This window comes from Eublepharis macularius, chromosome 2, assembly GCF_028583425.1.
Source record: "Eublepharis macularius isolate TG4126 chromosome 2, MPM_Emac_v1.0, whole genome shotgun sequence".
In the NCBI taxonomy this organism is placed as follows: Eukaryota; Metazoa; Chordata; class Lepidosauria; order Squamata; family Eublepharidae; genus Eublepharis; species Eublepharis macularius.
In genome coordinates this window covers 195,199,174-195,415,407 of record NC_072791.1, presented here as the reverse complement: position 1 = coordinate 195,415,407, position 216,234 = coordinate 195,199,174, and the positions used below count along the sequence as shown (strand labels likewise).

The window sequence follows — 216,234 nt, the reverse complement described above, 5'->3', positions numbered from 1 at the left end:
TACTGTTTTCATTTACCAGCTGACACTGCTGAAGAGGAGAGGAAAAATGGCTACTCAGACTGTAGGGACCAGTCCATGGGATTGAAACCAATATTTTTTGTGTGTTGAACATAAAAACACTTATAATACCATCAGTGTATCCACTGTTTGCATTTCAACTGCCACATTTGTCATCTTTTTACAAAAATCTGTGTTGGTGGATTCATCTCTCTCTCTCTCTGTCTCTCTCTTTCCCTCCTTTTTATTCACACATTGTGACTATTTTTGTAAAATGGGGTTTATGTTGGGGATGGGATTCAATACTACGGTACCGGTATGAGGACCAGGTGTTCTATTATACGACTCTCTGATATGCACACCAAAATGATTTGCATGGAGGCATGTTGCACTTATAAATCATGCATGGGGAGAAAAACAAACAAACAAAGCATTGTGTCACAAAGCGCAACAGGTTTTTAATAACTCTGTTACCGTGAGGGAATACTCAGTTTTGAGGTGCTTTAACAAATGTCTTCATGTTGTATGCCATCCAGCCCAGTCTTTAAATGCCTCTAAAGTCCCCAATAATCCAAATGAGCAAAACAGATGGATTATTTTGCACCGACCATGAAATCTCAGCAAAAGCGGGAGTCCAGAGTCAATGGGTTTATGTCACATTTCTTTCCTTTTCTCCTGTACAGTGTATTTCAATTAATTGGCCCTTTAAAAATCTGAACTGACCAAAAAAAACCCTTTCTAGATTTGTTCCGCTTCCTCCTGCAGTATTGTTTAGCCATCTTCTGCTCCCTGCAAGGTTGCCAATGTCTGTGTTTTCATGAAGAGCCCTCTGTTGTGTAAATAGCAGTTTTACGTGTGGTGCACGTTTGAGCAAATGAATAATGATCCTGAGCACATTTATTGCATCAAATATGTACCACAAATAGGTTTAGTGTGCAAGCTTTCAACAGGTAAAAAAAAATGATGCATTCTCTGCCATTATAGATAGTTCGGAGCCTATCAATGCATGTTTATATTGCGTACGCTGCTCTTCCTTCAGCTATCCAGAATCTTAAATATGGGAAGCCATATGTCAAGAGGAGAAGTGAAAAAAATGTTCAACAAGACCTCATTCCCTCATATCATTAAGCAATATTTGCAGCTTACTTGAGAGATTTTTCCGTTTGACATTTTTTAAAATTTTAAGTGGATATAAATCTGATGTATAGCCAGACTGTACAGACATGTTGCAAACTGCTACACCTGTTGAAAATAGTGTGGTTAGAATTTTATAAGCAAATATAAATATTGTAAAAATCATGTTATTTTATTTTTGAGCATTTATGTACATAAGAAAATGAATTTTATCTTCAGGTTGCAGCCTTTTTTGGTTCCTTTCTGTCCATAAGCACTTTTTCATGGAAGAATTTCAGAAACTAAGAAATGAAGAAGAGACGGGTAATTGTAGCTTTCTGCTTTTTAAATTGTACTTGCAAAAACATTTTCAGGGTGCAATAATTCAATAATTTGTGAAGGAAAGATTCACAATTTGCTTGCTTCCATACAGCTGTTCTTTGCAGTTGGAAGAAGATGTAATGTTTTGTTAAAATTTCTAGCAGTGCCTGCATCAGCAACCGTAGCCTTATTTTTCTTTTGCAGAATTAAGCTCTTTTTCCAGTTTTATTTACACAGACTGTGCTTATTCTTTTAACTCATACTTTATTTAGAATTGTTAATAATATATCTTGGGTCCACAGTATTTTTTCACAGAAAAAAAATAGCAAAACAATATAACCAAACACATCAGGACATTTTCTGTTTCTTACTTGGGATATGTTAAATATAGATTCTTTCTTTTCATAAATTATCAGCTTATGCTGTATTGGTGAACTGCATGCAGGAAATGCTACTAATATCCTAAATAATGCTATACAACATTACTAATGTGCAAAAATAATAAAGGTTAATTTTTTATTGTAATTTCTTGACTATTTTTCACATCCAGGTTATATAAAATTCTGTTTCTGGTGTAAATAGGAGCATCACCCACACATAGAATTTCCATTGATACTAAATGTCATGAAAATCACCCAGTTCAGCAAGAGCGGGATTGTAAACCCTATAGAGGATCCACTGTAGGGGTGAATTTAAGAAAGTAAGCAAAGCCTGCTAGATCAGACCAGTGGTCCATCTAGTCCAGCATACTGTTAACACCTTGGGTCAACAGGACATAGAGGCTGAGGCTTTCTCTGCTGCTGTCTCAAAGGTGCTGCCATGCCTCCCAGAACAGCAGGAGACATCCTGGCCCTCACTCTCATCTGCCCCTGCTTAGCTAGATGGTAAGAGGAAATACCCCGAGAAAATGGGGGGACACCGGGTAGCATTAAACCACAACATTTTGAGCAGGTGCTAGAGAGTGTGGCCTCCCAGTACTGGTATTCAGAGGTTTGCTGCCTCTGTGTATGGACCATGGCTACTATCCATTGATGGACCTCTCCTCCATGAATTTATCTAACTTCCTTTTAAAACTACCTCGGGTTGTGGCCATCAGCACCTCCACTGACAGTTTCATTATTACTCGTTGAGTAAAGCAGTATTTCCTTTTGTTTGTCCTGAATAGGATTGCTGGTCCCCCAGTGGGGCCGGAGGATCCCCCACTGCCACCCTCCACCTCACACCACCACTCACCTGGCCAGTGGGGGGGAAAGGCGGGGGAACAAGTCTCCTTCCACGAGTGACATCATTGCGCAGGCCGCGGCAGTGCTCCTGCACTTTGCATCGGGCCGAATTGGGCCCCAAATAGGCCCCAAATGGGCTCGAAGCATGGGAGCACTCCCATGGCCTGCATGATGACGTCGCTCGCAGGCCATGGGAAGTGATGTCATTGGGCCATGCTGGGAGCACGTGTGCTTTGCGCATATGTGAGGGCCTGCAAAAGGTGAGTGCCAGGTTTCCCACCCCTCCTACTGGGAGGGGAAAAGGAACCTGGCAACTCTAGTCCTGAACTTATTTTCTAATAATTTCATTGGATGTCCCGAATTCTAGTATTATAGAGAGGGAGAAAAGGCTGCCTCTATCTACTTTCTCCATCCCATGCATAATTTTATAAACTTCTGTCGTGTGTCCCTTTAGGCCATCTTTTTTCTAGACTAAAAAGTACCAGACTTCCCAGCTCTTCTTCATATGAAGGTGCTCCGACTCCCTGATCATCTTGGTTTCACTCTTTTGTACTTTTCCCCAGCTCTGCAGTATTGGAAGTCGAGTCCCTCTGAATCCTGTCCGCTGGAAGTTTAACTCTTTGGGGCCCTGACTCAGGGCCCCAGAAGGCTCAAGGCAGTAACATGTATGTGGCAGCAAAGGAAATTTCTCTGGAGGGAAGAAAGAAGAACTGAGTGTGCTCCTTGTCTCTAGCAGAACCATGGCTCTCCCATGTTATGCTTTCCTGTACTTTATTTAGTGTGAGCAGAGCATAGGGAAAGGCTAGTTAGGGCTGCCAGCCTCCAGGTGGTAGCTGGAGATCCCCTGGAATTATAACTGATCTCCAGGCAACAGAGATCAGTTCCCTTGGAGAAAATGGCTGTTCTGGTGAACTCTATGGCATTATGCCCCACTGAGGCCCCTCCCCAAACCCCGCCTTCTCCAGGCTCCACCCCCCAAATCTCCAGGAATTTCCCAACCTGGACCTGGAACCCTAAGGCTAGCCTAAATGTAACCCTGAAGAACCTTGGCTACAAAGATACTTCCTCTAAATTATCTCTTCCAGTCGGAGAGTTGAGGACACAGATTCAAGTCAATAAATGACTGTTGGAAATTGCAATATCTGGTGTACAGGCAGCAACACAGGGGGCAGCAAGGATCATTTAGTTAGAACAGAGAGGAGCGTCTCTCTTGCTTTCTGGGGGATCATTTCCTTGTCTCCTATTGGCTAAACAGGGCAATAGCCTGCTTCTCTCTCCTGCCTTACTTTTATTTGCACTCTGCTAACAATGACAGCACCCTTGGAGCTTTGTAAGCAATTATGAAATTGCTTCAAAAAGAAAACCCTGTTTTCGGGGCACTCTGAACAAAGGCAAGCCTTAACACACGGCTCCAATAATGAAAAAAGAACAGCAAATCCAAAATGTTCACTTAATTAGTGCGGGGCTGCTTCTTCCCCTGTGTGCTCTTCAACAGTTCCTCCTCCTGCTGCTCTTGAGGCCTTCTATCTCTGACCTGGGCCTGCAAAGAAATTAGCAGTTCCCTTAGCTCTAGGCCTTCTCTCACTCGCTGCAGGCCAGACTTACTTAGGGAGTGGGATGCTTGCTGTTGGTAATATAGGAGCAACTTTACTAACTGCCTGCGCTCTGTGACCTTTGCCCTCTAAATTCTAACCCTTTAAATAGAATAAAATATTACAGAGAAAATGGCATGGGTTATGTGAAAAAGCCTGTTGTGTCTAAAATTTATTCTTACTTCATAGAGGATAGACACATATGGGAAACTGGGGAAAGAAAATAGAGAGCCTGGAAAAGAAAATTACATTTTCTAGCTGACTCAAAACGTGTCAGGGTTTTCTTGTCTTCATGCTTTCTCTGAAAAGGCAGGTCAACCATAGTCCAAGGATTAGGGGTACCAGCTCGAGACAGGGAACTACCTAGAGATTTTGGGGGTGGAGCTAGGGTTGCCAGTCCCCCACTAGAGGCGGGGGATCCCCTGCTCCCACCCTCCCCCCTGCCCCTGCTTACCTGGCTGATGGGAAAGGCACGGGCCTCCTGAAGGCGCGCCCCCAGGTGGTGGGGCCGCTCTCGCAGGCCCAGTCTGGGCTGATCAGGGTAGCTGATCTCTGTCACCTGGAAATCAGCTGTAATTGGAAAAGTTGTCTCTTGAACAGAGTAGGTTGCAACTCTAGAAATGAGAGCCCATGGTAACATTGAGACTTGACTACTGTAATGCGCTGTACAAAGGTCTCCCCTCTAAGTTAACTTGGAGACTCCACTTGGTGATAATACTTGGTTATTATCGGGAACTAGGAGCAGTATGAATATTGCTCCCGTTCTGCAGTCACTGCACTGACTGCTTATCAGTTACCAGGCTCAGTTCAAAGCTATCGCATACAAAGCTCTTCACAGCCTTGGTTCGTAATATCTATGGGACTGCCTTTCTCTCTGTTTCATCATAGCAGCTTCACTCATCTAAACAGAACTTTCTGCACAGACCACCCTGCACATGAGCAAAATCAGCAACTGCCCATATGTGGGCATACTTTGTGATGGTCCCCACTTATGGAATAACAGGGCTTTTTTTCAGCTGGAACACAGTGGAACGGAGTTCTGGAACCTCTTGAAAATGGTCACATGGCTGGTGGCCCCGCCCCCTGATCCCCAGACAGAGGGAGTTTAGATTGCCCTCCACGCTGCCATGTGATCATTTTCTCCGAGGGCAACCCACTGAGTTCTACCACCTCTTTTCCCAGAAAAAAAGCCCTGGGAATAGCCTACCTGAAGAGGTCAGAATGCTCCCTCTCTCCGTGCTTTCTGCAAACAATGGAAAACCTGGATTATTCAGGAGGGCTTTTTACTCAGATAGTTGAGCAGTACTGTAAGGAAGTAGTCTTAAAGAGATGTGTCAGTAAAGAAAGGGATTATAGACTTTATTGCTGCATACTATCTGTTGCTGTACATATGAACTACTGGGTAGTTTCTAGGATGTTTAATACGTCAATCTTAGAATTGCTTATGTTCTGTTTCAGCATTTATTCAGCCCTGTATTGGATTTCTGCTGATTCTTTAAATCTTGGCAAATTTGCATTTATATACCCTATGACATGTTTATTGAAATGTCTTTCAAACTGACTGTACTAACTCACACTGTGTAATCTGTCTTGAGCCTCACTCAGTGAGAAAGGCAGACTGTAAGTGATATAAATAAATAGTTTGCCCAAACAGGGAGATGAGGAGAGAGCTGAAATGTTAATGGCTTGTGCCCATTCAAGGGGCGGAGAACTGGTTTTCGAGGTGCTCCATCCTGTTAAAAAGTCTCTGCATGTAGAAACCTAATATATCATGCAAAGAGAAGAGGGTGAATTCTTTCTCCCAGAGGCACCAAACATGGTGGGTTTTTATTTTATATGAAGGTACTGCAACCCACCAACCGTAGTATGAAGTGATGGTCTGGGCCACTCCTCCAGTTCGTTCTGCCTGTGGCAGCCAGGTGTCGGTTAAGAAGGTAAGACCAGACAACCGATGTACATTTGTTGTATGCTTTTCTTTCGATGGTTGATTCCTGTGGTATGTTTTGGCAATAAACTGACCTTTTCAAAGCCTGTGTTACTGATGCCTTTGAGGTAACCTTTCCACATGGACTGTTCCTGGTAAAAGAACATCTGCAGGTCTGCCATGGAACTCCAGTACGTTCCAAAGGATTCTGGGTACAAGTTGTCAGCATGGCTAGGCCTGTTGGCCTTGCATGAAAGTAGTATGTCTTCAAACACGCCTAACTTGGTGGGCAAGGGGAGGTGTGCAAGATGGTGTTTTGTGGAAAGTGGCCTGTCATTGTATTGTTGATGTATTGTCGAAGACCTGTCATTACCTATTGTCGAATGACCTGTCATTACCTTCTCATTGGGGATCTCCTGGTTTTCTGAAACTTGCTTTGAAAACCGTTGTAATAATCAGCAACTATAGACCCAATCCAAATCCGTCCCTTTATGGAGCCTGGCTGGCCCCTCAGTTGCAAACAAGATTCAGGTCCAGTGGCACCTTAAAGACCAACTAGATCTCCAGGATATGAGCTTTCGAGAGTCAGCTCTGACATGCCAGACCCAAATCTTGCTCTTCTACTACAAACCAACATGGCTACCCACCTAGAACTATATATAATTGACAGTAGCCCTGTACACAGTACAGTGACACATGTACAGTGTACACAAGGTTTTTCTTTCTTTGAATGTTGACTAATTTTTACATTTGTGCATAACTGAACGCACAGTGTACACCCCACATTTATCCAGGCGCTGATCATAGTTTTAACACTCACTGGGTTTTTCTTACAATGCACTTACATACAAGATGCTGTGCACTCATGTGAACGGGGCATGTTAAGTTTTTAAAAAGGCGAAAATATAAAATGCACGTGTTGTTTATCCAATTTAAAATTACAATACTCTCCTTTATTACGGAGTGCAGAGTCAAATAGAACAACGTGCACCCTTGCACACCAGCCAAATCCAAGCGTTCCCTAACCTCTGCATGGTTCAGAGGGAGTCGCTTTTTCTGATTGTTTTAACAGGGATCCAGAGGAGTTAGCCGTGTTAGTCTGTAGTTGCAAAATAGTAAAACATCCAGTGGCACCTTAAGACTAACCAACTTTATTGAGGCAAAACCAAAAAGAATCCAGTAGCACCTTTAAGACTAACCAACTTTATTGTAGTCTTAAAGGTGCTACTGGACTCTTTTTGATTTTGCGACTACAGACTAACACGGCTAACTCCTCTGCATTTATTGAGGCATAAGCTTTCGAGAACCACAGCTCTCTTCGTCAGATGCATGCATAGTAAAAAGTCCAGTAGCACCTTTAATACTAACCAACTTTATCGAGGCATAAGCTTTCGAGAAGCACAGCTTTTTAACAGGAAGAAGCGGATGCTCCTTGAAAGAGATCCTGGACCTTCATTCGCCTGCAGTCGCCCCGTGCTTCCTTATGCTCCCCCCTCCCCGGTTGGAAAAGTCTAGATTCAGCTCCAATAGCACCTTAGAGACCAACTTGATTTCCAGAAGAGGACCTTCCAGAATCGGGAGCGCTGACCCTCGAAAGCTCGCCCCCTGGAAAGTCTTTTAAATCCCACTGGAGCCGCATTCTTGTCTCCTGCGGCAGACCAACCACTCCCCATTTGAAACGATCCCCTCGGCAAAAGGAACCTCCTCCCCTCCCGCCCCACTTCTCCAACGGAGCCAATGGGAGCGCTGGCCATCCTGCCGGCGCTTGCGCTCCAGTCGGGGCGAGGCGTCCCTGCCCGGGCAAGCGCTCCCTTCCCTGTGGCCACGCCCCCTGGCGCTGCGGGCGGAGGCGCTTGTGTGTTGGCAACGTTGTTGCGGCGGCTGTTTCCGGCGGCCATGGATGCCTCCCCGCTGCAGGTTGGTCTCGGGCGCTCCTCCTGCCCGGTTCTGCCGCTCCAGAAGTCTCCCTCGTCGCTTGCATCGCGCCTTCCTCCTTGCTAGGGAACGCGCCGGCGCCTCCTTTGCTTGCGGCCCGCTTGCTTTTGTTCCCCGCCGTAGGGAGGCCCATCCTCCCAACCTTGTTTGCTGGGAGGCAGAGATGCTGCTTGCTGGCGAGAGCCGCCGGTTCTCTTACAGCTGGCACCGGGATCCAGGCTTCTCAGCCGGTGTATTTTGTGTGGGCTTTGCCCGCGGGCTTTTCTTTCCCTGGGGAACCTTTCCTTTTCTACTCCCAGCTCGGTATGTATTTAGCACGGGCTAGGTTTGGCCTCCCTCCCACAGATACAGCTATAGGATTGGAGTCCAGGGGCACCTTCGAGACCAACAAGATCTTCAGCTTTCGAGAGTCAGAGCTGCCTTCGTCAGATACAGGTTTCTGAAGTCCTGCTGCTCTGTTGCAGACTACCTACTTGCAGCTGTTACCTTGGCTGCTTTCACACATTCTGATTAATGCACTTTTAAGTCCAGTTCAAATCCACTTGCAAAGTGCACTGAAAGAGGACTGAAACTGTATTATTCAGAATGCGTGAACGGTTTCCTGCAGCAGACTTATAAAACCACACACGTGTGTGCATTTTTCAAGAACTAGTGTGTACAAACTTCTCAGGACAGTTATGCAGGGAATGCCAGTTTTCTGCAGCATATGAGTGAAATGTGGGAGTGAAATGCAGTCAGGTAAGCTTCTTTAGACACATGTATTTGGGAAGCCCCATAATTTGTTCTCAGCTGTGTCTTACCCCCACATTTTATTGGTTTGCAGGTGGGGATGGGTGTAGCAAGCAAGCTGTGTGGTATTGTCTTCACACGTTACCTTTGTGCCTACGGATTACCATTGTGCCTGTGCATCAGTACAATAACATTATAAATTGTAAGAGCATGGTGTGCTTATAAAAATAAAATTTACGTGTTTCAGAACAACAGCTGCCAATATGCGGTTTCTGATGTGCATTGCATTGTTTCGCCTTCATACTTTAGGGAGAGTTCACGTTACACAGCAACAAATCTGTTTGCATCGTCACCCACAGTGTGAACAAACACTGGCAAGCATGAACATCTTGGTGTTACATATGACAATTCCAAATTATGTTTGAAACCTATTTAGCATACACTGAAAAGGTTGCGCTCCACTTGTGCAGGGAGAATTCTCACAGTAGGACTCTGTGTTCTCTTCTAAGTTGAGCCTGCAACTTGTACAAGAGGGCGTTAATGGGGAATGGGGGAGAGGTGCAAAAGTGCCATCCAGATCCCCATTTAGCCCCTCCCTCTGTGTGCTATGCAGATTATTAATGCTCAGGAGCATGTGCTCAGCTCTATCAGAGCCTGCAACTTGTGAGCCACATTTGTTTACTGACGCAAATTTGTTTGCTGATGCCAGTGTGTACACGCTTGCTTCTTTATGTGTGAATCATTCTTTAAAAAAGTGAAATATTAGTGCTAAAGCATGAATGCTGAAGTCACATTAGTCCCCATCTGATGTCTATTTGCCTGTGTCATGGTGGAGGTGGAGGGGTGGGAGGAAGGAAAAATTATCTTTCTAAGACTGAATAAGTGCGGAACTACAAGTGACAGAAGGCACAGATTGGAGACTTGTCAGCTTCCCTCAAGTTTTGATGGGAAATGTAGGCAGCTTGGCGGAATGTTGGACAAGTGACAGTTGAAAAGTCCATTGGACAGCAGTTGGAGAGCCAAGCTGCAAGACCAGGATGCCTACATTTCCCATCAGAACTTGAGGGAAGCTGACCAGTGTCCAACCTGTGTCATTCATCACTTGTAGCTTGGCCATCAGCTATGGTACTTGAAAGAGAGGTGGAGTGAGATGGAAATGTACACTCCAGTGCTAGCTGGTGGGGTCCGCACAGAGAAGTTTGTTTTTATGCTGCCTTTCCAGAGAACCTGGCTGAGGAGGCTTACAAAATGAAACATAAAAGAAACCATAAAACATTTTAGAAAATTAATTAAAACCCAAGGTTGAAAACCCAGCCAGAGCATTAAAAAACATAGATAAAGCATCTTGAAATGAATACCAGTGTTCAGACTGAACTAAAATGATGGTTAAAAAAAATCAACCCCTTAATAGCCTAGGTAAACAAATTAAATAAAGGATCATTTGTTCTGTTTTTAAGGGCCTCAACAGTTCTGGAAAAGGATTTTTAAAAAAAAATAAATGGTGTACCGCAAAAAAATAGAAAAGAGGGGGCCACACAAAGACACAACAAAGGAAAAAAGGCAAATGGTGCAAAGGGAAGAGTCTTTAATGTTTATATAAGACAGGTAAGACACAGATACAGACGTCAGACTCTTCCCTTGCGCCATTTGCCTTTTCCCCCCATCATACCTCAAAACAAGACAGTTGTGGCGTAGGATTGAAATTAAATGATCTCTTAAAGACTGAGCACTGAAGTAGACTATGAAACTCTACAGAACTAATTGATAAAGACGATTAATGCTGTTTTCTTTCCCAAACAGCAAAAAAGTACCTCTACCCTTTCTCATTTTATGAATGTACTCCCTTGTCTTGTTGACGCTTAACCATTTCCTTTTAGGCCTTAATTAATTACTATTGCCAAGAAGGCTACTTTCGGCATGTCCAAACAGTTGCGAACGAGGGACTCAAGATGTTCAGCAATGACCCAGTATTTGTTTTCTACCGGGCTTATGGCATGCTGATGGAAGGTAACGACTGATTTTGAAAGTTTGACATTTTGTGTTTCTGCTGAAAAGCCATAAGCGCAGAATATCCTCATCATGAATCTTTTATGGCTCTTCTAGTTTGGTCTTAATTTAAATCTTCAGCACCCTTTGAAATTATTACCGCCACGTCTAGTACGTGTCATTCAAGATGAGTGGCAGATGTTACAAAATCCTCCTTCTGCAAAAGTCCCATTTTCTTAGTGAATGGAAAATGAAGGGGGTGGAGGCTTCTGTGCATTCTGCTAGCGTTGTAGTCTCTACATTCTTGAAAAGTGCTTTCTGAATCTTACTACTTTTGAAGAAGTTCTTGTTTTTATCAATTTTAACTGTTCACTGCCCAGAGCCCCTGGGGATGGGCAGTATATAAATGGAAAAAATAAAAAAAAATTGGAATAAAAATAAAAATAAAATAAATAACTACTTTTGGTCTTAAATAATGAAGAGTAAAGCTTACAGAGGCCATTCTAGAGTAACTCTCCCAAATGAAATGCATATCATTTTTAAAAATGTTTTTGAAGTGATATCAGCACAAGGTAATTTCATCAGGTAAGCACAGATCCTATTGCACAAAAAAAGAATACAGCTTACCTTGTCAAGTTTGTCTATTTAGGATTCACTCAGGAGGCTCTCTTGGAGTTTGAATCTGTTAAAAACAAGGAAGATGTATCCCTTTGCACAATGATGGCGTTCATCTATGCTGAGAAAAAGAACCCAAATCCAGGTATGGTTTCAGTAATCTTCATAGCTAGTAAAACTGTGCAAACATGACTGTAATGAAAGGGTTGGTTTACCTTTTTTTCCTGTTTCCAGGCTAGCATGAAAGCATTATTACCTGTCTTGAGCTTTACAGGTAGTTTGAGCGAGAAGATCAAAGTATTCCTTGAGATGCAAAGCCATCAGCCACAGCAGCCTTCCAAAAGTTGGGCTGGAGTCTTGCTTTTTGAGCCATTGCTCCTCTGTGAAAACCAAGAGGAGTCCAGGGTCCCAAGTAGCTTTACTGGATTTTAATGCGGGGTGTGAGTGTGTGTGCAGGCTTTGATTTGGTGCTTTACATGCAGAAGGTCTCAGATTCAATCTCTGGTGTTTCTAGTTAAAAGGGTCAGGTAGCAGGTGATATCAAAGACCTCTTCTGAAGTCCTTGGAGAGCCAATGGTAGTCTGAGTAGACAGTCCTGAGCTTGATAGACCAAGGGTCTGATTCAGCATAGCGCAGCTTCATGTGTTCCATGTGTTTTCCTTGTTCTGCTCCTTCACAGTTTGATTGGTCATTGTTCCTTTCTGCTCCATTATAAGCTGCCTCCTCATATTAGCAGAGCCCACTTGGACTGTGTAACAAGGTACGTACTAGCCATGTACACACATTACAGTAAATGCTCATGCAATCTAGCCCTGTGCATAAGTAACGCTGAATGTACGTACAGTCCATGTACAGTGTACACTTCGTTATTTCTTTGTACATGCATTGAGTAATTCTTACGTTACATAAGTAAGAATAAGTAAGTAAGAATAAGTAAGTTACATAAGCCCTGTGCATAAGTAACGCTGAATGTACGTACAGTCCATGTACAGTGTACACTTCGTTATTTCTTTGTACATGCATTGAGTAATTCTTACGTTACATTCAGTACATATACATCTGAATGCATGATTTAAACCCCATATTCATTCAGATAATGGTTTCTGGTTTTATTTTTAAAATGAATGTACATTTGGCTCTTTCTTACAAACAAATGTATTCGCTTATGGGCAGAGGGTACAAACGTTCACTGTCATATATGTACCGGGCTTTTATGTACAGTAAATAAATCTGCCCTTCCCACAGCCCTATTATCTTCCCTAGACTTTTCTTCCTTTCTAGGGTCTTTTCCACACAGGGCTTTTTCATCGTTTCTGCACATACTGCACCAAGTTTTGCACGCGTGGTCAAAATACTGCAATATAGTCTTCAGACTGCTTCCCAGATTTTTTTTGCATTCCACACAGGAAAAATCTGTATCTGCCACAAAATTGAACTTTCCCCAACTTTTCCACAGCTTTTCTCCTGCACATATACCCTGATGTTTTTTTTCCAGCAAAGTCAAACCGGGGCTTTTTTGAAGTTCAGAATGCTTTCTTTGGTATGAGGGCTGCCCCTGGCCATGCCTTTTGCCCTCCCCTTTATCCCCCTGCATCCTGATTGGTTGAACAATGACCAATCTAGGGTTTTTTTCCAGAATCTTTTTTTAAAAAACAACAACGTTGCAAGGTTGGTGTTTTTTTAAAAAAGTCTTGCAACTGATGGCAGAAAAACCCACTGCAATATGGCTAACACAAAAACTCTGCAGAGAGCCCTAAATCTCACTTGATATTTTAATTTCCCTCTGTGTTTCCTGTACTTTTTAGTCCGTTCCTTTTCTGCATTAAAAAAAAATATTTTTAAACAAAAACACATTGCAAGTTTGGTGCTTTAGAACAAACAAAACAAAACCCTTGCAGGTTTCCTCAGCTGATCAACCCATGAAACTGATGCATTCCTCAGAAAGCCCGCAGCAGAAACTGGGCATTTTTCTAGTGCAGAAAAAATAAACAGACATGACTTCGGTTCATCTCCCTCAAGTGCAGAATTACAGAGGCTCAAAGTAGATGCGATCTTTGTGAATTAGATATCCAGAAAACTTGATGTAAGTGTGCACGTGCGAAATACCTAGAACCAACGTGCCGCCTTGATTTTGTGATTTCATGTCAGCCAGATTACTTTGCTGGAAAAGATATTAAGCCTTTCTCCTCTCCTCTGAAAGGCCTTGACCACCACAGGTGGCATCCATTGAACGCCAAAAGATGAACATTTCAGGTACAATTGAAAAAGAATTGTGTGTGTGTGTGTGTTTTAAAAAAAGAAAATAGCTCTGTGGGTTGGATCCAGCATTCCATCAACGGGAGATGCTGGCAGTTGTGGATTTCCTCTGCTTTCTTCTCCCCCACTGAGCAGCCATTTCTGCCCCACTGAGCAGCTTTCTTCTGCCCCACTGAGCAGCCATTTCTGACATCAGAAAAGTTGACGCCCAGGATTATGGGACCTTCCTGGAGTAAAAGCCACATGGGGTGCAGAGACGGGAGGCAAGGGACAACGGTGCCTCCTTCACCTTCTGTCATCTGTGGGGGAGAATGGCAGTCAGCACCTACCTATATGTGTGATTTCTACAGTCATGTCAAAAATCATAGTTCGTGGCGGGCAAGCATTTCCCCCTGGCTACCACATGCTGGAGTGACCCTGTACAGCATAACGCTATTATATCATTCATTGTAGTAGGTGCTGCATTTTATGATACTTATGTGTCAGTGCATCATATTTTAGGGTAGGGTTTTTAGTAATTCCATACAAGTAATTGGAAATTTGGCATCAGAATTGTTTCAGATTAAATTAAGAATAGACATTTCCACAAACCATCAATTGAGGTCGCCAGGAATCTTTGCAAGAATGATTTTCTAGCTGAGCACAATCGTAACATTTCTGTGATTTCTCGTAACCAGTTTTTAAATATAAGCTTGAGAGGTTGTTAGATCATACTTAAAGTTCACCAGTTACCCTGCTGTAGCTCACATCTCTGAGTGTAAAGACAAGGGAAGAAAAAAAGGCACTTCCATAGAGTTACGTTTCAAAATAGGAATGAGTTCTGAATACACAGATTTAAACATCCTCTTAAAAAGTGTATTGCTGTATCAATATTCTGAACAATGCCCCAGAATAAAGATCAAACCATCTACAAAATGGGGCCATGTGCGTACAGGGTTGGTATTTTTTGCAAACCTGGGGAGTCTTCCACTTTTTCAGAAAAATCTTAAATTGTAAAACAATAAAGGAGGGGAGGAATAAAACGTTTTGGTGAAAGGAGGAATAAGAAGGAAGATGTGGGCATAGAAGGAAAGCAAGAAAGTAGAGTAATAGAAGTGATGGGGACTGGAGGAAGGCACGGAAGCAGGAAAACCAGCGCAACTGTTGGGGAAACAGTAGGCAGAATGGTCGATGGGGGAACAGAAGGAACCAAGCAAAGGAGAAAAGTCATGGGGGCTGTGAGAAGGAGGGAAGAAAGGAAAATGGAGGTCGGTTCAGGAGGAAGATCAGCTAGGGTGGATGAGGTCCACACACACACCCCACCCCCGGGAGTCCTTATGGATGAAATAGATTTTTGTAGCCTGCATTTTGTGAGTCTGCAGATGGATTCCACTTTTGACCTCTGCTATGCCTAACGTCAGAATAGAGCAACAAATTCTTTACTGCTATTCATAACTTTGATATAACTAAGTATTGGCCACATTTGACCAGCTAACATTGTATGTAACTGTGTAAAGGATAGAATTTTCTTGCTGCAATTCTGTTTTTCATGTATCTTTTGAGAAACATAAATCCTTACCTACAGAACACTTTAAAAAGTTATTTTTTATTTGATTTTTATCCAGTCCACTCTCCAAAGACCACACACTGACGTACATGGTTGTAAATCCCCATTTTTTTCTTACTCCAACCCTGTAAGATAGATTAGGCTGAGAGACAGTGACTGGCCCAGGGACACCTAGTGAGTTTCGTATCAGAGCAGGGATTTGAACCTGGGGTCTCTCTCATCATACGCTTTAACTGCTACACAGCATGAGTCTTCCTAGAATGAAATTTGTATCTTATATCAAGTAAGCTATGGCTGATAAGTAGCTGTCATATCTCATCCTTTCCTACCCTGAATTTATGAACTGTTTTGATGTAACTTCTGTGAGGAAGTGAAAAAACACTTCAGGACACATGATGGGTTGGAGCTACTAGAAGAGGTCCCAAAAGGAATTGGCAAAGCAGATCTTTTCCTTCGTCCCCAGTCAGCCTTCTGGTTGTCCCAAAACTCTTCTCTGAGGATGGGGGGAAGCCTTGCAAGCAAAATGTGGGGCTCTGCAGAAACAACAGGGAACAGGGTAAAATCGCCCTCCCTCCCTCTACCAATGTAAGCTGCAAGTGAAAAAAGAAGAAACAGGCAATTTTACCTTATTTCCCCCTTGTCATTGCAGTGTGGTATAGTGGTTACAGTTCCAGTCTAGGTTCTGGGAGAACCCAAGTTTGAATCTCAACCCTGTTGTGGAAATGTTGTTGTGGGTTTTCCGGGCTGTATTGCCGTTGTCTTGGCATTGTAGTTCCTGATGTTTCGCCAGCAGCTGTGGCTGGCATCTTCAGAGGTGTAGCAACCAAAAGACAGAGATCTCTCAGTGTCACAGTGTGGAAAAGATGTTGGCAAGTCATTTATATCTACTCAGGAGGGGTGGGGTTGAGCTGAGTCATCCTGTAAGAGTTTCCCAGGGTGTGGAATGCTAATGGCGGGAGGCTTCATTGTATCCTGAGGAGGTTCTTTTGCATATGGATTGGTGCTTGATGTACTAATCTTCTCTGCAGGGCTATTGTCGGGTATAGAGTGTTTTGTTAGCCTGGTGTTTTTCAGAACTGGAAACCATGCTCTGTTCATTCTTAAGGTTTCTTCTTTCCTGTTGAAGTTTTGCTTATGCTTGTGAATTTCAATGGCTTCCCTATGCAGTCTGACAAAGTAGTTGGAAGTGTTGTCCAGTATTTTGGTGTCCTGGAATAAGATACTGTGCCCTGTTTGAGTTAGGCTATGTTCAGCCACTGCTGATTTTTCAGGTTGTCCAAGTCTGCAGTGTCTTTCATGTTCTTTTATTCTTGTCTGGATGCTACGCTTTGTGGTCCCGATGTAAACTTGTCCACAGCTGCAGGGTATACGGTATACTCCTGCAGAGGTGAGGGGGTCTCTACTGTCTTTTGCTGATCGTTGTTGTGGAAGTTCACCGGGTGACCTTGGGCCAGTCACACACTCTCAGCCTAACCTACCTCACAGGAGTAGTGTGGCGGGGGCGGAGGGGAATGATGTTGCACACTTCTTTGAGTCCCCCATTCGGGAGGACAATGGGGTATAAATAATCAAAGTAAATAAAATAAAGAAGAGATAAGATATAAATGTAAGAAAGGGAGCTGAAGTGAAACAAAAGCAGTATTCAGAAACAGTGAGCCGTTTGGGCACATGAGTTGTACCTTTTTAATCATCTGCACCAATTTTGTTTCAGATCGAGAAGTGATCGTGGAACTTGATGCAAAACTGAGAGACCATCGTAAGGTAGCAGGACAGCAGGCGCTGTATTATGCCGGCTTGTTCTTGTGGCATCTTGGCCGGCATGAGAAGGCACGCGAATATGTTGACAGAATGATCAAGATCTCTAATGGCAGCAGAGAGGTACAGCCTTTTTCTTTATTCATGTTCCATCTGCCTAAGTCTGCTTGCTTATAAGACGAGGCTTGTTAGCCCCTCAGCTATGTTGAGTCATTCTTTAGATCATAGCTGATTATAACTGCGTCTTTTAACTCTCGAGAAACGTTTTGGCAGAACCAGCACTGCTGAAAAATAGCCTGATGGTTTCTTTTCAGTTTGTTGTTTAGCATGTGTGATTCACTAACTGCCCTGAATCACTGGCCAGCAGTGTTACTTGAGGCAGTTCAAAGTAAATGATTCTTTGTCACAGATGCTTCCAGTCATGTTTACATTGAAATGACATGTTCCTTGTACAAATGTTAGGATATTCCAGAATAGTTTTCTTTCACTGCAGAATCCTACATTCAAAGAACTTTTATCCAATCAAAAATTGGCACATATAATTATGAAGTTTGGGAGTGACGGGAGAAGTAGCCATACTTGCATCTGGAAGGTTCCATTTGAGCCACTAGCTGGCTTTTGAGCTAGTTATGAATACATCTGAAGCTGCCTTATACTGAATTAAACCACTGGTAGCATAGTGGTTAAGTAGTTGGATTGCAGATCAGCACTCTGCTGGTTTGAATCCTACTACTGCCATGAGTTTAGCAGTAAGCCACCTCAGCCCCAGTTCCCCAGCTGAATTGTGGGGATAATAATAAAACTGACCTTATTCACCTCTCTGAGTGGGGCACTAATCTGTCTAGAAAAGCAGCATATAAGCGCAAGAGGCGTAGCCGTGTTAGTCTGTAGCAGTAGGACAGAGCAAGAGTCCAGTAGCACCTATAAGACTAACAAAATTTGTTAGTCTGAAGAAGTGAGCTGTGACTCACGAAAGCTCATATCCTACCATAAATTTTGTTAGTCTTATAGGTGCTACTGGACTCTTATGGTTGCTACTGGACTCTTGCTCTTTTCTACCATATAAGCGCAGTTGTTGTTGTTATTATTAAGGTCATAATTGTCTTCTCTTAACTGCCAGCAGCTTTTCAGGGTCTCAGGTAGAGGTTATTCATGGCACATACTGTATGCAAGATGCTGAAGATCGTCCCTGGGACCTTCTACGTGCAAAGAGGTGGTTTCCTACTGAGCCACAGCCCCTCCCTATAATCAAAACATAGTTGCCTTATACTGAGCTAAAACATGGGTCTATCAAGATTAAAGTTGTCTTCTCTGACCCGTAGTGGCCCTCCAGGGGTTCAGAAGTAGAAGTCTTTCGCCTGCTACCTGATCCTTTTAGCTGGATTGGAAATGAGATCATTTACATACAAAATAATACTGTGCCACTAGGCCATAGCCCTTCCCCTTAGATTGAGTCAGACCATTGGTTTCTCAAGGCTAGTGGTGTCTGCTCTGATTTGGAGTGGTTCTCCAGGATCTCGGGTCTTTTAAATCACTGATTAGCAGATCTTGTAGTGGAAGCTGCTGGGGATTAAACTGGGGACCTTCTGCATGTGGAGCAGATGTTCCAGTAGTGAACCATGGTCCCTTCTCAATAAATTTGTGTGTTTTTAGCTATGGCTTCCAATCTGCAAAACAAAGAAAATGATCTTGTGTGCTTCTTTTAAGAGTGAGCGTAGAAAGGATTTGCAGAGTACTTCATAAAAGTTCAGTGTAAAGTTTAAAAAGTTAAAAGTAGATTGTGGAAGTGGTCAGGAGCGTTTGTCTCTACCAACGGCTGGATCGCCAGCTGCAACTGTCTTTGGAGAGAATAAGTCAGGCCACAGTTATACATTACTGTAACTTCACCTGGAGAAAAATGCAACTGGAGACCACCACAGGGATTTATATTTCACTATTACTCTTAGCAATTGCTCAGATTTGATTCTAAGCTGAATTTGGAATGCAGGTGTTGACCTTAAAACCCTAAACAGCAATGAAGTGGGATACCTAAAGGATCGCTTCAACTCATAAAAGGCTGCCCATAACCTAAGATCAGTTGCTGCTTCCTTGTTTCATGTGCCCTTATTAAGAGATGTGAGATTGTTGGCCATGCAGGACGTCCTTTGGGAGGCTGTGGCCCCCAAACTGGAACCCCCTACCTAGGAAACTCTTCCTGCCCCTCTACCTTTTTGCCTTTCCAGAAATCTGACTGTACTATTGTGTTCCAGAAGGTATTTGGAAGTATATGAATTGAGTATAGTTAGGTGGGTAGCTGTGTTGGTCCTCAGTAGGACAGCAGGATTTGAGTCAACAGGATTTTCAGAGAGTAAGCTTCCAAGAGTCAGAGCTCCTTTCTTCAGACCAGTCCCTTAGGGTCATACCGATCTGACTTTTTCTACTGGTAATTGCTTCTTATTTTTATGACTGATTGTTAGTTTTATGATTTTTGTCAGTATGTTGCTATTTATTGCGATTTTGGTGGTTAACTGATAGTCTTGTTGCTGTTATAGTTGCTGATAGAGTTTTAGCTTTTCAAAATCTTACATGTTTTAAAATTGCCATTTGTCCACTACCTCAAATACCAATATTTTGTTGAAAGGCAGGATCTAAATGTTCTAAATAAAGCAAGACTCAACATTACTCTGATAAATTTTAATTTTTGTTTTTCTTCGACAGGGTTTCGTTTTGAAAGCGTGGATTGAAGTCACATGTGGGAAAGAAACGAGTGTTAAAAAAGCTGTGAAATACTTTGATGAAGGACTACAAAATGGGAACGATCTTTTTGCCCTGATGGGTAAGGTAAGTTTGTTTTTAAAGTTAAGTATTTAATCCTGCATAATCATAGACAGCAGAGCATATGCTTTAGATATAGAAGATCCCAGATTCAGTCCTTGGTTCTGTCCACTTAAAAGAGCATCAGGTAGTTGGCTAGGATTTGGAAAATACCTTCCTTCCTTCTGCCTGAGATACTGAAGAGCTACCACCAGTTTGAGTGAATGATACCGATAGACTCTTTGAATGGTAGTATCTTATGTTCATGTATAGCAGGCATACGATAACAAATCCAGCACACATAGGCCAACATGACTGGAAAGTGGTTTTTTTTTTGTTGGTTCGTTGATTTGCATTCAAGGAAACTGCATCCACAGGTGCGTTGGTCTTGCTGTGTCAGGTGAAGTGGGAGGAGAGGGCTGAAATTCAATGTCTAAAGTTTCAGTGTGCTGGAAAGTTAAGGTTTTCCAACTGTCATGTTTGAAGGCTAGTTCCAGGCATGGAATTCAGAAGGGATTGTGGAGGGTGGATTGTTTATTTGCAGAAATGGTTTAGAAATGCTGCAATTCGTTTTCTTTTTTGTGGTACGGACTGTGTTACATAGAGGACTCTAGCACAGAAAGTTGGTTTTCATCCTTAGTTCCCTGGAACTAAACGATTTTACCACCAAATAAGCCATCAATTATATTTAGTTTTAAATTCTGTTCCTTTTTAGCCTGGGGGCTCAAAAATGCAAAGGGTAACAGAAATCCAACTCTTTGTTTCTGGGGCTATTCAAGAACTTGGAAACTACCAGTCATAAATGGGTGCTCAGTAGGTAAAGAGAAAGAGGAAAGAAACTGCGGCAACAGCTTTAAAAGGAAGCATAAGAAAGTGATTACAGAAGCATTGAGGAGGAGGGGTGTAGAATTACTTTGAACGGTTTGGAGAGTGAGTGGTCTCTCCTGAGTGACCTTCTGCCCACCCCTGCCTTAAAGGAGTCACAGAAAAATTAGGCTGCATAAATTGTATCTTGTAGAGGAACGAGAGCAAAAAGACAGTAATGGGAAAATCTCAGAACCTAAAAAGGAAGTAACTAGTTAGTTCATTTGGTGTGGTGGTTTGGTGTAGTGGTTAAGAGCAGCAGGACTCTAATCTGAAGAGTGGGGTTTGAGTCCCTACTCCTCCACTTGAAGCCGGCCAGGTGACCTTGGGTCAGGCACAGCACTCGCAGAGCCCTCTCATAATAACACACTTTGTAAACTGGTCTGAGTGGCTGTTAAGTTGTCCTTGGGGTGGTGTATAAATCAAATGGTATTGTTGTTATTTTTTTTAGGCACAATATTTTGAAGCACGCCAGAATTACTCGGGAGCTTTGGAAACTGTGAATCAAATAATAGCCAGCTTCCCTCACTTCCTCCCAGCTTTTATAAAGAAAATGAAATTGCAGCTGGCTTTGCAAGACTGGGAACAAGCCACAGAAACAGCCCACAGGTGAGCTGTACTTAACTGATCTTGTTGAGCACCCTTAAAAATCCTGAAGAGTCCAGTAGCACCTTTAAGCCTAACCAACTTTACTGTACCATAAGCTTTTGAGAACCACAGTTCTCTTCGTCAGATACATCTTCTAGAACCACAGTTCTCTTCGTCAGATACATCTTTGAAAACCACAGTTCTTTTCATCAGATGCATCTGACGAAGAGAACTGTGGTTCACGAAAGCTTATGCTATAGTAAAGTTGGTTAGTCTTAAAGGTGTTACTGGACTCTTTACGATTTTGCTACTACAGACTAACATGGCTAACTCCTCTGGATCTATGGCCTTAAAAATCCTGTAATGCCTGAGCTGTCAGGCCCGTTTAGTAGATAAGCTTATGAAGGGAAGATGGTGCTCTTGGGGATGACTGATTTTCTTTTATCCTAATCTTGGTCTAGTCAGCAGTAATGAGGGAGAATTCCCCTTTTCCAAATAGCAATGTGGGTCACAAGTGAAGACGAAGTTTCATGCCCCTGATACTTTGTGCCAAAAAATGTATTATTCTTTAAGGTATCACAAGACCCATTCTTTTTAGATCCCTACAACAGTGCTTGTTAAGATTTTGTTGCAAGGCCTGAGACCTTTCCTGTTTTTAAGCTTAGTAGCATGGCTTATCTGTACCTTGAATGCAGCCACAGGAAAGCTTGGAAGGGAGGTGTGATGTATAAACTATAAACACTCAGAACTTCCTGTGAATTCAATCTGAAACATGGTACTTTATTTGCAGAAGGAAGGAGACTTCTTTTTTAAAAAAAACACTTTTAATATGGCTTCATCTTGATGGTTTAAGAGACTTGGGGGGGGGGTAGTTTCTGCCAACTGTGGTTGGTAACAAGTAAACCAGTTTGTTCAAGTTCGCTTTCTGGGGGTCATTGATCATAGAGAAGATATAGTCCTGTTCAAATTAACAGAATTGTATTCTGAAGGAAGACACGCTGTCGTAAAGCAAATTGTCTTGTCAAAATGCTTTGCTTCAGATTGTTGCAGAAAGATGCTCTTAACTTGGAAGCTATAAAGATGGAGGCCTTACACTGTTTATGCAGGGAAGGAAATATACCTGAGGTGAGTATTCTTTTTACACTGAAACTTCTTTGTATTGGCTTGTTCTTAAATGTGCATTATGAAAGTGTGCTCTGAATAAATGAAAAAGATGGCCTTTCCTGCCGTAATTTCCGAAAACAATTCTGTGAGGCAGTAACTGAGGAGTTTAAAAGTCCATATGTGAAGGTATTTTGCGAGAAAAATGGATAATGGATGCAATATATAGTTCAGTTAACATTATTTAACAAGGGTATTTTGTACTGTCACTCTTTTAGAAAATTTCTAGCAGTATATTAAATAACATGTGTAGGTATATATTATAGTTGCTTCATACTGTTCCTGCGTAAGATTACATTTTCTGATTTTGAGATTTTTCAACATCCAGCAGGGTTTCTGTCCCCCAGTTTTATAAGTAAACATTATCTTTCTTTTCTAGGCCTCCTCGAAGTTGGCAGATTTAATTAGTGCACTGGAGAAACTTGAACCACATAATCCTCAGCTCTTCTGCAAAACAGCATTAGTTTTCAGCAGAACAGTAAGTGGGCATTTTAAAAGAAACTGCAGATAATGACCACAGCCCATTCGTTCTCATGTAAATCCAGACAACCTTCAGGGGTTTATCAGTTGTGTGAGGAACTAAACATTCTACATAGACCGTGGTAGCATTTCCCTTCATAGAATGTGAAGCTTCTGCATTTGTTAGCTTTTAAAAAATTGTTCCTGTTGAGCACACTCCTGTACACACATATGCTGATAAATTTTTTATATTAGAATTGAGATGGACTTAACAATGAGCCGAATTCCTCTCATTGATATTTGGCTGGTTTTTGTTTATGAAGTGGTAATTTGTAACGTTTCTTGATAACTTTGTAGAGCCTTGATAACTGTGGTTAAAAAAGATTTCTTAATAGATTTCTGCTAAAAGTAGGGTTGTCAGGTCCCTCTCCCCTCCTGTCAGGAGAGGGGGGTCCCGGCACACCTCATGCTGCTCACGTGTTCCTCTTTGTGCACTCCTGGTGCATGTGTGATGATGTCACTTCCAGGAGTGACATCATCATCTGACTGCACAAAGGCTCCTGCACTCTGCATGGGGCCGATTTGATCTGTTTGGGGCCAAAAGCAGCCCCAAACAAAGTGCGGGAACAGTTGCATGGCCAGCGCAACGACGTCACTCCTGGAAATGATGTTGTCATGCCTCCCAGGAGCGAGGGCTTTCTGTTTGTGAAAAATGGGTCACTGAATTAATTTGCCAGGGCAAAAACATGATATAAACAGAGGTAGGTAACTGTGGGCTGTGCTCATGGCAAGTGAGTGAAATGGACACATGAAACTGCCTTGTACTGAGTCAGACCATTGGTCCCTCAAGATCAGCATTGTCTGCTCAGACTAGCAGCAGCTCTCCAGGGTTTCCAGTAAAGGTCTTTCGCATCACTTACTACCTGATTCTTTTTACTGAAGATACTGGGGATTGAGCCAGGGACCTTCTCTGTGCTGAGCAGATGCTCCAGCATTGAGCCATAGCCCCTGAACTGTTTGTCATGATTTGGTGACAAAGTAGGGGATGGGGGAGGTGGGTGATCAGTATTGCTCAAGATTGGTAGTCATGTGCATTGGCCTTGATTCTGAATTTGGTAGTGTGAAGCTCTGGCTGTTGGAATCAGCAAATTAGGTCATTATGGTTTCTCCCAGCAATATCTATTGTCTGTGAATATGGCACAGGCGAGGGTCCTGATTAAACAGAGAATCCTAGATGTGGAAAGGCAACATCACCTGACCAGAGTTGAGAACTATTTATTGGAAAGAAGTATTATGAATAGGGTTACCCTATTAAGATATGATGTCTTACCCGCTGCTGTCCTGGAAGGCAAATATAAAAAGACACCTTATGAAAAATGTTTGTGCCCATGTGGAGATGGGGATGTCGAGTCCCTATTACATGTTTTCTTTGAGTGTAAAATACATAATCATATTAGGGAAATATATATTAAACCTATAATTGATAGTCTTCTGGGGAAAGAGAGAAAAAATTATATTACAATCATGTTAGCAGACGGGAATAGGGAAATGACGCTCCAAGTGGCAAAATATGGCTGGATGGTCATTAATAGGAGGAAATCCTGGCTTAGTGTGCAGAATCCTAGATAAGTATTGTTATAATTTGATAATATAAGGTAATTTGAATTTTAGGTATTTATATTATGTAAATTATAGTAAGCTACAATTTTAATGATTGCCTGGATATTTTAAGTTTATATTGTTGCCAAATAATTATGCTTTTAGAACTGATCAGTTTTATTTTATTTAAAGATTGGTTTATTAAGTAAATTTCTAAAGGTGGTAATTTGTTGAAATATGTACCTTTTAAATATTTATTTTAAAATGGCGTGTGTCTCGCTGATGTGCAATCATGCAATTTTGAATTGATTTCAAGCATGTGATGGCCTCTGGGTAATAAACTTTGTTGTTGCTGCTGATTTTTATCCCTCTGTTCTGAAAGTCAGTTTGCCCAAAATGGCAACCCAAGCCACCCCCACAAAATAAAGTATGAAGAGAAGCAACAATAAAATTAAAATTATCCGTAGAACCATTTAAAAACTACAAAATAAAAGATGTGTCACAGTTCACCAGCAGCATATGATTTCCACTGGACAGAGATTACACACATAGACCAAAAGAAAGAGCTGTAATGAAGGTGCTGGGATTTTTAGCAGGGAAGAGTATTTCAAAGGCATGGTGCCTTAACCAAGAAGGCCCTGGCGCTAGTCATCACGCGCCATACTTCCATTGGCTGGGGAAGTCAGACAAGGGCCACAAATAAAGATCTCAGTAAATGAGCAAGTTTGTACAAGAGCAAACACTCATTTGTTTGTCCCAGGTACAAGTTGTTCAGGTGTTGAAACATCAAATCCTGAATGGGAAGGGCCCCATAGCGCAGTGGTAGAGCATCTGCTTGGCATGCAGCAAGTCCCAAGTTCAATCCCCAGGATCAAGTAGTAGGTGATGTAAAAGGCCTCTGCCTGAGACCCTGGAGAGCTGCTGCCGATCTAAGTAGACAATACTGACCCAGATGGACCAATGGTCTGGTTCAATATAGAGCAGCCTCACATATATGAAACCAACGGGAAGCCAGTATAATTCTTGGAGCGCACATCTAATGGAAGAGAACTGTGATTCTCGAAAGCTTATGCTACAGTAAAGTTGGTTACTCTTAAAGGTGCTACTGGACTCTTTTCAATTTTGCTACTACAGAATAAAACAGCTAACTCCTCTGGATCTTGGAGCACAGTTTGCAGTGACCTAACCCTGCTTGCAAACTTGACCCAAGCATGTTTTGGACCTGTCTTTGAAGTGAATCTTCGAAGACGTAGAGAGCATTGCAGTATCTAACATAGACATGACCATAGCCTAAATTACCTTAGCAAGGGCATTCTTTTCTGAGAAAAAGTACTTCTAGCATTCCAACTGGAGTTTGTTAAAATTCAGTTCAAGCCACTTGGGCTTCCACAGTTTTTCGATAAAGTGATATAGATGGAAAAATCCGCACTTTGTTTTGTGCATAGTCACACCTAAAAATGCAAGAAAGGTTCCTCCAACACTTGTTTCAGTTGTGATATGCCCAAAAAAGTGTTATTGCGTTACGCTTTTGTTAATGTTTGTGGCTGTTTCCAATATTTGTACACAGAGTATTGTGAAATTTGGCTGTAAACATGTTGAGAAGTGCTTTTGTTACTTTATCTACAGTGTGGGCGCAACCAGCGCATCCTTCAGCAAACTCAAACTTTGGTGGAAAGAGCTTTCAGCTTGGCTGCTAACAATGCAGATATTGCTACAGAACTGGGTTACCAGATTATCTTACAAGGGAAATCAAAAGAGGCTGAAAAATGGTACAAAACCGCTATGGCTCTTGATGAGATGAGTGTTCCTGCATTGACCGGTACGGTTAGAAGTATGCATGTGATTTCAGCAAGCATGTATTATTTGATTCCATTTTTCTAAGAATTGCTTACCAAAACAATTTTTTTAAAATCACATTTTATGCATGTTATAATGAGTTTGATTCCCCTCCCCCCACTGTATTTGAGTTTCTGTATTCTGAGAAGCCTGATCAATGAAAAAGGAACATAGAACTCTGAATGTTTCTCCATAAGAATAAAACTGCAATGAGATTACTTTGCATTACAGGGATTATCCGATGCCAGCTAATGGAAGGGAAGTTAGATGATGTGGAACAGCAGTTGGAGTTCCTGAATGAGATCCAGCAATCTATTGGGAAATCAGCAGTAAGAGAATAATCCTTTTCAGAAGTGCTTTGATTTTAATCTAATTAACTATAGGGCTCTAATAATATTTGCTGTGTTACAAAATTTAGTTGGCAGAGGATTCCATCCAGTCCAATCCACTGGTCTCATTTTTATCCTGCCCTTTCTTCAAGGAATTCACAGTGGTGTTCACAGTTCTCCCTCCCGTGTTTTGTCCTTGCAGGAATCCTGTGAAATAGATTAAGCTAAAATAGAGTGACTTGCGCAAGGTCATCTGTGAAGCTTTGTGACTAAGCAGGGATTTGAACTTCGGCCTCTCCAATCCTAATCCAACATGGTAACCACTAAACCACAATAACTGTAATCGTAATTAAGAGGATCTATTTTTCTTTTGCTTTTTGTGGTCAGGTAGTGTTCAAGGAATGCTTGCTTAGGAACCTTTGTTGGCATAGACAGCTTAAATGTATCAAAATGATAGTGAAATAGAATATAACAGAATCCGGTAAACTCTAATGATTTGATATCTAATGATTTGATAAACACACTGAGTATGAAGTATAAAATTTCATAATTGACAATCGAGTGATACTGTTCCAAGGAACAGTTTCGAGGTTTTATTTTAAATTCGAAAACTTGCTTTATTTTTAAATTAATCCACCAAAAGAAAGAGGACCCTCAAAGAAAGGCAACATGAGAGAATACACGTGAATGTATATACTCGTGTATTCTCTCATGTTGGCTTATTTTTAAATTAAGCTACCCTTCCTAGTCAACAAAAAATTAGTAACCAGTTCATTGATATATAGTTCAGACTAAAAGTACTTGTGATAGGTAATGGAAATATCTAAACTCAGATCTTGGAAACCACAAAGTTTAAACGACCCAAATGTTCTGGGACTATGAAACATTAAAGAGTACAAAAAGGTAAAAAGGGGAAATCAAAAGAGAAAAACGTTAGGGAATTTACACATTCTTTGATACAACAGGAAACATATTCCGTCACAGTTGATTCCCTTTCACAGATTCTAACTGACCAAAGACAAAATGTAAACGGTCTTTCTGTAAACCAGCACTTATAATACAATCCTAAGAAGAGCTGCATCCTTCTAAGCCTGCTGATATCAATTAACTTAGAAGGGTGTCTCTGCTTACGATTGCATTGTTAGTACAGGAGCCATTGTGGTGTAGCGGTTCAAGTAATGGATTGGGACCTAGGAGATCCAGCTTTAAAGCCATGAAGCTTGTTGGCTGACCTTGGAGTAGTCACTTTCTCTCAGCCTAACCTACCTCACAGGATTTTTGTAGGGACAAAATAGAGGTAGGGAGAACCATGTACACCACTCTTAGCCCCTTAGAGGAAGGGCAGAATAAAAATGCAGTCTATAGATAGAAAACTGTGCAGGGCTTCACAAATAAACATTCATATCATCATCCTCTTTCCAGTCCTTTTTTTATTTGAGAGACAGTTTGTTAAAACCTGATCTATATAACTTCTGTTTACTGCCAGAGTTCATCCCCAGAACATGTGATGGTCTGCGTACCTCTTCATTTGTCTAGTGAATAAAGAGGCCTTTTTTCAGATCTTCATAAGCAATCTAGCACAACTTTCAAAATAAATTCTATACATCAGCATTTCCCAGCAAGTTTTAAGGCAGCTGAAGCTTCTGAAGCAAATTAAAATGTTACCTTCCTTCCGCCTCCTACGACCACCTCAGGGCAAGGAAGAGATAAATAAAAAGAGACCCTTCTAAAGGCATACACACAGGCAGTCACTTGAACTGATTTATGTGGATGGAGGCAATGAAGACACAGGCGGCAGAGCTTTTTGTGAAACAAAGCTGGGAGTTTCTGACACAAAAGCTCAGCCTTTACAACTGATGAGAATTCAGCCAGTGTTGAATTGAGACTGCCCAGTAGATTTTGAATTATATTTTATTAATTAAAAATACAGTTAAAAAGAGATTTTTATAAGGGCGGAACGCATTCTGAGAAATGTACTCAGTAGGAAAGACATTGGGTCACCACTTGGTTCCTGGGCCAATTTTTAGTTGCAACCAGACAAGCCTGATTTTAAGTGGTGGATGTTTCATGCAGTTATTTCTTTGTTTTATAGGAACTGTCTTATCTGCGGGCAGTTTTGGCTATGAAGAGGCATAAAAGACAAGAAGAAGTTATTAGCTTGTTGAATGATGTACTTGATGCCCATTTTTCGTCTTTACAAGGCTTACCTCTTGGTGTAGAATATTTTGAGAAATTAAATCCTGACTTTTTGCTTGAAATAATTAAGGAGTACCTTAATTTTTGCCCAACACAGGTAAGCAGCTAGGATTCTTCTCCTTCTAGAATAAGAACATTTTATTATGGTTTGATTTTTCAACTCAGTGTGCTCAAAAAAAGTTACATGATGAAGGAAAGATGACTTTAAGAATAATCATTCAAATACCTAGAGCTATGTGCTTCACAGTGGAGTAACTAACCACTGAAGAATTTTATTTACACATAATTCAAGGTGAGCCAATACTCCCCTTGCTTCCTTTGCCACCCTTCTCACGCCCTGAGAAGAAACCCATCATTTCAGAGAGCCCTGTAAATACAGAAAAAGTTTTTACACAGTTTTGGCTGCTTTGACACCAGGGGCAGTTCTCTACTGTGCACCTGTTGCTGCTGTGAACGCAGCAGGAACAGAGCATATACAAACGAGAATTCTCCGTGTTTCCCTCCCTATCCTTTAGTGCCCACAAGTCACTGTCCCCCACACCATCAATGGGCTTTTAAAAAAACTTATTAGATATATTGCTATTGTTGTAACTCAACTAGCACTTAAGAGCTACCAATAAAAATAAGAGCTACCAGTGGTCAAAACTGTAGGCACAAGGGAAGGGAAACTGGTACCAACGTGTGTGTCAGGAGGTTCCAAAATCCACATCTTCTTAGCCGCACAGTGATCAAACCTGTTTTGAGTATGATTTTTCTGGAAAGATGGCAGCAAAGTAGCTGGGGACAGGGGAGAACGCAGTACGCAGTGAGACAAAGGAAAAGCCGAATGGAGTAAATCATAATTATGATACCGAGTGATTCCGCACACGTTGGATAATGCACTTCCAATCCTCTTTATAGATCATTTGGAACGGATTTTTTTGTGTGCGGAACAAAAATCCACCTCAAACTATTGATAATATGCATTGAAAGTGCATTATCCAACATGTGCGGAATCAGCCATAGGCCGTTTCCACATGCTGTTAAAGAGATGGTCTACTTACTGAAGGCTGGTGTTTTTTTTCACAGATTCCAGATGCCTTCAATTTCAAAGCGGAAGCAGGCAGTTTGTCTTGCGTCTAATCAGCGTCTTTTCTGAGACCGGGATTTCCTGCTCTTTCCTGTGCCGGGTCAAGGACGCTGGTCAGACGCAAGACAAACGGCCTGCTTCCGCTTTGAACTCGGAGGCATCTGGAATCTGTGGGAAAAAAACGCCAGCCTTCTGTAAGTAGACCGTCTCTTTAACAGCATGTGGAAACGGCCGTTGTGTGGAAGCTTTTGGGTGGGGGGAATACTAAATTTTGGGTGGCATTTCAGAACTAAAAGTCCATGAAGAAGCAGCTGTGACAGTTAGTGCCTGGTGGTCATTACTTTGGTTATATATCATGACTGTTTGGCTTGGGCTGCGCCATTGATTTTATTTGTGGAGTAGCCTGATGTGATGGGGGAGAAACAGAAGGGAGAGCTGATGGGGAAGACCTCTAATGCAAGACCTCCTGGACTGAATGATGTCTTGTTACCCCCACACTTTGGCATCTTATTTCCTTCTGTTTAAACCCCAGCCACCACAGTAGCCGTAAAGAGGAGGACGCAGACTTTTATTTGCTGGATGATTGTGTGTAGTTTTGTGTACCCTAAATGACTTCTATGGTACTTGATAGTAAGGTGATTAGAAACCCCTTTCCCACAGTTATTTGGACTTGATAAACAACACACAGATAGAACAGAACAACAACCAAAGATTTATTTACAGGAAATAAGTTGAAGAAACAGTTTAAGAACATATAGTCAGACAAATGTACATCCAGCTCACAACCCCACCCCCAGAAGTTGTGTCTTCTCCCCACTGGAGTTTAACTGGTTGAACCTGAGCCTAAGTTAACAAACAGACAAAAGTTGAGGAGAGAAAATAATTCCTTTTCCTCCAGGCAGGGCTCCTCAGCGTTTAAGGTTCTTTTGTAACCTCTTTATCACAGCTAACAGGCTTCTACCCAGTACTAGGCTGATATTTCAGACAACCTGGCTTGGAAACAGTATCGTAACAGATTTTGGATGGGCCGTTCCTGGGGTGCTTGTTTACTTCATTGTACAAGGTTCCTACCCTACCTCAGACCCAAAATCCTAACTAAAAGCCCAGAATAAAAGCCGAACTCAGCTTATGCGGTTATCCAGAGCCACAAAATGCTCCATCTGAGAGAAAGTGTATGATTTCTCCTCTTTAAGCTGAGGTGACTCCCCTCTCCCTTCCAGCCTAGTTCCAGGGGCTCTGATTGGCTGGCCAGTCTCTGGGCTTGCTTGAGGGCAGATTCCTCAGGATTCGTTCCCAGCCCTGGAGACAGGCGGAATTTTGGGGATGATTGCCTCATCAACAGCCTTAATGGTGGTGACCCCACTTGCCACTACGGCTTAGTATCTGATTTGGCTTCATGTTGAATAGCAGATAGTCCTTTAGATGTGACTGTGTAAAGCCAAACTGGATGCTTCCTACTCCTCATTCTGCTATTACCTCATGCAAAAGAGGGGGACAGAGGTGGCATCATATTGTGGCGTGAAGAGGCAGTGGAGAAGAAAGAAAAGGTAAACAGCGTGGGGTGGGGATGTAAAACTCTTCACTCCCTTGTGTTGCCAAAAAAAATGAGCTATCAACCATTTGTCTCAGCCTTCACTGTAATGAATAACAGACAATGTTCTGCACACACAAGTTATGTCTAATATCTTTGCTTGTTAAATGTCCTATTTATTGATGTGGTGAATTTGAGCAGAATTCAGCGTGAAAAATTCAGATATTCAATAATGGAATATTTCTTGATGTTCTGAGTTAGGCCTAACCAGATAGATTGGGAGGTTGGAACTGTGCCATGTACATTTCCAAATGTTTTGCAGGATATTGGTAAAATCCTCATTCTATCCAACTATGTGTATGTGTGTTTTCTTAGTGAAATAGGAAATGGAAGATTTATTTGGATAGAATGGCTTTTGCTTCCAATATCAGCCCTCAGAATGCTTTCAGTGGGCAAAAAGCTGATTTGTGCCACAATCAGGAGGTAGGGGTATGTCTCCATTTGCACAAATACCTCAGGGCTATGCGTGGCTGGAAGCCAACCCTGAATCAAGTATGCGATCCTGAAAGGAGGCTTTCATGATCAAGACAAAAATTTCACTTCTCAGCTCAGACGTATGTTTCATCAAGATTTTGCGGGGCAGGGGGAGCTTCTTGCCTGCGCTATGGCAGTGTAATACATCAAGATACCTTCAAATCAGTTTCTCAGAAAATGTGTTTATCTTTAGCCTGCAAGTCCAGGTCAGCCACCTTCTCCACTTCTCAGACCTTGTGCTTCCGTCCTTGAAACCGTGGTGAAAACTGTTCCAGGTCTCCTCCAAGCTGCCTACTTAGCGGCGAAGGTGAAATACTTGGCAGGTAATGCCTCACTCTGAACGAGTGCAGAGAAGATCATGGTTGCAGCCCCTGATCTGTAAAGCACTGTCAGTGCCATCCTAAGCAGAGTCAATGGGCAGCTCTGCTTAGGAGGCACCCTATGTTAGCCAGGAAACAACATTTAGCCATGACTTGCAAGATCCCTGTCCTATCATAGAGGGTTTCTTTGCTGCTTTAGTTTTCTGCAGCTTTTAAATTTCAGAAAATTCCAGATTTTGATAGCCCATACTTTAATGTGGTTGTGGGGAGAAGAGGTATGTACTGTTATAGTGATGATGATCAGTCGTCTTGCATTCACAGCCTGAGACCGTTTATGAAGATTTGATCTTGCTTCTCTTTCACTTTATTGAACCTGATCAGGGCATTCTGAAGCATCCCAGAGTATCCTGCAGCATTGTCTTGAGCGGAATCCTGCGGATGCAGAGTCGCACCTTCTCATGGCTCAGGTTTACTTGTCGCAAAACAACTTCAAACTCTGCTCTCAGTCTCTGGAACTCTGCCTAAGCTACAATTTTGAAGTAAGCATGATTTGGGGCTGTATCAACAGAAGTATAGTGTCCAGATCATGTGACGTGATGGTATCACTTTGCTCTGCTCTGGTTAGACCTCACGCTGGCTGATTCCGCACACGTTGGATAATGCACTTCCAGTCCTCTTGAGAGATCATTTGGAACTGAGTTTTTCTTGCATGAAACAAAAAAACCACTTCCAAACGATTGCTAAAGTGTATTGAAAGTGCATTATCCAACGTGTGCGGAATCAGCCCTTGAGTATTGTGTTCAGTTTTGGGCACCGGGATTTAAGAAGGATGTGAACAAGCTGGAACATGTCCAGAGGAAGGTAACAAAGATCGTGAGGGGTCTGTAGACCAAGTCCTATGAGGAAAGGCTGAAGGATCTGGGTATGTTTAGCCTGAAAAAGGTGACAGAGAGATAATATGACAGCCCTCTTCAAGTATTTGAAGGGCTGTCACATAGGGGATGGAGCAGAGTTGTTTTCTGTTGCCCCAGAGGGTCATATCAGAAACAATGGGTTACAGTTAAAGCAAAAGTTTTCAGCTAGTATTAGGAAGAACTTCCTGACAGAGCGGTTGCTCCATGGAACAGGCTTCCTCGGGAAGTGGTGGGCTCTCCTTCCTTGGAAGTATTTTAAGAAGAGGCTAGAAGGCCCCCTGACAGCAGTGATGATTCTGTGACTCAATATCCAGAGGAGTTAGCCGTGTTAGTCTGTAGTAGCAAAATCAAAAAGAGTCCAGTAGCACCTTTAAGACTAACCAATTTTATTGTAGCATAAGCTTTCGAGAATCACAGTTCTCTTCGTCAGATGCATGGAGGGCCAAAAGAAACTGGTCAGATATAGAGTAGGAGAGGGGAGGGCAGAGTAGATGCAAACAACTCTCCGCCCTCCTCCTCTATCTGGCCAGTTTCTTTTGGCCCTCCATGCATCTGACGAAGAGAACTGTGATTCTCGAAAGCTTATGCTACAATAAAATTGGTTAGTCTTAAAGGTGCTACTGGACTCTTTTTGATTTTGTGACTCAATATGAATGTGTGCACATTGGGAGAGGGAGGGCATGAAGGGATGAGGTAGTGCTAGGCTCTTGTGGCCCATTCTTACACTCCCAGGGTAATACCGATCACCACTTTGAGGTCAGGAAGAAATTTTCCTCCAAGCCAGATTGGCTGGGTATCCTGGTAGTTTTTTGCCTTCTTCTGGGCATAGAGAAGGGGTCACTGGGGTGGGGTGGGGGGTTGGAGGTGGAGATAGCTGTGAATTTCCTGCATTGTGCAGGGGGTTGGACTAGATGATCCTTGACAACTCTCCTTCTTGGCACTCTGAAGCTCTTCTCTTTTTGTTGTGCACATTGTTTGGTACCAGAACTTGTTACTAAGTACAAGTGTGGATACAGAGCTTTGGTTCCAAAGTACATTTTCCAAGATATCCAAAATTATACTACAATTGTTTGTAATTAAAAAGAAAAAAGGGGGGAAGAGTTCTTAGATATATTGGTGCGTATCCAATCATTTGCAGCACAGGAATTTCCTCCTTCCCCCTTACTGCTATAGCACACTGAGCTCCCCCTTTGTGTCCCTGGGAGGTGTCACTGGCTCCTCAGGAACAGCATAAGAGGTAAATGGGGATCTGTAGTTAAAGGAGGCCCTGTCCTAGATGGTCCAGGATAGTCCAGTCTTGTCAGTTCTCAGAAGCTAACAAGGGTTGGCTCTGGTTAGTACTTGGATGGGAGACCTCCAAGGAAGTCCAGGGTCACTAGGCAATGGCAGGCCACCTCTGCTCATCTCTTGCCTCTTTGAAAACTCTCTCAGGTCGGTGTAAGTCAGTTGTGACTTGATGGCGCTTTCCACCACTGGTAGGAAGGGAGAATTGACAAAAATCATCACCCCCTTTTCTATAAACAGAAATGCTGTTCTGTTGGAGGAACTGTGTGTTGGATACGGGCTGTTGAACCATTACAAGGTGATCTTGGCTCATCAGCTAGAGCACCTAGCACCAGGGCTTTTTTTCTGGGAAAAGAGGTGGTGGAACTCAGTGGGTTGCCCTCAGGAAAAAGTGGTCACATGGCTGGTGGCCCCACCCCCTGATCTCCAGACAGAGGGGAGTTTAGATTGCCCTCCGCGCCGCTCTCCTCTGTCTGGAGATCAGGGCGGGGCCACCAGCCATGTGACCATTTTCAAGAGGTTCCGGAACTCCATTCCCTCGCATTCCCCCTGAAAAAAAGCCCTGCCTAGCACTATTGTGAGTGGTGAACAGATTCCTGAAAGACTGTCATAAAACTTAGCATGAAATCACATTCTTCCTGATTGCCCGGATCGTTATCTTCATAATATGAGGATGATTTTAACACAGCAAGTGCTTTCTGGAAATACTTTTCTTCCCCTCCTCTCTCTTTTGGATGACTGTTTGTTACTATTTTTATTCTTTATTAGGTTAGGGAACATCCTCTGTACCATTTAATAAAAGCTCAAGCCCAGAAAAAGATGGGAGAAATAGGAGAAGCCATCAAAACCTTACAGATGGCGATGAATTTACCTGGAATGAGAAGAGTTGCTGCTTCGTCAAAATCAAATCTGACTAGAGTTGAAATTGATACAAGTGACCGTGTGTCCATCTACCTAGAGCTGGTCGACGCTCACCGCTTGAATGGTGAACAGGTATGACAGTCTGAGCGCTAATATAAAGGTGAAATGTCCCCGTTGGATTTAAAGAGCAGGCTTTTAGATGCAGTTTTGTTTGTGTGTTTTACTATATATTTTTCACCGAGACTCAAGGCAGATTACACAATAGATGAAACATTTCAATCATATCGCATTAAGATATACAATTAGTAAGCAAACAAAAAAAAGTCTTAAGGCATAACGTACCATATTGCAGAATGTGGGTTACAAAGGTAGAAGATAGTGCAGTGACAGCAAAAGAAAATAATTCAATCAGACAGCATAAAATAGATACCTAGTAGTGATGCAATTAGACTATGATTACAGAATTAGGAAATATTTTCAGGTGGGTAAGATCTTCAGGGTAAAACTTTCAAGTCTGTGGTGTCACACACATATGGGAGGCATTGATGGAATAGGGTCTGAGAAGCCTTTTAATGCAGAAGCCTTTCAAGTATCCTCACACTGTCAACCCTTTGATTATATAGCACAAGCAGGTTTAGTAACATACAACAAGCCAGAACAGTTGTCCATAATAAAACAACAAAGTAAGAATTACTGGATTAAAGGATTTGGGAGGTTTTCTGAATGACCTTCTCACTGTTACTGTAGTATAAAAATAAAGCCATTTCTGATTTAAATTATATGGGAAATGTGTTGAATTTTATCCTCTGGCTACATATTGGACAGTCTGCTGCAGTGGCTGCGTGTTCCATGGGACCCTGGATTTCCTTGAAAGCTTATTAGAAGTTCCTCACTGAGAAAATCAACAATGTCAGATAAGCATCCCGAAAAAAACCCCAGCTTGTCTGACAGTGCTAATTTCCCTCAGCAATATGCAGCCACAGAAAAAGTTGGTTGTGTTGTAGGTGTGCTCCGAGTTTACTCAAGGCCGTGATGAACCTGGCCAACCCCAAAATGTATTCTGGGAGCCCTCTAAAAGTGTGTGGAGGGGGTGTCCCCTAAGACAGTGTGAGAATGGTTCACTGCAATTACAGAAACCATTTAGGCACGGAAACCTTTCTGTTTATTGAAATGACTGTGCTTTGCAGCATGAAGCTGTTAAAGTTCTGCAAGATGCTATCACCGAATTTTCCGGCACCCCTGAAGAACTGAGAGTTACAATTGCTAATGCAGACCTCGCTCTCATGCAAGGAGATGTGGAAGAAGCTCTGACGATGCTCCGAAACGTAACAGTGGACCAGCCTTATTTTGTCCAAGCCAAAGGAAAAATGGCAGAAATTTATTTGGAGTTCCGAAAAGACAAGAAGCTGTATGCGAGCTGTTATCGGTAAGAGACTGTGTTACCAAAAGCAAGAATGTACATCAACATCATTTCTTGCTTTCTGTAAAAATGCATCCTAAAAAAAGATGTTTTCCAGTAGAAACCAACACAATATGCTCAAGAAGGCGCTCATTTTGAAATACCTGAAATCTTTGATAACTTTAAAAATGGTTTCAGATCAGTATCTTATGATGGGGAAATAAGAGTGTACTACCTCCTACAAATACTTCTGGCAATAGAAACCTTCCTACACTATTGCACCCCTGCAAAACAAATATTGTTGCTATTAGTTTGAACACAGATTCTTCCTTTTTTTTCCCAGAGACCTGGTGGACAAGCTGCCAAGTTCTCACACCTTTCTTCTTCTCGGTGATGCATACATGAATATCCAGGAGGTAAGCATAGGGCAACCTTAAAAGTCGAGCAGATCTGTTCTGGAAAGTAATGGGCTACAGATGGCTGACATGCTAGCCCTTCTCTTGGAGGGGAAGTGTGCTAAGAGCACAGTTCGTCTTGGTGCCTACAGCAAACCCCTGTGTGTAAAGGAATCATCATAAGTCTTTTCCCAACTCAGCACAGACACACAACTGCCTTGTCTTTCTGGGAACTGAGAGATCTGTATATACCCTCTGTTTCACTGTGCCTTCCCCCTGACTGAGTGAAAGATTCTACCTCTGGTATGGCTAGTTGGGGATGGAAAGGACCCACAACTTTACTGATGTTTGTGGTGGTCTTTTTGCATGTGGCTATCATGAATATGCTGAGATGTGTTGTGTGGGTTCTGCATGTAGGGAAGTTTTTGCATGGAAAAACATACGAGGACTTCAGGGAACCCAGTTGGTGGTGTTTTTAAGACTTTCCCCAAATCTAACCTACCTGATTTAAAGAATATTCTAATTATACATTCTCTGTCACTCCCTCCTTTTTGCTAGAGTCTTGCCCAGAACTGGTTACTATCAGTTATATAGTAAAGAGTCCAGTAGCACCTTTAAGACTAACCAACTTTACTGTAGCATAAGCTTTCAGGAACCACAGCTCTCTTCATCAGATGCATGGACGGTATGAAGAAACTGGCCAGAGATATATAGGATTCTTCATACCTTCCGTGCGTCTGACGAAGAGAACTGTGGTTCTCGAAAGTTTATGCTACAGTAAAGTTGGTTAGTCTTAAAGGTGCTACTGGACTCTTTACTATTTTGCTATTACAGACTAACATGGCTAGCTCCTCTGGATCTATGTCAGTTATATGGTACTCTTTTTCCTGACAGAGTGTCATTTTAACTTGGTGTGAAGTAGGGCATTCCATTCTCCTGCCAAATTTATTTCCGCAGTCTCTCCCTGCCTGAGGGTGGTAACCCATTAGTTATTAGGGGATGCATGCCAAGAAACCCTCAGTAGACTGAGAGCTCTGTAGTCGTCTGCCTCGTTCCTGCATAAATACATAATGGGATCTTGTGCCATTGAAACCAGAGTTACGTTGCCATGTAAATTGTTCAGGGACACATTTACGGCAAGAAAAAGAAGGGGAGGGGGTTCACTTCCACATAAATAGTACACCAAAGGAAAAAGAAGTGAAAAGGCACAATCGTAGAAATACTCGTAATTTACATATATACACAAACTGCAAATACAGAATCCACAGTCGCTACAAAATAGGCGTTCAGAGTCCCAGTAGAAATCAATCTTTCTCCACAATGGGTAAATATACAGTTCCTAGAGGTTCAAGCTGTGGCGTAACGCGTTGTCCGAAGGACAGCGCTCCGAGCAGGTAAGTGGCAAAGTGAGTAGATGGCAACGAGTACGAGCCGGCAATTTCTCTTCGCTCGTTTCAGACCAAAATGTCTTTCTTCAGGCCACAATGTCTGAAATTGACAATACACAATAATGCTACACATATCACGCCAATAGCACAACAATATTGCATAATCACACACCGTTCATTTACTTACATCAAAAGGAGAATTAGTTCAGTTCAATCACCATTCCGCATCAATAGCTCCATAGGTTATCAAGTGAAATCCCGATCCCTCCCCTTCCATTTAACTAGTTAGATGGAACACGCCCAAATCAATTTAAAGTCCCATTGTACTTACTCCCATTTAAAATTTATCAATTAATACATACATTTTTATAATTAATTTTCTGAAGTTACAATGTCACTTTACGGGAAGAACAACAATTGGGAAGCAAGGTAAGGAAAAGGGGGGGAAGGGGGAAGGGGGACGAGACGCAGAGATATTGATTTCTCGTCCTTTCTATGAATTGTGACCTTACTCGGTCCCCCCCCCCCCTTTAAACAATTTTCTGAATAACTCCTTCTCGCTCCTCTCTGCGTCTCGTCCCCCTTCCCCCCCCCTTTTTCTTTACCTTGCTTCCCAATTGTTGTATTAATTGATAAATTTTGGATAACGCGTTACGCCACAGCTTGAACCTCTAGGAACTGTATATTTACCCATTGTGGTGAAAGATTGATTTCTACTGGGACTCTGAACGCCTATTTTGTAGCGACTGTGGATTGTGTATTTGCAGTTTGTGTATATATGTAAATTACAGGGACACATTTAGCCTTTGTGTCTGTGAAATGTATCTGCTTAGTTTGGTCACATCGATATGAAATACATATTTAATGGCCATTATTTTCAGGGCCGGTGTTTTCAGGGCTGTTGACATAATTTTTATGAGTTTCTTAACTATATCTGTTCTTGTTCTAGCCCGAAGCAGCTATAGAGGTTTATGAACAGGCTTTGAAGAAGAACCCTAGGGACGGAGCATTGGCTACTAAAATAGGGAAAGCTCTAGTCAATACTCATAACTATTCCAAGGTACGATATAAAGAGCTTATAGGAATGAAATGTATGTCCTGCATTGCATATTAATACAAACTTGTTTTCAGTTGTAGAAACAGACAGTAACACCCATTGTTTCGAATGCTGACATGCCTTTCCTGGTATGTCCTTCACTATGTAAAGTATACCAAGCTAGATCCCACAGCCCACAAACATAAGAGTAGCTGAGTAGCTGTTCTTTCTCTAGCAGCCTCCTGAGAACTCCCAAAAGCTCATGCTCAGAATCATAGGAGCAAATAAGATAAAGTATCAGGTGACGCTACTCAGTCTTCCACCAGCAGAGAGCCTCTTGTGTTAGCAGAATGTCATCTGATTTCTATCCCCACACCTGGTTTGTAGTAGCCCCTTCCTTCCTGTCAAGCTCCGATTCGTGGCAGGCTGCACTCCTGGACACGTGCAGTTCTCCAGGCCATGACCTGGTTCCCCTTGCTCTTCAGGAGAGTCCTGCACTTTGGCCAAGGGTATGGCGCACCAACTCCAGGGATACTCCAAGCTGACCAGCCCCCATCCTAAGTGTTCATGCACAGCCATACCTTCCCTACAGGGGCTCCACTGTTCCTGTGCTATGCTGGTGTGGACCTCCACCGTGAAAGCCTCCAGTTCTCCAGCCCATAGGTGATCCTTGCTGGGCAATGAGCTCATCTCATCACAGTGGAGCCTCCTTAACTCCAAGCATCAGCTTTTTGAAGGTCTTAAGAGCCTGTAAGGTAAATGTAAGGTAAGGGGTAAGAGCCCCGTGGTGCAGAGTGGTAAGCGGCAGTACTGCAGCTCAAGCTCTGTTCACGACTTGAGTTTGATCCTGGCGGAAGCCGGGTTCAGATAGCCAGCTCAAGGCTGACTCAGCCTTCCATCCTTCCGAGGTCAGTAAAATGAGTACCCAGTTTCCTGGGGGTAAAGTGTAGATGACTGGGGAAGGCAATGGCAAACCACCCCGCAAAAAGTCTGCCAAGAAAATGTCGGGACTACCTTTACCTTTTTTAAGAGCCTGTACAGGAAGGGGAAGTAGGAAAGATCCACAATGGCTCATACGATCTAAGCCATGTAATTTTTTTATTGAGCTCACTTGACTCTTATTAGAACAAAAAAATGTAATGAAGGGAATAATTGTAATTCTTTGGCTAATGCTTTTGAACTGCAGAAGTTTGTAGGAAATATCTATTGAGTTTTCCATTTTGAGGATCTGAAGTTCTTCTAATTTCTAAGATTTGCTTTGGAAATGTCAAATATAATCTTTTCAATACTGAATTGTGTGCGTCTCTTTTTTTTAAACAAAGGCAATCAATTATTATGAAGCTGCTATAAAAACTGGTCAACAAACTTTCCTCTGCTATGACCTGGCTGAGCTGTTGCTGAAGTTGAAGCAGTTTGACAAAGCAGAAAAAGTACTTCGGCAAGTTTTAGAACATGAGCCTGGTATGAATACAGCCTTCTTACTTCAAATAGAATTCACATTGATGTATGTAAAACTGCCGACTAACTCTTGCCTGGAAAATGAGAATTTTTAATTGGTGTGTGCATATTCAGTTTTCTTCAGGAATACGTGCTCTGATCCTTATATTTATAAGTCAGGGAGTTTATTGGTTTGCTTTTGATGTTGTGGGAATAGCACTCCATTTAAAGTATTCATTATCATTTATATTCTCTCACTTCCACATCGCTGGTGACAGTGGCCAAAATGGAGCAGTAAAGAATCCTATATTCTCCTCCCTAAGTTAGGAAAAAGCGATGTAAGATGCTCAGCTGGGCTTCCCCTTCTCTCACATCTTCGGCATCAAAATTCTCCTTGGAGTAAATTACTTTTGAAGGCACTCAGCAAATGTGGAGAGAGAGAGAGAGAGAGTGAGACTGTTCTAATATGCGTCTGACAAAGAGAACTATGGTTCTCGAAAGCTTATGCTACAGAAAAGTTGGTTAGTCTTAAAGGTGCTACTGGACTCTTTACTATTTTGCTACTACAAACTAACACGGCTAACTCCTCTGGATCTGTGTTCTAATAAGTTCAGGCCAACAACTCTGGATGCCATGTCTATAGCAAGTCATCTTACATTGCACCAAAGCATTCCCTTTCCTATGTTCCACCTCAGGAGAAGCATCTTGTAGAAATTCAGCTGATATTAAGCCTAAGAATGCATGGGGTTAAAGGAGAATAGGGATTAGGGAAGAGATACACAAGGATGCATAAAAATAGGCTGGGTTTGACCACCTTCTTCAGGACTGGGTCATTTTAGTCACCTTAAAAGCCACTGAAGTGAATTGACTAAAAATATATGTAAACGGTTCCGTTTTTATTCTTTGAGTGTGTAGTGTCTCTTCATGGGCTATGTTTGCATCCTGTCCAATGCAATCCTATGCAGTTACTCTATTCTAACCAATTGAAGTCCTTAGGCTCTATCTGGAGTAATTTTGCCTTGGGTTTATTGTCATAGTTTTCTGTCCCAAAACTGCCTTTTGAAGGATGGGGAAACTACAGACAGTGGTTGTGGGTTTTCCGGGCTGTATTGCCAAGACCACGGCAATACAGCCCGGAAAACCCACAACAACCATCGTTCTCCGGCCGTGAAAGCCTTCGACAATACAGACAGTGGGTTGATCATTCCGTTCTTGGTCATCCTTTGGTTTTGTGCTTTCTGGCTCTAAATGATCCCTTAACAAGCTGTGGGCAAAAACAAGAAAGCAGAATTTTCTCAGGGGACACATCTGTAACACCACCTTAGATTAGATTAGATCTTTCGGCTGGACTTTCAGCAACTAGCCATGCCTCTTTCCTAACAGTTGTGTTACAATCAGTAGTATCTTTGTTCCTTTTGCACTCAATCCAAGATACTAAATAATTGTCTGATATTATCACATTTGTTACTTTGCATCGTGTCTTTCTTCCATTTCTGCAGTGAATGATTTGTCTTCTCTGATGGAAGATGCCCGCTTCCAGGTTCTCCTTGCCAAGATTTATAGCAAAATGGATAGGACGGAGGATGCTGTTGTTTCATTGCAACAGGTAAAGGGATAGGAAATGCTAGCACATAAAGGTTTTATAGATGAAAACAACCTAAAAGATTATATAAGAGGTTGGATCCAAAAGTCATTTTCCACTGACGGGAAGCACTTCTACCAGCAGGAAAGGACTATCCTGCCCTCATCCCACTGCAGCCCACTGAGCCTTCCAAAATGGTTCTCCTGGGAGACTGATGTCTTCAGGAAGATTGTGAGGGTTTGCAGTGGATGGGGGGAAATGGCCTTTCTGCTGGTGGAAAACAACCTTTGGATCAAAATTAGGTGGGTCTGAAGTTCACCTTCTGCAGAACAGTGGATCAGAAATGAAATTTTTGTATCGTGTCCCCTTGGCATGTGCAGTGAGCTACTTTCTCTCCATTTTTTCCTCTATATGTTTTTCTGAGTAGTGGTAATAGATAATTCCTGTCTTCTTCCACTCTTAACCACTGACATTATGTTTCTCCATTCCAGTCACTGACCTTCAAATGTCCAGGTAGCTAAAGTATGCCAGCAAAAGACAGAGTAGATGACTCTCCATTTCATATCACCTGTCATGTCCAGATAGCGGGGTTGTTTTCTTCACTGGTCTGAGGCCTCTCCGGTATTGTAGAGAAATCAGGTGATCGTCTCTCCGAGCCTGTTTTAATTTTTCCAAAAGGATGTCTTCCCAACATCCCCTTGTTTTTACAACCAAGGCACAACACATACAAAGTTTTTCAACACTTTCATAGAATGTAGTGATCAGTTTGGATTGAGATCCCAGAGCCCAGTTTTTATTCATTAATTGTGCTTACACTTGGGTATATTTGGTAGATGAATGAAGAATTTTTTTAAAAAATCTTGTAAACTAGCATATTTTTGAAGATCAGAACCAGCAATGGCACTGCATCTTATGCAGAACAAAAATTCCATTCCACGTTTCCTATTTTAGGATTTTTAATAGCAAGAGACTAAGCCATTAATTTCACAGTTAGGGAAGAGAAGAATTAAGAGGGGGTCTAATCCATAATGAGAGGCATGAACATTTTTTAAAATGTATATTATTGTTTCATATAGATTACAGAAATAATTGAACAGTTAAACAGAAATATGAGCTATAGGCTATTAAGCGCTAGACCAAAAAGTGGAGAGAGACTCAGATGATAAATAAATGATTGTATCACCAAAATCAATTAATTAAGCTCAAATATATCAAACAGTATTTCACTTCCCAATCATAGCAACTCATAAAAGGCAGAGTTCCATCATAAATTTAATTGTTCCAAAACATAATAAATAATAACTAACATTCAACAATTTGTCTGGTATAAATCATCAAGAGCATATCAATCTCTGATAATATGTTAAACTTGTCATTAAGGCAGTATTCCAAACACAGTTAAACCATTCATTCTTAAATGGAGGTTTTTCTTCTTCCAGTTAACAAGAACTACCATTTTTTGCTGCAGGTAGCAAACTTCAAACTTATCTCAAATCAAAAGATACATCTCCTTTAAGTAAACCCAGTAATATAATCATAGGGGAGGAACATTGCAGGTTAATATTTGAGTAGTAAACTGAATTACGTATTTCTAAAAGGATGTAATTCTGGAACTTGTGTGTGTGTGGTGTGTGTGTGTGGTGTGTGTGTGTGTGTGTGTGTGAGAGAGAGAGAGAGAGAGAGGTTGTCTTACAGTTTTATTAACACAGATACAGCATGAATACCATGTCTCTTAAACTTTCCTGTGAAACTGGGAAAAGGCTAAAGGAACCCTTGTCCTTGTTGATAGATCCCCCCCCCCTCCCATTAGTTCCGTGGGTTCTTGTTGTGCTGTTATAAAGTAGAAGCTCTTCTTCTCTTTGTAAGTGGCCTAAAAAAGTTTTGTTGGTCAAACTCTACTTCCATAGACCCTAAAAGTCTCTGAAAGCTACCACCATTCATTACCTGATGCTGGTTTTGTTTTACCTTGCAAAAATGTGTTTGTCTTGTTGCCTGGACAACTGTTTACTAGTTGACACCAGGTTCCTCCCATGCTAAAATGATACTTCAAGGCCATTCAAAGTATATAAAAACAGTCATGCAACAAAGACCATTTTCCAAGTTAGATATTTTAAGCTACCGGGGATACAATGCAATACTGAGCCTTGGGGTTTTGTTGAAGCACATATTAAGCAGCAACCTCGCCAAAGCGGAGTTGATCTGGGTCTGATCAGTCTTTGGATGGGAGACCTCCTGGGAACCTCGTGGATTGGATCCAGCCAGTTCTTTTGCTCGGTCATGCCTCAGTTTTCTCCTTATTACAGCCCCTCTCCCACATGTCCCACCCCCAAAAGCAGGTCCCATGATTAGCTTTTCCAGCAATCTAAGGGGGACTCTCTCCTCCCTTTTTCGCCCCCCCAGAAAGCTGGCTGGATTCAACCATATGAAAGCTATCTTAAGTTCCATGAAGAAAGATGGGTGGGGCATGTACGTGCCATAAATAAATTAAATGGCCCTCTCATTTTGATTTCAAAATCCTCCCCCACCCCGCAAAGCAAAACCCCTTGCATATTTCAAAACAAGTTTATATGCAGCCCTGACTTCATAGTAGAAATTCCTCCTTAAAATCCCGTCACAGTTTTATTTCCTCCTTTTAAAGCCATTTTCTTTGCCTTTTCATCAGGCTCGGGAATTGCAGGCCAGAGTCCTCAAACGGATTCAGATCGAGCAGCTGGATGCGGTTCCAGCGCAGAAGCAGCTAGCAGCTGAAATTTGTGCAGAGATAGCAAAGCATTCAGCAGTCCAGCGGAACTATGAAAAAGCAATTAAGTTTTACAAAGAAGCTCTTGTTCACTGTGAAACGGACAGCAAGGTCAGCCGAGGACCAGAGTTAACCATTTTTCACTCAGTCCTTAGTTAAAAACACCTGGTTGTGGGGGCACTTATTAAATAAATCTGATAAAGAATTTAAAAGGCTTAATTTGGTTCTGTCCTCAGGTGATGCTAGAGCTTGCACGTTTGTACCTCGCGCATGATGATGTGGAAGCGTGCCAACGTCAGTGTACTCTATTGCTGAAGAATGAGCAAGATAATGTGGCCGCTTCTATGGTTAGTTGTGCTGTCTTATTAGATGAAGATTTAATTGAACAATTCTGGATCGTTTTTTAAAAATAGTAACCCCTGCAAAATGTTTTCTGTGTAAAGGATATTGAATGGTTTTGTTAACCATTTCCCGCAGGGAATTGGGATTTCCAGTTAACTAAATATGCTAATTAAAAAGCTTTTACCTGGAAGCAAAACAGCAGAAGTGTCAAGTGGGTGGCAGCCGTGTCTGGGACCCGGACACTGCTGCACTGTGACCAGCACGTCCTGTGAGTGACTTGGGAGTTTTAGGAGTTTGAGCCGTAGAAACAGTGCAACTTCATGCCTTAATTGATCCATCCTCCAAAAACAAAGGGGTATGGAGAGAGCTGTGTTTACGTAGTGCGGGGACTTTGCAATTGATGGCCGTTCCAGTTCTGCAGAGGAGATTTCAGCAGGCAGGAGGTGGGATGGAGATGGAAATGAGGATTTTGTTGGGTTTTTTAAGAAGCTAACCTCTGATTCTGTTTCTAGCTCCCTCCCCCATGGAGCTGGAGTTGGCGGGTAGGGGGACAGTTTGGCAAGCAGTGGTTTGGATCCTCCTGTAATTTCTTTTGACACAAATGTTTTCCATAAGGGCATCATGACTTCCTCATCCCCCATCCCCACCCTGCTGCAGCCCCATGGGCCACCTGAAATGCTGCTGCTGGAGGACAGGTGATTCTCTCAGGAACACTGTGGAGAGGAAATTAGAGGACTGCAAAGGGGTCTGCAAGGAAATTAGAGGTCTGCCCCCTTTTCCTTATCAAGTGGATCCAAGCCAGTTAGTGGTATGGCTCCTGGGTGTCCGTTGTGTGGAGAGTTTGGCCTTCTCATCTTGTTTGCATTTGAAGCATCTGCCATACAATTTCATTTAGAAGGGCTTATAAAATCTCTTTGAGAGCAGGTCTGGTGTAATTCTTTTTTACTTGTGTGCTTTGTTGTTGTAGATGATGGCTGACCTTATGTTCAGGAAACAGGACTATGAACAAGCAGTCTTTCACTTCCAGCAGCTTTTGGATCGCAACCCCGGTGGGCATGGAGCTTTTTGTGGTTACTTTAAAAAATAGTCTAACGTGAAAAACAAGGCACTCTAATAGGCATAAATACCTTACAGAATTTCTGATAACCAATTTTGAAAAATGATTTTCATGTTTTCAGGAAATATCACAGAAAAGCAGAATAGAGGAGTATAATATATTCCTTAGCTATGGACAAGAAGCACCTGCTTGTCCATACAGGCTTTGTTAGCTGCCTTACTGCTGTTCATCAAATTTTTCCTGCCTACATTATCCCTCCCTTTCTTCCCAAAAACATCTGTATCTGTCAAAGAGGACAGATTCCCGGTAGGGTTCCCATTACCCTGGTGGGGGGGCAGGGCTCCCCCACTCCCAGCCTCCACACCTCACCACCTCTCACCTGGCCAGCAGGAGTGGGGGAAGGCACAAGAACAGACCCCGGACCCCCCCCCCAGGCACATTCCTACATGTTCTGGAGTGCTTCCATGTTATGCCGCAAATTATGTCAGTCCTGGCGCGACAGGGAAGTGTGGGGTCACTCCAGGGGCTGATTTGGTAAAAATCTGCCTCCAGTGTTAGATTGGGTAATGGGTACCAGTTTTTACCAAATCGCCCCTGGCTCAACCCGTACTCCCTTTGTGCCCCCCCCGGCCCCCACTTTCAGCCCCAAGGGACCTGGGAACCCTAATTCCCAGGTGGAATGTGATCCAGAGCAAGACTATTCTGCTTTGAGCAGGATTAAAGTATAAGCGCAATAAAGGGCACAATGGCATCTTAAAAGATAACCAGTGCATTGTGACCTGGGGAAAGCATATGACTAGTACTTCAGGGTGCATGCCAGACAAAGTTACATACAGTAATTAGGAGGAAATTCCTGCTTAGGCCAAAGAGTGGTTGCGATGGGTGTAGCCAGAATATTATACCCTTTCCTTTGAAAGCAGAAATACTACTTTGCGATTAGCCTTGTTTGTACTTTGCCATGATTCATCGCCAAGCTAGGTGAGACGTTATAACATGCTTTTGATTGCTAAGTAGCAGCATGGAGCAGGAAAGCGCTTGGGTTAGGTTTGAGGGGTGCATCCTCTTCCCCTTACTACCACCATCCCATGGTTTTCATGATCTGAAATGGCACCTTGGAGCTGTGAATTGCTGAGGGATGTAGCAGCTTGGGGGAGGGGGTCATTTGTTGTCAGGCAAACCGCACAGAGGGCAGAACTTGACACTCCCCCTCCTCAGCTCGATCCACAGCCTCAATCCAAAGCAGAGTAGCCTCCATTGCTGTTACTTAGCAACAAAAAAAAAACCCTTACTGGAAGTCTGATCACAAATTTTCCCAGCATGGCTTCTAGTGAGATTCTCAAATGTGGATCTCCAGGACTGAACTGTTGTATTGGAATGCATGTAATGACATAAATATGTCAAAAACAATAGAATGAACATGTTCAGGAGTTGATAAAAAATTAGGCAAAGCACATCTGGGTACTATTGAGTGTAGACGGATAACTGTGTTAGCAGTGTGAAAATGTTACAATTCTTGCACATGTTTTTTTTAAAAAAATACTCTTTTTTAACACTGAATATTTATGTTCAGATAATTATTCGACACTGTCACGGTTAATTGACCTTTTAAGAAGAGCTGGAAAGCTAGAAGAAGTTCCAAGATTCCTTACAATGGCTGAGAAACATTCCCCTAGAACAAAACTTGATCCGGGTTTTCAGTATTGCAAAGGACTGTATCTTTGGTAAGTGCAGGCGGGAAAATGTCTGCTATAATACTTAAAACAAAACGGGGTTGGGGAATTGCCAGTCATGCCAGTATGCGAATGGGACAGGACTGTGGCTTATAGCATTTTCCTTGAATCCTGCCTGCTCTCTCCCCTTCCTCTAAGGATTCACAGTGTGAGAGTAAATGGCAGATAAATTGATACGGTATTGAAATGGTACTTGTGAAGAGTGGGTTTTTGATGCGCCAAGAGTGGTTTTTGGTCATGTTACTTGCACAACCATTTGCGGTGCTGCTTACAGTGTCCAAGTGCTGGTTTGCTATTAGGCCACTATCATAGTTTGAGAATGATGTAGGACCACTGCAGCATAAAACTAACGATGGGGCGATATTATGGTATGACCAGATGCTGATACCTGAACTCAAGTGCTCACATGTGCGGTATAGCTTTACCTCTGTAAAGTGGTAAAGTTAGTGGTTAGTGGTAGTGATGTGGTTGTGATGGGGTGGTAGAAGTGCCGTCAAGTCATAGCTGACTTATGGCAACCCCTGGTGGGGTTTCCATGGCAAGAGACTAAGAGAGGTAGTTTATCATTGCCTGCCTCTGCAATTCTGGTCTTCATTGGAAGTCTCCCATCCAATTACTAACCAAGGCCAACTCTGCTTAGCTTCTGAGATCCGGTGAGATCAGGCTCACTCGGGCTATCCAGGGCAGGGCAGGTGGCTGTGATAAAACAGACAAGTTGCTATAAACCCATGAAAGGCTGGTGGGTTGTCAGTCTGGACATGAACTCATCCCTATTTGAAAGGCAGGTTGGCATTTGTAATTCAGTTGCTCACGGTGATACCAAAGGTGAAGAAATTTATAACTGGAAGCAACAGGCTTGACACTGGGTATAGAGGACTCACTCTTGGGTCCCTTTTCATATGTGCTCTGCCCTCTTCCCTCCCAAGTCTTCATTTAGTTACTATTCTACCAGCCTTCCTGTCTCTCCCTAGTACCCTTGTGTTCCCGGTAATGGCACTCAGCTTCTCCAAACTCCAGGTCCTATGTGAGGTTGTTTCCCCAATCACACCGACATTTCATTCCTCACCCTGTGTTCTGCACCTAACCGTTTCCTGTTTGTATTTATGATGTATGCAACATCACAAATTGATCATCCAGTGGAAAAAGAACCTGCAAGTGACAGCCATGTATCAGTGTGCTTTTTTAAAAAAATTAAAATGCCTGCAGGGGGTTTTGAGTAGCTGGCAGAAATGAAGATACCTTGACGAGTTGAAAATGACATATTTCTTCTTTTTGCTTATATTCAATTCATGAAATTTACTATGTAAGTCCAATTGCCTGTCTCAGGTACACGGGTGAGCCAAATGATGCCCTTCGACATTTTAACAAAGCACGGAAGGACAGCGATTGGGGGCAGAATGCCATTTATAACATGATTGAAATCTGCTTGAACCCGGACAATGAAACAGTAGGAGGTGAAGTGTTTGAAAACCTGGATGGTGATGCGGAGTGAGTGATGATAACTTTTCATTCATTCATTCATTCATTCATTCATGTCATTGCCTTGTTTTGGCTGGATCAAAAGCAGTACCTGGAACAGCAGATTCATTGAATCTGTTCCTTTTTGAGTGCCAGCAATCAGGGGCGGGGAGGGGGCCGCAACTGGGCTTCATGTATATTGTTAGATAACTGTGTTGCTAAGGAAAGTGTCTGGTGAAGTGACTACAGTTTTCTCGTTAAGGGACTACAATTTTCATATCTGCTTCACTCTGACAATTAGCATTTTCTCCTATAAGAATACAACACGGGCACAGAGTATAGTTGATGGGCAGTAGATTCAGGATGGATGAAAGGAAGTAATTCTTTACTCAAATAATTAAATTGTGGAATCCGGTGCCATGGGTCACATAGATGGTCCCCACCATAAATAGCTTTAAAAAGGGATTAGACAGATTCATGGAGGAGAGGTCCATCAGTGGTTGCTAGCCATGATGACAAAGGCATCCAGAGGCAATAAACAATAACAACAACAACATTTGATTTATATACTGCCCTTCAGGACGACTTAACACCCACTCAGAGTGGTTTACAAAGTATGTTATTATTATCCCCACAACAATAAACACCCTGTGAGGTGGGTGGGACCTGAGAGAGCTGTGACTGACCCAAGGTCACCCAGCTGACTTCAAGTGGAGGAGTGGGGAATCAAACCAGGCTCTCCAGATTAGAGTCCCGTGCTCTTAATCACTACACCAAACTTTGGCTTCACCAAACTTTAAATACCAGTGCTAGGAAGCAACATCGGGGTAAGGCCTTGGCCTTTTGCCCTGTTTGGCCCTCTGGCCAGCTGGTTACCCGCTATGTGAAAGAGGATGCTGGACTAGATAGACCACTGGTCTGATACTGCAGGGCCCTCGTTATGCTCTTATTCAAAAGTTTGCATACCTGCTGACTTTCCTTTACATTTCTTTGGCTACCGTACTCAGACATTATGTGGCATTGTGGTGCCCATCTCTCCGCCAGCAGAAGCTAGTCTTCCCCTAATCTCCCCTTTAGATTTCCTGTGATTGTTCCTTGTGAGCATCCATATGGCATAAAGGCTCCTAACTCGCTGCTTTTTCACAATTAAATTGAATCTATCCCAATGCAGGTTTTTGAACCTTTCCTCTCCGTCCCCTCCCAGCAAGCCTGAAATCAGGTCCGTAGCCATCACTGCACGGTCTTGACTTTGAAGAAAGAAAAAATAACATCACCCAGACTAGAAACTCATTCCTAGAAAAAGAGCTGATGTAGAAGAATCTGTGACATCTACAATATAAATGAAAGAGCGTCAAGGCTCAGGCCTTGTTTCAAAATCGATGTAATTGCAGAGAAACATATTGCAAGCACGGTCCGTAATAGATTTAGAAATAGAACATGTTAAATTCCCGTTTTGCATAGTTTAAGAGCTGAGCAGTTGGGCCAACCCCAAGTTCTGAAATAGTAGAACTTGGATCTTAACGTTTTCCCTTCTATTTAGCAATTCCACAGAGAAACAAGAGTCTGTGCAGCTGGCTGTGAGAACAGCAGAAAAGCTCTTAAAAGAACTGAAACCCCAGACTCCTCAAGGTCATGTGCAGCTTCGCATCATGGAAAATTACTGTCTTATGGCAACCAAACAGAAGTCAAATGTCGAGCGAGCACTGAACACCTTCACGGAAATAGTGGTTGCTGAGGTGGGTTGTTGAAAATGTCATTCGGTTTGAAGCTTCGGCGTATTCGCTCTCTGCAGAGCAATGTCTTGCATGGGTTGTCCGTAGCAGAACTCGTTAAATACCCATTTGCACAATATCCTTTTACTGCAAGAAAAACAATTCTTAGGAAGGTTACTGGGAGCAAATGGAGCTGAACACTAGAGAAGATCTTTACCCTGCCCCACGTGATGTTACTTACCGCCACCGTTTTCCTTTAATGCAAGAAGTACTCGTGTGTGATCTGGGAATTTATACATTGCAGTGGCAACAACTTCCCTGATTTTGTTAGGCACGTTTGGAGCTTCTGTTGCCATGGCTGAGATGCATGAATTCTCAGCTCACACACAAAACCTGCTCATGTGAGAGAGGGTACAATCGGCAGAATGTATTGTGTGAAAGTAACATAATTGCAAGCATTCAATTCTTGTCAAGTGACAGCTGCTAGTGAGATTTCTTTGCTGCTCTAGTGCAGATGGTGTGGAAGCTAGTGGAAAGCTGTTGTGGCTGTGCTGGGCTCGGCATTAGGGCTGGAGGGGGGAAAGTGTCTGCTCTAAAAGCTCAGAGTGGTGTTTATGTATACCTAACAGTAGAGTCATAAAATGACTTTAACAGCTAACACCTTAATTTATTTATTTTAAGTGTTCTAGTAATTAAGGGAGGAGCCAGTGTGATTTCACATGATAAGAGTGTCAGATTAGGATCAGTGAGACCTGGGTTCCAGTCCCTATTCTGCCATGGAAGATTAGTGGGTGACCTTGGACCAGTCACACTCTCCCAGCCTAGCCTAACCACAAGGTTGTTAAAATAAAATGGAAGAGGGAGAACGAGGTCAGCCACTTTGGGTCCCTATTGGAGAAAAAAGCAGGTTATATGTCAATAATATAAAGGGGCTGTAACACAACAGTTGCAATCTTGAGTGCTATTACTAGACATTAAGTATGTAGTATACATGCTACATAAAGTATTGCACAATCCTGAACAGGTTTACTTAGAATTACACAGAAATCTCCAAAGGAGAAACAAGCTCCTGTGACTGAGCTGCTTGTACCATGCATATACATATACATTTTACTGTTTTTTAACTTTGTATTGTGACGGCCTTTGGCCATATACAATTAAACCTGCTGATATACACACCACTGGACTTGTTGTGTCCTCTGATATCTGCTGCAGAAGGATCATGTCCCTGCCCTTTTGGGAATGGCCACAGCTTACATGATCTTGAAACAAACTCCACGGGCCAGAAACCAGCTGAAGCGCATTTCAAAAATGAACTGGAATCCCATTGATGCCGAAGAGTTTGAGAAAAGTTGGCTCCTGCTTGCTGATATTTACATTCAGTCTGGAAAGTACGACATGGCTGGTGAATTATTAAAGCGGTGCCTTCGTCACAACAGGGTAACTGGCAAGCCAAAAAGCAGCCGCGTATCTGTGAACGTTTTTTCTGTCCCTTGAGACTTTTAATTAAATGTGACTTACTTTGTAGAAACAAGAGACACAGGGCACTCTGTGACATGCATGGCAGCCCCTACCGTTCCAGATTTGTATTCTCCATTTGACTAGTCCTTAAGAATCCCGGTATGGTTAGCAGTGAAGGGTAGTAATTTTGGCCTTCTGCTTCCATGCAATGCCATTTACCAAAGAGTCTGAACAATTTTAGATCGCGCTTTAATCTCAGTGCAGATATGAAAAAACAGGAGTTTGTATGTCATGGGGTGAACCTGTTTAATTGGTGGGCTCACCTCATGCAGCACACCTATATTGAAGGTGAAAGTCTTCAAGTTACTTCATTTAGTTGTGACATCCAAATGTGAGCGCTTTAACTGTCCCAGCTTCTGTCCCAGTAAACAGGATTCTTATTTGTGATTAAGCTGTGTTTAAGAATCCAGGTTATTCGGATCAAATCTAACCTGGGATACAAACACTCCCATTCAGACATTGCAACTAATTGGAGTTAGTAGAAAACATTTATGATCTGGGCATAATGTGTGAGAAGAAAGGAACACGTGACAGTAAACCAGGTTCATGTTCCTTATGAACAAGCCCTGGTTCGTTTGTCATGTTCAAATAGAAAACGAATTAAGACTATTTGTAATTTAAAGTTCATTTGATATGGGAAAATACTTTTTTGTTTTTAAGTCCTGCTGCAAAGCTTATGAATATATGGGGTACATAATGGAGAAGGAACAAGCGTACAAGGATGCAGCGGCAAACTATGAGATGGCCTGGAAATATGGAAACCAAACAAGTCCAGCAATAGGTAGGTTCATACTTGGTGCTTCTGCTGGGGTTTTTTTTTTTTTGTGTGGCTGGTCTGCTTCTCATTTTCTAGAAAATATTTGCCAAATGCATATTAGATAGTGCCAGATTAGGACCCTCTGCAAGCATATCTGACAAGCAGGAAAAATTTCATTTTTAACATTTTTGTTTGCTGTCTAAAAGTAGCCAGCTGAATTTAAGAACAGCACCCAGGAACACTGCAAAGTGTAGCCTGCTTGAAGAAATGCCAGGCTACAGGAAGGGATAGAAAGACACCAGGATGCATGGTACTACTTTGGGACATCGTTCTCTCATTCATAAAATGAGCATAGTATATTCAGACATGCCAGTATGGTAAGATAGGGGAATAGCCTTTTCCTCAGGTCTAGGTGAAGGGTAAAAAAGAGCTCAGAGATTCCTCCCCTTTTAAGAAAAATGGTTTCTAATAGCATCTATCAGGTACAGAAAGGGTTAATTGAACCAGCTGTCTGTACTGCCACCTGCTGGACTTACTCAGGAAGAGACAGGAGGGAATCATTAACCCTTCCTCTGTCGTTCTGGGTAGCTTGCCTTGTGTGTCTGCCTGACTTCAGAATAAAAGGAAAATCTGGCACGTTTCCTTCAAGTAAGAACAGTTATGTTCATAAAGTACAAGGAAAGAAGCCGTGGTAAAAGGGATGGAGTGGAATAAGCACAGACCCAACCATGAGAATCGACTGCCTCAAATCTTCAAAGAGAACAGAGAAGAAAAAAGCGTAATAGACAATCACTAGCTGTATCACTTTATATGTCTAAGATAATGTCTGGGTTTCTGCCCTCCATGCTCTGCCAACAATAGTTAGGAACAGAACAGTGAATTAGCAGTTTGGGGTTCCTTTCTACGAAGGCCCATTGGCTGAATTTTTAGCAGGAAATTGGGGCTTGTACCCCTTTATCTGGTCATGTGTGGATTACACAGCCAATCAATAGGTATGGGTAGGCCTGTTCAAAGACCACAGTGCTAAACTGTCCAGTGATCAGAGATGTCACCCTTTGAGAGTCTCCAGGACACGATATCCTCCAACCTTGTTATGGAGCCTTCCTGCTAGTGTGGCACTTGAGGGTTCTGTTATACAGACAAGATGTTTTATCTTTCTTACAGTGTGGGGGCGGGGGTTTAAGGAGGGGGTGCTTTAAACTGGAATCACAACTGGGCACCTAAATGGGAGGAAGGGGGAGGACGAGTGCATCCCTGAAAGTAGGGGAGACCCCAGCGTATGCAGTAATGACCTGCATTTGGGAGACTACCTGCTACTTCACCCCAAAGTGGTAGGGGCCAAGGGAGCATTGACAGCAGAGCTTAGCACGTAAGCAGCAGCTCTTCACTGGCCGTGGCTGAAAGTTGGGCTGAAGAGAAGCTGCTTGCTTTGTTCATGTTGAGGCCTAACAAGGGAGAAGGAAGTGACCTCAAGTGTGCATCCCCAGAACCCAATATTCTCCTCTAAAATGCCCCCTTCACAGTTTTGAGGACTTGGGGAGGAAGAATTGGTCTCTGGTGTGCATGTATCCTTTATGCCCAATCCTCTTCCTTCCTTTGGATCCTCTCCCCATTTAGCCTAGCACAGGTCTCCACAATGGCTATGGGGACCAAAGGGGTGGGAGGGGGAGATGGAAGTTTTCTCAGCATGGCCTGATGTCATTGTTGAGGTGAGTTCAAGGGACGTACTCAAGCTACTGAATTCATCCCCTGATGCAAGACACTCCCCTCCTCCTTTGTGGCTACAGTGGGAAGGCAAGCTTGGACACACCTGGCTTCCCCTGAAGCCATTGTGGGGACTGGATTGCCTGCACTGCAGCCCTGCATTCTAGAGCTGGGAAACGCCATGCTCGATGGAGAAGCTGTGTTGGATTTCTTCCTATTTGGTCCATGATGTTGGACTGTTACTGCTGCAGCTCCTCCAGCCAAGCCCATCTGGAACAGGGGCTGTAGTGATGCTCTTGTAGAGACCAGCCTGGGAAGACAACAGCTAGTCTGCTGGGTTCGAGTTTTTCCTAGCCCAATCAGAAGAGAATTCTGTATGATGCCCAGCCTGGGAGGACCCAGAACGCTCTGCTCTGACTAGGAGATCAGGTGAGAGGCACTAAAGCGGTCTTTCACAGAGCCAAGTCCAGTGAGCGAGAACCATAGCTGCGGCATGTAGAAGAAAGGGTCAATTGAAGAAAAATCTCCATGCTCCCCCCCCCATTGAATTTTGTACAGGTTTCTGCTTGTCTTCTCAAACGATGAGAGACAAAGCAAGTTTGCTGTTTTTGTGAAATTAAATGCAGGTAAAAACATATGGGTCTTTGAAAGGTGCTGCCCGGCTTTCTGTCTTCCTCTCACAGCAGATCAGAACAATACTGCCTCATTCTGTTCTTTAGCTTGAGAAGTATTTCTGTGTTCTGAGAGAGAGAAATAGACTTTTTCTGAAGCAGAGGCGAGTCCCAAGAAATTACACCTAATCAGCTGTCTGTTTTCATTCTCATTTTAGCTTTTTTCTATTTGCCATCATTTAAATTGTTTATATTTTAGAAATGTCTATTAATTTGCGTACTCTCTTGTCTGCTCATAAAAATACTAAGCTGATTTGGAAATACAAGGTTGGATCCATACTAAACCTAAAATTCTTTCTCCTACCGCGCCTCCCCCCCCAAATATAGGGCTGGATCCTGCCCAATTTTCTGCTGGTGTAAGAGGAGGGGGAGGTCCCTTTTGACTACCAAAAAGGCTATGCTGGGGATCATGTGACCTGCCATGTGGGACAGGGGCTGTAATAAGGAGGGAATTAGATGAGAGAGAGTGAAAATTGGTCTGGCAGCATCCAACTCACAGTAAGTGGTCCCCTGTTTTCACAGGCTTCAAGCTGGCATTTAATTACCTCAAGGCAAAAAGATACGTTGACGCAATCAACATTTGTCATAAGGTAAACTATAATCACACGTGAAAATGTTCATCAGTTGTGTGCGCCTTCTTTGAACTAGTCAAAATGCAGCAAAAATATAACCGCGTTTGGCTCACTGTGAACACTGCATTTTTATATGTCCGAACCATGCTATTTGAATTTAAAAAAAAATTCTTTCCGTGGTACAAATTAATGTTATGTCATTGAACCTAACATCATCCTACATATTTATCTTCTATGATACCATGTTTTGGGGTTCATATGGTAGTTGTTAAATAATTTTAGATATGCATCCTTTCTGATATCAACATCTACTCACTTTAGTTTATGAGAAATAACTTCATAGCTGCTTGACGGTGAATATTGTTTCTTTCAACAGGTTTTAGCGGCACATCCAAATTACCCCAAGATCAAAAAAGAAATACTCGATAAGGCTCGTATGTCATTGAGGACGTGAACATTATCGTGTGCGTGTATTTTAACTAGAAGTCTCTGCAGAAAGAGGACCCATTAAACATCTGTGTGGTTGCGGATGAGACGCGCTCAATTAGTTTCCTATGGGAAAAAACTTAAGAAACTCGGTTTAGATTTCTCTCTCTTCTGCTCGAGGAAGCTTTAGTGTTTGGGGGTTCAATAAACCCCAAAGAGAATCGGTGCCTGTTCCCATCCACCTGTAGGTATTGGCAGCCATCCAGATAAATTACTTCCATGTCAAGGCATGAGCAGTAGAGGCGGAACATTCTTTGAAGGTTCCTCTGTGGCAGGGAAGCCTTCAAAGAAAGCTCCAGCTGCACACACCCAAGTTCCTTTATTATCACATGAGTGATTTACGTCACTTGCTGCTTTTGCTTCATAAAAGAATCCCTCACAGGCATGAAAGCGGGGAAGGGGATCCTCACAGGCATGGAGGGGGGGATTACTCAGAGGCATCAAGTGGGGGAGCCTATTAAAATGCCATCACTGTTGGGTTGGTTTTAACTGACTACTTTCACTTTCTAAAATGTGTTTTTTCTTTGCTGGAAAACTTCTAAATCAAATTTAAAATCCAGTCATTTTTTTTAGTAACTTGTCCCTTAACTAATGACTAATTTTTGTTTGTTTGTAGTATGCAAGCCATTGCATGAATAAAACTTCTGTAGTTCCATTGATTTCCTAAGGGTGTATTTACTTATTTTATTGGGGTCCTGTCTTTCCTTCCCCCAAGGATCTCAAAGCAGCATACTAGCTTACAACCATTCTGCAAGGTTGGGTTCATCTAAGAGAAAATGAATTGTCCATGGCTACTCGCTAACTGTCTTAGCCAAGCAGGCAAGCTTTAAACTTTAGTTACCCAAATCCAAACAAAACTTTGATAAGCACCCGGGAAGAAATAATAGATTTTATCTAAATAAGCTTTTAGCCAATAGGGATCAAGAAACCACCTTAAAGGTGTCAAATTTGCTGTGCAGGCCATACGACTCCGGAAGTATTTTATAGGGGGAAATATTTAAATATTTTATTAATTTTAAAGTTTTAAATATTTAAGAATTTGGATTCTGGAAATTCAGTGCTTACTAGATGGATAGGTTTGTCAACAATATGGGTTACTTTGACTGTAATAATTAGATTGACGTTTCTTATTTGGTCTTTTACCGTATTAAATATATTGATTGATTGAGACTTTGATAAGCAAACTGGAAGTCCTTCACATCTGTAATTTTGTAATAGAGATACCTCTTTCCTGGAATGTCTAATGAAATTTTTTTTTTAGCTGTCTCTCGTTTGCCCGTTTGTATTTTTCATTCAGTCTTTTGTATCAAAGCTCTGTCCCCACCAATAGTCTATATAGACTTGGAGAATTCCCACTCGTGTGACTTTTGCTAGATGTTTTCCATTTTACAGATCCATCGAATGCCTGCAGGCTTCCCAAGGAGTAGACAGACACCCTGCTGCGTTTGCTGCTTCAAAAGCTGACACCCTTGTCACTCTAGCCTCCAGAACGTTCATTAAATCCCCCTGAATGCAAAGAGTAGTTTTGGCGATTGGGAGTGTGAGCGCTGTAAAGGGAAATTGATGGCGCTTCGCATGTGGCATTTACTGGGTTTTTCCTTAACTGCCATTGATTAAGGATCAGTGGAGAGTTTCTGGAATGGAAGCTCTACAAACGTTCAGAAGAAGGCATGCAAACACCCCTGTGACTCACAGCCATAGTTCTTAAAACTGTGGCAATGATTTTAAGAGAGTCGTTATTTCCTGACTCCTTATACAAGTAGGACAGAGGGCCTACTTATAAATGTCCATTTACCCCCTCTGGCAAGTGCAGGGAAACACCTGAACTGCATTGTTTTCTATTTTTACTCAACTGGGGTGAAAGCAGCCACGAGCATCTGCCAATATGGCCCTCTTAAGACCTTTGATATAGATCAAGTGCGGCTGGGGCAACTGGAAGTCCCAGGCCCAGTGGTGTGGTCTTGTAGTGAAGATAGGCAGCTACTCGGAATCATGCAGTATCGTACCATTTTGTCAAATAGTTTTAGCCAGTTTAATAGTCATGTTTCAGGAAGGAACAGGTCTCAAAGTTTCATTGCTGTTGCTCTTCTGGCTTAATTACAAGTTTCATTTTGTCATTGTTACTATATTTACATGCAGTTGGTGTGGTGTAATGGTCAGAGTGTTGGACTAAGAATGGCGAAACCTGTGGTTCAGATCCCTGCTTTCCATTAAAGTACTGGGTGGCCTAACCTACCTCACACAGTTGTTGTGAAGATTAAATGAAGGAGGAGAGATCCATGGCTTGGATCCCGCTGAAAAGCATGATTCCCCCCACCTCCCCTTTGCAGCTTCAAATGCCCCATAAATGCTACCCCTGGGTGGCAGGGGACCCCTCAGGAACAGCATGAGGGGGGATTTGGAGGTCTGCCACAGGAGGGGGAATTGGTGAAAATCTTCCCTCCTTCCATCAGTGGAAACAATCGGTGAGAGGACAAGCAGGATAAAAATGTATTAAATAATTTCTCTGTTCAAAATGAGATAAAAACATAACCGGTTCTGCAGGCTACTGTTTCTTCCTGCTTTCTTCTTATAGAAGTGAAACAAAAATAGATTTAAAATGAAAAGCAAACCAACTGACACATCACACAGGGTGGCCCATACTTTGTTTCCCCTTTTTCTCAACATAGAGGTCTTTCACTGTGAGGACCGCCTTTCCTTTGCAATGTCAACTTTCTGTGTCTGGATCTGTCACTGGAACCTTTTTTTAAAAAAAAAATTGAAGCAGCTGTTATCCATTCACCAGCTTGGGACTCTTATTCCTTCTACTTCTGCAAAAGGTATCAAATCATTAGGGAGAAGTTGCTTTTTAAAATTCAAGATCTGAGCATGAGTTCTAATTCTGCACAATACTTTCTGTTTGCTCACTGATTGGCTCTCAGCTTACTTTGACAGTCTCAGTACAACTGGTATTTTTTCCAGACGGTAATGGGGCAATCCTAAGAAGAGTTACACTCTTCTAAGCCCACTGATTTAGAAGGGTGTAACTCTGCTTAGGATTGCACGATAATATTTGCGATTGCCACAAGCTGCAGACTTCAGTTTGTCTTGAAATAGCTTTCATGGAAGAAGAAAGGCAAGCCCTTGCAAATTAGGTGATGTGGCTCCAACCTGAAATGGGCTTCTGTTATGCATATACCCCTGACCTGTTTGGCTGTAATATAGATTCCCTGTTCTAAATACAATTATTTCTTCTAATGTCAGGGCTATTCTATTCAAACATTTATTTATCTTTGAATTCCTACAGGAAAGAGATTCTAAGGGTAGTTTTAAACAGTTACTTCCTTCCAGGTCTGTTGAAGTCAATGGTCTGGTGGGGGGAGACTGTTTTTGACTGCACTGTAAATTCATATAATAATACTTCTGATAAAGTGTGAAGAAGACCAACAATTCATATAGTTAATAAAGTATCAAGAAACAGAAGATCTACCCTTAATATGATTATTAGCTGCTAAAGTTAAGTTGGTCCTATATAGAATTTGCTGAAATTTAAATAGGAGATTGTGATCCTAAAACTGTGTGCTTCCCATTTTCTCTCTCTTCCCTCCCCCCATGCACAAGTTTGGGTTCCTATGATCCACTTTAAGCTATTCTCTCAGCCTGAATTCAGGATTTTATTGCCTCTTTGCTCTCCTGCGGCTGCCCCCTTATCTTTTCCACGCATCCTTCTTCCTACCCACCAAGCCACCCACCCACCTTTTATCTGCCCCCCTTCAGCTTTATTGTTTATTTACTTCATTTATACTCCTCCTCCCCAGGGCTATTTTTCTGGGAAAAGAGGTGGTGGAACTCAAGACCGAACAATGATGTCACTTTCGGTCAGGGGGAAGTTTTTTAAACTTTGAATTGCCCTTGACGAAAATGGTCACATGGCCAGCGCCCCCGCCCCCTGATCTCCAGACGGAGGGGAGTTTAGATTGCCCTCCGCGCCGCTCAGCGGCACGGAGAGCAATCTAAACTCCCCTCCGTCTGGAGATCAGGGGGCGGGGGTGCCGGCCATGTGACCATTTTTAAGAGGTTCTGGAACTCTGTTCCCCCGCGTTCCAGCTGAAAAACCCCCTGCTCCTCCCTCCCCAAACTGGGAGCTCAAAGCAGTTTACATTGTTCTCCCCTATTTTATCCACACAACAACCCTGTAAGGAATGTCAGGTTGAGAGAGTGTGACTGGCCCAAGGTCATCCAGAAAGCTTCCATGGCAGAGTAAGGATTTGAATCTGGGTCTCCCAAATACTAGTCCAGCTCTGTAACCATTACACCACACTGGATGAAACGATACCTTCCCTTCCAGGATGACCTCATTCTTTCTCACAGTTCAGTGGAAAGGCTTTCTGCTTCTTTGGCTTTTTTAAAAAACAATGTTTTAGCAGCATTTTATAACCTAAGCCTTCTGTCTCCTGCATGGTCTTTGAACTGAAAGGACTCCAGGGAGAGGTCAGTGCAGTTCTGTTAATGGAGAAAAAAAAGAGTCCAGTGTTCTGCATGGGGTTGCCTAGCAACTTGCCTTCCACTCTGTCTTGGAAGGAAGGATGGAGGGGAATGAGTCTGCATTTTCTATCGCCTCATTCACTTGCACTGGACATTTAAGCATCCTATGACTCTTACAACATGAATTAGCAACGCTTTTCTTCTGTACTCTTTAACATGCACCGTCTTTCCATTTCTTCGGGGAACAGATTTTTAAAAAAAATTATGGGTGCATCATATCTATGATCAAAGCTGCAAAAGGAGCCAAAGCAAAAATGGGGTAGAAATGAAATAAAATAAATAAAAATTACCAATCCTGCAGCTTCCAATCTAAATCCAAGTAACCTGTCCCATTCTTACCATCCTTCGGTAACCGAAAAAATAAAGTGTTGTATTCAGCCTTTCAAAAGGGAAAATCTGATCAGTGTGTGTAGCATTTAATTATAGACTGCCCAGATAATGAACAACATGCTGGTTCACACTTGACAATGTCATATCGTGAGCAGGATTTTTAAAATTCCTATAAGCTGACATCTGGGATGCAGTGCAGCTCCATCAAATCAATGGAAATTTTGCCAAAGATTTAAAGGGATGGTGGGTGGCATCAGAGGGCATTCACTACTGAGTGATATTTTTGCACAGGATTAGGCAAATCCAGTTCTGGAATGCAGTATCAATGTGTGTGATAAGCTCTTGCCTATGAGATAAAAGTACATTGTTCCGAATTTTTTTTAGAACCTGTATGTCTACATTGTAATTATTTTGTATTATCCTTTTAGAATTGTATTTGCTTGTTCTTGTGATCATGCATTGTAAGTTGATATGGACTGAAATGGAAAAGCAGGATATAAATATTTTAAATAAATAATTCATAGTTAGGTTTGCATTTTTTTTTGTCTTAAGCAGTTATGTAGAAAAAATAATTTGAAGGGTGCACGGATAAAAAAATGGGCTAGAAATACCAAGCAAAAACAAGTATTGCAAATTACATACACAAAGGATTGTGCAGTGTGCATATTATTATTGTTGTTGTTATTGTTATTTATTACATTTCTAACTCGTCATTCGGGCTCAGGGCGAGGTACAGAAGTTATAAAAATATAATACAAATATTAAAACAATTCATAAAACAACAGTTTATCATAAAATCAACAACAGATACTAACTGTCCCAAGATGGAGTCAATTCCAGATTCCTACCCATCAACATACAGGGGGAGGGAAGCAGACAGATAATGTCCTGCAACCCACACGTGGGTCAGCAAACGAATGGGCACTACATAGCCCCGTGCTGTGTATAACCCCACACTTGTGCTGTGGAGACTGATGTCTACAATTGCAAAATGCTGTTCTAATATATAGAAAAGAGCAAGAGTCCAGTAGCACCTATAAGACTAACATTTGTGGTAGGGTATGAGCTTTCCTGAGCCACAGCTCGCTTCTTCAGATACCTCAGCTGCCTATCTTGTTCTAGTATATAGCTGTGCTTAAGTCTGGATCCAGTAAGTCCTGAGTTCAGCTCAAACTGATGAGAATGGATGAGAGATGTAGGCAACAGATTAATATTAATTTTCATAACATCAGTATGCTTGCTCTTATAAAAAAAAATCAAAAGATCAATAGTTTCCATTGATGTTATATAGTGATGTTGGATAAATATAGAATGGGTCACAAGTGGCTCAAGACTAAATGACTGTAAAATAGAGATTAAAATTTAAGTAGCCTTATTAGCCTGTGTTTTTGTGATAGCTTTTTGGATCTGGAGCTGTAAACTTAAGTGTGTTTTGATTTCAAGAAGAATCATGTGGACACAACACTTGAAAATTCTGTTCAACCAGTTAATAGAGTTACTTCTCATAAAGGGTTGGAAATTGGTGCAATTGTCACAGTAACTGGTAAAGCTTGCTAGGAACCCCATATGCAAGTCTTACCAAATTTAGAGAGAAAACGTATCCCCTTTAAACTTGTTTTGGAATGTGATGGTGAACACACATTTGTTTTAGTCATCTGCATTGATTGGAGAAGTGGGGTTTTTTTCCGGCTTCTATTTTGTTTAAAGACAAAGCGCAGTGGCATTTGTAGCCAGAGCTCAGCAGAGGGTAATTTTGAGCAGAGAAGTTGTGCTCCAAGCACCTCTCTTTTCTGAAACCTGTCCCTACTAAAATAAAAGCAGTGATTTAGTTAGTGACTCACGCTATCAAGATGCCTTGTTAACATTTTGTTGGTGTGATTGCTGGAGTTGCCATTTTTCAGGGTTTAGCACACTGCCCAGGGTCTCCGGGAATGTAAAAGATGGTGAATACCTCGTTTCCCTTTATTTACTTCATTTATAGGATATTTTCTTCCCATTGGGGACCCATTGTTCTCATCTCTATTTTATCCTCACAACAACCCTGAGAGGTAGATGAGGCTGAGGTTATGGGCACTGGCTCATCCTACTCTAACAGCAGTGGCTTCTAACGTGAACAGAAGAGTACCATGCGGTGGTCAGCCTGCCATGTCAGATGCTTGGTAACATTCATTTTGAACAGTTTATAACAGTGTGGAGGAGAATTATTTTAACATTTTCTTAAGAACAATTTATAACCCCACCTTTATTCTCAGTGGGGATCCAAAGCAGCTCACATAGTTCTCTATTTTATCATTAAAACAACGCTGTAAGATAGGTTAGGCTGAGAGGGTGTGACTGGCCTCACATCGCCCTGTGAGGTTCCATGGCAGAGGCAGGAATTGAACCTGAGCCTTCCAGATCCTATCCCCAACTGCTGCGCCACGCTGGCTTAGTTGCTCTTGGCCTTAGAGCCTTCAGAATTGTACAAAGAGGGGTGAGGTCTTGGCCGTGTTTTCATCGGAAATGTTGCTGGACACGGAAGTCATATTTTTGTTGCTCTTTACCAAACCAATTTTTCCTGGAGAAGAAAAAGACTGTGTGGGTTTGGTTACATGTTTGTGTGCCCCCCCGCCTCTACATGTGCTCGCTGGCAAACACTAAACCTTTATATAAAAATGGTGGCTGTGAGCAGGGCTTTTTTTCAGCTGGAACACGGTGGAACGAAGTTCCGGAACCTCTTGAAAATGGTCACATGGTTGGTAGCCCCGCCCCCTGATCTCCAGACAGAGGGGAGTTTAGATTGCCCTCCGCACTGCTCCAGCGGTGCAGAGGGCAATCTCAACTCCCCTCTGTCTGGAGATCAGGGGGCGGGGCCACCAACCATGTGACCATTTTCTCCGAGGGCAACCCACTGAGTTCTACCACCTCTTTTCCCAGAAAAAAAGCCCTGGCTATGAGTGACTGATTTGGAATTCAGTCACTTTGGAGATACCTACACACCCCATGCACAGCAACTCTCCCTGTTGTAAGACAGGTGACTTTGCAGTTTAGACAACATTGCTGGTTGGATTTTTCATTACAATTAAGCAAATTCCCTATGGCTCAAGGAAAAGTCAAAGATTCAATGAATTTATTCATGAAATAATCATCATGACACTAGAGCATGGGTAATCTGTACTGAAGAAACCCATATCCAGTTCTTAAAATACATGTTGCGTAATATAGTTTCACTCCCAATGTGATGTTAGTGGACTAGTACAGAGGTGAGGATTGTATTCATTGTGACGGTACCAATGCAGATAAAATTAGTCCCATCCCACATAGAGCTCTTCTAAGCCCACTGATGTCACTCAGTTATTGATGTCATTTTGTCATGACTAGCTCTGTTGATTTCAGAGAGGCTTCATCATGACTAACTCTTACTGGTCTGGAGCCTGTGAATGGGAAGATGATGTGAGAGACAGACTAGGGTTGTAGAGTGTACAGAGATTTGGGATGAAGGACTCCAGTCAGCCAGAAGATTTGCTTGGGCTTTCTTTCAGCTTAACTTGTCTCAAAGTGTTATTGAGGATAAAGCGTGGAAGGCAGCAGCTATCTAGAAGACTGAGCTCCTTAAAAGAAGAGTACAATAAAAATATCACAAAAAGCATACAAATTATGTCAGAAGTTGAAGCTCTCTGCAGAATATTCCCAATATGCTTTTGTCACATTTTCAGTCCATAAGCCAAAAAAAAAAAAAAGACTCGCAAAATACAGGAACAAAAGCACACATTAAAATGGACGTTCACAATGAGAGAAGGGATTTGAAGAACAAATTAATAGTATAGCAATGATTAATAAAATTGCCAAAGACCAGAAATAGGGAGCAAGCCAAGGACATGACAGGGCTGTTGTATTAAGAAGATGTAAATGGTGTGTTTGTAAGTAGGCAAATTACCAAGAAACCAAACACAGTTGAAACAGCACACTCAAAACAGGGCTGTGGAGGATCAGGATCATGAAATTCATACTGTGATGTTGCATTGAGCCATAGAATCTAAATCTGAGTGTAAATCATGAAATTTATCCCTGTAAAGACATTGATCATACCACATCATTCTAAGCATAGGGCAGGGGTCCCCAACATGGTGCTCGTGGGCACAATTGTGCTTGTTGACACCTTTTCTGGTGCCCACCAAGAGATTGTAGAAAAGTGGGTGGGGCTTTTACAAAGCATGGCTCCTGATTGGCCATTGGAGTATTGATTGGCTATGCAGATTTTTAAAAACATTGCTTTGGCAGAAACAAGGATCTTCATTGCATGACTGAAGGTAAGCTGTAGTGGCCATTTTGTGCCTGGCTTCATCTCCTGCAGCAGGTGCTATATAGTAGCCATATTGTTGCTGCGCCCACCACATTGTGTCAGAATTCCAAATATGCCCGCAAGCTTTAAGAGCTTGGCAACCCTGACATAGGGCTTCCAATCTCTCCTTCCATGGTGCAGGAGAAGCAAAGCCAAAATACTATTTTATGCATTTGCCCTTTCCAGGCAAGTCTTCTTGTTAGAATCATATATTCTGGGAATATTTTTGAACAGTACCACCTAAGCATAAATAATTCTCTTTAGCAGAAGGCCAGACTTGATGTGACTGCATCCATGTGGCACCATGCCTCTTTAAATCTGGCTCACAATTTTTAACCTATTATAAAAGTCTTTATCTTCATAGTGCATTTATAAATACATTTTTTATTATTATTAGACTTTAATTTTGCCTTCCCTGCAAGCAGGCCAGGGTGGCTCACATCATTTAAACACAATAAATGCATAATTTCATACAATTTTACACAATATTAAAACACTGTATTTTAAAACTGGTTTGTTAACAATACTATTACAGTTTCCAAGATGGCAGCAGTTCCTGCTCAGCTATTTATTTGGTTTCACTTTGGGCGTAATAGGCAGCAGGTAGTTGAAAACAGGGTGGTGAACAGGTCTACTGGGAGGTTTAATCAACCACTTCCTCCTCCTATAGGTCGGCGGAGGTCTAGCCCAGCTTCAACCATATGCCTGGCAGAGTGTCTTTGTCCTGCAGGCCCAGCAAAAGGATAGCAAATCCTGCCGGGCTCTAGTTTCAGTGGACAGAGAGTTCTACCAGGTCGGGGCCAGGACTGAAAAAGTCCTGGCTCTGATTGAGGCCTGGAGGGCCTCCCTGGGGCTAGGGACCACCAATAGTCGTTTCTCTGCTGATCAAAGGCTGATTCTGCACACGTTGGATAATGCAGTTCCAATCCTCTTTATAGATCCATTTGGAACGAATTTTTTTGTGTGCGGAACAAAAAATCCACCTCAAATGATCGATAAAGTGCATTGAAAGTGCATTATCCAACGTGTGCGGAATCAGCCGCAGTCTCGCAGATATGCCGGTCCCAGTCCGCTTAGGGTTTTTTTTTTTTTTTATATAATTTTTTTTATTTTCATAACTACAAAACACTACACCAGACTATCACAAGGAAAGGGGAGAGGGAAGGAACAAATGGGGGTGGAAAAAGAAAAGGGGGGGAATGAACTACAAACACTAAACACTACACTTCAATGTTTCCCTTCATACTGTCATAATACAAAAATAGCTCCATAGAATAATGATGGAGTGGTTAATCATACAGAGAATAAACATTTCAAATTCTGATTAAACTTTCCTCCCCCTTCTAGGTCCCGGACGCAATTCTCTCTGTGCAACCGCTGTTGCGGTGCTCTCCTCCTCCTCCTCCCCCCCCCCTCCGGCTCCTCCTTTTCTTCGTTCTCGGTGCAGCAGAGTCCGCTTAGGGTTTTGTAGGTTAATACCAAAACCTTCCCCCCCCCCAAACTTTTATTGGCAAGTTACATATAACAATTAACAATCAACAAATAACAGATCAACCAATATTATACATATACAAACAATTTTGGGATTGTCCAGTGTGATAACATTGTCTATCATTAGTGATTTACAGAGCTGAATAATACAACAATTAGCATTATCATAATGTTCCTTAATGGTTAGGTGAGATATACACATAATTACAATGTAAAATAACCAGAGTTTCTTATAGTTTGTAAAAGTTTCGATTTTGGCTGAAGATTATTTCTTTCTATATAAGTGAAAAAGGGGAACTATTTTTCGACAAAATTTGTATCCGCAGGGAAGTGTTTGGCTTTATGCACCAAAACCTTGAATCTGATCCAGTACTCCACAGGCAACCAATGCAGCTAGCACAGTATAGGTGTTATGTATGCTCCAATTGGCACTCTTACAATGACATGCACAGATGCATTTTGAACTAGTTGTAACCTCCGGACCAGACTCAAGGGAAGCCCTGTGTAGACCGAGTTATAGTAATCTAGCCCAGAGATGATCGTTGCCTGGATCACTGTAGTTAAGTCACAGGGAAGAGGTAAGGGATAAGCTGCCTGGTCTGTCGTAGGTGGAAAAAGGAAGACCTGGCAACCGCTGCAACCTGTGCCTTCATTGTCAGGGAGGAATCCAGAATCACCCCCAGGCTTCTAACCCTTGGAACGGGCATAAGCAGCTTCCCATCGAGGGTCGGGATGGAGCCGGAGTCCTGAATCTACTAGCCCGCTTCTCAAGTACAGGATCTCCATCTTCATGGGATTCAATTTCAGTCGACTCTGTTTTAGCCATCCAGTCACAGCCGCAAAAGCACGCTCCAGGACATCCGGGGCTGAGTCGGGCCGGCCACCCATCAACAGATACAACTGGGTGTCATCTGCCTATTAATGGCTCCCAAGTCTGAAACTTTGCACCAGCTGGGCAGGGGGCCACATATAGATATTAAACAATAACGGGAAGAGTATTGTGTGGTGTGGGACATCACACACCAAAGGGTGGTGGGATGACAATTTCTCCCCCAGCACCACCCTCTGTCCCCGAACGTGGAGAAAAGACAAGCCACTACAAGGCACTCCCTTGTACAGGGCCAGATCCAGGTGCGCGGACACCCGGGAACAAGGCAAACCTTGTGACGTCATCACGCAGGGCGGGAGCCATGTGCAGCAAGCCGGCCGCTCCAGCGCCTGGTGAGCCATGGAACTGGGGGCGGCGCGTGCGCGCACTGGGGCCGCTGGCTGGCTTGCCGCGTGCGCAGGACCTCCCAGCCCTGCGCTCAGCCACCCCGCGCAGCAAGCCAGCTGCCCCAGCGCACACCCTCGCTGCCGACAGCTCTGCGGCTCACCAGGTGCTGGGGTGGCCGGCTTGCCACGCAGCCAGCTGAGCGCAGGGCTAGGAGGCCCTCTGCGCAGTTAGCATGCCCCGCTGCCCTGTGCCGCCCGCGCGGCAAGCCAGCCGCCCCAGCGCACGGTGAGCCACAGAGCTGCTGAGCACAGGGCTAGGAGGTCCTGCGCGGCAAGCCAGCCAGCCGCCCCATCGGCAGGGCTGGCGAGGGTCTCCCAACCCTGCGCTCAGCCTCCCGGGCAGCTGGCAGCCACGCCCGGCACCCCCTCTTTGGCGGCACCGGGTGGAGGCTACCCCCCCTTGATCCGGCCGTGCCCTTGTATACTCATTATGTGAATATGATTTTTAATTAATTCTTTGAAGTTCCTTGAATTATTGTTTATAACACAATTACATGTTTGTGTTTTGTTTTCGTTTGGTTTTTGTACCTAATATTTAGGTACATCACAAAAGAGGAATATATCCAGATTCCTGCCCTTCTTTCTTCATGCAAGATGTTGGTTCTGCCCATGTCCTTTCTTTTTTCTTCATATATGGTGTGGTTTCGCCTATGTCCTTTATGTAAAGCTATGTAAGACCTTGTTCTGCATGAGAGAACTGTTGAAATTTGTATATAAGACCTATGAGTATTTATCTGATTTTTTTTTGTATATAAAATATTGTAGTTAAATGTGGGAGTAATTTGAGGTTTGATGTAATAATGCGGGTGTCTTTTCCAGTTTGTGCTTAGATTGTCTTTGTTGTAGTTTCTCACACCTTTTCTGTATTAGCAGGCTTTTTTTCAGCGGGAACGCGGTGGAACGGAGTTTCGGCACCTCTTAAAAATGGTCACATGGCCAGTGGCCCCGCCCCGATCTCCAGACAGAGGCGAGTTTAGATTGCCCTCCGCGCCATGTTTCACCACGGGCAATTTAAACTTTAAAAAATCCCCCCCTTGTTCCAGCTGACCCAAAGTGATGTCATTATGCAATCTTGAGTTCCACCACTGAGTTCCACTACCTGTTTTCCCAGAAAAAAAGCCCTGTGTATTAGTATTTAAAATGGCAGTGGCATCTTTGTGGTGGCCACCCAGACAGTGTCATTTCTAGATTGGCCCTAAGTCTACAGATATCAATAGACTCAGAAAGGTGTAAGGACTCCACGGTAAGAAGGTATACAGAAGTAAGTAACATCAGATCTTACATAGCTGGTGTTATAATGATACGTTACCTCTTTGTGCCCTGTGCATCGTAGTGATGGGCTTCGTACATGCGCACAGCAATAATGCTTTTTAACTATGCTTTTTAAAAATCTAAAAATCTTACTGCAGGATCCAGTAAACACATAATGATAGACCTCCTTTTTTCCCAGGAATGGATTTTTTAAAATAAAAAATGTTAGCAAACATACATTTACCAAATAAAAAGATTCTTCCAAATATGGATAATAACAGTTATTCAATTAAACAATAAGTTACGCTTCAGTTTCCATCCCCAGATTGTATCAATCCAGTTACTTTGTCCATTTCTGTCACTAACAGAAAGCCTCTCTTCAGCCATTCTAAAACATGCCATTATTTGCCTGTGTTTTGCAATTACAGTCATTACAGTTAACTTATTTTTTCAGTCTTCTGTTTACACAGAGCAGAATCCTTTTTAAAAGTGCATAACATCTCACAAAGGAATCACATATTAGCATATTTCTATGAACAATAAATGTATTTCTCCAGAATTCTTTTATTTATTTATTTCAAATTTCTATTCCGCCCTCCCCGCGAGCGGGCTCAGGGCAGATAACAACATACTAAAATACAATAAAAAATACATCTCCATTAAAACATTAAAACAACTGTATTAATACACATTTAAAACAGGCAAATGAACAATTCTACCACATATGCATAAAACTAGTACTCGGTGTCTGACACCTACAGCAAACCATTTGAGTAATGCTGTTACATTTCTGTAACAGGCAATTTTTTAAAAAAAATTTCCTACAGATTCAAGGCTAAAGATAAAAGTTTGAGTAGATACATACATTTTCATATAATTCAAAGCTCTGCCATGGCTGTGTAGATGGGACAGGGGATAGCGTGTGTGTTTTTCCAGCTGCTGAATTCAGTGGAAGTATCCAGATTAGTATCACCTTTTGCCAGCATAATGTTGTATCAGTGCCAGGAGCAAGACACGAGCTGAGAGTTTTAGATGCTGACTAGATATCCACTCCTCCGCTGACTTGCCCCAGGTAGGACCTATTTCTGGCCCTGATGCAAGCATAGATGAGTCAGTGCTGTGGTTCCGCTAGTGTGGTGATGTGGTTATGCACTCTATACTTAATGGGATTCTTGTCACTTACATGCTTTCTGCGCAACATTAATTGCAACTGTGGAAGCGTGCTGTTGCTCTCCCTAGCCATAATGATAAAGAGGCGGCTATGATTCTTTTTTTGGGGTTCTCATTTACTAGTACATTCCATCCATTCATTTAAACAGGGTAAGTGCAACTTCCTCGCAAATGCATTTTCATTCTAAATAAGGCACTAAACACAGACTAGAAGAACAATGTCGAACACACCCTCTGTCTCATGGCCAGCTTGATCAAACAAAAAAGCAGGTTTCACAGCATGCTCTGTGAAACCCTGATAACCTCATTCCCTGTGCCTCTGGAAGCGAATAGGAGTTGGGGGAAGGGGCCTCCTAATAGGCCAAACTACTCTGGGAACGTATGAAAGGCTGGGAACGTATGAAACAGCCTTATATGTAGTCCCGCACAGATTCTCTTAGAGCAGAACCACAAGTGACAAAAGGCACAGGTTGGACACTTGTCAGCTTCCCTCAAGTTTTGATGGGAAATGTAGGCAGCTTGGCGGAATGTTGGACAAGTGACAGTTGAAAAGTCCATTGGACAGCAGTCAGAGAGCCAAGCAGCGAGACCAGGATGCCTACATTTCCCCATCAAAACTTGAGGGAAGCTGACAAGTGTCCAATCTGTGCCTTTTGTCACTTGTGGTTCTGCTCTTAGATCCAGGGCTTTTTTTCAGCTGGAATGTGGTGGAACGGAGTTCCGGAACCTCTTGAAAATGGTCACATGGCTGGTGGCCCCGCCCCCTGACCTCCAGGCAGAGGGGAGTTGAGATTGCCTTCTGCGCCGCTCAGCAGCGCGGAGGGCAATCTCAACTCCCCTCTGTCTGGAGATCAGGGGGTGGGGCCACCAGCCATGTGACCATTTTCTCCGAGGGCAACCCACTGAGTTCCACCACCTTTCCCAGAAAAAAGCCCTGCTTAGATCAATATCTCTCAGATCAGCAGCAGCTCTCTAGGCTCTAAGGCACAGTAAAAGATCTTTCTCCAACCCTGCTACCCCAGATAATTTAATCAGATATTCCAGAGACTGAACTTAGTAACTTCTGCAATGCCAAACATGTCCTCTGTTATAGGCTTACTCCACTATGTTTGTCTCTAAGGCTGGGAGAGAAGCACGTTCCCAATTTGCATGACAGACCATTTGGCAAATAACTTCTATGGTAACACAATGAAATCAGGGCATATTTCTTTCTTTTTAAAAAAATTATTTTATTACACTACAGCAAACGACAAGCAAAGGTTCACATAAAGAAACAAAAACATAAAAATAAACAAACAAGAACGTAGAGGGAGACATACCATTTAAACATTTTACAATTTTTTTTCTTATTACTTAATAACTCTTCCGTAATACCCATATCTTAACTAAACATATAACTTTGACTTTACTGCGAAGATATCTGCATTTTTTCCGCTTACTTCAGCCTATCATTTGTTGCCAACCTTATAACTCTAATTTTCAAATCCACAGATCATTATTTCTGACTTCTCTTTTATATAAAGTCCATGAAAGGTTTCCAGATCATCACAAAATTTGCTGTCGTTTTGTCCCTCAGTAGTTCCATTAATTTTGCCATTTCCGCAATCTCCAACATTTTTATTAGCCAATCATCTACTGTTGGCAATTTACTCGATTTCCAATATTGTGCATAAATTATTCTTGCAGCCGTTGTCATATATCTAATCAAAATTCCAAATTCATTTTCTATTGAAATATCCACTAAACTCAATAGACACATCTCTGGCTTTAGTTGTAGGTTGCTCTTTAATATTTTTGGTCTAAAATGTACATTATGTTATAACCTGAAAGAAAACTTCTATAAAATGATGTATAGGTGGTACACGACCCCATAAAAATTAGCTAAGATGTTTAAGGGGGTGTCAAACAAATGTTGGAAGTGTCAAAAAAATGAGGGTTCCTTCTACCATATGTGGTGGTCCTGCCCGGTTGCTAAAAAGTATTGGAAACAAATACATCTAACAATGCAAAAAATATTAAAGAGATCAGGGCATACTTCAAGCAATCCTATGGAGAGTTTCTACCATTCAAGCTCAGTGGTTTCAATGGGGAGGAGATTGGCCATTTTCACACGCCCAAAGCCTCCAAAAGATTGCACGAAACTCATGGCACGAAGCAGCTTCCTAGCACAATTTCCCACCATGATCCCATTTAATGATGCTATTTCTGACATCATCACATCATTAAAGGGAATTGTGCTGGGAAATCACACTAGGAAGATGCTTCATGCTGTGAGTTTCACACGATCTTCTGGAGGCTTATGGGTGCGTGTGAAAACAGCCATTGTGTCTCAGTGCTATAGCAGCTGCTTTGCATGCATAGTGTTAAAAGGATCAAGGGAGTCCATGATGCAAAAGAACCTGAGACCTTCCGGCAGCTTGAACAGACAATACAGAACTTGATAGACCAATGATGTAGACCAATGATGGGCCAGTAATGCTGTACACACAACACAGTTAATGGGTATACAATCCTTGTAGTACAGAATCCATCATTGTAGTATAATATTTTTTTACGTGTCTTACTTTGCATTCAAATTAAACTTCAATTTAACCCCCCCCCCCCATTTTTCCAGCTACTGGTCCCCAGTTTTATGAAGATATACTGGATCTTTCTTACAAATACACGTACAAATGGATGTATGCATGTTCACTACTCCCATGCAAACAGGCCTAGAATAAGGCAGTATCATGTGCTGCATCCATTCTTTCCGCTCCACCTCCATGTGTGTTTCCCTATTGACTGAGAATTTATTTCCATACATTTTGACTTTTAGCTCACAAAAGCATAGGCTTCAATAAATCTGAATCATTCTCCCATAATACTAGAACTGTGTGGGGAGGGTTGCAATGAAGTTGATAAGCAATAGATTCAAGGAAATATGTTTACTCAATGAGCAATTAAACTGTGGAATTCATTTCCAGTTTGGGTTGCCAGTTTCATCTTGGGGAAATTTCTGCAGGTTTGGGAGCAGTACTTGGGGAAAATTAGATTTAGGGGAGGGAATTTATTGGGAATATAATGCCATGAAGTCTACCCTCTGAGCTGCCATTTTGTCCAGGGGGACTGTAGCCTGGATATCAGATGTAATTCCTGGAGAATTCCAGGCTCCACTAGAAGGTTGACAACACTATTACTAGGGGATGTCATGATGACTTTGAAAGGGTTTTAGACAGATTCATTAGGAGCCAATGGTAACTTCCACATCTAGAAGCATCCACTTCCTGGGTACTGTTGAGTTCTAATATTATGGGAGAGGGATTCAGGTTTATTGAACCATAGTGAACCTCTAGGTCTAGAAGCATAATAAACTTCTAAATAACAACAGTAGGAGGCATCATTAGAAAAAGGTCTTGGCCCCTATGCCATTCCTTGGCCCTCCAGGGCAACTGGTTCGCTAGCTACTGGGTGAGAAAGGATGCTCATGGAACAAGGTTCTGGTCCAGTGGGGTTCTTCTTATGTTGTATTCTTAATACAAGAAGTTACCTTATAAAAGGAGAATGCCTAAACAGATCTACTTGAAAGTAAGTCCTATTTTATTCAACAAGGCTTACTCTAAAGATAATGTTTTTAGGATTGCGGCCAAGGAGTCAGACTCTTGCCATGACACCTTTAGTAGGTTTAAGTAGAATCCTACTCAAGTCTATTCAATGGGGCTTACTCCCAGAAAAGTGTTTTCCAGACTCCAGCCTTGGGCTATCAAACTCAGTATTGTCACCTCTGCGAAGATCATTCACATGTAATCCTTTTAACTGGATATGTCAGGGATTGATCCTTGGACTGTCCACATGCAAAGCAGATTCTGTGCCACAGAGCCACAACATCTCCCCTCTGCAAACATTTTAAAGATACCATAAAAGCTCTCTACTCTTTTCCTCCAGCCTGAGCAACTCCTTAAAGGCAGAGCTATCTTATGTACGTCTGCTCAGAAATCTTCTAAGGTCTAACCCATGGAATTTATTCCTGGGGGGAAATTTCTTAGCATACCTGTCACCCAGTTTTGAAAGAGACACGGAAGAGGCCTTCAATCAATCAAGAGGCCTTGCAGGAGCAAAGCAAGGCTCCCCCTGACCTAAGCCCACAGTTAAGAGGCGCAGCTAGGATTGCCAAACTCCACGTGGTGCCGGAAGACCTCCCAGAATTACAACTGATCTCCAGAAAACAGAGATCATTTCCCCGGGAGGAAAACGGCTGCTTTCGAGGGTGGACCGTGGCCTGATGACCTGCCGAAACGCTTCCCCTTCTCAAACCCCGCTTTCCCCAGGCTCCACCCCAAACCTCCAGGAATCTCCCAACCTGGAGTTGGCAACTGTAGCCCGCCCCAAGGCGGCCAAGGGGCGCGCTGCGCGCGGCTGTCACCCCCCTCCGCGGGCACGTGGGCTTCTGCCTTCCGTTGAAGCGGCGGAAGGGAGGAGGGAGGGGGAAGCGCCGACGCCTACCTGAGCGCCCAGGTGAGCCAGGCGGGCGCGGTGGCTTGTGGGGCGGCACTCACCTGGGCGCTGCCGCTCCACCAATCGCCGCCCGCCCTGCCGGCCGCGCTGACAACAGAGCGGGGCGCTTGGCGGCTCGCCGCCCGGAGGGAAGGAGGGCGGGCGGCCGGCCGGGACAAAAGCGAGGCTCACGCCGCGGCGCTCCTCTCTTCTGCTCCTCGGCTGTCCCCTGGCGCAGGTGAGAGCGGGGCCTCGGGGAGGGCGAGGCGGGGCAGAGCGCTGTTGGCCTCCCGCGGGGGTCGCGCCTCTGGGGGGACCCTCCGGTCTTTGTGTTACCCTTGCCCGGAGAGGCAAAGCGGGCGACAGCGGCGTCCAGCCTCCCTTCGGGGGCCCAGAGCCGGGCTCCTGTGCGCTCCAGCATCCTCTCCCCCGCCGCAAGCGCCCAGTTCGAGCCGTAGAGAGAAGAGCGCCCCGCACCCCTCCCCGCCGTCGCCCTTCAAGCGACGGATTTCCAGGAGGCAAAACTGCTGCCGCTGAATTGGAAGTTCAGAGCTCCCCTCCCTCTCCCCATGTGCCTTTTTTGGTAAATAAAGGCGTCCGGCGGCACTTTTCGAGGCTAGGCATCGGCTGCATGAACTGTACATCTCTGTGGCGGACAAATGTATATTTAAAAGTTGAAAGCGACAGAAAGGTGGGAGGGGGAGAAAGCTGTTACAAAGAGACTCCTGTTCGAAAGCCACAGCCAACCAAAACGGCGCATTTGGAGTCAGTACTAAGTTTGCCAGCTCTGGGTTGGCAGATTCCTGGAGGTGTTGGGCATGGAGCCTGGGGAGGGACCTCAGTGGGGCACAGTGCCATAATGCCCCTCCAAAGAAGTCATTTTTCTCCAGGGGAGCTGACATCTGATGCCTGGAGATCAGTTGTAATTCCAGGAGATCTCCAGCTACCACCTGGAGGTTGACAACCCTAGGACCACTCCCAATTGGTGTTCTATAGGCATAATGGGGTTCGCATAAACGTGGCTTTGACACAGGGGTGGGCTTGTGCAGTTTCCCTGTTGCTTGTGCTGCAGGTGATAAAGTGCAGCACAACAGGGCTTCCACATGGCAGGTTTCCCTGCAGCAGCAACTACATCCTCTGGGCTACCAGGACTTTTGCAGTGTTTGGATTTTTAACTAAAAATAGAATATTGTTATAATAGATACAGCCTTATGGAAGATAAATGTAACCGGCTCCCCAATGTCCAGCTTCCACTTTTAAAAGTCTCTAGCTCCTTCCATTGTGAAGATATGCCTTTCTACCTATTTCTCTGCAATGGAAAGGGCTAGAGACTGACTTTTTTCAAAAATGAAAGCTGAACATGTTTTGTATATTGATACAATGATATATCAATATAATGATATACTAATCTCATTAAAAAATAATTATAAAAGCTCCCCAAGTGGTATGGGGAAGAAATGGCCAATGTGTGGAGAACAAGTGTCAGAAAAATGGTTGCCAGGTGGGTGGGAAAATCTGAAGCTATTTGGGCTTTCCTTCGGTCTTCTCAAAACTTCACAGCAAAACAGGTTTTAGAAAGATCTGTAAAAAGACAGGGACTATCTAGGAGGTGCACAAATCTACCACAGTGCTGTTGGGAAGTAGTGGGGGGGGGGGACCCTGCTTCCCAACAACATTGGACCTAGGGAAGATAAATAGGGTTGCCGGGTCCCCCCAGGTAACGGGTGATAGTGGGCATTTACTCCTGGTCTTCCCTTCACACACACAGCTCGCTTGCACTCCCCATGCAATGATATCACTTCTGTTGCGACCAGAAACAATGTCATTGTGTGGTCACTATATATTGGTGTAACTGGAAGTGACATCATCATGTGGGACGCGGGAGCGTGCACACAGCCCATTTGTCTAGATTGCCTGCTGATGGCCTCCCTCTTGCTGATTGCCAGAGGCAAATCATTGGGGATTTGCCCACCACTGGTAGGCACCTGGCAACCCTACTGAGATAACCCACATAGAAAGGGTGAACATGTGGCTTTTTCCCATGTTCAGACGGAGTTTGGATAGGTATTGCTTGCCTTTAAAAAAACCTTCCACCATCAATCCCACAACTTTTACCTGCTCCTCCTCAAAGCTATAAAAGTCTCCCTCTTTTAAATTATGCTTGCCCTGATTGGGAAGGGTGTTTGGAATATCTGAAAGCAGACATAAACAGGAGTCTAGCGGAACCTTAAAGACTGACATTTTTTTCCAACATAAAGGTTTTTGTGGACTAGAATGCGCTTCTCCAGATGCAAAGTCCGTATTATGTTAAGAGCTCACTAGACTCCTGCTTATTTTTTTGCTGCAACAGATCACTCCCTGAAAGTAGAAAAACCCTCTTCTATCTGCAAATGGATGTATATTTGGAAAGAAAGAGGGAGTGTGAATGGGTGAGCCGTCTTTCGTTCCAGGAACTGTTGTTGGTGATGTGGAAGGAGGCTGTTCTCAAACAGAAGATGTTGACATAAAGAGGGGAGGTGTGTGCCTTTATACTTGGCTTCCCATGAGTCACAGGGATGCCACATCATAGTTACAGGCTGAATTTGGCTGTACAAGGAGGGAGTGATCTTTAGGATGTCATCAGTAGATCAACATCTAATCCACACAGCAGTAGTAGCACTAGTATAATTATATTTGCCATTTCTGTAGTACTTTTGTATGTAGGAGGTGGTTGGATGGGGAATCCTAGGAAAGTTTGGTGTTCATGCTCAACTATTTGATATATACCTTTTCACTCATCTCATGGCAAGGCAAATGCTGGTTCCTCAAAGCATGCCATTGAAACACAAAGCCCAATCTTACACATGCTTACTCACAAGTAAACTTTGCGGAATTCTTTAAGGATATTTAATATTTATGCAGTATGATAATACTTTTCAAACTACAAAGCACTTAACCATTTTGTGTCCGGTTTTAAAAGTGCTTAGATTTACAAAGTGCATTTGATTGCGCAGAGGCACCCTGTTGTTCCTTTGCCTCGTGTGCGTGTTCTCAAAAGAATTTTACAAAAAAAATTTGCTTTGAAATGTTGGGCTTTCAATATTATTAGAAGTTTGACAGAAGTTGGGATGCATCTCTAAACTTCATTTTATAGTTCTCTCAGTTGTGCAGTTTTCTGCTTGGAGAAAATGGGGCAAGTCATCTCTGTAGTCTGATTCGTGCTAAAATGCATGCCAATGAAAGATGCCTTCCTCTCAGAGGGAGGACAAGCAGCAGCCAGGTACCTCTCTATCATGCCTGAATCCAGCTCCAACTGAATGCTCCCCTCTCTCCTGCCATCAGAGGATTAAGAAGCAGGCATGCACCGACATTTGTACTGAATTTTAATTTCATTTCTATTTTCTTTTAATTTAATAAGACCAAATAATATCCTTATTATTCAGCATCCTGCTGAGAAGGCTTTGAGGCTAGCAGTCAGATTCAGGATGTGATTAGTAACAATTCCAACAATTGTTTTCTCTGTACCGGATGACTAGAGAATTACAATTTAGTAAATAGCCTGTAAGCAGACACAAGTACTTTCGGCAAATGGTATTTGTGACCAAACCATGAGTATTGACAGGGTAGATCACAATGGGTGTATTTGTACCTGTCTCTAGAAATGTGTGTACTTTCTTTGCAAAACAATACAGCACTGTCATTCTTGAGCCTCGTCATCTGACATTTCCTCCCAAGGGTTTTAAGAGTTCAGGTGTTCTAGTGGCAAACCTCAGAGTCTTCATTCATTCTCCTTCTCTTCCAGGAGGTTGTGGTGTGACCGTAGGCTAGCTATTGTAAGCCTCAGTTCCAGCAGTTGTGATATCGGTATAATAATGACATACTTCACCAAAGAATTAGAAATAATGACATACTTCACATACTTTAATGGCAACTTAAAGTACTTGGCAACATCTCAAAGAACTTTTATACGTGATTAGAAGTAGCAGAACAAATATTTAGCTGTGCTTGCCTGAACTTCAGAGGATAAGAAATAAGCCATTTCCACTGAAACACAATCGAAAAGAGTCCAGTAGCACCTTTAAGACTAACCAACTTTACTGTAGCATAAGCTTTCGAGAATCACAGTTCTCTTCGTCAGATGCGCCTCTGACGAAGAGAATTGTGATTCTCGAAAGCTTATGCTACAGTAAAGTTGGTTAGTCTTAAAGGTGCTACTGGACTCTTTTCGATATTGTTACTACAGACTAACACGGCTAGCTCTTCTGCATCTATGACCACCAAAACACAAAAATCCATCTAGAGAATGGTGGAGCATATTAGAATCTTACTATGATTTGAGACAAGGGGCGCAATAGGAGTTGTTTAGTAACGTGTTTGCTAGCTGATTATATTTACAGTATTCTAGGTCTGACAGTTCACAAAGGGCATAATAGTCCGTGGTATTCCAACTCTCCCCCCACCCTCCAAATTATACTTTGCATTTTATTTCAGTTGTACCTTGAATGAAATGAAAATCACAGAAAATAAGTTTTGGGTTTTATCTACAATTTTTTAAAAAGAACTTGGCTGTATTGTTGGCTATCCATTTTGTATAGTCTGTGGTTTGGGCCCAATTAGCTTGTCCACTGATGGAAAAGGAGGAGAGATTCCCCTTTGATTGTCATAAAGCCTACGCTAGGGATCATTGTACCTTAATGGACAAAAGCCGTGTGGGATGAAAGCTGTAATAAGCCGGGGAATTGAGTGAGAAAGAGCAAAAATACTGGCTGGATTCATCCCTGCATTTTAGTAAAACTCTTTCCCATTTTTACTTGTTAGAGTTACATCCTCATTCTTCTAGTTTAATTTAAATTAGTTCGTTATTTGATGCTTGATTTGTAAAATCTACATTTTTAAAATGAAGTAGTGAGAATGAAGGCGGCTCGCAATTTCTTCTTAGAAGTCTGGTGCTGAGGATGCCTCTTTTTGGCAGGGGTGGGGCCTGCCCTTCAACGTGTCTGCCCCAGCTGCTTTGGCTTACCCTTCAGACTGAGCTGATTTGATAGTAAGTGAAAGCGGCCATGGTAACTTTTGTCTTGATATTTATGTTTAGTGAGCAAATAGTATTTACTTACGTGCAAGAGCATTCTTTAGTATATAATCATTTATCCATGACCCTCCTCAGAACAAAGGAAACAATAGGTATATTCTCAATCACACAAAATTTAAAGCAAAAAAGGGCACACACACTCAGCCTAACCCACCTCTTAGGGTTGTTGTAAGGATAATTGGAGGCTAGGAGAATGATGTAAACTACTGTGGAGAAAGGCACTCTATAAATGAAGCAAATTAAGGAATGTGGGTAAAGATGAGGGGGCAGCTAAAAGATAAATTGTTTAGTGGGTTTGAAGGAGAGAAGGATGTATGGAAAAGTGAGCATATGGAAGCTGCCAGGAGGAGGGAAAGAGGAAATAGTGTGGGGAAGATAGAGGGAAAAAGTGAAATACCCCCAGCATGTCCTTTCCGGCTCCCCACCGTGCAACTGTGTCTGGCTCAGCTGGCACTACACTACTGAACCATAAGGGAAAGTCTGCAGAGGGGGAAAGGTGAAGACAGGAGGGCAGACAAAGGTGGGTCAGAAGGAGAGAAGGAAACAAGAAAGGAGGGGAGGCTATGGGGGTAGGGAATGGGAAAAGGACATGTTGCGGGAGGCAGAAACGAGATGTCCCCCGTGAGTCCTTGCAAGTCTCCACGTGTAGAATTCTAATTGAGACTGTATGTCTGTAGACAATTATATAAGTATCGTAAAGATTTTGCAGCAGTACTTCTAATGAGGAACATGATTAACACAGAGTCATTACAGCGGTCATGGAAATCAGTTGCATGCTAGCTGTTGTTAATTCAGACGCAGAACTGAGATATCCTAAAATATTAATTTCCTCATTGTACTGTATAAGGTATCAGTATTACTGTGTCCCAAGTAAGTCTCTTTTTACAAAACCTTTTGATGAAAAGCATTCCAAAGAAACATTTCATCAGTAAGTACCTTCTGGTGCTTTAAGAGTATCCGAAATCTGCAGTTGTGTGTATGCTTTATTTATTTTGTTTTTATATGATTTAAGTTTTTTCTCCAACATTATCTAGTTTGTTTCTAAATAGCAGCAATGGTAATGTCAAAGTAAGCAAAATATGTCTGTCTAAATAAATATTTTGATGTAGGATTTTAATGTATTTGAAATATCATCAGACTACTACGTGATTGTGTGTGGAAAGCTTGATTACATCCTCCAGTTTGCCAGATCCGAGCAAGTCTGTTAATGATAGGACGTTTTGGAGGTCTTTCATTCATAGGGTCATCATCATAGGTCGGAGGCGACTTGACAGCACATAACACACACACACACACATGATTTTATGTGGAAAGCTTGATGATTACCACAACTGGATTTAGCTTGAATAATTAACTAAGTTTTAGCTCTTTGATATAGCTCTTTTAACTCTCTTGTGATTGACAAATGCTGTTCTTCTCCCCTGCCCCCAGGAGCTCATGGCAGCTTCAAGGAGAGGGGGCTATTTAAAGAGAATGTCTACAAAATGATTTACCGCTGGTACTTGACACCAAAGAAAATTGCGTTAGGGAATTTGAACATGTTTAATAAATGCTGGAAATGTAAAAAGCATGAAGGATCGTTGTATCACATGTGGTGGACTTGTGAGGTAGCTAGGCAGTACTGGGGGGAAATAATAAGAGTGATAAGTGAGATTTTACAATTTCAAGTTAATAAGAACCCAGAACTCCTGCTACTGAACTTGGGAATGGAGGATATTCCGGCACAATACAGGACATTGTTATTTTACATGACAGCAGCGGCTAGACTTTTGTATGCGCAAAAGTGGAAAGTACAAGAAGTGCCAACTATCGAAGACTGGATTTACAAATTGCTGTACATGGCGGAAATGGACAAAATGACAAGGAAACTGAGAGACCTTGATCCAGGACAGTTCAACATGGATTGGGAGAAGCTGAAACAATATTTGGTGAAAAAATGGGAGGTGGGAGGAGAACTGTGGCAGTTTGAAAATTACTGAAATATAACAAAAGAAGGGGGAAGTGACTTTACCGGGGGGAGGAAATTTAAAGGAGAAATTCTAAGCAATTATATTATCTGACTATTAAATATAGTATTAAGCAATAGAGGTGTTACTATAATAAGTATAAAGAATTATAAGGATAGAAATCAATTAGTTCTATTTCTGGCAGATAATTGTTTAATGGAGAAAATATATAATTAAACAGAATGAATATAAGAAAGGTGGAAAGAAATATATAGTAACATACAGAATATGAGTTAAATTGTTTAACCTGTGCCGAATGTACATCGTGTTCATAGAGGTACTCAGAAATATGCAGTGTATGGGTCAAATTGATTGATTATTGTTGGCAGATAACTGTATAATGGAGAAATTATATAATTAAAATATAATGAACATAAGATAGGTAGAAGGAAGTAAAGAGTAACATATAGAGTATAGGTTAGATTGATTGACTTATGTCGAATGTATATTATGGTTATAGAAGTACTTAAAGTCATGTAGAATGCGAGACGAATTGTTTGTCCCATATTGATGAGACTAGAATGTGTGAGATAAAATTTAGAGTACAAAAACGGATAAATGATTATTATTATTAAAGGGCATATGTCAGGAATGTAATATTTAGCTGATAAGTTAAGTGGGATAGGGAACAGAGATAGCACGGTGTTATAATAGACAAGCTTAGAAGAGAGTGAAAGTATATGATTATTAGAATAAAATAAGTATGAAATGAGTAGGGGGAAAATGGATAAGGGGTTGGAAAACTGTTGGAAGTCAACAAAAGGGGGGGAAGGGAGGGGGTTAGAACTTGAATATTTAAAGGAAATGGATTGTAATGAATATAATATTGATTGATTTCTAATCCAATAAAAAATTTTCACAAAAAAAAAAGGAGAGGGGGCTATGTAGTGTCAGGGACCCAACGCAAAGGGAAAGAGTGGGGAAAAACCTCCTTCAACTCTGTTTCCCAAAGGCTGGGGGGGAAGGGGTGGTCCTGAATGTGGATCTCCTCAGTAATCTTGCATTTGCCCCAGAGTTTCAGGGCCATTTCATTTACTAGAATTTTCCTGCATGTCAGTGATTTCTTTATAGAAGATTTGCTATAATGCCTGGAGAGAAAGAACCAGTGTGGTATAGTGGTTAGGGTGTCAGACTAGAATCTGGGAGACCCCAGGTTTGAATCCCCACACTTCCATGGAATCTTGTTGGGTGACAGTGGGCCAATCACATACTCTTAGCCTAATTTACCTCCCAGGGTTTTTGTGAGGATTAAATGGAGGAGAGAAGAACAATGTAAGCCACTTCGGGGGGGGAGGGGGGAGGATGTCCATGAAGTAATTATGGCGCAAGAGTTTTGCTTTTTCACTGCATGTATACCAGTAGGGCAGCTCTTTCTTGTAGCAGATGCTCAAATGATGTTCATGGTATATACTTCACACTATCTGGTAAGCATGGATTTTCCTACATAGAGATTATTCTGATTTGTGAAGCAGCCTTGGGAGATTGGGGGCCGATCTCATGTGAGATTGGATTTAGACTGATTTCACAATACGCCAAACAGCTAGCACTACTTTTTGTATTGTGAAACTTGACCCTTTTGAAGTGGGACGAACAGCTGGTAGCCCCTGAGCCTTACTTGACCTTGCCGTTATTTTTTCTGTCCCCTTCCATCTGTCTTCATGCCAGGTTAGATGTGCTAGCGGGAGAGAAATAGTAGCTCAAGCATTGCTTTTGGCTCGGCCAAAAGCTTAGAAAATGAGCCGGTCAGTCCAGTACGAGTTCAAGAGAATGCCATTCTGTTCCACCCCTCAACTGAAGTGGGGCAGGGGCAGTGTTTTCTGGAAGCCCTGCAGTTAGGGAAGTGTGTGCCTAACTCAAGGCTTGTGTGTGGGTGTGCACCAGTAGGGGGCGAGAAGCAAGCGAGGGCTCTTAAAGGCCGACCTGGCCCTGCCCTCACTTTTCTTGTCTCTGGCCCTCACAGAATGATGTGGACACAGAGTAGATGGCACAGGTTGCTCGATGGCACGTGTTCACCAGAGACGGCAGTTTCACTAAAGGATCCCTTTACGCTGCCTTCTGTAAATGGCAGTTTTCAGTTCAGTCTGCTGGAGAACACTCTTCTTGGGAAACTGTGAGGCTGTTGCAGAAACCTCTGCTCCAGAAACTAAAGATCATCCCACTCTTCCATTTCACAATGGAAGGGAGTGTCTATCTGCGGGATAAGAAGTGACCTGCCAGGTATTCCCTAGCCAAGTTTCTAGGTTGAGAGATGATTATGATGCCATGGCTGGACACTGCAAGCTGCAAAGTTCTCCATTATTTTAGAGCACACCAATGACTGTATTTTTAAATCCTCTTTATCCATAAATGCACCTTGGCATTTACCCTTTTTATCTGGGGCAAATAAAATTCCTTCCAGATGAGCAGCATGACAATTCCAGCCATCATGTAATATCTAATGACCCTTCTGGGCATGTATTCCGGTGATACATATTTTTATGATCTGATTGATATAGTTTAGCTTTTTATCTACAAGGCTGAATAGGGTTGTCAGCTTCAGGGTGGGAAATTCCTGGCGATTTAGAGGTGGAGCCTGGAGAGGTCGGGGTTTGAGGAGGGAAGGAACCTCAGCAGGGTGTAATACCATAGAGTCTACCGTCCAAAGCAGCCATTTTCTCCAAGGGAATTGATCATTGTGGTTAGGAGATCAGTTGTGATTCCAGGAGATCTCCAGCCACTGAAGGTACTTTTTAAATAAAAGTTGATTTTATAACCAAGACATATAAAGAGAATTTCTTGGACTGAGATGAAGTGCAACAGAGGCATAGTAGGACAGCTTGGAAACAACATGTCTGAGGAGAAGTAAATGGGTGGGGTGGTGGAGATCTGGGGTACTGAGGGTTGACTGAGTTTCTTGGCTGCTGGTGTGCTAAGTGGCAGGCAGCCTGGAAGGGGAGGCTGTGCGGTCTCATGGATGGCAAACTGGGAGAGTGAGTGGGTCAGGTCTGTATAGTACACTTCCACCAGCATGGAGTGGAATGTAAAAAAACTTTGCGCATCTTACTGATAATGGGCCCATAATCATTCATGATTCTGCAATGTAGGTTGTAGAAGGGCCCATACTGTTAGGAGCCCATTACGTGTGGCTGGATATTATATATTTGAGAGGGAAGGAGCAAAATAGGAGCTAAGAAGTAAAAGAGGACTGTCCTACTTCATGCATGTTTTTGCCCAGCTAACTAAGTGAAAGTATTCTTATGAGGCTCTAATTTTGTATAGCTGTGTGTATATTAATAACCATTCTTTAAATTTTTGCAGATACTACCGTTTTAGCAAACACTTAACTACCTCTATGAAAAAGACTCATTTTATCAGAAGCACTTATCTATGCGGACTTTCTGGGATGGCTCTCCTCAGAATGCTAAGACGTTTTATAAAGAAACCGTTTTCCCAGTGGAAGCTTTGGAAGTTTACTGTCATTATTTTTATCTTTTTAATTTTTTTGCTTTTGTTGCAAAGAGAAGTAGGTATTCAGGATTTTCATGACGAGCCAGGAATCCAGACAAAAGATGGAAAAAGAGCTAACGTGCTAGGTCTAGTGCTCAACGCTATGAACAATATTAAAGGTGCAAAGCCAAAAATGCAAATTAAAGCACCTGTTAGACAAACTCAGGTTCCTGGGGAGAGACGCTGTTTACCAGGATCTTATACAGCAGCTGAACTGAAACCTTTCCTGGATCGACCCCCTCAAGATCCTAATGCACCTGGAGCTTCTGGGAAAGCATTTAAACCTGTCAGTTTGAGTCCGGAAGAACAGAAGGAGAAAGAGCGCGGAGATGACAAACATTGTTTTAATGCTTTTGCAAGTGACAGGATTTCTTTACACAGGGATCTTGGACCAGACACACGCCCTCCTGAGTAAGTTGAAGTTCATGTTGATTTCTGGTTTTTAAGTATGCAAATATCAGAAATGAGATTCTTGGTTTCCTTTATTGATGTGTGGAATGTCACATGTATCATTAGAATAACTTCTACATCAAAGTCTTTAATTCCATAAGCATAACATGTGAATAGTCAGTTTTAGTCTACTATATGTTGCTTTTCTACTCCAATTCCTTCTCTCACATAGCAGCAAATAAGCAGCATCTGAGAACTGCTAACAAATCCTAATTGAAGATCTTATGGGTTGGAGCCATTTTGCACCCAGTTCCTCTTAAAACGTGTTTGCAAAGCAAAAATAATTTCTTACGTCCACTTTTATAACTTTTGTTGATGATCTTTTCCAACCTTGGATAGCTTTTTAAATAATTGTCATAAATTTCCAAGTCTGTTAAGCCTCTATTGGATATATTCTTATTTTAGTCCTTTGCTTGCTCTCAATTGGTCTGATTCAAAAACATTCCTGCGATTGTTAGGAAATGCTCTTGCAATGTTGATGCTGCGCAAGGCTTTCCTTATAGTAAGTGTTTGGTTTGTGGGATTTGAACTGAAATGGTAAAGAGCCAAGAGGCTCTGCCACACACTTGCCAAGCATATAATGCTGTTTGTCTGTGCCGTATCAAACATAAAGTTCACGTTTAGTTCTGTGACCCTCTGTTTTTATTCCCTAGGTGTATTGAACAAAAATTTAAACGCTGTCCACCACTGCCAACTACAAGTGTTATCATAGTTTTTCACAATGAAGCTTGGTCTACTCTACTAAGAACAGTTCATAGTGTGATGTATTCTTCCCCTGCAATATTACTGAAAGAAATAATTTTGGTGGATGATGCCAGTGATGATGGTAAGGAAATGTAATATTTGTGTGGTTTTCTGATTTTTTTGTGGTACTCTCTGCTGGAGAAAGGCATTGTTTTTCTCTTATTTAAGCAACCGAGCCACAAAAGCCTCCTCTCTTTCTTCTCTTGGCATGCCACACCAAGACTGAGGATTTCTTGGTTTAGAATTAACCACAGTGTCCACATTGGGCGCTTTAATGAATTGTGGTTTCTTTGCAAGAAGCAAACCACAGTTTGTTTAAAGCATATGATCTGGATGTCAAGACAAATTTCCATGAGCTATAAAATAGGAAGCCTTCCAGCTCACCATGACAGAAAAGCGAAGAGAGCAAGCCTGAAGGATTCTTGAGACTCACTGTAAGACCAAACAAACCATGGGATTGGATCTGGAATAAATTGGCCCTTTCCACCAATATCCTCCTTCCCACTGCAGAACCCACATTATTCCGCAGGGTTCCCTATCTACCAGGAGCTACCTGTCATGGAGATCAGTGGGCTGCATTAGGAGAGGTGGGAGGCAGGAGATTCTGCTGATGTAAAATTTAGTCTAGCTCTATCTCCTGGTTTATGTAAGTCTTGGCATAGTATGCAAAGCGGGGAAGGAGGGGAGAAAAATACTTTTGTAGCTTCTTTGCATAAATAAGAGAAGTTTGTTTAGTGGTCTGAATGCTGCCTCTGTAGGTATTAAAAAAACAAGCCTCCCTTTAGCTGATCTTATTTCTATCAAATATTGGTGTCATGTTTTTGTTGCCCTTTCTTGATGTCTTGTTGTTGAGGAAGGGTTCTCATCCTGGTCCACTGGTGTACCCCTCTTCCATTTTCCTCTGTTGCCCACTGCTGCAAATTGTTTCACACTAAGTTTGGAAACATATTGGGCATATAGGACTCTGAAGCAATATTCTTATAAGTGACTAGCATCTTATAGATCTTAAAGCAACAGGTGTCATCTTCTGATCATGATCTAGCAACTCTTCTTTAAAAAGGCAAAAGATTATGAAAACAGGGTTAATAATAATATTAGAGTTATTTTCACAAAATTGACACAGTAACAAATTGCCACCCCTTTGCTTAAATACACTGATTTGAACTGTGCCTCTTCATCAGTTAAATGTTTTAATCACGTTTTTCAGAACACAAGAATTATAATAGAAACTAAATTTTAACTGCTTTGCGATAGAGGTTTATGTTTTTACTGTGATTAATTCAGTTTGTAGCATATTTTTTTGGCCACATTTTTTTTTAGTTGAAAGCAGACGATATAAAGCTTTAGATTTATATTTACACGCATATCAAAATAAAATATTGGACAAAGAAGCGAACCATGAAAAGTAAACTGTGTAAAAGACTGTGTTCAGAAGAGACTGACATGTTGTCGTTCCAGATTACTTGCATGATAAACTGGATGAATATGTGAAACAATTCCAGATAGTTAAAATTGTTCGACAAAAGACGAGAAAAGGTCTCATTACCGCTCGATTGTTAGGAGCTTCAGTAGCAACTGGAGAAACTCTCACTTTTTTGGACGCACATTGTAAGTATGTGTAGATTGCAAATGCAAAGAATAATAGTGTTCATATAGCTAAGGATATCTTGTATTGATTTCCTTCTTTGAATTATTTGTTCTACTGGTAAATATGTTGTGTCTAATAAAATAGATAAATGAGGATGAAAATATATACCTTCATAGCATGAGGCTGAGAAATGACAATCTGGTTTGTCCGTCTTCTAAGGACAGCTGTTAAGTGTATGGTTGCCAGTCCCTTACTGGGGATGGGGGATCCCTCATTCCCACCCTGCACCCCCACCCCCACTTATCTGGCTGATGGGGGGAATGTGCCTCCCCGGGTGCACTCCTGCGTGCTGCAGTGGCCTGATTTGACCCGAATCAGGCCGGATTTGGGCTGAGTTGGGCTGCTATGGAGCGCAAGAGTACTGCACTCTGCAGTGACCCGATTTGGGGCAGTGGCCCAATTTTGCCATCCTGTGGACCACAGGAGTGTTGCCAGGATGGCATGTGGCCTGCGCAATGATGTCACTTCCTGGAAGTGATGTTATCATGTAGGCCAGAAATGCACAAAAGGGACATCAAAAGGTAGGTGCTGGGCATCTAACCTCTCTTGAGTGGGATGGGGGACCTGGCAACCCTAGTTAAGTGGCTCTGCAATATTTGGACTCTTGGCAGGAAAGTAACAGCTTTTAATATCCAATTCCACAACGTTTGCAACTTGACCAGACTTTCCCAGGGAGAGACTGCTGGGGGCAGGGTGTGGGGGGAGAAGGGGGAGCTGAAAGCCAGTGTAGTGTGGTGGTTAGCTTGTCAGACTAGAATCTGGGAGATCGAGGTTCAAATCCTCACCATGCCATCGAAGCTTGTTGGGTGAGCTCGGGCCAGTCACCCTCTGTAAGCCTTGTCTACCTCACAGGATTATTGAGAGGATAAAATTGAGGAGAAGAGAATGATGTAAGCAGTTTTGGGTCCCCATTGGTTGTTTTGTACCCCAGGTCCATTTGTTGTTGTTTAGGGAAAGAAAACTCTTAAGTGGTAAGTGGCTGTACTTTGGGGGTATTATCACCTTCACATAAGTAAACAATGCCCTAAGAAGAAGACGTAAAGTCATTGTGTGCATTCTGCCTAAAAAAATGCAGCCTGGGTAGTAAACACATTTCAGAGTTGTCTTAGGTATTTATTGTGTGTGTGTTTCATAAAATGTGTGTCTAAAATGTTCTTGTAATTCACTTTTATGATTAAGGGAAATCAGTTCTAAAGTCCGTCTTTCTCTTTTTTTTCTCTTCTCCTACCAGGTGAATGTTTTTATGGCTGGCTAGAACCCTTGTTGGCAAGAATAGCTGAAAATTACACTTGTGTTGTAAGTCCAGATATTTCTGCTATAGATGTCAATACTTTTGAATTTAGCAAGCCTTCTCCTTATGGTCATAACCATAACAGAGGAAATTTTGACTGGAGTTTGTCCTTTGGATGGGAATCTCTACCTGAACACGAAAACAAAAGAAGAAAAGATGAAACCTATCCTATTAAGTAAGCAATACAACTTCTTTTTACAAACTGTTTCCTTGAAAAAAAATTGTTTCTAAAATTAATGTGTACTCTTCCTTTTCTTTTGTATACCAGAACAGTAGCAAATGGAGAGATTTTTTTTGTATATTTCTATTGCCTTGAACATTTTTTCCACAGTATTTTTACATGGCATAGCAATTAGAGTGCCGAACTAGGATCTGGGAGATACAAGGTCAAATCCCCACTGTCACTTGGGCCAGTCATTCTCTTAGCCTAACCTCCCTCACAGGGTTGTTGTGAGGATAAAAATTAGGAAAGAAGAAGCACACATGTCTTCCTGAGCTCCTTCCTGCAGAATGAAAATGCACTAAATGGAGAAATTTTAACCTAAGCCCACGTGTAGGTTTGAAAGGCTTGTTTTGTCCTATAAACAATTCCAAGCCAGTGGTTCCATCAATAGAAGTTCACACAAAACTGCCTGTTTCGTTATTAAATACTGTGAAACTTAAGGATGCTAACGCTTTCCTGATTAAAGCCTAATGTAACTGTAAGAAATCCAACAGATACAGAGTACCTCCATGTCAGGACCAAGTGTACCTGTTGAATTTCTATCTGCCATACACTTACGGAATGCACAGTAGAAAAAAAGTTTGCATCCCTAGTGGCGATGGTTTTGTAGAGACTATATATGAATCTGTAGTTTGGCTTTGACTTTTTTTTACACTTTCAGATACAGTTTAAAGCGCCATAATACCTTTTTGAAACGTATATCAGAAGCTATTTTTAATGACAACTTATAAAAATTATGGCATATAGGAATTTGGACCTTCCCCCCCCCCTTTCAGATTAGCTACACAAGTGTTTTGTACCAGTTTGTTTCACTGAAGTAATACCGAAGAATTCTGCTGGGAGAGCACCAGCACAAGAGAATTCATTATCTTCAAAATATGGAAGAGTTTCCAGAACAGTTTTTGACCGTGTTACTGATCTAGCTTTGAAGTGGATGCTAGTGTGCCAGAGAATTCATTGCCACGGTAGTGGTTTCTCTGCAAAGCTAGTCAGATATTTTCAGTGATGTGTGGGGGTTAGCGGGTTCATAAGCAGATGCTGGCCGAACCCGAGAAGGGAGGCTTAATACAGAGGCTTATAAGGAAAAAAAAATAAGCACAAATTTTAGTCAGGAAGATACTGACTTCATCAATTATTGTCTTTTTGCAGAACTCCTACTTTTGCAGGAGGCCTCTTCTCCATATCGAAAGACTACTTTGAATACATTGGAAAATATGATGAAGAAATGGAAATATGGGGAGGAGAAAACATAGAAATGTCTTTCAGAGTAAGTTTAGAAATACAATGTCTCGGGCAGCTGCTGATCGCTTTTCACTCAAAGGCTTTGTAAAGATTTCATTCTACTGATAGGCTACCTTTAAAAGACTTGCTGTTTTAAAAGAAAGCTTTACATACCTATAATTTTTCAGGTATGGCAGTGTGGAGGTCAGTTGGAAATCGTACCTTGCTCTGTGGTTGGCCATGTGTTTCGTAGCAAGAGCCCCCACACCTTTCCCAAAGGGACTCAAGTGATCACACGTAATCAAGTTCGCCTTGCAGAAGTCTGGATGGATGAATTTAAAGACATATTTTACCGAAGGAACAGAGAAGCAGCAAAAATTGTTAAACAAGTAGGTGCCAATGGTGGTGGTATTAGAAATCAGTTGCTGCTGAGGGAAAAAAATTATTTATTGGTGTGTGTGTATGTGTGTGTGTGTATACAGGGGACTACCTTTACCTTTACCAGGTAGTCCCCTGTGCAAGCACCGAGTCATTACTGACCCATGGGGGGACGTCACATCACGACGTTTTCTTGGCAGACTTTTTACGGGGTAGTTTGCCATTGCCTTCCCCAGTCATCTACACTTTACCCCCAGGAAACTGGGTACTCATTTTACCGACCTCAGAAGGATGGAAGGCTGAGTTAACCTTGAGCTTATTTGCCCAGCAAATAGACTAAATACCTTTGGCAGCACCTGATTAAGTTTTTCATTTTTATTTCTTTATTTTATAAAATTGTGCTACCTATCTGAAGTCCAGTGAACTAGTGTGGTTCAGTGAACTGTTTTAATCTTCCAGTAGTATTGGAAGAGCCTTATGAACCGCAGGGTCCTAGGTACCAGGAATCCTTAGGGCCTCAGCTGCCCTAGAAATGACATGTGCCGGGGTTCCCTGTAGTTGCCAGGGCCGCTGAAATCTCTACTGGACATTTGAGCACTTTAAGAAGCTATATTTCTAAGGTCTCCTTGCTGACTAGAACATAATCACAAGTTCAGTCTAAGATGAAGAAGAACTTTCTAGGGGAACAGTGCTCTACATATAGTACAACCGAGCAAGTTGAGATAGAAAAATTTTCCCTATTAGAATGTAAAATACAGTTCAAAGGGGAAGACCTGTTCGTTGGCCTTTTTGTGAAAAACTGTCTGAAGAAAGTTATTAAATAGGAATATTAAACTGTTGAAATCGGTCTTAGCAGGGCTTTTTTCTGGGAAAAGAGGTGGTGGAACTCAGTGGGTTGCCCTCAGAGAAAATGGTCACATGGCTGGTGGCCCCACCCCCTGATCTCCAGACAGAGGGGAGTTTAGATTGTGCTGAGTGGCACGGAGGGCAATCTCAACTCCCTTCTGTCTGGATGTCAGGGGGCGGGGCCACCAGCCATGTGACCATTTTCAAGAGGTTCTGGAACTCCATTCCCCCTGAAAAAAAGCCCTGGGTCTTGGTGGTAGAGAGGGAAGAAAGGTGGGCATGTATTGACGTTGCAGTAAAAAAACTACATGGAATGCATGTCCTTTGGGAATTATTTGTGTATGAGGTAGGAGTGTTCTTGAATAATTCTGCATGTTATTGAAACAAACATAGATTTTAAAATATCCTTGCTCATGCTCTATTGTTAAATAATATTGAAAATGAACTGCCATGTAGTTTAACAGACTTGATAACTATCTTTGTCAAGAGTTGCGCTACTGTTTAAATATTGGTAAAGTAATAAATTAATCGGCGAGTAGCTTAACAAAATACTGTATTTGCTCAGACGTTGTAGTCACATTGGATTACAAGGTAGACAGATGGCTATGTTCAACAAGTTGGAATTAATTTTTAATCGGGCACCGACACTGTTTGTTGCTGCACTGACGGACTCGTCTTGCTCTTCCTACCTCCTTTAGCTCACAGAGCTTGATGCAAAACTTGCAAGTTTGATTGAACTCCAATTATCTGTGATCTCAAAATGCCTTGGGTGAATTGGATACTGTACGCACACATCATTGGATACTGTGCTATCGTTGCACTGTAGCAGTCATTTGCAATTCGACTGGCATGTCTTCACTGGAAAATCGAATTGTGAATGATTGCTATAGCACGGTACCCAGTGATATGTGGGTGCAGTTGGAGTTTAGTTCCCCCCCCCCCCATAATTCTAAACTTCATTTTCATCCCAGTGTATACCCTAGTATTTGCAAAGCAAACAAATTCCATTTCACCTAAACCCCTGCATTGAAATGTTGCACTGAACTGGAGCTTCCATCAAACTGGAAAGTTTTGTATCAGGCTCTGTGCAAGAAAGGATGTGGGGAAAACAGAGGGAGCAAACGAACGGAGCAGTAAGTGACCAAGCACAATTTAATTGCAGCTGCTTGTGGTTTCAGAATTTAACCACATTCTGTTAAAAATGATGGAGCTCCTTCATCTCTTCGTAACATTTTAGAGACTGTTTCTTATTTGTATTTTGATTACACAGTCTCTAGTACCTGAGATCACAGGCTCTGCTGCTTAGAGTCACAAACAAGCTCCTCTCGGATCCTTACAGAGTAAGGAAAAATAGTACTGCCTGCCCCAACCCTAAAACCTTTGAAGTTGCTTGAGATCAGCAATATCATCTCTGTAGAGCGTGAGACCTCCCAGAGGTGATGAGTTTATCTTGCTTTCTTCAAGCTCTTCTGTATATACAGGAGGAAGTTACATGTAATAAAGACACACAAAAAAGTAGGTTCTTAGGAAAAACCATAAACAAGCCATGTAAATTACAAATAAATTCTAATTTTAAGAAAAAAAATTCTTTTTTACTTCACAACCATCCTCACATGGTGACTGTTCTGTCACACTACCATCTATAACAATACCTTCCTGTAGTACCAGTTAAGCAGAAGTCTAAGACAAAAGCCTTTGGTGTCAGCAAAAACCTTTTGGGGAGGCAAATATATGGGTCACACTCACAAAAAAGGGCAGGTGTTCTCACAGTATCAGCCTGGGTAAAGTAGGGAACACCTAAGCTCCATGTGAGTGGAAGTAGGAGACCAGGACCCTTCTGAGGTAAAAGTTTAAAGTAATGAAAGGAAGAGCTGAAGTAAAGATTCAAAGGCAAAGGTTTAAAAGTTTTTAAAAACAGTAAATCATTACAGGGTGGTTCAAAAAGCTTACAATGTGTAAGCATTCACGTTCTCAGGCCAGATGTTTTTAAAAAGCAGGGGGTGAGAAAGATCTTTCAGGGCCTGATTTTAAGGCCTCTTTGTCTGCATCCGCCATAGGATGCCTTGCGCAAAGCTCTGGTGTGAAATAAAATATAATCCTTCCATGAACAGAAGGCACTTCCTGAGTGTGAAATGGCACCTTTGGATCCAGCCTCTTGGGTTTTGAGGTAACAGATATGCTTGCAGGGACACATTTCCAAGGTTTGATTACAGATGAATGTACATCCTACATAAAGAAAAAAAACACTGACGAAAACTAAATTTATGAATGCGACAAGTATGGTTCCCCACCCCTGCACCAGAAAGGAGATTTTGAAAAATGCTCTCTTGTCTAAATCTCCTGTGTGTTTCTCTCTGGCTCAGGAAATGTTTTTTTTTTAATTGCGTTGCGGTTTAGCTGGATACTAACAAGCCATTGCCATAGGTTGCTCGCTGTTAAGACTGTCGACAAAGGTTTACAGAGCTCTTTATTTAGTGGACCGAGAATTAAAAACGTCTTTCATGCTTAAATAAAATTGATATGAAAGTGATTGTGTATTATAGCCATGATCCAGCAAGACTGTGTTTGTGTGCATAATGCTCTCCTGCAGTGTTAATAGACATTGGCAGCATCTCTCATATATTAGGCTCCTGTGCCATAGCAGACCCTCTAGTGTAGCTCTCCTTGTCTCTGTGCCTCTGCATAAACAGCGCTCTGGGTACATAGTTTCCATCTGTCCTCGCTGCTAAATGCTGCATGTCTAATAGAACACCAAGTAAAACACACTTTAGTTCCAGTGATATTAGTGAATAAGACGAGTTAAATGATACAATTTTTTGTCTCGCCCATTTATAACATTCACAAGTTTCACTGTAAGGAAAACGGTTTTAGACTTAACAAGCTTTCTGTATATTACAGAATTGTTAAGTGTGTTCTGTTCAGAAATAGCATGTTAGATCAAGAGACAGCCTGAAGCCTGTAAGACAGTTCCAGGCAAATATTCCCTTCCTAGAGAAGCACCATAGTGATAGATTGTAAGCTCATTCCTAGAAAGAGATCCTCCTATATACGCACATCCTCTAAATGGCATCCGTTTATTCAAAAGGAATAAAAAGTGAACATGGAGTATGTCTCTCTCCCCTCCCCCATGCACACTCTAATAAGCATCTCAAGTTCCTATTTTAACTATTAAAAATCTACTTTTAAGCTTCTTGAAATAATTATTTTGCAAACCCGTCTATTTTTAGTTTTTAGTAAAAGGTTTATCTTTTTACAAATCATGCTTTTAATGTATATTTATAAAACTAAATATTTATCTTTGCTTCAACAGAAAACTTTTGGTGACCTCTCAAAAAGACTGGAGTTAAGGCAACGGTTACAGTGTAAAAACTTTACCTGGTATCTCAGCAATGTATATCCAGAGGTGTATGTCCCAGATTTGAATCCTCCATTATCTGGATTTGTGAGTATACTTTCCCTTTTAAAGCAAAACAAACCTTGACACCAGTGTTTGCATAGTGTTTAACAGCACTAGGTCTGCACTTAACACTTCTGCTTTCTTTTCTTTTTAATTATTCAGTTAAGAAACATTGGAAGAAGATCATGTCTCGACGCTGGAGAAAACAATAATGGCGGCAAACCATTAATTATGTATACTTGTCATGGACTCGGAGGAAACCAGGTACTGTGTACCTTTTAAAAAATTATATAACTGGCACAAAATGCAGTGAATTTTTATACTACATTTTTTGGGCTACAGGGGTTCCAGATAGTCATGGCAAACAAGTTGTTTGAAATTTGTATGTTTGACCTTTAGCGAGTTGTCTCTGAAATGCACAACTGTACACTAGCATTGAACTTGTTCAGAGATGCCCCTTGGATTCTACAGAGTGATAGGTGGGCTGAACAGGACCTTATGAAAACTGAACTGTGTTGTGGGGCATGCGCTAAAATCCTCTGTAGTGTGGCAGGCTGCTTGATGTGGAAAGGGTTTCCTGGGAGAAGGAAGTTTGAACTCCGTTCATGTAACATGCTAGGCATTAAATGTAATTTAGGAGTGTTGATGTTGAATGTTTGACTGCCATGCGGGTACATTCTTTTGTTATGGAAGATGGAGGGAAAAATCCTTGAACAGTACTAAACTACTGGCTAGTAAAATACAAAATGTGCACTAACGACAGGACTGTGTTTTGTTGTGTGTGTTGGATGTCGATCTGGGAGACCCAGGTTCAAATTGCTGCTCTTCCATGAAGCTTATTGGGTGACCCTGGGTGGGTCAATCTCTAACAGGCTAACCTACCTCATTGGGCTGTTGCGAAGATAAAATAGAGGAGCAGAGGATGTTTTATGCCACACTGAGGTCTTTGTAGGAGGGGCAGGTTAAAATGCATTGAATACATAAAGTTCATCTTATTTTAAACACTGCAGTCACTGTGGCTCTGTTTTGAGGGAGAGTCCAACAGGGGGAAGGGAGTTTTAACCCTCCACCACTGAACTGGCTTCACCCTTGCTGGGAACAATGTATGGGCATTCATATTTTTTCCAAAGTGAGGGTAAAATCATCTTATTGGTGATGACTTTAATGGGAGAGAGATTAAAAATTCCTGTGCTCTTCTCTCCCCCCCGCCCCCCCATGCAAATGTTCCTTTATAAATAGCAATCGCATTGGCTATAAAGATCTCTGTAAAAAAGTCTGTGTGGTTGTAAAGGTTAGGGCGTCTGACTACAATCTGGGAGGCCTATGTTCAGATGCCCTCTACCTCAAAGGTGGTCTTGCACCCATTATTCTCTCTGTCTCAGACTAACTTGGTTGTTGATAAAACAGGGCAGGGAACCATGTAAAGACAAATGAGCCCCGAGTTCCATGGAAGAAACAAGGGATAAAAATGCACTGGGGGACGGGCTGTGGCTCCATGGCACAGCTTGTGTTTTACTATGCAGGAGATCCCAGGATCAGTACCTGGCATCTCCCATTAAAGGATCACAAGTTTGGGAAAGGAAAGATTTGGAAAAAGCGAAAAAAACCTCCCTTAAAATACCCACCTGAAGAAGAGCAGGTGCTCCATGAGCCTTTTAAATAAGAAAACGCATAGCCAAAAGTGTATGTAATCTTTTTTCCTGCGAACAATAGAAAAGTGTATTGTTATCTAGTTAGGCTGACATACTCTTTATGTACCCTTTTCCTTGTTGTGAATATTATTAAGCATCTAGCTCCATTTAAAGTATATGGAAGGAGAAAAAAGATGGTCTCTATTTGGGGAAATAACCTACCCTTATTATACACCAAGTGGAACCCAAAATTAAAATCTACCTTCAGTGGGTCCCTCCCTTTATAAAACAGACTGCTTGTGCATATTTTCCTGCACGCGTCCATTTTTCTGCTGTTGAGTCAGTCTCCTGTATCTCCACGCACTAACAACTTGAGCGACTTCTCTAAGGTTGTACTTTGACTACGTTGCACTGGTTGGCTGTCTGTGTCTGTCACGCACTTTTCAGCTCTTCTGCGGCTTCTTGTCTGGCCCTGCTCTATTCTGCAAGAACACTGTCTTCATTGCTGCCTTGTAAACTCGATGATCTTGACTCTTGATCTCATCTTCCTCTCCTACTGCTTTTTCCTTTGCCTCTAGAGCTCTCGCTGTCAAGAAGGACACCAGTGGGTTGACTGAGCAGCAGCCAGGCCCGGGTGATCTGTCCTGTCATACTTACCACCTCAGCCTGGGAGGTCAGAGCGGTCTTCCCTATACGAAAAGCAAAACCCAACATCCCAAACCACCTACCATGTTGAGCTAATAGGTTTTCCACGAGGGTTGCATTTCTAAACAGGATGAACAATTTATGGGGCAGGGATCGTTCAGAACATGTCGCAACACCCTCTTTACTGCTGTGTCACGTGAGGGCCTCTGAATGTTCCCCCCCCAGTCTTTGTTAATAGCATTAAATCCAAAAAGATTGTAGTAATAAGTGACAGCTGTCAGCCTGTTCAAAAAAGTACTCTTAAGTGGCAAATAGTTTCAGTACTGATGGGTGGCTTTTCTGTACTTTGCCCGTCAAGGGGGTGAATCATATTTCCATTTGCTTTATTCGCTAACAGCACCCAGCCACCTGCCGAGTGTATCATACCATCCTATTAATCAGTATGTCTCTCTTTTATTTATGGATTACATCCCTAATTGGTTTGATCTAATGTAGAGGGGAGCAGTCTGGTATTTTACAATGCAGAATATGTGGTTAATTTTGTCTTGTCCTGCCCTATGGTAGCAAAAGCGCTTCTGTGCTTTAAAGAACTCACCTGTTCTGAGCTGCAGTGGAGAGAGCATCTTGCTCTGTACTATTAAGACATTCCACATTTGTGGAAGCAGGATAGCCAAGCCCATCACTTATGACTGGTAGAGATGCCTGGGGTACAGACCAGCCAAAAATTAAGCTCTTGGAAGTCTCATTTATTTAAATGACAGAAAAAACCATGGATCCCGTTGAGATTAGTGTCTTTAAGATGCTTAACTTTGTCTGGATTGTGCCCTTTTCAAAGCCATTGGGCCAATTCTAAGTTTATGAGCCATTGCATAAGCTTCTCAGATCAGTGCCGCTCTCTACACATTAGTTTTATTTTTGCTTCATTGTAATGCAAAACTGCATTTTCAGTATTCACACCTTTTCTTAAAAATGTGTTGTAGTCCATAACTGGATGTCGTTATGCTTATGGATACTCAGGTGACCAAACATACTAATATGTTGCTATCTCAGTTAATCTGTGTAGTGGCATTTTGGGTGATGTTCCCTAACAGAATGGCTTTGATTTACACAGTACTTTGAATACACTGCACGCCAAGAAATTAGACACAACATCCAGAAGGAGCTGTGCCTACATGCTTCTCGAGGAGCGGTTCAACTTTATGAGTGTGGCTACAAAGGAAAGAAGAGCAGAACCCCTCTAGAAGAGAATTGGGTGATCCGAAAGGTATATTTTTAGAAACCATTTAATTTGATAAAAATTAACTAAATGGGTTGCTCTGGAAATTAGAAACTGTTAATTAGTTCAATGAATGGGATATTTAGAGTTCAGGTTCTACTTGGGTCTATCTTGAACCCTTAGAACAAAGTAGGCTGCTAGTTGCTGAGAACTTATGACAGGCTGTCTTTGCACTCCTTCTGTTGCCTTTTTAGGTAAGTTTTCCGATGAACTTCACATCTTATGACGCATTGATATGTGCTCAGTTCTCTGCTCACACTCAGGGGATGCCGGTATTGTTTTGTCTGACTGGATGACTTTAGGCCAGTTGCTGTCTCTGGTTAGGCTCTCCCATAGAGTTCTTGTGATAAAATACGGGGTGCATAAATAATGTTTGCTAACCTGATCTCCTTGGAGGAAGAAGGGGATAAAACACAATCAACAATCTTTTCTGTTCTAGGACCAGCTGTTATACAACAGAGCCCTAAAGATGTGCCTGACAGCAAACGACGAACATCCAAGCATGGTGTCATGTAATCCCTCTGACCCCTTCCAAAAATGGATTTTTGGTCAAAACAATTAAGTCCTGCTACTGGTAATTAGGAGATGGTTTATAAAGGGGAATACAGACGTGTGTCCAGCTTCCTGTGGACTTCCTGGATCCTGGCTTTTCCACTTCACACTTCTTTCTGCATCCTACCAAGGCCTCTACAGTTTTGTTCCTCGGAGTCAACAGACCCCTGAGAAATGGCATAAGGGCAAAGTGTGAGTATGCAGTGAGAAGGGGGAATCAACAGAAATCGTCACCCCTCAGAGGAACTTTGTAGTTGGATACATGCCTCTAGCATCTCCTCTGAAATTATAAATGTTCAAACTTAAAATTAGTCAGCACCACCTAATTGTAATATACTGGGAAAGCCTTCCTTCTTTAATAGTAAAGTGCACAATTAGCAATAATTCCAAAGAATACTTCAGTTTCTTGACTGTTTAAAAATGTTTACAAAATATTGGAAATTGGATTTCCAGTATTAATTTTTATACAACCATTGTCTTTAAGATGTAATTCCCTGTGATTTGGGGATAGTTTACAAGTTTTTATGTATATATGCTTAAGACTTTGGAGATGTTTATTAATGAAGGTTAGAAAACACACTTTTTTTCTGAGAGCAGCTAAAAAACAGAGTGCCTTATTGGTGTTCTTCGTAACTTAAACTGTGACTTGACTTTCCTAAAAGGCCAGGTCAGGCCGTGCTGTAGGCATTGACCTAGGCTGCCTAATGTTTAACATGTCTAAGAGAAGTCTATGAAACGCATCAAATCTTGTGAAAATACAAAGTTTTATAATCACTCTTGAATTAAAAATATATTTTTGGTATTTAGCTCCTTGTTCATCTTCCATTCCATTGGCCTTGATGTATCAATTCTATATTATTTGGTCTTGATATGCCACCATTTTGTTGTTCAGTGTGCTTTTGTTCATGTTGAGCCTGCTTAACATTTCTGAATCTGCTTGAAAAAAACAGTTCTGTGTTACTGCTGTGTACACCTGGCATTACATTACTGGCTCATATGCCATCCCTGGAGACCCATCTTTTGATTAATAGATAAATTCCAAGTTTCTGTTTTTTGGAATCATCCTCACAGTTCTGTTTTCTTCATTTAACTATTCAAAAGCTGGACAAAGGAGCTATTGCAAAATATTACAAGAGACTTCAATCAGAAAAGTGGTCCATCTTTTTTGTTTGATTTAACATCCTTGGCATAAAACAATGATTCCTTTTCATATTCAAAATGTATAAAATGGCTTGTTTACATATTCTGTAATTAAACACTAACTCAGTTTCAAGTTTTGATTCTTTGTTCTTTTTACCTCATCTTGAAAATTGCAAGCAACTTGTTTAATACTAAAAAAAATAAGATCTGCTGTTTACTGGTGGTAGGGTTCATGTCAAAAAGCGTACTGAAAATCAAAAGAGAGAATACTCCCGAACCTTATGAAAGTAGCTTGGGTGTGCTTTTATGGGGTGTTTTTTACCTGAGCATACTGCAGATGTGTACTTGCGACACATCCAGAGGTTTTTATGTGGTGTTCTGTGTGCACATGAGGTTTGAAATAAACTGTGCTCCATCAGTGGCTGCCAGCTTCACAGCTTGCTATGAGGCACAAGCTGTTTCATACAGAGTTGTTTTAAAAAACTAGTTGTCAGTGCCACCCTCATGTGCACATGGAAGAGTATTTTGTGTGCACATGGATGCCCCTGGCCCCAAGTCAAAAATTTGTTTATAACACTTGTAATCTGAGATGGTAATGAAGCAGCTTCCCATATTTCAGAGTCTGTGTGTTTGTGGGTTTTTTGTCAAGGATATTACAGGTACTTAAAGTACTATGTATGCAGCATGAAAACCTTACTGTTTAGGCATAACATGCAAAAACAAAGTTTTGAATTACTACAGCTGTTCCAGGAGTGCCATTATTCTTATTTTAAAACCTTTTCTTTGGTTTTGTTCTATTTATGATTGTTTTTCTCCCTTCTGTGTCTATCTGGGATTTAAGCCACAATGTTAACTGCTATTTTTCTTCTCCTCACATTTGAATGCCCAAAAATTTCAACCAAACTATAAACTGAAGCTACAATTATCTTTTCATGACATTTCAATGTTACATTTTTATCTTCTGCACAGGATGCATTCCCCCCCAACAAAAAAACTAGTTTTGTATGGATTCAACATGACACTTTTAACTGCTGTTGTTCCAGATTAGACTCTTAATTTTTGTACTCCTGTGGTTATGAGATGTGCTATATACTGTGCCTTTTAAAATTCTATTCTATAATGCAATAAAAAATAAAGCTATTTTAATGCAAAAACTTACCTTGAGAATCCAGCATGTGTATTTTTATTGTGTTGGAGCATTCTAAAACCCCACTCATTTGTATGGTGTTCAAATCACTCAAAGAGAGATTTTTAGAAATCCTGGTCCTTGTAACCATCCTTGGAAATACTGAAGGCAGCATGTACTTTATGTACACGCTCCCCGCCCCCCGCAGGTAGCTGGAGGAAAGCCGGGGTGGGGGATGAATGGGGTGGCTTGAAGCAAGAACTCTTCTCTAGGTCATCTGATTCTCCTTAAAGGTGAACAGATAAAAATGCTGGAGTGAAATAGCAAGCCACTGACTAGTTGGCTGTAGTTACAGATGTTTTCTGGGTAGCTCCTAATACAGTGAAGTTCTGGGGCCCTAGCTATAACTCTTCGAGGCAACCTTGCAAGAGGATAATGGCAGGTCCACAGTTTGATTTGTGTAGTAACTAGTCATGAAACACTCTTCTACTAGAAAACTGTAGGTATCAAATTCCAGCTTGACTTTTAATATTTTCTACTTTAATGTTCTCTACTTAAAGATCTCTATTTTTGTTTGTTTGCATAGCAAAAGGAATTCTAGCAGTATAGCACATGGTCTCTGTAATGTCTTTCACACTGGAGACTAAATAGTGGACCAAGTATTTTAATTAAATTTATAGGCACTGATCAGCTCATCCAGGTCTATTTGTTTCTATAATTTGCTTTCCTAAAATGGTCTGAAACTTTTTGGAATGTTCCTTGGAATTCTTGGAACACTCCACCTCAAAAGTGCAGAGAGCGCCCTTTTGTGCCATAAAAGTGAGAACTCCCTCATCAGGGGAATTCTATGGGACCACTTCAACAGGATTTTAAAATCTTTTTACCCTTAAATGCCCTAAACATGGTATTCATCCAAGAATCAAAGAGGGCTGGAATTTGATGTGAAGTATCTACTTTAATATGGAGTAAAATCTGGCACTGTTTCCATCAAGCCTCCATTTTTGTTGGTCTTTGCCTCCATTTAAGCTCTGGGCTGCATAATTCGGCCACTCATGCCTTTGGTACCTTCACAGAGGTAACAAAGACCAGCTCTAACATGTTTCCTCCATGTCCCAAGACCTCCCTTCTTGAGTTGAGGAAGTTCATGGGAACCCGTAGCACCATAACACACCTGCCAAACAGGAAGTTTGCCTCAGAGGTCACCTAGATTTACCCCCACCAACCCACTCACTCATTTTCCCAGGTGGAAAAATCAAATCCTTTGTATTCTCATCTATTTTCCAAGCCCTATGGTTGATGCTAGAATCCTCCCCCAAACTCCCCCTTGCAGGTTCCTCACTGTGGAAGTGGGCCCAGCTTAGCTGGCACTATGCAACTTGGCAGAGTTTTCCCAGGGCAAGGGAAAAGCTGAAGAGAGGAGGCAGATAAAGGTAGGTTGTTTGGTGGGTGGGAAGGAGAAAAGGAAGCATGAAAAGAGAAAGGCAGGAAAGGAGAGGCAGAAATAGTAGGGAAGGGGAAAATGAGATGTCCCCCACAAGTCTTTATGGGTTCCCCTGCTTGTACTCTACACGTTACCTCTTTTATGAGTTCCCCACAACTTGTGCTCTGCACAGACACACACTACCTTGGGATATTGGCTTCTATAAAAAAAAAAGTGGCGGTTAGGGTTGCCAGGTCTCCTTACCCCCCAGGCAGGAGGTTGGAGACATGGCACTTACCGGATTGCTGCCTTCATGCATGTGCGCTCCCGGCCTGCACAATGATGTCACTTATAGGAAGTGACATCATTGTTCAGGCCACCTTGGGTAGCACTCCCACACTCTGCAGCAGGCTGAATTGGGCTGATTTGGGCCAAAATCGGCCTACTGTGGTGCACAGGAGTATGCCGCGCCGCCTGGGAGTGTGCCCCAAGAGGCATGTTCCCCTACCTTTCCCCCTGTTGGCCAGGTAAGTGGAGGCAGGGGGTGGAGGATGGGAGTGGGGGATCCCCCACCCCCCGCATGGGACTGGCTACCATAGTAGAGGTATTGTATGCACATGCAGTAGCAGAAAGGGGAAAACTCTCCTCCCCTGCACTGTTTTTGCATGGGGGAAAAAGCTTGGAAGAAAGTCAGGACTCCCTCCCCACTGGCGGCAGTTTTCTGTGCCCATTAGCATGCTTTTTTAAAAAACGGAAGCCAATCCCCGAGGTGATGCGTGTCTATGCAGAGCATGGGCTGGCTCTGTGAAGAACTCATAAAAGAAGTAACATACAGAGTGACTGTGATTGTCAGACATTGGCTGTTTTTCAGCCATCAAATAGCTGGTGACATGAACCAGCAGTTGAGCATCCCTCCTCCCTTCCAGGGCCTGCATTTTCCAAGTTTTATTTTAAGACATGCAGCCTTCGCTTCCTCCTCTCCCTACCAAATTTCACTCTTCTTGTTATTTATCTTGTCCGTCCCAATGACAGCGGACTGTAATTCCTTGTGCTTTTTGGCTAGTCTGCATAACAGACAATGTAGTGCAGTGTGGTCAGACTAAGATCTGGAGTCCTGTGTTCAAATCCTCACATTGCTGTAAAGCTTGCTGTAAAGGTTAACTTGGGCTCATCATGCTCACTCAACCTAATCTACCTCACAGGGTTGTTGTGAGGTTAAAAATGGGGAGAGCCATGTACACAGCTCAGGATAAAAATGTGCTAGGTCATTTCCATATAATTGATAATATAGGGAGGACATTAAACCTGGCACAGATTCTTCACACTGGGCAGTGAAGAATCGGCTTTCCCCAGGTTTCTAACAAACAAGGAAATATATTATACCTATTCTCTGTATTCTGTATTTTGTAAAATTGTCTTCTTATATTCAAAGACTTGTGAGAAAATTGTTTATACATTTTTTGTGTGCCATTAGGCCTCGTCCACTAACAAAAGCCCTGGAGCTCCATTAATCACTCTTCATGGCAGAGTAAACAGCAGTCTGGCAACAGATGCTCATTTTGCTCCATTGCATCACTTATGGTAGAACATGTTGTGTGTGATATTAGATAGAAAACACTCTGGGAAAATAATAGACTTTCTAAAATGCAGTTATTAATTCTATGAATCGTGTAACAGGAGGGCCAAGGTGCTTAGAAGATACACGGAAAACACCGAGAGCTGATCTGCACATTCAAGGAGAAAATTCCAGGACAGTTTCAGTGTGCGTGGGGAAGTTTCCCTCGGCACTGTTTTCTGCTAAATACAGCATTCGAGAAACGTTAACTTGTCAACACCATCCTCTTTTTATCAGTATATTACATTTTTTGTATCTTACCCTTTTCCCACTGAGATGTTTACTTATTTCAATTTCAAATGCACTGTGGCTAACAGTAATATACCCCCAAAATAACCTACAAAAGCATGGTTTCTAAAAGAAGTGTTTGTTAGGCCGTGGATTGCAGCATAACTTCACCCCGTGGCTTTAACTATAATGCTACTCAAGATTTTGTGAATCTATTTATGATGCTTATTTGATAAATTGACCAGCAGGGGATGCTGTTGCAGAATTATTTCCAACACTCTCTGAAGCAGGGCTTCCTCATCTTATATAGAAGCAAATGGGTGTTGATACGACACTCAATTGACATGTACAGCGAAGATGTTTTTTGAGGACACGCACAGATCTAGAATTTTGCTCATGTGTGAAGCGGAATTTGTTGTGATTATTCATGGGAGCACAAGATGGTTTGGGTGTTTTTACTGTGAAAGGAAAAAGAAGGGCTTCTTGCCAAAGCATTGCATATGGAGTCACTCAGGGTTTAGCCAGATGGTAACTTATTTTGGAGCCCTGAAAAGCACTGATGCTTTCTGGATACAATGCCCAGTACAGTTTGGTGTAGTGGTTAAGAGTGCGAGACTCTAATCTGGAGAGCTGGGTTTGATTCCCCGCTCCTCCACTTGAAGCCAGCTGGGTGACCTTGGGCTAGTCACGGCTCTCTGGAGCTCTCTCAGCCCCACCCACCTCACAGGGTGTTTTGTTGTGGGGATAATAATAACATACTTTGTAAACCACTCTGAGTGGGTGTTAAGTCATCCTGAAGGGCGGTATATAAATCGAATGATGTTGTTGTTGTTATTACATACCATTGTATTTTCAGCAAGCAAGTGACCCAGCCTCCTTTCTATTATAGTGCTTTTGTGACTTGCTCCTTCTTGGTTTGTATCACTAAAATTATACAAAAACAGGTGCAAAAAGTGTGTGTGAAAGAGGGGGGAAAGGATGAGCATATAAGTCTGAGAGGTACCTCACCTGGCTTACTGCCATGCTGTGTAGAAGCAATGTACTCCAGCAGAGAAGCTGCTTCAGATCCACCCCTTTGCCCTTGATGATAGGAGGAGAAATCAAATGAGAACAGGGCTCCGATCTCAGTCCCTGTTACCAGCAAGCCTATCAGCTGAACTCACCTCAATCCTTTGAACCAGAGCTGAGAATGAAGACCCCGGGGAGTCCCGTAGACACAGGCAAGTCATGATTTTGTTTCCTATATGATATTTTCATTGGGTCTGGGAAGTGAGGGTGGGGCACCCAGGATCATTGTCTAGGGCCCCACAGTGGTTCTTGGTGGTCCCACCCACCACAATTTCACTGATTGGTGCTGGAAGATCATGGAGCTGAGGTGGGAAGTATACCTTCCTGTATAGTAAGCAGCAGCACGATTTTTACAGAGACAAATGTCCTATGGGGAGGAGGGGGGAGGTCTCTTCAGAATTCTGGTGGCAACGCATGGGCATGCCAGAGTTGAGAAAAGAGGTGCCCATGCTAGTGGTGGTTCTTGTGGTCCATTTTTTTAATGTGGTATATCAATATATGGAAAAATTATAGGCATCAGGCAAAGTTTTGGTGGGTCATTTAGTGGCTGTTGGGATTCCAGCAAAGTGTGCTGGACTTGGTGGACCTTGATTTTATCTATTGAGGGGCTTCTTATGTTTCAAATCTAATCTGGGGAATCGAGTTTGATTCTCCACTCCTCCACTTGAAGCCAGCTGGGTGACCTTGGGTCAGTCACAGCTTCTAGCTCTCTCAGCCCCACCCACCTCATAGGGTGTTTTGTTGTGGGGATAATAATAACATGCTTTGTAAACTGCTCTTGAGTGGGCATTAAGTTGTCATGAAGGGCGGTATATAAATCGAATGTTATTATTATTATTAAATGCAAACCCGGATCAACTCACATAGATTAGTTATGCCTTAATGTTGAAGAGATCTCAAATACGTTCCAGAGAGGAGGACAAGGAAGGTGGACGTCCCAGCAAGAGCTGAGAGACAGCACAGCTAATTTGCCAGCAGTGGGAGTTCCACACAGCTAATCTGCCTGGATCAAAGGACAGATCGTGAATTTATCCCATGTGCATTCCTAAGATTGCTTCTACGGAGGAAGTTTATTGCTGAGGCGGAGGTTTTGGCAGTCATTATTAAATGCAAACTTGGATCAACTCACATAGATTAGTTATGCCTTAATGTTAAGGGATCTCAAATATGTTCTCTGGCACTGCAGATTTAAAACATGCGTGGTCCATAGGGCATCCAGTGATTAAAAAACAATAAAGTTCACCACACAAGATTTATCAGTAACTACAGCTGAAGACAGGGATTTTTTTCAGTGGGAAAGCAGTGGAACGCAGTTCCAGCATCTCTTCAAAGTAATCACGTGTCTGGTGGCCCCGCCCCCTGATCTCGTTTCCTCCCTGTACACAGCCCAAGGCGCCCGGCCCTTTTGCAGCACGCTGAACCTCAGCGGTGGCGAAACAGGAGCGGGCCCCACACTCCAGCTTGCCAGGGAGGGGCTGCCTCTACTGCCGCCTCCTTGAGTGCTCCTCCTCAGCCGGAGGCAGAAGGGAGTCTCCCTGCCCACAAGGGTGCACCAGGCAACGAAGCAGCAGGCATGGCCAGTCGGCACAGGAGATTTCCTGTCCCTGGTGCTGAGACCAGGCTCCTGGGGGGGGGGGGAGGCAGCCACGCCCTGCTGCTTCCTGCGAGTGCATGCAAAGTGGCAACACTTTGGCTACATCACTGAGTCCTAACACCTCTTATCCTAGAAAAAAAGCCCTGGCTGAAGATAATATTGTATATGACATACAGTGCTTCATTGCTTAGGATACAAAGCACAATGGCCTTTTTGGAGATGGCTATGTCTGGGCAAGTCCTAATTTGTTCTTCAAGCAACCAAAACAGTGACTCAGAGGAGAAAGAATATATTCATAATTTTGGAAGAGACAAAAGACAGTAGTTGTAACGTAGAAACCTGATTTACTTTGTTGCAAACAAATGGACAATAAATATATATTATACAATATATAGTAAAAATACAGCATAATACGAGTGCCACTAAGAAAAAAAATAACCTAATTTTAAGACTTATAAATGCTTATTTTGTAATATGTACATTGCAGAAATAAGCCACAATAAATACATCAAATTACATATCATTCATCATAAATACTGAAAATATAAGTACAGAAGGATACAGTTAAAATAAATGATTACAGCGTAAGGTCCAGGTTAAGGTCGGTCGTATGCTTTGTGTTGCGTATGTTACTGTTTTGGCATCTATGAGGTTGCAACAACAACAAAAAATCAATCCAACACACCAGATGTATAATGTTAATTTGCCAGGATGAACATTAGTTGGCTTTCTATTTTCTCACCACAGAGGTCTGGGCAAGAAAACCTCTTACGGAACAGAAATCTTCAGTGATCTCTGGAATTACTGCCACGTAAGTGCTGGTGCATATGGCCATCTTGCTTAGGGTTAGAAGCTCACGGAAGCCTCTTGCTTTGCTGAGCAAAAGTTGTTGCACAGTTTACCATTCAACTCATAATGGAAAGGCTTTGGCAGCACGCTCAAGTACCCATCTAGGATGAGTCAGAAGGCCCGTCTGCCATGATCAGAAAACAGCCCTTGACAAAGTGATCATGTGCATCTGTCCTGCACGCTTGTTAAGAGCAAAGTTTTCATTATTTACAATTTTAAATTAGATACAATTAGAATGTGCATCTTCTGTCTACTCTTAACATGTTAGTTCTGGATCATTCTCTGTGCTGAAGAACAGTTTGTTTTGAAATTCTATTGGACAAAGTACACACCAGTTTTCTGAGAGAGTATTCCAGTTCACAGAATTACAAATGTACCTTATGTGTTTCTTTACATGTTATCAGTGGCTGTCGAAAATGGGGATGGGTAGGGAGAAGAAAGGGCAAGGCAGGAAATTTAAATCATACAGAGCTGATGGTTGTTCAAACCAAAGATAATTGGCCGTTTCCACACTGCTCACCTGCAGAATGTCGCAAAAAACCCACGGAAGATAGTGTCTTCTCACACGAGTTTTGCGCAATGTCATGCAAAACTCGCACGAGAAGATGCTATCTTCTGCGGGGGTTTTTGCAACGTTCCACAGCGTTCCGGATGAAGGTGAGTAGTGTGGAAATGACTATTGTTAAAGCAAACATGTCTCTGTGTTAAATACTGGATGAGTTTTCTTACATAATGTACAATGTTGTCAGTATAAGCCATATCATTCTAACAAAGTGCTGTGTTATATATGTTCAGGATCTACACCTGTTCATATATGAATGCTTCCATTTTTGAAAAGCTCTTATACTAGCAAATGAAGTTAAAAACAGCAACAGCAGGTTGGTTCCAATATGGAAAGTACCAAGCTCTTATGGGTAATTGTTTTACTCTTTATAAACTGCTACATTTCTAGTAAAAAGCCCATAGTTTTCATGTGCCTTTCTCAACTACCTTTTAGATGCACTTCCGTAACGATAACTGTTATCTAGACCAATGAGTGAAGATCCAGCTAGGATTACTTTGCATGGTCCTTGACATACAGTCTGGTTTATGAATTAATGGGTAAGAAATATCAAAGGCTTTCAGTCTGTGCTTCTATATGAATATGATTATTGGCTTGGAACAAATAAGTTTCAGATTCCCTAGGAATTCCCCTTTAAAGAAAGAACTAAGAACACCTGTTGAAGCCTAGAAGCATAAGGTTGGGGGCTGAGGAGGTTATTCTAACAATGAATCCAAAAATAAACTTCTAGATCCAAAGTTTATTTCCAACATTCAATCTGCTTGCTTTCCATCACAATTCTATGGTAGCATGAAGCTGCAGAGGCTCAGCTAAAAAGTTGCATTGTGGGAGAAATCATGTTCTTCTACTCTGGATATGGGTGGATTTTTTAAACTGTCCAGATCCTCTTCCTTTCTTTCAGTTTTGGGGGATGCATCTTTATGCCTCCTGAGTTCCTTTGTGCACAAAAGCCACATGGAAATTGCTGGGGGGCGGGCACTGGTAATAGGTAATATTCTGGCAAAATTAAGACTATTGTGCAGCTCAGTGGTGTGGTGCAATGGTACAGCAGCAGCGCTAAAGATTGCTGATGCACTACCAGTAGTCCTTAACAGTAGTTGTGGCATCAGGGACATGCTGTGGCTGCGCACTGCTGTTGGGATGCTTATATGCGATCCAAAGTGCCACAGCATAAGTACAAAGGATGTACGTGCATGGAGCCATAAGTTCCTGACGTGGAAATTAGAGCTGACTCTTTCAAAAGAGCCGTGGGCTATCTTTCTCTTTGTGAATTTAGCATTTGGTACTTTATGCTACCCCACTCACAGCTAAACATTCTTTAGCAAAATAAGAGTATGTATAAATACGATGTTTGGGAGTTACATTACCTGCTTTGATACACCTCCATGTCTGCCGTTGGTGCGAGCAGAAAACATTTAACTGCACTGCAGTCAAGTTTAAGTTGCTACTAGAATTTGCCTATCAGTGCCAAAAATGACGGATTCTGTTCAGGCTGGCTACAAAATTCAGTTTGGAATCCATCTTTTCATGCCTGTTTGAGGTCCTGTTTTAAACCCAAACCTTATCTGGGAAATGGATAGCTAGGGAGAAAAAAGACTAATATTAACAAACAACGGCAAAAATTCCTTGCTGACCATGACTGGGATCATCCTGCTATAGAAATAGATGTTAAATCATTGCCATATGGTTTACAATAAATGGAGTCAACAATCAATGCATGGCCCCTTTTTGCACTGAACACTATCTGCAGAAGGCTGATGTGTCCCGTCCCCCCCACAGGCACAGCACTCTTGGCTCTATCAAAGTTCTGAAAGCACCCATCACCTGTCACAGCCCCAAACAGAACAGTGGGCTTACATGGCGGCTAATTTTCCTAATTAAATACCGTGGAATCACTTCAGTACAAGCCTTCAGATTTATTCAGTAAGAGCTCAGCTACGTATACTTTGAGGTTATTGCCCATTCTACTCTTGGACAAGCAATGAGTGTTCCTAAATAAATATGACTTTAAAAAAAAAGTTAGCATGCAAGTGAGTAACAAAACTATGAATGTTCACCTAGAAAGAAAATAATTTGACTGGCACGAGAGCTGCAATACTAGGTAGGTTCAGTCACTTGATATCGACATCTTACTTGCTAACTAAGGAATGGTCAATTCCACAGTCCTCTGTCTTTTGTCTCAGGGCCAAGCTACACATGACGAATGACACTTGAATGGCAAGTGGATTGAGTGGAGGGCAAGTGAACAGGGAGAAATACACTTGCCGTTCAAGTGTCATTCGTCATGTGTAGCTTGGCCCTCATTCATTCTAAGGACTCGCAGAAGCCTCTTGCACAGAAGTTTCGGGCAATAGTCTATTGATGTTCTTGCATCATCAAGGAGTTTTTGCACATTCTCCCTGTGACTTGTTATAGTAAACACTTGGCGAAGCTGAAGCTCATGGGATTATCATCAGAAGAAGGGAGCTTTGACTCTCAACAGCTTATACCCTGGATATCTTGTTGGTCTCTAAGATGCCACAGGACTCAAATCCTGCTGTTCACTGGATCTTGTAACCCCAAAGCACAAGCAGTCTAACAAGGACTGGATAATTGGACACAGGGCTTTTTTTCAGGGGGAACGTGGGGGAACGGAGTTCCGGAACCTCTTGAAAATGGTCACATGGCTGGTGGCCCCACCCCCGCCCCCTGATCTCCTCCGCGGTGCGGAGGGCAATCTCAACTCCCCTCTGTCTGGAGATCAGGGGGCAGGGCCACCAGCCATGTGACCATTTTCTCCGAGGGCAACCCACTGAGTTCCACCACCTCTTTTCCCAGAAAAAAAGCCCTGATTGGACATATTCCTGATAGAAAGTCCCAGTTCCCCGTATTTTCTCTGGAGCAGCCCCTAGTGGCGCTGTTCATCTCTAATTATCAACAACACAGTATGCAAGTAAGCATTAGTTGGCTAGGATCCTATTCTTAGATGATCTTTTTGCTTTGCTTTTCTGGCCAGCTAACTTAAATACGTAGGACAATTTCTCTTGAGACTGACAGAAGTACAAAAAAACGTGCTTCCAGTAGCAAGGCTGTGTTCCAACTTGCTACCTAGCATCTACACCAAATGTGCATCAAGTATCTTATGAGTGTAAAACTCAGCATGATCACCTTCGTTACCGATGTGGCCCAGAGATCTATTGTAAAAAAATAAATATAACATGCAAAACTCGTACAAAACACATTCACAGTTTTGTCACCTAGTCACAACAGACCTTTTGGCACACAAAAGTCCACAGATATAAAAGCAAGGGCTAAGGACGCAGGAAATTAACAACGCTTCATAAGCTTCTTTCTGACATCCAAGAAGCTTTGACCCTTGCTGTGAGTCTGGAGTCTGCCTGGTAGAATATGCCAGGTAGTAAAATTCTGAAAAACTAGATCAGGAAGGTTCAGATAGATTGAAAGAAGCGAACAGAGATGGCCATTCAGATGACTTGCTCAAGTCACGCTTCCTGCTTTGGCATTTTCATATAAAGCACAAGACCACAACCTCAGTAACATTTCTGGGACTTCCGTAAATATTTCTTTAAGGCCAGTTAATTTCAGTGGGACTTAGGCTTGGTTCATCTATGCATCACTTGACTCCTCTGCATTTATGACTGTCAGATAAGGACATGAGCTGGAATGAAAAGCACTGCATTCCAGGGGAGGTGGTGTGGTATCACTGTCCTGTCGTATACTGTGATGATAGGATGGCCCCTTCACACATGCAAGTCATCAATAGGTGCTGCACTAGCCAAGCGGTTAACTTGCATGTGTGAAACAAGACACAGTGGTCCTAATTTTCCCTGGCCCACCCCTGCCAGCAGTCATTTATATGCACTGCTCTGTGCTGAGCTCTGCTAGATTGTGACCTAGGTTAGAAACCTGTCAAAACTGAAACATAAAATGTACAGGGTTCAATCTACAACATCAGCAGAGTGAGACAATGAGTGATTCCGCACACGTTGGATAATGCACTTCCAATCCTCTTTATAGATCATTTGGAACGGATTTTTTTTGTGAGCGGAACAAAAAAATCCACCTCAAATGATTGATAATGTGCATTGAAAGTGCATTATCCAACGTGTGTGGACTCAGCCTCTGATTGCCCTGCTGAGCCACTCAAAATTCTGGGGTCAAGAGACCCTCAGGAACAGCCTCACAGGGCAAAGCAGGGTCTCCAATGTAAGGGGGAAATCCACAAAATTGCCCTCTTTTCATCCATCACTGGAGGTGCCTGTTCACTAGCATGACTGTGGTTATGCCAATGGAAAGACACCCTGGGGGTCAACCTACAGCCCAACTGCTTCATACAGTTACATAAAATTTGTCTTCTTGGAGAATGAGGTCAGCCATTCAAATGTCCCCAGCCGCACCCAGAGGAACATATTTGCCTGCTACAGTAACCTGCTTAAGATCATACCTTACGGCAGCGTGGGAAAATGTAGGCCCTCGTAGGAAAATGTATTTTGATCGACTTTACTGATACTGGCTTTACTGATACAACTGCGATTTAATTAAGCTTAAAAAAGAAATTTAGTTAATTGTTTTTTAGTCATCGATATAGTTTGTTAATTCCTGCTGTCATAGAAACATATAAAATGGTATGATAGTAAAAACAGCATTTTCAACTTTTTCTTGACGCCATCTTAGCACCATGTTTTTCCTATAAAGAGTTTACAGTGTTTACTGTCAGTCCAATATTAATTCCTGGAAGTGTAATAGTAACAGATATATGCAGACAGAGGCAAACTGCTACAAGTGGACATTTGAAAACTAATCTGCTTAAAGAAGCAAAATTAGCCTTCATTTATAACTAATGTAACACAGCTATGGGCCATGAACCAGAGACAATCTGGCACGCCACAGCAACGGGGTACACCTTAACCAGGGGTGCTCAAGCACCTGCTCATTTGGCTCTCATCTGATTTGCCAGCGGTGATCAGGCAGCACATTAATAGAGAGGCCATTTGTTCCAGTGAACAGATGCAAACAGGTTTCAACCTCTTTGCAGCCATCAGAAGCATTATGATTTCCTTCTGGGGAAATGCTGCTCTGTATCCATCAAAAAGCAAGAGTCTAGTAGCACCTATAAGACTAACAAAATTTGTGGCAGGGTATTCGCTTTCGAGAGTCACAGCTCACTTCTTCAGATACGAGCAGTGACTCTCGAAAGCTCAGACCCTACCACAAATTTTGTTAGTCTTATAGGTGCTGCTGGACTCTTGCTCTTTTCTACTGCTAAAGACAGACTAACATGGCTACCCACCTTGATTTGTATCCAGCAAAGTTTTTTGAGGGGCAGGGGAGAGTGGAGAGGGAATCAGGAACCGACTCCCAGCTGATTGCAGAAGTTGGGTTCCTGAGGACTGGAAGGTAGCTAATGTTGTCCCCATCTTTAAAAAAGGTTCCAGGGGAGATCCGGGAAATTACAGGCCAGTCAGCCTGACGTCAATACCGGGTAAGTTGGTGGAAACTATTATCAAAAATAAAATTAGTGGGCACATTGATGACCAAAAGCTGATGAGGAAAACTCAGCATGGGTTCTGTAAGGGAAGATCTTGTCTCACCAATCTGTTAGAGTTCTTTGAGGGAGTGAACAAACAAGTGGACAAGGGAGACCCGATAGATATTGTTTATCTTGACTTCCAGAAAGCTTTTGACAAAGTTCCTCATCAAAGGCTCCTAAGTAAGCTCAGTAGCTATGGGATAAAGGGCCAAGTCCTCTTGTGGATCGAAAACTGGCTAATTAATAGGAAACAGAGAGTGAGCATAAACGGGCACTTCTCACAGTGGAGGGTGGTGAGCAGTGGGGTGCCACAGGGGTCGGTATTGGGTCCAATGCTTTTTAACTTGTTTATTAATGATTTGGAATTGGGATTAAGCAGTGAAGTGGCTAAATTTGCAGATGACACGAAATTGTTCAGGGTGGTGAAAGCCAGAGAGGATTGTGAGGCACTCCAAAGGGATCTGTCGAGGCTAGAAGAGTGGGCATCCATGTGGCAAATGAGGTTCAATGTAGCCAAGTGCAAAGTAATGCACATTGGAACCAAAAATCCAAAATATAAATACAAGTTGATGGGGTCTGAACTGGCGGAGACTGACCAAGAGAGAGATCTTGGAGTCATGATAGATAACTCACTAAAAACGTCAGCACAGTGTGCGACTGCCATAAAAAAAGCTAATGCTATGCTAGGGGTTATTAGGAAAGGGATTGAAAACAAATCAGCCGGTATCATAATGCCTCTGTATAAATCGATGGTGAGGCCTCATTTGGAGTACTGTGTACAGTTCTGGTCGCCACACCTTAAAAAAGATATCATAGCACTGGAAAAAGTACAGAGAAGGGCAACTAAAATGATTAAAGGGTTGGAACACTTTCCCTATGAGGAAAGATTGAGGCGCTTGGGGCGCTTTAGCCTGGAGAAAAGACGACTGAGGGGAGACATGATAGAGGTTTACAAGATAATGCACGGGTTAGAGAAGGTAGAGAAAGATGTGTTTTTCTCCCTTTCTCACAATACAAGAACTCGTGGGCACTCTATGAAATTATTGAGCAGTCGGGTTAGAACAGATAGAAGAAAATACTACTTTACACAAAGGGTGATAAACACATGGAATTCGTTGCCACAGGAGGTGGTGGCAGCTACAAGCATTGCCAGCTTCAAGAGGGGACTGGACAAATATATGGAGCAGAGGTCCATCAGTGGCTATTAGCCACAGGAGATAGATGGTATTCTCTTTGTGGGGAGGTGGTGCTCTGTTGTCTTGGTGCTGGAAGGAAGGCAGTGGGAGGGCTTCTGGTGTCCTGGCCTCACTGACAGTCCTTTAGATGGCACTGGATTTCTAGCCACTGTGTGTGACAGAATGTTGGACTGGATGGGCCACTGGCCTGATCCAACATGGCTTTGCTTATGTTCTTATGCTTATGGGTTCTTCTGATCTCCCATTTTTGCTGATTCCACTGCAGATCCTCCATGTTGCCTACCACACTGTTCCAGGGTGTGTGTCTCTGCTGACCTCCACAAGCACAATTGCAGGTGGCAATGTATGGGGTTCTTAAATGGTAGCACACAATGTTTAGAAGTGTGGTTTGCCTGTTTTCTTAAATGGCCCTGTTCTTTTGTACTTTTACATAAAAGTAGAATTGGCAAAGATAAATTGTTTACAGCTTATGGCCAGAGTTCAACTCTGCTTAAGAAACCAGATATTTGTAGCATTGAATACACCCATAGGTATACATGTGTGGCCACATCAGACAGTTTACATCTGCCTGATTCAGAGATTTTGATTAATCCACGACCTTCAAGGATTCACTCCGTTTGTCTTGTTCTGCACAAAAAGAATCTGCTTCCATCTATGGAAGTAAATGGAGACTGTACATGCAGGTGTCCATGTGGATCTAGGCCCTGGATAAGGGTGTCTTTTAGGCAGCTAATAACAACCTGTATTAGTCATAACTGAAAAATAAGGATTGTGGACGTAGTCCTGTGAATATCAAGTCATCTGTCAGATCAAGTCTTCAATATCTGTAGATTAGAGTAGGTGAAATTCTAATTCAGTTGAAGTGAATGGTAAAACACCCAAAGATCCTCGTCTATGTTCTGTTTACAATGCTTTTGCCACACTGCTTTATCAACCAACGGCACAATATATCCCCCCTGTTCATTTTTGATTTAAGTATTTAGAAATAATTTGGGCAGATCAGCAACAATTTTCTGGTGATTTTGGCATGGTACCTACCTAGTGTATTTCTTAATCCCACAATTTGGCATGTTTCCAAGATGATTCATAGCCTCAGCACATATAAAGGTACTGCAAAAAGACACTGGACTGTATTAGTAAACTATATGTTTGCAAGGTAACAAAAGACTGAGATCTATAGCTTCTTTCCTAAAGGAAAAGTCGGGGCACAGTCCAGCAATAGATAGATGTGCGACCAAGACAGCAAGCCTAAACAGGTCTACTCAGAATCCCAATTAAGTCTACTCAGTGAGTCTTATTCCCAGGAATGTATACTTAGGATTGCACCAGTCCTATTTTAAGTAACAGACTGCAACTAAATAACGTCCCCTTGATTTTAGTGGATTGTTGGGCTGGAGTTAGGGAGTGGGGAAGTGTGTCCGTGGACATCTCATGTGCTTCCTCTAATATGTATCCTACCAGACTGCAGCCACAACATATGTTATACATAGGTCCTAGTCCAGTTGATTCTTTAATGGAACATGCAACTATACTATATGCACTGTTCTGCACTGGCTACTGACAGGGAGAAAGGGTTAGTGACAGGCGACTCCCAATAAAGGGAAGGCCACGTTTAGGAAGGGGCAGGGAAAATATAAAGGTGAACTGGAGTATGCACATAATATTTTATGTTGTACATTCTCTTGTGTTTCTTCTGGACAGACTGATAAAAGCCACTGAAAATACAGGAGTTTTCCACATGTGTTTTTTCTCATTAGTTTGGGTTCCATACGGCTTCGATTTATGCCCTGGTTTCCACAAGCATTTTTTTGTCTTTCATTTTCACTTCAGGATCTCCACCCCCCAGTTTTTTTTTCTGGTTCTTGTGAGATCACTTTTACCCCAACTGGTTTTTTTGGAAGCCAATTTTGAGTCAATTTTTTCCTAGTCTGTGTTTTTTTCAATGTTGTGTGTCCCACCCACTCCCAGCCCACTTTTCGATGACTAGACATTCACCATTGTTGAACCACTGCTCCCCACACCTTCCTTCCCCCCCTCCTAGCTTTTTCTATCTTTTTAAGAAAAACATCATTTTCATATTGCTATATTGACCTACAGTTGTACTGATTCTCTGAATTGTCAGCTTTCATTTTAAAAAGTCTCCTATCTCCTTCCATTGCAGAGAAATGGCTTTTGCTTATATCTCTGCAAGGGAAGGGGTTAGAGACCTTCCTTCCTTCCTTTCTAAAAGAAAGCTAGAAATCCAGAGAATATGCTCCATCTACTGTTACAATGATAAGTCAATATAGCAATATGAAAATGGCTATTTTTTAAAAACTGCAAAAGCCCTGGTGGTCCAAGAGAGGAGCAGTGGCCACTTCTGGCACAAAAAAGGCAGTGCAGTTTGAAAAACACATAGCCACTGATATTCCAGGCTCCATCCCAACCGAGGTTGGTTTGGTTCGCTGGTGCTGGCCTCCGACTCCTGGCTCTGGGTAAGCCCGAGGGGAGGGGGGGCTCTTTGGATGAGGGTGGAGCTTAAGTACAGGTTGTGGAGCTGCTCCTCTTTTAGGCTTCCCCTTGCAAAGACTTCCTAATGTTCATTTTCATTTTTTTTTAAAATCAGCCCTTATACCAATATAGTGATATAAGCGTGCACAAAAAATAAAAGGGGAGTATGGTGACATCACCAATAATGCCACTGACGATCAGCGCCATCAGTTGAAAATCCTGATTATTTAAGGCACATGCAGAAAACAAAAAAAACCCGACTCCACACGACTGTAAGAGTGCTGCGGGAAGGCAGTCATGCAGAAGAACTAAACCCAAGCCGATTCCAATTGTTGGGAACTGACTGCAAAGAAAATCAGGAATAAGTTGAACGTGAGGAAAAATCCGTGGTGTGACTCAGCCCCTGGTCATAAATAATCTTTGCTGGATTATGTTGAGCTTTCTTCTTTTTTTCTCTAGGGTTGTTGCTATATTTGTTGTTGTTGTTGTTGTTGTTGTTGCTATATTTGAGTTAAAAAACTATACAGAGGATTGTCCGATATTCTACCTTTCTTGAAAACAAAAATGCCTAAAAGCTCAATTGAGGAAGTGCTGCCCGGTGGACATCCTTCATCTCTTTTTATGGAGTTTAAGGTCCTACAAGAGCTCCATATAGCACTAAAATAAATGGAGGGTGTTCAGCATTGGGATTTCTGAGTTTCCACCCTAGGCTCGTAGATTCCACCTTGGGCACATCAAATAATGGATTTCCATGTTAGCTCTACATGTTACAAAAGGTGTGTATCACCTGTGTAAAGAAATTGTAAATGGCTAGGCTGTTCTGCTCAAATGTTCAACTCAAATGAACATGCTGCTCATTTTTTTTATCAAGACATAAGTACTAAGCTACAATAAATAAAATATACAGTACAGAACAATTCAATTTTTTTGTACAGTAATCACTTCTACATTTAAAAAGTCACCATTATCTTCAAATAGGTGCGAGAATTTAGTACTCTAAACATGAAGATTCCCAAAGTATAATTTTCACTGTCTTGCCCTGGCCTGACAAAATGGGGAGCTTTCAGTCAGATAGCTCAGCTTCCCATCGTTTGACAGGTAGGCTTGTATTTTTTTTTTTAAGATTTTAAATCTAGGTATTTTCTATCAAAAGACCATTTGATTTTTTTATCACGTTTAAATTTTACTTTTTTACATGAACTGTTCTTTTTGTGTGTGTGCAACGGCCACAGCCAATATAGCTTGAAAGACACCAAAAAAAAAATCAAAACATTAACCACAGTCTATCTCTTTAACTCCACTGCTAAGAAAAAATAATCGTTCCAGGAAATCCAATTAAAATAGAGTGTATTTAAATAAAGGGATTCAGTCCTAAAATAATTTAAACAGGTACCGTTTCCATGACAGGCGATTTGATACACTCTTCATGCAGTCTGCTCTTTTCTGAAAGGCTTAGAGAATTTTCGGCAGGATGATCCGGCAGGTGACTGCCGCCATTCAATGTGGAAACAAATCCATCTTGAGGACTTTTTAAGTATGAAGGAAAGTCCACTTGGGAGTGTCTTGGTCTATGATCTGAGTATAAACTGCTACATGGGACAGCATTATCGCTTTCTGATGAAGAGCAGCAAACTATGACGGAGGGGTTTGAAGACTGATACAGTGGGCTCCCGTAACTTTCTTCTGATTGCCGTGAATAGTCAATGAACTGTTCTGAAGTTGCATTATAAGGCACCAGAGAAAGATTCCCATTCTTAACAGTGTCCCTTTCAGAATAGCTGTCACGAATCTGGTTGTGAGTGCCAGGGCCATGATTCTCTATTTGGTAATAAAGCGCTGAAGAGCTGGTGTAGTAGGAGGAAGCCTTTGCGTGGTTTTCATGGATGGCAGTGCTGTCAGAATAGCAAAGGACAGAAGGGAGAGTTTGTATCATGTTAGCGTGAGCATCCAACCCTTCCACAAACTCATCAACTTTTCCTTCTTCATCATCATCCTCTTCCTCTTCTTCCTCCTCGTCTTCATCGGTTTCACTGGGTGCTAAACTCTGTGTGCTGGAATCTGTAACCCCACTGCAGAAACTACTCGCATCTTCTTCCTCCTCCTCCTCTTCCTCCTCCTCGTCCTCCTCCCCTGGGCATTCCAGGGCATCTGCCGTCTGTAAATGCATCACTGCAGTCCGAGGTTCTGTTTCAATCTCAAAGTTATCTGGAACTGAATATTCGAGTGGGTGAGGTGAAGGGCCCACTGAACTGCTGTGCGCACTAATTTCACCATGGCAACCATTCAACACGGGGACTTGCTGCTCTCGGTTTTTTTCTAATTCAAGTTTCATTATCGTGTGCAAAAAGTGAGTCCGAACACGGATGGGGTTAAATTCAATTCTACCTGCTGTATTGCTACACCCTTCTTTAGTGCAACCACATGGGAAAGACATACGGTCCACCTTTGAAAAAAAGACCACAGATTAATCATGTGTCTGAGGAGGCAACAAGCAATCAAATGGCATAGCTCTAACAAGTTAGAAACTTACTAAACAAAACAAGCAGTTTCATCTGGAAAATATAAGCCAATAGACTCTTGGATTAAATAAAACCAGAGAACAGCTGGGAAGCCTCAAAGTCAGAACTCCAATAAAGACATCGAGCCAGTTTAGGCTTAACACAGTTGCCTGCTTAACTACAGTTAAACAACCAGACTATAAGACCATGCAGTCCCTCCCTGCTCCTCCACCCCCCTTTCTGAAAAAAAATATCTCCCCTTGCTTGACCGAAGTGCCCTTAACTCTTTCAATGGCACTGCATTTACCCGTGGTTAAAGGGCAGCCAAGCTTCCTGTGTTGCCCTGGGAGCTGAAACTTGATAATCTGTTAACTGGGGACCCCAATTACACCTAAGCATTGTTAACTATGCTTAGGCTCCAAGGAACAAATCTGCGCTCAAAGGAGGAGACTGGGAAGCGAGCAGGTAATCTGGCAGCATTGTTACAATTTCTTAAACTGGTGCCATTATTACCTTTGCACCAGCCAATGTTTTGTTTTCCTATTTGCACTAGGAACATCACATGAGCAACACTGCAGTGTATGTTCAAGCCCTCCCACATACTGCACAGAATCCACACTCATGTATTTTAAAGCAAACATGAACATGAGCCCTTCACAACTGACTCAGAAATGGTCTATTTTGTACTCCAAATTCTGAGCTCCATTGCAAACTGAAGCAGGTGTGGACTAGCTGTAATGCTGCCTCTTTCCAAGTCTGCCTACTTCCAAACATACTCTGCTTATAAAGAGATGACACAGGGACAAACTAGATGTGGAGTTTGTCACATATTCTCCATGGGGGACTGGCAGCCATACATCTGCTGCCAGTCCCATGGAGAACTCCCTCTAAAAAGTGCAGCTAGGCCCCAATTCTGGTCAGAACTGTGGCACAGGGATAGAAAAGACCCCTTGCCTCCTCATGAGTCATTTCCCAACTTGAAATGGCATTATTTTCCCTATTGGACTACTGCGCCTATGACAAACGGCACATCTAGTTCAGGCCAAAGTCACAGTAAGTCGGTAAGATTTTCTCTCATTACAAACCACAACATCCCTGGACCCATCTATCTCTCAGGGAAGTGGGAGTAAATACTTGTTTTTGTAATTCTTAGATGGATGTTCATGTGTGTGAGGGAGAGTGGTTTGTCATTTAAACAAATACTCCTTTGACCCTCTCCTCAAATCTACACCATAGTTCAGCTCCCACCTGGCATTTGATGCCCGCAAGACTGCAAGTACATGTTTCTGGATCACAGAAGATTCGACAGTCGCAGCCACAGTCCTCCCTCGAAAGGCGGATGGCTCGCAGCTCGTGTTTTTCTTCCACATCGATCTTCTTGACTCCAGAGGCTCGCAGGAGCGCCCTCCGCTTTTTCGTAGGCAAAGGTTGGAGGAAGAAGTACTCATCTACTTCTGTGTTGTCAAGGTCTATATCGTCATCAGAAATGTCATCCAGGGTCAAAGTGTTGGCTTCTTCAGATTCCACGGTGCCGTTTTTAGTCATCTGTAACACACAGTCATTAAAAAGGCACAAAGGTTTATTGAGCAGAGGTATTTCATTTACGTCTTTTACATTAAAAAAATCCAGAAAAGATTTTTAAAGTATCAGTCCTGTAAAACTGTCTTTTGCCTAGTCAAGAAATCCAAGCAGAGATGCAAAGGGGCTGGTTTAAATCAGTAGTATTTGTTAGTTCTGGATTTTCCCCAAATAGTTAAGGAAATCAAGGTGAAACATCAGGAGTCCTGCTTTTCAACTATATGCTTTTCAACTTCTGCTTTTCCAGCCTGCTGCAGATACCATGTTTCTGCTGCAGATACCATGTTTCACATTATTCACTGGCAGGTACAGCAAATAGGTGCACAGGGATTCACCCAAAATAAATCTGTCACTTTTAATAGGCAATGCTAATGCCTGGATCTATCTATATGCCCTTGTGCAACGGTAGCTGCGATTACGGCTGAGGTCACGACAACGACTCAGTAATCTGTCTTTGGAGCAACAGTAACAATGTTGCATGAGTATCAGAAAGTCAGCAACACTTTGGGAGCAAAATATTGCCACGCACTCAGACTGTGAGAAGGTTGCTGCTTTTGTTGAATATTGATGGAATTATTGCAATCTTCGTTGATGAAATACGGGACATTATAATTGGAAACATTATTCGGGACTGAGTACCTTACCTAATATTGACTGCAGAATTTATGAATTGTGTAATTATGGTGTATAATGGAATATGTCTGAGCACTTGCACTTTAATTACTAAATGAGATTGGATACACCTGGTAGTGTTATATTGGGTTCTTAGGGTGAGTCCCTTGTTGTAGGTAGTACTGTGTTTGGAGCCCCTCCTTGTTGTTGTCGTCAAGATCCATCTAGACCAGAATTCTGTTCCAGCCGGTAGCCAACCAGATGGTTCTGACAGCTCATAAATAATGTTTTTCTTTGGTTTAATCCCAGAATCTGGTGTTCTGATGTACATGACTTTTGAATATGAATTCAGAGTTACCCTTTAACTATCATAGATAGCAACTATTGGTTGCTATCCCATCCTGCATAGCTACATCTAATTCTTTTTCAGAACAAAATCAGCTACTGGCCATCACCACTTCTTGTAGCAGTGAATTTTGTAAGTTAAATTGCAGGTTGTCGGAAGTAATATTTCAAACACCGATGAAAGGAGAGGGCTATGGCTTAGTGGCACGGGATCTGCTTTGCATGCAGAAGGGCCCAGTCCAGCCCTTAATATCTCTAGTAGCGGGGGGGGGGGGAAGGATCAGGTACAACGCAATGTGGAAGACCTCCACCTGAGACGCTGGTCAGATGATGCTGGTCAGAGGAGATAACATCAACAATCTTGACATGGTACAAGGCAGGTTCATTTGTACTTAGTCTGTCTCAAATCCACTGCAAATCAAGTTACTTTCTAGTTATATAGGAGGAGATAAAAATTCTCCCTAGCCACAGTCTCTATACCGTTAATCTCTTATCATGCCCGGTTGCTATTTTCTAAAGTGCAGAGCCCCCTCTGCTTTAGCCTGGCTTTTAAAAAAATATGTTCCAAGCTTTCCCATGTTAGGGGCTTTTATGATGTCTGAAATGTACATCAGCTCCTAGGGAGATACACTGCTCCCGGTCTAAGGAGAATCGCTGCGTCTTTCTGTAAATGGAAAGCATGAATTCCCACTATGAGACTACAAAGAAGCACAAAACCAGGACACACAAACCATCCTTTTCTTAAGAAGTTCAAAAGCTGAAGTTACTCTTTGTGAAAACGTTCTCCTTGCATACTGTCTGTCTTTATTTTTATACATTTTGTGCTGCTTGCTCTGATCTTATATATATATTTGATAGATTTTTTGATAGAGGGGAAGCTCCGTTGTCTCTTTTTGTGCTCTTGAAATTCTTACTTTCAGAATGAATCAGATGAATGACTGGACACAAACGAGGACGTAGACAAAAGCTGGATATTCGTTTCGTGGAAGCCCTGAGATATCACCAGGCCACATCCTCCCACAGTTAGCCACTGAATGGAACCAATTCATGATGTGATCTCTAGTTTTACTTATATGATGGCTAATTTGTTTTTTTTTGTTTCTATTCAAAGCCTTCCAAGGGTCCTTTGAGAACTAAATTGTGCTACAGATGCTTCCACCTGCTGCACATCTGTACTAAGCTTCGTGCAATCTGAGACATCCGATAGCTTATGGTAATCAATAACCATACCCTCCAGTTCATTTTTTGTTCTTAAAGAACTGGGGGCTCGCTCAAGCAATTCATACAGCTTGGATGTGTCACATCATTTAAGGTATTTCAGTTTTGGCTCTCAACCTGAAAGACAGAAACTTGCATGAAGTACTGTGTGGACTCACAGAGGACCCAACAGGTGTTCTTGTTTTCAAAATGTCATGCACTGGTATGCCAGTAGGGGGACCTTCTGAACAGTCTGCAGCACCGAAGGAACTGCAACTAACTCAGAACACTTCTCTCATCAGTTAGGATTGCCCCTAAAGTTGCCAAGAAGGTAATCCCAACAAGTGCAAAATACAATCCGCTATTCTCCCTCTTCACTGTGGTAGGGCTGGTTCTGAAAGTTCCAGGCAGAAGTTAGTGTGGGGCAAATCTGCAGCTGGTTTCTATTTTGGATGCAATATGATTTGGTGCTGCATTGGAAACCAGTGCATTAAAATTGCTCTCAAACAGGAATAGGCAAGCACGGGGGGGGGGGGCGGGGGGGGATGCAACATCTATCCATGAAGATGTCAGGGAGACATGGTCAGACACAGCTGGAGCAAGCCAAGCCCCAGCAGCTCCACGAGAATCTCAGGGATATGCCTTAAACTCGTCTGGATACTGAGCCGGTCTGGGAGGCAGTAACAGGCAGAAGCCATGGCCCCAGGAAAGCTCAAAAGCTTGGCCATGTGGCCCCGGGTGCCAAGCCAAATAATTTGGTGTGCCACTGTTGGCAGATTGTTGGAGTTTACCGCTCCTGCTCTATATCACCAATGTTGTATAGTGGTTAGAGTGTTGGACTAGTACTTAGGAGATCCAGGTTCAAATCCTCACTCTGCCATGGAAGCTCAATGGGTGACTTTGGGCCAGTCACACATTCCCTGCCTAAGCTACCTCACAGGGCTGCTGTGAAGATAAAAAGGGAGGAGAAGTGAATTACATAAGCCACTTTGGGTCCCCACTGGGGAGAAAGGTGAGGTATCAATAAAGTCAGTCAGTCAGTTGGTAAATACTACTGTGAAGCGGGAGTCTTACAGGTGCCTCTTGGGGAGGGGGAGCAGGGTAAGTAAATGGTGTGTTCAACAAATGTGGCCTCTCCTTTGGATTGCTCTTACATTTCCTAGCTGTTGTCTGTCAGATGACCTCTGTCCGTGCAAAGAGCTTAGAGCACCGATATGACAGTCAGGCTGCGTCTAATTCATCTTAACAGGACCTGAGTTATCGCAGGAACAAAGAAGACAAAGAAACAAGGATTCTTGGAGCAGCCACTCTGCTGCCCACTGATTGAATTGCCACCTAATTGGCTACCAGCAATCTCAGGAAGGCAAGCCAGCATGCCTTGTGACCCACCAAACTCAGCGGCGCCCTCGTTTTGCTGATTGCATGGGACTACGAAAGCTGGAAGTGTATCAAGCTCCTGGCAGGCCCAAATCAGTGTGATTTGTAAGTGGAAAGCTGTGTAAGCCTTGAGTAGGTGTGTGTGGGAGTTATGACAAGGACAGAGTGAGCCACAGAAATCTGTAAAAACCTACAACCATATCAATGTGGTACAATGGCTAAAACAACAATCCCTAACATGGTGCCAGGGGTGCCATGGCTCCAGCCAACCCATTTCCTGACAAATGTTTGCTTTGTAAGTTGTGGGTTTTGAATGGAACAGAAAGAAAACAGGGACTTTCAGATCTCTACCCTATTAGCTGACTGACTCAGAGCAAAGACCTGAGCTCGTCCTGAGAAGATGCATCACAAGTCTGTGCTCTCGACAATGCTACAGACTCATCTCTCTCTTGGCATAAGACAACCATATCTCTTGGTGGCCTCTTGTGTGACCACTTTCCCCACCCCTCTCTCTGGAAACTGAAACCAAGCAATGTGTAATCCCCAAACACAGAGCCAATCCCAGTTTTTTTCCATCTCTGAGCAGGAAGTGCTTTAGAAGAGTCCAGGCCTTAAGTACACATTTGGAAATAATTGCCTCCACTGTAGGAGTGAGAGGTGCTTATCTTGGAACCTCCCAACGTTTTGTGGAACTTCTCAGCGTTGTGTGACTGGCCTTGGCCCCATGGTAGCCATTTTGTGATGGTGTGCACTGTCCTTTCTCAATATTCTAAAAGTCCACAGACTCAACAAGCTTGGGAGATCCCTCTATTAAAGTGTAACTAATTCAAATCCATGATGCTTGCTAGGGATCCATGAGTGACCTTTGCTCCAGCAAGGAAATGTGAGGCACATCTGATTAAACAAAGAACAATCTCTGCTGTATAAAAGAGCTGTCAGAGTGCCTCAACGAACAGACCAATTCAGCAAACGGCAGATGACAATAACTATTTGTTGGTAGATGAAGATAATCACTTTCTGGAAGGGAAGGGTGGGAAGAAACCCTGATAAAGGAAGAATGGAGTCCATACTGCAGATTTTTTTGCAACTAGGGGTCAAACTACACATGCAAGTTTTTAAAGAATTGGGTTTCCCAGACCCAACTCAGGTTCCTTGCAATCACATAGCAGCTGTGGAGAATGGCCGTTAAAAAATAAAGGCGAGCCCAAATGGCCTCAAAATGCTAGAGTGGTGGGGAGGAAGGGCTCCTGTCCCCCCAGCCACTCCGGTGTCAAAATAGCACATATCTCCCTGGTTTTACTGCTGCATATGCGCAGAATATTCCACTTGGAGCATCAAAACCCCATGCCCCCCCTTTACTGTTTTGGAAAACAGCATGAGTGGGGAGTCAGGAGCTCTGCCCCACCCCCAGAGTGACCTTCTGAGACCATTTGGGCTCTTCTTTATTTTTTAAAAGCCATTCCCCACAACTGCTGTGTGACTGTGGGGAACCTAGATCCAACTCTTTAAAAATCTGCATGTTTAGGTTGATCCTAGGTTATCAGTATGTCAAGTACCATTGGTTGTTATGTTCTTTCAATAACCTGGTACTACTAGTTCAAAAAATTAATGGACAAAACTCTCTGGCATGAAACCATCCAATCATTGCACAGAATAATTTACACCAACATTTAAATTCAGTGTGATAGGGAACTTCAGTACGGCAGAAAATATTACCATCATATTGGGATAGCGGGAAGAAAGCCATCATCTTAAAAGAGTTAAGGTGGAAGCCTATTTAAAAAACCCAATGAGATAATATATGAATGAGGAGGAAACCAGCTTGGAAAGAGGTGTGTTTGACTGAACTGCAGCCATGCTGGAAGTGGCGAGGTAGTCTTGCCAAATGAGAGAGGCCAATTCACGTTTCATGCTCATGCAGCAGCAGACATAGAGAACAGCTTTGCCATGTTTTGTTTTTACCTTGAGCTTTAACGAGTTCAGTTTTTCTTCCCTTAGATGCTCTCTTAACATCTCTCGATGAAGCCTTTCCTGTTCCATCGCAAACTCCCCAAGAGTGTACTGCCGCACACTGTTGTGACGGGTGGACATACCCAGGGTGCTGCCTCCTTGGCTGGGGACGCTCGTGAACCCTTGCCTTCTGGTAAAGTAGTACACTGTGACGCAGTTAAAGTGAACATTTTTCGTCCTCTTTCGTTTCTCTCGTTTCAAGATCGAAGATGCTAGAATGAAAACAGATTACCGTTGAATAAAACCAGTATCCCGCTGTTTCACAAATCGTTATTGCACAGTTGCTCCAGGCTAGCTGTACACTGTGGATGGGGGTGGAAACTGAGATAGAGTGGAGGTACTAATACAGTACCCTCAGGGAGGAGAGGAAGGAAGCTGCTGTCATTCTCTGCCTTCCTCAATCATTTATACTTCACTGTCTTCTCTGGTGCCAGTTCTTCCTCTCTACCTCCCACATTAGCATGCATATTTAATTCATTGCAGAAGGTTAGGTCCCTGATCTATTGAGCATCAGCTATATTATTATTATTATTATTATTATTATTATTATTATTATTATTATTATTATTGACATCAGCTTATACACAGGCTTGTTTACGGCTATCTGTTGGCAAAGGTCTTAAGTTGAATGGGGCTAGTATCATGGTGAATCAAAAAACAGGAAGGGGTTAATTACTCCTTACCCCAAATGAGAAGTTAGCAGCCTGCCACACAGTAGTGCTATTTAAGTAACCAAAATGCAGAGCCTATGTCTCTCTTCTTTTGTTCATCCCCTTCATTTGGACATGAAGCACAATTGTTACATTAGAATTCAATTAGCCAATCTGAGGAGATTTTTTTTCTTATAATGAAGGCCAAGTCCTTTTACATTTCTAGGGCAGTAGTTCTCAAATTTTTATATCTATGAATCACTGAACAGTCTATTAAAGAATCTGAATCCCACTATGATAGAAAAAAAAGGCCCACTTTTTCCAAGGAAACTTACTTATATACATTTTGTTGTATTTAACTACTTTAAATCCAGGTATAATATTTATGAGTATGTAACATTTTTTGGTTTGTGTGTTGTTGTTTTGTTGGTTTTGTACTACAATAGCACAGTACCAACTGTCTCGGGTTTGTGTGTGTGAAGTGTGAAACGTTGTGAGCCCCAATCAGCCCATATATGTAAATGACCTTGAAAGACGGATCCAGTCAGGGAAGAGTGGCCAAGTTGGAAGTGGGCAGAGGCGCAAGCAGGCAACAGCCTGCCAGCCACAGAGGGAAACTGTATCCCTTTGGGAATACACATTTTACCCCTTTTTACCCCCTTAGGGGGCAAATTTCTCAAAATCCCTTCTTAGTGGGTGTTTACGTAATGAAAGGAATGTTCTCTCCAAATTTCATGGTTTTGGCTGGGTGCTGATGAGTCAGTCAGGACACCTGTCTTTATATATAAAAATTATGGTAAGTTTTAAGGACTCGATGAATTTCAGTGGTATTATTGGTAATAACTTTTATTGTTATGACTACCTAAAGAGACTGAAGGAGAATTCACTGCAATTGTTATGAAAACTGTGCCTGCCTCTCCTGTGCCCCATCAGAGATATGCATATCACTGGCTGAGAACCACTGTTCTAGGAATCATGTTTTAGTTCTGAATCAGCGCTGATGACTTTAATGCTTTCCTCAATTCCTGAATTAAATACTTCATAACGATTCAGAGATGCCTCCAACTGGAATTCAAAAATATTTTTGTTTCCCACACAGGGGCACATTGTAGTTAGCCTGCAGAGTCAGATAAGAGCCACGCAGACTCCTAAAAACATGACAGCGGTCTGTCTGATTTACTGGAAGATGCCAGTAAGAGACAGGAAACGAGCTGGTAAGTTATAGCGGAGCAATTTAGGTGTGACAGTTGCACAGGTATGGGAGGAAGGCAGCAGTCAGGAGGGAAGCACTGAAACGATTGTAAAAGACGCTTGACAGTCCTTGTAACATGGAGCCGTATATTTTAACAGCAATAAGGAACAACAGGATGAACCAAGGGGGTTAAAAACGGGGCTTGTCTCAGGCAATTAGAGCCATTTGGCATTCAAGCCCCCTTCCTCCTGCCACACTTCCACAGGGAGCGATACCAAGGTTTTTAATCTTAGGACCACAGATGTGCTTCAGCCCATTACACTGTGAGGTGAAGGGTTCGCGAGCAGAATTAGAACAGAGTCCTTCACTAAAAATGTTCAGAAGGAATAATACATATTGCAGGTAAGTTTCTTTCAAGGTGCATTCTGGGGAGCTCTGGGATTCCCTTAGAAACTTGTCAAGAATGACTCTATGGTCTGTAATGATGGAAGAACTTCCCTGAAAACTGTTCACCCACCACTCTGTTGCCTGACAGCTTTCAGGATGTCAGTTCACACAGGCCAGAAGTGAAGTACAACAAGCCCATCAGCACTCGAATTCGCTGCAACCCACACAAGATTCTCTGGCAGACTTAACGGCATGGAACAGGTCTGATGAATGCTTGAAGACCACAAAGGATGGGACCAACCTCAAAAAGTTTCTTTCTAATCCTGTTTTCAAGCAATATTAGTCACTCCCTCCACTTACACCTCCGGCAACCCTTATTCAGCATCCAAATTTAACACCAAACTAGAGGGCTGTCTGCTGCAGAATGCTGGCTTTGCCACAGCCACATCCACAGATGTTGCACAAGGCTAGATAATGAAAGTAAGCAGGAAGTGTAAATCTGTAATTGAATGCATTGCCAGAGATGTGGTACTCCTCCTGAATACAATAACTTAAAGCAATACATCATCTCTACCTTCAATCAGTGAACAAAACTCAGAACTATACCTATATATCACATTTAGAGGTTGAGCATAGCTAGAGCTACTGGTCTTTTAAACACAAAGGCAAAAGGTCTTTCCAAGCCCTAATATTAAATATTCCAACTTACAGAAAGCACGTGCGCATGTGCGCACGCACACATCCGCACGCATATATAATCCGTCATTTATACCTCCAGGTGGCCTGTTTCATTAGCTCCATAAATAACTCCTGAGTACAATGTCACAGAGGGCCTATATTACTTTACAGCCATTATTTCATTGCTTTTATTTTTAACTGCAGCCTGGAATATTATTAGTACACATTTGTTCCAATTCAACATGGGATAACCATGCAAGGAAGCAGGCTTCAGAGAACATGGCTGATGCAGATGCACATCTGGATATGCATCCACAATACTGTGCTCCTCTGGACCACCAGCTGATGCAGATAAGAATGTGAATGCATCCCAATACACTGCAGCTCTCTCTTTCTCTCTCTCTCTCTCTCTCTCTCTTTTTTTTTGCATGCAACTAACGGTGGATCAAAGGCTATAAAGCAGTCTGCCAAATGTGTGTGGGATGCAAACTAGCACAGCTCTTAACAATGCTTGAGCACTTCAAATGGTTCATAATAGTCTCTTGCAACATGGTGATTCTGGGAGATCCAGTAAACATTCTGTAGGAAGCCGACGCCATTCCATTTAATTACCTGACCTGCGGCAGGAGCAGTGAGTTCGTACATGCGCACACATGCATTAACAAACATGTTGGCTCAACCCTCAAATCAGAAAGAGAACCCACCCTTTCCCAGGATATGGAATGTTTCTGTTTGGTCCACCTGGAGGCAATTATTAGTCACCACAAGGGGAAAAAATGGCTATTTACAAACTTATACAAAGAAGACTATTTGGCCCTTTGGTTGCCCAAGAGCTGTTGTTTGGTAGCAGAATCCAACTTTGCAAGCACAAGGTTCCAGGGCTTATCTCCAAAGAAAAAGGATGATCTTGCTTAGATAAATTATATCAAGTTTTCCATCATGGAATTCCACAAAGGCAAGGGGGCAGGTTGATCAGTTTAATTAAAAATAAACCTAGGCTGGGGAATGGAAAGCATCTTACCTTCATTTGCAAGAACACAAGATGGCATGTTCAGCCTTTTAATCTTTTTTCAAACACCATTTTTACAGTAAAAAGAAGTTACTTACTAAACATAAATAAATTGAGCTTTGGCTGGCAGAGATCCCAAGTGTAATACTTCCCTCTGCAGTCTCAGCTATTCTCCTGATGTCAGAGGCGCATTAAAATAAATGCGTGCCATATGGTTCCGCAGCAGAGTACCCGCACGTTTACAACCGAGAGGGCAATGCAATTCATTTACCACCATCACAGAAATATGCCAGGAAGAGAGGAAGTCTCAAGGCTGGAGCGAGTAACGCAGAGCAGTCCATTTATTTAAAATACTAGCATCGTAGCAGATGACGCAGCTCTTCTGAAAACCACAAACGCATTTTTCCTGAGGTTTTTTTTAAAATGTATGCTCAGTGCCACAGTGAAAAGGATTAACACCATTTTCTCCACCTACTCTGCGGCTCTCCCACATAGTATTCATCAAGTCTAACAAGACAGAATTGTCAACTGTAATACATCACGATAACCCTAGTCAAAACATCACTTTCCAGAAAGGCTTGCTTAGCAACCATCCTAGAAAGCAAACGCCTGGGCAAAGGTTCATGCTAATGAACTTCGAGGGCTTCCACAAAATAAAAGCAAAATGACAAAACAGATGCTGCCCCAATGCTTGCTATGTAATTTAATGCGAAGAAATATCTCTGGCCCACCTAACCCAGCACCCTGAGAGCCAGCAGAGTGCAGTGTGGTTAGAATGCCAGATTCGGACTTGAGAGACCCAGAGTCACACACCCCCACTCAGTTGTGACACTCACCTTGGGCCGGTTACTCTCTTTAGCCTAATCTACTTCTCATGGTTATTGTGAGGATAAAACAGAGGAAGGGGAAACCATATACACTTCTCTGAGCTTCTTGGAGGATGGGTGGGATAAAAATATAATCTACGCATACTCTGACTGGCCACAGTTCTCCAAGATCTTTCTCCCAGCCCTACTTTCAAAGATCCATTCGCTCAAGATCACAAGAGATTGAAATCAGTATTGTTTGTGAGTAAATCTGTGTGAGTCCAATTCATCAATCCTCTTATTAGGATTCTTGCAAATCCAGTTTTGGAAAGTAGCCACACCCCCAAATCCACAGCATAAGCCTATTCAGAGAGAGGGACTGTTTATATGCTGAATGAGCACCAAGCCCATTACCCCGATTTCTGACACAGCCCCCTAGGATACTAGGGAAGGGGATTAGCACCCACCAGCCAAGTAGACTGGGCTGTTGATCAAGGCAAATTACTGAAAGAAACATAGGCAGAGGATCTGGAAGACTTGTGAGCCAGATTGTAGGGATTTGCAATTGACCTATTGGCTTGGAAGAAGAAAACAAACGAAAAAAATATAGTACATAGACAATATCTCCTGTTAAGACCTATCGCTGTGAGGAATTGTCACTGTTTCACTTCTAGCATCAATTCAAGACAGCAATTGTTTTCAAGCTGGGAATTGTTCCCAAAGCTCCCGCGCACGTGCATCTGTAATAATGACCCATCAGATGCATATTTACTCCAAAGGAAGTTCTACTGACTTCAGTGACACTTATTCCCAAATGTATCTGCACAACACCAAGATACACAATCCTGAAGAAGTTGCTTAGCTAGCTTGTATCTGTATCTCAGTTAACCTTATAACACACACACACACCCCAATTACAGACTTTATTTCATATTACAGATAAGGGTGAAGATTTCTGAAGATTGGGAATATTCTGGTTTAACAGGCAAGATATATATATATATCTTTAGGTAAAAACTCTGAGATCACACTATCCGGCCATCTCATAGTGCAAATTAAAGTGAAACATTTCATTTTCTCTTTTTATATCTAGTTTTTAAATTAATATTTTTCATAATGAGTTATTAAAAAACACGCCAAGGTGAGCATGTTTCTTATTAACATTCTCATCCATGCCCAAATAAGACTGAAATTCTCTTACCCAGGTCTCAAGGCACTAAAGAAAATTAGTAAGTAATTTCTTTACTTATTACCCATTACTTATTAGTCCAGTAAGACCTACTGAATAAACAAATCTGGCATTGGTTGCAGTAACATTTTCCAAGTTGCATTTAGACTGCTTCTAAAACAATTAAGTTGGCTGTTTAAGTATAATTTCAGGTGGGTAGATTCAGGTCCAGTCGCACCTTAAAGACCAACTCGATTTCCAGAGTATGAGCTTTTGAGAGTCAAAGCTCTCTTTATCTGATACATGGAGAGGAAAAAGATAGGAGTCTTTATAACCCAGGCTGAGGATGTGAGGGGCATTGCAAATCAGAGTGTCATATATCAGACGAAGAGTGCTTTGACTCTAGAAAGTTCATACTCTAGAAATCTAATTACTATATAAATATACTTCGCTTCTGATCTATTTTACTTTGGCCTCAAACCCTGAAGCCATTCTCAGATATATCGTTCTCCTGCAGGTGCCACCCTGCACATGGGTGAAATCAAGAGCAGTCCATACACAGGCTTTCTCTGAGGTGGCTGCCTCTACCCTGCAGAACGGCCTGCCTGAGGAGGTCAGGAGAGCCCCCACTCTCCTAACTTTCAGCAAACAATGCAAAACCGAATTATTCAAAAAGACTTTTGTATTGTAGGGGGAGGGGGGGGTCTCAGATCTTTGCTAAAGAGTTAAGGACCATAGACTTCACCACTGTGTTGCTTTATGTACTATCTGTTGTTTTAAATATGTGCTCCTATGAGCTACCTGTGGCTTCATGTTGTCTAGTGTCGGCCCTAGAATTGCTTATGTTCTGTTTCAGCATTTCTTCAACTTTGTATTGGATTCTTGCTAATGCTATGTCTTTGTAAACTTGTGTTTATTTACCCTATGGCATTGTTTATGGAAATGTCCTCGAAACTGACTGTACTAATCTCACACTGTGCAATCCACCTTGAGTCTCAGTGAGAAAGGCAGACTATAAATGACATAAACAACCAAATAAATAAATAACAGTGACTTCTGTTTTATATATTTTTCTTTAATCCAATGGTGTTTTCTCACAAGACACTGTGAAGAAACAACTACCTCATCACACCATTAGCCTTCCTTCAGGTAGTTTTCCCTGTACCTGAGGAGCCCTGTGGCGCAGAGTGGTAAGCTGCAGTACTGCAGCCCAAGCTCTGCTCACAACCTGAGTTCAATCCTGGCATAAGCCGGGTTCAGGTAGCTGGCTCAAGGTTGACTCAGCCTTCCATCTTTCTGAGGTTGGTAAAATGAGTACCCAGGTTTCTGGGTGTAAAGTGTAGATGACTGGGGAAAGCAATGACAAACCACCTCGTAACAAAAAGTTGCCCAAGAAAACATTGTGATGCAACGTCCCCCCTTGGGTCAGTATGACTCCGTGCTTGCACCTTTACCTTTTTACCTGTCCATATATCTCATTCATTTCCATTTCCCTTACTCCTTGATTTAGTTTAGTATGCTCCTTATTCTTGTCTCCTTTTCTGTTTCTTCCTCCAAGACCACATACACGTGGTTTCTTCTAACATCACTGTCTTCACACTCTCGAAACACAAGCCAAAAGCCTCTCTAGCCAACTCTTTCTATATCGGACAACAGTTGTAGCAGAAGAAAATTATCATGAACCACTTACATTGTTGTTTTAGGATTAGTTCCCAAGGATACTTATGAGGAGGCAGGACAAACACTCAGTAATGGAACTTGGGAAACAAAGACCCTTTTGTGATACTGCTGAAACCTGCACAGGAAAAGCCAGGTACAATGTTCTGTGTGTGAGGGAAGGAGGGTGTTTCAGTTTCTCCCAGCTGCACTTCTGAAGGTCAAGGGACTCTTTGGGGTGCTGTTCCATAAGGTACAATGGCATAATGGACATACCTCAAGGAAGGAATACCATTAATCCTCATAGAGAAGAACTCTGCGCATGCCCCCAAGATTTTCTAGAACCAAGTCAATTATCTAAAACATCTACACAGAGCAGGGTTCATCTTGAGGGGGAACACACAGGAACGCAGTTCCGGCAGTTCCCCAAAGAGGCCACATGTCAGGTGGTCCCGCCCACCTGACTCTCGACCATTTTGGGCCCTTTTCAGTCTGGATTGGGGCCGAAATGGCCCAGATCGGGCCTCTGACAGGTGGTGGATCACTCTCCCACTCAGCAGCGGCCTGATCCTGACCATTCTGGGCCCCTTTTCAGCCATTTTCACCCCTTTTTTGCCATTTTGGGCCCAATTTCGGCCCTGAATGGCCAGATTGGGTCCAAAACAGCCAGGATGTCAGGGGGTGTGGCATATGCAAATAAGTTATGCCAATGACACACTTCCGGCTAATGAGTTGCGCTAATGAGTGATGTTAATGAGTTCCTCCAGCTCCTTTTCTACGAAATGACCCCTGACACAGAGTATCTTGATTCTATTGTCGGTTCAAAGAGGATTTACTGGAGGAAAATAACTGGAAACATTCAAGATCTTTGTCATGTACTGTACTCAGCCTCACACAGACTTTTATTATATTTCTTGATCTTGTTCACACACGAACATATGTCAATTGATTTCCGTACATTTGATGGCTGGTATGTATTTGAGGAGCTGCGATATGAAAATTCTGTCGGGAGTATTAAAATTATGATGGCCCATTTACATATGCTAGCCATTGTTTCATGTTGCAATCAAGATTAAGATGTGTGAATTAGAAATGTTTCAGCACAGAATTACAGTTTAGAAGCTGCTACTTCTTTCACAAGTGTTTTCTCTGCTCTCAAAATACATAAACTACGAATCAATTTTTGTTCCCCAGAACCCTGACTGTTTTTCAGCTCTGCCCCTGACACTTTCATAAGATCTCAAAGAAACAGCAGTCTCCAACTAATATATGACAGACAACCCAAGTGGCTGATTGAAGTGTGATCAGGGCATTTTCATTTTTTTTTCTGAATGAGAAATACATCGCACAAAGCCCTCTGGAGAATAACCTATTATTTCCATGCAGCAGATGGATGGGGTTAGAAGTAAGTCAAAAAATACATTTCAACGTGCCTTGTTACAGAAGGATTTACTATGCTACTGATAGAAGCTAAGCTAGGCTTTGCTTTCGTTTATCAAGCTACTGTTCATTAATTTGAGGGCTTTGAAGGCCTCAGCACTACATCTAAAATGCTGGCATTGGTTGGGAGTCATGTTAAATGGAAGGGACTAGGTCAGGGAGACCGAGTGCTTCAATTCACTTAGCCATGCTGCATTTCACTCTCTGAGTTCAGGCCACAGCCTGCTTTGAAATGCAATCACCACATGTGCTCACATCGCTTCAGCGCCTGAGGTTTGTAGCTGCTTCCCAGGAGGGAAAATATCTCTCCGCTGTCTGGATTAATAACCAGATGAGACTCCCATTCAAGGCCCTTTCTGAAGCAGCAACAGCTTCTCTTTAGTGCGAGACAGGCTCCTGGCTGGATGCCAACTCCTTTTCTCAAGCACATCACCAAGGTTATTTCCTGACAGAGCCAGAAAGAATCCCTAGAATGTAAGAAGAGGAGAAGGGGAAATGTCCACAGTGTAGCAAATTGGAAACGTGGGATATGTTGCCTTCTGAAACCATACACACAATAGTTAAGTATAGAAAACCTCGGTTTTCGTTTGGAAAAAAGGAAGAAGAAATTGGTGGGTGTGAGATTGAGAACTGGTTGCTTGGTTGTTGCCTAGAGCTAATATGCAGTGCTCTTCAATGCAATGCTTGGCCCACAGTGGCCACTGGATCAAATGCAGCACATCTGCATTTTTAAGACACTCCACGATTTCTAACTAAGGACCCGCAGAGCAAAACGTGCATGCCTTAGTTCAGAACGTCTCTGCTCTGAGCTTTCTGTACAGTTTAATAGACAAATGCGCTAAGGGATGGAAGTGCTGATTTATCCCTGCATATATTGCAACTTTCCAGTTGTAAGAAGAAAGAGGAGTGGGTTTTTTTGTTCTATTTTTTTCTTTCTGGACAATTAACACCAACTCTTAATTACATTTAGGGAATCACTTTCTAGCATGCAAAGCAACTGTCTCTTTCTGAGATGTTGTGGCACAAATTGAAGAGGAAAGAGAGAAGAAAACATTTTACAGTAGGTGAATGGGGGGGGGGAGAACAAAGAGAATGTGTATGTGAACCCCCATCAACAGAGGTGGGGGTGGGAGCAAAAGCTGGCTTGCTTGCACTGGGGGCTGCTTGACCAGCCTGCACAGCTTGCTCATGGCCACAGCTATGAGAACTGCCCTAAACAGGTTGAGGGCCACTCGTCACTCGGGGATGGGGTAGCCCTGGCAGGGAGGCAGTGGCTCCCCAGGCCATCATCAGCCTACCAGGATTTTTGTCAGTGGACTTAATGGCCAATCTGCTCCTGATACGAATGAGTGAAAAATGAATGCTTCCAAGCGATTTAATGAATAATGAAGCATTTATCACAGGAGTTAGAAAGATACCTTTTGGTGTCTTTAAAAAGCATCCACATTCAGAGGGTTAGGCATACTGAAAAGGAATGAAATTAACCCGGTACTTGATTGTGGTCTACTAAGGCTGGAGTCCGCTGAACACTTTCCTGGGACTAAGCCCTAGTGAATAAACTAGGACTTACTTCTGAGTAGACCCCCCAGTGTGTTTTCCCTAGTCCTTTTATTGCACTTCAAATTATATTTTAAAAAATAATAAAATTATACATCATTCATTACAGAACTCTGGAAATAAAGGAACCTTTTTCAATAATAATTTCAAATCATCAGTTAATTCATTACTACAATAAATAACCATATACCCTTGCCTGCTGATCCAATATTGTAAAAACTGTTCAAATAAAACTACCTTCTTATATTTCTTTTACTTTTCAAAATTTTAAGATGTCAATTAATTTCAGGGATCTTAAATATGCCAAACTCCTTAACTCTCTTAGATATTCTAAGCAATTAAAGTTCGAGCTGTTGTAAGTAAATAATAAAGACTATCAATTTTCTGTGTTGTTCCTGATTGTTTAAAGTATCTATGTGGGGTCCATTAGAATGGCATCTCCTACATAACTTATTTTTTCATGTATTAATTTCCAAAAATCCTGAACAGAAGGCATGTTCACTAAATATGTCAAAGACCCACAAACCAACTATTTGATGATGTATTTGGATATGCATTTTAAGTACTACTGAGAAATAATCCTGTAATAATACAGATGGCAATATTCTACCTGAATACAAACACTCTCTAATTCTTTTACATTTTTATTTTATTATTAAAAGAAAAAAAATAAAATATGCCTCATACATGACATAAATAAACACATGACAACATTAGTGACAGATCTACACATAAGCAATTATCAAAGCTTTCCAAGTATCTAAAAGTATTTATTTACGTTATTTATAGTCAGCCTTTCTCACGGAGACTCATGGTGGACTACAGTGTGAGTTAGGACATTTCAATAAATGATGTAATAGCATCTATGAATGCAAATTTGCATAGATTTAAAACCAACAGAAATCCAATACAGAGTTGAAGAAATGCTGAAAGAGAGCATAACTTCTCTAACCCCTGGAACCCCTCTCACCCCCCAGTTTCTGCGGACTCACTTTAAATAATTTGCCATCTCCCACTCCCATGGGATATGTGGGCTGGTAAGCTGGACTGCCGTATTGAATTTCAAATGTATTTTATCAATATGGGTTTATACTTTTAAACATGTTGTTATCTGCTCTGAGCCCACTTGTATGGAGAGCAAACTATAAATTTAATGAAATAAATAAATAAATAAATATGTTGGCCAGGGCTCTGGAGGCCATGACTGTGTGGTTAAAGCAGAGTCGTTTGAAGTTAAACGCCACAAAGACGGAGGTCTTACATCTGGGCTGTGGGCTGGTGGATTCAGGGATCAGGCTCCCAGCCCTTGATGGGTCACCATTGAGGCCTGCATCAATGGTAAGGAGCCTGGGCATGATTCTGGATGCCTCTTCATCAATGGAGGCCCAGGTCACGGCAGTTGCCAGATCTGCATTCTTCTACCTTCAACAGGTCAAGCAACTGGTCTCCTACCTCTCGGCCACTGACCTGACTGCAGTGATTCAAGCAATGGTCACCTCCAGACTGGATTACTGTAACTCACTCTATGCAGGCCTACCCTTTAGACTGATCCGAAAATTGCAACTAGTCCAGAATGCAGCAGCGTGGGTCCTAACCGGAATTCTGTTTAGGGCACATATACAACCTGTTTTGCGCCAGCAGCACTGGCTTCCGGTTGAATTATGGATCAAGTTCAAGGTCTTGGTCTTAATGTTTAAAGCCCTTAGCGGACTGAGACCAACATACCTGTGGGACCACCTCTTGCCGTATGTTCCCCGGAGGGCGCTCTGTTCAGCAGATAAACATTTGCTTATGATCCTTGGCCCTAAGGATGTTCGCCTAACCACAACCAGGGCCAGAGGTTTTTCGGCTCTGGCACCAGCCTGGTGAAACTCTGTTGAGATCTGTGGGACTTGTTACAGTTCTGCCTGGCCTGCAAGATGGAAATGTTCCGCCATACCTATGGTTGTGGCTGAGTTGTGAGCGAGCTCCCTGACCGACCTTTCCTACCGTGGGCCCTCAGGCCGCTCTGCTTTTGCTGTTTGATCTTAGCGGTCTGCCTTGCCACCTCACAGTGTCTGAGTATATTGAGTGTCTGAGTTGATCTTAAGTGCTGTATCTGGAATTGGGATGGTTTTAATTATATCTGTGTCATATCAGGTGATATTTTTACATATTTATATTTATCATATGTTTTTATTTTGTATGTTGATTTGCTGTTGTGACCCGTCCTTGTGAGGGAGCAGGCTAGAAATATAATAAATGAAATCAAATCAAGAGTGCATAGGTTTGTGGTAGATCAAGATGGGAAGCCGTGTCAGTCTATCTGTTGCAGTAGAAAAGAGCAAGAGTCCAGTAGCACCTATAAGACTAAATTCATGGTGGGGTATGAGCTTTCATGGGACAGACAAAGAAGTGAGCTGTGACTCATAAAAGCTCTTACCCTACCACAAATTTTGTTAGTCTAATAATACTGGGCTCTTGCTCTTTTCTACTGCTAGGTTTCTCTATATCCAAACCTTTCCTCCATTTAAAAAAATGGTTTCCTTTTATTTTAAACAAAGAGTCAAAACATGATACAAGTTAGAGAATACAATTTTTGTTAACCAATAATAATCCAAATATTCAGAAGTTATTTCTTTTCACATCTTGAATCCAACTCACAAGATGTGATTACCTCACATCTTGAATCCAACTAAGAGCAGAACCACAAGTGACAAAAGGCACAGATTGGACACTTGTCAGCTTCCCTCAAGTTTTGATGGGAAATGTAGGCAACTTGGCGGAATGTTGGACAAGTGACAGTTGAAAAGTCCACTGGACAGCAGTCAGAGAGTGAAGCTGCGAGACCAGGATGCCTACATTTCCCATCAAAACTTGAGGGAAGCTGACAAGTGTCCAATCTGTGCCTTTTGTCACTTGTGGTTCTGCTCTATTACTCAGGTAGAACTGTGTCACAGAAAACCCACTGTTCTCTATTCAATAATTCACCATAAGTTAAAGAACCGGGGGCCACTTAAAAGTTCCCCCAACACTTTAGCCCCATGGGATAGGCACCAGATGCCAAAGCCAATCCATGTTCTGCAAAACCAATCCAAGTCCTGTACTGGAAGGGGACGGGACAATGGCACCCCTAGCCATAACAGCCAGGAATGGGCTTCTACTAAATTATTGTATTTCCCAGTTGCTACTAAAAGTAACACTGACTGGCTTAGTTGAAATGACATAGTATTTTAAAACTTTAATAATATTTATAAACTTTTAACTTTTAAACAGGAAATGTTAAGGGAAAAGAATACCTGGTTGTTCATAACAAACCAAACAATCTTGTCTAATCCAATCAATTATTAAATGTAACTGAGAAACACAGTAATTATTATATTGGATGTATTATATTCTTCACTTTTCATCATCAAAACTTCAACAGGAACTCTTCCCACTTGAACAAAACTTATCTAGTATTTCCTGCCATCTTGCTGTCAGGCTATATTCAATATAAATAGGAAAACACAAAAGAACATTTAGAACTCACATATTATTATTATGATTAACAACAACAACATTCAATTTATACCTCCCTTCAGGACAACTCAATGCTCACTCCCACAAAAAACACCCTGTGAGGTGGGTGGGGCTCGGAGAGCTCCTAGAAGCTGTGACTAACTCAAGATTACCTAGCTGGTTTCAAGTGGAGGAGTGGGGAATCAAACCCGGTTCTCCAGATTAGAGTCCTGCACTACACCAAACTGAAGTCTTACTAGGGTTGCCAGGTCCTTCATGTCCCCCAGCAGGGGACTGGGATCCTGGCACCCACCCTACCTTTTTTTCTTTTTTCAACTTCACACGTGCAAAGTGCGCACACACCTTGGTGTGCATGTTGATGTCACTCGCAGAAGTGACATCATCACACAGTGCACGGGAGAAAGGGTGCTTGTGTCCCCTTTCTCCCGGCCGCCACTACTGCAGCTTGCTTGTGGCGGGTGGCGGCAGCAGCAGCAGCAGCAGCAAGAGCAGCTCGCTGTCACCAGCGCCGCCTGCTGCCACTGCTGCCGTGCTGGTGAAAGTGGCCTGAGAGAGTAAGCAGTGGCAACAGCAGGAGGTGCTGGCAACAGCAAGTCGCTCTTGTTGGCACTGGCAACAGTGAGCCACTCTCGCTGCTGCCACCACCGCCACTTGCTCTTGCCGCTGCAAGCCGCTTTTGCCAGCACTGCGGATCCCACACCATGACAGCAAGCAACGGCGGCATAAGCACATACCCCACCCGGGGGGCCCCGTGCCAAGTGGGTAAGTGGGAGCAGGGTGGGAAGGGAGGGATCAGGGCATCCCCCGCCTTGGGTGGGGGGATGGCAACCCTAAGTCTTACCCATCCAAGGCATCTCAATTTCCTCCCAAACTATTGTGAAATTAGTGGGTTGAAATTTCAGTCAATTAGTTTATTAGATCTCTGGTATCTTAATATTTGATTGGAGGATTCTGTAACTTAATTTAAAACAATTTTCCATCTTGGCGGACTTTTTGTTAGTGAAATAGTATGCATTCAGTTTTGCTGAATGATTCTAAGAGTTTATAACCAGGCTAAATGTTCTCATAACATGTTTTACTCTCTTCTATGAGTTTGATGGATCTTCCAAGACAAGCACAATACCATCAAAAAACACAGTCATTGTTTCCTGTTGCCCACCTGATTCCTTTAAAGAGCCTCCTAAGCAGGTCTCCTCACAACCCTACTCAGGTCTACACAAGTACTAAAAATAACGGTAAAGACAAAAGGCGACCCTGTTCCATGCATCACACATTCTAACTGTATCTTCTTAGAAAAAATTCATTATACCATGGCATTACTATCTTTGTAATAGCTCATGAACCAGTGTATCTCTAGCTCCTCTTTTTCTGCTTAATATTGATTTATATACAAACCACAAACGTTACTTTTCAGTTAGTAAGTCTAACTTTTGGCAGATCCTCTGAGTTACCTGGAATCAAATCTTCCTTTCTATAAAATACAAGTATCATCATAAACAAACAGAGGTCTAGAGCAGGCAAGCTAACAAAATACTTCTGCACCCAGCAGCTGTCAGTATCTTAGACTAAATTGTTTATAACAACATTGCATTCTCCATTTTCATCTATAAGGAAACTAAAATTTGTTTCACACAGCACATTAAAAAAAAATTCTCTGTTTCCTGATACAACCTGAAATCACACCTGGCATGAAAAGCAGTTTTATTCAACAAACAGACAAGATTCCATAGCATTATTCAGAATTCTGCTAGTATACATAGCAATCTCAGAACATCTAATGATTTCTTTAGCTCCCTTCTATGTGCTGCTGCTTAAGTAAACAAACAGAAGTGCAATGCCATGCCCTGAGATTCTTCAAACCCATGCAGACTACCACACTGGCAAAGAAAAATGGAGTGGTATGGCTATATCTGCAGCTGCCACCACTATCACACTGTTTAGTAAGGCATATCCACCCATTTTACCAACTGAGATACAAAACCTCACACAAGCATAGCAGGGCCACTGAATAAACCACCTAAATCCAGATGTCAAATAGAAGATTCTTCTCTATCTCATTCTTTCACTCTCTTTGGCAGGCAATGCCTTTTTCCTCTGACAAAGATTCCACTCCTCTTCCCAAAAGTCAACTCAACACATTCAGCCTTCACATAACCTTGTGTTTCTCTCAAGAGGTAACTCACAAACACTGATATCTGCTTGGTCTCCTCTCTCTCTCTCTCTCTCTCTCTCTCTCTCTCTCACACACACACACACACACACACACAAATGGAGAGTAGATACTGCTTCCCTTTCTTCTGCAGTCGTGTCACATAAACCATCAAACTCCATGCTCACTCTTTCATAGCTTCACACCAAAATGCCTCTGACACTCCATGAATTCCCAAGAGTTCTCTCTACTGTGTAATTGTCCTAATGAGCAATCTCAAATTTCAGAAGTAGCAGCAGCATTGGGAATAACTGACCTGCATCGCCACTCTTAAGGTAGTTTAGAGCTCATTAGAAAAGCACAAGCTGTGTCCTTAATATTTGAGCAAACTTTTATAATAGCATGATAACACGCAGACAACAAAGTATGACAGACTTGCCCCCACGTTTTTAATCTGTTAACCAACTTGGTGGCCGTGAATAGGGCATAAAGGCAGTGTATAAATAAATATAAATCCTACCTAGCTCCAGCTCAAAAATATGGGCTCTGTGGTAATATCATTCACATGAGAGAGAGAGTTGGGTAAGCACTGGAAGTACACTCAATAACCAGGGGTCATTTTGTAGAAAAAGAGCTGGAGGAACTCATTAGCATAACTGATTTGCATATGCCACACCCCCTGACATCACCTATCCTGGCTGTTTTGGACCCAATCCTGGCCATTCAGGGCCAAAATTGGGCCCAAAATGGCAAAAAGGGCCCATAATGGTCAGGATCAGGCTGCTGCTGAGTTGGAGAGTGATCCACCACCTGTCAGAGACCTGATCTGGGCTGTTTTGGCCCTAATCCAGGCTGAAATGGGCCCAAAATGGCTGAGAGTCAGGTGGGCAGGGCCACCTGACATGTGAACTCTTTGGGGAACTGCCAGAACTGTGTTCCTGCACGTTCCCCTTCGAAATGAGCCCTGCCAATAATGATATCAAACATGTAGCGCCAGCTGTGCATGCTAACAAGAACTGTCCAAGTGTCCACAATAGAAAGAATCTAATTACAGGACCAACAGAGCCAATGTGGTGTATTGGTTAGGGGGGTTGAACTAGAATCTGAGAGACCAGGTTCAAATCCCCACTCTGCCATGGAAGCTTGCTAGCTGACCTTGGGCAAGTCACACACTCTCAGCCTAACTTACCTCACAGGGTTGTTGTGTGGATTAAATGGAACGGAAGAGGATGGTGCAAGCTACTTTGGGTCCCCATATGCAAAAAAAGGTGAGGTATAAATGAAGTAAACAAATAATAAACAAATAAATAAACAATACGATCCTAAGCAAGGTTACACCCTTAAAAGCCCATTGATTCCAACTAGCTGAACCAGGCAATTTTTAATGAAGACTAATGTTCACATGCTACATATTGGAAAGTTTAGTGAACAAAGGAAAAGAAAAACCTAATGTAGAGTTTACTGTCTGGTGGTCATACTTACGGGTAATATGATTTGATGTAGATGGGTTGACGCTGTCACCGCTGTCAGCGCTTTCGCTGCTAGAAACATCATCATCTGACTCTCGCACCGAAGAGCAGGGTGAGGAACCATCAACTTCTTCAAACTTCCTCTTTAAAATTCCACTCATAGCTGCAACGCTGTCACATGTACCTGCAATAGGAACAAGGGCAATGAAGCAAGGAAACATCTGACTGCAGACCGGGCAATCAAGGTCTTCAAAGTCATTCTAAGATGGGTTTTCTGAGAGCTTTGTTTTTTCATGAATAAGACCCACGGAAACCTAATGGATAGGCAGAACAGCTAATAATTGTTTACAATTGTTTACAATACATGTTTTCTTCTTGATACAATCAGCTCTGAAACAAAAAACAGGGCTGTTTATAAGAAAAGGCTGGAAATCAAAATATTGAATATATTCGTCCCGTTCATAAGCACACAAGACTGATCACTGATGAGATGGTGAAAACTGATAGTTTCTTCTTCTCTTGAGGTGCATTACAGGTTGCAATCAATCTTGACCCCCCAAAATTAGGGGAGGCAATTAGTAAAGCAACACTCAGAGCATGTTAGATGTCAACTACAATTGATCCCAATGCTATAAGCACACAACCAGGAATGCAGGAAAAGGTAGCTATATTGCCCCCCTAGGCAGAGTGGGGCATATACTGACCCCCCCACACACACACACTTCTAGTGGCGTATGTGTGCATGTTCTAGTTGCACTGGCTTAAATATATATTGAGCAATGATATATAATTGCCCAAGGGTGGCCACATAGGTGCAAAACGTCATCTTGAAGGTTTCAGTCTCACCTCCATAGTGCCATATAAACACTCTACAATGCATACACTTGGATTGCCTTCTTGGATTAATTTTATTTAAACAGTAAACAGTAAACATAAAAGGTATAAACAATAAACCCAAAAGATAAAAAATATAACATTCTAATGACACACTAACAATAGATATAGACATACAATAACAAACTAGACAAACAACTAATAACAATAAAGGAAAATACAGTTTATAAAGATAGAGAAAGGAAAAGACTACAAATTGAAGACATATTGTGTCTTCTTGGATGTGCCATTATCCCACCAGCAACTTACAGCCAAAACCAAGAGTCTATAAGTGCCATGCAGAGATAGTATCTTTAAGGGGTGGTAAATTTTGGACAGCCATCTAAAACTGACACCCCTTATCGGAGCTTTTTTTTCTGGTAGTGCTCAACGGCAGAGCTGGAGTCAGCGCACTGTGAGGTGGGGCAGCTGCCAGAGCCCGTGGCCTCTTGTGAAGCCCATTGACTCCCTACTCACACAGCTCCCCGATGCCTGCACTCACATCCTTCCCCACTTGCAAGTGGATGCTTCGTCACTTCTGCTCCCAGCTGCATATGTTGCCTAGCACTGCTGGAGAAAGGCATGTGGAGGAGACACATCAGCATTCCTGGTGGCCATGGCAGTGCGACTCCTAGCTATAAGCATCACCGTTGGAGAAAGGACATACAGGCAGTGTGGGCAGCTTTGACTACAGGTGGTTGAAGAGCTTGCGAGTGGACTAAGGAAGGAGGCACAGACAGGTGGGGGGTGAATATGGATGGGAGAGCAAGAACGGAGGCCTAGCAGTAGGCGTAGGGGGGCCCTGAGCACTCTCTACCCAGCCCCCCCTCAAACCTGGAACCAGCATTGCTCAGTGATACTGAGCACTAGCACCTTTGAGGGGGGTCTCTCAAGTTCTGGTGGAAATCATTACAACTACATAGGTAAGTACTGGAACCTTTTTAAAAACAAAAAGCACTCTCTCTTATATTGTGCCCCTGATTTTTAGACACAATATGTTCACACTACTTTTGCTTCAAAATGTTTATGTGTTTGCTGTAAGATGCTAGCTATACAATTGCACAGACTGTTGTCGCCACCACAGTGGTCATTATAAGCCATGCATGGACTGATGGCTGACAATATCTGTAGAAATTCAGTATCAACACAGCACATGTGAATATGTTTCTAGTATTCACTGCTCTTTACAAATATACATTAACTTGTCGTACCAGTCAAGCCAATGAGGAATAATTATTTTTTTTTTCATACTGCAGATGTTGAAAATGTAACAGGAGGCTGCTGGGAGGTTTTCCAGATCAAATTAGAGGCAGGGAAAGAATGAATATTCAGGAACTGCTGCTTCTTGTTCACATGAGCTAAATATTTTTGCTTGGATGCTAAGACTTGTTTCTACTTATGTAACATCCTTTTCCATTGCCAAGACAATCTTCCGCTATGGTGAGCATTCCTTTGGCATCAGGCATTTCCACTAATGCAAGGCCAACATGCTCAGTGCTTGAGGAATGAGATCCACAACAAACGACCTCCTCCACAATGGACAAAGAGGATACACGTGAAAAAGTGCTTAGGATCCAAGTCACAAATGGTTCCCTTTTCACTTGGTCCCCAAACTACAAATGTGAGGCACATCCCTGAGGGCTGGACTGGGTGGTTGTCCCACTGCCATCACACTGCCGTTGCTAGAGGGCTCCCCAGGGCTTCAGATATGGGAATATGGATAGCCTGGGTTACCTCACCCTCCAGCTGTCCCTCAGAGCATGGTCCTTGCATCAGGATGACACTCAACTGTTCCTCCCCAGCCCATATGGGAGCCTACTCTTTTATCTCCCCTTCCTCGTTGCTCTCCCCACCTCCCAAAGTCCCACCCCCAGCATGTGCCCTAGCACCTAGGTGTACACAAAAGAAAAAAGAGAAGCACCCTTAGAGGACAAAACTCTACAGACTTGAGTGGACAACCCACATCTAAGGTAGTACAAACCAATTAAAACGCTTATGAGTATCATAAATATTTTTTTAGTATTTTTCTAAAGATATATATCTAATAAGTGATTCAACGTGACTTGGTGCATATAGTAACCAAATACATATACAATAGTAATTCATACAAAACTAGTTCATACAAAAATCTCATACAAAAATTTCATATATTAATGGCAGGGAATGACATTCAAGCAGAACGGTCAAAGAATAAATAGTGGTCAGGAAGTTTTTTCAAAGTAGAGATGCAATGACAAGGAACCGGTCATCAAAACGCTTGTTTCCAAACTGCATCACGGGTCAACAGACCTCCCCGCCAAACATCTCCAGAAGCAACGCTGACGCCTTGTAAATTTCTAGCAGCAGCCCAACGCACCTCACATTGGCCGAGCACAGGGAGCTGAATGGGGGGGCTTCTGTGTTGACAGGCGAGGTTTCACTGTGGCCTGTCCCAGCTCCTTTTGCCTTGACACTCCAGGTCGGTGCCTCATGGTACCATCTTGAGGCTGCATCTGCTGATGGGTGCCAGCCCACTAGCCCATTGGTTTGCTCCTGTCTCACTGCTGCCTTCCATGGGGTCTTCTGTGAGGTAAGTCTGAGGGCTGCTGTCCCCGCTTGAGTTGCCATTGACCCCAGGGAGGGAGGCGCAGCAGAGTCTGGGGCGCCCAATCCAGACAACAAACAAGAATCATGGAAGAGGGGAGCCAGGGAGCACCTAGAAATTTAAAATATCTGCTTAACCCTGTTAGTAAGCAGGGTTAAGCAGATATGTGCAAAGCTCTCTGTGTGAGGGCATGACGTCAAAAATAAAGAATATAAGAAAAGCTTTCTTTGGAGCTAAAGGAATATGACTGGCCAAGAGATATGGCTTGTCCAACCCTAGACAATTCTGATATAATCTTACTTGGAAGACATTGTAATATAAGACTGTTGAGTTACGTTAAGTGAAGCACCACTTCCTACACTTATTTCTTACCGTTCCCATCCCAATCAAAACAAATTGCCTTGGAATCTGTTAACTGAGACTACACCTTGCTCAATTCATGTATAGGCCTGCTGTTTTGTGCATTCACACTGAACACTATGGGTACAACTTTGGGCCAAAATTCCTATGTGAAAAGTTAATCCCATCTACATGGGGCAACATTATGACCTCACAGCTCAGTGGGAGCATGCTATAACTGAGCAAGCTTTGTGCATTCTTAAATGGAAATCTTGCCTGACCAATTCCCATTTCACAGCAGTGCTTGAAAATCTTTAAAGATATTTTCAAGAGCAGTGGTATCTTTTGCCTACCTAGCAAAAGCTGTACACAGGTCAGTAGACCTGGAGACTGGAAAGACAAACAGTTCATATTTTTCTGAGAACAGACTATTGTTCCTCAGTAATTTAAATCTAAGCCGTCTCTTCACTGGGTCAGCCTAATTAAATTGCAGTTTGACTTTGTCTTGCTTGCCTGTTCCTCAAACTTGAACAAACATGTCGCATCTGAATTGAATACAATTTTATTTGATAACACTCTGAACCTCTTTGCCCGACAACAAACCTCTGACTCTGAGTCGTTTGGGAATCTGCAGTTTTGAACTAGCAATAATGGTCCAGTAAAAAATACCTTCTTAGTCTACTGATAAAGAACACTGGCAGTGCAAACAGCAAGTCCCGAGTCTTTAACAGTTTGTGTAATTGAAAACGATTACACGGGATCCTAAAACTGGAAGCTGATGAAAATCAGAAACCAACAGACCCACCACATTCCAAATCAGAAGATTAACCCTCATAAAAGCTAGAATGCAGTGGACCACAAGCAAAGCAGGAGCAAAGAAAGTTGCAAAACATAAATTAAAGGACACACATAGGACAGCACAAACAGCAATTGTGATTGACAACAGAAAGTCTGACGAATCATCTCTGCCCATATGCCTTATCTATCACAAGTTGCCACCTACTGGCTACTTCCACCTGCTTAAGCTAGCCCACCTGGCTTCTATCACAGCCCATGTTCTTCTATAGTAGCTTCCGCCCTATGGAATGGACTATCTGAGGACATGAAGGGGGTATCTTCTTTAGAACTATTCCAGAGGCACTGGAAGGACATTTTATTCACTAGGATTTTTGTTGCGATGTAGGCTGAAGCATTTTTGAGGAGAAGAGGCTACTTGGGGGTTTAAGGAGTAAAGGAAAGGTGCGGTAAAATTATAATATATCAATAATATAAATTACAGCATCTGTAGAGTCAGCATTTATAAGGGCCCAAGTAGATGATACGCCCAACATGTGTCAGGTCATGGGTGCGCAACCAGACTCGCAGTCAGACATACCTCAGAAAAACTCACTTTAAAAAGCTCTTGTTTGCTCAGAGTTGTGCAGGAGCACTGTGAAAGGGGAGAAGAAGCTTCCGGTTTCCCTCCCACCCTGCTTTCGCCAGCAGAAAGGGTGGCAGGGAGGAGCTGTTGCTCCTTTTCTCTGGCTCCATGTTTTCTGACACAGCGCTGAGCAACCAAGAGCTTTTAAAGCAACCAAGAGCTGCTGTAGCACAGTGGTTAAGTGGTTCAGCTGTGAATCAGCACTCTACTGGTTCGAATCCCACTACTGCCATAAGCTCAGTAGGTGGTGTTGGGGAAGCCACTCCTCTCAGCCCCAGCTCTCCAGCTGTATTGTGGGTAGAGGCGGGCACAATCCCCCCAAAAATACCGATCAAGCTGATTGTGGATCGGCGCCGGCAACGATCCCGAATTAACGATCCACACCAATCATCTCCCATTTCTGATCCGTGGATCGTGGATCATGGAGGCCAAAGTGGAGGGGCGCCCCGCTGTTCCCAGCGATACAGGAACGGTGGCTGATGCCGGGGGCATCTGTGTTTGTGTTTGGCCGTCAGAGCTGCCTATCAGGGTTTGCAGGGATGAGATTGGAGTGCCCATGGCTACAGAACACCCCCTTCCCCCTCCCTCCCTTGGGTGTCTTCTCCCAGCTGGTGACTGCTTTGCTGCTCCGTGGTTGGAAGGAAGCCCTGCTGATCAAGGCAAGCTGGGCTTCCCTTTGGGTTTCCAGGGCGACAGAAGGAGGGCAAACACAGCTCAGGCATTCCCTGGGCTCCGTTGCCAGGGGAATAGATTGCTGGCACCTGAGTGTCTGGCTTCCCGATCCAAGCACGATCGGCCCGATCAAGCCCCGATCCAGCCCCCTCTCCCAACTGCTGGATCGTTGGCCGTGCCCGAGCACGATCCGCCGGGTCCCGAGCGCACGATCGCCATTATCGTGGGTTTTTTTCGATCGTAACACGGATCGTGCCCATCTCTAATTGTGTGGATAATAACAACACTAACTTGTTCACCCCTCTGGGTGAGGCACTAATCTGTCTAGAAGAGCGGTATATAAGCGCAGTTATTGTTATTATTATTAAAGGTGAGGTTCTCTAATGTACATCTGCCTGCAAATCCAGTTGCTCATCCATGACCTGATATGTATTGGGCATATCACATAATTGCACTCTTAAAGAAGGGTCTTACACATGAGATCGTGTGTTATGACAAGAGCACTAGAAGCTGGTGATGTGATTTCTCCTCAGGTGACTTCCTGCTTACAAAAGGAGGCATCTAAAGGCCAGGGCTGGATCGACGGGGGGGCAGGGGGGGTAGTCTGCCCCCAGTGCTGCCAAAGAGGGGGCGCCTGGTGCAGTTGCCAGCCCCAGGAGCACGCTGCCAGCCCCAGGAGCGCGCCTGGGGAAAGCCAAACAGCATGGGCGGCGTCCCAGCCACCCGCGCTGCCTTTTGCCTTTCCTCAGGACAAGGGGCGGCCGGCTTGCCGCCCGCCCCTTGTCCTGGGGAAAGGCAAAAGGCAGCGCGGGTGGCTGGGAAGCTGCCCGCGCCGTTCGCCTTTCCCCAGGACAAGGGGCGCGTGGCAAGCCGGCCGCCCCTTGTCCTGTGGGGCAGGTGAACAGTGCGGGCAGCCTCCAAGCCACTCGCGCTGCTGCCAGCTCTGCAGCATGCCAGGACAGCCGGCTTGCTGCAGGGGGGCGCCCCAGCATGATGACAGCATGAGAGTGATGTCATCACGGAGCGCCAGAAGCGCACACGCATGCAAAATAAGGAAAATGTCCCCAACATAGTGCTCGTGGGTACCATGGTGCACCCAGTACTTCAGTATAGAGGCAGGGGCCCTATAAGGCAGGGCTTGTTTAGTGACCTCATTCAAATGAAAGAGTTTTCCATTGGAGGATCGGTGTCATGGCTCAGTCTGAGAGTGAGGTCTCCTCTGGAGGAGAGGAGCCTCGTGTAGCCAGCCAGGACTCCTCAGGAGAAGAGGAGCCCTGTGTAGCCAGCCCTAGCCCTGATTCAGCAGAAGCCAGCAATCAGGAGCAACACCTGCTGGCTGATCAGAGCTTGCAGCCAGCAGCTGAGACACCAGCACCCTCTAGCTCCTACACCACAGGGGAAGCTCAGCCAGGGACTTCTACAGGTGCAGCGCAGCCAAGAGCCTCCACCCCCCCCCCAGGTTCACCCACGCCCAAGGAACACCGCAGGCAGCGCCAGAGACTGGAACTCCAGGAGAGACGGCGCAGTGCTCGCCTCTTGAGCCAACGCCAGCTGCTGGAGAGTGACGATGAGTAGTGTCAGGATGGAGCCCCAGCAGCTGGCTGAAAACCACGCCTGGCTATAAGAGCCAGTCTGGAGGAACTGCCGGGTGTGGAAGCAACGTGTCTACTGTCTGCAACCAGTCCGTGTTTCGTGAACCTTGCCTGTGCCTGCTTTTGGACCTGACGCTATCGGTGACTGACCTTGCTTTTGGACTCTGGACTCACTCCTGGCTTTATCTTGTGCTCTGACCACTGGTTTGACTTGGCTTTTGCTCTTGAAACTCCCCTTTGACTTTGGCCTTAAGGTTTGGACTTGAACCACCCTGCTTGGGCTGGTCCAGCCCATGACAATCAGGACTGACAAGCCCTTGGGCTTTCCTTGGCCATTATGTGGCTCCATTTCCCGTTCAGGCTTTCCTTCTTCCCAGGAGGTGTAAGGAAGGAAGTATTGTTTGGCTCCACCTCCTGCAGAAGCCATTTGGGGTTTGGTTGTGCCTCCTGTGGCAGCCATTTTGGGGTTGTGCTCAACATCCTCTCTCAAAATTTCAATGGTGCCCTCAGACTCAAAAAGGTTGAGGACTCCAGACCTAGCTTCTTAGGACCCAGAGTAACATGCCCCCAAGAACATTATCCTCCTATTCTCACCCTCCTGGCAGCAAGGACTATAAAGAGAGGCAGTTTGGTGTAGTGGTTAAGAGCAGCATGATTCTAATCTGGAGAACCGGGTTTGACTCCCACTCTTCCGCTTGAAGTCAGCTGGGTGACCCTGGGTCAGTCACAGCTTCTTGGAGATCTCTCAGTCCCACCCATCTCACACGGTGATTGCCGTGAGGATAATAATAACATTTTGTAAACTGCTCTGAGTGGGCATTAAGTTGACCTGGAGGTCAGTATATAAACTGAATGTTGTTGTTGTTGTTGTTATTAAAGTGGCCTTGGGAAACAGAATACCCATTCTAGTCTGTCCTCACTGAACACTTCCAGTAGCAATAAAGTTAATCGTTTAGAGATACTACCTAACATGGGATGCTAGTTAACATTATTAAGGAAATAGTGGGTTGCGGACAAGCCCTAAAGTCACCATGGGTTCTGAAAAATGGGTTGGAGGACTACTGTATAAAGTTCTCATTCACTCCTGATTAGGGTTGTGTTCTATGCCAGTCTTGATTATGTTTATGGGCCAAATAATGTTTCCACACCCCACACCCAAACCCATATCCCCACACACATATAAAGATCATGCCACAATCTGACACAAGGTGTGTCCAGTCCATATTGCAGTATAGAGGTGATCTTGTCAGGTAGAACAAACTGCATGGCTTGACTGTGATACCTCCACACAGTTAATTCTTCCCTCTCTTTACTCAGACATAACGATGCCTACTGCATGAACAGGCCACGTGAAGAAAGAACTTACAATTATACACATAGGCAATTGTATTTTTTTTCATAACAGTGACTTTAGTGTGAGCAAAACTACAACATCAGAAGGAGCCTTTGGTAACAATGGGGGGAGGGCACAAATCAGCTTACCGTTCCTTCTGGAATCCCAGAAGCCTGTTTTAAAGTAGCCCAAGCGTTAGAATTGCTGCTCTGCTCTGCCCTAATATCAGCGCTTATTACATTGTGCCTGGGAACTTAGGCACAGCATGCGTAAACTGTGGACTGATTACCACTGTGAACCTTCATCTTTATGCGTGCCAAGCCAATACTGGAGGCAGCAGCATTCTCTTAATGCAAGGTTGCCTCGCAATAGCCTTACAATAACTAACCCAACCCCTACCTAATGCATTTTGACCGTGAGCAGTAATTCCTGCTCTTTACAATCGGCTTGGATAATGCCCTACAATATGAGATTGGAATATGTCTAATCCTTTAAACATCCAGCCAAACTGACTATTTGGCCTCCTGAGGCAGAGAAGTCCATATTTTAAATCACAAAAAAACGGGGGGGGGGGGCCTTCAGTGGCAGCGCATGTTAAACATGAATAGCTTCATTTTATGTTTGGATTTGAGATTACTGATTATGTCCGTTTAGATTTCTGTATTGATTTATTATACTATTGTATTTTTTTCACTATTGTTTGGCTGCCATGATTTTTCAGGACAAAAGTGGAGGGTCATTTTGTTAAATGCTGTAGCTTTCCTGCCAATATTTTGCAGAAGTGTTACAGTATGTTATAAGCTGATAAAGATGCCCAAAGGAAAACATACACAAATGCTTGGGTTTTTTTTAAAAATCCATTTCATGTTTTAAAACATATTAGCTTTACTCATCCCTGTAATTCTTTATGCCACCTATGAAAGAGGAATCTTGTACAGAAACCTGTGGCTTTAAATCAAAAAGGTCTTTGTGAAATATTAAGATTCAGGCCTGCTTGGATTTATATAAAAAGAAACTGACTCAAAGTATCCTACTACATAAAAGGTGAGCTGTATTGGTGACGAATCACCTTTTATTCTTGCACAGCCGCAGGAAGGCCTGGCGTATCTACGTTGTCCTTCGCAGCCCTGATTGGGCTGAGCCAACAGTGGAGGCAGGAATGCCCGGCCCAGCCGCCCTGCCCTCCCCTGGCCCCAATTGGGGCGTAGCAGAGGCAACAATGCCCAGCCTGGCTGCCCTGCCCTTTCTAGAGGGAAATAGTTTACTGGCCAAACCCTTCTGGGGAGAAAACATTGGAGTAAATACCCTATTTTCTAATGGATCGATGAAGCCGCTCGTTTCCAAGGTGACCCTGAAGAATACTATAAGAGGGAGGGAGACTGCCACATATGTGGGCTTTCAACTACAATCCACAATCTGTCTGACTTGCCTTTAGGGAAAAAGCGTAACTACCCAAGAAACCTTGTAAGTTTTAGCTGGCCAGAAACAGCAGTTTCTATTGTTGCCAATGTGTTGTGTTTCTCCCCAATCCAGACACTTGTTCCTGCCAGATATGGTTGGCTGGGAACAGCTGCATCAGCCTTTTCTTTTTTCCTGGAGTTAGTAGTCTCTCTCATCAGGTGCTCATCCTCCTGGGTGAGGGGTGGGAAGGGAGCTGAAACTGAGGGGATGTATAAGTAGAATTCACAATCTTATTCACAGTCATAAAGAAACAAGCTGCCCCAGCGATCTGTGAGTTGGTGCATTAGGCACTTATATTTAACAAAGGAAGAGACTTGCAGGCTCAGACCATGGGGCCATTTAATTTGATATCCTATTTCCATCAGCAGCTATACAGATGCCTCCAATAATCTCACATGTCCAGCACAAAGGCAATAACCCTCCCTGCAGGTATTCTATGGTACAATGGCACATGCAGAGGCAGGGCTTTTTTTCAGCTGGAACGTGGTAGAACGGAGTTCCGGAACCTCTTGAAAATGGTCACATGGCTGGTGACCCCGGCCCCTGATCTCCAGACAGAGGGGAGTTTAGATTGCCCTCCGCGCCATGCAGCACGGAGGGCAATCTAAACTTCCCTCTGTCTGGAGATCACGGGGTGGGGCCACCAGCCATGTGACCATTTTCTCCGACAGCAACCCACTGAGTTCCACCACCTCTTTTCCCAGAAAAAAAGCCCTGTGCAGAGGTACATCATCCCAGACTCTTCCAATATGGCAGAATGTATGAAAACAACTGGAACCCAGGGATCCCAATCCCAGCAAAAGCACAAAAGATGGGTTGGTTCCACATTGCAATACTGATGCCAAAATTCCAAAAGTGCCCTTTTGTAAATGGAAGACCACTTCTTCCACAAATGGAAGAACGCCTCTTGATCCTACTCACTTTCCTGTGTATCCATAAACCACTCATTTCAGGCCGAGTGTCTACAAGAATTTAAAAGCACCATGTTTTTAAGGCATGGATGACAAAGCAGTACAGCAAGGCAGTATTACAACAACAACAACAACAACAACAACAACAACAACAACAACAACAACAACAACAACAACAACAACAACAAAAATGAGAGAAAGTGCAATTTCTACCAAGCCTACAGTAGTATCAGACAGTACAGGCCTTACCAAATTGATTTGCCAAATTGTAAAGGAACTGAGAATAGGCTGATTTTCAATGACAATAATTACCTTATGTAAGCTACAAAGGATGGGAGTGAGGCAGGAGAGGAAGCATAAATAGTGCAGTAGCTCATACTTCCAGAGTAAGATGTGGGCCTGCTCCTCATGTTACATGCAGCTGCAGGAAGGGAAGTCTCCTTCAAATTCACACATGCGCCACTATCAAACGGTTGCATAAACAAGTGGTAAGCTCGGTTACATCGGCTCAGAATCATCATATATCATCCCAATATTACAGACACAAGCAGTTTCCGTTTTCCTACACCGCTGCATTCTCCAGAACAGAAAAAATCATAACTCAAAAGCAGGCATCTTTAACAACATAACAATGTTGATTTTCAGCAGAGATTTTACATCATACCCAATGTACTGTATTTTTAAAGGGATGTTTATTTATGCTTATATTACTACATATTACATTTACGGCTTAATAAGAAAAAAAGTGTTTTGACTGTCTTCCAAGCAACAGCTTAGTTTATTTAATCAGGACGCAAATTAGTATTTATCAAGCATCATCCCAAGTCACCTTTAACCATGCTTATAATTAGAACTACGTGCTTGGTATTTGACTAACTTTGACATTCAATTGTAACCAAACCTAAATGAAACATTGGAGAGACAAGCAGAGGCAGGACAACTTGAGCTAAAGGTCTGGAAAATCGCAAAAGCAAAGCTTTAAAAAGCTTGATTTAAATAACTTCCAAAATTTGTTATTTCAAAGCTTAGAGGAGGGCATTGGTGGGAATGAGGCAAGAGGCCCAAGAGAAGGGACGACTGGGAGGAAGGAGGACAAAAGAAAGCTAAAAGTCAAGCTAAGGGTAAAGGTATAAATTAGCCCTGCTTCTGGCAAGAATCAATTAGTGCTGGACAATTCACCCTTTACAATATTCTTTCATGGTCCACTTTCCTTCCTTGTTACATAAAGCATCCCATTCAGCAAAAATCTCCCTGTACCTTCTCAAACCCAGTAGGGAAGTCCATATTTTATATACTTTTGTGGCAGAGGATTTCTGGGAGATAAATATTTCAAATATTATTTATAGAACAGTAATAAATGTATGGTGCCCTGGGTTCAATTCCCAGCATCTCCTTTTTTGCTATGGCAGCTCTCTTTCTTAGTTCCAGGAAGATAACCATATTAGTACCTGATGATACCTTTGGCCCTTGGGACTCAAAGATGAGGCACTGCGGTGACTTCAAAGATGGGCAGCCCCTCATTTACTCACTCAGTGGCAACTGCTACTGATGTCTTTAAAAAGGTAAAGGTGTGCAAGCACTGAATCATTACTGGCCCATGGGGGGACATAGAGCAATCAAATTTCGAAGTTCTCCTCAAAGAACCAGAAACACAATTTCACAGTTCAATCTACAATTCATTAGGGTGATATACCTTGACTTAAATGGAATTAAGAGCCATTCAAAAGCCGCCACCCCCACCAGATATGGATTCAGAAGGGGGCCTCAGATTTTCACACTTCCTCCCAAGGCCCTCAGCTTGCTGAGAAATGAATGCCTGAATTAGGACATCCCGTATTTATCTGATTATCTCCATTGACTTAGAATATTACATTTTCTTATCCAAAGTCAAGAGGTCATCAAAAGTGTGATATTTGATTTCTCTGAAAAATTAGAGGTATTGTTGAGGGAACATTTTCATTATTCTTGCTTTCCATCCTGCACACTCTTGCAAGAAAAACAAAGACAAAAGGAAGTGTGTTGCATCCAACAAGCTTTCCTGTTGGTGAAAAAGAAAGGGGTCCCCTTTGACTATCAAAAAGGCTATGGTGGGGTCCAAGGGACCTCCATGGACAAAAGCCATGTGGAACTGAAGTTTAATTAGAATTGCCAACCTTTGTGTGAGACTTGGAGTTCACCCTGAATTATAGCGGAGACTTTAGAGATCTGTTCCGCTGGAGAAAACAACAACTTTGGAAGGTGAATTCTATGAAATAAAATCTTTATTGAGCTTCCTTCCCTTACAAAACGTTCTTCTGCATAAGCTCTACACCAGTTTGGTGTAGTGGTTAAGAGCGGCAGGACTCTAATCTGGAGAGCCGGGTTTGATTCCCCACTCCTCCACTTGAAGCCAGCTGGGTGACCTTGGGTCAGTCACTCAGAGCTCTCTCACCACTTCACAGGGTGATTGTCGTGATGATAATAATAACACACTTTGTAAACCATTCAGTATGGGCATTAAGTTGTCCTGAAGGGTGGTATATAAAGTGAATGTTGTTGTTTTGTTGTTAAATTTAAATTTCCAGAAATTTCCCAACCTGGAGTTGGCAACCCCAGCTGTAATAAAGAAGAGAATTGATCAAGATTCAATGAAAAGGGTGGTGGGTTCCAACTCAGCATCTTCAGTAAAGGAAGACAGGTAGAATAGATGTGGTATGTGGTATGTTTATTGTATACATCACAACTGAACTGCTTGCTTCTTCCCCCTGATATTTCTGTAAATTGGTTTAATTTTATGGGGTTGAGTCTCTGCTTATTGCATATTTGTCTCTGTTGTATGAACCTAAGAGCAGCAACCAGAACAGGATGAATTTGAAAACTAGATGGAGAAATGGATACTTTTGAACATAATTTTTGGGAACACCTTTTCACAAGGAAGGATTATCATTCATTACTACTGCGCAGCCATTTTCAGGAAGAGTCAGTAAAAACAAATGCCATGATGATATTTCTCTTGGATTTAATTTTATCTGGCAAATTATTTCAGCTTTTGTGTATGACTGCTAACAGAAAGCCATTATTTTCTGTTTACTTTCATCCCCACTATAGAAGTGAGGATTACTAGGTTATTCATATTGATACCAGACATGTTTTGTTTTTAAATGTAATATTCCTTCACCAAGTTTTAATGGTATCCTTATAATACTATTTGTCTCTACTCTGTAATTGGTTCAGAATAGAGACAAAGAAGATGCAGCTGACAAACACTGAACGAATCTATCTTTCAAAAAAAGCTTTCTTTTACAAGAGATTACACCTGTCTCATTTCAGCACAATCGGCCATCTGGCCTTTCTCCGGGATGGGTGCTTAAACTTCGAGGTCCAGTTATTGTTACAAGTACCTTTTTAGGGCAGGAGGATTGTTCTCTGCGGTACACACATCCATCCATGTTTCAGGAGGTGTGATTTTGCAACTTTGCGTTAGAAATGTTTATTTTTAAAGCAAATGCTCATATTACAGTATTGCCTATATTATACATTTCTTTGTGACATGGCTCACATTTACACATTTTAACTTCTAGACAGGATAAATCCTGTGAATAATCAACTTCATTGCTAAGAGCCATACTTCAGAGTTATCACATCATTCCCTAAAGAAAATCTTTTGATTTTACCTCAAAATCTTGAAAAAGATAAATGGTCCCCTTTTATAGTAACATTAGGGATACTATCCTATATATTATTGCTTTGCTCACCTTGCTATAGTAGAAGAGCCATTAAACTGAAGTATGTTTATATTGAGTGTATTTATAAACTCATCTATGAAGCTTGCGTTGCACAAATATGCTAACTAAAAGGCAGTAACCACACTAGAGGTTTCCATTTTTCTTCAGCATTGTGAAACAACTACTCTGGAAGCTGTATAATTACATGTGAAAGTGAAATTAATATCAGAACACACTATAGGTCTTTTTCTTTTCTCTCTCTCATTGATTCCATATTTATTTATTTTCTGCATAGTATTGTGCCAAGACATGCTAAGCCAACGAGCACCTCGCCATAAGGCAAGTAGGGTTCAGAACCAAGATGGATGCTGAACACTGTTGAGTACCAAGGTGCATCCTCCACTTGCCCCCTAGATGTACAGCCAATAGTTGGTTGGCTTAGGTGAGCTCCCTTCAGCAATAGATGGCACAAGGTTCTTCTCACCAAGTTTTCCTGGCTATAGGTCTCTTCTTTTTTTCTTTATATAATATGTGGCTGAATGTACTCCACAGAACATACATTCATCTAAGCTATATACCAATATCCTTCCCTATGACCAATCTACCTTATTCCTTCACTTTTGCATTCCTATTGCAAACAAATATTTTCAAATACTCAGTTTGGATCCTCCAATCAATCAAAAGAAACACGTGGCTGGACAGCAAGTTCCAGAAGCCACTAGAAGACTTCAGTTCAAGGTCAGGGGATGCAAGTGAGAGCAGACTCCAATCTAAGGCAAAATTAAATTTGCTCCGACCTGCTGCCCAAAATATAAAGCTAAATAAGGTTATATAGAATAATAACAATATTAATGTGTTCAATAATACAATACTATAAAATGCCTAGTGCCTCTTTTTTGTTTCAGATTTTTTTTCTCTTAACACTTTTAAGAAATAGTGTTATCTTGAAGAACTGAAGGTTTATCTCTATTAAACAAACAAATGTTCAGAGCCAATGTAGATATTCCACAATGACATCAACCCAGTGTGCACAGATGCAAGAATTTTCAAAGAGGTCAAAGCATATCATTAACAGGAATTTAGCGGTCTGCTTTCCGGACTCCATGGCTTGAATTAAAAGACCCCCCCCAACCCACACTTCATGACCAGAAGGCACTTGTGTCATGTGGAAAATATTGCCAAATTCCCTTCCACCTGTAATCCCTCAAAAAAAAAAAAAGCAAAGTTTTGTAGAATTCTAATTAGTTTTCAGAGGGATGGGGACATATTGTATGTCTGGGAGAATCAGAAATAGCATCAACCTGTAAGCAGGAGTGTCCATTGCTCAGCTCTTTAGAGACAACCCCAAGTCAAAAAGAGTTCGGTCAATTTGATTATTTTTATCGCTACACACGTAACATTTTGTACTAGAGATAGCATTCACAACACTTTGATGAAACATGAAAGGATAGGTTTGGATAATTCCTTTCCCCTGTTAACTACAAAAACAGCAATTTTGTGGGAACTCAATGATATCTATAGCACAATCCTGTCTTGTCACTTTAGCTTCTTTAATATAGAAGTCAGAGACAGACTGTTAATGTACTTGGAGGCATCTTTTGAATTTACAGCAAGTGATTGTCATTGGTCTCAGCTCTCTCCACACCCTGGGTTGAGTCTAGGCTTGCCAGCACAAGCTGGCAACTGGCAGGAGTCCTCCAGGCGGGGGGCTCCCCAGAGATGTAATAACACTGTCAGCAATGCACTGACGTCCCTCTCCATGCACCCAGAAGTGACGTTAGTGCATTGCTAGGGACACTCTAGATTTTGAGCAAAACTCTTGACGGAAAAATAGAGTAAGAAAGCTGACAAGATCCAACCTTGACAATTTTCCTCATTGCCGGGGTGGCTGTGTTGTTTGATGATACAGTCTCTTTAGAGGGGTTGATACTAAACCAATACAAGGATCCAAGGAAATAAAATGCTGCTGTGGGAGGCCATAAAGGAGTTTCTACCAGACTTTTAGACAGGCACCACCACGGCATCCTCATTAACCATGGTCGTGGTTAATTTTTTTTTAAAATCATACGTATTTTAATCATGAGTTGCCATCACCTCAAATGGGGGTTTCTACTTTTCTTAGCCCTTTATACATTTTTGCTTTAGTTCTGACACAACACCAAAGTATTTGTTTACCTGTAGCATACATATATTTACACGCTGCCCAGCAGTTCAAACCAAGAAGCAAATTAATGCAACAGTTTAAAAATATTATTAGGAAATCAGATCTTCTAACAACAACAACAACAACAACAACAACATTCTATTTATATACCACCCTTCAGGACAACTTAATACCCACTCAGAGCAGTTTACAAAGTATGTTATTATTATCCCCACAACAATAATCACCCTGTGAGGTGGGTGGGGCTGAGAGAACTCTAAGAGAGCTGTGACTGGCCCGAGGTCACCCAGCTGGCTTCAAGTGGAGGAGTAGAGAATCAAACCTCCTCCTCCTGATTAGAGTCCTACCACTCTTAACAACTACACCAAAGTGGCTGTCTACCTAGGAACCCTTATGGGAATGGTCTGAAATAATATATTTCTTAATCTGGCCCAAAAGCAAGCTTTGTTGTCCCCTTGATGGTATACAGCTATTTAATCAACATTTCCAAGATGACTTTAGTTACAAGGGTTTGAAGTCACATTAACTTGGAGTTTCCAAGGAAGAGAAAACAGAAGGGTGTCAAAGAGCTAGGAGTTACCAGTCCCTCTTTCTCCTAAACACAGGGCTTCTTTTCAGTGGGAACGCAGAGGAACGGAGTTCCGGCACCTCTTAAAAATGGTCACATGGCCGGTGGCCCCGCCCCCTTATCTCCAGACAGAGGGGAGTTTAGATTGCCCTCCGTGCTGCTGAGCGGTGTGGAGGGCAATCTATCCTCTGTCTGGAGATCAGGGGCCGGGGCCACCGGCCATGTGACCATTTTCACCAAGGGCAATTTAAACTTTAAAAAACTCCCCCCTTGTTCCAGCTGACCCAAAGTGACGTCATTGTGCGGTCCTGAATTCCACCACTGAGTTCCACCACCTCTTTTCCCAGAAAAAAGCCCTGCCTAAACATAAAACCTTTCATACTGGACAAATTCCATCCATCCATCCATCTCTCTCTCTCTCTCTTCTGATAGAGACCAATCTATATCGCAGAAGGCATAGCTTATGAAAAGCCAATCAGGGAAATTTATTCCAAGATACAGTTCTGTTATTCATGTTAATTCTATTCCTCATGCTAAGGCTGATTTGAACACTCTTAAATGCTGAAACATTATTTAAGCTAGCCAGGAAGTGAAAAATTCCTTTAAAGCATTTTAAATACTTAAGAAATCATCAGGCAACCATTAACCATGCTGGATGAAGGGGGTCAGGGCAGAGTTAGATCTTGTTGCCAAGGTGACAGAGAAATCCACATATCAAGCAAGGCAAGTAGCTTTGCTGTCTCCCAGAATGGAACTCTGTTCTTTTAAAATGGAGGCCAGTAATAAAAGTGTCCAGTAAGTCCCATTCATTATAGCCCCCTTGGGCAATCTAGTACTACAACATGTGGGAACCCTAAAGGTCCCTGATTTTAGGACACTGAATATTCTGCACATCTGCATGCAACGAAGAATATGGAGTCTGGCAACAAACCTGTCCCCTTTATCAGTTTTTAAGTTTTACTATTTTGAAAAGAAAATTTCTAAACCTCACAGTTGCAGACAGCAGCAGTTTGTGGGCAGCAGTTGCAGAAGAGTTAAAAACAAAACAATAGCACTGCAGAGCTTCTAACTTATTCGAGTCTGTCTTCTGTAGACTGCATGCAAACCTTGTAGTCTCTGTCCCTCTCATCTCCATTCCCTGAGTCAGAGCTACATTGGCTTCTGTGCCCTCCTTTGTTCCCATGCCTTTCTGTAGTCTGGGGTTTTGTTTCAAATTCTGCAAAACTCATCTGCTACAACCAGAATATGTTGTACATACTTTGCACATTGATCTTGGATTCAAAGTCTCAAAATTTTGAGTTTTCCAGAGCTTGTTAACCATTTGCCATTTCATAGCCTCAGTGAAAGTGAAATGGACTATTCCCTAGTAAGTTAAAATGACTGATTCATTGTAACTTACTATCCTACTTGTCTAGGGTTGCCAGTCCCCTGGTGGGGGATCCACCCCTCCCAGCCTCTGCCCCCAGCCACCACTCGGCTGGCCAGCAGGGTGGGGGAAGTTATGGAGAACGAGTCTGGAACGCAAAGCCCACAAACGCAAATGACAAGCCCACTGTGGGCGCCCTCCTGGTGGGGCTTCTCAAAATCACTTCCAGGAGTGATGTCACTGAGCCGGCTGCAAGAGTGCTCCAGCGCTTCACTTGAGGCTGATTCTTAAAGAATCTGCCCAGTGCGAAGAACAGGAGCATTCCCGCAGCTAGCGTGATAATATCACTCCTGAAAGTGATGTCATCATGTTGGTGCCGGGAGCACATGCGCACTGTGTGCACATTAAGATTTTCAAGCCAGTAAAGGGACCTGGCAACCTTATACTTGTTGTGGCTGGTGGGTGGATGAGAAGGAGAAAAGGAAACATGGAAAGTTGAGGATATGGAGTTTCCAGGAGGAAGAAAAGAAGAAATAGTGTGTGGAGGCAGATACAGGGAAAAGTGAAGTGCCCCAAGAGTCCTTGCAAATTCTCTGCCGCACAACTGGACCCAGCCCAGCTGTTGGCACCACACAACTGGACCTCACCCAAACCAGTGGCTGGAATCACACAAAATTTTACCAGGGAGAGACTTCCAAAAGTAGGGGAGGGAAAGTTGAAGTTTGCATGATCTCCTGCCCCATTTTATCCTAAAAAAAAGTTAGGTGGGTCAGGCTGAGAGAGTGGAATTGGCCCAAGGTCACCAAGTAAGCTTCATGACAAACTGGGGATTTGAATCTAGGGTCTCTGCAACGAGAATCTGACAGTCTAACCATAATACCATGCTGCCTTTTTGTGCCTTCTTTTAATATCTTTATGTGAAAACATCATGACAACAAGTAACATGCCTGTTATGGCAGAGTACTACGGCACTACACAAAAGAGGTAGCATGACTTTGCAGTATTTCTTAACCTTGAGGTTAATCATAAACTGTAATCTATTGATTGATTGATCGATCGATTGATTGATTAGATTTTTAGCTCACCCTCCCCACAAGCAATATTCAAACATACTAATAGCTAAGAGAGCAATCCTAAACAAATGTACTCACAATCTTACTCAGGTCTATTCATTGTGGTTTATGCCTAGGAAAATGTCCTTAGAATAGGGTTGCCAAGTTCCTATGCCCTCCCAAGGGGACAGGAGACCTGGCACTTATCTCATGCCTTCCGCATGAGTTTTTTTGTGCACACACAAAGTGCATGCATGCTCCTTGCGCTCGTGTGCTGATGTCACTTCCGGAAGTGATATTGTCACGTCAGCCACAGGACTGCTCCTGCGCTCTGCATGGGGCCAGTTCTCTAAGAATCGGTCCTAAACAAAGCACAGGAGCGCTCCCGCGGCTAACGTAATGACGTCACTGCCAGAGCGCACTGAGAGCACGTGCACTGCGCATGTTCCCCGGGTGCCTGCCAGTGGTAGGAGATCTCTCAAAACCTCCCACCGCAGGCAGGTAAACTGCAGGGAGATTGCCCACCACCAGTTGGCACCTGGGATCCCTACCTTAGGATTGCACTGTACATTTAGTGAAGTCATTTGTCCTATGAATGCCAGAGGACAGGCCTATAAAAATGATAATTATTGAAACCCAGATGGAACCTTGTTTCTGTTGCAAAACTGTGATGGTCATATTACACACTATGACATAGATCTGTGATCAGGTCTCCTGATATTTTCTTTAAACATCAAAAAGCACCACTGAGGAAGCCTGATTTGAACTGGGAATGCAGCACTGGGAAAGGTTAGTAAAGTATCTCTTTTTTTTAAAGTAGGAAATCCAACCGTGGATCTCCTACATAACTGTAAGTTTGATCCTGATTTTACCAGCTCAAAACATGGATTACTGACTGTTGTTGAATGCTGAGAATGAACCTGATTTTTGCCATGCAATAAAAATTTTCAGACAAAATTCAAGAAACAAAATATAAAAAATCCATAGGGCATTTTGCAGTTTGGGGTTGTGAGTTCAAACACAGGGCACAGTCCAGCCAAAGTTAAGCACAATTATACTGGAAGACTTACAGCCCAATCCTAAATAGAATTACATGCTTTGAAGCAAATTGAATTCAATGGCCTTAGGAAAGTATAACTCTGTTTAGGATTGCACTGTTAAGCCTGTGCTAGAAACTCTCTCAACAAGATTTAAAATGCTGTTTGCTTTTGTCTTCTTTATTATATTTCCATGTCAAGTGTCCACTAAAACATTAGTTACTTCTAAGCTTACATAATATAAAGCATACATTTTATTGTAATTATTCCAGAAACAACTAAGTTATCAGTGAAAAAGAAAACTTTGGGTAAAGTGGGTCATCAATGCCAAAAACCCGACTTAAGTGGTAATTATGAGACAACCAAAATAAACATTATTTCAGTGCAGGTGGGTGTGGTGGGGGGGGAGGAAAGAAAGAAATGTTGCTAAAGACAGATAATACAATGACTTCATAATTAAAACAAGGTACCAGACCAAGCAGTCTTCAGGGAAGAAGAATCAGCATCATCCAGTGGAGCGACAAAATCTTACCCAAGATTTACATACTTATAGTGATTGTTGTACTACTGAGGATGTAAATTAATTCTGCATTCTTAATGAAAACGCCTAAGAAACATCTTTGAAAATATTATGAATGTGCCATGCCACTGCCAAATGTTGGTTGACGTGAAGATGACTCTCTTTAAAATGCACCCAGTTAAAAACAAAGCTTCCAAAACACCTTGATCCATGATGGATGATGGAGGCTCATTTCAAAAAGTGGTGCACAGCATAATAACTCCGCAACTGTTGCCCAGAGTTGTATGGTGATCCCTACAGGATCAGGTCCATATGCATATTCCTTAATTTTGATACCCCAACATATGATTGGCACTGTCAGTACCATCATATCTACAATCTGATAGCCTTATACATGCAAACCTTCTCTTGTGAGGACCTATGCTATCCTTGAAGTTATGTGGACCGGGGACTATCAGTACAATACTAAAAAGAGTTACACCCTTTAAGTCTTTTGGCTTCAACGGACTTAGAGCGGGTAGAACTCTGTTTAGGATTGCACTGTATGACTGGTAAGTAAAGAACCACGTACGCACTGTTTACATCTATTAAAGATTTAATCCATTTTATACCGAACGAAATTGTTTCGTTACATTTATCCTATAAAAATGTCAGGAAAGCACACGTTTAAAACGACTATCAAGCCATTCTGAGAGGCCTAACACTTGACTCGTGTGATTAGGCTATTCGTAAAACAATTTTTTTAAAAAACCCAATTCCTCTGAACTGTTTGCCATTTCCAGAGCGGAGCCAGAAACCCACGACCTCCAGGTTAGCATTACCCCAAGCCATTTCCCTGAACAAACAAGAACACAAATCTTTTGGATCATACCTGGGTGGTGATATTTTCAAACAGCACACAGTGCCCAGCGCTTTCGACAGCACAGTGACCTCAGCAGAGGAGGAAACAAGAACCCTGCTTCTTCATTTTGTGCTGGCAAAGGCTCACTGCAGCACTCTGTGTATTTCTTCCCCCAGTCAACTGTTACAGCCTTCCACCAGCTCGCTGACCTTTGAACTCGTTTCTTCTCTCTCCCCTCCTCCCCATCTCTCTGCAGTCAAAGCGACTGTGCTTGCCTGATTTGCATAAGCCTGCCAGCCGCTCAGCAGAGAATGCTGGCTGGGGAAGAAATTGTGGAGCTGCAGTTCTCCTGGAATACCTGAATCACTGGAGAGCAGAGGTGGAGGGAGGCATTATGTTTGCGCTAAGCACTGGTGCGACTGGCGTGTGAGAAATTTCTCTCTCGCTATGACTAATTGAGGGCCCAGATTTTAATTCTGAAGAATATTGAGCCAACACACTACTATCCAGCAAGATAGCGCACGAAAAGCAGCCTCCAGCAGCTGGTTTCCAAGGTGACCAAAATAGTCAAATAGTCTATTTCAATACAAGGAGGAAAATGCTTGTGGAAATCTCAACCAGTAGATTGGGCTGTCTTTAAAAAGCAGCTAGACAAATGTGTTAAATTTTTAAAATAAGGATATGTGACTGATTATTTTCATCTGAAACTCAACAGCTTCATCCATGCTCGTCTCGCAACAGCTAGCTAAAGGTGAAGCAGTATGTTAGACGCATATAGTAAAACTGAATAAATTAAATAGAAAATAAAGCAGAGATGCTCCCATTTTCGGATCAGAAGAATTTGTAAAATGTTATACCAAAATAACAGGACTAAGCTCCACAAACCTGAACGAATATATTCAACATGGCGCCAAAAGATTTTTTTTTAAAAGTGATTCACATTAATTCATCAACATTTTGTGTCAGGAAGTAGACATTTGGTTTTATTTGCATACAGCAATGGCTCAGGGTTATTTTATTTCCTGGTTTTTCCCATTTTGCTTCCTGCAGGATATAGCAGCCCTGCTTAAAGGTACTATTTTCTTATCATTTAAAACCATATTCAAAATTAACTGTTCTGTTTCTTGCAGGATTTGAAAGGATATAAATGGCATGACTGTCCCCAAATGTGCATCACAATAACACAGTTAAACTTTTCTGTTTACACAAAGCTGATTTCTCAAGCATTAAATACCAAAAATTAGCAAGACTGTATACCTCAAAAGGGTCACTTAGAACATTTGAGATCTTTCTTTTTAAATGTGAAACATTATTATTATTATTATTATTATTATTATTGTTGTTGTTGTTGTTGTAACTCATGGAATGAAATAACCAAGCAGTGGAAAAAGAGAAGGTAGAGAGAATACTGGAGTGTGTTTTTCTTAAAAGCTGGTGGGATGTATTGAATGCAGCTTCCTTATTATGAGCCCTAAAATATTTCAGAAAAGGGGGGAAAAATCACATGCTTCCCAATGAACATTTCAGTGTATACCATTCATCATTTAAAAGCATTAAGAAAATTGCAAGCATTTAAACTACATGGTTCCTATCAAAATAACGAGTTTAACAAGACACCGGCATAACAGATTATTCTTATATTAAAATAGTGCAGCATTTCAAAACTGACAGCTGATCGGTTAGGGGTTATTTATAAGGAGTCAAGGTTCCTTACTCATGGATTGGTAATGTTTCTGGTTGCAGTGATTTAACACTAAATATATTTTGTGCACCAACTGATTGCTATACTCTGTTGTTTATATAGCCAGGCGTTCAACTCATGTGGATCAAACAAGCCACACCTTACTGAATTCAAATAAATGCTTTAAAAAAGAAAAAAAAATATGAACAGCCAAAACTGCTACTGCTTAAGCACTGGATAACACTGAAAACATTAAAATCCCTGAATAATCCAAAACAGAATTTTTAACAACTGACCTGTTCAAATGGTTGTTTTTCCAATCCATGCGCTCTTTCTAATAATTATGCATCAAAATAGGCTGTCCTTGTGCAATCTGTGACGTATTATCTGCCTCCCCAGTTCCAGCGGAATCTTCTTAAATTTCCCAGCCCTGTGTTTTATTGCCAGTACCATATGCTTTATTGTTCAGCGACAAGAGCTACACTCTGCACAAAGACTCATTACCTACTGCTTGCATAGCAGCTTCAGTCTCTCTGACGCTGCCTGTGTGATCACATGGGAGTTTTGTCTGATAAAACTGGGCATACTACTGATTTCACTGTCTATGGATATTTTTATCATCTTAGGTCTACTATGAGGAAACAACAAATGAGAAAGCTGCTTTAAGTCATTGATACGGCACAAATTATGGAAATCCCTTCAGGACTCCCCCATGACCATTACGAATCCCCTTGCAAAACATGGATTCATTAAAGTTTGGGAAATATGACTAATATTTGTTTTGTGGAGGGTAATGACAGTATCAAAGCTCACAATCTTCATTCAGGACATAATGACCATTTGTATTGCTATTCATAAAAATAATAATAATCCTAATTGGCGCCTTGGCAATACACTTATTACACTTTTAAGCTGTTAGAGCTGTACAAGGACTAAGGTAGGAAGCCTAAGCATATTTACTCAGGCGTAAGTCCCACTGACAATGGGATTTGCTTTCAAGTAAACACAACTAGGGAGAAAGACATTACAGAGAGCTTTATTTCATTCCCAAAGGTCTGGGCTATAGTTTTCTTTTTTTCTTTTATGTGAATCAATTACAATCCCAGTACTTGAGTGAGTAAAATTCTGCCCTATTAAAGGACGTGCCAGATGAATATTTCTGTCTAGCCTTTTCAAATTATTAATACTTTGACATAGTAAATCCAGAGTTTAAGGTTTATAAATGCAAGTAGAAATCCTTTAATTTCTTTTTACTTCTCAATCATTAAAATGTTGTTTCTTTTAACAGACAATAATGAACAACTGTTTCCAGAAAGTAATGTATCCAATAAGGTATCCCAGAAACAACTCCTATAGCTTCATGTCCAGGAGTAATAGAAAAGACATTTTTTTTCCCTCTTGACATTTTATAATTGCTCCTTCCTTGCAAATTATTTGAATGAAAATAACTAAATACCTGTCTTTTACTCTGAAAATCAGACTGTTCTACCTCTGTAATGAATGGTTCTATCTCTCCAAGTGCAAACAACAGAGGTTTACCATTGTTATCACTAGAATTAGAATTATGTATTATAATTACATTTAATATTTTGAAAGTAACCAAATGACAAATGAGAATGTCATTTACTCATTAGCGTTCTACAAATGAAAAAATATCTACTCCATATCCTTTTCAAAGGCTCACTCATTAGCATAAGTAATTGACAGCTTGTTGCTCATTAAGGGTATGCTCAAGAGCTGGATGTGCAGCCAGTAAAAACTACATTACTAACCTCAATGTATTAAGGGTTGTAGAGCCCATATTAATTATGAAACAAAACCAGATTCAGTAGCCATTTCAATGCACCGTGTCTGTCAGGTATGTTCTCTCTGAGATTCAACTGCTGGATGCTGTAAAATGTTTGACCATAAATGGAGCTGTTTTCCTTTTTCTGCATTTTCAGGGTGTGAGATCATTGCACTATCAACAGGTGGATACGCAATCCAATGAAATAATTTCACCATTACATTTGTTTTTATTGAGCCAGTCATGTATTACCAAAAGCGCCTGTCCTGCTAACTGACCAATGAAATTAAGCTTCTTTGTTCTAAGACTTACAAATGATTTCTGCACACTTGCTCAGGATTTCCATTTTGGGGAGAACCAAAAGCTGCTGAATAAAAATGTTAAGGCTTCTTTAAACAAATTATAGTACTACAGAATTGATCGCTAAGAAACACTGCATGGAAACATCTAATTCCTGCTACATCTCAAGTTCACAGAACAGCTCTATCTGTAGGGCTTTTTTTCTGGGAAAAGAGGTGGTGGAACTCAGTACGTTGCCCTTGGAGAAAATGGTCACATGGCTGGTGGCCCCGCCCCCTGATCTCCAGACAGAGGGGAGTTGAGATTGCCCTCCGCGCCGGCAATCTAAACTCCCCTCTGTCTGGAGATCAGGGGGCGGGGCCACCAGCCATGTGACCATTTTCAAGAGGTTCTGGAACTCCGTTCCACTGCATTCCTGCTGAAAAAAAGCCCTGTCTATCTGAATGTAAGATCCCCTCTTTGGTGCGGTGGGGATGGCATACCTGGAAAACAACCTAGTCTTATTGTCAAAGACATGCACGAACAAGCCAACTGTGGTATAGTCTAATGTCCACAGTATGTAGACTAAAGGGAATATCCTCTTTTTGCACTACAAATGAAAACAGAAAACATTTGGATTTTGACAATCCATTTTAATCATGTATATAATCAAAACACATGTTCTTTGTAAACATAGAAGATCATATCTGAGATGTCCCACCATTGTTCATTTAAAAAAAAAAATCTCAAAACAAGAAGGTTAATCTAACCTCAAATTACTCCCAGATTCCAACTGGGGTTGCTTTTTAAACCCATAATGAGATAGGTTATAATAATTGCTCTTAGTTCTACCATTTTGGTGACAGCAGCACATCTTAAGACACAATTAAGCAGATGGTTCGTGGTGCAACTATGTAGTGGCAAAGATGTTGCCTTTTATATTAATGAGGAAAAATGAAGCTAAGCTAGGCACTCGGTAATGAAGAATTTCTTTCGTGAACAGCAATGCCTCTTCCCTGCCAATGATGTCATAGGATTCTAAGGGTAGAAACAAACAGAAGCCATTTTGCTGCAGCAGAGTGAAAGAGCAGCCAAACAGATGCTTAGCAAATGGAAGAAGAAAAAATGAAATGAAAAATAAGAAATAAAATTGCCATTACTTACAGTGGACAGATAACTGAGTGACTGACTGCCAACTGATAGATGGATTAATAGCCAGAGGAAGTTTATGGGAAAATGCTAAAAATATGAAAGGCTAAACAAGCTAGCGAAGAAATGTTACCGCTGTAAAGACAGCCGGTCACCTAATGACCTTTTTGGGTAAATACCGGACAATCAACCTGTGGTTTGGAAATAAAGATTTATATTTCATCCTGCTGGTGTTTCCTCTAGCAGCTGCATGCAAAACAGTAAGAATAATATATCTTAAAGTGTTAAAATTAGGATCATCTTACAGGTTGTACCTGGAGTTCAAAAACTGCCCCCACAACAGTATTTCTAGAACTTCACCTCTCTGTAAGGTTATTGTGAATTATGTAGTTGTATAGTTTTGAATTTTTAGTTATAGATGATTTGACCTTACACAGTGATCCTATTTGTAGCTTTATCCTTCTACCAATGCTAATCCTGTGACAGAATGGTAAATTAAGAACTCAAATGACTGCAGAAAATGTCTACCAGGATTCATTTTGTAGTTAATTTCAGATAATCAGAAAAGAGAAATCCCCTTTCTCTGTGTACGATGATAATGCACGTGGTACCTCACCTATAATTTAGAATTCTTTGAGACTGTCAATACATGTAGATAAGAGTAATCTAGATTACATATCTGGACATCCAGTTTTCTTGTTTATAAAATCCTTCAACAAAGTCTCCAAAGAAAATTAAGTAGCTAGATTATAACTGGTTAAAGAATGGGAAGCAGAGTGCAGAAATAAACTAACATTTTAACAATGGCGGAAGTATGTACTAGGGTTACCCTAAGGTCTATATTGGGATAGGTGCTACTTAATTTATTCATAAATAAACTGTAATTCGGGGAGGGGGATAAGCAATTAAGTCAAAAAATTATTCATGTTAGTGAAACTTCCAGCAGACTGTGAAAAGGGCTTTTAATGTAAATAATGAGCATTCTTTCCACTTGTACAGTGATGAAACACAGATTACATGGGAAGTGTGGAAAAATTTGTCTCTTCTTCAGTGTATGATAAAGTGCTGCAACTCAGGCTGAATGCAGACAATTTTAAATAGTCTATAGCTGCTACAATTGCTCCACCCCTAGCTATTGCCTCCTTCTGTTGCTACAGAGGGAACACTTCAGTTCTACCTATCCCTCCATGCATTGCTGCAGCATTTTAATAACTACTTCTTTACAAACATAGATGGCTGAATGGGAGGGTATTTTTTAAGGCCTTTGTTTTGTATAATTTAAATTACCTACAAACATTCTCTGCACACATTCTTTACTCAAATGGATTTTGTCTTTTTAATGGTCCATCTGTTACGCACACATGGTCATTACCTCTACAAAATGAAATAAGCAAGGGCATAAATCCACCAAAATGTTCACTTTCCACATTAAAATAAAACTAAATGCGCACACTCACAAACTCACTCATCATATACTACATGACATACCGTTAGCGACATCAGGATATGATTTCTCAGTAAAGCAAAACAAACACACCAATACATAAATGATTTTTTTTTAAACTCTCCAAAACTGCTAACAGTTTCCTCCTAAGGAGAGTGACACCTACTAAGCCCACTGAATTCAAGGAATTCTTCTTAGGATGACACTGGAAATCTATCCATGCACAGAAACAGCATTTGACAGTGTGAAATCAAGTGAAAACCATGGAGAAATAGCAGAGAATGGTAAAAAGATGCTAGCCATGAAATTCTACAGCTCGGGGAAAAAATCTTTCCCAGTAATTTCACCATTCAGTATCACTATCCACAGCTTACTGATATAAATGACCAGCTAAGTATATGGGAAATGTGGGGAAGTCTTACTATCTTTGCCACTTATAAGTATGCATACAAAAAAAATTATACTATGTTTCACAATACAAGGTGCCACTCTGCACATCGGTGAAATTGACAGCAGCCCGAACATGGGCTTTCTCTGTGGTGGATCCCACCCTGCAGAATGGCCTGCCTGAGGAGGTCAGGAGAGCCCCCACTCTCTTGGCTTCCCACAAACGATGCAAACCCGAAGTATTCAGATGCTTCCCTAATGAGTTAGGCTCTCAGATGCTTCCCTAATGAGTTAGGGACCATAGACTTCACCACTATGTTGCCTTGCATATTATCTGTTGCTTTGAATATGTACTACTGTATACCACCTGTGCTCCATGTTATCTAATGTCAGTCCTAGAATTGATTATGTTCTGTTTCAGCAATTCTTCAGCTTTGTATTGGATCCTTGCTAATGCTATGTGTTTGTAAAATCCTATGACTTTGTTTATGGATATGCTCTTGACACTGTATGGAAATGTCCTTGATGCTGATTGTACTAATCTCACTCTATGTAATCTGCCTTGAGTCTTAGTGAGAAAGGCGGACTATAAATAAATAATTCCAAAAGGCTTTTTACTCAGATAAGAGGGCTGTATTGTAGGGACGGGATCTCAGATGACCCGCTAATGAGTTAGGAACCAAAGACTTCACCACTATGTTGTATTGGATTCCTACTAATGCTATGTCTTTGTGGACTTTTATCTATTTACTCTATGGTATTGTTTATGGAAATGTTCCTGACTGTACTAATCTCACACTGTGTAATCCACCTTCAGTCTCAATGAGAAAGGCAGACTATAAATGACATAAATAAATATAAATAAATAAATAAACAAACAATGAAACCCTGCCACAGAGTATTCATTGATATTGGCTAATTGATAGGCTTTGACTATACAGGAAAGAGATTTTGAGATCCTGCTGGTATCTTGCAGTGATAAAGACAAAGTCTATTTTAGGGAATTAGGAAAGGGGTGAAAATAACACAACACCTTAATACATTTATATAAAGCTCCGGTGCGTCCATAGTTGTAACACTGTGCACAGTTCAGGTTGTTCCATTTCAAAAAGGATGGAAAAATGAGGGGAAAGGCAACCAAACTTATACAAGGATTGGATCACACCAAGGGGCTTTGAGGTTTAAGGGGGAGAAAGAGAACTTTATACAGTTATGCAAGATGTAGATAGAATGTTTTCATCTTCTGCCAAAATACAGTAACTCAGCTAAATTGATGGTTCAGGACTACAGATGGGCACGATCCAAAAAAAATTAATGATCCAGCTGATCGTGTATCGGTGCTGACGACGATCCCACATTAACGATCCACACCGATCATCTCCCGTTCCCAAGCCGTGGATCGTGGAGGCCAAAGCGGGGCACGCTGGTATTCCCAGCTATGTGGGAAGGTGGGTGGTGGCGGCGGCAGCCGGGCCTGGCGGGCATGGGGAGGCGGCGACAAGCTACCTTCCCTCAGGTCCCATTCAGCAACACAGGAGAACAAGAGTCCAGTAGTGCCTATGTCTAACAAAATTAGTAGTAGGATATGAGCTTTCGTGAGCCACAGCTCACTTCTTCAGATACTCACAAAAGCTCATACCCTACCACTAATTTTATTCATCTTGTAGGTGCTACTGGACTCTTGCTCTTTTCCACTGCTACAGACAAACATGGTTACCCATCTTGATCTACTTCCAACTAGAGAATTCTTCCCCAACCTTAGTGAAGATGTCTCAAGTTCTATAAACCTTTCCACATGATAACCCCCCTCCCCAAAAGTGCCATTTTGCTACTGGACAGGGGCAGATTGGCCTATAAAGCCAACAAGAGCTGTTGCCCTGAGTGTTGACCCCCCCCCCAGGACTATCCCAACCCAGAGGCCACCCTTCCTGTCTGGGCCTCCTTAGCCCAAAGAGAGGGGCAGGTGTGAACCAGAAGCACAAGGAAGGACTCATTGTGGCAAGGGATGCACACACCCAGCTTTCTCTTGCCCAGTCTTACCACGGCAAAAGAGGTGCCTCTGCCCAGCTTCGCTTCACCCAGCCACCCAGCTTGGGCAGTCACCCCCTGCTTGGGTTTGGCTGGGCAGGCTCTCCCTCCCTCCTTTGGGGAAAGGGGTTGGGGTGGGGTAAAGGTGAGGCTGGATGAATATCTGTCAGGGATGCTTTAGGCTCATCTTGCATTGGGCAGGGGGTTGGACTAGAAGGTCTGTATGGCCCCTTCCAACTCTGTGATTTTGTGATTCTGTGAGTCCAAGGCAGATTGGGGCAGGGCATTTTTCCAGGGCCATTCTCCCCCATCTGCTCCTGGTTGTGGACTACCCTTGCAATTTACTTTTCAGTAACAATGATACGATATAAGAGATGGGGGGCTCATACTTCAGGGGAGTGCAAAGCTTTTTAGATTGGACATCATCTTATCCTTAGAATCTGTGTATGGGAGAGGCAAGCTGCATGAGAATCTATGCATGTTCTGGCCATCCAGGAACTTGGTCAGGATAGCTGCACACGTTAGCAACCAATACAGTGCTGAGAAATGCAAGAGCAGAGCCTTTTCTGTATGGTTGGGCTGTATAAAACCTGGCCTGGCAAGGCAAAGATCTCCTAGCAGGGCATCTCATTCATTTTCTCATTCACAGCCTTTTCATGCTAGTAGAATGTGAAATCTGTAGGGCCTTGTCAGGCTGTCATACCTATGGATCAGGGGATACTGATGCCTTACCAATTGCAGGGAGGGCTTGAGGCCTTGATTATTGAACAAGGAGTCCCTAGAGAAGACAGGTGGGTTGGCTCACTGATTTCCCCCAACAGCTAGTGAGAATAGGGCATGCTATTATGGGGCAACCTTACAGGCCAGCTCCAACCAGTTCCCTTCGTTATCCTAAAACTTGTCAGTAGGATGTGAGCCTTTTTGTGTCTTTTCCTCAACTGCCCTGCCAGACACTAAAAGGATCGCATCTTCTACTTTCTAAACACGTAGGCAACCCTAAACTCTCAAACAAAAGGTTGACCCAATGATATGGAAAGTGTACAGAGTTTTGTCACTTGTCATTAATTACATCCCAAGCAGTCTGGAAGATACTGTGATGTGATGTGTATGTATCACCTTCCATGAATGAGGTATCTGGGGTAGAAAATTCAATTTTTGCAGCTTCTGCAAAATTCAATATTACTGCAACAAAAATACCGCTTGGCCTTTGTCCAGTGAATGAGGAGCAAGGCTTGGATCCAGTAGCACCTTAAAGATCACCTAGATTTCCAGGTTATGAGCTTTTGAGAGTTAAAGCTGGAAATCTTGTTGGTCTTTAAGGTACTACTAGACCCAAATCTTGTTCTTCAACTACAGACCAACTTGGTACCTTCCTGAAACGATCTTCAGTGAATGGAGAGTGATTTCACATTTACTGTTGTTATTGTTTTTAAAATGCAGATGGAAAAGCTCTCAGCATCCCAATACTTCTTTCTCAAAATATGCCTGCCACTTTCCCTTTAACTGGAAATGAAAATCATTGTACAACTGCTCCAGGAAACAAGGACAATCAGAAAAGATCTCAAGCATAGTGGTAAATGTTGCTTGTCAGCAGACACAGTTCCACACACTCCATACACTCTTCACAGAGTTACAACCAATTCATGGTTTTAGCTGTGTCACTACTGCACAAAATAATTAGGGCATAATGCCCCCATCTGCTGCACACCATATTTCATCTTGGCATGCTAGTACTTGCCAAAAGGTTTTGCTACATTCTTCTATGGTACTGAAGTCTCAGGAAAGGGTATCAGTTTGTTTATGTGTTGCCACGATGTGCGAGTGATAAGGCACCTCAACTGTTCCTCAAGAGGAGCCTGTTTTTTTGATAAGAAAGAAAAAGCAAAAGGCTTCGGAGTCAAGCATACATCAATGTCCTGCATTAACAGCAATCCTAAAGATGTATCTGAAGAAGTGAGCTCTGGCTCACAAAAGCTCATGCGCTACCACTAATTTTGTTAGCCTTATAGGTGCTACTGGACTCTTGCTCTTTTCCGCTGCTACAGACATACAGACTAACACATCTTCTTGAGTAGAGATGGGCACAAACCGGGGTGGGGTGGGGGGAACGAACTGTGTGGTTCGTCGAATTTCACAAAACACAAACTTTCATGAACCTACCCTGGTTCGCAAACCGGTTTGTTTGGTTCGTGAAAATGTCACATCCAGGTCAGCATATCATCACTTGCGGGTCAGTAGAAGGTCACTTCCAGGCCAATAGAAAGCCACTTCCGTCAGCAGAAGGTCTGCAGGAAGTCCATCCCCTGTTGCCTAGGAAACTGATTGATCGGCGCCAGGCTGTCTACAGTGATGAACCAAAATGAACCAAATGAACCAATCTAAAGTTCATAGCGTCAGAAATGGGCTCTGACGAACCGCTGGTTCACGAACCATGAACTGGCCAAGTTTGTCACAAACTTTGGTTCGTAGTTCGGTTCATGCCCATCTCTAATCTTAAGCAATCCTAAAGCCAGTCTGAAAACAGGAAGGCAACTAATCCCTGTTCCAGTGTAACATGGAGATATTTATTTATTTAGAACATTTATACGCCCTCTCTCCAAAGATCTTCTGAAGATGTATACTTGGAGATACGCTGCTGTAGCACTCAATTGAGCACCATGCTGGCATAAGGGCCAGAAGTAGGCAGTGCTGGGGACATACAGGAGGAGAAGGAAGATTTAGTCAGCATCCTAAGCCCTCTCAGCTCACATCTTGCTGTCTGCATCAACATAATAACATGCTGGCAAAAACACCGGCAAACATATCAACGCTCCCACTGGACTCAAAACAAATCCCATCCACTTGCCTCTAGAATGAATGTAGACAAATGTTTACATAGTTCTCTACAGCAAAGTGCGCATTTTATTTCTTTCTGCCATTTATGGCCGTCAAAATTTTTTTAAAAAGGTAAGAAGACCGCTTCCTAAGGAAACATAACAAGTTGCTAGGGAGAAATGAGCTTCTTTTGGCGAGTCCTGTTTTGTGTGTCACAACCGAGCGAGATGTGCCAACCTGACCTGCTCTGTTCTGGCACAGCTGGTACAAGGCAGAAAATGATAAGCACATACTCTGCTAAGCAAGTGACCTTGGAGCAAGGGCAACTGTTTTGAGATTCTAGCTTCTTGTTGTCCTTTGCATTGGAAATCTGAAAGTATCTACCCAAATGCACAACTAGATGATATTTATGATTTAAGGTTTTTTTTCTTTTTAATGCACTGCATCTGTTTGTAATAGCCTTTGGCTACATGCAATGAATGCTTCTTCCATCAAACAAAAATTTTGAAATACCATGAAAAATTACAAACATTCCTCAAAACATCAGGTTTTTAATGTTAGTTGTATTGTGTCTGTGTTCCATATCGTTACAGAGCACTAACAATACAATGTGTGTGTATGTTCTGTCAAGTGGCAACCAATTTATGGGGATCCCAGCAGGAGGCTTTCAAGGCAAAGTGAGAAGCAGAGGTGGTTTGCCGTTCCCTTCCTCTGCAGAGTCTTTCTTGGCAGTTGCCCATCCAAGTACCGACCCTGCTTAGCTTCCAAGATCTGATGAGATTGGGCCATACCCACCTTTCCCTCCCAATAATACAATATAAATGACAAAACAATTAGCAGTAATTGAACTGTGCTCTCCACCATCAATTTTTTTCTGTCCTGTAAAAATTTTCATAGGTAGGGGTTCCTCAGGATTTGAAAAATTAATTTCATGGTTTCTCCATGGAAAAAAAGCTTTGGGAAACACTGCTCTATACTACAGAGTGGCACAAGATGAGCTTTTTCTGCAACAGGTACTGAAGTGTTACCAAAGGGTTGCCAATCACCAGGTGGGGGCTTGGAGATTTTTTGGCATTACGACTGCTCTCCAGACTACAGATATCAGTTCACCTGGAGAAAATGGGGGCTTCGTGAAGGGAGGAGATCTATGACATACACCATGGAGGTCCTACCCCAAACCCTGGTCTCCCCAGGCTCCACCCCAATTCTCCAGGAATATCCCAACTGGGAGTTAGCAACCAACCTCCCCCTCACTTACATTCTCTCTCTCTCTCTCTCTCTCTCTCTCTCTCTCTCTCTCTCACACACACACACACACACACACACACACACACTTGAAGTGGCATGAAAGCTACTTATCTGATTTATGATGTTGTGGGTATCTTATGAATGGAGCCAAAACTGACTGCAATGCATGCATAATCTCAATTCAACAATACCCAAATGTATAGTCCCTGAGTGCTGGAGGCAGGGGTTCAGGCCAAGTGAATTGCTAACGTATTACACCCCGATCCAGCACAGAAGCCTGCTTGATAGCATTCACTAGATTCAAGCACTGATTATAGCAATTAGCGTAAAAACGCAACGTTTTTGAAATTTGTAGACTTCTTCTGCAAGCAAAACGTATGATAAATTCTCCTGTCATTAGTGTTTCATTTATTTTATAATCTGTACAGTACATTAGCACAAACTGAAGTACTGTGCCCAATTCCAACATCCCACTTTGTTTTTTAAGCTGATTAAGGGGGTGGAGTAGCTTTCCAATGAGAAAAGGCTAAAGAGTCTGGGTTTTTCAGTTTAGAAAAAAGATGGTTAAGGAGGGGACACGACAGAGGTTTATAAAATTATGAATGGGACAGAGAGAATGGAGCGTGATAATTTTTTCCCCCAGAGGTCTGAACATTTTGTCATTTTAGATAAAGACTGGTTGACATTCGGACCACCTAAGTAAATAACATGAAAACGAATCAGGGGTTCAAATATGTTTGTATTTTTAGATTAATTGCTAAAATCAGGTATCATAGCTAAATGCTTACCGCCCATAAGTGTCAGAAAAGCTACAAATATTTTCTTGAAAGGCCAATGGAGCAAGAGAGGGCTGTTTAGCTCTGTCTCCTCTATTGGTTTTTCGGCTAAACAGTGCTCTCCCTCAACTGTTTTTTTTTCCCTCTGCAGAAAAGTACAGGGACTGGCTCTGAACAACAGAGCTAGAAAACAAGAAGGAAGTGCCTGGTTTTAACATCAAATCTTGGTTCCATTGATTACAGTGATGCATTGTCCAGTTTTCTATCTTAAGGCTAATGTTTCTGTTCACTCATTCAGTGGATAGAACACAGCAGTTTGAAAATAGCCTTAAGAAGAGTTTAACACTTTGAAGACCATTGAAGACAATTGGCTTGGAAGGGTGTAATGCTCTGTTGAGGATTGCACTGAAAAATGCCTAGATTTAGTAAAGGAATTTCAAATACATTAAGCAAGTTGGGTTGGATCGAAACTAAGTTTATTTATTTATTTATTTCAGATTTCTATTCCGCCCTCCCCGCAAGCGGGCTCAGGGCAGATAACAACATATTAAAAATACAATCAAAAATTCATGTACATTAAAAACAACACATTTAAAACAGGATGGTGGACAGCCTTCACAGGGGTTAAGATTTATACACTTTTTTTTTCCAGGCCGGCAGAGGCCCAGCCTCAGCTATATGCCTGGCGGAACAACTCTGTCTTGCAGGCCCGGCGAAAAGATAGTAGGTCCTGCCGGGCCCTGATTTCAGCAGACAGAGTGTTCCACCAGGTGAGAGCCAGGACCGAAAAGGCCCTGGCTCTAGTTGAGGCTAGGTGGGCCTCCTTGGGGCCAGGGACCACCAACAGCTGTTTGTCCCCTGATCGGAGTGTCCTCCGGGGAATATATGGGGAGAGATGGTCCTGTAGATATGCTGGTCCCAGTCCGCACAGGGCCTTATAGGTCAATACCAGAACCTTGAATCTGATCCAGTACTCCCCTGGCAACCAATGCAGCTCTCATAAGAACAGTGTTATATGCGCCTTATTTGGCACTCTCGTAATAACATGCGCCGCTGTATTTTGTACCAGTTGTAATATCCGGTTCAGGCTCAAGGGCAGTCCCGCGTAGAACGAGTTTTGGCTAATGAAGGCATTTCCATCGGTGGAACAGAACTTTCCTGTTTTTCCCCCTCCCACGACAGCTCATTGATCTCTCAAAAATGCTGCAGCTGTGGGACTGGAGTCCCACAGGAATGATATGAGAGGCAAATCAAGGGTCTAAGCAGGAAGGGGGAATTGGAAGAAATTACACTTCCCCTTCCATTAGTGGAAAATTTAGTTTGGAACCATCACCTTATTACAATGCATCTATTGTCCAGATTCAAAATGTAACCCCAGATCTAGAGCGCCAGGCATGCTCATAGCCACAGCTTTGGAAGGAATGGGCTTTCCAATGCCTGCCTGCAGTCACCGGCTTGGGATGACAACTGGCATTACTGAACTGAATTCAATGAATGTCTTTAAGGATGCAATTTTCAGATCACTTACTCTTGAATTGTCCCACTGAAAGAGTAAGTGGTTTGAGGGTTGCAATGTAATTATATTTTCCACTGAGATCAATTTGCTGTTTCTTGCTTTAGACAAAGTCAGTTATCCTTTATAAAACAAAATCAAAGTCCCTTTGTCTCTCTTGTGGAAGGGGGAAAAACCCATACTGTGAGAAATGCCATGTTAGAAAAGAACTATGCCCAGTTCAAGCTCTAGAAAGCAAAGAGATACACACTGGAAATAGCTCAAGTATTCATGCAGTGAACAGGTATACTTTTGCAATAAAATAAGATGTTGCCTAACCCATTCATAGTCTCTCTCTCAATAAAGCAGGTTAGACCACCAACAATCTCTCAGACTCCTTTTCGCAGTCGGAGATTTAAACAGTACCTTTTCTTGGTATTTCTAGCATCAGGAGCTATATTGTGCTCGTTGTCAACATTTCACCATCACGTTCCCACTCTTGGACACTCGCAGAGTAATAGGAAAAGGAAACCTCAGTAAGACCTGTAAACATCTACAGGTTCCTTCCTTCAGCTAGAAAATTGATCTTTCATCAACATGAGAGTTGACACCAGTTTTCAGCCTACAGCAAAATTCATAGTGATCATGTGGAGGGAGGGTTCCTTCATAGAAGAAACCTCTGCAAAGTTTCAAGGGGAAGCCAAAAGATTTTCACAAGACAAGCAAAAAGTTTCTCCAAAGCTCCTCCAAAGCATCCATGCACCCCCAACTTCCATTTGAATTCATGATCGTAATGCATTTGAGAATCTGTGTACTGAAAATACAGAAATTAGACACTTTTAATTAATTACCACATGAATTTCACGAGTTGGGTAGAAAGGTGCTCTTGTATGAACAAAAGACACTTCCGCACGCAAGGGGAGGTACTGATTCCTGTGGGGCCATGGCTCAGTGGTTGAGCAAGTTTACACGCCAGTCCCTGGCATCTCCGGTTAAAAGGATCTGGTGGTAAGTGATGCGAAACAACTCTATCTGAGATGCTGGAGAGCCATTGCCAGGCACAAAGGAAACACTGACCCTGATAGTCCACTAGTCGTAGGAAGTCCCCTATGCTGCATTCCCTGATGTTCCCAAGAGTTCTCTGACCGTCAGCAGCTTTTGGGGAGCTGCAGGGCTACAGAATAGAGGGGGAAATGGGGAGATCCATTACATGAGGTTCTGGGACCCAAATCCTCTTTTACTGAGCGTTTGAGTGTAAGGAAAGCAGTATGTTGGCATTTTGTGTTATGTACCTAGTATATTAACGTATGCTTGTGGCAAACAGAACCACAGCTTTAACAGTCTGAAACATAAAACCTCTTCTTTAAGATATGTTTTCATGTCTCATCCTACTTTGTCTGCTCCATTTACCCTAACATTATTTATGGAAACGTCCTTGACACTGTATGGAAATGCCTGCCCTTGTCCTTGCTGCTGATTGCACTAATCTCACATTTGTAATCTGCCTTGAGTCTCAGTGACAAAGGCGTACTATAAATGACATAAACAAACAAACAAACCTTTGCCGTGATCCAGAGTCCCATGTGTGGTCTGGTAAATGAATGGAGCTCTTGCACAAAAAATCAATGTCTCATTTTTCAATGGAGGCAGTAGATGTATATGTAGTATAATGCACTTGAGGATTTACTTTCTTTTCTGATATGTAGAAGGAAGCTGTTATGGGCAGGGAAACTCTCTGCGAGCATTTGCAGGTCCTGCACTTAAGACTAGGTTGAAGGTTGAAAGCTAGTTAATTACAATTCGATTTATTTCTTTACAAGGTTTGCATGCTGCCTTTCCAGGAAAATCTGCTCAAGGCAATCCATAGCATAAAACAAGAAGAAACATTTCAAAAATTAAAACAAATCCATAAAACTAAACCAGGCAACAGTAAAAAAAAAATCATAGTACACCATAAAACTGACAAAAAGCAAACCAAACATCATAAAACCCTACAGTATAGAATCATAGAATCATAGGGTTGGAAGGTGCCTCTAGGGTCATCTAGTCCACCCCCTGCACAACGCAGTAGTCTAAATGCAATAAAATATATAGTAAGATAGCCACCTAAAAAGTGGGAACTAGGTAAAATCCTGCTGAAGGGTATTCCAAAGACAAAGTGCCACTACCAAGAAAGCCCTGGCTCTAGTTGCCATCTGCCTCAGCTATGGGGGACAGAAAGAGAAAGATGAGATCAAAACCCGGGAGCCGAGCCATTTTGAACAATCTTTAATGACTAGTTGTGAGCTATTAATATCCATTATCAGCTAGAAACCATAAAAGAAGAAATTGAACATTTTTATAATGCAATTTTGAGTGTGAGTGAACTAATATGGACCAACTCAGGACACTTTCAGTCAAGGAAAACGCACTAGAGATCACACTGCAAATTTACAATGGCTAATGGAACATACTAGGGAATTTCAGAAGAAAATCAGCTTATGTTTTTTTGGATTACAGCAAAGCTTTTGATTGTGTGGATCCTGAAAAACTATGGATAGTGTCAAACAGAATGGTTTCCAATGGGCAAAGGTGTTAGACAAGGATACGTATTATCTCCCTACCTGTTCAACCTCTATGCAGAGCATATCAAAAGGAAAGCTGGATTAGATCTAGAAGAAGGTGGAGAGAAAACTGGTGGAAGGAATATTAACAATTTGAGATATGCAGATGACACCACGTTACTGGCAGAAAACAGTGAAGACTTGAAATGTCTAGTGATGAAGGTTAAAGGAGAAAGCACCAAAGCAGGATTACATCTGAAAATCAAGAAGACAAATGTTATCCCAGAGTCCTGAGGACCAGGTTCAATGTCTAGATATATGTGTTTACCAATTCAAAATATAAATGCAATTTATTTAAACACAGCTATGAAAACATTCCCAAAGTTATTAATACTGGATCAGTAACCAGTGACCTCAGAGCACAGTCCTACTCATAATCCCTTGGTAAAGTGCGCAGACAGTTCTGGGTTTTTGGCCAGAGGCTATGCCTGGAACAGTGTCCCAAATATTCAGAAGGCCTTGCCACAGCAGGACTCTTTGTGAAGATGCTGTCTGAATCCTGGAGCTTGGTTGTTGCCCTAGGAGCAGTTCCCCGTTTCTCCTAGCAAGACAAAGTGGGGCAGCTCTGTACTAGGGTGCTGGTCTTAAGCAGTCAACGAGATGAACTGCGAGCAATTCCTGTTCTTTGCTCTTCTTTGCTTCTTCAGCTCTTCCCAGCTACTGCAGCTCTCTCAGGGAGAAAGGTTCAGCTCTTCCAGCCAGCAGTTTCAGCTCTATGCTCTTCACTCCAAAGCTTGGAAACAAGCTTTGCCTTCCAAAGAGCAGTAACATCAGCTCTTCTCCCACTCCAGTCGTTCCAGCTGGCCTAGTCCTGTATTATACCACCTCTCCTAGTCATGGTGACCTCTTTTTTATACACATGCCCCTTGAACCTTTGCTAAACATGCAAATTGATTCAACCCTAGGTACAGCTCAGTTATCGGCTAGTCTGGTCTATCTATGTATCTGCAGTCTATTAATCAGACCTAGGTTCTAGGCCCCAAACCCTTTTTCCAGTACAGGCTTACACAAAAGTAATGACTATTTAGGAATTACACAATTTTAAAGTTGACAATGAGGTAATTGAAATTTTTCAAGATTTTCTATTCCTTGGCTCAATCATCAACCAGAAGGGAGACTGCAACCAAGAAATCAGAAGAAGATTGAGACTTGGAAGACCAGTTGTGAGGGAACTAGAAAAGATCCTTAAAAATAAAAATGTTTATGTGGGGACCAAAATCAAGATAATCCAAACTATGCTATTCCCCGTTGCTATGTATGGATGTGAAAGTTGGACAGTGAAGAAAGCTGACAGGAAGAAAATTGATTCATTTGAAATGTGGTGCTGAAGGAGTTTTGCAGGTACCATGGACAGCCAAAAAGACAAATAAGTGGGTCCTAGACCAAATCAAGCCTGAATTCTCCCTAGAAGCTAAAATGATAAAACTGAGGCTATTTCACTTTGGTCACATCATGAGAAGACAAGATTCTCTGGAAAAGTCAATAATGCTAGGAAAAGTGGAAGGCAGTAGGAAAAGAGGAAGACCCAAAATGAGATGGCATGACTCAATAAAGGAATCCACGGCCTCCAGTTTGCAAGATATGAGCAAGTCTGTTAACGACGGGACATTTTGGAGGTCTTTCATTCATAGGGCTGCCAAAGGTCAGAGGCAACTTGACAGCACATAACACACACACTCTTAATACTGTATTATGTTTATAGAAACCTTACATATTAGTTTGGCTCCAACGATCCTGCCACCCAGGCAGAAGGTACTTCTGGCAGCATAGGGAAGCTTGCCAGTCCCCTCCCCCCATGCCATTATTCTCTTCCCTGTCCCTTGAAACCAGAGAGCCAGGAGATCCTCCAGAACAGCTTTGCAGGTGCATGGGTGGGTGCAGCTGGGGACCATAATTAGATACCACACCTGTAGGAGCAGATGTCCCTTCCACTTGTACAATGAGATCCTGGGATTCCAGCTAATGATTATTTGGGAAATGTGGGAAATAATTACACAGTTCTTATGGTTGCATCAAGTTAGCTCTGGCACCTGGAATTTTTTTTCCAGCAGGGAGCATACTACCCATCAACCACCATCAAGAACAGCGATTCCTAATTGTGAGCGATGGCCCCACTGAACTAATAACATTTGAAACAAGGAAGCGTTCATAATGAGGAAGTTTCCTTGCACAAAAGAGTACTACAATTTTTGCACTTTTTATTGGCAGGAAAGACTAGGAATGAAATGCAACACATCTTCGATGAGAGGTGGCCTACTTTCCATGATAAGAAAAAAAATACCTTACAAAATTTTAGGAGACGCAAAACTTTTCAAAAACAGTCCACACTGTGCCCTTCGTTTGCCACAGCTATATAAATAGCTGCAGAAATAACGGTGTGTTCTATGGGAAAGGGTAATGAAGGCTACCTGTCAAATCGTGCCATTATTTTGCTACACAATGCAAACCATACAACCCTTCTCCCCACCCGCCCCCCACCCGCCTATCAACCCTCCACTTGCAGTTCTCCTGCATGCTGAATACCGATCTACAGAAAAAGAATGTATGCAGAACCCATTCTGACCTTTCCTGCCAGCTGGCGTTGACCTTTCCGACCTCATTAGAGTACTAGGTATGGAATCCTAAATAAAAGAGCTGTTGATATACTTGAGGATGGATTAGAAAGAGCAGGAATTCTATCAAGCTAAGGCTTAAGCATACCGTTTGACGAAACACTGAGTTCCACAGTGCTTTTTGTCAGAAAGTTTGAAAGACAAGCAAGCTCTCTTCCATCACAGTCAGACAATAAGGGACACAGGGGATGAGATTGTAAACTGGAAACCTCTTAATCCAAAACTGCTCACATCAGTGGGAGTTCTCTGGAGTAAAAGGATTGTGGATTGGTACTTGAGATTCAGGTTTAAACCAGCAAGATTTGAGTCCAGTAGCACCTTAAAGACCATCAAGATTTTCAGGGTATAAGTTTCCAAGAGTCAAAGCAAAGCAAAGCAAGATGGCGTTTGCATGATGATGTCACTTCCAGAAGTGATGTCATCACACCAGCCACGGGAGTGCTCCTATGCTCTGTGCAGGGCCAATTCTTTGAGAATCAGCCCCAAACAAAGTTTGGGAGCACTCTTGTGGGCAGCACCACAGTGTCACAGAAGCACGCACGTCATGCCTGTTTCTAGAGTGCCTGCCAATGGCAGGCGATCTCTAGGCAGCCTAAAACCTTCCACTGGTCACCAGTGCACCAGTAGACAAGCAGGCAAACTGCCGGGAGCTTGCCCATCACCATCACCTGGGAACCCTACTGACCTTGCTTAGCTCCTGAGATCTGACAAGATCAAACTTGCCTGGGATATCCAGGTCAGGGCACAGAAAATGTATAGATCCCTATATTTTCCCCTCCAGTGGTGGTAAAAGAGGCTCAGGGGGATAGCTTTGCCTAGTGTTAAAAGTTGATAAAAGCAATCCTAACAGCTAAATTTGCAACAACAAAAAAAGACATTTAAAGTAAACTCAAAAAGAAGATGAAACGTAGGTGGGCCCTGAATTCAAGAGACTGGAGAAACACCTGCACTTCAGCTAGAAAGAGGATCGTGCAGCTGGTTTGATTCAAGGATTTATATGCACATTTATTACAGGGAATTTTTATGCCATTTCCTAAACTGACTTGTTAGATTTGTTTTGATCTCGGAACTTTGGGTATGAATCTTTTTTTGCTTAGCAGGCCCCAAAGAGAAAATGGAGATGGACAAGATGTTGAAGGCTATTTCTTTATTTCCCATTTCTACCCTGCCCAAGGGTCCAGAAGGTAGTTTTGAGTTATGAAAGAGGCTGTTGGTACACTTGTTAGGTAGCTTTGTTTGGCACACACTGTTAATTATCTGTTGTAACGAAGGACAAACTTATTGAAATCTTTCTTTTGCCATATAAAAACTCTGTAAGGTCCTGTGTTCTATACATCTATAAATCTGTCCTCAATGTATTCAAACCATAGCCACATCCCAATAACCTTCTTACATCTAAAAGTGGGGAGATATCTGCCTGGCCAGCTGCAGGGTCAGGGACCTTGGGAGGATTCCCATTCAAGCTGCCCTCACCTCTGAAGTGGGATTAAATGACATGGTGGTATAAAACAGCTGAGTCTCGACTTCACTACATCTTTCATTGTTGAAACTCAGGCATAAATAAATATAGCATCTGATGTTTACCAGGCAGTCACAGACGCTTAAAGAATTAGCTCGCAAGCTGGAAGTTCATACTGTTTTTCAAAGCATGATTTTTCTCCAAAACATCGGCTATACTATGGATGTGTGCATATATTTTCTTTTAAAGGTTTCCAGGTTTGGTGAGGAGAACTCTTATGTGTGACCAGGGGAAAATGAGAACTAAAATTATAATCACCTAGCAATTACTTCCTTTTATGCAGAGTGAAGGCAGCACCTGTATAATTAGATGACATTCTGCGTCTTTTAAAGACACAAGTTTTCCTCAGAGAACCACAGTGTGATACGGGGGGGCGGGGGGGGGGCAGAAAAGAAACCAAGACTCGCAGCCTTCCATTTGAGGGATTGACAGAAAAGGGAAAGTCATCAGATACATCCAAGAATGTCTTTGATTACCCTTGCTCTATGATTAACATGCTATTAACGGAGTGATTGGTGTTGACATTTCTGAAGAAGGCCAATCCACAGGGAAAATAAAATAGTGTCTAAAGCGCTGCTGTGCATTGCCAAGGAAAGAGTTTGCCATCTGATGGCAGGAAGGAGGAGGAGGATCTGTGGGGACAACAACACAACAGACTTGACAGCTCTTAAATTCTGACAAGTCAGGTTAAAGCTCTGTGCAATGGTATCACTTAGCATCATTTGCATCGTCTCCTCAGCCTTAAGAGATCAATTTAGGTTTTCCCTTCAGCATGTCCAGAGTTGGCGGTGGTTGCCTAGGATTATGAATCAACCAGGACAGCATCACTGCTACTAAGACCAAAAAAAATAAAATCTCAAAGATCTGGTTCACATGTTTTATTATGAGACAAAACAACAATGCTTAAACATTCAGCTTTTAGCATGCTAATGTAATTGCAGGTGAGTGCTAAGTGGGGGAGGAGAGCGTGGAGGGGGCATGGCAACAAACACACATGGACACAGTGCTGGAGGCAAAGAGGGCCACAACTTTATTGAGATTACAGCTCAGGGAGCAAAGCCGTGCATAGAGCATGGATCTAAGCATTGGCTGACCCACCTGCCAAGCTGATGACCCCCCCACACACCCAGACCCCTGCTGAGGGGGGGAACCATGGGATGACAGCCAGTGGGATGCCATGTGGGTATACACCCCTGTGTGAAACATCCCCTGCCACCTGGGAGGGAGGTGGACTGATAGCCCCTGACTGGTCATGCACCGGCCATTCCTCACTCCCCAGACCCCTTATGGGGATCCCCACAATAAGGAAACTGAGGGCCCTATTTCCCCCCAAACGGATCAGTGCTCAATGCCAATATGCAGCCTACTAACTCTAAAGTTGTGACGAAAGGGAGGGTTGGGTGGGATACTGCCACAGGCCAAGTGCCGAGGGGTGGGGGCCAGCCTCCCAGACCAGGGGCCTGCACCGGGTGTGCCTGGGCATGCACTCCTGGCCCCTGGTCACCTCCCACCCCTCCACAACATGGCAGCTGCCATGCCGTCTCCCCGCCTGCCTCCCCTGCATCACCAACAATCTGGCCCCCCAGGTAAGTCTAGGAGCCGTTGTTTCTTTTTTAAAAAAAAAATAAAAGCGTGGTTAAACTACTATGATAACGGATCATGTGCTACTGAACATTTAGATATTCAGAGATTGCAAGGAGCATTATGCTCTGTTGCCCCCTTCTGATGGGGGAGTGTTCCCTTTTTCTAGGATGTGCAAACACCACTGAAATAATAGCTGAGGAAAGGAACGGTGCCATTATCTTCATTAATAACTCATCCACCAGCCCAATACATTCACAAAAACTCTCCCATGATTAAGCCTTGAATTAGGAAATCCTTCCGCCATATCATGGATACCCTTCCATGACAAAACTCTACAGAAAGAATCTACAGGCAAGCAGCAGCTAACTCTAGTGGAGCCTGAACTGTTATCCTGGGGATCATGGCAATGTAATGAGGACAGAAAAATAGCAAGAATCAGAACAAGTTGCAGGAGATAATATGCCAATTTATTCAGACAATTCAGAAGACATGAGCACAGTTCTACCACAGCAGCTCTATGACAAAAAATGAAAGTAATGAAAGTTGCCAGAAGCATAAGGTAATTTCTTTGTAATTTAGGCAGCTAGAGATATTGTTTCAGATACAATTATCATACACCCTCTCCAGAAAATTGCTTTGTTTTTTGGGTGTGTGTGCGTGTGTGTGTGCAAGGAATCTACAGGCACAGAAACTTGACAATCCATACTTTACTGGCTTCAAACCCATAGTACTATGTTTGCTTTCACATATCCCACTTAGCTCACCTTGCCCCTATAGATCAACTCCTATGATTTCTTCAAAGGCTCCGTTCTTTCCCTTTCCCCCTGCACCATGTTTTGATGAGGACATTCTGATGCAGGTTCATCCCTTGGGCTAGGGTTGCCAGCTCCAAGGTGGGAAATTCCTGGAGATCTGGGGGGTGAAACGTGGAGAAAGTGGGGGTTGGGGAGGGAAAGGGCCTTGGCATGGCATAATTCCATAGACTCCACCCATCCCCCAAAGTAGCCATTGTCTCCAGGTGAAGTGATCTCTGTGGCCTGGAGACCAGTTGTAATTCCGGGAGATCTCCAGCCGCTACCTGGAGGCTGGCAACCCTACCTTGGGCTGAATGTCCTCCTCAGACCATGAGGGAATCATCTGATGAAAGCAGGGTAGGAAAAGAACACCGGAGAGTTTGAAGAAGACAGGATGTTGTGTAGTAGGAAGATTTTGGGTAAGAATCTACAGCATCCGATAATGATAATTTTTGAGTATACACTATGGACACTTTCAGAGTAATGCTCATCTTAAAAATGTGATTAGATTTGACCACAATTAATATGCTACCATATGTTTGATCATAATAATACACTGTTGAAGACTTCAGAATTTTCAGTGTTATAAAGTTCACTGAATGTATGAGACTGCGTCTGAGTCTGACCAAACAAAACACTTTCTTTTGTTTACTACAAAAGTAGATTTCAATTTTCAGTTTTTCCTTACCTCTCAGATGGCAAAAACTGTGTGTGTACATAGACAGTATAAGGTGCAGCAATTTGCATCCCCGCCCCCCTCACTCTCTCAATTACTGGATATATTCACAAATTTCCTTGTAGAAAACAAAGGCATTTACAGTGTACTCCTATGCATTTATACTCAGTAGTAGGTCCCATTTTATTCAGTAAGGCTTATTCCCTGGTAAGTGGTCTTAGGATAGCAGCAATATACATCTAAATCCTATAAATATGCCAAATAGTACAATTCATATGCTAAGTTATAAATTATGCAATATGATTCTGCCTTTAAAGCAACAAAATAGGTTTAGGTTTAATATGAAACTACTGCATATAGGTCAATTTTCTCCCAAATTTCGAATTTTGCCTAACCCCTTCCCCCCTCAAAAACCTCATTTTTATTTATTTGCTTGTTTTATTTACTTTATTTATACCCCACCTTTCTCCCCACTGGGAACACAAAGTGGCTTACATTGTTCTCCTGTCCTCCATTTTATCCTCTCCTCACAATGACCCTGTGAGGTAGGTTAGGCTGAGAGTGTGTGACTGGCCCAAGGTCACCCAGAAAGTTTACATGGAGAACACAGATTCAGACCTGGGTCTCCCAAATAGTTGTCTAACAGTTTAACCACTACACCACTTTGAATTTTGATTCCCTTCCCCCCAAACACTTTAAAATTACCAGAAATTTTATATCTCCAGCTAAGATAGATCCTTAAAGATAAAGATGTCTCTCTGGGAACCAAGATCAAGATAATCCAAACTATGGTATTCTCCATTACTGTATGGATGTGAAAGCTGGATGGTGAAGAAAGCTCTGTGTGTGTGATATGTGTGTGTGATGTGCCATCAGGTTGCCTCCGAGCTATGGAGACCCTATGAATGAAAGACCTCCAAAACATCCTAACATTAATAGATTTGTTCAGATCCTGCAAACTGGACAGGAAGAAAATTGATTAATTTGAAATGTGGTGCTGGAGGAGACTTTTGCAGATACCATGGATGGCCAAAAAGACAAATAAGTGGGTACTAGATCAAATCAAGCCTGAATTATCCCTAGAAGCTAAAATGACAAAACTCAGTCTATCATACTTTTGTCACATCATGAGAAGACGAGACTCTCTGGAAAAGTCAATAATTCTGGGAAAAGTAGAAGGCAGCAGGAAAAGAGGAAGACCCAAAATGAGATGGCTTGACTCAATAAAAGAAGCCATGGCCTCCAGTTTGCAAGATCTGAGCAAGTCTGTTAATGATAGGACATTTTGGAGGTCTCTCATTCATAGGATCTCCGTAGGTTGGAGGTGACTTGATGGCACATAACACACAGCTGAGACAGTGGTTGACAATAAACACAAACAATAAAGAAGGGTATTCTGAATAGAAAGATGTGCTATCCACACCATACAGTTACTAAATCCTTTAAAAAAGCCCACTTCCTTCTGTTTATTTTCTCCATTGTATTCACAGACTTTTCTTTAGTATTTGAAACATGTTCACACATATGTCAAATCTATAATACACAATAGGGGTGTACATTCATATAACATTACACCCAAAATTAGCTGGTCGGCTCAGGTGTATCTGGAACCACCCAAACACTCCTGAAATTCCGGAAGTAACAATAATTTATCTTCTGGAGTTTTGGAAGTGTTTTGGGTCTCAGGAGCATGGGAGGAGGGGGAGAAAGAGAAAGCACCTGATGGGGTCACTCTAAATAATGGAAGGCAGCCCAAAATGATCTCCCATTGAAAATAATATCTCTTTAAAGTGTGAACAAAGAGACATTATTTTGAATACCCTTCCTTCCTCTCACCACTCCTGCCAACTGCGGGGTGAGGTGGGGAGTCCATAGCCAGACTGGCTGCTTCTGTGGGGATTAAAATAATGTCCCTTTAAACTTTTAAAGGACATGATTGTCCATGGGCAGTAGACCTGGTGTCCAGAATCTGGGAGCTAGCTCTACCTCCCATTGAACATAATGGCCCTCTGGAGAGGTCTACAGCCCATTAATTGAGCACCCCCAATTGTCTGGTGGTACATCTGCCCTCTAAATTTTAAAGGGCCATTATTTTCTATAGAGCAAGTCTATTGGGGGGGGCAAGGTCTACCTCTCATTGAATATAATGTTGCTTTAAACTTTAAAGAGACATTTTTTTCAGTGGGAGTTAGATCCAGAGGTGTTAGCTGTGTTAGTCTGTAGTAGCAAAATAGTAAAGAGTCCAGTAGCACCTTTAAGAGTAACCAACTTTATTGTAGTATAAACTTTTGAGAGCCACAGCATCTGATGAAGAGAACTGTGGCTCTCGAAAGCTTATGCTACAATCAAGTTGGTTAGTCTTAAAGGTGCTACTGGACCTCTTTACTATTTCAGTGGAAGTTGAAAGGCTTCCTATAAACATAAGAAGAAAATAAAATTTAAAGGGCCCATGCACCACCGAATAACGGTTTGCATGCTCCTTTTCTCTCCTCCTGCCTATAGTGGGGAATCAGGGGGGATGGCAAGCAGTTTCAAATACTCTAGAATCTGAAATTAGGACCCCAAACATAATTCTGAACCTGTACAACACGCCCAAAAATGTGAGATAATGAAAAGCATGTCCTCCCCCACATCCCAAAACGAAACTAACACGAAAAGTTTTGAAGTGCACTCCCTGATTCAAGACAGTGAAAATTCCCATCAAAAGTAAACGTACAGCTTTCTAAAAATGTGTGGCATAACAAAAATGCCAGTGAAAGAAATAAGCTTAATTTCCTTTTGAAATCTACATTACAATCTTTATTCAAATATGCATTGCAGTGCACTATGTATGCCTTACATTTGTAATAAGAGGAAAATTATATTAATGGTGTAAAGGGCTCTTTCTTTCAATGGTTATAAAATATCTGTTAGAGGATTGTGATCTCTTACAATTTATTCAGTATTCTAAATTTTTCAGCCGCTTTGAACTTTGAGGAGGAAAGGCAAGTTATAAATAGTTAAATGAATAAATCAGGGCTCATTTCATAGAAAAAGAGCTGGAGGAACTCATTAGCATAACTCATTAGCATATACCACGCCCCTTGACATCACCAGAAATTTGTCATTAGCATAACTGATTTGCATATGCCACATCCCCTGACCTCACCTATCCTGGCTGTTTTGGACCCAATTCTGGCCATTAAGGGCCGAAATTGGGCCCAAAATGGCAAAAAGGGGCTGAAAATGGCTGAAAAGGGGCCCAAAATGGTCAGAACTGGGCGGCTGCTGAGCTGAAGAGTGATCCACCACCCGTCAGAGGCCCGATCCTGGCCATTTTGGGACCAATCCTAGCTGTTTTAGGCCTGATTCTGGCCATTTTGGGCCCAATCCAGGCCAAAATGTGCCCAAAATGGCCAAAAATCAGGTGGATGGGGCCACCTGACATGTGACGTCTTCGGAGAACTACCGGAACTGCGTTCCTGCATGTTCCCCCTCAAAATGAGCCCTGAAATAAATGATATGCATTGTCAATTGTACAGATTTAGTCTGAAAGGGGCTTTGAGGATGCAGGGCAACTCATGCTAACATCCTGGAAATGTATCAGGGTCTAACGACCTTCTCAATCTTATCAGTACACTGACACAATGATCCTGTAAGGAGCAGATGATTCTCAAGGTTCTTTGCTACGCTAAGTAACATCTGTCATCATAACAACTCGTCTGCCACTGTCCTTATGGAGAGGGAGTGGTATGTCAGCAAACTTCTTGGCCATTTCAAGCATATAATGATCTCCTCCCTGCAATACACTCAACGGACACTCACCTGCTTCCCCTATACCCTGCCAATATTTTTCCTATTTGCTTTGATTTCCCCCCCCCCCATTTGCTTTCAGAAGCATTCTCTAGTTCTCTTGAGCTTTGTAGCTGAAACGAGACTATTAATAACAGTAGTAGTAGTGGCAGCAGTAACCGAATGGCAGCTAATAGTGGTGCCTTTGGAACAAGTTTTTAAGTTCTTCAGTGGAGCCTAGGAAATTAGTCGATGTGGTTTGCTGTCTGCCATCAACAGGAATTCATATTGATGCAGCGTTCTTGCAATTACAGTACTGATTAATGATAAGTGCCCTGCTGTCTGCAATCTATTCCTTTGAGGGAACTACACTTTATGTTCCAAAAATGTTTTATACCTCTTAGTGATGCATTATTATTCTTCGCAGATCAAAGATCATGGTTGTCATGGAAACTGCAAAAAGTGGAAAGCCAGTCGTGACATAGCAAACGCATAATGGGGAAGATCTGCTGGGAAATCATTCACTAGCCTGGGGTTTTGTGCTGGAAATGCTTGGGTGAATTTAGGTGGAAAGCCAGTCGTTTCGTGAGATCTGAAAGCACTGTGGAATTAAACGCAAAATATCAGTAGCTGTTACAATCAACAAGCTTCACTGTGTGCAATGCAGTATTGTTTCCTTTTTTTTCCCCCATGTGGGATGCTTAAATATATCTATTTTGTTAATAGCAACTTCTAAAATGAATGCAACATTTTATGGAGTATACATCATGAATACACTAAATAAAGACACCAAGTTCCTTGAATTTGGTCTGCTGAGTTTTCAAGTATGAGCAGCAGCATAACATTGTAAGTTCTTTTAAAGTATTTTTTCAACTAATCAAAGTCTCCATACGATCTTCTGTGGCAGCCCCAAGTGTGGCTTGTTGCAAGGAGTCATCTTGTGGATTACAAGGGCATTAAGGATGATTATGAGATCATTATCTGACTGAATTCACCATATGAAACTCGAGCAAGGCATCTAAACATATTTTAATATGCTACGTTCACAATCGACAATTTTTAAAAAATATCTGTCAATTTGTATCATAAGGAAAAATCATCCTCATGTACCTCGTTGGTGGTGGTAGAGAGTGCCCTCAAGTCATAGTGACCCCTGGTGGGGTTTACATGGCAGGAGACTAACAGAGGTGGTTTACCATTGCCTGCCTCTGCATCCCTGGTCTTCGTTGGAGGTTTCCCATCCAATTACTAACCAAGGCCAATCCTGCTTAGCTTCTACGATCTGACAAGATCAGGTTCACCTGGGCTAGCCAGGTCAGGGCCGAGTACTTGGCTACTTATATCAAAATAAAATTTAACCAATGAATGCCCATTGAACAAACTGTAGACTGTATGGCAAGCCTTAAGGAACTAATTGTGTCATGTCAATTTCCAATTTCTTATTCAAAGGAAGTGGGTTCTGGAGATCCCAGAGTTCAAGTGAAATCTACTAAGCATAAACAATTAGGGTCTTATTGGATAATACGTTAAACATGTGTTGGGTTGGGGGCTTCCTCTAACCCAACTTGCATTTGATGTATTGTCTAATCAGACCTTCAGATTACAGGACACCTGACCTGACAGATCACTGTTGCTACTATGTACCTGAGTTACAGCAGTCAAGGAAAAATCCTAGTAGAGATATTTGGTTCTAGCTTTTGCCATAGAAATCCTGCTCTCAAACCATTGAAACTAGCAGCAGGTCTACACCATATTTTGGAGCTTGGATGACCAAACATCCCATAAAAGGCCACAGGTTTGCCCCTTACCCTTATAGCAACACTTTGCAGTATTGCATTAAAGGCAAAGAGCAATTGCTGCTGAAGTTTTTTTCTTTTCAGTAATCAAAGTTTCCAAACAATCTTCTAGGGCTGCTCTAAACATCTTGAGAGCTACAATGGCAACATAATGAATGATTATGAGGTCCTTATCTGACATCACTCACCAAATGAAACTGATGAAAGGTACTTTTAAATTTCAACTCATTTTAATAACACACATATATTAATTGCCATTCGTATTTTTTGTAGTATCTATACAAATCCTGTAGAAAGCAGTGCCGAAGGCAGCAATCCATGAATAGGCAGTTGATTGATTAATTAAACACATGCTGTATACTTTCAATTGAAATGTTATATCCCCCAAGATAAGATATTAAGAGTTGATGGATTTGTTTTTGATTTACAGTTAATTTGCCATCAGGAAAAATCCACCGAACTGTTAAAATGAATGAAATCTTTGTTAAATATTATTAAAATTTAAGGGATCACCTGCATTCATATATCAATGTGTTCATATTAATTGATTTATAAATAAATTAATTGTTGAAAAGGAAGGCAATTAGCATTAAAAATATTTAAAGCAACTAATCGCCTTTTAAAAAATAAATCCTTTCTTTATTACCGTTTAGAAGCTTTTGAAGTCTATGGAGGACAGTTCTAATTTGCTTAAGAGGAGCTTGGCTGCATCTATAATTTTTGCACTTACCTGAATCTCCATACCTAAGCTTCTTCACTTTTGTAATAAATATGTACATTAAAGCTCTAACTGGATGGTTGTCTTATGTCGGTTTTATATAAGCAACAGTGGGACTGAAATATACTGCCAAGTTAAAACACTGCCACAAAAGTTCATTTTGAAAGAGCACGGATCTCGTCTGACCTTGCATCTGGCTTTGGCACTTACAGACAACATGATCTGAAGTGGACAGATTGATGCTATCGCCCCTGTCTGTGCTTTTGCCGCTAGAATCTTCATCTTCCAGTTCCCGCACAGAGTAGAGTGAGGAGCCGTCACTTGCTTCAAACTTCCTCATTAAAATTCCACTCATAGCTGCAGCATTGTCACATGTACCTGTCAGAGGAACAGGCGAAATGAAGCATGAAAACACTTGACCGCTGACCACGCTATCAAGATTAACAAAGTCATTGCTGGAGGGTTTTTTTTAAAAAAAAAAACACATTTGGCTTCTGCCTCTGCCTGGATAGTGGCACTAAACTAGATTTTGGGTGCTTTACTCCTCTGAATGGGGACAGATTTGATGGATTCCATTAGTACTATAGTCTGGCTTACCCCGGTAACAACTGTCTTCACATGCTGCAGAAGCTGACATGTACCCCTGTGCCCTTCACAATACACACACACACACAATATAGACTCTCAGATACCTGATCAGGCAGAGCCCCAGTATGTGTAATCTCCCTACCCCTTTTTGGAACGCGAAAGCATAGCACGAATCTGACATATATGTAGCTGGACATCCATGCAGAACACTCGTATCATTAGCTGCATGGTGTAGCGGAAAGGAATGTGCAGGCTCTTCTATCACTCTTTTCTACAACATGCATAAATATCTGATCTCGTCCGGTGTTACATATTTTCTCCTGTGTTTGCTTGAGGAATAAGGTGGGATTAAAGGGCCTCTAAATAAATACATTCTTGAATCCACTGTTGGATGTGTTGTGTTCAACCGCTATTCTGACACAAGAAGTCCCTAATTTAAAGTGCAGCATCTGCACAATGTTGTGAACATCCCAAGGCTTTCCCCTTTCGAACCAGTTCAAAGGAGGAATTGTGTGGTGGCTGCAGACATATTGTTCATATGGACACTCCATCAGCAGCCGGTATCAGGAAGAGGCAGGGCTGTCTTTCTCCACCTCCTTGCTTTAAAGGTCGTGTTTTTTCTTGTCCCTGGTCAGTTATACTGCAGCCTTACCATGTGGTTCAGCTAATAAAGGGATGGCAAAGGCGAGGGGGTTTGCTCAGCTGTGGGGGCCCAGCACGATCTCTACCACATCTGTGCCTTTGTGCAGAGGAGCGGGTGGGGTACGGCAGCTGATGCAAGAGACATGGGGACAAAGCATGTGATTGCTGTCCCTGCCTGCTCCTACGCCACTTGTTGCTGCTGGAGAAAATTTCCACATGCCCATGTGGAAGCACCTTCAGAGTGGTGTTCATAATTGCCACTTCAAGAAAAGTCTATGAAGGTGCACACTGCCCATCAAGATGGCTTTTGATAAAGATTCCCAGAAAAACATGTCTGGAATTCAACTCATAAAGTTTCTGTCGACCGCTGGCCCAGCCAGCTCAGTATTGCCCGCTCTGACAGGTAATGGAGTTCCAGAGTCAAAGGCAAAGAACAGACTTCCCCAAATCCTGCTACAAGAAAACCTTCCGTTGGATCTATTGGAATTGACCCTGGGACCTTTTGCATCCAAAGCATTTGCTCTACCCCTGAGCCACAATCCTGCCCTAATCAGCCCTTTCTTTAGAAAAATACAATGTTCATTAACTGGCACACAGTCAGATGGAACTGCCAGCTCTTTCTGATAAATTCACCTGGAAAATTGTAGGAGGCTCCTTCACAGCTACACAACCTATTCATTGAAGAGGGCACCACTGAACTGCAGCTCATTTGTTGAGTTACAATTTACTAACAATTTCTCATTGTGAAAGTTCTCTGCAATGAATGAACAGCTAACAAAGGATGTTCTGCCACAGTTCTTTCATTTGAAAAAGCATGCTTCTTTAGAGTGCCAGAGCCTGACTTATTTAAGGTGCGAAAAGCTATTGCTCCTACGCATTCTTACTTGGAACTATATTCTGCAACTAAAAGGATCAGATTTTTGCTGCAATAAAGGTTACCAACCAGGTACATTTTACTGATTTGGCCACTTGTGTTGCTGTTTGGTAAAAACTGGAGTATCCTGCCCCCCACCCCCGCTGCATGCTGCCCTAAGAGGGAGGGATGCAAACGTAAGGAATGAATGAGGTTGTCAGATAAATCAGTTCAGCAATTTGAAAAGTTAATAAACTCTGCCTTCTGTTCATGCTCCATATTCCCCCTATATTCTGTCCAGCCTTCACCCTTGAACTAGCACATTATTCTTTCTGGTCTCTGACTGCCCCAAAAGGCTTTGATTTTGTAAATCACAAGTTGGACACCAAATACGTAAATTCACAGCTTCTGCTTGAAAAACTACAAATCAGTTGGAGGCTTGAAAATCTCACCATTTTCCTTTAGACATCATTGAAGTTCAAAAAATAGAAACACAAAACACATGTGCGCCCACTGGCTGCCACTTCTTATAACATCTAAATTCTATCTTACTGGAGAATCACTGTTATTATGTTTGATTATTGATCAAATTATGTTATTATGTTTACTGTTATTGGCAGCTTTGATATGCAAAGAAAAATAATAACTGAGAGCCAGTTTGGTGTAGTGGTTAAGATCGCGGGACTCTAATCTGGAGAGCTGGGTTTGATTCCCCATTCCTCCACTTGAAGCCAACTGGGTGACCTTGGGCTAGTCACAGTTCTCTGGAGCTCTCTCAGCCCCATCCACCTCACTGGGTATTTTGTTGTGGGGTTAATAATGGCACACTTTGTAAACTGCTCCGAGTGGGCATTAAGTTGTCCTGAAGGCTGGTATATAAATTGAATGTTGTTGTTGTTGTTGTTATAAATTAATGCATGAGTACTACATGTATCTGATATCACATGACATTGAACACTGATGAGTCACAGATCAAATCAAACAGGAACTGGTGGATATTTACTCAAGCTGCATGATCTGGACACAATTAAATCTTACTAGAATTTATTTGTTCAATTGGCAGGATCAGCCTCTAGGACAGATGACTATTAAGGAAGGCCATCTATTACATGATTTGAGTCGTTTAGTTTAGAACCATCATTTAAAGCTTCTGAATGTCCTAATTTTTTGTTGCTTTTATGCCCTGGCTTCTTTTTATGCTGTGGTTTCTGTAGCTTGTTCTCATCTGCTGTTTTATGATTTCATCACAATGTTTTGCCTTGTGAGCCACCTCAAGGCAGTCTGCATTATTTATTTAAAACATTTATTAGCTTCCTTTCCACCTTATGAGTCTCAACAACAAACATAAACATGCATAAAGAGGCCACAATAGAAAACTATCAATAAGTAAAAAACTAAACGAATCAAATGCTATCTTGAATAAGACCTCTCTGTACAGAGGCTGAACATCCGTTTTCTAAATAAGTAAAAAACATTCAATTAATTATTTGAACAAAGAGATTAACTGAACAGATTTGCACATTTCCAGAACCATTTTGGTCCAGCGCTTATTGAGATGAACAAAAGAAGCTGCCTTATGAAGAGTGTTGGCCCACGTAGCCTAGCATGATCTATTCTGAGTGGCAGAACTTCACATCTGGAGTTCTCCTGGAAGACTGCAGAGATAAATTATGGAACTGCATCTTTGAGGAGTTCCCTCTTCTACACAAACTCCGCCCTCCCCAGGCACTGCTCCCAAATCTCCAGGAATGTTGTAAAGACAGATTTGGGCACCCCTATGACCAGGAGGCCTTTCAGAGCTCTGTTAGCATTCATTTTAACTGCAGGACCTGAGATCTTATGCATGTAAAGCTTGTGACCCAGCATTGAACTGTGGTCCCTTTCCCTGAAAGGTACAGGCTTCACTGGTAGACCCCCAAACCAGAGATAGGTGGCCGATATTGAGAGAAGAAGCTTTGTCTCTCATTTCCATAATACTAGATCTCAGGGGCAGCCAATGCAATTATTGGGAAATAGATTTAAGGCAGACAAAAGGAAATACTTCTTTGCTCAATGAGTAATTAAACTGCGATTCACTGCCAGTGGAGGTAGTAATGGCTGTGAGCATCAATAGTGCTAGAAGGGAGTAGACAGATGCATGGGGAAAAGGTCTATTAGAGGCTGCCAGGCATGGAGACTGAAGAAAGCCTCCATATCCAGAGGTAGCAAACCTCTGAATACTATTGCCGGGAAGAAGGCAGAAGCAGGGGTAGGCCTCAGCCTTGCTGCCCTGCTTGTTTGACTCTCCAGGGCAACTGGCCAGAGGCTGTATGAAACGGTATGCTGGACGAGATGGACAAATGGTTTGATCCAGGAGGCCATTGTTGAGTTCTTAGGTGAAATGTCAGGTTACTTACTATTTAAGAAAGTATAAAAGCATTTATTGTGTGTAGCCAAAGGCCATTACCATCGAGCACAATTCAATTCAATTTCAATTCAATTCAATTACTGCCGAGCACAATGAATTAAACGAACAAAGAAAAAAAACATAAATCATAGATATCAATGCTAAAATAACCAAGTCTAACATTTAATAAACCAAAGTTACCATTTTTCCATTAAAAGGAAAAAGAGTCTTTAACACTATACTGTAGTAAACATTTGGAAACAAAAACTTTAAAAAAACCCACTCCAAACTAACTGATTAATATTTACAGCCCTTAGTACGCTCTGCTCTATATTTCCTTAAATTCCAATTGGTGAGGAATTGCAGAGCAAGGGAAAAAGCTGAAAGAGAGAATGTTCTTTACATCCGTTTTTATGTTGTTTCAGAGCTCATTTCTAGCTGTGCGCGCACATTTCTGCAAACACTGAATTTTATCCATCATTCCATCATTATGCTGTTATATATTTTACCCATAGCGTTATAATTTTTAACAATGTTTCTAGCAAGCAACCAGGAACCACATTTTACCTCTCTCACCCAGATTTACTTTCCCAAGTGACAGGATGCCAATTTAGCATGATTTCAGCAATCGAATGTAAACACAAAATCCTGATCACAACAGTTGGCCTTGGAGGGCAGCTGTACTGCTTCCACTAGAAACCGCAAACCGCTAAGCTGGCATACTTCAAAGCTTGTTTAAGTAGCTTCTGCATTACATCTAAGGATACATGCCTATCAGTAGGCTTAGCGATTGAGTCTTTTGGTTTCTACATGAAATTCAAAACAGGGTAGATTTATTTAACTTAATTGCTTAATAAGGGCACTGTAGGTCAGTAAATCTTGATGCATTTTATTAATTAAGAGATCAATACCTTTATTAAACAGGCATTAGCTACACTGGAATAATGAGTAAAGGAAAGACAGTCTTTAATATTTCCTTTCCAACACCTTATTTTAGTAAATGTCCATTGTGCTCAATGGGTTGGTAACTATGATACAGAACCAATTTTGCCTCTCTGAATTCACAACATTGTATGCCATGAATAAGTTTCTCCAGGGTTTTTTTTCTGGGAAAAGAGGTGGTGGAACTCAGTGGGTTGTTCGTGGAGAAAATGATCACATGGCTGGTGGCCCCGCCCCCTGATCTCCAGACAGAGGGGAGTTTAGGAGATCAGGGGGCGGGGCTACCAGCCATGTGACCATTTTCAAGAGGTTCCGGAACTCCATTCCACCACGTTCCAGCTAAAAAAAGCCCTGAGTTTCTCCTACTCTCATGTACATCAATAGGAATACTTGCTGCCTGTGAGAGCCAGTGTGGTGTAGAGGAATGACAGACTACAATCTGGGAGACCCAGGCTCAAAAGCGCCCTCTGCCATGAAAGCTTGCTAGGCAACCCTTGGGCTAGTCAGACACTCTCAGTCTAACCTACCTCACTGGGTTGTTGTGAGGATAAAAAGAAGGAAAGGAGAATGATGTTAGCTGCTTTGGGTCCCCTTAGGGAGAAATGTGAGGTATAACTGAACGGATTTTTTAAAAAAATTAAAAGCCCGTATCAACAGCTAATATCTCAGAAGTAGCTATTACTTCAATGCTTAAAAAAATTACAGCAATAAATGGGTTTTACACTTTCCTGAGTGCCACTTGTCTGTAGCTTTTGGGAGCTGCCAGCGTAGAGCTAATTATAACCCAGCTGATGTCTCCTGGCATCACATTCCCCAAGTCAAATAATTGTGTGGCGGGGATGCAAGGCAGAAATGCTAATGGAGACGGAAAGACAAAGAAGCGCATGTTTATACTGGAGGCAGCGATGGGAGAAGCCGCGTCACTTTGTCTGAACAACTGAAGCGGTGAGACACATCAAGTTGCGCCTGTTTCTACTGCAGGAGTTGCTACAGTCATTATAAGGGGCAGAAAAGAAAAGAGGACATGCAGAGCGAGAAAGAGAGGGTGGTGGTGGTGGTGGTGGTGGTCGGAGGTCCCTAGGGATCTTGAGATGAAGTATTCTCCTGCCTTCCCAAATCCAAAACATGTCTCCTTCCCCTGTAAACAATGTTCCCTCTCCCCACCTCTTGCAGAACTGTGATTCTGAAATCACAATTATTTCCATAGCAACCTACTGCAGTATCAAAAATTAAAGGTTTATAGTTTGACTGGAGGAAGAGAGGGAACAAGTGAGCCAGCATATATAAAGAAGGGAAACGTGAACTATCCAACATTTATTTCTATTTGCCTATGCACAGTAGAAGGAGGAGGTTAACAATGTTTAAAATCCATACAACCAAAAGTTCTGTAACGCAGAAGGAGGCCTTTCTGTGTTGGAGGAAGACACGACAGATCCAAAGGAGTGGAGGAGAGTTATAGGACCCAACCCAGTTAACATTTAATACTAGCCCTCGGCACACAACAGCAGCAGCAAGATAAAACAACAAGACTGAACAGAATAAAACCAACATCTCAGAAAGAAATGGGGCAATGTTTAAAAGATTCATATCCCAACTTTCTCCAGAAAAGTTAGCCGTGTTAGTCTGTAGTTGCAAAATAGTAAAAAGTCCAGTAGCACCTTTAAGACTAACCAACTTTATTGCATCTGATGAAGAAAGCTGTGGTTCTCGAAAGCTTATGCCTCAGTGATGTTGGTTAGTCTTAAAAGTGCTGCTAGACTTTTTACTATTTTGCAACTTTCTCCAGAGATTCAAGACCAGCTATCAAAATGCTAGTTTGTAAAAATGACACAGTGAAGGGTACTGCAAAGACACTTGTGTTTTTAATTCACTGAACAGATTGTTTATTTAGTTGCTTCATTTATACCCATCCTTTCTCCCCAGTGAAGATGAAACTAATCCGCGTAAAAATAAGATCAGACATCCATGAGAAAAATAGAATTTGAAAGGCTGTTTTCATATCTGCTTACTTTAAAATGGGCTTTCTTGCTAAGTAAGTGGAAAAACTAACAGGGGCAACTGTTTTACACCTCTGTATTGAATTATAAATCAGGGAGACCTGGGAAGTGTATTTCCTGGGTGGACGCTACAGAGGACCAATGCCTTACATGGGCTGTAGGCTCACTATGGTGAAGTTACCAGATAGGAAAATGACTTATTCCAACACAGAGCATCAGTATTGACCTCTGTCACACCACTTGTTAATAATTCTTTATTAGGGAATGAGACACAACACTACTGGAAAATATATTAATTTATAATGGGAAATGAAGGCACTCGTGCCCCACAGCATGTTTCTCATCCAACATATAACTTGTTTTCAAGCATCATTTATGAACTATATTAAAGCAACAGAAACTGACTTTATTGTACTATACCCTGAGCACTACTGAAATATGAGTCAGTAATGACATACATTGAAGATACCAGCAATGCTTGTGATCACAAAACAAGTAAGTGGAAATTGGGCCATCTATAGGAGTAGGTAGTAGTGATAGAAAAGTGCTCTCATAGCTGGCTTATGGCGACCCTTGGTGAGGTCTCATGACAAGGGACTAACGGAGGTGCCATTGCCTGGCTCTGAAACCCTGGTCTTCATTGGAGGTCTCCCATCCAATTACTAACCAAGGCCAACCCTGCTTAGCTTCTGAAGATCTTACAAGGGCTGATTTTACACTACTTTAGCTCCCGTTTTTCTCGTACAATGATTGCATCATCAGTTATTGAGCAGTCTTCGTTCATTTGTCCACATTACCCCTGGAACAGCATTTCTCCTGCACAATCAGATGATCATATCCCCTCTTAAAAAGATGCATCCAGGGGCGGGAAAAACCCAAACGGCCCCGTTTTTTTTTAAAAGTCAAATTGACGCTATATCGACGAGTAAGCATCCTGGTTCAATGGTACAATGACACCATTAATATAATATATTTTAAAAAATCACCCGAGACACTTATGATGAGTGCTCGGAACATCACAGCCTGCATGCTGGTTGAAATCATCCAGGAACAGGTGAGCGGTCATGATCACCTACAGCAGCATCCCACAGCAGAGCTTCATTTTGTCTTTGGAAAATTGACATCTGTGCCTAACTCGTCGGCACAGTCCGTGTCGGGCGTAACATGAGCCATGATTTCAGTATCATGTGGATGCCCCCTGCCCAAAAATATAAATTGATTTAACATATGAAATTGTTCCTCTGATATTTGAGGTCTGCCTGCTTTTTTAAAATTAGATTAATATGATGAGATGTCGCCATATCGACACGGCACTCTTTTATTTTTTTAAAAATGGGGTGGGGACAAAGGCGGAGAATTACTCCTTAATTGGGAGGCGGGTCAAGAGAGGTTCAGAATTCAACGGAGGGCAGTTATTCGTCAAAAGATAACCCGCGGCAAAAGTGCAATGGACTGTGGCAACGTCATGCCGAATTAATGACAGCTTCGGAGATGATGCATGTGAACAGATGAAGGAATGGCGCTGCAGAAGCAAAAAACTGCCACGAGAACGACGGTAGTGTGGATTCAGCCAAGATCAGGCTCACCTGGGCTATCCAGGTCAGGGCCATTTATAGGAGTATCATAGCGACAAGTACATCTTTGGAAATGGGAAGCATCCATTGGGCAAAGGTGGATGAAATCTCCCAGAAGCTTGCAACTAGGGATATAAGCAAATGAAGGGGGCATTTCTTTTTCTAAATCAAGATGAAGGGCATTGGTGTTTCTTTTCAGCTTTCTACTCTTGCCTACGATGACCATTTAAAAGCTGAATCAAAATGATAAAATCACCTGATTCACTTTTTGCAATGGTTCTCTGAGATTTGATCCTTAGCCAAATGTAGCTTCTATTTCCATTATATGCTTCATTCAATGAAATCTAGGCTATGGAGCAGCAGCATCTGCTTGAAATTCAGTTACCAAAAGATAAGCATTTCTATGTTACTATATGTACACAAACACACGGACACACACATGGACACTCAGATAGAATGAAATATAATTTTTAAAATCATTCTCTTTTGTTTCTGGGATCCACTCACAAAATCTATTAGCATTTTTTGTCCTGGGGAAAAATAGAGTAAGTGATAGAAAGCTTTCAAGCAAAATCTCTGAAGCAGTGAATGAGTCACACTCTGTCATTTCATCTTGGTCATATAATACACACCAGAGAAGCACAGAAATCCAGCTACAGCCTTCTGACAAAAACCCTAATCAGTGTGGCTCAAAAGCGCCACCTACAGCATCTGGGTTCTTGGACCCTTGGAATTTGAATTATAAGAACTCTTTCTATTCGGTATGCATTGGAGTTACCTAGCCAGACTTAATCCCTTTTGGAGAAAAGACTGACAGGTTTAAACCAGACCTTCATTTTGTCATGTAATAATTCTCTGACTGGCAGCCATAGCCTCTGATGTCAGAGATGGAGCTTCACCTGGGATTGGCTAGATCTACTAATCAAATTCACAGTGGAGGATGGCTTAGGTCAGATTCCATTTCCCATAATTATCTAGGAGCTCTGGACTTTCCTTTGTCCCTGATTTGGAACAGCATGACATGTGGAGACCCCAAAACCAGTGGGCCAAGGATTAAGGACTCTGCCACTATTTTGGTACTCTTTGTTGGTCTTTAAGGTGCTACTGCTCTTCTGCTGCAAACCAACATGGCTACCCATCTGAAACTATCAAACAAATAAGTCATTTACATTTGGCTTTTTCCTAAAATGTTATAATTTGCAATGCAAAGGCTTTTGGACAAACCATTACCTCTGTCCCATGGTAGTATCCCTACTGCAGTGGCAACAAGACTAGCTGCTGAGCAGGTGGTTGCTTTCTGATGCTAAAACAAGGACTTCAGTTGAACTGCTTTGCGGTGTCATAAATCTCCTCTTGCTGAATTCTCTACAAGGCTGAAGTTGATTTCCAGTCCTCAGTTCCTTATTTGCGCTTCATGTTTGCAAACCCAACCATAACTATTGTGGACCATTAAAAAGCTTTGCACCTCAAAATAAAGTTTGGACCACCATATGCCATGAAGCCCCATATTCAAGGAACTCCCAGTGTTTCCTGATCTAAAGCCTAGTTCTTGTGCAAGCAGCTCCAAAGTGGGGTGCCCCCAAGAAAAAAGTACATGCAGAAACTGGGGAGGGGTGTATCCCCAAACAATATTTGGACTACCCCAGGGCTTTTTTTGAGGGGGAACACTCCGGAATGGTGTTCCAGCAGCTCTACAATCTGCCCATGTGATTCCTTCCTCCTTCTGCCCCACGGGCTCTGCAGAGGAGGTTAAGCTGTTTTGAGTTCATTCTGCTTTCTTGAGTGAATGAGAGAGAGTGCAAGCAGACGCTGCTCGGGCCTGGCGCAGGCTCTGCAGAGGAGACTAAGCAGCTTTGAGTTCATTCTGCTTTCTTTTCATTCCTCTGTGACTGAGAGAGAGAGAGCACAAGCTGGGGCCCAGCGCGGACTCTGCGGAGGAGGCTAAGCAGCTTTGAGTGGGTGGGTGGGGCTGTGTGTGTATGTGTGCTGCTTTGAGTTCATTCTGCTTTCTTTTCATGGGGGGGGCTGAGTGTGTGTGTGTGTTGCTTTCATTCTTTTGTTGACTGAAGTTGACATTGGCCCTTTTCGCACTTACGGTTTAAACCGCCATTTATGAGCATTCGCCCCGATTGCAGTGGCTTCGGCATTGCACCTGTTCATTTCACACTGTCCACTGCAATTTCGATTTGGTGTCTGTGCTTCATTTCAAAACCTCGGTGCAATTTTGGGCTTTTGGGGCCTTGCAATTCACATCACACTTTTTTAAAAAAAATTCAGCATGCGTAGTAACGTTGGAATGTTGGAACCCTTCCCCCCTTTTTGCTGATTGGGCTGTCCCCTGCCTACCGGAGAGGCAATTGGTGGCAGAGTTCTGGGGGAAAACATGTACCACTCTCATTTTTTAAAATCAAGCCAGGAAAGGGTTAAAATGCTGCCGATTAATCTCCTCCCAGGAAGCAGAGGCTTGTTTCCAAAGGGCTGTGCAAAATGCTTGGGTTCCCCCCCCCTCCTTTGGCAAAGTCTGAAACATGCCTGGGAGGGAGGGAAAAGCAGCCATTTAATCCTTTCCTGGCTTTTAAAGCCAGGAAGAAAGTGCAGGAACATTACAATGTTGCAACCCATTCTTGTCTTTAAAAAAAAAGAATGTGTGTGCATACCCTAAGGGAGGAAGGAGAAAGCAGCTATTTAACACTTTCCTTGATTTTAAAGCCAGGAAGAAAGTGCAGGAATATTACAATGTTGCAACCCATTCTTGTCTTTAAAAAAAAAAAGAATGTGTGTGCATACCCTAAGGGAGGAAGGAGAAAGCAGCTATTTAACACTTTCCTTGATTTTAAAGCTAGCAGGGAATTAGCAGCAAGCTTAGGAATCATTCCTGGCTTTTGAAAAAAAATAAAACAGCATGCATACCGGGAGGAAGGAAACCAACAAAGAAGCAGCCTTATGACCCTCAGCTCGCTTTACTAAAAAAAATGGTGGACAAGGAGTTCAGAGAGCTGAGGAGGGCGGGAGTGGTTAATTCTGCACAAACCAATCAGCTCCCAGGGAAAAGGAGGGGGGAAGAGAAGCAAAAAGGAGGCAAAAGTGTTCACATTAGCAAAATGCGGGCCAGCTGCCAGTCGGCAGCGAACTTAAAAAAACATTGGGGTATGTATGCAGGGGGAAAAATCGGGGATACAGCGGACAAAAAGCGGGACTGCATCCCATGACTGCTTTTAAGTGTGAAAACCTTGCAAACATGGGATGTGGAACAGGTACAAACGCGCTCTAAAAACCGAGTGCGAAATGTACCATTGTTATGGTTCCCACAGCTTTTGAATCCAGATTGGTTATGTGTTAGTTAAATATATCAGTTATGGTTATTTGTATTAGTTAAAATATCAGTTATGGTTATTCTAGTTTTATGCTGGGAATGGATAGCTGTGTCCAAGTCACAGAAGGCTTTCATCAATATATTCATCAGCATATAGGTGTTCTTATGTCTTAATAGCTGTAACTCAAATGGTTCTCCCCACCCTCAGCTGATTAATATCACTGAAATTGCAGTGGCCATATGGGTGTTAAGGAAGTTTTTATGAATATTGTTTGTCTGGGACTTTGGAATATTTATGAGCATTTCACAATGTCATAACAGCTTAGCCATTGGTAAGGTAGAGTTGGCAGGCAACAAAAAAGCCATTTTAAACTAAGTATAAATCTAATGCAGCTAAAGTTGAGTAACTAATTTTGAATTGCTCCAGTAAAAAGCAAAACTCTCCCTGGAAATTTGAAAATTCAATATCCATTAGATTCGGAATTTCAGACTCTGTGGAATTTTGAGAAAGAATTTTGGATTTTTTTTCCATGCTGGCAGAGGGGATCTGTTAGAATTTAGATTTATGAGATGGATTTTGGATTCTTAGAGGCCCCTTCCTTCTTGCATATTTTAAAACATGATTCCAAATAAATGAAATGTTTGGGAAAGGGAATGGAAGATTTCACTTTTTGTAGAAGATACAGAAAGGGAAAAAACCCTTTCTCATAATAGTGTAATTTTCCAAGCTTACAAACATTTATCTTGTTGTAATGCATTGTGCTGGGTTCCAGGAAGCGGCATCACTTCCTGAAAGCGGCGTCACTTTTGCAAATAGGAAATGTGAACAGGAAACTGGGAATTGCTAGATCTTCTCTGCCAGTCCATCATAATTCTACTGACAGGCTTCAGCTTATGGATCAGGAACACCACCAGTACCCCACTAGATCGGGCTGCCTCAGCTCTCTCTAGCATATGAGACAATTCCAAAGATTACTTTTTCCTGTTCAGTTGTGCCAAATTTTGAAAATAATTATTGCCGTGTACAAGTATGAAGATTCTCTAAGGAGTTAAATTCCAAAGGTATTGTCGGTCCCTGGCAGTTAGGTCCCCAAGATCTTCACAGTTAACACACAGGTGTTCCAGTTGAAGTAACTTTATTAGAGGTCCATTCAGTACAAGGTGCATAGACAATGGGATTGGCAGAAGTGACGTAGGTGGAGCTAGAAGTGTTAGTTATAGGGCATAATTCCCACCTTTGGGACACGGCCCATTAACGGGGGGGGGGGGTTGGAATGAGACATTATTTAGAGCAGACAGTGAGAAAGATGGACTTAACTTTGGTTCTCAGGAAGAGCACGCCACGAGCCAGCTTCGGCTGGCTGTCAAGGACACAAGCTCAGCGGAGGGAGAAAGAGAAAGTAAACATTTGCAAGATAATGCACTGGCATGGAGCAATGAAGAACTTCCCACACTCTCAGAAGCTAGAGGCAGAACCCATATACATTCATGGCAGATATGCAGGAGGCATATATGACAGGTATTTTATAATGATTTTCTCTTTACATTAATACACATATTTTCTCTTTATATTATTTATATTATAATAATAACATATTAATAATAATATTTATATTTGCTTTAACTGAGGAGGAAGGAAGTATCTTTTCCCCTTCAGATACCAAAAATATGGGAGCAATCTTTAGCAGGTCTGCTCAAAAATAAGTCCCACTTTATTCAGTTGGATTTACTCTCAGGGAATGTTCTTAGGACTACAGCCTTCATTGCTTAACAACTCTTCCCAACTATGCTTAGTGGTAAATTCTATCCCCAGTAGAAAGTGGTAAAGGCCTTTTATATATTTTAACTTATAAAATAATTCATCAAATTCTGTCACTTTTTTTCTTCAAAACTATGATATCTGATGTTGATAAATAATTTCATAACTGGAAATATTGAAATCATGGCAGTTATTCTGTGTCTTATTTTGCAACTCTTGAAAGGAAATACAGTCCTATCCCTCATATCAATAAATCTTGTTATATTGTATTTGACCCTAAAAGAAGAATAAATTGTCATCTTAAAATCAGCATCATAAATAAAGGAGGTTAATGGAGAAATATTGGGAATCATTTGTTTTTTTCAGTATATTCTTACCCACATTACAGCTTTCATCAGAACCTTGATTGAATAAGTTCCTTAAAACCCAAGATTGGTAGGATAGTGGTATCTTAATAGAATCTTGTTCTATCCTATATTGTTATCTACATGAATCCAAGTGGGAAAAGTTTTTCATCTTATTGCTTGATAATATTTTATTAAATTGGAACATGGTGATCCATCTTCTTCCTTAGATGTTTACAAAGTTAAGAATGCAATTCTGGGTTTCCTGTTTAGCCAGGTAAGTATTTTTGTCAACTGTTTAAAATTTGCAAAGGTATATGTATATGCACACTTTCCAATGGAAATAAGATTCCTGGTAGGATTTTCATTTTTTAAATTTGAGATTCTACCAAACCAAGAAATTCTCAACTGGGACCATGCCATCTCTGTCCACATCTTCAACTAATTATTTTTCAATAGATTTTCTGGTTCTGTTGTCAGCCATAAACCTAAATATGTGTTAGGTTTTATTGTCCATTTAAAGTCATATGAATCTACTGAAAGTTAATTTTAAGCTTTTTAGGCATGCCATTGGATAGGAGACCTCCAACGAAGATCAGGATTGCAGAGGCAGGCAATGGCAAACCACCTCTGATAGTTTCTTGCCATGAAAACCCCACCAGGGGTCACCATAAGTCAACTCTGACTTGAGGGCACCACACACATACACATATATGCTAGGTAAGCTAATAATGGATCATGATTATACTGCATATGACTTTTAAATAATTTACAGCTGCAACTACAGAACTCAGAGCTGTTCAAATTGCATGGTAATTAGCCAGCTTTCAGGTTCCCCAGAATTCTTTTTCATCAGACTGAGTGTTTAGTATGCACATTATTCTAATGTATTAAATCAAAAAGACAAAAAAGACAAAGACTAATACTGATACATAGCACAAGTAAGAACCAGACATGTAAACATTAAACAACTCCAATCAATCTTAATATAGATATATATCAAATAATACATCGAATAGCTCCTGGTGCTCCCAGGGGGACATAAAGTTTGTTAAAAATGTAAAAAACAAGACATGGAGCTAAAACCCCCACAAAACAGTAACAGAAAAAAAGCTTTCAGCTAGACTTTAGGGT

The 216,234-nt window shown here is 42.2% G+C and overlaps 3 protein-coding genes across 3 annotated transcripts; 2 read left to right on the top strand and 1 right to left on the bottom strand.

The window, feature by feature from the left end:
- Positions 1–8,026: 8,026 nt before the first annotated feature.
- TTC21B (tetratricopeptide repeat domain 21B) lies at positions 8,027–57,976 on the top strand. The gene is made up of 29 exons (XM_054972400.1): positions 8,027–8,087; positions 10,712–10,841; positions 11,470–11,580; positions 16,949–17,115; positions 19,690–19,812; positions 21,101–21,258; positions 22,278–22,362; positions 22,778–22,876; positions 26,083–26,275; positions 26,524–26,621; positions 28,714–28,914; positions 32,145–32,274; positions 32,653–32,810; positions 35,238–35,462; positions 36,518–36,756; positions 37,073–37,145; positions 39,462–39,572; positions 40,871–41,009; positions 42,485–42,591; positions 45,230–45,418; positions 45,544–45,654; positions 46,617–46,698; positions 48,277–48,427; positions 49,763–49,924; positions 51,435–51,630; positions 52,822–53,046; positions 53,788–53,908; positions 56,782–56,849; positions 57,208–57,976. The coding sequence occupies exons 1-29, from the start codon at positions 8,067–8,069 to the stop codon at positions 57,283–57,285; spliced, it is 3,951 nt and encodes a 1,316-aa protein (XP_054828375.1). The 5' UTR covers positions 8,027–8,066; the 3' UTR covers positions 57,286–57,976.
- An 18,288-nt stretch (positions 57,977–76,264) lies between these two features.
- On the top strand, positions 76,265–103,224 carry GALNT3 (polypeptide N-acetylgalactosaminyltransferase 3). Its single transcript, XM_054972465.1, has 11 exons — positions 76,265–76,387; positions 86,521–87,120; positions 87,813–87,985; positions 89,362–89,511; positions 90,783–91,017; positions 92,215–92,332; positions 92,475–92,675; positions 96,821–96,952; positions 97,070–97,171; positions 100,295–100,447; positions 100,899–103,224. The coding sequence occupies exons 2-11, from the start codon at positions 86,555–86,557 to the stop codon at positions 101,019–101,021; spliced, it is 1,953 nt and encodes a 650-aa protein (XP_054828440.1). The 5' UTR covers positions 76,265–76,387; positions 86,521–86,554; the 3' UTR covers positions 101,022–103,224.
- A 17,986-nt stretch (positions 103,225–121,210) lies between these two features.
- On the bottom strand, positions 121,211–147,284 carry CSRNP3 (cysteine and serine rich nuclear protein 3). Its single transcript, XM_054972512.1, has 4 exons — positions 147,122–147,284; positions 129,399–129,658; positions 123,576–123,872; positions 121,211–122,272 (listed from the first exon to the last, which is right to left on the bottom strand). The coding sequence occupies exons 1-4, from the start codon at positions 147,267–147,269 to the stop codon at positions 121,211–121,213; spliced, it is 1,767 nt and encodes a 588-aa protein (XP_054828487.1). The 5' UTR covers positions 147,270–147,284.
- Positions 147,285–216,234: the final 68,950 nt, after the last annotated feature.

What these genes read in the sequence shown, in the direction of transcription:
- CSRNP3 (XM_054972512.1), bottom strand. Translation starts at nt 147,269, where the DNA reads ATGAGTGGAATTTTAAAGAGGAAGTTTGAAGAAGTTGATGGTTCCTCA. An exon ending in TACATCAAATCATATTACCC is followed by an intron (nt 129,659 to 147,121) that starts GTAAGTATGACC and finishes TTTTCATTCTAG; the next exon opens with CATCTTCGATCTTGAAACGA. An exon ending in TTGCGGGCATCAAATGCCAG is followed by an intron (nt 122,273 to 123,575) that starts GTGGGAGCTGAA and finishes TTTTTTTCAAAG; the next exon opens with GTGGACCGTATGTCTTTCCC.
- GALNT3 (XM_054972465.1), top strand. Translation starts at nt 86,555, where the DNA reads ATGAAAAAGACTCATTTTATCAGAAGCACTTATCTATGCGGACTTTCT. An exon ending in CCAGACACACGCCCTCCTGA is followed by an intron (nt 87,121 to 87,812) that starts GTAAGTTGAAGT and finishes TTTATTCCCTAG; the next exon opens with GTGTATTGAACAAAAATTTA. An exon ending in GATGAAACCTATCCTATTAA is followed by an intron (nt 91,018 to 92,214) that starts GTAAGCAATACA and finishes GTCTTTTTGCAG; the next exon opens with AACTCCTACTTTTGCAGGAG.
- TTC21B (XM_054972400.1), top strand. Translation starts at nt 8,067, where the DNA reads ATGGATGCCTCCCCGCTGCAG. An exon ending in ATACTCATAACTATTCCAAG is followed by an intron (nt 39,573 to 40,870) that starts GTACGATATAAA and finishes TTTTAAACAAAG; the next exon opens with GCAATCAATTATTATGAAGC. An exon ending in TGCAAAGGACTGTATCTTTG is followed by an intron (nt 48,428 to 49,762) that starts GTAAGTGCAGGC and finishes TGCCTGTCTCAG; the next exon opens with GTACACGGGTGAGCCAAATG.